This window comes from Lonchura striata, chromosome 2 (genome assembly GCF_050655825.1).
Source record: "Lonchura striata isolate lonStrDom1 chromosome 2, ASM5065582v1, whole genome shotgun sequence".
Classification (NCBI taxonomy): Eukaryota; Metazoa; Chordata; class Aves; order Passeriformes; family Estrildidae; genus Lonchura; species Lonchura striata.
The window spans coordinates 4036752-4294861 of record NC_140704.1 but is presented as its reverse complement, the minus strand read 5'-3'; the positions used below and the strand labels follow the sequence as shown (position 1 = coordinate 4294861).

General features: G+C 43.3%; 1 protein-coding gene and 1 long non-coding RNA gene across 5 annotated transcripts; one reads left to right on the top strand and one right to left on the bottom strand.

Annotated features, from left to right (window-relative positions):
• Positions 1-46620: 46620 nt before the first annotated feature.
• CRHR2 (corticotropin releasing hormone receptor 2) lies at positions 46621-198310 on the bottom strand. Of its 4 annotated transcripts, XM_085563003.1 has the most exons (14): positions 198126-198310; positions 183171-183264; positions 153477-153596; positions 118343-118428; positions 111641-111747; positions 93666-93783; positions 91143-91296; positions 88074-88134; positions 83895-83967; positions 72077-72162; positions 69496-69631; positions 66238-66279; positions 53569-53634; positions 49260-49399 (listed from the first exon to the last, which is right to left on the bottom strand). In XM_085563003.1, the coding sequence occupies exons 1-13, from the start codon at positions 198189-198191 to the stop codon at positions 53596-53598; spliced, it is 1182 nt and encodes a 393-aa protein (XP_085419129.1). In that variant the 5' UTR covers positions 198192-198310; the 3' UTR covers positions 49260-49399; positions 53569-53595. The 4 variants fall into 4 exon arrangements, with proteins under 4 accessions (XP_077645724.1, XP_021403362.1, XP_085419129.1 ...); XM_077789598.2 differs by lacking the exon at positions 53569-53634 and having other exon boundaries at positions 46621-49399; positions 198126-198306; XM_085563010.1 differs by lacking the exons at positions 49260-49399; positions 53569-53634 and adding an exon at positions 53648-54201.
• An 18951-nt stretch (positions 198311-217261) lies between these two features.
• LOC146768095 (uncharacterized) lies at positions 217262-220516 on the top strand. The gene is made up of 2 exons (XR_014950409.1): positions 217262-217655; positions 217727-220516. It is a non-coding gene; the product is annotated as an uncharacterized LOC146768095 (long non-coding RNA).
• Positions 220517-258110: the final 37594 nt, after the last annotated feature.

Sequence of the window (258110 nt, the reverse complement as noted above, 5' to 3'; positions counted from 1 at the left end):
TCCTTCTTGTGGGATTTTGTTGAGATCCAATGTTTTCCTTAGTTTCTCCCTTTCCAAAATCAACCTGAAAAACTATACCTGTCTTTTACAGGAATTTAGTATCCTCAGGGGAAGGAAATGCTATTATATTTGAAATTTTAAATTTGAAATCTTGGGAAACACAGCTCCAGTTTTTCTTTTTTCACTCTGGATCCTGCCCTGTCACAGAGGATGTTTTCACATTCTGTTTTGGTTGGTTCTGTTTTTTTTTTTTTTGTTAAGGATGTGCGGTGACACATAGAAACAGATTGTTGAAGAAGGCAGGAGAAAGGAGACCTCAGGCAGAGGAGAAGGGAGTTCCCCTGACATCTGTGACTTTGTGCTGCTGCACCAGGTACATTTCCTGGGGGTGAAATCACAGAATCGTGAAGTGGTTTATGTTGGAAGAGACCTTAAATCTGGCTGAGGTCACAGATTTTTCTATGGCCTCACTCAGAAGATCTGCAGGGGATGACAAGCCAGAAGTTTTGGAGCTCTGATGAAAATCTCTCCCTTTGGCTTTGTTGCAGCACAAGAAATCCATCCCTCTGAAGGGAGTGGCTTGCTTTGGATCAGGAGATGGAGGCCGTGGCTCCAAGCACACCTTAAGCTCCACCTGGCCCCAAGTGGTGCTACCTGGCTGCTTCCCCTTGGCTCTGGATGGGATGAGAGGCAGCCAAGGTGGCAAATACTCATTGCCCATGGAGGCTGAGAGTCAAATCTGAGCAGGTAAAGCTCGTTTGGAAGTGTGGGATACTCAGTGCCCTGCTGCTCACCCAGCTCTCACCCTGCTCTTTTTCCTCCCCTCACTCCCCATCCCTGGGGACATCAGATTCTCCAGAGCCTGGGATTCTCCAAGCAGTTCTCATGGGAACTATCCTGTTCTCAAAGGACAAGTAAACATCCCAAGGCACTTCTGCTGGAGCAGATGTTTGCTCTGGAGCCAAGGACCCTCTCGTTCCCACCACGGCAGGACGCGCCAAGCACCAATTGTGTGCCACTGAGCACGAGAGGAGATCTCCTGCTCAAACACTGCCCACCACAGCCTGTGCCCAGCTCCATCTCCATCCAGACAGGCCATGCTGAACGCTGGAGGCAGAACTGATGCTGAAGTCATAGCCACAGATTGTCAGTGAGGTGATGCTCGGCCAAATTTCTCCTGAATTCTGTGAAAAATGTGCCTAGCTTTTCTCAAGACAAGCCTTACTACAGTGCAAAACCAGATTTCCTTTTAAAAGTCATCACAGCTTGGATGTCTCTTCATTAACATGACTTTTACTTAGGATAAACTCCATTGTTTCAGTTTTACCTGTTCAATTCACTGTAAAACCAGGCCTTGTGGGCATCCTTTCCTTTGGTGACAGAGACTGCTCAGGTAATTCTTACAAAGGTGGGTTTCTGTCACACCTATGCAGCGCAAAATGGGCAAATGATTTGGATTTTAAGCATTTTGTTATTATCTGGGAGCTGTTTTAATGGATTTAGAAAGAAAAAGATGAAGGCTGTTTTGCTACTGAGAAGATTTTGCTTTGTTCAATCCTGATGCCCCTGCCCATGTCAGGGAGTTGGAACTGGATGATCTTTAAGGTCCTTTCCAACCCAAACCATTCTGTGATTCTGTGATAATCCCCAGCTAAACCCATTTGGCTGCCACTGGTGCACGTCTGGCTCTGGCACTGCTCACCTCTTGCAGTGAGGGGAGAACACAGTGTGGCTCTCTCAGTGATACTTACAATAAAAACACCCCAAAAAACCATAAAAGAGGCTCAGTTTTCCTTTTTTTCTTTAAATACTTATTTATTGAGGTGATATTACAAACTGTCAGCCCTGATTCTCCCCAGAAGGCAGGACTGGCCATGGTCAAGGGTGGAAGATCCAGTGATGTCCAGGAGAGCTTCTGGCATTGACTCACTGCCCTGTCTATGCAGGGACAAAATAAAACAGCTGGAAATCCTCTCATAGCAGTTCCCGTTCCAAAATCTCTACAGCTTGGCCAGTGGAAGATCCTTCACACATAGAGTTTGTCTCCATCCCTCCCCTTTCCCAAAGGATTTTCCCTCAGCAGCAGGCAGGACACCTGCTCAGCTCTCCCCTTCACTCTTCCCAGGGCCCAGGGCTCTCTGCTCATCGTGGTGGGGTCCAGTCCCTGTGTCCTCCCCAAGCTTTGAGCAGGTTCTCCAGGGTTGCCAGGTGGGTGTTGGTCTCAGATTCAGTCAAAGAGAGAAACAGAGAGTTTCTAACCAGGCAGAAGCCTGGGAATGTGTTGGAGAAGGTAAATAATTATTTATCTCTCTTATTGTTCACATTGTTTATAGTTAAGTCCTACCAATGTGCATCATTCACTGCACACCACTTCAGGACCAATAGAATTCTTCTGCATGAAGCTCTCTATAAAGAGAAATGTATTTGAAATAAATCAGAGTTCTATTCTCTCGCCTTCTGACTCAGAGTCTCCTCATTCCCATCCTGCTTCAACAGCATCAGGTGGGTGCAAGAGAGCCACAGTGGGATGGACCATCTGTGGGGATGCAAAACCCACCAGGACACACATCAGAGAGTGCTGGAATGGGATGGATGCTTTGGGAACAGGGTGCTGCTCTACTCTCCATTTCTTTCTCGGGGTTCTGAGGGTCAGGGTGACCCCGAGAGATCGTAAAGAGTCTTTGCTAACCTAACCCGATGCAGCCAAAGAAGGAGCCTGGAATGTGTCTGATTTCATTTTCATGGCTGTTTATTTCTTCTTACCTAAATATTCTTTCTCTGACCTGCCAAGCTCTGGCTAGCAGGAGGCCATGCCCATCTGACCTCTTGGGTGGTGTTGTCCTTTTATATCAAAAGTTACGTACAGTCTGTTTATAACAATGCACCAATATCTAATATCTATGTTGGACAGTGTGTCCCTACCTTAAACCAATAGAAAAGTGTCTCCATCACACCAAGACATGGAGGACAAGAAGGGAAAGAATCCTAGGACATGCCCGAATTCCTCCATCTTGTACCCCCTTGAACCCCATTCTAAAAACCCCAAATTTCTACTTTTCCACCCTGTGTTATGTCAAATATCACACTACTCAAACCCTTGTGGCTTGTAATTCCTCATACAAAATTAACAGCTTTTTCCACAGGCTAAAATTGAAGCCACAGATGTTTTTGACTTCTTGCCAGGGTCTCTGAGCCCCCTGCCAGGGTCTGGAGACAGCCAGGGCAGCCAGAGGGATGTCCTGGACTCTGACAGACAGGCAGGAGGGACCATGGTGTAGGGCCAAGTAGAGCCCAGGTCATGTTCAGGACTCCTTGGGCAGCATTTCCCCTTTCCATCCTTTCTTCTTCCATAACACCTCCCCAGAAATCCTTCCTGGTGCCAGTCAGCAGCTCCATCAGCCAGCCCCACCTGGGTGTGTGGCACCATGGAGGGGCAGAGCTGGGACAGGGCATGGAGAGGGGCTCCCCTGGAGCAGCTGGAGGGGTGGAGACTGTTTGTATGACTTCTCTGCTTCCAGAAGGTTCTGGAGGAAGGGGCCAGGATTGTGCCATCCCAGCTGTGTCAGTCAGTCCATCTGTCCACTGGGGCACAATTTACCTATTCCAAAGGGGGTGTCTCCAGTAGGGCAGAGGACCTGCACCTTTAGAGCTCCTGTTTCTCACCACTGACATCTGCATTTCCCCAGCCCCAGCTCAGCCTCTCCTCCAAACAGACCAGATCTGCCTGATGCCCCCTCAGACTCATGCAAAACCCCAAAATCCAAGGAAAGAGAGATGAAACATTCATTGGTATGATCCCAAAGTTTTGTTTTTGTGGTGAAATACACACAAGTGTTTTATGTTCATGCACAAAGTGTTTCACAGACAAAGCTGTGAGGGCTTGCCAGAGTTAGGCTGTGTCCAAAAATATCTCTTTAAACCCAGTTTGGAAGTGGTGATGCCCCAGCCTGAAGTGTTCCCAGTGTCCCAGGGAAATCCACTTTGGAAATGAAGCTCTGCCATTGGTTGCCTCTGCAATGCACCACTAGATGCCAGTGAAAGCCCTGCCTGCTTCTCCCACTTAGAAAACCTCACACTTGGGACAATTTGCTGTTATACTGTGGGGATTTTGTGATTTTTTTGGTTTGTTTTATTTTGTTTGTTAAGGTAATGCTTTACTTTTGGTCTAATAAAGTCTCTTGTACTTAGGCTGTATGTATAAATAAATGTGTGAATGTGTTTTGCTCACATCCTCTCTGTTTCTCCATTTCTCTCTCTGTTTCCCAAATGTATATTATAAACTTGCCTTTGTTTACTCTTATTTATGTGAGAATTATTTCCCAGTGTCTTCTCAGACCAGGATCTCACCCCCAAGCTCCTTTCCTCATAAAACACCTTATTCCTCCAAGACTTTCACCTGCCAAATCCTCTCTCCACTGCATTATGATTTGATGTCCTGATATGAACAGTCATTCCAGGAAACACAGAGGTGCTGGCATGGCATGGCATGCCCAATTTCCTTTGGGAGATCATTCCTCAGGTCAGCAAAAGGTAAGACATAGGTCCAGTTTACACATCTGTGGGATTAATAACCTGGCAGAACAGATCTGCACAGAGTTGGGAAGGGATCAAGGAGTAGAAGCAAGTGATTGCAGTGAGCCCTGCAGGTGTTTGGTGTTTGGTGGGAAGGTGAAATGAATGAAACTAGGAGAGAAACCCTACATGGAGAAAGGGTAACAAGCAAACCTCACAGCCCTGTGCACCTGCAAGTTCTGTGCTGCACTTCCCTGGTGCAGAGATCAGCACAGGACTGAAATGCTCTCACACTACTGTGCCTGGAGTTCTGCACCTTGCAGAAAATGATTTCTTGTGTTTACCCCCCACAGGTCTAAACCCTTGAGCAGCCACCAAGCTCTGAGTGGCTTGGACTGTCCCAAGGGCACTCAGAGTGAGCCAGGAACAGCAGCTACCCAGGCTGAGGAGGGCTGTGGGAGTGTGTCCTTCCACACCCTGATGGCAGCCCAGGAACTCCTTTGGGCAGGTTGGTGCATCCTTCTCCCCCAGCACCTGTGCACCTCTCGCTCTCTGGAGTGCCTGGAGCTGGTTGCCATTGGAGACAAGATGCTGGAATTGATGGAGAAAAGATCTGATCCAGGCTGGAGATTTCTGTGTCGCTTTTTCAGACAACCCCAACCCCGTGTTTGACCTGACAGCTGTATCTGACAAGGCTACATAGGGGAAGTGAGAACTAAATTTAAGCCCAGGCTGTCATATGGTTAATTATACAGTGGAATAAAAATGAAATTTGGCAAAATGAAGGAGGATGGGTAAATGAAGTCTTTGCTGCTTTAGAAGGAAATATTGCCACAGGTTTTATTAAAGATGCCACAGTTAATCATGTCAGGAGGCTTCAGAGCAAGTGGTTGTGCTGGGTACACACAATGCAGGAGGGATGGACAATTGGGTGTGGGCAGATAAGGCAGCAGGGAGCCCAGTTATTTGTTCAGGTGAGCCTGTGACTGCTCCTGGGATTTGCAAACATGAGAGGTGCCAGCTGAGGCTGAGGGAGCTCCTCGCTGCCTTGTTGCACTAGGGATTGTATTTGTTAATTTAGGAAACAGCTCTCACAGCACGGCAAAAGTGATACAAGAGAAGAAAGTGTTCAAAATCACAACTAATTTTCTATGCTATTCCAACCCCCTGCTTTTCTTTAATTGCTTTGGAGCATCTGATTATCAAGGAAATATTTTCTTTTTTTTTTGACCTGCATCTCTTAGAGCTTCTTTCTGCAGCCCAAGCCCACAGTTTCCCTTCTTGACACAAAGAAAACAACTGCAGCATCCATGTCTGCTTCCATATCCATCACATTCACCTGATAAAGGATTAAAATGAAAAACTGGTGTAAGCACAAATGGCCCCAGTGCTGATTTCAAGCCTGGCCAGATCACAGTGACTTATCTGCTTCCTACAGCCAATGGGCTTCTTGAACCTGAAGATGATTTTGTTTTCTTGGGGAGAGCTCCTGGTCACTCTGTCTTGCTCTGTCAGGAGGCAGAAGGATGGATCATGACTGTGATGCCTGAAATAAACAAAAAGGACTTTGTTAATCAAAACGAGCATTGAAGGAGATAAGAATTTGAACTGAGTAGGGAATTTCAAGATGTGGGAGGAGAAGGAGAAGGGGGAAAAGAAACCAAAAAAAACCCCAGCAAGTGTCCTGCTTAAGAATTGTGCAGATGCAATTAGCATAGAAGACTGTGTAACTAATTATATACAAGTTCACTTTTAGGCCAAGGACAATCTGCAAGGAGGATGAGGAGCCTTCATCCCTATGACCACCAAGAGCAAAGAAAAAGACCCCCAGCAACCAATTGCACCGGTGCAGAGTGCACTGAGAGAAAATACGTCAACTGGGAAACAAAAAAGAAAAAAAGGACTATAAAAACAAAAAGGGCAAAGGGGAAATGTGTGCCGTGGTGGAGAGGAGACTCCCCTTCCACCCAGTGCTGACTTTTGCTTAATACCTCTTGCTTAATAAATTCTTGTTAATTGATTTATCTATAATTAGCATCCGCAATTGAATTTGTCCATAACAATGCCCCCAGATCAGAAACCCCTCCTTGCCCTACTCACCCTGCCTCACGTGCTGGCACCACTTGTGGGACTGACCAAACATCTCCAAGAGTCTGAAGTGGTGAGCAGGGAATTGGGATGCTGCAAGGACCTGGATTCCTATCCCTGCTCCAGTCACCCTTCATGCCCTGGTCCTGCTCTTTTTGCTGTGGTTACAACTTTCTATCCCAAAACATTACCCCATTATAAGACAGCATAAAAACCTGCAACTATCAATGTCTAAATGACATGCACAAGGCTGAACAGACAGCACAGCCCTGCTGTGAACACAGCAGCCTTCCCAGGGCCTTTCCAACACAGCAGCTGCTGTCCAGTGCTCTCCCTTCCTCCACAGCAAACCCCCCAGGTCCTCCCTGCCAAAAACCACCTGCAATGAACTTGTGGCTACTCAAGCAGTGAGTCCTGCCTGTCACCTGCTGCCTTTCAGCCCCCACATCCCACTGAAAGGCAGCCAAACGTGCATCCCTAAGACTGGCAGGTGTTTTCCAAGTCCAGAGAATGAAAGTGGAGTCTGGGCATGAGCCTGTCCCGTGCTGGTGCCTCAGTTTCCCTTGCTTTCAAAAATCCCTGCAGCACAGCTAGGCTCCCTGGTAGTGAGAGCAGCTTCTATTCAGTGGAGGAATTTCAAGGGTGTGAATCTGCTCTAACTGAGGCATCTGCCTTAGGCTGGGCTGGATCAAACCTCTGTCCCCCGAGCTGGTTCTGCAGGCTGGGCTCTGGCTCAGGCAGGGATGTGCAGATATTGCCATGCCAATCCTGGTGTCAGGACCAAACCTTCCTGTGCTGCTCCCCTCTCCTGCCTCTTCCCAGCCCCTCTCCTCTCTGGGATCTGTCAGTGGAGACTAAAGGTGAGAGATGTGTGAATTTGCTCTCCAGGAGGCCAGGGAGGGGTTGTGTCCCCTCTGATGTCACAGGGGATGGGGACACAGCCCTGGGAGCTATGAACAGCTGTGGGAGAGCTGCTGATCAATGTGTGACCAAATGCCCAGGGCTGTCCTGAGTGCCAGCCCTGGAAGAGAGCTGGGTCTCTGTGTACATGCCACCCACCCCCCTCATCTCCCTCTCCACACTCTCTGACAGGAAATGTGGTTTGTCCTAAGATAAGAACACTTTGGCTCTAAACTGAAATACAGCAGGGTTAGATTGGATATTAGGATGAAATTCTTCCCTGTGAAGGTGCTGAGGCCCTGGCACAGGTGCCCAGAGAAGCTGTGGCTGCCCCTGGATCCCTGGAAGTGTCCAAGGCCAGGCTGGATCAGCCTGGGATAGTGGGAGGTGTCCCTGCCCATGGCAGGGGGTGGGATGAGGTGATTTTTAAAGTCCCAACCCCTTCCATGATTCCATGATCACCACGTGGCTGTTGCAGAAGGAGCTGTCTGGATGCTCCTTCAAATGGTGCATTCCAGGGATGAGGGAGCTGAGATGTTTGTGATTGATTTTGTTTAAAAAGGGGATAAAATGCTGCTGGACATTGGGCCAACTGGGCAAACTGGTGTGTCCAGGCTGCTTCTGGGTGGATCCCACCCTGGCATCCCTGCAGGGTATGTCCATCTCCAAGGCAAGGAAAACTCCCTTTTGTATGGGCAATAAAAGGCACTAAAATCTGGACAAAAACAGACATAAAATTCTAAAGCAGCTCCTTAAGTGCCTTGATGCTTTGCAACTGTGAGTTCTGCAAGATCAGAGTGTAAACCTGTGTGTTTCTGGCCAAACCTGCTTATATTATAACTCTTCAGAAACAGATTTTGGACCAAATCTGAGACTAAGCAGCTTAGACTTCTCTGAGAAGTTTAAACACTAAGGGAATGTCACAAAAGCTTGTGACTCAACAGGAGGGACCATAACACAATTTTAATCTGCAATAATCTATTTAAAATAAAATTATCTGTAATCTAAACTATGCAGAGGATGGGGTAATTCTTTAGATACCACACTGGCAATACTTTGGTGCTGCATTAGCAATAAATCCAATCAGAATCATCCAGATATGATAATCTCTGTGTCCCATTCTCATGCCTGACTGAGAGCCTTCACTTGGCTGCTCTGCTGATCTTTCTCCTGCTTTGCTTTCTAGTGTAGAGAATATTTCCTTCCTCCTTATTTTACTTCTTAGGTACTTCCTCCATGTAGTAAAAATACACCCTGGGAGAGAAGCACCACTCAATTCTTTAGACCTGGGAAAAGAGTAATCCTGAATTAAGGTGCTCAGCCTGTGCTAAAAGGACAAGTTTTTTCTGGTGCAGGGAAGTTACTGCTTCTTCTTTCAGTTCCTGTTTGGTTTAATCTCCCTGATCCCCTCTGTCACCCTCCTCAAGACTCATTCACTCTCCTTTAGAAAAGATTGTCAGGATTTCTATGTATAAAGTCTACAAGACTGAATAAGGATAATAAATTCATTTTAGAGAGTAGAAACACTTCCATTTTCAAAGTGGTTTTATCTGTCTGCAGAGGACCAACAAGCTGGTGGAGAAAATAAAACAGGCAAGATTTTTCATCAGCTTCAATGACCTCCTCAAAGGCCTAGAGTGTAGTTCACAGATTTATTTCTTTTGAATTATGGAAAGCCATCTTTGTCCTCCAAAGCCCAGCTGATCTTATGTTTAGGCTGAGTTTTAGCCAACACAGCCAGAAAACCCTTTGGATTCCCACCAAGAAGCCTTAAAACCAAACTTGCAGGTGAAGAAATGGGGTGGAAATCCTTCCAGGAGGACATGGAACCCAAATAGTTTAGGAAAAAAAATGTCTATGAGCCCTTCAGCTCCAGGATATTTAGGGTCAGTAACTCTCATGCTCCTGGGGATTCAAACACCACCCTGAGACACCCAGAGCATGACTGGTCCTTATGCATCTCCAAAGCTTCACCTTGCTCCTGCTTCTGTGAGAAACCCAGCAGGGAAAGCTCTTAATGCTGTTGATAAATATTTAAATATTTAATAAATAAATATCTTGCCTCGGTGAGCAGTCCTGGTGAAGTGCCCACGTTCCCAGAGCTCAGGAGCTGGCAGTGTGAGCTTGCAGCAGCCCCAGGGATTCACTGGGTGCCTGCTCAGGAGAGAAGAGATTTTTGACATGGACACCCTTGATGTCTTGTTATCTTAAACTTCCTTTGGAGGTGGAGAAGATAAGTGATTGTATTTTAAACAATACTTCAAAGGAGAGAGGCTTTAAAGGAGAGAGAAGAGGGCTGGGAATGGAAAAACCCCATCTCCCTGTTTTCCACTCAGCCAGGGTGGGCTGTGACATTCTGTCGGGCAGCTGGAGCTCCTCATGGTGTATAAGAAACACTTTCACTCGTCTCTTGTGCTCTCCCATTTTCTTTGGAGCAAGACAAATAATTTATTTGAAGCAAAACCTCAAGCAAGCTCCAGGCAGTAAAATAAAAAAAAAAACAACAAAAAAAAACTCCCGACACTCAACACCAATCTTTTTCAACAGAAGATGTCCTGGGTTAAGTGTGTGCCATATTGCCATCTTCAGAGCTGGGGCAGTTCTCTGCTGTTCATGGGGCAGTTTTCTTTATCTCTCCCACAGCCAATCCTCCCTCCAGGAGATCTCTGCTGTCCATGGCCACTGAGTGTCCCTGCATGGCTGAGAAAATTCCATCATCCATGGGGAGATGCTGCACCCAGGGGAGGAGCCAAGCATTCCTACCTGGATCCAATCTGACCTGGGAACAGCACAGCAGCCTTTGCCCCCTGCATTCCCAGAGGAGCAGCTTCCTTCCCACTGCATTCCCAGAGGAGCAGCTTCCTTCCCCCTGCATTCCCAGAGGAGCCCAGGCCCATCTCCCCCAGCCCTGGAGCTCCAGAGGAAAACTCCCCCCTTGTGCAGGATCCTGCTCCAGCAGAAGCACAGCTGGCACTGCAGGAGGGCTGAGCCCCCCTGGGATGGGGCTGCTGCCACCTCCCTGACCCACAGGCTGCCAGGGCATGCTCTGACTCTGACAGTGGTGTTTTTTGTGTTTGTACTGTTCCATTTGTATTTTAATTTTTATAGTAAAGAACTGTTTTTCCTGCTCCCATATCTTTGCCTGAGAGCCTTTTAATTTCAAAATCATAACAATTCAGAGGGAGGAGGTTTACATTTTCCATTTCAAGGGAGGCTCCTGCCTTCTTTAGTAGACACCTGTCTGTTCAAACCAAGACAGCAGAGTAGATGTGAGAACAGCCCAAGCAGCTTTGTTGTTTGAAGGGGTGATTTCATTTGATGTGCAATTCAAAACTCTTGGTTTGAAACCATCAGAATGGGGTGAAAGATTTGTTATCAACCAAGAGAAATAAGAGGGGGATTAGCACTAATCTGCAGTGTGAGTCCTCACATTAAACTCACTATGAATCCTGGGGCAGTTTTGAGACCCTCACAACAAGAAACACATTGAGGGGCTAGAGAGTGTCCTCAGAAGGGAATGGAGCTGGGGAAGGCTCTGGAGCACCAGGAGCAGCTGAGGGAGCTGGGAAAGGGGCTCAGCCTGGAGGAAAGGAGGCTCTGGGAGGACAGGAAGGTGAAGCCAGGTGTGGTCTGTCTCTTCTCCCAGGTAACATGAGGTAGGACAAGAGGAAATGTCCCTACATCATTCACAGGGAAATTAGATCAGATCTTTAATACAATTTCTGCACTAAATATGTGGCCAGGCATTGGAACTGACTGCCTAGGGAACTGCTGGAATCACTGTCCCTGGAAGTGTTGAAAAAACATGTGGATGTGGCACCTGGACACAGGGCTAGTGGTGGACTTGGCACTGCTGGGTGACTGGCTGGACTATGATCTCAGAGGTCTTTTCCAACCTCATTGATTCCAAGATTTTATTGTAAGGGCACAGCCAGTATCAGCATCACACTCAGAAAATCAAGATATGACACAAAACTCAGGGCAAGTTCCAGGGGTATTTCTTCCTCCTTATTGAAGAGAAGCCTTATGGTGCACCTGAGGACATCCCTGACACCAAGGTCTGTCTGGCTTCCCTGGGAATCTGGTATTGCTCTGGGTTAGAGCAGAAATTCAGAACAATACTTTTTTTCCTACCTCTTCTCTCCTTTCCTTAGGCCATATACAGATTTATTTTGGGTGTGTGCCCTGGGCTGTCCATGGTGATATCGAATTATTCTCTAGGAAAACTGCATGAGGCACAGCAGATGGATTATTCCTGTATTGAAGGGTGTTTCACAGAGAATCACAGACTGGCTGAGGCTGGAAGGAACCTCTGAAGGTCACTGGCCCAACCTCCTGTCAAGCAGGGCCACCTAGATCTGGTTGCCCAAGATCATGCCCTGCTGACTTTTAAATACCTCCAATTTCTGCAATTTTTAATCAAAAAAAATTGCTTTTATACTCCAAGAGCTGCCCCAGCTTAAAAAAAAAAAAAAATATTGTATTGTGGACTCCAGAAAGAACTGCTGTAACTCCCTGATACAAACACTAATTGTGTGACAATAAGTCATTTAAAGTGACCCCAAGCACTCATCTCCTGCTCTGTGGGCTGACTCAGTGGTTTGTGCTGCAGAACTGGAAACAGGAGGGCTCTCCAGGCAAGCACAACATCTTTGCTGGGAGCCAAATGCTCCATTGTTGTCACTCCAGGGCTGGTCCTGTGCTCTGGGAAGCTGTCAGTCCCCTCTCTGCCTGCGCCTGGTTATATAAACACGGCCAGTCCCTGGGGAGCAAAGTGCTGGGAGCAAATCAGAGGATGGCTCTCCTGTTGAAAGGAGCACATGGTGCTTATTAATGGGAAAAGCACTATAAAAGAAAACTTTGAAGTGCCAGGGCTTTGTTGTTCTGCTGTTGGAGTCAATGGAACTTTAATATGGGCTCCTGCTGGAGTGGAACCAGGCTCTCTCCATTCTGAGAGTCTGCTCTTCCAGTCCCCCAAATTTGCTTAGTTCAGAGCTTGTCTGCTCTGGTATTTTGTGGGGTGTCTGTGCTGGGTTTCAGGTTAGCACCAGTGTCTCCTCTGCTCTGTGCTGGGTCCCAACCCAGGGCATGGAACCCCTGGCAGAAACCTGCTCAGCCTCCAGACCCAGAAAGGCAGGTGCTTCCCTTCCTGCCTGGCCCTGGGAGTGTTCCAGGCCAGGCTGGATGGGACCTGGAGTAACCTGGTCTAGTGGAAGGTGTCCCTGCCCATGGCAGAGGGTTGGAAGGAGATGATTTTTAAAGCCCCTTCCACCCAAACCATTCTGTGATTTTATGATCCTATGACCTGGAGTCAGCACAACATGAGTCAGGCCTGTTTGTGGTTGTGCCATACTTGGCAGCCATGTCTGATCTGCTGGTGATGCCTCAGGTTTGAGCTTTTATATTTTCAGATTCTGTGCTGCTTTAGTGTGTATTTCTGAGCTTCATATCAGGGGATGCTGAGCTCTCTGCACAGAGCAGGGAGACAAAACAATTCCTGCTCCAGCTGGGCACCAAGGACAAATGATCCAAATCTCATCCCAGGAGCACAAACAGCGTGGGCTGGAGAGAGAAAAACAAGCAGGATGGGACTGCCTGGGCTGGAGCTGGAATGGGACAATGAACTCCAAGGTGCCAATGGAGCAGAACTGATCCCAGGGAGAGCCCCGGGAGCGCTCGTGCATTTTGGGACCATTTTGGGTCATTTGGGTGCAGCCCTGGCTGGGCTCTGGTGCTGCCCAAGGTGGATCCATGGAGGCCTTTTAATAAATTTTATTTATTCTTTATTCTTTTATTACACTTTATTCTTTAGCTCCATCTGGTCTCTGTTCTAGGTCAGCCTTCTCAAAGCATCACTGGCACAGGACAGTGAGATCCTGCTCTCACACCAACCAGAGCTGCTGCTCTCAGAGCAGCCCTTGGGCACTCCAGCCCTGCAGATCACTGCAGCTGGGAAAATATCCCAGTGCAGTTTTCCTCTCCTCAGGCACTCCTGGGCAGTGGCAAAGAGGTGGCACTGCAAACCCCTTCAGCCCTCAGGCAGCTTTGGGTGCTCCCTGAAGCCCTTGCAGGGATGCCTCGCTCCTGCTGCTCCCTGCAGGGGATTGGGAAGGGAAGGTCAGTGCCAGGTTCTCCAGTTTCAGTGGGCAAAACAAGGCCCAGAGCAATTTTACCCCATGTTATAATGCACAAACACACTGCTGGGAATACACCCCAAGTTTCCATCCACTTTCCTAGATAGTGAATAAGGGAGGACAGGACATCTAGGCTACAGTGCTTCTCACTCTTGGAATGATTTAAAATGAGTTTTTTATTGTTGCTAGTGACCAGCACTTTCGGAAATGCTAAACAGAAATCAGTGACTCATCCTGGCTGGGAGCATCCCTCTCTTTTGTGTTACTTTGGCACAATCCCACTTAGAAAGCAGTGCCACTGCATTTCTTTTGCCTGCATGAAGAAATCTTTATCCAAATGAGCCAAACTTCAAATCTTTCTTCTATGAAATGAAGTGCTTACATTATCTAGGGATGTCTAACACCTTCTTGGAAACCTCCAGGCATGAAGAAGCTCCAGCCTTCTCAGTCAATAAATCCCAGTGTTCATTCCAGAAGGAAGCAGGATTTATGCCACAGTCCTTCTAATGCTGGGTAATGAGCTGCTGACGTTTCCTTTTGAGAGGGCTGCTGGATTGTGTCTATTTAGTAGAGTGTGTTTCAGCATGCCTTTGCAAAGTGGAAGTGTGGTGTGTCTGAAACAAATGGGGCTGTTTATCCAACAGCAATCCACAGGGGTGGCAAAATCCAAGCCATGTGCTTGGAGATGATTTCCAAGTTTCAGCTCCATATTTCTCCTGCCTGCTACCTTGGCTCCTCCTCCCAGCTCTGCTGCATCTGGCTGTGGAGCAGATCCCAAAATCCTCCCAGCTCTGCTGCATCCTGCTGTGGAGCAGATCCCAAAATCCTCCCAGCTCTGCTGCATCCTGCTGTGGAGCAGATCCCAAAACTCTCCCAGCTCTGCTGCATCCTGCTGAGGAGCAGATCCCAAAATCCTCCCAGCTCTGCTGCATCCTGCTGTGGAGCAGATCCCAAAACCTTCCTAGCTCTGCTGCATCCTGCTGTGGAGCAGATCCCAAAACTCTCCCAGCTCTGCTGCATCCTGCTGTGAAGCAGATCCCAAAATCCCCTAATCTGCTGCACCTTGCTGTGGAACAGATCCCAGAACCCTCCCAGCTCTGCTGCATCCTGCTGTGGAGCAGATCCCAAAACCCCACCCATGCTGAGCAGCACGTTGGGATACATCTCATCTGAGCTAACTTCAGACATTTGAGGAAGTTTTGCTCATTACAGTCCCTCTGCTGTCAATAAATGATGGGATTAAGCCCACCCCAAGAAAAAGGGTTGAAGTTGTCCTCTAGAGAATCCTATTTCTCTGTGACTCTGGACATTAGATTGGACACCCAGACCACCAAAAAGAGGGGAGATAAATCCTCTGCTTGGCCTGCAGAAATTCTACTTGATATCTGTGAGGCTGGTTTAGAAAGACACTGGATTTGGCTCAGTGGATTAAGCACAAATATTTCATGACTTCTGAGATGCTTTGCCCCAGCATTTTCCAGTTTTTGTCCCGGGGAAGCACAAGTCTCCAAAGGCTCTGTCTCATGTCTCTCTTATCTCTGTGAGTATCAAGGCTGTGCAAAGGCAATAAAAACCTTCATTTCAACATCTAATTGGAATATTCCTCCATATTAGAGCAGGTGAACTTGCAATTGGCAAAACCAGGCCAACTCTGTGTGATCCAAATGTCCTCACAGATGGATGTTTTCACTCAGGTGGCCACTCTGCTCAACAAGGGAGGTGCAGAAAAGAGCATTTTCCTCACCCAAGGGAGGACATTTTTGCTGGAAAGTGGTTTCTTCCAATAACTTGCAGGCTTTGACCTCTTTTTTGAGGAAAAAACATCAGTCAGAAATAAAGATACTTGTCAGGATTTAGAATTCTCAGTATATTTTTATCAGTAGATGGAGAATTTTTTTCTCCAAAGCGAAGATAACAGGACCTGTGAAATCAGTCAGATTGGAGCTCATGTCAGCTGTTCCTTAGAGATGCTGGTTGAACATGCCAAAGTTGAAACACTTGAGTTAAAACTCTTTCTAAAGTAATGAAATCTGTTAAAAAGGATTTAAGGATAAGGAGAAAAAAAAGTTTGCTCTAAATTTATCTTTTGAAAAAAAAAAGCTTTTGAAACTTGAGATTGCCCGTAATAATGTGATTTCCAGCAGTGAGTGAAACAGAATAACTGAGGTTTTCAGGAGTATCAGAAGAGCTTAGTCTCTGCACAGAGGAGCTGGGTGTACAGGGAGTGAGAAAAATCAAGGCTCCAGTAAAATAAAGCCAATATATAGGAAACACTGTTCTTCCTCACAAAGCAGGCAGCTGAATTAATCACTGTAGATTACCTTGCTGTAAAAGAGAAAATAATTTCTTTCACATCATGATTTATCTGGGCTGTTTTGGCTTATATCTGAACTGCGTCCTCCCCACACTGATCAGATCTCTGCTGGTTTCAGGAGGTCTGAAGGGGTTAACTCAGATGGAGGCCAGGTATTTACTTTTGACTGAATTTGACAGGTATTTACTGTCCAGATATTTATTTTTGAGTGAATATTCCTCCCTCCAGCTCTCCCAGCATTTCTGCATTGGACATTTTGCACAGAAGCCCCTCGTATCTCTGCTCCTGCATTTTCAGGTCCCAGTTAATCATATTTGCATGTTTCTTGTTTTCCTCCTATTTTTTATTTGACCCACAGTGCCTACAGGAATGTGGAAGGAGAATGTTGTCAACTCTACTTCTGCCTTGTCTTGGAATTCCTTTGTTCACATGCTAACAAAGCAAAAGTCGTGTCTTGTGGTAATGGATGCATTTGTAAACTGACAGGGGGAAAGTGATGGTAACTTGAAAATTTGAAAACGGTAATTTGAAAATGGTAACTTGAAAAAGATGGCTGGAAATGCAGGGAGGAGAGTGCTGTGCTAATCTTTATTAGGTGATGATCAAGAAATTTGAAGCTTTCCCCCATTCTTTCTCTGGGGGATGTGTGATCAACAAGGGGACTTTTGTAGCAAAGGGCAGGGCAAAATTCATATCCCTGACACTAAAAAAATTGAAGAAGCTCCCAGACACGTGACATGTCAGCTCTTCTGGGTTATTTCATTCCATCTGGCCTCCTTCACACACCTAAGGTTCTCCCAGAAAGATCCCTACCCAGTTTCCTCCTTCTCATTTCGAGCAGCATATGCCAGGCAGTTTGTGGGGAAAAAGGCTGCTTGTGAAACTTGGTGGGTTCATGATCCACGCCCCAAAGAGGTGATGATGGCAGCTGACATGCTCAACACAACAGAACCCATGAGGAACAATCCCTCCAGAGGCTCCCCCACAAATCTCCAAGAAAATTTCTCAGTGCTGGTGCCAACACTTCTGCTGAGAGGGGAAGCTTTTTAGGGAAAAAAATCTAATCACAGAATTATTAAAGTTGGAAAAGTCCTGTAAGATTGATCTAGCATTGCCAAGTCTACCACTAAACCAAGTACCCAAGTGCCACATTGGTACACTCTCAGAGTCCAGGATATCCCTCTGGCTGCCCTGGCTGTCTCCAGACCCTGGCAGGGCATACAGAGACCCTGGCATGAAATCAAAAACACCTGTGACTTTGATTTTAGCCCATGGAAAAAGCTGTCCATTTTGTATGAGGAATTACAAGTCACAAGGGTTTGAGTAGTGCGGTAGTTAAATTAACACAGGGTGGAAAAGTAGAATTTGGGGGTATTTAGAATGGGGTTCAAGGGGACATGACAGAGGGATTTGGGCATATCCTGGCCTTCTTCTCCTTCTTCTTGTCCTCCATGTCTTGGTGTGATGGTGACACTTTTCTATTGGTTTAAGGTAGAGACACACTGTCTACCATAAGTTATAGATATTGGCACATTATTGTAAACACAGCACACATAGTTTTTGGTGTAAAATGTAAACACTGCCCTGAGGGGGCAGAAAGAATGCCATGGATGACTTGCTAGATGGAGCTTGGCAGGTCAGAGAAAGAATGTTATAGATAAGGAAAAATAAGCAACCTCGAGAAGCTGATCCTACACTTTCCAACTCCTTTGGCTGCACGGGCTGGGAGGAAAAGACTTTTACATTCTTGGGGTCACATCGACACCCAGACCCCGAGAGATCAGGAGTTCTCAGGGGTATGGATATCCTTTGAAGGGGGAACGATCCCCACACGTGCCCAGCACTTCAATAAACATACTGGCTTTACAACTTCTACAAAGTTGTGATGTTTCTTTTTTCTGCAATTCACTTTGTCTAGTTGAGAGCTGCTGTTCTTCCGTGCCAGAGCCATCCTCTGGAAGGTGTTTGCAGTGTCTGATGGGAGTCTGAGACTTACTGAGAAAATCAGAGAATTGTTCAGGAGAAAATCTGAAGTCTAGCAGCCCAGGAGATGCCAGTGCCATGGTCAGCTCTGTGGTACAGGAGACAGGGAAGAAGACATCACCAAGATATATTTTTTAGCAGTGTGGGCAGACTGGAATGTTGGGTCTTAAAATCCAAAGCAGGTATGCACAGTGTAAACACAGTCAGGATGCTCCAGATCCTTTAGCCTTTTCTCTAAATTCACGGAATGACCAGGCTGGAAGAAACCTTCAGGATCATTGAGTCCAACCCAATTATGCTCTAATTCTCTTCACTTTTCACTTTATGCAGCCATGCAGAGAAGGAAGTAATTTGATCCCTGCAGACAGCTAGGTGTAACCAGAAGGAATCCATTCTTTTCACTGTTGCTCATTGGAAATTAACATTAATTGATGGTCATTAGCTGAGAAGTGCCTCTAATCAGTCAGCTCTTTATCAAACTTTACATTCTGGAAGCCACAACCAACCCCTCTGCCTTGCCATTGCCCCTGTTGTGTAAACTGAGAATGACATCAGATTCAGCCCCTCTCCTGCAAAACTCAAACCCACATCATCAGTTTTTTTTGTTTTTTTTTTTTTGTTTTTTTTTTTTTTATAGCCATCCATGGGATTTTGTGGGTTCTGTCTTAAGATTTCATGCAAGAGCTTGACAAAATCTTACTTCAGCATGGACCCTTTAATATGCCTAAAAGTGACAAAAATTTAAAATCTGTTAAAAAGTTAACAATCTATAATTTTAACAGATGGCTTTGTAATTAATTATCATCAGGAAATCACCATTTACTTGGTTTTTACCACTGCCAAAGTCCAAGAATTTCCACAGGATGAGCTGAGCTCCCCAAACATGAGTTAGTTATCCCACATAATATAGAGAAAGCATGGAAAGCCCATTTTTCTTCTTGCAAAACCCTTGTGGTGCTGTGATAAGACAGAAAACTGTTCATTTTGGCAGGTTTTGCCTGTGAAATCCCCAGACAGAGAACACAACAGGAGCCAATTGACAACTTCAGCAGGTTGTGTCTGTCTTGGCAGTGATGTCTGAAGAGAGGGTCAATCATTCCAGCTCCCAAACACACAGAAGGAGTTGTAAAAGAAAAGAGTTGAAGAAGTGAATGCATTAGAAAGTTGAAAGACTGAATTTTAGGGATGTTTGCAGTTGTACGCAGGTTGTAAGAATCACCAGCCAAAAGTTTATGTGTTCTCCACAGCCAACAGCCCAATTTATAATTAATATTAGAGGCTATTATTTAATATGGTGATTTGTTATGGATGATTGGGATGTATTTCTAGTTTCTCTGATTCAGAAAAAAAAAAAAGACATGGTGAGTATAATTGCCTAAAGTGAAACTTGAGACAAACACTCCCATAGGAACAAAACTTTAACCAGCTGCTTTCAGAGAAAATTCTAATATTTTTCTTCAGAGATCATCCATTAAGAGATGGATGACTGAAGAAATTTTTTTTGGCAGAAGTGAAGAACTGGATTGCGAGAAAAAGGACAGTGCTGCCTGTGGACTCTTTGCCTGTGGTTCCTGGTGAGCAGTGGCTCCCAGACCAGCACACGTCGTTTTGAGGAGCTCTTTTCCTTCTTACCTTTGTCCCTGGGGTTTCCTTGTCCATGGCCTCTATTCCTTTGCTTCCCCGGTGTTATTATTTATGTCTCTGCAACCCTTCCAGTCTGTAGATCCCTCTTTGTGAGAAACCATTGGGTTTTGGAGGAAGGGGAAAATACAAGTTTTGCTTTTTTGGCAGGGTGCCACTTCACAAGCTTTCTTCCTTTTATCACTACTTCTTATTCTTGCCTGAAACGAGTGACAGTAACAGCTCCCTGACAGCAGGAGGGGAAAACTGTTAGGATGAAAACACAGTAAGCTTCTTTAAAAACACTGGTGCCTCTTTTGATATATTTTTTACATACAAATGAGATCCACTGCTATAGGATTTACCCAGATGTGAGATCTGTGGTTGTAGGCAAAAGGGATGTTTTGATGAAAAATGGAGATATTAAGGAGTGAGGGAGATGAGAAGCGGGGGTGGAATTACTTGGGGAAGGTTCCTGTGTTATCCTTTGAGGAGTCTGTGTGGTGAGATGATGTGTTAGACTTCTGTGCCATTGTAGTGTATTTTCATTATTTGTAATTTATGACATTTTTAGGTTCCAGCTGGGAGTGCCATAGGAAGGGAGGCAGATCTGAGTGGGAAACAATTGCTTTCCTTCCAGGAAGGTCAGTTCACATGGGAAGGGAGAGAGGAAAGAGAAAAGGAAAGAAAAGGAAAGAAAGGGAGAGGAGAGGAGAGGAGAGGAGAGGAGAGGAGAGGAGAGGAGAGGAGAGGAGAGGAGAGGAGAGGAGAGGAGAGGAGAGGAGAGGAGAGGAGAGGAGAGGAGAGGAGAGGAGAGGAGAGGAGAGGAGAGGAGAGGAGAGGAGAGGAGAGGAGAGGAGAGGAGAGGAGAGGAGAGGAGAGGAGAGGAGAGGAGAGGAGAGGAGAGGAGAGGAGAGGAGAGGAGAGGAGAGGAGAGGAGAGGAGAGGAGAGGAGAGGAGAGGAGAGGAGAGGAGAGGAGAGGAGAGGAGAGGAGAGGAGAGGAGAGGAGAGATAACTCACCAATATAATGGTGAAGGCCATCAAGGGACAGAATGGGAACTCCAGCCCCTGGCTGAAATGAACCATGGACACGACCGCTGCACTCAGGTGAGAGTGTTGGTCATGAGCCACTCTGTCACTTTGTTCTGCACTGTCACAATCTTCAACTTGAATGTTCCAGAGAAAGCACCATAAATGCTCCAGGTGTGCTGGAGGTCATTGCTGAGCTGATCAAAATATTGGTCATTAAAAGTAATCAATAAACACAGAATTCACCAGGTTTCACACACGTTTCTGTAGTGAGCAAGGGCTGAATGTCTCCCAGCATAATATTTCATCTGAAGAAATAGCACCTGAGTGTTTCTTCTCTTCTGTCTCTCCTCAGCATCCTGCCTTTGGAATCACATTCTGCCTGGTCAGCCCATTCCTCTCCCGGACTTCCAACCAGCTAATCATGTGGAAAGAGTAAAGCTTAATTGCTCTGACCTTGACAAAAGCATAAAAGCACAGGAAGAAAGGGATGGAAAAGGAGCCACGTTCTTCACTTGTTAGTGTCAATTTGTAATAGTTAAAATGAGCTGAATGAAATGATTGTATTTAAAATGAGGGTTTTTTTCATTATAATGTCTCTCAATAGAAGCCTAAATGGAAGATTTATGATTTTTCTTCTTCTTTTCTTTTCCCTTAAGCAGAGAATAATTTTTTTCCTTCCCAAACAAAGAAGTCTTATTGTGCAAAATCCTAACTAGCAGAAAACATCTATTGTGCTACATGATTGCAGGTATTATCCTTTGTGTTTAAAAGATACAGATATGTTGGAAAAAGCAGCAAGCTTCTAATTTAACTCTTTCCTGAGACCAAGATCTTCCATGTCTCTGAAAAAAGGGATGAACATCATCTTGGTGCATCCTGTTCACAGGCGTGGTGTGGATGGATGTGTCCCACCTCCTGCTAACCCCAAATGGTGTCTGGGAATTTTGTGATAAAGGGCAAGCTGACCTGACTCATGGGGAATTGTAATTTGGAGTTTTTGAGGATTTTTCACTCCAGATTTCATGCCTCTGATATGTCCCCAGCTTCTCAGCAAAGACTCACGAGTTGTGTGTGGTTTGGTAGAGCTCATTGTGATTTACCCAAATGTGGTTGGCCAGTTTTGCAGAGGATATTGCCATTGAAATATTTCCACCTGCACTTTCATGCTCTTGGCAATCTACTCCAGTTGGTTAATTTCTTAAAATTGCCTTTTCACATAAATTTAATTGCAACAGCAGGAGAGCAGCCCCAGAGCTGGGACATCCTGTCACCCCTTCCAACCCAGGCAGTTTCATCCTAAATAGTGACATTGTTGGATTCACCCTTGGTTTTGGCTTGGGCAGCCTATGAAGAGCATTTCAGAGAGTAATTTGCGTGCCATTAATATTCTGTAAGATGACTCAGAGATGTAGAGGGCTCAGCAGACATCTGGAAACTACAATTGCCAAGCAAGCAAGCAAGGTGCTTGTCACCTCTGCCAGTGCCAGTGGTGGTGCAGTGGGTCCTGGAATTAGGGTTTATTTGGGCTGTGCTGATATTCAGGTTTTCTGAGTGTATTTAATATAAAAATGCCCCCATAAAATAGATATGTTGTTATATAAAATTTATTTATTGTTATATAAAATATATATATATATTTTTTTTCTGAATGTATGTAATGGACTATATGTGGTAAATAAGAATTAGAGACACAAATTGTCACCAACCCATCCATAAAACAACCAGAAATATGAACACCTCTTTATATGGGATATAACATGGGATGAGACTCTCTGCAGATGCACACAGGACCTGCTCTCTCCTCCTCTGAGTCCCCTGCCCTTTGCAGCCAGAATTTGGCTGTGTGGCTGCCCAGCAGCTCCAGTCCCCTCTTCTCTCTGCTCCCGAGGGGACAATTTGTGCAAGGTGCACCCCTCACCTGCTCTGTTCTGCTTTGGAGCTTGTCCTCCCAATACAGAGACGTGGATACTGGGTAAATGCTTTTCCAGAGGAGCCTAGAAGTGTCCCCAGAAATTCTTCTCCTAACAAGGTGACATTCCCTCCAGATCTCTAAAGCAACTCTGGGAATGTGGAAAGAGAAGTTCTGCTGGGAGTCTACCAGCAATTTTCCTAAAATATACTGATCCCAGCTCCAAAGCCCTGAGGGTGTGATGGTCTGAGAGGCAGTGGTGACATTGCTACTGCAACACTATATTTTTATTCCTGGAGAAGTTTTATATAGTCAAGTACTGTGTGTCTATAATTTTCCCATTTCACCTCATTTACCCACTTGCAATTTATCAGATCCTGTCTTGTAGTCTTCCTGCCTCTGGGCTGTCCTCATTCCTGCGTGATGCTTTCTTAGCACGGCACAAGGAACCTTAGAAGGTGCAAGAGAAATAAATCAGTAAATCCATGGCACCACATGGAGCCCTCTCCAGTCCTGTGGCCCTGTGGCCATGAGTGCTGCTCTCACGTTTTCACACCAGAGATTAGCACAATGTAAAGTGGGATAGAAAAGCTCAGTCACAGCTCTGAAAATCCATCCTGAGAACTAATGAACAGACTGGGTGTTATTTGGTTTACTGGAGTACAGTCACTTGAAGCACTAAGCTTGTGAGGGGAAGCACAACAGCATTTTTACTGCAGGGATCATTAATTACCCCAGAGAAATGAGTGACCTTCATTGGAGATCAGCCCTTATCACTCTCTGTGTTGGATTAAGGTGAAGCCTGGTAGATGGAAGTGGAACTGGGAGGTCTGACTCTGACATCTGATATATCTGCTTTAGCCTAATTGTAGATGAAGTGAATTAATTGAAGAATAGGTGATTGATTGAAGAATAGGGATTAAATTTTACCCAGAGACTTTTTCTTGCCTGCCAAAGAGATGCCTCCAGGACATGTACAAGCAGGTGAATATTAATTTCTTTTTCTCTGGCAAGGGAAATCTGTTGCAGTCTGGAAAGTGGCAGAGCATCTGAAAACTTTGTGTCTCCAGAGGAGAAAGAAAGAGACCATCTAGGTCTGAAGCTCAGGTCCCAGGGGAAATATGGGCTCAGATTTACCCAGCTGACTTATTTTCCTTCATAATTCTGACTTTCTGGGTTTGGAGCTCAGGGACACAGATATTTTAGAGCACAGGACTGTGTCCACTTCCATGGATCTCAATGTAATGGATCAAGGTCTTCTTCGTGTTTCAAAGTATTTAAGGAGTGGCTGCAGAGATGGAGGCTCACTTTTATAGGGAGCCACATGGAAAAGATGAGGGGTGATGGGTACAAGTTCATCCTTCAGGGGAGATTCCAATTGGACACAAGAGGAATTTTTTTTCTCAATGAGAGCTATCAGCCACTGGAATAATATCTCTCAGGGAAGTGGTGGATTCCCAACACTGGACACTTTTGTGATTCTTTTGGACAAGGTGCTGGGTTGTCTTGTCTGGATTGTTCTTTTCCCAAGAAATATTGGACTAGATGATCCTTGAGGTGCCTTCCAACCTGGAGTTTGGTCATTCTGTGATGTGTAGGTTGGGATGAGCTGCCCAGCTGTGGATTTCTTTGTTCTTTCACCCTTGTCCTGAGTATGTCTAAGCTGTTCAGCCTTGTGCAGAGCTGCAGGGACATGGCCTTAGGGAAATGTAGGGAGCTTTGGCTTTTCTCCTTTGGTGCTTTCCAAGCTGATGGAAGAGCTTGTGGGAGATTCTACAGCAAAACAAAGTTCAGTCTAAAAATATCTTCAGCCTAAGGCTGGAGTATTTAATCCAGGTTTCAATGAACTCTCCCTGTGAGTTTCCCAGCCCCAGACTGGTTTGCAAATAGAAGGGAAAGGGATCTGTGTCCTCACACCTCTAAATGCCTCATGAGACCAGTGACCACACCAGCTTCCCTCAGCACCTGCAGACACGAGCAGCTCCAGCCATCAGAAAACCTGGTTATTTTCTGTTTGTTTGCCCGAGTTTCTGTTGCCTTCCTTCTGAGTCAACACTGACCCCAGACAAAAATAAACACGAAACATTTTGCTTTCTCCCCGTCACTCAAACACATCACACTCCCAGACATACATCCTCCCTTCCCTGGCAAGCATCCTGAATTCCAAATGCACTTGGGACAGCAAGGAAGCCTTGTTTTTCTGCCAGATTTAGCAACTGGTTACAATCTGTGTGATTGCTCAAAATCACGTTGAGTTTTGAAGGCTGAGTAGCAGCTTGGAGGCATTTGCTCCTGGAGGAAACATCCTGTGCACCCAACAGTTTGTTTACTTTCTATAGACCCATCAGTTAATTTAATCAAAGTTATTTCTACTTCCAACTCTTTTTTTGGCCTATGAGCCTTATTCACCACAGCCCTTCTGTGTTTCCCACTGCTAATTTTAGTCAGTGTTCTCCTAGGAAGGACTGGCTGTGCTAACAGAGGGTCAGCCTAGGCCAGGGACCCCTCACAGTGTCTGAATGCCAGTTTGGGGTTTGGGAAAGTCTTTACCTGCACTAACAGGGTAAAGCCACAACTCACAGTCTAGGCAATGTGGCACCTTAGCTCAGCTCAGGTTTAAAAGCTGTTTTGGCCAGAGATTTATTCCTCGATATTCTCCCTGGCTAAAGAGCAGCTGTGGCTCCTGGATCTGCCACAAGGATAAAAAACCAGATGTTTGGCTTTACCTCATGGATTTTGCTCAGGCTTTGTGTACTGATCCCATGAACCAGCTGTGAACCTGTGGCTGGAGCAAGTTTGTGTAATTTGGTGGATAGAGGGGAAGGAAAAGCAGGAGGAGGTGAAAGAGGAAGGAGTTGGATGGGGTTTGTTAACTGATGTGGTGAGCAAGATGGAAAGGGCTTCAGGATGGCACTTATTTGTGGTCTGGTAAAGGGAAAATCCCTGGGGGATCTACAGAATCCAGGATTTTCAGCAATTCAGATGGGAAGGTAGGAGGCTGCTCAGAAGGATGGACACTGTGCATGAAGGAGAGGGACAGGGAGGTGGTAGAGCAGATATTTGGCACCAAGCTGTGGAGCTCCAGTGAGGGAAAGCAAAGCTTCTGTCCCAAATGATTGGGGTATGGAGGCATTCTACCATGGCAGGTGCACCAAATTCTACTTTTCCCTAAGGGTTCTGGGGTGGGATTATTTAATGGAAAGCTTTAGGAGTCCCTCTGGCACAGATGGATGACAGGAATTTCCCCCAAGCACCAGTCAGAGCATTCTGGGGATGCCTTTTACCATCTAAAGGTGAGTGGGTTTTTGCTTCTCCCTGGGACACCTGGAATTTGGAAGAGCCTGGGGACCTGAGTGACAGACCAGCCACAGCCTAACACCCTGTCTCAAACATGGGTACATTTTTCCAGAATGAAAATACAGGGGGACACATATTCTGTGTTAGGCTTCCTATTGTCCTGATGCTGTGCTAAAAATCTGAGACATATTTAGAGCACAGAGGGATGGATATAAAGACACTGCTGGGATTTCTGAGAATTCTGTTTGAGAGCATGACCTCCACACTTCAGGGCATGGGGTTTTCAGTGGGTTTACTCCTATCAAAGCAAGCCCAAACCACATCACTCTTTTCACTGCACTTCTTGAGGGCATTTTACTGCTGTGGAGTCAGGATCTCACACCCAGCCAAGGACTGACTGCCAGTGCAAGGATGTGCCCTCTAGGCCTTGCTCAGAAAAGTGACAACAGAGCATCTGGCTGAGGACCAGGTTTTCTAACAAGTCAGAAATGTGCTGACAGCCACGGAGGTGAGACATATGGTCCCCCTTCCCTCCTTGTCTTCTCCAGTGTCACTTGGCTTTTCTGCGTGTTATAAAAGACTCATTGCAATCATAAGGTCAGAGATGGGCTTTTTATCAGATTCTCTTCCCCTCCTGAAGCTCCTTTTTTTTTTTGTTGCTGTTGTTTTTTGTTGTTGGTTTTGTTTTGTTTTGTTTTGTTTTGTTTTGTTTTGTTTTGTTTTTGTTGGTGTTGTTGTTCAGGGCACTCTGTGCTGGAAAGTCCAGGGAAGGACGGGTGGAGATCTCCGTGGCGTTTCTTTTGGCAGGGAGTTTCTCAGCAGTTCTGCTGCTGGATGGGTGAGAAAGCAATATCCCAGCAGGAGCTTATTAGTGGATTTCAGCTGTGTCAGTGTGAGGAATCACTTTGCTATCAACAGCCATTTGGCCCTGAAGGCTGGGATGGCAACTTCAGAAGTGTTCCTTCATTGCTGCTGAGTACCCAGCTGATTGTTCAGTGCCACAGGGTGGGGTGAGCTGCCAATTTGCTGAAACAATAATAAAAAAACCCCAAAAAACCAAAAACCAAAACAAAACAACCCTGCAGAAAAGATTTATGAACAGCACAAGGTTCTGTAAAGCAACGAGGTATTTTTGAGCATCCTTTTCTGAGCTGGTTTGACATTTTTAGTGGGGTAACAGGCTCCTGATTGGACAAGGCGTGGGTGAAAGCTGCTGCAGGGATGAGATAATGCATTGCACAGCTTGTCAAATTCCCCACTGATGCCTGGGTTGAGTCAGGGTGGGGGAGTGTGGGGCTTGTGTTTGGCTGGGCTTGTTTGCAAACACCTACTTGTGCGCTCTGAATTGCAATGAGAAAAACACTGGAGGAATTTTTGGGGGCTGAGAATCCAGGGAGCATCTTGGATTCTCTTAAAGGGGACGGTGGGAAATGGCTCCAAGGGACACGGCGGCGCCTGTGCGCTCATTCTTGGGAAAGCTGCAGAGAACTGATTTATGAGGGTGTTTTGACATTGCAAACTCCTTGGAGAGCTCCTCAGCAGGCCGGAGAGGACGTGGAGAAGGAAATAGCTCTCTAGAAAGGGGAAAAGCTGGAGCCAGCATGACCTGCAGGGGAGCTGGGGTTATGAGAGGGCTTGCAAAGGCAGAGGAGATGTCAGGGCTCAGGGGTGCAGGAGCAGGGCCAGGCAGCAGAGGCATCACAGCCGTGCTGGGTGTACATCACTTTGAGTGGGGGGACAGACAGACTGACCCTCCACAGAACCAGCAGTGGCAGTTCCCAGCCCACACAGGAAATTTCCCAGTGCTGCTTCGTGGGTTACAACAACTCCCAGGAGAGCAGAGGGTGGCTCACGGAGCTCTTTGGTCTGCAGAGTGGAAAACTGTCCCTAGAGCTGGGAAATTTTATTTTGGTGCTTTCCTGGGGTCTCTTCATGAGTTTTTCAAGGTATTTGGAGAAGATGCCAACTAAGATTATCCTTGAAGAGGACTTACAAGTGTCTTTTTTGGAGAGGCTAAAAGGAGAGATGAGGGAACAGGAAGACAAATCCCTGCTTGAATTTGCAAAACTTTGGCTTCTATGTCTGCAAGAAAATGGGGAGAGAACAGAAGGCTCCAATCCCCACCAGTCCAATGCATCAGATGGCCCCTTGAGCCCAGATTCTGCAAATCCAAAAAGGATTTCAGACTCTCCCATTCTCTAGAATGGGAACTAGAGAGCTTCTCAATGGGTATAGAAAGCTTCTTAAAGTTTTCATGGCATAAACCCAACCTGGGTAGGATGTATCTTTTCTTAGATTGCACTTCCTGGGTTCTTTGTACAGCTGCTGTCTCCTGGCAGATATAAGGCAAGGATCAGGAGAAGACAATTCTGCAGCACTCTGAGGTGAAACCAAGCTGAGCAGGGACTCATGACTGTCCTGCTTTTCCCTGGGCTTTTCACAGAGGCAATAAACAGTCCCTGGGTGGTGTCAGGAATGTGACATGTCCAGCTTGAGGAAGGGATGCTTATAGGGAATGGCCTGCTCTCACTGAGGCATTTCTGAAGGGACAGAGGAATGGCTGCTTTCTGTACACATCTGTAATTTGTGTTGAGCATTTTGCATTTTCACTTGGTGCTCAGCAGTTTATTGCATTTATTTGAGTCCTTTTACCTTGATGCTTTTTAGAACCTAATTTATTTTCCATTCTGAAGGTTCAGCACTCGCTCCAGACAGCTAAATGGGTGATGTGTCTGCTGCGTAAACCAGAGGAACCAGTAAACCTTTTCCTCTGAAATTCCTGCTGTCTTTTCATAACTGAGCATCAAGATAAATCCAGACTTTAGCCTCAGTGGGTGACTGCCTCATCCTATGATTTCTAAGTGCTTTCATTTGGATTGGCTCCTGGACATCTCTGAGGAAGATCCTTCCCTTGAGATTTCCAGGAAATCACAACTTCAATCCATTCTTCCTTTGAGATTTCCAGGAAATCACAACCTTGACCTATTCTTCCCTTGAGATTTCCAGGAAATCACAACTTTGACCCATTCTTCCCTTGAGATTTTCAGGAAATCACAACTTTGACCCATTCTTCCTTTGAGATTTCCAGGAAATCACAACTTTGACCTATTCTTCCCTCGAGATTTCCAGGAAATCACAACGTTGCCCCATTCTTCCTTTGAGATTTCTAGGAAATCACAACTTTGACCTATTCTTCCCTTGAGATTTCCAGGAAATCACAATGTTGCCCCATTCTTCCTTGAGATTTCCAGGAGATGTCCACATTCCTGCTGTGGCTTCAGCTGGTGACCCAGCCCAGGCTGTTCAAAAGACTAAAGCACAGCACAACTCCTCCATAACTTCCTTCCATGGTCCCTGTTTCCTACCCTGTTCCCATTCACACGGCAGGATAACACATTCCCTGTCTACTTTTATAGATCAGAACAAGGTGCTTGAACAAGCAAATTTTCCACGCTGTGCTGGAGCTATTGCAAGCTACACAAATATTACTTTACTCCAAAAAAGCACTCACAGCTTGGGCAGGGATGGTCCCTGTGGGTGGGGAGTGAGTTTGCTAATTTTGGAAAGCTCCAGTTAAGAGCCACTTGTTGAATCCCAAATGTTTCTGTTGGAATTGCCAAGGGCTTGCCCTGCAAACTGTGGGTGTGCATGTGAGTGCATGGGCTTACATTGAACCAAAGCTTGCACAAAGCTAATTCTGGGCTCCGGGTTCCTCCTCCACAGGGAAAATGTCATGGAAAATGCAGATATCCATCCCTCTTGGAAGGTGCAGTGGTGCCACTGCTTTCCCTGATCTGGGAGATCTCCCTGAACTGGGCTTTTGGGGGCACTTGGGTTATTTCAGGCACGTTGGCTCTGTCTCCATCAGCTCCTTCACTTCCAGTGAAGAGGATTCACTTGTCAAAGCTGTTTATCTCCTACTTAAAAAAAAAACAAAAACAAGTCAGGGAAAGAGTCTCAGAGGGTGGGGTGGGTTTACTTTTCTGCCTGAAACACAAAGATTAGGCCAGTGCCCATTGCAGAGCACAGGAACACAGATCCAAGATAGACATTCCCCTGTGCCCATGGCTGAGGATGGCTAGCAGACAGAAAGGCTGTTAAATGCTGGAAGTAGAGACATTTCTCTTGCTTTGACTCAGCTAATAATGTCATATTAAGTCCAGAATGGCAATTTTAAGATGGATCAAAGCATTATGACAGCTACCAGCCTCTGATATAATACTTTTGTTGGGAAAAGTGGTGGAAGAAACACATCTGCCAGATCGGTGGAAAATGGATTTAAAATTGCACATATTGTCAGACCTGAAGAGGCTGAGTTTTTTGCTGAGAACTCTTGCCCTCTTTCTTTAGATCACAGTGTGTTGATGATCCAGGGAAAATGTGTTTTCAGGAGCAGTTTCTTGGTTGCATCAAAGCACTCGTGAACTGGAGATATTTAACAGGACCTTTGATGCTTGGAGAGGCTACCTGGAACAGAGGCTAGACAGAGTTAAAGGAATAAAGTAGGGATTTATATAAGGGCCTTCAAAGGATACACCTGGGGCAGTACAAGAGCCTGGCTGTGGCTCCACCCAAGATGGATGCTGGGTCATGAGTTTTTACACTTTTATAAGTTTTGGTCCATTTTCATATTGGGGTTAATTGTCCAATTACAGCTTCAGGTGATGCAGTCCCATCTTCCCAGTTTGCTCTCCTCAATTCACTGTTTGTACTTTTTGGGCTGAAGCTGCAGCAGTGTCCTTGGTTCTCAGGTTGGAAAAGGATTGTTTTGTGTGACTGAGCTGTGAGAAGAGCTTGCTAATGCTTTATATGAAGTTCAGAGCTATAAACCAATGAGAACTTGCTCACACTTTATATGAAGTTCAGAGTTCTATATCAATGCAGTACAGAATCTGGAAAATGCAGAAGCTAAAACTTAAGGCATCACCTCAAACTGGCAAAAAGAAGCCTTCTAGACTATTTTCCCTCCTCTTACTGTAGCCGGCAGTCAGCAAAATATTTTGATATAAGAAAATTGCTATTACTCACATTTTTCTGGCCCATGCTGCTGTGTGTAACAGCTGGGCTGTTTCAGACCAGGCCTTGCTGTGGTGGTGGCTCCTGCTTTTACCACAGAATTATCCTCAATAAATGCCTTGGATCCTCAGCTGGGTTTGGAGCAGGTCGTGCAGGCTGGGGAAAACCAGATCAGGTAAAATCCATCTGACATTCTCTGGAGCCAGGCTGGGAGAGCTGAGTGTGTTAGCCTGGAGAGGAGAAGGCTCCAGAGAAACCTCAGAGCCCCTTCCAGGGCCTAAAGGGGCTCCAGGAGAGATTTAGAGGGACTGGGGACAAGGCATGGAGTGACAGGACAAGGACAATGGCTTCAAACTGAAAGAGGGTAGGTTTGAGTAGATATCAGAAAGAAGAATTTTGCAATAAGGGTGGTGAGGCCTCGGCACAGTTGGCCAGGGAAGCTGTGGCTGCCCCAGCATTCAAGGCCAGGCTAAATGGGGCTGAAGTGACCTGATCGCATTGAAAACATCCCTGCCCATTGAAAGGGGGTTGAACTCTGTGACCCCAAAGGTCCCCTCCATCTCCAATTATTCTGTGATACAATGGGTCTTTGTCTAAACCCGGACCAGTCCCCCTCAGCTCACTTACTACCATCAGAGAGAAACAGACACTTAGAGAGGCCTAAAAATCTCTTTCAGATTCCTCTTTCAGATGAGGTAATTCATGCTCTGGCCTCCTGCTGGTGTTAACTGGTTCTCTATGGACCACAGAAGGAACACAGGGCAATTTAATAGAAGACACTTCTCTACCCAAGGTCAACGCCAGCAACTGGATGCTGTGGATGCTCATGCAGGATTTCACTGCCAAACTGGACACGTAAATTGTGTCCAGAGTAGTAGAAATGACTGACTTTTGACAGAGGCAGCTTTTCCAGTTCAACCATTCAAGCTTGATGTCTCAAGGTGTAGCTGAGTGTGTATTCTAATGCCATCTGTCAGAGCTGGGGCAGTTCTCTTCTGTTCATGGGGCAGTGTTCTTTATCTCTCCCACAGCCAATCCTCCCTCCAGGAGATCTCTGCTGTCCATGGCCACTGAGTGTCCCTGCATGGCTGAGAAAATTCCATCATCCATGGGGAGATGCTGCACCCAGGGGAGGAGCCAAGCATTCCTACCTGGATACAATCTGACCTGGGAACAGCACAGCAGCCTTTGCCCCCTGCATTCCCAGAGGAGCAGCTTTCTTCCCCACTGCATTCCCAGAGGAGCAGCTTTCTTCCCCACTGCATTCCCAGAGGAGCAGCTTTCTTCCCACTGCATTCCCAGAGGAGCAGCTTCCTTCCCCCTGCATTCCCAGAGGAGCCCAGGCCCATCTCCCCCAGCCCTGGAGCTCCAAGGAAAACTCCCCCCTTGTGCAGGATCCTGCTCCAGCAGAAGCACAGCTGGCACTGCAGGAGGGCTGAGCCACCCTGGGATGGGACTGCTGCCACCTCCCTGACCCACAGGCTGCCAGGGCCTGCTCTGACTCTGCCAGTGATTTGTTTTCTTTTTTGTACTATTGCAATTGTATTTTTCTAGTTTTCCTAGCATAGAACTGTTGTTCCTACTCCCATATCTTTGCCTGAGAGTGTCTTATTTTCAAAATTATAATAATTCAGAGGGAGGAGGTTTACATTTTCCATTTCAAGGGAGGCTCCTGCCTTCCTTAGCAGACACCCGGCTTTTCAAACCAAGACAATTGGTAATAAAAAATAAGCCTTGCTGTTTCTGATTCAGGCAGCCCAAGCCTTTCCCTGTCTGTCAGGGCTGCCTGTGGTGCTGCAGCAGCAGGGTTCAGCTGATCGATGGTAATCCTGTGCTCTTTCTCTCAACCCAGTTGACCTGCAAGGCAAAACCTGGGTCTGACCAGGCCAGCGCCCCATGGCTTGTTGTGCCTTGTCTCCAGGACTGGATTATCTCAGTGAGGATTTTTTTTTTTTTTACTATTTTTTGTTTTGTTACTTTTTTTTTTTTCTGGTTTTCCCCCAAGTAACATTGCCATGTTTTCTCCAGATAATGAACACCTTAATGTGACCTCACCTCCCCTACCTCTTTCTCACACAGAAATAATTTCCCTCTGTGAGAGCAGGGACTGGGAAGTGGAGTGGTTGCAGTGCAGCAGACACTCCCAGATTGCCATTTTACATTACATGGGCAAAATTGCTGTGGTGAAAGAGGGGAGAAGTGACTCTGCAGAAGATCAGCCTTGCTCAGACTCTGTATTTCAGAGTTTCCACACCAAATGCCCTCCATTCCCAGGGAATGAGTTCTTTACTATTCAGAGTAAGTGACTGTGACACTCCAAAGCAGTGAGTGCCTCCCCCAGACAGAAACGGGTCCCTGAAATGCAGAGTCCAAAAAGTCCCCACAACTCCTCCTCCTTGCAGAACCATGCTAAAGGTGGTGAGGTGCATGGGGACAATGACAAATCACTTAAGATCACAGATCCTATCAGATTTTGTCTCTCTGGGGATAAGAGGGAAAGAAAAATGCCCCATAGAGGAGACTGAGAACATTTACTGCAGGGACACAGAAGTCCTGATTCAGTTGCCCAGACAGCGTCTCCTGCTTTTGGAGGTGTTTGAGAACATGGTTTAGCAGTGGACCTGGCACTGACAGGTTTTTTGAACCTCAATTATTCTCCAATTTGATGATTCTATGCCCAAGGGAAGCCCACCTGGGTTATTCCAGCTGGCTTTACCTGTCCCATCTCCCAACTCCATGGAGAGGTCTCCAGTTCCCTGGGGTATTTCAGATCCAATGAGTCCCCAGTTCCAGGAGGGAATTCAGCTCAGGATAAGTCACCTACAATACAGAGATCATCTATCTCTCCACAGTCACTGGTTTTCTCCAGCAAGACACCAGAAATCTCAGTATCCTGGGATGAGGCAGGACACACCTCTAAATCTCAGTGTTCTTTTTCTTCTGTGACCTCAGTTCCAGTGAAAGTTGCCCTTGGATTAATCTGTCCAAAACATGATCTCTTGGGGTGTTTTATTTCTTCATTTTTTAATATATATTTTCAAACAGCCTTGAGCACTCTCTATTTATAGACAGAAAAGTGCCTTTAGCACAAGTACAGTCTCTAGTGATGCTATTCACAATAAATAACCTGCATTAATCAGAGATGAAATACAAGGTCACCTCCTTGTTCTGACATTTTCTTCTTTAATTTGGCTTCACTCCACACTCTGTTGCTTCTTTCTTACCAAAGGAAAAAAAAATAGAGGTGCTTGAGTTGCTATGGTGCTTACTTGTGTTATGCTTTGTCTCTTCTGGCCCAGGAGAAGGAATTATGCAGAGAGGAATTCCTGCAGTGGTACCTCCATCTCCATGGCCTCACTAGGAACATTTAAAATCCTAGAATCCCAGAATGGTTTGGGTTGGAAAAGACCTTGAAGAACATCCAGTTCCAGCACCCTGCCATGGACAGGGACATCTTCCACTGTCCCAGGCTGCTCCAAGCCCTGTCCAACCTGGCATTTTCTTATCCCTGTAGGGGAGATTGTGTTTCTTTAGTGCCTCAGGTAGATGGAGATGTAGACATGTAGATAAGGGAGGAGGAAGCTCAAAAGAGAATGAAATTGCTTTATTTTACTGGACCATGGGGTGAAAGTACAAAAAAAAAAGGACAAAGTGAGCATTTCTTCTGCTAGATCTCACCCTGGTCCTCTATGGTCTTTAAATTAGAGCTGATTCCACAACCAAATTCCCCCATGGTTCACAGCAGAGATATTTAGAAATAATGCTGTCAGTGCTCAGGGAATGTTTTGGATGAATGCTGATATAAATCAGAGCAGCAGGACTCACTGGGGCTATAATGGAGTAAAACTGTTGAAGTGAAGAGTAATTATGAGAGTGACATTTGTCCCCTCTGGTGGGGACTTCCAGCTCCTGTTACAGTCTGGAAAGGCCTGTTTCACACTGGGAATGATCCCAGGCACTGTCCAAGGGTCTCATTCCCTTAGCAGCACTCAGGCATCTCCTGTCCTTTAGGATCTCCTGAGGTATTCCTTGGCTGCTTCCTTTGAAAGTGAATGAAAAAGAAATTACAGATAATGAAGATTCTGAGTATTTTCATTTCTATTCTATTTCATTTCATATCATCTATCCTTCCAGAAGAAGGGATTTTTCCTCTCTTTTTAATTAGTGGTTGCTTTACCCCTATTGTTTCCATTAAGGACAGATTTTTAAAATATTTCTTTTTCCCTATATACTTTTTGCCGTGTATAATTTCTTTATAAATACATATTGCAATGTTCAAGTTAGCAAAATGAATGTTGTAGTGACAGTCTGATTCAGGAACTGATTTCCCCTAAAAGGATGATAATGATATCATTAGCAGTTTTCTCCTTCCACTTACACCACTCTGGATCCAAAAGGGGCTCCATGGAAAACAATAGATGTGATTCATCATCACATTAGACCAAAATAAAAATTAAGTTCCAGTGAAACAATCCAGGTGGATTTAACCAGGTTCAGAATGTGGATAATTTCTGTGCTGAGGGAATTCATCACATATATAAAATTCAGCACTGAGGGAATTCAGCATATGTATAAAATAAAAGGGGAAATAAAAGGGGAATAAATCTCACGTGTTCCTGTGAGAGGACAGGTGAGTTGTGTGCCTGTTCCTCTCCCTTTTACTGAGTGAGAGGCTCAAAGGCTCATTCCTACTTCCTGGACATCCCACATGAGCTGGGATGGATCCTTTTATCCACCACCATAATGTGTCCTCATTGTACCTTGAGCAGCTGTTGGAGTTTGTCATCTACAGGGCAAGGCCATGTCCAAAAATAACACAAAATGGGGTTGAAGTGACTGATTTTAGTTTATTCTATCCATAAAGGACAAAAAGAAAGGGGAAATCGAGGCACTTGGGGGGTAGCACTAAGACTTTTTGAATGAAGACAGCAAGATCTGCATTTTAAATGTATTTAGGGTTTTATTTCGACCTTAACCAGATTCTCCTGGCCAAGATTTAAATTAAGACAGAGCTAAATTACAGCATAACCACGAATTAAAAAGGAGACCTTGAATTTTCTGATCAAACTCTAGAAAGTAGTAAACACTTGAAAGAAGAGTTGACTAATGGCACTCATTAGTTTTGTAAACTCTCAAGGGATAAAGTTAATTTGTTATAACATTCCTGACATTGCCCATTTTTTCATGGTTTTTTTTTTCATCTTGAAAATAATTCTTGGTTCCAAAGTCTGGATTGATATTCATAAAAAATTATAAAAGTGATAAAAGTTTAGAAGATAAAATTGATAAAAATTTAGAAGACTAACATCAAAATTAAATTTCTTTTCCCAACGAGTTCATGAACATTTTTCAAAATGTTTTCTTCCACTTTTTCCCTCCCTTTGAGATGATCCTGATGAAGTTCACTTGTGCTATGATGCAATGACAGATTTCCAGTGAACTCTTGACAAACAGAGCTGCTGTAGCCATGGGAAGGGAAAGGATTTTAGGTTTTGCTTTTTCCCTGCTGATGTGGCTGAGAGTGAAATCCACCCTTTATGGCAGCAGGCATAATTCTGCCATCAGCCTGGAATGATTTGGGTTTGGTCTGGTTCAGCCACAAAGTGGTGCCTGAGAATGGAAAGATCTGAATAAAAGCAGCTTGAGAAGATTTACAGCTTTTATCTTAAAGTGTCCACGTTTCTGATCTCTCCCATGTCCTTCAGAACAAGGTCTGGAGGAAAATGTCTGAGATCTCATCCAGGGGTTAACTTTTGGCAAAGAAGAAACTTCCATAGTAAGGGTACAGTTTTCTGGAAGAGCAAACATTGCTGGGAGCTTGTTAAAACCCTGGCATGAACTTCCTGCAAGAGCTTAGGTCTCCACAATTCTCATCCAGGCTGCCCCCAGACTCAGGGATATGGAAAAGCTTTGAGGCTGCTTAAAAATCAACCACTGCTACCTGCACACCCCCTTTGCCATGAACAGCACAAAGAAAACAAGCGTGGAAAATGTGATTTCAATTAATGCCTCTTTCATCACTGACACAGAATCATGGAATGGTTTGGGCTGGGGATTGGGTCCAGTTCTGGTTCCTCAGTTTGGGAAGGATGTTGAGATGCTCGAGTGCGTCCAGAGGAGGCAATGAGGCTGGAGAGGGGCTGGGAACACAAACCCTGTGAGGAACCCCTGAGGGAGCTGGGGGTGCTCAGCCTGGAGAAAAAGAGATTTAGAGGTGATCTTATCACTCCCCACAGCTCCTGAAAGGTGGCTGTGCTCAGCTGGGGCTGGGCTCTTTCTCCAGGAACTGACAGAACCAGAGCACACAGCCCTGAGCTGTGCCAAGGGAAATTCAGGTTGGATATCAGGAAAAAGTTTTTCACAGAAAGGTGATAAAGTTCTGGAATGGCTGCCCAGGGAGGTGGTGGAGTCCCCATCCCTGGGTGTGTTTAACAAAGCCTGGATGTGGCACTGGGTGCCAGGATTGAGTTGAGGTGCTGGGGCTGGACTCAATGATCTTGAAGGTCTCTTCCAACCAAGAGAAGAGACAATTTTTCAGAAGAGACAGAATTCACAGTTCATTCTGTGAATTCTGTGAACTTAGGTCTCCACAATTCTCATCCAGGCTGCTCCCAGCTTCGGGGATATGGAAGAGCTTTGAGGCTGCTTAAATATCAACCACTGCTACCTGCACATCCCCTCTGCCAGGAACAGCACAAAGAAAATGAGTGTGGAAAATGTTATTTCAATTAATGCCTCTTTCATCACTGTCAGGAATCATGGAATGGTTTGGGTTGGAAGGGACCTTAAAGCTCATCCAATTCCACCCCTGCCATGGGCAGGGGCACCTTCCACTTTCCCAGGGTGCTCCAAGCACTGTCCAACCTGGCCTTGAGCTTCTGTGGGTAGATTATTCAAGTCTGAAAAACCTGCTGATGGAATCGATTATATAGAGATATTTAGTCATATATTCCTGATCAGTAGAGAAAGGGAAAGAATCTGGAAAAAGCTGGGATGTGAGGATCCTAGATCTCTTCCATCTCAGACTTGGGCACCTGCTGAAAGCTCCTGACTATTTTTGTGAAATTAGACAAGTGTGAAATGGCCACAAGTCAGTTAAACTGGTTTCTCCAAAACACTACAAATAAAATGTGCATCAGGGAAAAAGGCAGATGAAAGGTTTTTAACTTTCCCATGTCTCACTCTAAAATGCCACTGCCTGTGCATTTACTAATTCATGTCAAACCTTGAATAATTCCCTTTTAATTTTATGCTGAGCACTAATGTGAGTAGCTAATTTATTTTTACTTACAGTGAATTTGTGCTGGAAAAACACAAGCTCATAATGACTCTTGATCCAAGCTGTGTATGAATTAGCTAATAAACCACAACAGAAGATTGGAGATAAATCATGTTTGGCACCATGTGAAACCCTGCTTTGTTTACCTTCTTGTTCATGAAGGAGGCAATTAAATTCACTGAAAACTGCAAGATCTCTTCTGCAACATGTTGAAAGATGGTAAAAATTCTCTGCTGAGCCAGGGGACCTCATATGTAAAAGGCATTATTAAAGGGTATTAAAAAAGAGTATTATAAAACATTTCCAAATTCTCTGTCATGGACAGGGACACTTTCCACCATCCCACGGTGCTCCAAGCCCCATCCAACCTGGCCTTGGACACTTCCAGGGATCCAGGGACAGCCACAGCTTCTCTGGGCATCACCACACTCAGAGGGAAGGATTTCCTCCCAACATCCCATCTAACCCTGCCCTCTGACAGTGTGAAGCCATTCCATCTCCTTCTGTCACTACCTGCCCTTGTAAGAAGACCCTCACTGGGATTCTTGTAGCCCCTTTAGGTGCTGAAAGGCTGCAGTGAGATCTTTCCAGAGACTTCTTTTCTCCAGGCTGACCAACTCTCCCACCCTTTCCTCACAGGAGAGGTTTTCCACGTGTTCAAGCTCTGCTGGTTTCCCTGGCTGGGCAGACAGGAGCCATCCCCTGCCCACACATTGCTCACAGGGCTGAGCTAGCCCAGGACTGCTGGGGATGGGAGCACTGCCTGCTCCCATCTCTATCTCCACAGCAGGGACTTCCTCCCAGCTGCCTACCAGCCTGCTCCAGGGCTTATGGCACATCCCAGTCCCAAAACTGAGTCAGGAAAGCCTCAGAGTGGATTTTGGTGGACTTTTCTTCCTTCAGCTCTCCAGCCAAAACCATCAGTTCTGCTGTGAAAAACTGCTCTGTGACTTGGGAATGTTTTCCTTGGCACTTTGTGTGAGTTACAATTATTTTATAGCTTTTGCTGTCTCTAATTTTTTTTCACCCCTCTCAGCTTAATCCTACCAGTAAACAGAGGGTGTAGAAAACACACACAGGGATACCTCATCCTGCTTGTCCTTCTCAGTGAGATGAGTCCTGATGGAGAGGTGGGAGCTTCACCTGCCCTTGGAGAGGGGCAGGAATTGAGGTGTTGGTCCTTGTCCTGCAGCAGATTTGAGATTTCTCCTTAGCTTGGGACAGAGGTGGGCCAGGAATCCTGTGGAGCTGTCATAAAGCAAAAAGGTATTTGGGAAACCTGCACCTTTTGAAAGACTGTTTTGAATCCCACACACCAAATGTTCCCTGTGTGGCACCAGCTACACATTTGGCATCATCTCTGCAGGGTTTGAGGTAAGTCTTCATTTTGGTTTGAAAAGACAGGTGTCTCCTGAGGAATGTAGGAGCCCCTTGAAATGGAAAATGTAAACCCTTTCTGTCTGAATTATTATAATTTTGAAATAAAGGGGCTCTCAGGCAAAGATATGGGACTAGGAACAACAGTTCTTTAATAGGAAAATTAAAACAATACAAATGCAATAGTAAAAAAAAAAACACAAAACAAACCACTGTCAGAGTCAGAGGAGGCCCTGTCCCTCTGTGGGTCAGGGAGGTGGCAGCAGTCCCATCCCAGGGTGGCTCAGCCCTCCTGCAGTGCCAGCTGTGCTTCTGCTGGAGCAGGATCCTGCACAAGGGGGGAGTTTTCCTCTGGAGCTCCAGGGCTGGGGGAGATGGGCCTGGGCTCCTCTGGGAATGCAGGGGGAAGAAAGCTGCTCCTCTGGGAATGCAGGGGGAAGAAAGCTGCTCCTCTGGGAATGCAGGGGGCAAAGGCTGCTGTGCTGTTCCCAGGTCAGATTGTATCCAGGTAGGAATGCTTGGCTCCTCCCCTGGGCGCAGCATCTCCCCATGGGATGATGGAATTTTCTCAGCCATGCAGGGACACTCAGTGGCCATGGACAGCAGAGATCTCCTGGAGGGAGGATTGGCTCTGGGAGAGGTAAAGAAAACTGCCCCATGGACAGCAGAGAACTGCCCCAGCTGTGACAGATGGGAATAGAACACACACCCTCAGCCACATCTTGCAGCCTAGGACCATCTTCCACATGATTCCAGATGCAGATGTTAATCTGGTCCTGGCAAACAAAATATCCCATTTTCAGCAGTGATACAGATGTGCCTACTCCAGTGGTACACATACTGTTGTGCCAATAAAACTGTCTGTGAGCAGTAAAATAACCGAGCTGAGACAGTTTGATTGTTCAGGTTGTTTATTCATTTCTGAACAAATGATGAATAACACCACCCAAAAAATGCTGATATGTAAGTGACAGGGAAAAGCAATGTGATCCTCACTTGCTGAACTAGGGAGCAGGAGGTCTGATGGATTTGTTTTTTAATTGGCTCTGACTGCCCAGCATTTCAGCTCCGTGCTGCAGATGGGGCTGCTGCAATTATTTCACAAGGAGCCTGTCCCACATGAACCACAAACATCTCATGGCTAGAAACTCCTGTCACTGCAGAACCTGTGGGAATGGCTGATTTATGGGAGGAGGAACACGATGAGCTGTGGGGCTGCACAGGCTCAAGGCTTTCCTCCCAATCCCTGGGAGCACAGTGAGTTGGAGAGGCTTCAGATTGGAGCGGCTTGGTTTTACATCCCTGCCTTTATGAGTTCAGCAGGAGAGGGAACTGCATGGTTCCTGAAGATTTATGATGTTGGCAGCTTCGAGAAAATGTTTTTATGCAACTGTTTCTCTTTTTTTGCTTTGCAAGCAGCTTCCCATTTCTTGTCAGTGCTGAGCAAAGAAAGTATGTGCACACATTGAAAGGCTGTGCACACCAAGAACGGGAAAACCATGAGGATGAGAGAGGCAGCTGCTGTAAACAGGTGAAGCTGAGCCTGGAGCACAGCACAAATGTGGAGGAATATTGCTGGGTGCAGATTTTTCTCAGTGAGTGTGTAGAACATGCAAAATGAGTAATTTTATTAAAGGTAGAAAATACCCATCAGCAAAGCTGAAGCAAAACTTTCAAGCAAACTTAGTGGATGCTCAATTCCTTTGTGCAGACAATGCACCTTCATGCACAGGACGTAGCCCAGGACTAGTGAAAACATCATTCTCCTACTCCAAACCCATGACTGAGTATTTTCCTTCTGGTGGAAGGTGCCCTACCCATGGCAGGGGTTGGAATGAGATGATCTATAAGGTCCCTTTCAACCCACACCATTCTGTGATTTGATGGAGCTGTGCTATTTGCAGAAGATCTGTCAGAAATATGTCAAAAAAGTTCATACACACTGAAAAACACACAAGCACGTGTGAGGGTATTTAAAAAGTCATTTGAATCTGACATATTTTCAGCAGAAATCCACGGGTACAGCAGGTTTCAGATGTGGATTGAGTTGTGCAAACCTGTCAGTTCGTTATGGGTGTTTATGCATTTTGGTGTTGCACTTTGCAGAAAGAACCCACACTGTGTGAGCTGCTCTGTGGACAGGCACTGAGGGACGTGTGCACCCCAAAGGGGTAATTCTATGACTCTGTGATTTGTGTTTGGGTTTTTCTCCAAAGAAAACAAACAAAAACCCAAACAAATATATATATATAAAACAATAGATATATTATATAATATATCTATTATAATAAACAAATAAATATATATATAAATACACATATATATAAATATATAACTATAAAATATATCTAATACAATCCTGTGGAAAATGCAATTGCAGAGAGCTCCCAAGGCTTTGAACATACAAGCTCAGAAATAGAGATGGATACAGTGTTTGACCTAAGACCTTGGATCTTTACAGAGTAGAATAACGAAACAAATATGAAATAAGAATAAAGATTTGTGGTTTAAGTAGAAATATGTTTTAAGCAAGTAGAAATATGCTTCATATAGGAAAATAAATAGGTTAAGCAAGATAGTATTTAATTATACTTCTATAGAACTATAAATTATTAATTATAACTATTAATTATATTTCTATAGAACTATAGAACTATATATAGTTCTATTGTTAGACTTTGTCTAACAACAGAACTTGTAGAGTTGGTAAAAAGTAGAAGATATAGAAATAAGTTTCTGTAGAGTTATGATTGGATAGAAAAAGACACATTGCAGTAAATAATGTAAAATTTAGTAATTAGCAATTGGTTATGAAGATGCTAATGAGCTTTGTGGAAGTAGCTGATTGGATAAGAAATTTATAAAAGAAATTGTAACTAGAATTATAAGGGCTTCTGATGTGATGGCTTTGGATGTAGCAACCTTACAGTCTCACCCTTCCATGAGACTGATTTTGCAATAAACTATCTTTTGAATGCCTCATCAGTCGACCCCATCTTTCTGTATCCCAAACACAATCCTTTTGTTAAAGGGAAGGATTCTTCTATGATCCTTAGACTTGATGGCCTTTCTGAAGTACCGGAGCACAGGCACCTGCTCAGGGCTCTGACCACCTTCACCTGGCTGAAGGTGTTCCTGCTCAGTGCAGGAGGTTGGACCAGATCACCTTTAAAGGTCCCTTGCTGCTGAAGCTCACCCTGGGTCAGGGGTGGCTCCATGTGGTGGAAAAGCCTCTCCTCCAACCCGTGCTTCCAAAGAAAACTCAGCAGTCTCTTGTTGTTCTGTCTCATGGTTGTTTATTGCAAGTTATCTTAAAAGATTTTCTTCTCTGGCTGCTGTGGTTTGCTCACAGCTCAGGCAGAGGCACACACACACCCTGACATCCTCTCTGACCCCGACTGCTTCTTCTCTCCCCGCCCAGGGCTGCTGCTGTCTTTTATATGGTACATTACGTGTGACATGGTTACAGTTTTTCCCAATGCCTATTACCTATATTAAATGGTGCTTTTCTATCTTTTATATGGTACATTACGTGTTACATGGTTACAGTTTTTCCCCAATGCCTATTACCTATATTAAATGGTGCTTTTCTATCTTTTATATGGTACATTACGTGTTACATGGTTACAGTTTTTCCCCAATGCCTATTACCTATATTAAATGGTGCTTTTCTATCTTTTATATGGTACATTACGTGTTACATGGTTACAGTTTTCCCCAATGCCTATTACCTATATTAAATGGTGCTTTTCTGCTCTAAACCAATCTGTGAGTGCCAACATCACCAAGAACATGGAGGTGAGGAAGAAGAAAGAGGGAGGACAGGGCAGGCCCAAATCCCTCCATCTTAAAACCTCTGACCCCCATCTACAAAACTAAAACCCCTGTACAGCACTCAAAAATTCTTCCCTCTACTTTGTGACTACTTCTACTATAATATCTAAACTTTTGTAACTTCTTGTTCTTCCTGCAAGGTTGGTAAATCATTCCATGGCTCAAACCCAAAATCACAGCTGTTTGCAGCTGCCTGCCAGGGTCTCAAATGCTTCTGACCTGGACCCGGAACATTCTAAAATGTCTGAGGGACATTTTGTGTTCTGACACCTTCCAAAACAAATTACCTGTGATTTACAAAACTGAGGCCATTCCCTGCCTGGCTGCTGGACAGGGAGCCTTGCAGGGAGATGTAGAACCATGGCAACCTCAGATGTGCCCCAGGAGCAGCTGAGCTGCCCTCGTGGGCTGCACTGCTTTGCTGCACTCAGAGCCAGCTTCTCTGTCCTGTTAGGAAGCAGCAATCCCTGTTTCCCCCGTGGAGGGGATCCCTGCTGAGCCAGGATCCCTGGGCTGCCACTGCTGGTCCTTTGGCCTCTGGCTGAACTGCTGAGCTCAAAGTCAGCAACCAGCAAAGGTCAAAATGAGTCAACCACCAAACCCTGGGCAAGACACGCAGGATTTCTCCTGTGGAAGTGCACTTTTAGTGGCCAGCCAGGGCTGGGATGAGCCAGGTTAACCACTATTCCCTGCTCAGCCTGCATGGGGCAGCTCATCAGCACCGTGCCAGCGATGAACACAACCCTGCTGGACCCTGAGGACACCCCCCTGCAGGGTGCTGGTGCTGCTCCCTGTGTCCTTGCCAGTGGCTTTGCAATTTGTCATTTTGCCACTTCAGCAGAATGAACTTGCTTGACATGTGCCAATCAGCAGAGAGCAATTAATTGGTTCAGCCTCTGACAGGAGCCCTTGCAGCCCTTGAGTGCAGAGGGGAGGTGAGTCAGGAGGGTCATGTCACAGCCTTTGGACAGTGCTGAGCACACACAGCCCTCCTGGAGGCTGGCTGGCTCATTAGCATCTGGGAAACTCATTAAAGTTGGAGTTCTTCTTCTTTAAAGCTTTGGCCCATCAGTGCACAGGATCTCCATAGCACTGCTCCATGGTAATTACCCCAGTCAGAAGGATTTACTTTCTCCTGCACTAATTAGCAAGTGGAGAAACTTAAGAAACCAATGTAGAATCCAAAAGGAATGTCCAGGTGATCCAGGTTTTGGTTTTAACTAGATATTTTACCACCAGTAAATTTATAGATATTATCTCTTTTCCAAAAGTTTCTCCTGAGACACTTCTTCCAGCTCTGTGGAAGATATACACGAGAAAAGGAATAAAGTTAATTAGTCTATGAAAATTTGAAGAATTTATGTGAAACCTTCACATTCATGAACTTACAATATCCATTCCATGTAGGGATACCCAGTACTCAGGGGAGTGTAATCCCAATTTTTTTTTTTTCTCCCCATGGACTAAGAGAAGAGCCTTGTGGTGGCTGTCTGCAGGAGTAGGTACCAATGAAATGATGAGTCTGACCAGAGACTAGGGTGGGCAGAGAATGGCTCTGTCCCTTCACAGCTCCTCTCTGCCCAGCCTCCTGCCCCACGCTGTCCTGAGTGACTCCATCTCAGCACTCAGAACACATTTTCCACCCCAGAGCCATTTCCTTGAGCACAGGACCTTCTCTCACTGCCGAGCACATCCCCAGGGGTCTGATGCTCTGCTGGAAGCTGGAGCTGTGGTTTCCACACCCCATGTCCAGGTCCCAGCCCCCTGGCTGTCCTGTACAGGTACAGGGATGGAACCCCAACCCATCCCCAACACTGCATCCCAGTAACTGCAGCACAGCTGGCTCCACTGCAAGCTGGAACTGGGCATTTGCTGCAAAGGAGGAGGGGGGAAAAATATTTAAATAGTGTCAGAGGGAAGCAATTAGCCCAGATCCAAAGTCAGCTTACACTCATGCCCCACGCCAGTTGGCACACGTGTGATCTGCAGTGCTCAGCATTGCAAACATTTTCCTGGAAGAGCTTTGGAGAGTCTTGTTTCAAGCACTTGAGTGCTCCTTGTTGTTCATTTCCATAATGACTCACTGAACACGAGCAGCTTTGTTTTCCTCGTGCACCATAAGCCATAAATCCAGAGTAATTTGATCCATTTTCTTCAAATGCACAGGGGGCCATGGACACACGTGTGCATAAACACACACACAGACACACACGTGCACAGATGCTGTCAGTCCAACAAATCCATCACCATTTTCCTGGCACAGCTGAGCTGAGACAGCTCCTGCTGATCCAAAAGCTACCTCTGAATCATCCCAGACTTGTGCCATAAATGATTATTTTGTTGAAAGGGACACACGGCTTTAAAAGGCATCACAAAGCAAATAGGAGAGTTTTCCCTAAAGAGTGTGACTTTATTCATCTTTGCCTTCCTGCCAGGAGACAGCAAAAGAAAAAGCTTCTTTTGAAGAGAGGAGACATGAGCATGTTTCCAAAACCCCTGAGGTGCACATGGAAAAAAGGCAGCAGGCAAACCTTGATCATGTTCCTTCTTCCCTTGTCTTAGAGGCATGACTGACAACATTAGCACTAGGATGATGGCATAACCCAGGTTGGAAGGCACCTCAGGAATCCTCCAGTCCAAACCCCCCTGCTCACAGCAGGCTCAGGATGTTGTCAGGGCTTTATCCATTTGCATCTTGAAAAATCTCTAAAGGGAAACCTCTCCCACTGCTGAACTCTCTTTATGAAGAAAAACTTTCTCCTTTCTCCATCTTATCTGGCCCTTTTTTGTTACAGTTTGCCTGTTCCTCCTGACTCAAACCACTGTGAAGGGCTTGGATCTGTCAGCAACATTGAGGTACTGGCAGACTGTTGTTAGCTCCGTCCAAAATCCTTTCTTAGTTCTGAATCAGGTCCTCTTGCATCTCTGCACATGGAGAGTGCTCCAGACCTGAGCATTTTGGTGTCCCTTTCCCTGTAGTTTATTAATGCCTCCTGTACCAAACTGGGCACAGCATCTGGCTGGGGGCTAAGGAGTGCAAAGTAGAAGGGAATAATAATTTCCTTCAAAACATCCCAGAGCTTTGCTGCCAGGTCACACACCTGGTTTGGGTTGATTTCAGCATCCATGAGCTCCCTGAGTGCTTTTCCACACTGCTGCTCCTCAGCCAAGTCCTCACCCTCAGGAGAGGGCACTCGTGGCCAAGAAACTCCTCTCTGATGCCCAAGACATTTGGGGAACATCTCAGCAGCTCTGCTCACAGGTATCCTGGATAATCACCAAACCATTAATTCACTGTTAAAAGACAAGATCAACATCACTCAGTGCAAGTTCAGAAATATTTATTTGTTTTCTTGACATGAGGGTGTGTGGCTAACCTCCAGCCTTTTTATCAAGAGCTATCCAGGGAAAATGGAAGTTCTTGCTTATCTGTTTTGCTCCCAGGTGTTTTTCTCCTGGGCTGGTTTCCAAAGAGCTAAACTCAGATGAATCCATTTCTAAGCAGCCCCATGTCTTGGGATGGCATCAGCAGCTGCTTTGGCTGGTGTTCCCAGGAAAGGTGAGCATTTTGTCATCCAGCTTGGATGTGCCAAATGCTGTTGGTGACAGATGTTAGCTCTCCACCTCTGGGACCAGACAGTGCAGCAGAGACAGGAGCAGCACAGTTGCTGTTAGGAAAGTGAACAGTGAACTTCTTCCAAAGTCCTGGGGGTGAGATCTTGCAGAGTCTAAAAGATTATTTTTATTTTCTTCATGCTACACAATTTCCTTGGGTAGGTACCAAGTGCAGTGGGAGATCAGCCACCTGACTTACTAAGACACAAACCAAATTTAACTGTCTTCACCTATTTATTGGCTTAAATGTTCAGGGAATATTATTGTAAGTGAAACTAGGGGCATTGCAACAATAGCCCAGGACACTGGCACAAAGTGGGTGCCCTGGCATTGATATATTCCAGTGGTTCACTGAGGTAAACTCAAAGCTCTAAAGGACCCCAGAGTTAACCATTAGTTCACTGCTTCAGCTGCCAAATTTCTTGTCTACTCAGACCTGCTCCGTGTCTGGATGTCTGCTATACTCCTGGCAGCACCAATAACCTGCAATTTCTGACAGAATCTGCTGCATTGCAAATCCCTCTTTCATCCCAGCATGGCCCAGAGCCAGAGCAAGCACAGAGCAAATCCCTGTGCATGTTTCTAACCTGTAGATGTGTCCCTCCCTTCAAACACAAGATGCCAGGGGCTGTGCATTGCTACTGTGATGAATAAAAGCACTGACCTGGTCCTCTCTCATCAGGCACTCAGATCTCCTTCCTCTCGCTGGTTATCTCTTTGAGGCACATGAATCCAAATGAGTTACGAGAGGGAAAAGTTACAAAATGTTGTTTATTTAAATTTGCTGCTCATTGCCAGCAAGCTCAAAGTTGAATATGACTGAGCTGTTAGGACAGACATCCTCCCTCTCCCCCATAAGCAGGGGATTTATAACAGTGTTTTCCAAGACAATTTCCAGTCCCTGAAAACTAGAGCAACATAAATCTGGGGGTTTAAATCAAGCTCATGCTGAAAAGTCCCATAAAACACCTGAAGAAAATTCAGAGTAAGCTTGTTAAAAGTGGAAAGAGCAAATTACTCCAGCTCTTTTGAGATGCAGGTGATGGAGAATGTATAACACAACATTTTTCTTACTGCTGTGGCAAAGCCCAGTGGAGAGAGTGCAGAGGGGAAGGGATCCCCTGTAAGACCATGAGCTGAGAAGGGAGGCAATTCTTGCATTTAAATGCTCCCTTGTAAGTATTTTATCACGAGGTTGTTCTTCTTCTTGGCTCACTATCAAACAGGATTTCCTTCCCTGACCATAGCTGCAAAATCACTGTCAAGACAGGTGTCCTCTTCCTTGGCAGAGTTAAAGAAAACGATGCTTGGTTTTATTGAAACCAACCCAGAGTAGTGTTTATTATTGAAAATATACAGTATTCTTGAACATCACATAAAAAGCCTGGTAGATACAACTGCTCTAGTTCAAAATGCTCAATAGATACCTTTGTGCAGCATGTAGCATTATTCTCGGAACACAAACATCCTCTTCTCATCCTCATTATCTTTACAGTGCTTCCCTTTTGTGGTTTTTAAACCCAGAAGAGCTGTCCTTCCCCACCCTGATGCTCTGAGCTGAAAACAAACCACTTTCCAAAGGCTTTCCACTTACACTGTGCTGGAAGAGTGGGGCTAAGAGGAATGAGAGTATTCTGTAGAGCTACTTAGAGCTTCTCCTGTCCTTTGAAAATCTGTGTAAGAGCAGGGCATGGTGCTCACCAGGCAAAGTGCCCCGTGTGGAACAGTCCAGCGATGCCCTGACAATTCCCAGTCTGTCCAAGAGAGAAATGGGGAAGGCAGATAAATTCAGGCTTTTCACACCACTTTCAGACGCTCTTTTTCTTGCTGCCACAAGTTCTCAAATGACAGTTTTGCAGAGAAGAAACTTTTTACAAAGAAAACAAGAAAGTGATGGGCTATAATACACCAAAATTGTTGAAATAATTGGGAATCAATGTACAGAGTGAGATGGGCAGTGTGTTCAAAATAGTCTTTGTTCACCACAGTAGGAAAGGGGGAATAAAAACAAAAAAACAAAAGAAAGGAAGGAGAAAAATATTGATTATTCCTGCCGGTGTGCTGTTTTAGACTTTGCATTGTGAAGTTCCACGGGATGCAATCAGGGTTGGACCTGTTCCTTCTTTGAATCTGTTTTACCACCACCAACTCCAAGAGGCTTTTCCCTGGTTGCCTCAAAGCAGCATCACAGGTGTGGGAGACGAGAGCCCGCCGAAACAGGATGGGCGCCCCGCTGGAAAGAGATCAGCGAGGCCAGGGGAGGAGAGTTTGCAGGAAGGGGCTGTGGGTGGGAGGACAGGAGAGCTCTGAAGGCCGCGGGCGGCGGTGGCGGTGTCCGTGGGGGCGGTCACACGGCCGCGGTCTGTTTGATGCTGTGGAAGCTGATCCGCGTGGGGGACGTGGGGATGGACATGGCTCGTGCCACCCGCACCCGCAGAGAGTGGTGGTCCTGCCAGCGGTGCCACCTCTTCCTGGCAGCAGAACGCACCTGGGGAGAAACACGGGGGAGAAGGTGAAGGGAGAATCTCAGGTGTCCGCTGTGAAGGGGTGCTGGGCAGTGCTGAGACAATATTTCACAATGTTGTGATGCCTTAAGCCTCTAAAAGGGGGTGAATGATGCCTTATGTTTTAGCTTTTATATTTTCCAGATTCTGTACTGCATTGGTATATAACTCTGAACTTCATATAAAGTGTTAGCAAGTTCTAATTGGTATATAACTCTGAACTTCATATAAAGTGTGAGTAAGTTCTCATTGGCATATAACTCTGAACTTCATATAAAGTGTGAGTAAGTTCTCATTGGCATATAACTGAACTTCATATAAAGTGTGAGTAAGTTCTCATTGGTATATAACTCTGAACTTCATATAAAGCATTAGCAAGCTCTCCTCACAGCTCAGTCACACAAAACAATCCTTTTCCAGCCTGAGAACCGAGGACACTGCTGAAGCTTCAGGCCCAAAGAGTACAAACAGCAGGGAATTGAGGAGAGCAAACTGAGAGGATGGGACTGCATCACCTGAAGCTGTAATTGGACAATTAATCTCAATATGGAAATGGACCAAAATTTATAAAAGTGTGAGAATTCATGACATGGAGTCCATCTTGGGTGGAGCCACGGTCGGGCTCTTGTGCTGCCCAAGGTGTATCCTTTGAAGGCTTTTTAATAAATCCCTACTTTATTCCTTTAACTCTGTCTAGCCTCTGTTCCAAGTCAGCCTCTCAAGGCATCACAGGGACTGATTTAGATGCCTGAACAGGAGCTCCTAATTCACCGATATTCTCTTGAGTACTTGACTCAGGGAAAAAAAAAAAATTTATACACCTCATGTCTCATCTCTGATATCTTAAATACTCCAGAGCATTTCAAACAGGCCTAAACATTCAAAACTGATTTGGGTCCTCAGGATGGGTGGACCAAGGTCTGTTCAACACCTGATGGAATTCTTGGAGAGCCCCATCCCAGGGGCCCCTGCTGCCCTTGTATGTGGAGAAGCACAGGGGATCTAACCAAGCTCTGGCACACCTGAGCCAGCCCCTGTGAGCACCTCCAGCAGGCACAGCAGGCAGTGGAAGTTGCTCTACATCAGCAGAAGGTCATCCTCAAGCAGGTGCTGACCAATAGGCCAGATAAACCTTGAATTTTTGTGTATGTTTTTTTTTTTTTGTTTTTTTTTTTTTTTTTGTTTTTTGTTTTTTTTTTGCCTGAAGCATAGACAGAGCCCAGGAACTCTGGCTCAAATATATACATAGCTAAGCAAGAGAAAAACAGGAGAAAGGAACTCTAAACCTCAAACACAGTGGGAGGGAAAGCTTGAAATACTCCTAAAATAAACCAAATCCCTGGCAGAGAAGACTCAAAGTCAGAACCTAGCATGAAACATTTGGACCAATTTCTAGATATTCTTGTTGAGATCTGCTTACTGTAGAGAGTAAACCAATTCCAACCCCTAATCCAGGGAGATAAATAAGCCTGCAAAATTAGGTGAGAGGAATCTGGGCCCAGCTTCCTGGAGAGTCCAAAGCCTGATGTGCTCATGACACTTGGAAAGGATGCTGATGTTCTGCTGCCAACCTGGAATCTGGTGTACTTTGAAAGAAGTGTTGTTACTTAAAACTTCTATGTCAAGCCAAGCCAAAACCATATTTTTTTTTTTTACAAGGAAGGGTTATAAATAGTGCAATATAGACATTGCAACTACTGACCTATAGATCACCTTCTGACCAAGAGGGAACCAGTCAGAGTGGTCAAAGGGGATGATTCATCTCCTTCTAAAGTAGGTATCCAAAATAGGCCAGATATTTGTGATCAGATGGAAAATACCTATTTCCTTTAATTGGTTATAAAATGAGTCTAGACAGCAAGCTCTATTTAAGATGTCTGCATTATAAATTTAGGTAAGTTCAGGCAATATTGATATTTAACTGTGGATATATTTTTTAGTTTTTTATAATGTACTTATCTTCACTGCATCCCCCAAAAGGATTGTTTTAAGCCCATTTTACCACAGACAAGGGGAACTTTGGGTATTATCAGGAGATGCTGTTGTGGAGCAGATCTCAAAGGCATCAGCTGCCATGGCAACTGCACAAGGCCTGGGAGGAGCTTTCAGATCCTGTGAAGCCCATGCTGGCACAGGTAATCAGCTCTAGCACCTGGGTGAGATCCATCAAAGCCACCCTGGGCGTGTCTGTCACCACCACTGGTGCTGCAGGGAAGGTGGAGTCAAAAATAATAAAAAAAAATTGCCCAAAGATGAAGAATCACTGCTTTTCTTCATTACTTTGAAAGCTTGGGGACTGTCTACAGGGGCTCTGTGAGGTCTGCTCAAAGCACAAGGAGCACACGCAGTCTCCAGCCCCACTTCAGAGCAGATCAAACATCCTGTCTAAGGGTGCTCAGATGAGTGGAAGAGCTCCAGGACTGGAGGTGTTTCCAACCCAAGCCACACCCTGTCAGCTCTGCGTGCCCCAGATGAACAGGACGGATGCCTGATGGTTAAAACATAGAAGAGTTCACAAGGAGGACACAGAAAAGGGGAAACTGCTCTCCTTGTCTTGGCTAGTTTCAATTTTTCCATTTCTGGGTGGGCTTTCAGCGCTGCTACTGAGAAACTCTGGTCTGGCAGCAAACAATCCCCTCTCACCACAGCTTTGTCCATGGGGTACACTCCACTGCAGGTCTATGAGTGCCAGCCTGGAAAACAGCTTTGCAATTTCTTCTTTGGTGACTTTTCAGGGGAATCCTGAACTTGGAAATGTGGCTTTTCTATCAGAGACTTTCTAGAGGCAGAGATTGGGCAAGTCAGAGCAGAGGATTTCTTTCTTTGTCTGTTTTCTCAACTAGCTGTCATCTGTGCAACTGCCATGGTTGACATGGTGGTTTTAGGTCATAGCTCGGACTCAGTGATCTCAGAGGTCTTGTCCAACCTAATTGATGCTGTGATTCTGTGATTTAAGACAAGCTGCTGCAGATTTCTAAGGTAAGGTGAGGAGAAAGTCACACTGGGTTTCTTCTAATTTTAAATCAATGATCTGTTTCAATATAAATAATAACATTTTTTACACTTACTAGGGGTCAGACAGAAGCTAATTAAACAAAGAATATGAGGGAATAGAAGTGGATAAAGAGAAGAGAGAACACCCAATGAAAGGGGAATAAAAGACAGCACTGCCAGGAAGAGCATGAATGATTTGGAGATGAGAATGAAAACAATGTGGTTAAACAACAGTGCAGAGGATTTCTGGAAGAGCCTCTCATTATGGAGCAGTAACTTCAACACCTCTCCACCAGTTTCATGATGGGGTTTGGTCAGGCTATAAAATGAGTTGAATGGCACAGTTATATGAAATAGCAGAGTCAGGATGGACTCAGTCACAAACTGCAGCAGCCTGGACTGCTGACCATCATCCCCTTCTCCCCAAATTGACCTCCCTGACTCACTGAGCCCTCCTGGGAAAACAGGAGAAGCACTGGAAAGCTGTGCCATGGTGTTGCACTTTTCTGGGAATTCACTATTTGTAAACCTATCACGGTTCCATTTGCAGTAGCAGAGGGATTCTGGGTGGGAGGGAGGATACAATGCACACCCAAAGGCAAATCCACATTACAGAGTCCATGCAAGGGTGAAGGCTCCTCCCCTGAACGACTCACACCTAATCTTGGCCAATTCTCGCAGAATCACTGAATAATTTGGGCTGGAACAGACCTTAAGGTTCACCTCATTCCAGCCCCCTGCCATGGACTGGGACACCTTCCACTGGACCAGGCTGCTCCAAGCCCTGTCCAACTCCTGGATCCATTATTTATGCTTCCAATGCAGAGAGTGGAGAAACAGAGACAATTCCCCTGAGGATGGCACTCAGGAATGAAGCACTCCTTGCTCCTCTGGGTACCAACCCACCCTAACTGAATGCTGGGCACCTCAGACAAGAGGTTTGAGTATCACATGAAGTGTCAGACTGCTGTCATGGGAAATTGTCCCCTGAAGACCTGAGATGCAGAGGGATGTTGCTTCTCAAATACTCCTTTCTCCACAGATGTCACCAAATGCTGAGATACTGTTAGAGAAAATTTTCCTCCTTTCTTCTGCAGCACGATTTTGTGGTTTTCTTTTCTTTTTTTTTTCTGAGGAACCAGTGTGAAGAGATACTTACTCAGCCAGAGAAGCCAGATTAGATTTATCATTTGTGCTTCAAGCCAACCAAGTCAAAAAGAGCCACCTGGAGATAAAGACGTGAGTCTAAACAAGCAGTTGGCCTTAGTGATATGGTTTGAGAGAGGATTAAAAAACAAAAACAAAAATGCTGTCTTCTTGTTCAGCTGGAGCCATTCCTAACAGACTGGGCACATGGAAATGGGCTCTGCACTTTCAAGGGTGAGAGCAAAGCACTTTTTAATGACAAAATAATTAGCTGCAATTAGTATGTGACCAGAATGCAAGCAGAAAAGGTTAAGGTCACTTGAACTCAGAAACAAAATGCTAGGTTAACTTTACGTAAGAAAAGAAAAAAAAAAATGTCTGTGGCTTCTGTAATAATGTGTTAAAATACACCAAAAAAGCTGTAGCACAGCAGAAGAGTTAAAGAAAAAGAGAATGCAAAATATCAACTATCAAACATGGTTGTTAATCTCTGCAAGAGCAGCCTCCTCGATTTATTAAGCATTTCTAGAGTCAAGACCATGTCCCAGAATCAGCATTAACACATTTATGACCTGAAATTGCCTGGCCTGTAACAGCCCAAGGATGCTCCAGGCTGTCATCAGTGGTTAGAGCTCCACAAGGACTCCTGGAAACACAAATTATCAGCCTCACCCCTGTGGAACTTTAGTTGCTTGAGAGGAACAAAATTTCCCCTGCTCTGAGCAGAGAGCTGGGTGCCTGTGTTGACCCTTGGTCTGTCTTTTTCTTGCAAATAGGTCTTCTTTCAGAATCACCCTTTTCACTCTTCCTGCTTTGTGTACAGTGAATAATCCCAATTTCTGAGCTGTGGTCAAATCAGGTTGGCCAACATTTATTTGTGCCTACAGAGTGTGGGCACTGCTTTGGAACAGCCAAGAAAAAGGATTTGGATAATGGGATGAAAGGAAATCAGTGGGTGACTTTTTGTCTTCTGACTGGATCACCTAACCAGGGGACTTGTCAAACTTTTAGATCATATTAAATAAAAAACTAAAATGATATGTGCGTAGTTAAAAAAAAAAGTATATAATATCACATATTAAAAAACTTAATATCTAAAAATTTAAAAATATTAATATATATATATAAAAAATTAAAGTTTTAGAACAGAAACTAAACCTTCTTCTTCACCTTCTTCTTCAAGGGTTTAAGTAGTATCATATAAATTAATTAATTAATTAATTAATTAATTAATTTTTATTTAATCAGTTGTATTAATTAAATTAAAAATCCCCATTACAAATCAAGAGTAATTAATTATTAAGTTAAAAATAAAAATAATTTAAACATAATTTCTTAAAAAAAACTCATAAAAAGAGTACAACTCCAGTTTTAATTTATTAAAGTGCTATAGAACTCACAACTTATAAAACTATAATATAAATAAAAACGAATAAACATCTAAAGCCAAACAAAAAAAATACCCCCTCACACATTTAATCCCAACCTTAACAAAAAAAAAATATATAAAACTGACCCAAAAAACTCAACACTCTCTGTAGAATAATCACAGAATATCAAAACGGTTTGAATTGGAAGGGACCTTAAAAATCATCCCATTCCACTCTCCTGGAATGGGCAGGGACACCTCCCACTATCCCAGGTGCTCCAAGCCCCGTCCAACCTGGCCTTGGGCACTTCCAGGGATCCAGGGGCAGCCACAGCTTCTCTGGGAACCTGTGCCAGGGCATCACCACCCTCACAGGGAAGAATTTCTTCCTAATATCCAATCTGTATATTCATGGTGTTCACTAGTCTGTGACTGATTAAGGTCTTTCTCTGCTCAAATGCCACTCTTTATTCCCAGAAATCCTGATAAGAAGGCAAATTTATTAAATGAGTAAGATTTACATGGATCTCGATGGGCTTTAAAAAAGACTGAATTTTTTTTTTCCCCTGAAAACAGGTTGCAGTGCTGAATTCACCAATTTCCACCTACATTTAAGCACCTTTTTTGCTGTGTTTCACGTCCTTGTGCTGCAGGTTGAGGCGACTGGAGAGTAACTTTGGAGTTTAATTCTGCAAATTGTGGAAGGCTGATGAAGACTGAATGGATCTTTTCGCAAGCCACAGATGAACAAGAGGGACTTTCAAGCAATGTCCAGTTCAGCAAAATGGATCTTTAAATTTCGAGGCACTGGTCTCACTGCCCCTGACTGCAGTGAAATTCACTTCCATGAGATTTTTGGAGTCCTGGCCTCTCCCTGTAGAGACTTAGTAAGGTATTGGCAACACCTCATCAAGAAGAAACAACTAAAATAGATCTCATTTGTGTGGATCACTGCCCATAAATGAAGCTGAAGGTGATATGCTCACCTGGTTATGTGCCTGTATTAAGTGTTTAAGATTTGAGGGGGGAGAAATCCCATCCATTACTTAACAGAATTTGAATAAATATAAGATGATGCCTTAAATGGTAGTTTAAAAGTTTTCCAAATGTTCAGGGTGTTCCCCACTGTTGGAACTCAAAATGTCCCTCAGATATTTTTGGAGGTTCCAGGCCCAGGTCAGAAGCATTTGAGACCCTGGCAGGCAGCTGGAAACAGCTGTGATTTTGGGTTTGAACCATGGAATGATTTACCAACCTTGCAGGAAGAACAAGAAGTCACAAAAGTTTAGATATTAGAGTAGAAGTAGTCACAAAAAAGGGAAGAATTTTTGAGTGTTGTACAGGGGGGTTTGGTTTTGTACATGGGGGTCAGAAGTTTTAAGATGGAGGGATTTGGGCCTGCCCTGTCCTCCCTCTTTCTTCTTCCTTCCCTCCATGTTCTTGGTGATGTTGGCACTCACAGATTGGTTTAGAGTAGAAAAGCACCATTTAATATAGGTAATAGGCATTGGGAAAACTGTAACCATGTCACATGTAATGTACCATATAAAAGATAGAAAATCACCATTTAATATAGGTAATAGGCATTGGGGAAAAGCTGTAACCATGTAACACGTAATGTACCATATAAAAGCTAGAAAATCACCATTTAATATAGGTAATAGGCATTGGGGAAAAACTGTAACCATGTCACACGTAATGTACCATATAAAAGACAGCAGCAGCCCTGGGCGGGGAGAGAAGAAGCAGTCGGGGTCAGAGAGGATGTCAGGGTGTGTGTGTGCCTCTGCCTGAGCTGTGAGCAAACCACAGCAGCCCCAGGAGAAAATCTTTTAGATAACTTGCAATAAACTGCTTTGAGACTGGACAACAGAAGACTTCTGAGCTTTTTTTGGAAGCACGGGTTGGAGGAGAGGCTTTTCCACCACACGGAGCCACCCCTGACCCAGGGTGAGCTCTGGCACCTCAGGGAGGAAGGATGGCAAATGTTGTATTTAATAGTAAATGCCTAAGCACAGAGAGCCCTGAGCTGACAGACCTTGGGTGTCCAGGTGAGGAGTTCTGATGCTCCCAGGGAGACAGGAGTGTCTTTATCCATGTTTTCTACACCAGCTGCATCACTGAGCCACTGCACCTGTGTCCTGCCCTGCTGGCTCTGCAAGGCTCCCACAGACCCAGCCCCTCAGGCCAAGGGTGCTCATGTTACCATCACACAAAATACTGAACTGAACATCCCCATGAGGATGCCATTATCAGTATTTAATCCTCCTGAGGTCGGGAAGGGATGTAGTCAAAACAACCTGCACAGCTCAAAGGAAACAAAAACAAAGCTTGGGTAGAACATTGGGTTTTGTTTCAGCAGGTACCCTGCCTCACACCACTATTTATACAACTTTATTATGGGATTCTTTTTTCTGCCTAAAAAATGATCCTGCTCAACTGGTCTGCAATCCCTTTAATCCCTAATTTTTTTTTTTTTTTTTCCCCTCAGGGTCTTCAGCAGCAATTCTTTACAATCTGGGGATATTTTCACAGCACCTGCTAGCCTGGGATGCCAAAGTTTACTTGTAAGGCCACAGCAGTGCAATTGTGTTATCATAAATAACAGTTCAAGAAGCTGCAACAATTCTGACTCGTCATACAGACTTGCTACAATTTTTTTTTTTTTTATTTTTTTTTTTTTTTTTTTGTGGAAACAAATGATGCTACTTTCTTCTGGGCCACAAAGGACCAGCAATACCCACAGCAGAGGGAGGGCAGGGCTGCACCCAGCCCACCCCAAGCCCCTGTGGTTTTGTTGTGGGGTACTCTGGAGTCAAATCAGCAGTGGTTTAATGAGGAGAAAAATAGGATGAGAAAGGACCCTGAGGGCAGATGGAATTAAACTTTAACCCTCTAGACCACCTCCATATTTATATTTATTCAGAGATTTTAAGGAATGCTTAGCACATGTCCTTTGGGCTTGGGATGAATGATGCCTGGGCTGATGGGCAGGGGATGAGAAACTATTTCAGGGGTGACTCAGAGCTGGCAGTTCTAATGAACAGCCTCCCATGATGATCAGATCAAAGGAAGACACTTTGAGCTTAATAGATTTTGAGAGACAGATGATGCTTGGCTAAAGGGCCAACAGAAAGAAAAATTAAGCATATTTATCCTTGCCTCACACCTTGTTGTGAGAATAATTTACAGTGGCATATGATCTATTCCTCTCTGATGATGTTTTCTCTCCAAGCCAGCTAATTGCATTTTAAATGTCAATTCATAGCTGATTATTGATATTGGTCAGATAATACTGGATCTGAATCCTGAGCTAAGATTTCAGGCTATAAAAGGATGTGTTCAGACTCAGGTCTGGCTGGTTATGCATCTATCCAGGATATGGATAGAAATGAAGGACAGGCACCTTATTATGGACACAGAACTCATGAATTATAGAATAAAGGTAGGAAGGGACATCAGAAGGCCTCTGGTCCCATGCCATGATCAGAGCACACCCAGCACAGTGGTTTTATCCAGTTTTGAAATTATGTCAGGGTCTTATCAAGTCATTTTGAGCACAAACAAGGACAGGGATCTCAAAATACCTTTGAGACTCTCTTCCAGTCCTTAAATATCCTCACTCTTATATATTTTCTTCCCTGTTTAATTTTGCCTTGCTCCCTTCATTCAGGCTCAGAGTGGAACTTGCTCTTCCCCGAGCAGCCCCTTACCAAGCACCATCCCTTTGTAGATGTAGGTTGTTCTCAAACACTGTCACCTCCATTTCCAAGCTCCTGCTCTGGAATGGCTGTGTTGGGCTCTCCCATCAAGGCTAGAAAGGTTTGCAAGGATCACTGAACTCTCTGAGGGATCTGGTGGTAGCTAGAAATTGCACAAAGCACCTAATTACAAGGATAAGCGATCTCTGGAGCAGGGATTCTTATTCCTCCATTATCCTCTTGTTTCCATCATCACTGCTGAGGTAGCAGGAGTGCAGCCAGCCCTGTTTGGAATATGAAACACTTTAAATGCACTCTTTGCCTCTGTCTGAAATACTTTAGTTTGTCTCAGGAAAAAAACATCACTGTTAAGGTCTGGCTAAAAGGTAGACACGACACCAGTAAGGGGACTGGATGGAAGATCCATCTTCCTTTAGAGAAGCTGTGTCTGGAATGAGTCAAAGGTAGAAGAGAAATGATGGGAGTGCTGGGCCCATCTTCCCCTGTGGGTCCTGACAGTTTGGTCAGAGAGAGAAACAGATAAACTTTCCCAGGAATTGTTCTGGGGAGTTTTGAGAAGGCTGAGAGAAATAATTAATCTTGCAGCTGGTGTTTTGAGCAGTTGTTTTCTCAGAAGATGTTTACCAAAGGGTATTTCCTTAATTAGCCAATCATGGGAGGGGTGTTGATTAAGAACTAGTCAGGTTCTGGATGAATGGTGTTGGTTATAAATATTGTGAGATTGTAATAAAGGAGCCTTTTGCCTCTGAAAATGTATGGATGGAATCAAGTGTCACCTTTCTTCCCCTGACTCAACGGTGACATTCCCCTGAGCAGAAGCTGCACACTAAAGAACTGAAAGGAAAAGCTGACCTGCAGTGAAAATGGTCCAGCTACCACAGGAGTTGTGTGGGAATTCATTCCTCCAGCACAGTTTCACACCATTCGCAGAATCACTGCATGGCCTGGCTTGGGAGGAACATTAAATCTCATCCAGTCCCAGCCCTGCCATGGCAGGGACACCTTTTCCACTGTCCCAGGTTGCTCCAAGCCCCATCCAACCTGGCCTTGGACATTTCCAGAAATCCAGGGGCAGCCACAGCTTCTCTGGGCATCCTGTGTCAGGACCTCTCCACTTTCACAGGGAAGAATTTCTTCCTAACATCCAGTCTAAACCTGCACTCATTCAGTTTGAAGCCATTCCCCCTTGTCCTGTCATTCCATGATCTTGTAAAGTCTATCTATCCTTGTTCCAAAAATATCCATCCTAAACACTTTTTTTTTTGTGGTTTTTTTTTTTTTTTTTTTTTTAATCCAGCATTATCTGAAATTAAATTCAGTTTTGGGATCTGCAAGTTGACTGAAAAAATTTGGAGGAGCATCTTGTTTATTGCAGTCATTGAAGCAGAAGTTCACAAGCTGCATTCACTCTTCTGAAGTGGCATTCAACATAAATGCATACAGATTTTTCATTATGCCAGTTTTCATAACACCTCCAATTCTCAGAAACCTCTCATTGTCAATTTTCTTGGAAGTCCAGAGATGCTCTTTTCCACTTGGATTAAATGAAATTTGCATATTTTTTGCCCTCTAGTGTTGCTCTACGTCCAAAAAAAGGTATTATTTTTCCCATAAAGTCTCTAAACAAATTAACGAGTCAAGTGCCAACGGCCCCTTGTGCCCACCCATGGCACACATACTTCATTCAAAACAGCTTCAGAACTTTTCAGAAGCAATAAAACATAAAAAGCTGCAACCTCTCAACCTAAACTGCTTCGCCTCCGTGGATTCTCTACAATAATTTGTGTATAAGGCTCGCAAACAGAACTCGGGGAAGGGTCTGGAGCACAAATCTGATGAGGAGCAGCTGAGGGAGCTGGGAAGGGGCTCAGCCTGGAGAAAAGAAGGCTCAGGGGGACCTTGTGGCTCTGCACAGCTCCTGCCAGGAGGGGACAGCCAGGGGGGGATTGGGCTCTGCCCCCAAGTCAGAAGTGATAGGACAAGAGGAAATGGCCACAAATTGCAGCAGGAGAGGTTTAGATTGGATATTTGCAACAATTTTTTCACTGAAAGGGTGGCCAAGCATTGAAACAAGCTGAGAAACAAAGTGGTGGAATCCCCATCCCTGGAAGTGCTCAAAAACTGTAGATGGGGACACGGTTTAGTGGGGGGCTGGGTAGTGTGTGGTGAATAGTTGAACTTGATTATCTTTGATTCGTTCTTTGATTTACTGATTTTTTTGTTGGAATCCTGGATGCTGAGAATTTTAAACTTTCTGTGCTGAAAGGCACAGACCCACAAGAGAACATTGCATTTGACCTGAGGCCGTGGAGAAGGCTTTAAAAATGGATTGATAGCACTGGGATTGTGGGTGTGTAGTTGGTTAGAAGTGTGTGATATCACAGGGTGGGAAACTTAGAGTTTGGGGTTTTAGAATATAGAAATAAATATGAAGCAAAATCGATTTTTTAGGGTGGAGACAGGTTGTTCTTCTTTACCTTCTTCATGGGTTTGGGTGATGTTTAGTGACTGGACAGAAAATTCCTCATTGAGGGCTTTGAGGGATCAGTTATTGGGTTAAAATGGAAATAACTAGGTGTCCTTTCTTAATTGGACAGTTTAGTCTTAAAAGACCTTGTAACAAGAGGTAGTTAGCCATTTTGGGCCTTGCTAATGAAAAGCTGCCAAACTCATGGTTGTGAGGCTGTTTCACTGATGAGAAATAATCAACACCTGAGTCTGAACATAGAATGCTGTCACAAGTGCCTTCAATCCTGACCTCGAAAAATAGATAATTTTTAATCTGAGGGGCCTGACAGTCTCTCTCATTGCAGCCAACAAAGCCAGTCCAGGAGCTGTGTGAAGAAGTGTGTTCTGTGGAAATGAGGGCAGGGGAGGTGACTGCATGCCCAGGTCAAATGTCCACACAAAAACAAAGGAAATAAACTCATCCTCCTTGAAATTCTTTGCATGGACTAAATTTTAAAGCATCTATTTTTCCCTACAGTGATGTTGCATTTGTGAGATCAAATTATTGAAAATCAGGACATTTTATGGTGGTATCAGGGGTTACCAAGGTGTCATTTTTGGTTAGACCTCAAGGTTATGTTTTTTTAAATCAATGGAAGTTATAGAGGAAAAACTCTCAGCTGTTTCAAACTTTTTCAAACTTCACAGACAGAACTCTGACAAAGGGATAAAAACTTTATAGAATAGAATCCCAAAATATCTCAGCTTGGAAGGGATCCATAAGGATCATCAAGTCAAACCTTTGCCAACTCTATAGGCAAGGCAAACTTCAAACTTTGTTTGAAGGCAAACTCTTCTTTGGAACAGCCTCTCACATCCTGAGTGTTTTTAAGGTGCTGATTTTGATTTTTAAACCCAGTTTTAGTTGCACAGAGGTTTTGAAGCTACACAGACTGTGCTGCTCAGATACTGGGCACTGGACTGAGGGGTACAGGATAAAGCTACCAGAGCCAGCAGAATTTTCCTCTTTATTTTTCACTTCATGCAAGTTTGTCAGGACACATGGTTCCATTTTCTGTGACTCTATCAAAATGCAGCCTTAAGTAATATTTCTGCCATTTGCTCAGATTCCTGTAACTGCTAATAATGCTTTCCCTGTACCCAAACCAAATGATTTTCACATCAGATTGAGAAATAGCCTCAACGTTTACAAAATCTCACTGCAAAATCTCTATGTGCACTTCAAGCAGTAAATTCATTGCACAATTTCCTTTCCTCATAAAGGACTGGGGTTAATTGTAGCCTCTCTTTATTCTGCGAACATTAAAATCCAGCACAACTGTGTGCAAAGGCTGCACCCAATTCCAGCTTTGACAGGGAAGGAATTTTGCATGGGTCCCTCAGTGGCTGCTGAAAACAACATCAACTCTGTTCCTTTAGTTCCTATTATTCTCCTTCTTCTTCAAAAATACTTCCTGATGAGAAAACTCAGTAAAATCACACACTGGGCCTTAGGAAAAAACTCAAATTAGGGTTTTTAATGTGGTTTCCTAGGGGGTAGAACATCCCTAAAGCCACTCTTTCACACCTGAGAAACCCACAATGGTGTTTCCTCTGTCTTCCACTAAATGCAGCAGCTTTTAGTCCCATAGCAAAAGGAAACACATAAATTGTGAAGGGACAAGTCTCCCAGACATGAAGCACTCATTTAATATTTTTAAGGGGACTTTTGGGTTTTTTTTTGAGGACAACCCATAATTTTTGAGCTGTACTACAGACAGTTACTGGCAGTTTGAAAGTGCCCAGCAGGATGTGCATCAAATAAGGGATGGGATAGATGTAGCTGAGATCACAGCATTATTAAAGCTTAAATGGATGGATTTTCCAGGCTTTTTGCTTGTGTCATCACTGAGAGCAAGGCTGGCACTGTGGGGGATGAGTAACCTGATAAAGACTGTTACATGCATTTAATAACCCAGCTCTGCTATAACTGGAAGACCTGAAGTGTTTAAAACCTTCTGAGACAGCAAGTTAACCTATCTACCACAGAGGCAGGAGCATCAGGCTCTCTGAAGAGATTCTAACAAAGCTTCAGTGATTTATATGAAGCTCTCAGGCTTCTGAAAGGCTGCTCCTCACAGGCTATTTTTCCCTTTTTTGAGCAAAATCTGGTACCTCATGGGGATTGAGTAGCATTGCCTTCACCACCACTACTAGTAGGGATGCCTGGCTGGGAGCAGCTCAGCTTTTAACATAGTGTACTATAAAATGCAAATTTGTGTTCTGGGCAATGTATTACACAGCCAGAAAGCTTTGAAAATTCACTGAGCTTGCTGCTTCCTTCAGTGCTGTGCAAAATTGAGGCTACGACAGAACAGGAAATTTTATCCTGTAAAAGCTTTATGATAGTCCAAAAAAACACTGTCACAGTACATTAAGATGAGCCTAAAGTTCTTTCACAGTTTTGAAATAGACAATATTAATATTTGGGAGGTTTGGACTTATGGCTTACCTCAAAGAAGCAGTCAGAGAGCTGCCATAGTTTAGTCAGTCAAGTGAAAGTTGCACATTAGGTGTCAAAAAATGCTAGAGGGAAGATTTCCCTCCCAAATTCAGCTTTTTGGGTGCCCACATGGCAGCAGGGTGTCTGGGCATGCAGTGGAGAGCCAGCCCAGACTGAGATGCTCAGGTGAGCAGATGGAGGTACCTGTTGTAGACCAAGCTGATGAAAAGCTTAAAAAGCTCTGCCCTGATTGTATTGGCTGGCTTGAATTACTGACATGGAACCATCTGAGAGGCCCCATTGGATCCCAGCTGCTTTTCCCACTTCCCAGTCAGATGTGAATCCTCTCCAGATCCTGTATCAGCTGGTAAGAGCCACAGGGATGCCTCAGATCCTCTGCAGCCTCCCCAGCAGCACCAGATATCTGAGTTTAGGGAAATGAATCAACATCCCAAGCTGGGTGTCTCCACCTCAGACTGACTTAATTATAAATCCCTGTTCCCAGTGTGATACAGCTGGAAAATCAGCTCTGGAATCAGTCCAGATTTCCCAGCAGATTGTTCTCAAGGCTTAGAAGTGCATGAGGTGAATCCTCCTCCTTTGACAATCTTGATTATGTCTGAACTCATCAAAGCTGCAGGAAATGGGATGTTGGCTCATGGCTTTGGACAAACAGCTTCAGACTGGTGAAGGGAAGGGGAAGTTTGGATATTTGTCCCAGTAAAAAGGGATGAAAGAATGCCAGAACAGCCAGAAGAGTGAAAACCTGAACAGCCAATAGCTCCAAGTCTGGATGCCACAAAATGGAAGTGGGGTGACAGTGGCTGTGAGATCACACAGCCTGGGTTCCTGCCCCTGATGGTCACTGAGACACCAGTGGAAAAATGAAAAAAGACTTTAAGAAAACCTGCTATCTGCAAGAATGTTCTGCTTTAACAGTGCAGACCTGATGAATATGACAAGTAGATCACAGAATATCCTGAGTTGGAAGAGACCCACAAGAATCATCGAGTCCAACTCCTGCAGAATACCCCAACAATCCCAGCCTGTGCTCCAGGAGGCAACGAGGCTGGAGAGGGGCTGGGAACACAAACCCTGTGAGGAACCCCTGAGGGAGCTGGGGGTGCTCAGCCTGGAGAAAAGGAGACTCAGGGCTGACCTCAGCACTCCCCACAGCTCCTGAAAGGTGGCTGTGCTCAGCTGGGGCTGGGCTCTTTCTCCAGGCACTGACAGAACCAGAGCACACAGCCTCGAACTGCACCAAGGGAAATTCAGGTTGGATATCAGGAAAAAGTTTTTCACAGAAAGGTGATAAAGTTCTGGAATGGCTGCCCAGGGAGGTGGTGGAGTCCCCATCCCTGGGTGTGTTTAACAGAGCCTGGATGTGGCACTGGGTGCCAGGGCTGAGTTGAGGTGTTGGGGTGGGTTGGACTCGATGATCTTGAAGGTCTCTTCCAACCTGGTCGTTCTGTGAATTCTGGGAATCCCTGGGAGTGTGATCCAAACACTCCTGGAGTTCTGGCAGCCTTGGGAATGTTCCCATTCCCTGGAGAGTCTGGGCAGTGCCCAGCTCCCTCTAGGCAAAAACCTTTCCCTGATACCCAACCCAAACCTCCCCTGACACAGCCTGAGGTAAATGCAGCTCTACAGGCACCTGTATTTGGAAGAAGATTTAAATTCCCTGTTTTTTAAGAGGCAAATGGAATTTATAGAAGAAAAGTTGGAAAGAGAACTGAGAACTCTGCTGCCAGAATATAAAAATGGGATTTGCTTAACGTGAGAAAACTGAGCTGCTTCTTGTTAACATCATCTCAGAATTAATGAGGAAGAGGGAAAGATACTAAGGTAAAATAAAACAAAATAAATACAGTAAAAATAAAATTTTAAAATATTTAAAATAACATACTTTTGCTTTAAAGCCATGCCCATTCTTTCTCATAGCCCACAATGAAATTAAGAAGCAGCACAAACAACGTTTATATCAATACAGCAGGAATAATGAAATATGGAATTGATTTCTGCGGAGACTAAAATTTTAGCTGGACAAAGATGAGACACTTTAATGCAGGTAAATGAGACATTGACAGTGTAAGCAGGGGAAAGATTTAAATCTCACACTTTGGGGTGGAAATCAAACACTGAGGGATATTAGTGAAGCATTTCTTGCTTTAGTAGCAGTACCTTATATTAATTCTGATTTAATCTGTTTTCAACCCTTTTTTTCTGAATGCAACAGGCACTGATCACTCAGAGATAGTGACCCACATGGACAAACTCACTCAGCTCAGCATGGCATTACAAAAATGGGTCACCTGCAGCATATCCTTAATAAAAGTCCAGCTCAGAAGTAATTAGCTATGCTCAGAAATCATATTTTTAATTAATGAGAAACTTCAAAGAAGTCTTTAAGATAAAGAACAGAAAATTTATAATCTGACAAAATTTCCTTCCCTCTGCCCTGATCTCACAGGTAATAGTCTGAAATTGATAAAGTTTTGAGGAGAAAGGCTGGGAAATTCAGATGCACATTAAGAGCCTTCCACAAGAGACTGATGGGACGGGGACCCCCTGTAAAAAGATCTCAGGTCTCTGTAATCAGGCACCCAAACAAATTCCACCTCCCAGTGATGAATTACTTACCTCACCATTCAAGAAGCAGTAAAATACTGACACAAAGAAACCCTGGAAAGAAGAGAAAGCGGGCAATTATTAGGTAGACATTTGAACACCATTGCTGACAGAGGGGATTGTCCCTACAGAGAGGCTAAAACATCTCTACAGCATCCAATGCCCCTCAGAGGAGCTGTCCCACGGCTGACAGCTCAGGGGGGACATCCCAGGCACTCACAGAGGGTGTTAAATTGCTTTAGATGGTCTCCTGATCTTGGAACTTATAATGTCCCTCAGACATTTTTGGAGATTCCAGGTCCTGGTCAGAACCATTTGAGACCCTGGCAGGCAGCTGCAAACAGCTGTGATTTTGGGTTTGAGCCATGGAATGATTTATCAAACTTACAGGAAGAACAAGAAGTCACAAAAGTTTAGATATTATAGTAGAAGTAGTCACAAGGTAGAGGGAAGAATTTTTGAGTGCTGTACAGGGTTTTTTTTTGTTCTATACATGGGGGTCAGAGGGTTTAATATAGAGAAATGTGGGCTGGTCCTGTTCCTCCTCTTTCTTCTTCCTCACCTCCATGTTCTTGGTGATGTTGGCACTCACAGTTTGGTTTAGAGTAGAAAAGCACCATTTAATATAGGTAATAGGCATTGGGAAAAACTGTAACCATATAACACGTAATGTACCATATAAAAGATAGAAAAGCACCATTTAATATAGGTAATAGGCATTGGGGAAAAACTGTAACCATGTAACATGTAATGTACCATATAAAAGAGAGCAGCAGCCCTGGGCGGGGAGAGAAGAAGCAGTCGGGGTCAGAGAGGATGTCAGGGTGTGTGTGTGCCTCTGCCTGAGCTGTGAGCAAACCACAGCAGCCAGAGAAGAAAATCTTTTAGATAACTTGCAATAAACTGCCTTGAAACCGTACAACAAGAGACTGCTGAGTTTTCTTTGGAAGCTCGGGTTGGAGGAGAGACTTTTCCACCACACGGAGCCACCCCTGAACCAGGCCAGGTTTCTGTCATCGTGAGGCCAAGAGCATCATCAGATGGGTTAAATTCACCTGAGCTCAAAGGCTCTGTGCAATCTGCTGGCAGCAGTGACTAAATCCCTGTGATGACTGCAGAGGTTGGAATTCCTGTGGGTGGAATTCTGCCCATCATTGTAGGGCTGTCATTATCATCACCATGAAGGAGAGACTCCCTGTGCTTCTTTCTTACACACATCTTCATAGAACTAACGAGCAATGCAGCGTTTTTTTGAGACACTGAGCAACAGCAGATAAAAAATACAATTCATTTTAGGGAATGAAAAGCATGGAATTACTTCACAGGTAAAGGATAAGGTTCCTTCCTTCACAGGTTAAAAGGGCCATTTTTTATTTTCAATATTCAGCTGTGATTTCTGGTGGGATGCAATCAGTAAAAACAGTAACCCAACCCTAGATTTGGCTTGCCAGCTGTGTGTTTGTATTGATATTCTGGGTATCAGAGCACTTGTTCCCACTCACAGGAGGTAAAAACATCAATGTCAAACAAATTCCCACCCTAGTTCAGGAGGTAAAGCTGTAGGACACACCTGGGCAGAAAGGAGTGGCTAAAGAGACTTCAGAGTGTTCAGTTGCTTTTGGGTTTGTGTCAGACTCACAGAGTTGGGGCAATTGCTCAAATTCCAGTGCCTTTTCCATCCTGGCAGAACTCCAGTGAATTCAGGGGAGGGAGGAGATGGGGCTGATGCAGGGAGTGCACCAGAGCAGGCTGGGCAACACAGCTCAAGCCTGTCTGAAACACTGGCCCTTTCCTGCCTGTTAAATTCCTACCAAAAGTGTGTTCAGCAAGCCATCCCTTGAAACACAAATGATCTTTGAAGGCAAAATATTAGGAATTTCTCTGAAAGCAGCTGGTTAATGTTTTGTTGTTTTCCTTTCTTTTTAACCAACTAGTTCTGAACTCATACTCACCATGTCTTTTCTGAATTGGAGAAAACAGTTAAAATAAATTCCTAACATCCCTTAAAAAATTACCACATTACGTGACTTTTAATATTAATTAAAAATTGAGCTGTTGGCTGCACAGAACAGCACATCCTTATTGCCCTAACAAGGAGCTTATTTTTACTCCGTTTTCACTTTTTTCTGGGTGCAATGAGGAGCTAAAGGTGAGACTGATGGATTAAATAAACATAAACTTGTCAACACTGAGTCCCAGTCTCAGCCCAGTGAGTGCTCTGGGAGGAGAGGCACCTCAGGAGGGGGATTTATCAAAAATGTGATGAACCCCGGTGTTGTCTTGTTCTTTTGAGATTTTTAAAGTTCTTATGCCTTTTGATATTTACATATTTCAGCTGAGTTTTCTCACTCATGTTCATGTAAATAATGATTGTTTTGCATTTTTCTTTGTGGGTGGAGAGAATTGATGGACTGCTGGTTTGACCAGTGTGGTTGGAGAGGTGGCAATTTCATCCTCCAATCCACTGTCACTTTTGCTATTGTACATATAGTGGAGTCAGAAAATAAAGTTTGCTTTTTTTTGAGTTCTTTTTTTTTCCTTTCCTTTTACATCTAACCTGCTTCTGTGAGTTATTTCAAGTCACAGTGTGACACCCTGGATGTGGGAAGAAATGATGATGTCTGGCTCCAGATCAAAAGGCTGTGGGATAGCTTTATTAAAACTACACTATATTATATTAATATACTATTTAAAGATATACTATGCTATTCTACATACTCACTACTTACTTACCTATCTAACAAACAAACAAACTCGTGACTCTCTGCTGAGAATCCAACACAGCTAGATCCCATTGTTTACTGAACCCAAACAACCTTTACCAGAATCCAACCCAGCCATCACTGCAGGTAAACAACCTCCACACCACATTCCACATGGGGAAAAAATGGAGCAGAGATAAAGATTGCTTTCTCTTCTCTCTGCACTTCTCTTGAGAGACAGAATTATGTCTCTCTGCCCAGAGAATGTGAATGGGACCCCTCACCCTCTCTCAGGCATGTGGAATGAAACATCTTCTCTCTCTCTATTGATTTTATGTGAGGAGCTGAGCACAGTGCTGAGTTAAGGGAGATGGATCCCTCCAGTCCACACCTGAGAGGATTTTCCACTGCACATGACACACTTGTACATCTATTATTCATGTGTGAATGAAGCTATTTGCAACCATAATTTCCATCACAGACTTCATTGCCTCAAGTTTCATGGCTGAAAAGCAGCGAGGATAGAGCTGTGCAGAGGATAGAGCTCCCAGCAAGCCTGCTCTCTTACCTGAAAAGACTGAAGGAAGGAATTGAAATAGATGAAAACAATCTGGGAAATGTCATCCTCGCCAGGGTTGACAAAGAAAAGCATGTAGGTGATGCCAAGCAGAGGCAGGAGAACCAACGTGGCCTTGACTGCCTTCCTGTGGGCAGGGAAGAGAAAACAAGTGAACACAGGGAAGGACAACTGTGTTGGGAATGGAAAGGAGGAGCATGGAAAGAGTGCCAGCCTCCCTGCCTGAGCAGAGCTGTCCACCTGGGAAAAGTGCCCCAGGACAGCCTTGGAATCCTGCTGCTTCCCCACCTCTGAACCTTATTTATATCCCTCTCTCTCCCTCTCTTCTTCCTTTTCTCTCCTACCAGTGAGGCTTGAAGCCTTGGGATTCTCTGCAGGTTTGCTGAGTGATTTCTGACACCTCGGGGAGATGAGATCAGTGCCCAGCTCAGCTGAGACCCGCTCTGTGCCCATCATTTGATGCTGTCTGCAGTGTAAACACTTTCTGCAACACCTACCCACCCAACTCAACTGCTCAGGGCTGTCTTAGGAGCCACAAATCACAAAGCAGGTGGTGAAAGAATGATCATCAATAATCATCAGTGATTAACAGAATTATTGAGGGCTAATCCTTATTTTTGGTGCTGTAACAGTGTCTTGTGGAGTCAGCTGAGAGCAACATGTCATTGTATAAACACAAAAGCTGAAATTTGGCTAAGTCTGTATAAATCCCTGAGTAATGCCATAACATTATTTATTATAGGTACAGACAGGCAGGGGAGCACAAAACCACTGCCAGTGTCAGGACAAAGTGACAGCCTTAAGGAAGCAGCGCCACACAGTTTAATATCTGCTTAGCAAAGGGTTGCTCTGCTCTGCTTTAGAGCATCAAGGAGAGCCCCAGGCTTTGCTGGAATTCTAAAGGTTCCCATTTAGGCTGTGGAAAAGACAATTCCCTCAGAGAGCCTGCAAGGATAAGATCATTGTCATCTGTTCAAGAACAATAGCACTTGCTGTAGATTGATTCACTCTAATGTCTCTAATGCTTCCCTGCAAGTTGCAGAAAGGATAACAGTGTACTGAGGTTTGCATCAGGGCTGTTTCAGGCCAGTTTTAGTTTTGTAGCATGAGGTTTGAACAAGAAAAAAGGGTATTTTCCCCTTCCTTTCTCAGGAAATGTGCAAAAAAAAGTCTGAGCTTCAGACCCCTGCATGAACTTCACTAACAAAACCCTGACAGGAGCAAAAGGAAAGAATCAGGCAAAACAACAAAACCTATTACTGCAGCAAAACTGCCTCCAAAGTGCAGGCTGATTTGAGGACATCAAGATGCAACTCAGCTTGATATGCTGAGACTTTATCCAGAAATGAGTTAGAGTGACTGATCTCACTCCACATAACCTGTGCCATTTCCTACTGCAAGGACCTAAGTCCTACTTAGTCCCTACGTCCTTCAAATACCTTTCAAGATGCTGCAAATGATAAGAGAAGGGCACTCAGCATCTCCTGGTGTCTGAGAATTTGGTTTTGGACTGTTAAGGCTGATCTAAGCCCACATTTGAGTCTGAAGGGGCCAGGCCACCTTCCCTTCTGACTTTTCTGCCATCCCAGTGCTTGTGGGGTTATGCTGGGTATGGGAACTGATTGACCTGAGAAGCCAAACCCAAATAAAGGCACTGATTAGCTGAGGATCAGTTCTGTAATGCAAGCCAGTGAGTGGTTACACTAATTCTGGCCCCAGCTGGAAAGAAAAGGTGCAATCACCTCTCATTTCCCTCCCCTACATCTTAAATGGAGCATTAATTACCTGTATGCACACATTAATCACAGAATCCCAGAATGGTTTGGGTTGGAAGGTTAAAGTCCATCCAGTGCCACCCCTTGCCATGGACAGGGATGCATTCCACCATCCCAGGCTGTTCCAAGCCTCATCCAACCTGGCCTTGGGCACTTCCAGGGATCCAGGGGCAGCCACAGCTTCTCTGGGCACCTGTGCCAGGGCCTCACCACCCTCACAGGGAAGAGTTTTTTCCCAATATCCATCCAGACCTACTCTCTGTCAGTTCGAAGCCATTCCCCTTTGTCCTGTCACTCCAGACCTTTGTCAATGGTCTCTCCCCACCCTCTTGCAGGCTCCCTTCAGGCCAAAATTAAGTAATCCCAAAGCCTTTTCCAGGGTGAACAATCTCAATTCTCCCATCCTCTCCCAACATCAGAGCTGCTCCATCCCTCTGAGCATCCTCTGGCTGGCCCCAGCAGCTCCAGCTCCTTCCTGTGCTGGGGAGGAAGACATAAATTTGTCCCTTATGTGAAGACATAAATTTCTCCTCACGTGAGCTCAAATCCTTCAGGTTTCATGGAAATGAGGGGGTTCTCTGTGTGCTGGGGTACGTGCAGGCCTGAAGTGAAATGGAGTGGACAGAAAAAAAATGCAGGCAGGCTTTTCTGGAGAGCCTGCACAGATCAATAATGTGGGCCTAATTTATGAGCTCCATCAACAGTGGCACCTGGAAACACAAAGATGGGACAAGGAAAGGACAATCAAGGCAGAGCTTTGACAACACCAGAACAGCAGCAGTCACAAGCTGACTTACCTGTACTGGATTGTTTCTGAAGTGGTTGAAGCTCTCAGCTTTGTCATTAAAATCCTAACTATGTTAAATAGAAATACAAAATTTATCTGGAAAAGAAGAAAGAGAGGGGGAAAAAATGCAACCAGTCAGTAAAATAATGGCTTACAGGATGTGATACACCCTAAAAAGCACATTTTACAGTTTCAATCTGACTGAAAACAGCCTTTTGGCTTTGCTATTGATTGCAACAGACTCAGAAGTTTACTAGAAACACCAGATAATACAGCAAACATCCAACACTCTTAATGCTTCCAAAACAGCAGTGAAAAATGAGTACATCCTTATTGCTCTAAACAGAAGATTATTTTTACTCCCTTTTCACCTTTTCTGGGTGCAATGAGGAACTAAAGGTAGGATTGATGGATTTGCCACTCCCCTTTTCAATCTGCTGAGCTGGGTAATTATTATTTGTGCTGCAGCCTCCCCACTGAGAATTGATATTTGCTCTAATTACTGTTGTAGCATCTGCTGGTGACTTCCTTGCATAGTGCAAACAGGAGATTAAAAAATACCCAACAAACTGAAGAGAAGATTGATTTTTAGGCTGTGATCAGTGGAAGGATTTGCCTCTTGGGAGCAGATTGGGAGATGCTTTCAGAGCATAAAGCAGGGCAGCTTACAAGCCATGGGTCTGTCCCAAAGTCATCAGAACTACACAACTGCTGGGGTCCCACAGCTTGGGAGAAAACATTTATCTCACACATAATTCCAAGAGCTCCTGGCATTTTTTATCCCCTGAATGGAGCAATTCTGTGATTGCCATCTGAGTATTTACAAACACCCCAGCAGAGCTGCTAACTGAAAGGTGTTCTGAGAATATGCTCCTTTTTCCCCCTGTGCTGTGGGGTATGTTTCAATGTTTACATATCTTGGCATCCATCAGAGCATTCCCCGTGGCTCCTGTTCCATGGCTCAGAACAAATGGAGCAATAAAACACCTGAGCAGACACTGGGAGACTGGCAGGAGTGGGAATTGTGTAAACACCCTAAGTGAGATACAAAAATGCTGTTCTAGGAGTTAACACAACATTTTTGGAAATTATTTCCTCAGCAGAGCAGGGCCCTGGGGAGTACAAGAAGTAATCAAAGCACTGCAGCCTGTGTGTTTGTTCTTCTCAGATTTGTTTTTTGTCATTTTAAGAGCTTGGTACTGGTTCATGCTTTATTTATCAGAGACAAAAGCAGCTCTATAACTGTGGTTTGAGTTGAATTTTAAACTCCTCACAGTGGTGACTGCCCTGCTCTTCAGTAGCACAAAGAGATGTTCAAGCAGTCTCTGCTCAGCAGGAGGTGAATGGAGGTGACCTTCACCCACAGAAAGAAAACTTCTCTCTGCAATTCTGCTGCTGAATCTTGAGGTTCTCTATCAGCTCAAAGCCATGCTTGGATTATTTCTACCAAGGAGGCAAAAAAGGCACCAACCCAAAATGTGCCAGTTTTTCACTTGCAATGGAAAAGTGCCAGACTGAATTAGACTCCTAGGTAAGAGCAAATCCCAAATATCAGTGGGACTCATCACATGGCATTATCAGGATGAACTGGGCTGAAGAAGGCATTTCAAGTTTCATGAGCCCTACTTCAATGTGACAGCATCCTGCCATCTGAGCTGGAAATTCAGATTGCCACAGCCTGCATCAGAAAATGAGGAATTCTGGCCTTCTGTGGAATTCATTTGCAGAGGGGGATTCATCAGTCTAGAAGAATTGCTAGCTGAAAATTCTGGGAGTCCTTTCACCAGAAACACTCTCATTCTATAAAAGTCTGCTTTTAATTCTCCCAGTTCAGCTGCCCAAGCCCAGAGCAGAGCAGCACCTGAGGCACCCCTGAAATCTGTGAGTGGCACTGGCACAGGTGACACAAAGCTGGTAAGAGACATCACCTCTCTCCAGGAGCACCAGGAAGGCAGATTCCTCACTGCTGACTTTTAAAAAACTGCCCAGGTGTCTGAGAAAACCCTGCCAGGACAGGATTTCTAAGCACATTTCCTAGGAGAAGGTAACAGCAGCATTGGCCACTCAAACTGAATTCTCCTCCTGAGTAATCTCAGTCTGAACCTCAGGGTGACTTTTACTCTGCTTCTTCCATTATTGTTGTAGTCTTCTTTTACCAGTCTGCCTTTTCCTGCAAACCAGATAATTGTTGTTTTTTGTTTTTTTTTTTTTTTTAGGCTGGTGAAAGGGACAGATGGAAGTAGAATATCCTGTGCTGGAGGGAAGGTACTGTAAAAATGGGTCTTGTGATGGCTTGGATGCAGAGGACCATCAAGTCAGGAGAATTCTCTGGCCTTTTCAGTGCATACAAGGAGGTTAGAAAAATAATTCACAGCTCCTTTTGGCTTTAGAATCTCTTTTAGAATGTGTGAAGCTCCTTCAAGGCTTGGTTTGCCACTTTCTCTGAAGTTTCTCTGCCCAACTCTTGCTGCAGCAGGAGAGGACATGAGTGCAGCCCTGTTACACACACAGCTCCTGCTGCTGCCTCATCCCACAGTTTCTCCAAGAAAAAGGAATAACTGGCTCTTCCCCCTTCTAGATTTAGTAGCTAAGAGAGAAAAGCCAAGTGACTTGGCCTTGGCTATAAATCAATTCCATCCCAGAGTGAGGATTAGAAGAGCAAGAGCATAAGGAACTGAGTTGGGTTGGCATCATTCTTTGTCAGATTAAGCAGTTGTTTATCCCAAGATTGATTTATATTCACTGCAAAGAAATGGGAACTTCCACAGTGGTGCGTTTGATATATTTTAAATGAGTGGTTTTGGACTAACAGGGCTTGGACTTGAACCAGTTGCCCACACAAATCTTCCACTGATCTTCAGGTTATCCCACATGAGCTTCAGTGAAGTGAATGGGGCCATGTTGATGAGGTTCTGTGATATTACAGTCTATGGAAGCTTAAAAATGTTTTGAGGCACCAACATTTTGTCTGTGTTAAGGTTTCTCTGAGAAATCTTTAAGACTTGGATAGGGTCACCCCTACAATGCAGATCTCAGAAAGCAAAAAATCCAAGGGAAAAGATGAAAATGTGGTCACATCAAAATACTTATTTTTGGTTTTCCCTTCTAGAAGCACATTTCAGCGTGTTCACTTTTAATTATTTCTTTAAAAAAAAACAAAACACACTCTGATGCCTTTTCAGAAAGGCATTCTGAACTCCATTTCAGAAAGACACTTGGCTCAGTAAGGTCTTTTAGCAGCCCTCAGAGAGGTATGAAAAAACTATTTTAACTATTTTACTATTCCTGAATTGATCTGAAGATCAGTTTTCAGTGCATAATCAGATGGGGTTTTAATTGTGCATTTGTCCTTGCTGTGTTAGTGTTTGGAAACACACATAATCATGGGATATGATTATATGCAGGTGCTTTTATTAAGAGCTCTGGGAGTCGGGGTACAAACCCAAATCTGACTCCGACATGGCTTTTGAGCTGAATGTATTTTATATTCTATCGTTACATAACTCACATATTAATTATTAAACTTATATTGTTCTATTGTATACATTGACACGAGTTTCTCGTGAACTTTCTTAGGTCACTGACTACAGTTTCTCATGATTATTCTTATGATTAAACAGTAATTATATTTAATTACTAAACAATTATCACATCTAACAATTATATCATTTATCATGTACTAGCTACACAGTGCAGTTCTAGCAAGTACTAGTTCTCCATGTGCTTAGGGTGTTTATTTTTCCAGGGCCTACTAAGCTTATTTTTCCTTTTAACCCTTAATCCCCATGATTTAAAAACCCTTTTACTATCAGCTGGGCCTGAGCCCAAGCTCGTGGGGATGATGGGGGCAGTTTGCTCAGGAGAGAGGGAATCAGGCAGGGAACAGCCTGCAAGAGCTGAAGGCTTGGAGATGGAAATGGAGTTGTTTTCTCAGCTGGAGAGAATCCATCCTGCTCTAGAGGCTACCAGGCTGAGCCTGATTTACAGGCAGGGCAGATGGAGCCTCTGCTCTTTGTTCCTCAGCTAGATTGCAGAGTTTCAGAGGGAGAAAGATCTCACTCCACTGCAAAGTGAGTTTTCCTAGAAAAGAGCCTAAGTGCTGTATTGACCAAAGTACACAATTATTTGTCAAGGACTTCTTTGTTATTATCAGAGCTCTGTGTCAACAGATTAATTCCTCAGAGCTGGGCAGCTCTAACAAAACCCACACATCACTTCCATCAATGGAGTCCCAGGAAAGGTCATTTAAGAGAGGTAATGATGAAAGGCAGTGCATCCTTTTTATTTCTCTTTAGGCTCATTTTCTATTTTCATTCATTTCTGTTTATCCATGTTTTCTGCTTCCTAATGGAAAACATAACCAAGGATTTTTACCTTGACATTTACTGGTAGATAAAATAAATCCAAAGGCAAAGTTGTGAAGATAGAATAAAGTGGCTTATTTCTTTCTCTCCTTTATTTATGCCATGCTAAGAATATCATTATTGCTGGAATAAGACCCTCTCCAACTACAGATGGGAAAGAAAGAGTTTTCATTTCTTGCCAGAAGTTTAGTCTTTCCATTTCTAAATTGGGATGAAAATTCAGCCCCCCAAAATGGAGTTACAAGTCAGTGATCCAGAAAGTATTTGAGCCATCTGTTTTGGCACTGTTCTGTTATAACCTGAACACACGAGCCCAGAAACTCTTCTGAACCAAAAGAAACTTTTCAGTAAATGATTTTGGTGGCAACATTTTTCTCTCATAAAAACCAAACTCCACGTGAGAGGAAATTTATCTCCCTTATCAAGATGAAATAGCCAAAGTGCACAAAAGAGGCAATGATGACTCTGAGGGCTTCTTTGCAGTTTTCCCCAAGCCCAGGAGTTTAAAAGGGAGGTCATTAAGCTCTGCTCTTTCTTTTGAGAATTTAATGAGCAACTAGCTTTTATTTTGCTCATTTTCTGCTGGGTTTTCTATTTCATGCTTCACAGAAAGCTTGTGCTCCTGTGCTTCCTAGAATGTTTGTTCCTCTTCACTGCCAGGAACTGTAAAAATTATTCTATTTAGATTTCATTTTTTTAATGCAGTGCTGTAAAATCACCTCAGGGTTAAGTAACCCAAATTGGGATCAGAGCAGTCCTTTGAGTGGGAGCTCTGGATGCTGCCATCCTGGCCTCAGATGAGCACTCTGCCAGTTAATTAACGCTTTGTTTTAATTGTTCTACCATGCTGGCCTGTCCTGATCCTTGGACAGAGCTTTTTATCACAAAAGTTTCCTTTTCAAAGGTCACAGGCACCCCAGTGAGTCCTTTGGGCAAAGGGCTAGAAAACACTTTATGTACAATCAGGAATAAGGATTCCTGAAATCCTTATTTCATTAAGAAATCCTGATGTGATTAAGAAGAATGAACATTTCACAAAAAAAAGCAGAAATTTCAGAAAATTTGTAGAGTGTCTGTGCTGCTGGCCACCTTGCTGGGCACTTATTGACTCCACAACTACAAAATATGAATAGAAAAAGTCAATAACAACAATGGTATCAAAATGGGAGATAAATTCTGCATGGACTGTAATCAAACCAGCACATTATCTTTGTGCTCTGTGCAGCTAAGCACAACCTGCATGCACAACTGCAGAAATTATGATAAAAGTCCTGCAAGAAGAACTCAGGGATGTCAACAAGTCATGATCTGCAAAGCTGCAGCAGTGGAGGAGCTGCTCGTCTGTAGAGGAAAGAAATTTCAAAAAAATCAATAGGAAAATGAATTTGATTAGTGTTTGAGAAAAAACATAAGCCATTCAGATAGGAAGGAGAAGGGGAAATGAAAAAATGATATCAATAATAATAATAATAAAATCTCAGTCTCTGAACAGAACAATGCAAAAGTGGAAACAGAAGTGTGAAGAGAGTCAGTAAAAACTAAGAAAATATTCAGAGAAGCAATTGTATCAGCAAGAAGGATGCTTACAGAGGACTAGGGAATGCTTTTTAGAAAAAAAACAAAAAACAAAAAACAAAACAACCATAAATGAAAAGCATACAGCTACATACAGAGGTGAGATACTTTACATAAAATAGTGAGTGAGAAAACTTTGAATTCTTTAGAAGATCAGAAGAACTTCAGCAATGTGGACTGTGGTGTTTGAAATGGAGCATGACAGATCAAAAGAAGTGAAGACAGACAGGACAAGGGGGAAGGGCTTCAAACTGAAATGGAATTGGTTTAGATTGGATATTAGGAGGAAATTCTTCCCTATGAGGATGATGAGACCCTGGCACAGGTTCCCAGAGCAGCTGTGGCTGCCCCTGGATCCCTGGAAATCTCCAAGGCCAGGCTGGATGGGGCTTGGAGCAACCTGGGACAGTGGAAGGATAACTCTCACTTTAAAAAAAATACTTTTTGTCAATAAATCAGCTGATTTTGTTGATAAGCTTAAGCACCTCCACTCTCTGATGTGACAAACTTCAAAAACACCCTGTGTTTCCACAGCTTTGGTTTTGAAAAACTGAATTAACTCAGGTGTTTACTGAATTTTTTTTCCTGTCAAGGCCTTCCAGAGCATCAGCCAGTGGTTGCTCATTGATATACTGATATTTCCCATAAACTGAAGCTGGTCTGGATAAATTCTTTGTGAAGAAGAGAAACAAGGTGTGAAGGGAAGAATGATGTGGTTTGTAAAGTCCTCTGAAAGAATCAATTAGAGAACAAGGGAGATCCAGTGGACAATCCCGTGAAAGGAATTCAAATTCCAAACTCCAGAGGTTCCCAGAGAAATCTGGCTGATGCAGGCTTGAAGGGAACAGCACTGTGCATAAGAGCACAAGGAAAAAGGGCATATATATATATATATATATGTGTATATATATATGTGTATATATGTATATATATATATATATGTGTATATATGTGTATATATGTATGTATATATATATATGTATATATATATATATATATATATACACACACATATATATAATTCTGATTTCTCCATGGAAAGAGGCTACCAGCAGATCTGTGCTGTTTCATACAAATCTCAGGATCTGTAAAAGGCATTGAAGAACAGGCTGACAGATTTTTAGTGGCATCAAACTGCTCAGAGCAGCAAAAATCAAGACTGAATGCAAAGAGCTGTCCAGGGACTGGGTGATCAGGCAATAACTGGCCCAGTAAATCACCTGATGTGAAGGTAACACCATGGGGGAGACAAAACAATCTCAGCTTTACATGGGGAGTTATGAGCTTTGGGAGTTTTCATTCACAAAAGAAATGCTGGAATTACACTCACTGGCTCCCTGAAATCCTCATCGCAGTTCCCAGCAGAAGAAAGGAAACAATAAAACCTCCTGGAATCACTGAGAAAGAAAATAAACCAGGCAAGAGGACGCAGATGTAAAAATCCATTTGTGTGCTCACACCTTGATTACTGGGGCCAGCGTTGATCTTGCCACCACAGAAATTCTGCATCTTTCATGAGCAGCACATCATAAAGATCTCTTGGCTACCTGTGGTTTTCTCTCCTGAGCAAAATTCCACACTGAAAAAGGACCCTTACCTCCTCTACTTGTCATCCAGGAATCTCAAAGCAAGGGAGGATAATTGTTAAATAGATAATTTTAAAATAGATAATCATTCAAATGGCTTTACAGCTGGTGCAGTTGAGCTTTGAGCAGCAATCCAACTTGTTCAAAATTAAATAAATGATGAAGGCAGAGGCAGAAGTGAACTCCAGGGCCTCCCCCACCTCATACACCCACTCATTCCAGCACCTAACTGGTTGTAGTGAATTATTTTCAGCCAAACACAAAAAACCCAGAGGCTGCAAAACTGTTCAGTTCCCAAGCACAAGAGAGAGAGAAAAAAAAAAAATCTATTAAAGCTGAATGAAAGGTTTGGGGAAAAAAATTGATCTGCCTGTTTGAAAAAATTAAAAATTTATAAAGTCTTAGCTCTGGGAAATATTGCAGGGCTGTTCATAGCTGGGGTCAGCTCACAGCAAAAGTTACTGAGGGAAAAAGCAGCTCTGGTGTCTCTTCTCTGCGCTTTGTCCTCTGGCCCTGCTCTGTTTGTGTGGTTCACCAACACTTTGGCAGTTTTACATCTCAAAGTGAACACAAGAAATGTGTTTTCCTTAATAAAATCAGGAGGATTGACCGATTTTATTAAAGAATTCACTTCCCTGGCATTTTTTTCCAATCTTTGCCTCTTCTTTAGCTTCAGAGAGGGGTGTGTGATTAAAACTCACTTATGTGACTCTGAGAAAATAATTAAAAAACCCCAATGTGCTCATTTGAAGAGAAAATACCTAATAGAGTGTGTTTTTCCAGTGCTATCAGAAGTTAAATTTCAAAGCATCCAATGTGCTCAATTGTTAGTTCTCTTGTGGGATATATACAAGTCAAAATCCATTCAGGAATGAAACCAAAAACAAAAAGATGATTGCCTAAATTATCTCCCTCTGATGTTTTGTCAATAAAAATACAGGTTTCTTGCACAATATACAGAATCAGCACTTATATTCAGTTTCCTTTTTTTTTTTTCCTGCAATTGTCTCTCAAATTGTTTCCCTGTTTTCAGCCCAAGTCAATATCTGAGCTCCTTCTACACAGACAAGTAGGAAATCAATCAATCAATCAATCAATCAATCAATCAATCCAACAACTCCACTGCCTCGTTCAAGGTTTTGTACCCAAGATACAACACAAGAATGTGATCTGGAGATGGATTTGAGGGTTGCTGCCATGATCCAAGGCCTTTTTGTGGCCAATCTTTATTTCCAGTGAGGCTTAGAGCTCCTGCATGACCCATTCCTTGTGTTACACCATCCTGTGCTGCAACACCTCAATGCACAGAGGCAAGAAAATGAGAAATCAAAACCAGTGGAAATAAATTTTGACAGAAAAAAATCCTTTAAAATAATATTTAAAACAGAACTGCTTCTTTAGAAGCAAGTTTTATCCCTCTTAGAATATTCAGCACTCCAATCATCTTGCCACTGGTTGGTGCAATGATGCTTCTGGAATACACCAAGACGTGTCCAAGAGGTAACCAAAGCTCACCTGAGCTGGACACTGAGCTCTTGGCTCTTCACTCAGGTGAGTGAAGCCAATTGTAACTTTCCCAGGTGCACAGGAACTGTAATTTCATGGAGTATTTAGAATTTCAGCTTTCAGTGTTAGTCCTCCTTTGGAAACAACACAAATTTCTTCTTGTAGCACTCGTGTCTATTTTCCCAGCAGAGGCCTGGGATAGCTGGCTCAGAGTTGTCATGGAATGGTTTGGTATGGAAGAGACCTTAAATCTCATCCAGTGCCACCCCCTGCCATGGCAGGGACACTTTTCACCATCCCAAGTTGCTCCAAGACTTGTCCAACCTGGCCTTGGACACTTCCAGGGATCCAGGGGCAGCCACAGCTTCTCTGGGAACCTGTGCCAGACCTCACCACCCTCACAGGGAAGAATTTATTCTAAATATCCCATCTTCATCTGCTCTCCATCATCTTCAAGCATTCCCCCTTGTCCCAGCAGGACTGTGCTCTGTTTGTTCTTTCACAAAACACAGCTGCAGCTCCACTTCAGTTCCTCGGTAGTTCAAATCCAGCTGGTGAGCAGTGACTGACAGATGTCACAGAGTTGTCCTCTTTTTGAAATCCCTGCATTTTCCACTTGTGGTGGCCAGTGTTCAGTGGAGGGAGCAGGAAGGCAGAGCTTTGTGTGTGCTGAGGCAGAGCCCAAATCACATCTGAGGGCTGTGGTGTCTGACTGTGCTGCCCTGGGTGCAGATGTCAAATTCCAGTGCTCCTCATCCAGCACTTTTCACAGCAGCCTTGAAAGGGTCAGTGACTCCAATAACAGCAAGTAGCAAGTGATGCTTCAGTCCTTGTCTCCAGTTTGAATTTATTCACATAAAGATCCAAAAAGCAAGCACGTCAAGTGGCTTTAAGGCACCGTGTGGTTGTGAGTTTTAATTAGAAACACTCCAAAAATGAACTGACAGTTTGAATAAAAATAATAATAATAAAAAAAGCAGGGGACCAGATTTTAGGAATCCTGAGTTGGCTGTAACAGGAGCTTTCAGATCTGCAGGTTAGGTTTTGTTTGCAGAGGGATGCTTTCCTCCCCCAGCAGTGCTCTCTGAGGGGAATAACCCTAAAGTGAGGGGAGCAAGGGCTCACCCTCAGATTTTATCAGCTCCTTTCCACCCCACAGTGCAATTAGTGCTGTTACCTCATTAGTGTTTTAATTAGGGCTCAAGTGCAGGCAGGCCAAGCTAGGAAGGTTCAATCCAGTGTCAGCTCTGGGCTCTTCAGTCACTGGCCTGGTTTAGAGGGGTCTCAAGGCTGTTCCAAATTAGAGGCAGCTATAATGACAGATATAATTCTTTATAGAAAGTGTCAGCTTCCAACTATACCGCCATCTTCTGTGTCTCTTTGGGGATCTTTAAATATTTACAATGCTGTTCCAGAGAGAAAAAAGCCATTTTCATGGCTCTGTGGTATCTGTCAGAGATGCTACCCAATGATTTCACAGATCCTCTGGGCTACAGGGGTTATAGAAAATTCAGAGTCACAGATTTCCAGGCAATGATGTGAAACCCAAGTGCTCCAAGCATCACAAATCTCCCACCTTTTGTTGTCTAAATCAGATTTATTTGTGAGGGAATCTCTGTATCAATGAGGTCAATTTACTGTGAGGCACCTTCTGGTTTTGTGATGGTTTCCTCAGCAACACAATTTGTATTTTGTATAAAACACCCATTGCTATTTGTCTCTTTAGAACATAAAGAAAAGAATTTTTACATAAAAACATACTTTATAATGGATTTTTTTTTCTTTTTCAGGCAATCTTTTTGCTGTATCTTAACAACTAAACGGGAATGATCTCTCCTGCTCTCAGGACACACACTCAGACCAGCTGCTGGGCAGCACAGAAACTTTTTTCACACTGAGTCCCAAGAACAGGGCACTGAGAAGGTGAGAACATGAGGCTTCTTAGCCTTGAGAAAGATGCCAGTGGTGCCTTTTCAGGAGCATTTGCCCTTCCCCATGGGGGCTGCAGTGACATGAGGGACAACCACAGCAAACCTTGGCTCCCTAAGAGGGAGAACCCACTGAGCCCTGGGAATTCAGTGTTGGTTCATCTGCCTGGAAGAGCAGAATAATTTATTTTCAGCTTTGTCCTTACTAGCAGCTAATTAATACTTTCCATCCACACTCAGCTTTGCTTTTTTTCCTGGGAAAGCACCGCTGTGCTTCAGCTGAAGGCTCAAAATGGGCTATGAATGAGTTTCCTTCTCCCTCTGCCTAATCTTGGTTGGCACAAGAGATGGAGTGTTGGGTAAACACATAAACAGCCTGGTAAGTGTGGGCAGCACTGGGAAGGAAACTTCACAACAGGAAATGTAGAAACAAACACACAGCAGTGCTGGTGATGGAGAAAATGGAGCTGACAGTGAAAGATGCAACTCCTGACTGTGATTATTACCTTTTTCTAAATTATCTGTGTGACAGAATTGCTGTAGCTGTCATGAGCCCCAGGTGGATGAGCAGATATTGTTAATGCACCCCCTGGCTTTGAACATTTTTCCTTTCTGTCTCTCAAAACTTTGTACAAAGGCAAATAGCACTGTAGAGGGAGGAGGAAAGAATGGCCCAAACCCAAGGAAACAGCCAAAACCAAATAATTTCAATTCTTGCAGTGCTATCCACTGCGGCCACTTCAGAGAACACCTGAAGATGTTTGGCCTTGTTTGTGTCTTATTTCCATAAAAGCAGATGTGGAACATGACAAATCAAATTTTCTCTGAGTGGGAGACAGCAGTGTCCTCCCACCCACGCAAACACTTACCAGGAGAACAAGAATCACTGGCCCTTGGTAGATGTAGTCAATATATTTCCCTGGCTCTTTTCCAAACCAGCACCTGTGAAAAACAAAGCAAATAAGAAAACAATTTGTTAAGGTACATTGACTTTTTTTAGACTGCAATATGAAGGACACTTACAGAGAGGTGCTCTTTTACTCACTGCACTGTTTATATATAAATAATCAGCAAGTAATGGAATTTTCTGCTGCACATCACCTGTTGTTGGACACAGATCTGAGCTCCACTTTTCCCTTCCATTAGAACATTCATGTTCCCTCTATGGTTTTGGCTATTGCCTACGCAAATATTTACAAGAAATATGAGAACCTGCTCAGGGATGCAGGAGATGTCTGAAAAAGGGATTAAAGAAATATTCTGTGCAAGAGAAAAAACCCTGTTATCCATTGCAGTGCCCAGAGACACACTGTACAAAGTAAGGGCTGCTAATTGAAGCAATGTCTCGAGTTGCATGGAAATGCTGTCTAAATAAAACACTGAATGGATAAGGAATCATCCCATTGGCTTTGAATGAATCTGGGGACCACAGGGGACCCTGGAAGTGCTCAAAAACCATGCAGGTGTGGCACCTGGGGACATGGGTTAGTGGAGGACCTGGCTGTGCAGGTGAGTGGCTGGGCTCCACAATCTCAGAGGCCTTTTCCAACCCTAATGACTCCATGGCCACCAAAGCCAGCAGAGAGAGCAGAGCCATCACGTGAAGCCACCAAATTCCTGCTCCAGCATCCCCTTCCAAACTGCCTGGGGTGACCCAAAACAGGCTGGGAATGGACTCAGGGAAGTGGAATCACAGGTGGCCTCGGAGCAGAGGAGAGCCTGGATGTGTCACCTGTGACCGAGCACTGGCTTGACTTCCTCTAATTCCAAGTGGTTTTCTCCCTGCTGTGTTACACAACAAAAGAACCCTGTGATTTCACAGCAACCCACACTGACACTCACTTCATCCTCTTCACTGAGAATAACAAATCTACTCTGTTTATGTTGGTCAATGAATGAGAGACTGGGCTCAGGTCTGAACTCACGCCATTCCCTTTTCCTTGGGGTAGTTTTGGTCCAGGCCAAAAACTAACCAAGGCCAAAACTATTCCTGGGGAACAAATCTGGAGTTAGCAGGAGCCAGAGGACATTCCCAGTAGTCCACAAACTGCAGCACCCCTGATTTTGGAGGCTAAGGAGGTTTAATGATACGGGTGTGAATTATCCCATACTATTTGGAAGTCGAGCCCCAGGAATTAATCCAGGCCCAGCTGAATCAGTATTACAGATACAGCCACGGAGTCTGCATCCAGAATTCCACCAAGCTAAGACAGCTTTGCATTCATAATTCCTTAAGGTTGAGATCATTGGAGCTGCATATCCCTTAGGAAGTAGATTTTGCAGTTCAAGGGTCTGAAAGTTTTCTTCCCTGTCATGGATACCATCCATAACAAATCTATACTGCAAAAGTTATGCCTTCCCCATGTTTGCTGTGTGAAATAGTAATTTAGTGCCACTGGAGCCATGGAAAAAATGGTATTTCCTGAGCCAGGGAGACCACAGAGCCACATTTGCACTTTTACAAGTAGCAAGATGTAATAGGTTGCCTCAAAGATGTTGGAGCCTGTGAGACACAACCTCACAAGTGCAGGGAAGTGAACTGGGATCAGCAAAGCTCTGGCTCAGATGGGATCCTCGTGGGTCACACCATGCCCTCAAAGCCTCTCTCCAAAATGTGGAGTTTGCTAAAACAGGAGGAGCTGCTTGCCCACTGCAAGATGCTCTGAGTGGACAGGAGTGTGGAGGTACACAGCTGGAATCAGGAACACTTCAGCACCTCACAATTATTTGCCTTTTCTTGGTTCAATTCCCACATCCTTTAAGTTCCAAATGAATGAGGGAGCTTTGAATGCTTTAGAAATGTGAAAGACGTCTGCTATTCCCTGGTGCACTGAGTGTGAATTGATAATTTTGCAACTCATCTTCCAAAATTTGGGCATGAGAGCAAGACTTGGAATAAGGCACTTCCTCCAGCCAAGTTATCATCCAAGAAGAATCCCCAGGGCAGCCTTAAATGAATGAAACTGTGTTTTTGAATTCTATTTTTTTTAATGTAGCTGGAAAGACATGAAAAAAAATTACAAGATACGCCAGGGTAGGAAACAAATTTCTCCAGAACTTCCAAGATCTACATTTGAGAGAAGATTTTGAAGGGTATTTTGGGAGAACTATTTTTTATTGCCTGAAACTCAGAGAACTAAGAGAAGCAAAGAGTTCCTGGGAAGCTGGCTGCTCTAGCAGAGGGACTAATACAAAACAGACTGAGGCATGTGGCAGAACTTAGTGGGCTAGAAAAAGTCAGCAAAGAATTTGGAACTGAGTTGGTAAAGCACAAATGAGGTTCCAGGGCAAAGGCTGCTCTTGTTGCTCTTTGGAATTTAAATGTTGCTTAGCTGGAAGACCAGAATGCTGAAATTTATTATCTGAAGTCCACTGTTAGACCAAGGTTGTGCTGAGTGAAGAATTAATGTGGATTTATTTCCACACTGAGAAAACAAGGTTGTGGCCAAGGACAGACTCTGCAACACAGAACTCTCCAGGGGTGTTGCTGCCCCAAGGCTCCTTTTGTAGGTAGTGGAGAAAAAAAACCCCAGCAGCTTCCTTAGGTCTGTGTTCATCTCATTAGGTTATGAACCAGATCTATTACACTGTAATCTAAATATTTCTAATTAAATGGGGTGAGTATTGCTCAGATGAGACAGTTATTTGCCAGAAACATAATAAATGTCTGCAATTGATTAGCAATATTTCATATTTAGAGTCTTAACTGTTCCAATGAGGACTTTTAGCTAAGATACTGCAAACTGTTCTGCCAATCATCTGAACTCTTACTTTAAATCCAACACAGGCCATTGTGCCTGCAATAAAATAATTTCACAGAAAGCAAAAAGAGAAACTTAAATCAGTGACAATTATTTGGTGCATCTCTGATAATTATTTGGTGCATATGTGTGAAATATAAGCCCTTTAGCCACTTTTTATTATTTTTTTACCTCTGGAAGGATACATAAACATCCCCTGAATATTGAAGAGGACGATTCAGCAAGACAGTTGTGGTAAGACTCAGTTGTGTAAAATACACTTCTGTTGAGTAGCACTACTTAATATTCTTCAGGGATCTCTGATAGTTCTTTATATAACCAAACCCACCACTAGGTTTTATCACTATTGTTAATTAGATCTCACTAATGTTCTTCCCCTTAACAAATGCCCATCAATGAAATTACTGCAATAGCTCTTAATAATTTGTGAGTGATTTTTTAAATTGAGATTTAACAGTATTTTTTTTTTCTGAGTTGCCATATTTTGCTAAAGAACTGATAAACCCCAGGCAGGATATTTACCACACAACCAGTTATAGTTGCCTGACTGTCCAGAAAATGATCTCTATTAAACACAAAGATATTTATTAAATTAATATTAATAGTTATTAAAGATCTCTAATATTAAAGATCTCTATTAAACACAAATATTAAAAAGTCAGGAAGTTGCTTCAAGCATTTTTTTAATGTTCTTTTTATTTTGAGCTTTTAAACTATGACGAGCTACACAACCTGAACCCCAGCTCAACCTCCACACAACTCAAATGAATACTCAGACAGAGAAAGAGGAAATTCCCATTTTCCCTGAATTTTGGGCAGTCCCAAATAGTCTTATAAGCTGCAGGCAGGTCCATCTGGCTGGGTCTGACCTCCTGGGAGCAGCACATGGTTCCCCCAGTGCTCAGGACAAATGGACAAAAGCTCTGACAAGGAGCAAAGTCAGGACCTTGGATTTCTGAAGAGGAACTTCCAGCTGCTTGAAGAATCAGTGGATGAGTTCCCCCTGGGAACCTGTCCTTAGGGACAGAGGAGCTGACCAGACCTGGCAGCTCTTTAGGGACGTTTTTTCTCAGGGAACAAGAGCTCTCCAATGCCACGTGCAAAAATTCAGGCAGCACAGGCAGGGAATGGGAATGGCTGAGCAAGGAGCAGCTCCTCACACCGAGGAAGAAGGAAATGCACAGCCAGGGGAAGCAGGAATATGTGACCTGGGATATGGTTTGGATGTGTATCCATTTCTTAACTTGTTTAGAGAGCCACACAAACGCAAATATTAACATCACTTACTGTTCATTTTCATAATACAGCTTGCCAATGGCCCAGGCAATGATGATTGGGCAGGGAATACCTGCAGGAGCAAAAAAAAAAAAAAAATTAGGAGTTAATCATGGATGGATGGATGTGTCCATGGTACCAAAGCAAATTCAGATTTATGTGAGGAGAGTCTGAGTTAATGAATGGGAGATTCCAAATCATAGTCGTCCTATCTTGGTCTGATTAACACCACCACTGCTAAGATCTTTTAACTTAAAAATGAAAAAAAAAAGATAATCTTAATAAAACTTTAGTATCAGTAAGGAAAGTTAATAAAAATATTAACAAACACACATAAATGCCTATATTTCCATAGAAGTGACCAGAAGAATTTAGCTGACTTAAAGGCAGTTTTGAACCCTTTTCATTTTCCTGCAGTTGGTACAGCAGAATCTTTAAGGACAGTACTTGGAATTTGGTGTTTAGGTTTTTATTTCCCAGGCTCCAAGAAGCTTGTAAACATACTGGGATCTCTAGATGAAGCACAATTTCAAAACTTTCAACAATTTTTTTTGAGTTCAGTGTTCCTTATGAAACAGGGTTGTGAGAAAGAATAGCTTGATATCTTGAAGTATCAGAATTCTTGCTTTTTTTTTTTCTCTCTTTCTAAAGGATCCAGCTACTTTTAACTTTACAGACATCACTGCTCTCCCTAACAGTGGTTGTGTTAGGCCTTCCAAACCAGCTGGTTTGAAGGGGATTTGCTGCAGGAGGGACGTGGAAGGGAGAGGGAGTAAATGGAAGAGACCTCTTGACTCCACTCGGGTAAGGACTAGACCCATGTCAAAATTAAAAGGGGAGGTTTTTCCTCTCCATTCCCCCTTTCACTTTCACCTCAGGAAAACCCAAACAAGTCCAGGCTCGCCATCTCCATCCCCCATTCCAAACTGCAGGTTCACGTCTCTGAAACCACTGAAATCACTGAGGTGAGCGCAGGGACAGAGCCCCAGTGACTCTCACGAGACTCTGCAGTGAGAGCAACAAGACTCAAACCCCCATGGAGGAGCAGAGGTGCATTTATCTCCGACACAAATTTGTCTCTTTTAACCTTCCCACTTTCCCTTCTGTGGGAAATGGAGGCTTTGAGGAGATGGAAGGAGAGCCACGACACAGAGGGGATGGGGCTCTGCGGCAAGCACATTTCTCTCCCTCTCAAGAGTCTTCATAGAGGTGCACAGAGAGAAATGAAAGAGAAAACCATTTCTAGTTCTGCTCCTTGTTTTTCCTATGTGGAATGTGTTTGGAGAATTGTTTACCTGGGGGTGATTGCTTGATTGAATTCTGGTGAGGATTGTTTAAGCCTGATGGACAATCCAACCCACCTGGGGTCTGAACTTGAGAGAGGGTCACGAGTTGTGTTGGAGTCAGAGAAAGTAGGATGTAGTTTTAGTATCCTCCTTTTATAGAATATATTAATGTATTTTAACATAGTTATAATAAAGAAATAATTCAGCCTTCTGAATTGAGTCAGACATCATCATTTCTTCCCATTGGGTTCGCCTGCATTTACAAATAGGGCTGAGTTGCTGAGGGGTCAACTTTAACCTCAGCAAGGAGTAGAGCAGCTCTGATCTCCTGCCCCAGCATCTCTGGTGGCCTTCAAATGATTGTCTTTTGTTTCATCCTGTTCATCACCCTCTCAAAGGGTCTGGAGCACTCATTTCCCCATGTTCTTGGGAGGAATGGACAGAGAAAATGAAGCCATGTGCCCTCTCCTGAAGGAAAACGTTTTACTTTTCCTTGTTAAGTGAAGAATAGGTATTTGAGAATAAGACTGGTAAAAAAAAAATGTGTATGAGGAGGCAGAGCAGAGCCAGAATGCACCCAAAAAGTGGCTGGAAAGGTTTATTCAGCTCACAGCACTCCTACATGAGTGATGAGAGACCCAGAGGATTCTGACAGAGGTAGGGAGTGAAAACACCAGGGATCAAACCAGTCTGGGGGAGAGCTCTGCAAGCAGCTGATCTTCCAGTTTACTGAGAGAATTGTAAACTATTGGGGAAAAAAATTCAATCAACTCCCCAAATAACCATCTTCTTTCTACTACAACTCCTCTTCCTCCCATTTGATTTTTGGACTGAACGACATATTTTGTTTTAAAGGCTGTTTCTGCCTTCAGATCTGCAATCCAATTACTTCTGCAGAGAGGGAGAGGCCCTTCTGAACAAAATATCATTCTGCTTTCACAAAAGAAAATATTGGTGACTTTTTTCCACCTTTCTTCCTTCAACAGAAAAGAACTGCTAGATTCACTAGCTCTGTCTGACCTCAGATTTTCATTCAAGTGAACAAACTGTCTGCATGGGGCTTGTCCTGCCAAACATCTGTCTGAGTTCAAAGCATGGAGATGGTGGTTGGGAAGGATCTCTAAAGCTGTTTGCTCCAATTTCCTCCTCTGAGCAGAACCATCAATACTCACCCACCTCAGCCAGATCTTTGTCTGGCTAAATTTTTAATAACCCCAAGGTCAGAGGTCTCACAGCTTTTAAGTCACATATTTCAGTGTTCCACCATCTCCTGGTACATTTTCTGTTTTCTTAACATCCAACTGGAACCTCCCAGTCTGCAGTTTATGAGTATTATTCCTTTTTATAACATCTGCTATTACCAAGCAGAATTTGGCTCCATCATCTTTGTAAATTATCTTCCAGATCACTCCTGGTACCAAACAGATCCCTCCTCATCTTCCTCTTTGCCAGATTAAAGCAGCTCAGCTCCTTCAGCCTCACATCACAGCTCATGTCCTTTGGATCCCTGATCCCATTTCCATCTTTGCCCCAGCTGAAACTTTGAGTAGCCCAAGGACAGTCCAAAAACTCTTTGTTTTCTGGGAACAAATCCCTCAGCAGCTGCGGGGCTGGACTGGCAGATAATGAGGCTTTTTTTTCAAGTCAGATCCTCACTTGGAAGTGTCTGTTCAGACTGAGTGGTCCAGATTTCACCCCAGGGGGATTTATAATATTTAATCTTGCCTCTCTTTGTCTTTAACACTTGAATGCCAGGTTCCACAGAACATAATTTTAACCACAAAAGGTCACTTACACCATCCAATGAAGAGAAAGACCCATTTCCTCAGTTTATCTGTGGAGTAGGTCATCACTATAGCAGTGTGTAAGTAGCAGCCTTCCACAAACATCCAGAAGAAGTTGGTCACCACAAAGTAATTGTAGACAGTGGTAATACATCGACACCAGGGCTAGAAAGGGAACAGAAAAGAATATTTTAAAATCATGGTGAGAACATTTTAAAGATTCTGTATGTCATTATTCCCTTAAAAAAAAATATAAATGATAAAATTCACTCATGGGATGCAGATTTATGCTGTGGCTTGGAATCACAATATTTTAGGTGCTGACAGGAACTCACTGATCCATCTGTACCTTCTGCTGAGACTGGCTTTGACCATAACATGCAGGATCTGCTGTACCAAACCTGTCTGGAAAATTCAGGTTCCAGAACAAGGCTCCAAGAGGAGCAGGTCATGTCAGCACAGGTGAGCTGTGTCAGTGTCATGGTCTTGCTTAATTTCCATTGAGGCACAACTGATATTTAAAGGAAAAAAAAAATATTTCAAAGGCATGTTTTTATCAGCCAATTCATCCCCTCTGTTCCTGCCACTGGTGCTTCATTCTGTAAGTCACACCTGAATTTTAAGTCACATGGCACCTCCGATTTTTGCTACAGACTCAACAGGAACCTTTTGTAAAATGTGAGAAAATGTGTTTTTTTTCTCCCCAGAATGGCCGTGCAGTGAGAGCACAGCTGTGGGAGGCACAATTAGCTCTAAATGGGAACATCCCAGCAATAAATCACAAGGAACTGAGAGTAATTACCACAGTGCTGCTCACTTAAGTCTGGGAAAACTTCCTTCTTACCCAGCAGACATCGAGTGCACTCCCTGGGGCACAACTCTCGTTACCTGGGTTCTCTGCTATCACTGATTTTGGTCATTTTGGTCTCACCATTCTCCAGCCTTTTAACTAACTCTAGTGAAGTATTTCCAAGTTTTACCCTCAGTTAATTTTGTTGTAGCCTTCATATGCAGGAGATGCTGATGGTCTACAGGCAGCCAACAGAGCATCAGATGCACCACCAAGCCCAGTAAAATTCTGAGGTTTAAGAATTTACTGGGCAAGAAGCACACTTACAAAATGACAGCCCATCCACAAGTTGTGATCACTTCTGTGTATTGAATGGGAATAAAAAGAAGAAATCTTTCGGATGTATTAACGCTATCATTTCTGTATTATTTCATTAACATTTGAAATTTAGTTTGGCTTTACACTTAAAATAGGATTAAAGCCCAAAACAACCCAGAAGAAACTTAAACATTTTGTTTTCAAATGTCTGTTTAAACCAAATTCCCTTCCCTTCCCTTCCCTTCCCTTCCCTTCCCTTCCCTTCCCTTCCCTCCCCGTTTTTGTACAAAAAGTCAATTTTTGTACATCAATTGCACATCCAAGTCATTTTTTCCTGTGTCAGAACGAAGAGGAGCTGGCTGGTGGATTGGGAAGATTTTGGGACAAACAAATACAAATAATGGTGATGAGATCTCTCTCTGCACGACTTCCATAGGAGACCAGAACAAAATGAATTTTGAGCAAGTCCTTGGTGGAGTTATATAAATTGAATAGAATTCAATAAAATTGCAAAGCTCCTTAGTTCACACCTTTCTGTTTATGTGACTGAGGATTCCTGATCCCCACATGTACCCACCATTAGGCTCCAGATAACTGCACCATTTCCTTCTTGATTTTTTTTTTTGCAAGCATTATAAACTTAATGCAAAATATTTCCACATTGATGCTTCTGTATCTGCTATTTAATCAGCACTGATCAGCACAGAAGAGATCACATCAACAGCTAAAATAAATGATGTTAACATTCATTCTGGTGGTGTTATTTTGACTGACTTATCCCACAATCACATAACAAAGTTATCACCAAGCTTGTAAAAAGCACCTTTCCCAAAAAGGTTGCAGAGAAAAGATGAGTTAATGAAAACTGGAGCATGTGATGTTCCATCCTTATATTTGCAGGTTTATATTTTCATTGTCACTTTGTGCTCACATTTTAAGAGGTATTTGAGTCCCGTCTCCAACAGATTTTTCCTAAATAACTTAAAAAATCTCAATAAAGATTTGCAGCATATTCATGAGGGCAAGTCACACAGGATGAAACTGTTGACCATATAGCTCCTAAACTCCATCTTCTGGAGTGTGAGACTGCCAGAAGCACAGACAGAGCAAACACTGAATTAACAGAATTTACATTTTCTCAAAGGAGTGTCTGGGCGAGTAATAATAGAGATTTATGCACAGACATCTTTATGTGGGCACTAAGGATTTCTTTGTTTGTTTTCCCAAAGCATGGGGCTGAAGTTCAGATGTCAAATCTCACATTTGAAGAGCTAATCAAGGATGGTGAGTGCCCAGCTGACACTGAAATGAAGGCAAGCATGGAAGTCTCTCTGAGCACATGGCTAAATGTCCCCTGAAATATCCAGACAAAGAAACTCAGCACCCTGAGCTCCAGGGCAGGGCCCTGCCACCTCCCTGCACCCACCTCATTGCTCTCGTGGATGTTGTGATCTATCATTTGAAGCAGAAACCACATCACATTCCTCAGGATGAACGTGGTGATCAAGTTCCAGTGGATAATATTCCGCAGGCATCTGATACTCCTGAGCAGGGAAACACACTGAAGTGAACATATATGATGAATATATCCACCCACACATCAATAACCATATAAAACAAATGAGTAAATTCTGTTCATTGCACAGTTTATCCCCCTGCAATCCCTCTGTTACTCTATGAAACAGGAGATTTGTGTTTTTTGCAAAGCCACGGACAACAATTTGTCTTGACAACACAGTTGAATCAAGTCAAGCAAGTCAAACTGCTTGAATCTACTAGAAAAAATAAATCAAACATTCAAACTGTTATTTCATCCTTGGTTATTAGTTTTGCTCCCATTCCCTCCATCTCTAGAACAACTGGAATTGATAGAAAAGCCTCAGAACAATCAGGCTGCCCTGGAGGCTGCTGAGCTGCTCACAGAAGGAGATTTAGTGATAAATATTCGTACTGGAGTGGCAAAGCTGGAATTTGGTTAATTCTTGAACAGGCTCACCTGTGTGAGTCTGGATTAATGCAACATGAGAGCACAAACTGCCTGCTTTTCAATCCTGGGCTTGGCTGGCTTAAATTTTACCTTAAATGAGGCAGAGCTGCACATCCTCCTTCATCAGGAAATATTTGTGTCTGGTTTTGGTCCCTCCCCAGCCCCCATTCAGGTACAATGGAAATTATGAGCACAAAGTAAAATGTGAGCTACAGTAAGCTGGGACACAGTGCCATAAAACAAAAGTGGGCACATCTGAAATATACTTGCTGCTGGAAATGGCAGCCAGGGCATGATGCTATTGCCAGAAAATAAAGCATAACTGAGGCAAGGCAGAGTTACTTGTGACAGGTTCAGTCATTTAAGACCAGAACATTTCTCTTCTGATTCTTTGTGAACTGGTAAAGGCTGGCAAGTGCCAAGTTGCAGCGTTGCAATTACAGAATCTTCAATTAAATGATCTTTTCTCAGCAAAAAGCAAACCCCTCCATTTATGAAAATCATTTCCACGGGGGTTCAAAGAGCCAGAGCACTTTGTGGGATTTGGCAGTGGCCATATCAGGCTCCCTGCTTTCCAGGGAAGCTGCCAGAAAATGTGGGACAAACACAGAAAGTGGCTCAAAGCTGCTCAGCTGGAAGGGACTGATCGCACCCCAGGGACAACAGAACGAGAGGCACAATCCAAAAACCAAGTTTTTGTTGCCTCAGGTCTTTTGCAAGGCAAACAAGCCACTCTTCTTAATGATGAACACTATTTTCCTACCATAAAACACTCATTGTGCTGTGCTTAGGATTAAATTTGTCAGTTTTAGGGCCAGAAGGAATTCTGTGATGCCCTTCAGCCTCACAAATCTCTCAGAGATTTCAAGCAATTCAGTAAAAAACCTCAAAAAACAGAAGACCTCCCACATATGAGATACAGAGACACTCAGAGGTATAACCCTGCTAAGCCAATGTTAAAATCATCTCTGAGTTTAACAACTCAGGCTGCCAGAATGAAATTGGTATTTGGTTTGGGAGCCTCAGTGACTCATGATGAGTTAATTTGGAGAACAAATCTCCAGCTGCTCAAGCCCTTTCTCTTTTATTTAAGCTACAAACTCCAAAATGCTGCTCTCAGACATGTCAGACCCATCTCACTTTGAGAATTTCACTTTTAACAAAAGAATGAGGTTCAGGGTTTGGCTTTCAAAGAAATGAGGCAACCAAGCTGCCCATGCTGGGCTCCTGGAGAGCACCTGGCTCTGAGACATCCTGCTCAGGGCTGTCCCTGTGCCTCATCCTGCCCAAAAATGTCCTGCAGCTCCCCTTCACCTACGTGTTTTATTTACTCCCTCCAGGTCATGGATTAGCAAACGAAAGGATGAGTTTGAAACATTGCTTCTAGGGAGAGAAGGAGACAGGGGACTAAAACTAAGGAAATTCAGGTCAATCTGTGAGTTATTGAGATGAAATTAATTGCTTTTGAGAGCTTTAATCACAAAACAGATTTGGTACAATTGCCACCTGGATGTATTTCTTGGCAAAGGTAAGATAAAAGGAATGGGGAAAAAAAACTTCCTTGCTGCAGGCATCCTTTTAGATATAGCTATAGTTAGGTATTTTTTAGTTTAATCATCCCATAATCTGGAATATTACTAAATCTGGCTAGGGGAAATCTTATTGCCACAAGATTTACAGCAGGACATTGGACTGGGCAGACAGGCAAACAAGATCAAATTAAGAGTTGTAGATTTTTGGATCATAAAAAAGAGATTTTCTCCCAGGAAGATCCCAGTCAGCAAAACCACATTTTCTTCTTTGACAAGCTCAGTGGACTTGATGATCTCTTCTTTCCCAACCTTAGCAATTCTATGGTTCTAAGTTTTTATCTAGTGCCTAAATGATCTTTGTGCTCCTTACTGCTTCTTGGTTCCTATTGGTTTTTATTCTTTCCCATCACTCTGCATCCTTCAGATTTTTAGTGGTGGAGGGTCTGGTCTGTGTTGGAAACCTCCAATCTTAACAGATAATTATCAAAACACTCCTTGTTTTCAAAAAGACCCATTTGTAGAGGGAAGGTGTGCTCCTGGTGCAAATTAAGTATATCCTGGTGTAAATTAAATTAAATATAAATGTAGCCAACAGCTGGAATTGACCAAAATGAAGCCTGAAGCTTTGGCTTTGGACGTGCAACAGGGACAGTTGGCTCTCCTGTCCCACTGCCTTTAGCAAAAGCCATATTTTGGGTATGAGAAACCTCACAGCACTGCCTCATTCCTTTTTGGAGACACTGGGTGTGTGACTTGCATGGTAAATAGGTTCTTTCACCTGCTAAAAAGCTTCCTGTCTTTGGGGCTAACAGAGCCATGAAAGATAATCTGAGAGATGTCTGAAAGTGTCACAGACTTTCTCAAATAACTCAGGCAGTGATGTGATCCCAGGCATAGAATGGTTTTAACCTTTTCCCTTTTATCTTTTTTTTTTTTTTTCTGTTTGTTTGTTTTGTTGTGGGTTTTTGTTTTGTTTTGTTTTGTTTTGTTTTTTGTTTGTTTGTGGGTTTTTGGGTTTTTTTTTTTAGTTTTTTTGTTTGCTTGTTTGTTTTGTATTGTTTGGGTTTTTTCCCTCTAATTTTCTTTTAATAAGAATCCCAACTGGACACTGAAAATTTGTTATTGCTCACAATAAGCCCAGAGCCCGTGGTTCTGTCTCCTAAATACCACCAGCACAGAAATCAATGGCAGTAATGCAATTCACAGCCAAGGGCAGGGAAAGCTTGAGAAATAACTGTGTCAGGTTTCTAGTGGGGAGGGAGAATCTGCAGGATGATAAAGTGTGGAGGCTGCAGGGCACAGCAGGGCTGCAGTCCATGGAACAGGGAACAATCTCTTGGCAGCCACCTGAGAAAGCTGCTCTCATTTTCAGGTGGGGGAGTTATTGTAATTTAGCAGGTGTAAAGCATCTGGAGGGATACTGAGGAAAGGGCTCCTCATTCCAGGCTTTATTCAGGTGAGACTGCTCTGCTGGGCTCAGGAGCTCACCCTGTGCACAGAACTCATCTCTGCAGCCAGGCTGGAGTCTGGGGTGGGCACTGAGTGAAGAATACTTCCCAAACTGGGCAGCAAAAGTGCTGAACAACAGGAGACCTGCAGCACAGATAGTGTTTGCTGAAAGGACAAAGCTGACCTTGCCACACTCATTCATCTCAAAGCCTGAAGAAAAAAACTCGGGATATTCATAGGAGTAATTTGTCCCCCACAGGCTTTTTCCTGGTTCTTCGTAGCTTAAATTTATGAGCCTTAATTTAAATGTAAATACCCCCGTTATTCATGGAAATGACCTGTCCCATTTTGAAAACTTAAAACACTCGTATCAGTCTCCTATGACAATGAGCCCCACAGTTCCTTTCTCCTTGAGTAATTATTGGCTTTGCTCTGAGGAGTGCAAAAGTAACCAAGCCTGTGCTCCAGGAGCAGCAATAACACAGAAAAAGAATATTCCAATCACACTGCAACTGGCAGGAGGTGGAATTTAAAACATGTGAAGCTGTGCTAGAATTTAGTGAACTGAGCTTTTCTGGAGGCACGGGGCTGGCATGAATGAATTCCTTCAAAATCCAGAAGCTAAGAAATTCGGGGTTGCTCTTAGGAGGGGGATATCACAACCTGGGGGTGGTGGCAGTGGCAACATGAAGAAATTGAGAGCACAGAGAGCAGAGAGCTGCCTCTGCAGAGGGACAGAATCATGTGGCAGAGGGGAGAAATGGGAGCTGAGGGGACTGGGTGCTGAACTGCTGCTTCACATACAATTACAGCACTGCTGGCAAGAATTGTGACTTACAGAGCCATTCAGAGCTCCCCAGCCCAAAGGAACAGATGATGGAAGGTTTCCCATTCATCTTCATGTCAGGTAACATCACTTGTGCCATTTCCACTTGTTTTACAAGCCTTGATGTGTGCTGAATGCAGCAAGAGCAGCAGCACAAATCACCAGCCCAGAGATCCTGAAGGCTGGCACCTCACAAGACACCACAGACTGAGGCTACGGGCTTCCACTGAGGAGGAATTAATTATTTCCTTCCTACTCTAATCATTTTCAGATAAAAATCACTGGTCAGGGCTTTGGCCTCACTCTTCTGCTAGCTCTTCCCTGGTGATGGATGCAATAAAGAGAGAAGTGACAGCAATTCACTCACCACAGACTCAAAGATTGAGGTCAGAACATAAAGAACGTCCATGTTCACTCAGAGCAGTGTGCCATTTAGGCTGGGACTCAGTCCCTGTGGGGATCAGTAAAAATTCATTTGGGAAAGAGCATTGGAAACAGGGGAGCTGAACTGCAAGTTGGTCCTTGCTCTTGCCTCCTTGCTCCTGGCAGTCAGAAGATATTCCTGAATCAGAGGCTGCATTTAAATGCATTAAATGACCTCACTGGTGGTCCCAGCTCCTCCCAGGAGTCACTGGACTCCTGTGGCAACCACATTTCTCTCCCTCTCAGGATTTTTCATAGAGGGGCATGGAGAGAAATGAAAGAGAAAACAATTTCAATTTTGGCTCCTTGTTTTTCCCATGTGGAATGTGTTTGGAGAATTGTTTCCCTGGGGTGATTGCTTGGTTGGATTCTGGTGAGGATTGTTTGAGCCTGATGGCCAATCCAACCCACCTGGGGCTGGGCTCTCAGAGAGGGTCACGAGTTGTGTGAGAGTTAGAGTAAGTAGTATGTAGTTTTGGTGTCCTCCTTTTATATAGTATATTAATGTATTTTAGCATAGTTATAATAAAGAAATCATTCAGCCTTCTGAATTGAGTCAGAAATCATCATTTCTTCCCATTGGGTTCGCCTGCATTTACAATAGACTCCTTTTGTGGTTTTGGTTCACTGGGGTCAGACCATGGATTACTCCACTAACATGATGGATTGAAGAGCTCATAACCTGTTGTGCACAGTAGAACACATTTGTCTGTGTGGGCTCCTCTTCTCTGCTTGTCTGCCCACCCTCAAGGGCTGGATGAGGAGGCATTTCCTCACAAATACACCCCCTCCTGTCCTGTGGGAGCTGCAAGGTGAAGGAACAGAAAAAGCCTGGATCTGGACAACAAGAAACTGCTCATCCACGGGCTGTGGGAGCAAACTGGGAGGAGTGCTTGGTGCTGCGTCCTGCAGTCCCACAGTTCATGCAGCAATCTCACCTCTGGCTGTGCCTGACAGCAGATTTTGGGCAGGAAATACCCCCCTGAAAGACAGCAAGGCACAAACAAGGGGTGTGTGTCACCCTGAGTGAAGGAGCAGGCAGAAGGAAAAGGATTTCCTTGAGAAGAGAAAAGGACAATTTCTGACATGAAGAGAAAATATATTGCCACTGGAGGCATCTTGGCTTTGTAAATGAAAGGGCTGATTGACTCCTGATGATTTCTTAAGAACCAGTGCTTTCCCTGCTGAATGGTGTCCAGACACTCCTCCTGAAAGGGCAGGAGGTTCTGACCAGGGCCTGATGCTCAGTAGTCCTGCTGTGGGTTTAGCAGAGGTGTCCTCATCTCATGTGTTCATGTCTTCATCTCCTCATGTTTTGATGTCTTCATCTCCTTGTGTTTTCATGTCTTCACATCCTCATGTTTTCATGTCTTCCAGACATGTTCTTCCAGACAAAAGGTTAAGGAACAAGAAGCACAAATATAATTCTCTATCCTTCCATTTGGAGGGAATGATGAAGGAAGGAAGAAGAAGAACCAGCAGATCATTGATACCTGGCTCTGAGCATGGTGCCACCAGAAGAATTTTGTAGTTTTTTCATCATGGGTTGGTCTACACGACACCAAGCCTATTTCAAAGGTTTTGGATAGGGGAGTGTAGCAAGGAACAGCACACTTTCATGGGAGACTGAGTTTTGAAGTGTCTTGTTTTGTATTTGCAGGAATTTGGGGACAGCTGGCTTGTGCAGAGATGGGAAACAAAGCTGGGGAAGAACCTGGAGCACAAATCTGATGAGGAGCAGCTGAGGAGCTGGGGGTCTGCAGAAGAGGAGGCTCAGGGGAGATCTTCTCACTCTCTAGAACTCCCTGACAGGAGGGTGCAGCTGGGTGGGGGTCAGGCTCTTCTCCCAGGGGACAGGGACAGGACCAGAGGAAACAGCCTCGAGTTGCACCAGGGAAGGTTTAGACTGAGTATTAGGAAAAATTTCTTTGCTGAAAGAGTGGTCAGGCATTGGAACAGGCCCAGGGCAGTGGTGGAGTCACCATCCCTGGAAGTTCAGAAAACCATCTAGATGTGTCACTTGGGGACATGGTTTAGGGGTGGACCTGGCAGTGCTGGGGTAATTGTTGGAGTCAATGATCTTAGAGGTCTACTACAAGCTCAATGAATCTCCATGGGTGTGCAGGAAGATGTGGGTATTGCAGTGATTCCAGAGTGCCAGAGCCTGTCCCTGGCTGTGATGGGCACAGCAGATGAGATTATCTGGGATCTGGGATGAGCCTCCCTCTCACCACACACACAGAGCACTCAGATCTGCAGCAGGTTGGACATGAACAAGAAATTAAGGTGAAAGCAAACATGCTTCTCCTTGGCCTTCTTAATTAGTAAATGAAGAGCCAGGTGTGTTGTGAGAACCCCTTTATTTGTTCTGAGAACAGACCACGTTGTTCCCTGACAGTTTCCAGCCACCAGCATCCTGAACTGCCTCATGTGCAGGTGTCAGAGCTGGGCTTCCTCAAAGGAAAACAGCAGCAAAGGGGAAAAAAAAAGCAAATTCTCAGCAGCTGACTGCAGCTGGGTCAGGGGTGGGCAGAAAGAGCTTCTGATCGTTGATAGGAAGAGGATGTCCTGCTTATTTGTTCCACCAAATGACCTTAATTGTGTGATTTGACAGAGAAAGCAGAGAAATAGAAACCCCATTCCTTTTACTTGCAAAATTATCAGATCTGGAAAGGCAGAAAGAAAATCACATCAACTCTTTCTGTAAAGGTGGCCTCACTGATTCACAAATGGACATCTATGAATAGCCCTGGTACAATTCAAAGTAGCTTTCTGTTGATTTATTGGGGTTTTATTCTCACTCTATCCATACAGTGTTTTTTTTCCTCTGGGATGCACAGAGCCACTATTTTCCGATTCAAAGCATGAGACAAACAATTAACATTAACAATCATAATAATGTGCCAGCGTGGTTGAAAGCCCTCTGAATCAGTTGAATCATCTGCATAGAAATAATTGCAAATGAAAACTTTATTAAGGAAGCTTGGAAACCTTCTATTAATTCATGTAGTATTCCATTAATAATGATGTTCAATTAAGGCTGCTGTCCCAAAGTCTCTCTCTGGAAACAGCTGATAGGAGAAATAGGAGTGCACTTTGCTGGAGCCCTTCTCATCCCACCACTGGAACACACCAGAAGGAGAATAATGGATAATACTTAAAAAACTATTTCCCCTCTTTAGTCTTTTCTGGGGCAGGCAAAGCACATGCACAACCTATAAATGGCACGGAGTGGGAAGAATACCTCACAGCAAGTTATTTCCCAGGCTCTGTGTCTGTCAGGGCCTATTTGTTTTCACCCACATGGAAACCTCCCCTGAGGTCCCCATGGTTTTCCCCGTGTGCTCAATCAGATTCTGGAGCTGCTAATGCTTCCAGATGGGAACAGCAGCTGGAGAGGCTGGCAGGGAAAATCAGCTTCTTGGTGGCACTTGCCTGGGGGAATGTAAATATTCCCACAGGAAAAGCAGGGGAAGGATGGAATACTGGAAGTGACAGCTTTATCATGAGGACGGGAGTGAAATGCTCAGGTGAAGAGGAGAAACAGCATTTTCCATGAGTATTTAGGATGTGCAGAGACCCCAAAAATAAACTCACTGTGGAACCATCTGTGTGTTTGTCTTTTCCAAAGCTGCGCTCTCCTGCCTTCAAGCCAGTTTTTAATGGCAGGGCATGGGGCATCCTGCCTGCTTTAGACACAAAGGTTTCTGCACTGATGTTCCAGGGGTGGGAGGGATGCAGCCAACACAAGACAGAGAGGCAGGGCAGCCCCAGAGTGGCTGTGCTCACTGCTGAGATAAGGGACAACAGAAACCCAGCCCCTGCATGCTCCACAAACACAGCTCCAACCTTAACTCTGCCACCAAGTCACCCACGGGAGAAAATTCCCAGTTTTCACAAGAATGATAAAAATACAGATCACTTCATTTAGTGCAGCATATGATTGTGGCTGCAGAAAAAGATTTAGGACTTTGCTCTAATTTGATTTGTTAAAAGGTGGTCAGATGCCAGTAATTTTTGAACAAAGAGAAAACAGAGCTGCAAAGGAATTCTTTGAACACAAAACACCTTACAGCTCAGGTTTTCTGACAGATTGTAGTTATCAGCCCACATTGTGGAAAGCTGAATGTTTTCCATGGAGAGACCACTGCAGTGGGATTGCCCACATCCGAGGCAGAACTTCAGAAGTCAGAGAGGGAGAGTTCAGAGTAGCTGATCTGGCTGACAGCAGCTGTTTGGGAAATACAGTGTACAGCATGTCCTCATTCATAATCCCCTTAAGGGAGAATACCAAAAAAAAAAAAAAAAAAAAAAAAAAAAAAAAAAAAAAAAAAATCTGAAACAAAATTAATTTAAAAGACCAGCTAGAAAATTCAAAGGTTATGGTTTTGTGTTTTTTTTTTTGTTTGGTTTTTTTTTTTTTTGTTTTGTTTTGTTTTGTTTTGTTTTTACTTTTAATACAATTTCACAATTAGCAAAATTTATTACATTATCTACATTTGCAGATACTGTGGTGATAAACCAAGGAGGAAAGTCTGAACTGCTGATGCTGCTGTTCACATTCTCCTTGGCCTCATTTACACCAAGACATGGTGTGAAATATTTAATTATTTTGGAGCATTTGGCCAGGAATTGAGGAAAGATTGGCAACCTCCCAAATAATCATCCTGTGCTTGGTCCTCATTCTCATGGTGCTCACTGGGCATTAGGAAATGTGTCCAGGGGCTCAGCCTGGGCACGTCCCCAGGGAAGTTGCTGTTCCCATAACAGGCAGAGGCAACCCAGAGCTGCCAGGGGTGTCCATGGCCCATTCAGGGGTGACAAAAACCTCCACCTCTCCCCTCTCTCATGTTTTAGCTGACAAAAGCAATGTGCAGCAGCAGAATTCACAGAACCGTGCAATTGTTTAGGGTGCAAAACACCTCCAAGATCATCAAATCCAACCACTGATGCAGCACCCCTAAACTCTGTCCCCAGGTGCCACATCCACAAGTTTTTTGGGAATTTACAGGGCTGGTGACTCCACCACTACTCTGGGCAGCCTGTTCCAATGCCAGACCACTCCTTCAGTGAAGAAATTTCCCCAATATCCAAACTAAAGTGCTCCTGACACAACCTGAGGCCGTTCCCTCTCCTCCTGTCCCTGTTCCCTGGCAGCAGATCTGTCCCCCCCTGGCTGTCCCCTCCTGTCAGGAGCTGTGCACAGCCACAGGGTCCCCCCTGAGCCTCCTTTTCTCCAGGCTGAGCCCCTTTCCAGCTCCTTCAACCCCTCCTGGTGCTCCAGACCCTTCCTCAGCTCTGTTCCCTTCTCTGGACACACTTCCGCATCTAAATTATCTTTTAGATTAGACAGAAGAGGAAGTTCCTGAGTGCTGAACAATTACAGTGGAGTTAGTGAGGGACCTATGTACAATTTAATGGATGAAAACTGAAACTGAACCATTAAGCACTTGAACAGCTGCAGGTGCATCTGCAGTTCATAACTCTAAACATCATCTTGAAAACATATTCTCTGATTTTCCTTCCCAGAGATGACTCAGGATGTGGGTTTTTTTAAAATCAAATTGCACTCCTGAGCATGATTCATATATAAACTGCAAAGACCCAACTTTGCTTTCCTCCCTTCTCTGAAATCTTGGAAAATCTGCAGTGCTGGAAAAGCTCCATTGTTCCCAAAACCATTCCATCATCATCAGAAGTAGAACACAGACAAGTTTTAACTTGTCAGTCAACAAAGGTCTTGTAAGAACAGTTCTATAAATCAGAATTCAAAGAAGTTCATGTCCATCTCCAAAAACTCACAGCCAAAACTTTGGCAGCAACAGAAACATACCAGTAACACATTTCTAGCACAGGACCTGATACTCTTGATTGACTAAAGTTTTTTCTTCTACCACACTGCTCTGCTCTATGGGCTGGAAATCATCCTTTCATATCCACTCACAAACCTGTCTGTAGAGCACCTACATCCATTTTTCCTTGCACTGGCACTGCCCTTTGTCATAAGCAGCTCTTTAGTTTCCAGTGTTTATCCAATGGTGATGTATTTATAGGCAGCAACAACACTCCTCAGTGCCTTTCATTGTGCTAGGTTAAAATACCACAATTTCAGATGCAGCTTGTGAAATCTTTCACATTTTAAGAACAGAGCTCTCTGGGCACACATTTAATTACTGGTATTATTGCAGGAGCTCATGGGGGCCCTGCTGTCTGGGATTTTATTTTGTGTGGGGTAGGGTCTATACAAAAAGAGTAAAGAACAGATCCTAGAGATGTGAGATGAAGAGGGGGTGAGTAAAGGCAGTGGGAAGCAAAGGCAATGGCCTGGGGTTATGTTATGGTTTGACATTGGTGTCATGCTTTTATGAAAATGTATTTGCTTTTAAATGAGTGTGTGAGATGTGACTAGGTATAGAGCAGAGCAGGACTGAGCTTAAAAATAAAGGACAAAACTTTATTATCTTATCATAAAAGGAATACACAGGATTTAGAATGAAAACTTTTTACACCATTCTTTCTCTTTTTACCTAATTTTTACAAAAACACAGTGAGACACAAACTTGGATTTTTGATTAAGTTACTACTCTTTAGATAATTAATTTTCTAGTTTATTAAGGGAGAGAGGAGTCTTTCTTGTACTATAGACTCCTAGGAAACACAATTGTAACCTATGGTATATATATATATACTATATATATACTATATGTATACAGTATACATAGTAACTGCACACAGTAACTATACATAGTAACTAGAGAAAATTTGTTATTGTGAAAATTTGTTATTGTGTTACTACTGTGTATGGACCAAAACTGTTTATAGGGTTTTTTTAAAGGATACTTTGTTAAGGACTAAAAGAACAACTTTTTTTTGGGGGGGATTACAGTCTACACTTTTTGCTAACTGAAACCAAAACCAAAATTCCTCTGGGAGTTCTCTGCTTTTAACCCCTTGTGTTCTCAAACACGTGTCCAAAGCCTTTGGTAGTTAATCTAAATGTCAGTATCTAAACTTAACCACTAATTGGTTTGACTCCAGCTTCCTCAGAAAATTCACTTCCTTGTCAAACCAAAGCAGGTTAATCAATAGGAAAAGTGTTCCTGGCCTTCATCTGAGTTCACTGAATGAGACCCTTCACGGAGATTCAGGCAGTACAGGCACTTTGGGTGTTTTGTATTTAAAGATATCCCCCTCATTGGGTTTGCTCTTATTTACAGTTCCATAATTTTCATTCCTGTCTGTGGGAACTGGAAAAACAAAAACTTCCACAGACACTGAAAGATTTGATCTGCAACCTTAGAAGAAGCTTGGATTGATGTAAAAATACAGTATACAGCCATTAAGCAGAAAAATAATAAACTTATGCTTCCATAGCTGCAAGTAAGAATATACCTTAAATAAGTGAAAAACTGTACTAATAAGATGGTGAAAGGTTTATAATGTAAGAGTGTAGTTGCATAGAATAAGCTAAGAGTTTAGAAGTTATAATAGAAGAATACATGTGCATGTGAGACAGAAGACTATTGAACAAAAGCATCCACAGTGCAGCAGAAGTCAGTAAAAGTGATAGGTTAGAAAAGCAAAATAAACCCTCTAGCAACTGTTTATTAAGTTAGAAAGTTATATATTACCTTGTGACAAAGAAACTTGTGACTACTCTTGAACTATGGCTGACTGCTTGCTCCTGTAAAATCTCACAGTCTCTGAGACTGAGCAATAAATCTTTCTTAACCCAAAAATGGACCCATCCGTTCATTTCTAGTGGTGATATCTGTGTTTCTCTCTGGACTTCACTGACAGCCTGGCACAGAGCTGTGTTCAAACCCACATTGCACCCACCCCACCCCACCCAGGATTCCTGGGTGTGGGAACTCAAAATGTTGCTCAGACATTTTTGGAGGTTCCAGGCCCCGGTCAGAAGCATTTGAGACCCTGGCAGGCAGATGGAAACAGCTGTGATTTTGGGTTTGAGCCATGGAACGATTTACCAACCTTGCAGGAAGAACAAGAAGTCACAAAAGTTTAGATATTATAGAAGTAGTCACAAAGTAGAGGGAAGAATTTTTGAGTGCTGTACAGGGGGGTTTTAATGTTGTACAGGGGTTTTTACTTTGTACATGGAGGTCAGAGGTTTTAAGATGAAGGGATTTTGGCCTGTCCTCCCTCTTTCTTCTTCCTCACCTCCATGTTCTTGGTGATGTTGGCACTCACAGATTGGTTTAGAATAGAAAATCACCATTTAATATAGGCAATAGGCATTGGGGAAAAACTGTAACCATGTAACACGTAATGTACCATATAAAAGATAGAAAATCACCATTTAATATAGGTAATAGGCATTGGGAAAACTGTAACCATGTAACACGTAATGTACCATATAAAAGATAGAAAATCACCATTTAATATAGGTAATAGGCATTGGGAAAAACTGTAACCATGTCACACGTAATGTACCATATAAAAGACAGCAGCAGCCCTGGGTGGGAGAGAAGAAGCAGTCGGGAGTCAGAGAGGATGTCAGGGTGTGTGTGTGTCTCTGCCTGAGCTGTGAGCAAACCACAGCAGCCTGAGAAGAAAATCTTTTAGATAACTTGCAATAAACTGCCTTGAGACAGAAAACCAAGAGACTGCTGAGCCTTTCTTTGGAAGCACGGCTTGGAGGAGAAGTTTTTCCACCACATAGAGCCACCCCGTGACCTAGGGTGGTTTTCAACACTTGGGGAAGTTTCAAATTGCCTGAATCATGAGTGAAGGCTCTGCTATTGAAGTGGCAGATGGAACAGGCTGAGCTGGGCTGGGTGGGAAGGCAGGAGGTGATGTGGGACATGGAGCACTGACATGAACTCTGTGAGGTGATGTCCTGACCTGGGACTTGCTCCTTCCTCTTGCTCCACAAGAAGAAAGGACTGTGCCTTCGATGTGGAGCCTGCTCTGTTCTGATCACATCAAAAACTTCATCCTTTTAAATGCAAACCAGAACTAATGGTGCAGATCTCCTCCCTGCTTGAGATATCCTCATTCTGTAGGTTCTGAGAGGTGTCACATCACTTTGCTCTATGAAAACTGCTCTGTATTGATGCTCTGCCTTTCTCCTGATGGGTTTCTACAAATAATTTCATCAAACTCTTCCATTCTTACCAACAGCGGTCTGCAGCAGCAATCCTGCCAAGCCTGCAGCAGATTGAAGAGCAACAGGGTAGTTCAAAGGAGCTTGAAACAGGAGAGGATAAAGGAAAGTAGATAGGAGATGGTAAGGGGGGAGAAAAAGAATAAAATAAGTGATTGTATTGTATGAGAAAAAAAAAAAGTTCCAGTCTTTTGGGGAGAAATAATACGTGGGATTTAGGAAATCTATGTGTAATCATACAAAAGAATGGGAACACTGCCCTAGGCCTATGAGAAAAAAACTTATCAGATGCTTCACTGGGCAAATAGAAAGAGCTAAATTTAAGGGCTACAGGAAAGCAGAATTTCGACACCTCATAACTTCAATTTGCTTTCACTGTCACCATAGCAGTGACAAAAGATGTTATGACAATGTTTGTAGGTTTGGTTGTTTTTAGTGCTGCCTTTATCCAGCAAGAACATATCATTTTTAATCTGCTGCCTGTCAGCACTGTCCTTTATTGGATTCAAAACTCAGCAGGGATGTGGATGCTTCCCAGAACAAACACCTTTCTTCCCCTACTTCTTCTCTGATAACCATTGCACAAATAAAACTTATTCTGATGGAATCCACTCAGGTTACTGCTGGCCACTGCCAGCACATTGTTTAATAACAAATCAGGAGTTTTACAAAGAAATCTTATTCTACCTCAGAGGATGCTCTAACAGCACAGTGACAAGGGAAAATCCAGAACAAAGCAAGATAAGTTTCTGCATTATCAGCAACAGCAAAGAAAAAATGTGATTCAAAATAAGTATTTTAATCCTTTGGATTGTTTTAAATTATTTTATTTTTCTTCAGCTTGATTGGTATTACTGATAGCAGAATTCCTCCTATGGAAAATTTCTGCTTCAGCAGTTTGAGACTGTGATTCAGTGGGACAATGAGGCTGAGTCAGTGGAGGGAGGGAGGGAGGGAGCAAACCTTGACTATTAATGAGAACAAACAGACTCTGAGAATCCCAGAAGTGCAGATCCATTCAACAATGCCAAGTGAAGTGCCCTGAGCAAATCTCTCCAAGGCCTGTATTGGAGATCAATCCACTTCTACAGCACAGCTTGTGCACAAATTCTTTGTTTTTCCTTCTTGCTGTATTCCTTTCTGTTTGTGAGTTTGTTTGGTTTTGCGTGGTAAAGACAGAACAGCTCTCACAATTTTAAGACCACCAACATTTAGACCTTGAGCAAGTGATGTTGACTTGCAGCCACAGTGACTCACTGGCATTCAGCCACTGTGCCAGCAACAATCAAGGCCCTCTCCTTCACTTTTTATTATTTAGGTGCTAAATGAAATATTTACTGGCTTGGCTGTCATTGCACAGGTTCAGATGCGGCAGAACTGGAGAAAACAAGGCTAAAATGGATCTTCCCAAGAAAAGGGGGCTGAGCTCTCATCCCCTCCCAGCTGTGTGGGGGTCTCATGGACCCCACAAATGGCAGATGATTTCATCACCTGCAGAAGATTTCATCACTGGCTGCTCCATCTGAGATTCCTGACCCTTAAAGAAGTGTGTGACTACTCAGTGTTTAGGGCAGCAGGACTTTTCTGCTAAATGGAGGGTGGGTTGTGAATGAAGGATGAAGTTGCTTAAGGAATCAAGGAAGAATGAAGCTGGGTGCAAGGTGACAGGATAACTTGGAAAAATAGGGTAGAGATCCAGTTCCTTCCACCTTCCCAGTTCAGCACAAGTGAGGACTAAGCCCCACTGGGCTGGGGCAGCACCAGTGATGGTGAAGCTTATTTCCAAAAGCAGAACACCCTCCTGACCAGCTGAATATCACAGTAACACCCTTTTCCATGCCAGCCAAATATTTCCCCTGCTCCTAAACCCTCAGAGGGAGAGGTCCCAAAGCCTTGCCAGCAGATCTGTTCCAGCAGAGCAGGTGTGCTCCAGTCTCCCCCTTGAGACCGGGCTGCCTTTGGGATCCACCTGCACTGGCAGAGCAAAGGAAAATTGAGCAGGTCCCAGGGGAGAAGCACAAAAATTGGGAGCAGATGTAAAACCTGAATCTTTGTGGAGGTCTCTTCTATTTTCACTCTCAGCAGGGACTCGTGGAGTGAGGTAGATGGGGCAGGAATGAGGAACTGGCAGATTTCTACTTTAGGTCAAGATGAGGAGTTATCAGATTGTATTTTTTTGGCCAGGAATTACCTAAATTCTCTCCTTTCACCCAATTCCATCATACCTTCTTCCATCCAAAATAAAACAGCATAAAAAAAACAAACCACCAAATAATAAAAATTGATTATCAAACCAGATTTGTTCTTGGGGCACTTTATAGACATAAATGTGATGAAGATGTCCATAACCCCAAATTGGGTAGGGACAACCTGTAATGAAACATGAATTTGGGTTGCTTTTACTGGAACATCTCTAGATCTTTGGAAAACAGATGTATATTGACAGATCCTGAGGAATCCCATGCTGGTTAACTCTGGCTGCACACTGGACACGTTTTGCATGACACAATGTGAATTTGAAGAGATGGACTATCTTAATTCACAGCATGTACAGGGAAATTCTTAATTGCCACTACTCAGTTGTTGTTTCTGATGTTGAAGCTGACTGCAAAATTTAAACCTTAAAGTTTAAATAACAGAAGAACAATTTAGAAGAATTCAGGTGGGCCACCTTCGTGTTTGAAGCTGGATACATTTATATCATCCTACCTAATTGTTTTTGTGTTATTTACTGAAGCATTTATAAAAGGCTGAGCATAAAAGCAGGGAATATAGTTACTGCAATGAATAATTTGCATTCTTTATTCACTGCAAATTAATTCAGGACTCCAAGCACTGTGGGAATTAGCTTTATATGCACTGTAGAGGACTTGAAATGAAAGTTTAAACTGATGCATCATAAAAACTCCCATTTAATATTTTAAGGTGCTTTTTTTTGTTTCCATTAGCATAGATTATTCTGTCCATAGATGCTGAAGTGCAAGAAGATTCCTATTGTTATTAGAGAAGGCCTTGTTAAGAATGCTCAGAAGACTTAGCTAAGACTTTACTGATGCTCTGCTCCAGGAAAAACAGGAATTCTGGCACTGAGGTCACTGTCAATCATCCTGTTGTACTCCTGGGCAGGGGGAGGATGTCCTCCACCCACAGCTTTTCCTCTGCTATTAGGACAAGTATTTTCTTAAGGGTTATCATTGAACAGTACTCAGTGGAGCTGGTTTTAAGTTCAGGTAGAACTCTCCTGGACAACACAGCACAAATTATGATGCCAGAAATGCCAGGTATGAAATCTAAAAAATAATATGAAATTAACCCCCCAGGCCACTCCTATGAAAATAAATTCCTGTGATTCAGGCTGTGAATACACATAGGATGACTGATCCATATCTACTTGTTTTCCACTAATTTGGCTTTCCTCCTGTTTTTTCTCTTCCCTGTAGCCCTAACTCTGCTTTCACTGACATCTCCATTTGCCAAACTCCCCTCTGCACCCTGAACCAGCTCAGGGAAGGGTTTCTATGCAGCCTCCTTGTTTTGTATTCATCACTTCATGAGCACTGCTGGGGATTAAGCTCCACTAATGATGTTCCTCTTTTTACTTAACAAAACTTCTAAGCCCTTTAATGAAAGAAAAAAACAAAATTAACCCAAAGCAAAATGGAAAGATTTCGTTCTGCCTCCTTTGGTTTAGATCTGGGTTTTAGCTGTCAGGGAATGCAAGACATTATCATGTTCTGCCTTGTGAGAAAACAAAATTTGCCCTCAAAACTTGCAACTTGACACACTCAGATCTTGCTCGCCCTTAATGAAGAACACTGTGCTCACTGATTTTTTTTTTTTTGCTGCATCAATAAATCATGTTCAGTTCTTTCCATGACCCAAACAGGCTTCAGCTCAGGAGGAGCTCATTAGTGAGCAAAGCCATGGGATGTGCTCAGGAACATAAAAGCCATGACCACTTTTTAGGACCATCCACCACCTGGACAGAGTCAGGAGAGGGCTGGAGCAACCCAGAAAGTGTCACCCAACATTAGAAACATGCAAACACATTACTCACCTCAAGCACAAGAAAAGCATAAAGGCAACTATAAGGGCCCCTACTGAAATACAGTGGCCCAGGTAGTTTATGATGAGAGCAATCTTGTAATGGAGCGCATACTTCCTCTGGAGGTAAAGAGATAACAGCATTAAATCAGCAGCAGTCTCCAAGCACGGGCATTCAGGAACAGTTGACACTTCAGAAAACAATCATTATTTTTCTCAGCTTTATATTGACATGATAGTAGCAGGGCTGATGCCTCTGTGTAAGGCAAATATATTGCCCAGGCACACAAGTACAGGCTTGGTGTCATTTCAATTTGGGGTTTGTCACAGTTTCTTACAAATATTTGCAAAAAAAGTTATTTTGTCCCTTCTTCTCCCTGCCCTCCCCCCTTTTTTTTTCCCCATTTCCTCAGATTTCTTTATTTTAAACCTTTGTCATTTTAGGCGACAAACCTACCAAGACACATCTCAGAATTTCAAAAATTATAAAACATTATTTTCTTGGGAAACAGCACAGTCTTAATGAGCCAGGTTATGCCATTTTCCTACTCAAATGGCTTGGTTTTCACATAAAAATGTCAGTAAGGATAAATAACAAGCCCTTCTCATACAGGCAGATTTTCCTCAGAGGGACATTCCCTGCGGGCTACAATCTTTATCCTTCAAACCAAAGCAGACTAAAAGAGCTGGAACCCAGTAGTGTCCCTTCAGTTCTGGGAGAGCCTGACAAACCAGAGATCCTGTTGTTTTTAGCAGCAACCCAAATATGTGGTGAAATTTTCTGTATTAGTGCCTACTTCCTAGCATGTGGGGGAGATTGTTGGCAAGTTCTTGATCCTGTAAACAAAAAAAAATAAGTACAGAAGTGCTCCCAATCTAAATCAGTGAATTTAGGGGTTTTGTGATCCAAATTTGGCCTTGCAGAAATATCTTTATTGGTAGGCTGCTTTTGGCTTTGGAGAAAGAAGCATCTCCTCTCTTTGCATGGCTAGGAAGAGGTAGACACTATTCAGATAAATACTGAAGATGGCTACAAAGAGGTTTACTACTGGAAGACTAAATGCTCCTGAAAAATGTATTTATTATGAGTTTTGACATTTATTTATTTTCAAGTTAAGCAAATCTTTCCCCACATTGGAATGTTGCTTTCCTTCAGAAGAACAAGGCTCGTAGAAACCAACCACCTACATTTCCTCCCTTGTGATAAAAATATGGAAGTAAAATTCTACAAATAGCATCATTTTAAAACATTTTTTGTCAAAATTCTTTTTTTTTTTTTCATTTTTTTCCCTAACAATTTCCATTAACATTTTACTCCAGTGAAAAGAATTTGTCAGTGAATGAATGTTTGGCTGAAACTACAACCAGCAGCTGTGGTTCATCTGTTCCATTGTTCTGTGAAGATAAGCATCTTCCAGCATGTTGCCAGAGAGCCAGGGAGCATTCATGGAAACATTTTTGTGATGAAACCTGCCTACATCTTCAGCTCACAGAGTAATGTGCTGTTTCTGGACACAACTCAACCACGCAGAGTATTTTTAAGTCTATTATAAAATCCCCTAAAATAAATTTCCCCATCCACGGGCCCATTTTCTGAATCGCCTGGAGGTGAAAAGAAAAAAAGAAGCAACAAAACGAAGCTGTGGAATGCAAATTCCACACTGTGTTTTATTTATCCTTCAGCTGAGGGGACACCTGAAGGGAATGAAAATTCACTTGACCTGGTGTGCCTACCTGTGCAATGCTGTTTTATTCAGTAATGCCCTGGCGAGCTGCAGGGCTCATTGACTCTCCTGCTTAATTGACAGAGCCAGAGGATCACAGAACATCTCAAGGGATCCAAAAGGATCATTGAATCCAACTCTGCTTCTCACAGCACTATCAAAACCCAACCCATCTGACTAAAAACTGTTTTCAGACTTGCTCATTTAGGGCTAGAATTCTCCTGGAAGTTGGCAAACCTTGTGTTTTTCTAGCACGAGGCTCCTGCTCTTTAAGTCCAACCCTCCTCTGGCTCCTGACCACTAATTGAACTCCACTCAAGTTTTAAGCAGGTGTGGTTCAAAACATGAGATTAACTGGAAAAATAAAATTATAAAGCTCCTGCTTGATACACCGATGCTGAAGGAAAAAACAGGCACGACTTTCATATTTTCTGCTTCTGATGCTAACAAGGTTTCCTGAAGGCAAATTCAAACATCACAGAAACAAGAACTGCCTGGGTGCTTAGGGAAAACTAAACTGACAGGGTGGCAAGATCACTTTCCACCAGCCTACATGCAGTCTGCATCTCTGCTGGAATGGGAGGCAACATCTTCAGGGCTGAAAAGCACGTGCCCAGAAAATCATGTGTTTGCTCCACAAAGCTCAGCTCATGTAAAAGACTTGCACAGCTCTTTTCTGGCTCACCCTCTTGGACACCAATACATCTAAAATGTCAACAACCTTCTCCTGTTACCCAATATCCTTCTGCTTTCAGGAAGATTCACTTCATTAAAATAAAGATTTAAATGCTGTTCAGGCTTAGGAGGAGGGTTGCTAGATTTGAAATGAGTTGGAGAAGGAGATCACAGAATCCTGGAAAGTTTTGGGGCAGAAGGGACCTTAATGATGATTCCTGCCATGGTAAGGAGTGACAACTACTAGACCAGGTTGTTCAGAGCCCCTGACCTGGAACACTTCCAAGGATGGGGAATGCAGGGATGGGGAATCCAGGGATGTGGAATCCAAGGATGGGGAATCCAGAGATGGTTTTACCCCCTGGCCACAGCAGGTCACACCACTGCAATCCCATTCCATGACATTAGACATGACAATCATGTCACACCAGGTGGGGCAGGAGTGTCTCCAGAGTTTCTACACTGAGGAATGAACCACAATGTCTTTACCTGCTCTGGCTTTGCACATCTAAGGTGAGGTGGGCTCCCCACAGGCAGGCTAATGACAGACTCATTCTGCCCAGGGCACTTTTCCCCTTGCTTCAGCTGGAACGTGACTGCTAAACTTGCCCTAAACCATCCAGCGAGTGGTTTGAATCAATAACCACCTAATAACAGCACTCTCAGAGCATCTGACAAGGATCTTGTTTCCTCTAACAGAACTTACTGACAGGTCCTGCCAGTGTTTACAGCTCATGTCTCCCTGGGAGGCTCCACACGCCATTGCCAGTCAGTCACTTCCAGTTTCCTCCTGGTGCCAGGATGATCTCAGCACCAGCACAGCTCAAGGACACCTCTCCAAAGACTTTCAGAAGCAACTGGGAAGTGTCTTTGTGATGCCAGATGACTCTGAGCTCACTGCTTTCCCGTCCTGAGCCAGCTGGGAGCTGCTGTGGCTGATGTGACCGGGCTCCTATGCAGGATCCATTAGTCTGAGCCCAGCGTGGTGCTAACTCAGCTACTCAGCTTGAAGCCACCTCAAAACATCAGCAGAAGCAAATCCATGTACAGCTGCCAGAGACCACAACAGCAAAGTTCCTGATTTACAGCTCTTTTTGGAGGCTAAGATGTATCTTTTGCTGCCTGAGGTGCTGACTTTTCTTCTAAGAAGAGCAGAGATTTGTGTCGGACGCGGCGAAGGCCCGTTCAACACAGGAGCTTGTAGGCTGAGGAGAACCTTTACATTTGTCCCACATTGTGCCACCAAACAGCCAGCTGGATCAAAATTATGTCTGTGTCTTGCTCCTGTGTCTGAAGGAGGAGCCAACTGGTTGTTCAGAGGCTGAGATTGAGCCTGACATGAGGACACCAACACTCGGGTACCCACCCAAGGCAAGGGTTAGCAGCAGCTGGGCACACACAGGCACCCTGTGTCCCCTGGGGTGCACTGGGGACATTTGTGACTCCCAGCTGCTCCTGGTGGGACCTCCATGGCTGAATCAGAATTTTTAAGGTTGGAAAAGACCTCTAAGATCATTGACTCCAACCATTCCCTCAGCAGCACCCTGTTCACCACTAAATTTTGTCCCCAGGTGCCACATCCACAAGTTTTCTGAACACTTTCAGGGATGGCGACTCCACCACTGTCCTGGGAAATGCCTGAAAATCCTTTCAGAGAAGAAATTTTCACTAATACCCAGCCTAAACCTCCCCTGACACAACCTGAGGCCATTTTCTTTGGTCCTGTCCCTGTCCCCTGGGAGCAGAGCCCGACCCTACAGGTGTCCCCTCCTGTCAGGAGCTGTGCAGAGCCATAAATTCCACCCTGAGCCTCCTTTTCTCCAGGCTGAGCCCCTTCCCAGCTCCCTCAGCCTTTCCTGGTGCTCCAGAGCCTTCTCCAGCTCTGTTCCCTTCTCTGGACAAGAAGGACACAGGTATTCCAAAGGACAGTCTGGAGACACCGAGACATTTTAAACGACACCACACAACTACATTTAAGGAACTAGATCTCAGAGTGGGAATCTAGCAGCAAATCAATCCCAGAGCAGAGTTTTATTAGCCACTGCCACAGGTCTCAACCACAAGCAGAGCAATGATGCATTAATATATCCCAGGGAATGGGTGGAACTGAGCTGATGGCCCCTAAGACTGACCCACAGCTGAAAAAACCCTAAAATTTCTATTGCTACATTACCAAAACTCTGCCACTGATGTTGAAAAGTCCTGTTCCTATCCCCTGTTATCAATGACCAAATTAAAACCATGTGATTCTTTAGCACTCTGCCTGTGAGTGGTCAAGCTTAAAAGCAGTGTTGGTTTGTCTGGATTAAAAATAAACACAAGTCACAGGGCATAACACCCAAGCTGATGTTTAGCATCTGCTAAACTCAGTAAATAACAATAGACCCACTTGTGTGCCTGAATCTCACCTTTAATCAAAATGGAGCAAATCTGTGGGGATTGTTCCTTTTTTCTATTTTTTTTTTTTGAGATCACAAAGTATTCATCTGTAACACTGAGCATTATGAGAGATTTCAAAAATATTCACAAATATTAGTATTTGCAAAGCTTGTCACAAATCTTTAAAGATGCAATAAATGAGTTTTTAAGCCTCTGTAAGCAAGAGTGAGGGAACATCTGCACTTTCATCTGTTTAAGAAACAGCTATTTAAGGAGTTTTAAGCTATCACCATAGCTGCAAAGTTTTTAAAAGCAAAAACAGAATAAAGGGAACAATCCTGTCCTCTGCTCACAACACTTCTCCAGCCTCTTCAAATAAAACCCCTCTGTATTTGCTTGTGCACAGCCAGCCACTGCTGGGAGCTGTGCAAACATGTAAAGGAGTGGCTGCAGCTCACTGCTCCCAGCTGAGGTTTCTGTACCACCCAAACCACACCACAGATATCGAGTCTTGGCCCAGCTCTGCTCCCCATTCTCCACATCAGCCCTGGCTCCACAGCCCCTCTCTTGCTCACTTGTAGGACATGGTCACTCTGTCCCTCCCAGCCCCACAGCACTCCTGCAACGATGCACTGAGATGGTTTAGGGACCTGATTCATCCAAAAAAATGACCCAGCAGCAAGTTAGCTTTTCATTTTAAATGGGAATGAGTGGTAAGGAGGGGCTGCACTGGGGTGCTCCCAGCTTAGGTTGGCCTAGATTGCCTTGGGAGCCCCTCCACCGTGCTAGAACACCTTGAATGTCCCTCTGGGTGGCAGAAAGGTACTGGCACAACTTTTCTCAATTCCTAGAAGACTCTAGGAAAAGGAGGAGGGATTAAACTAGCCAGGGGGTAAGAACAGGTCCTCCTCAGCAGCTGGTGTGTTGTTACTTGTTTTGTGATTCACTGGAGAAAACCCAGACTGACCAAGCACGTGGATCTTGCAGGATGGATGCTGCACCACAGCCAAAGCACATCCTGGCTCTTTGGGACCACCACAGAGAGTCCCTGAGTACCAAATGTGGGATCTCCTCTTCCTCCTCTCTGTCCCTGGCACAGCACAACTACAAGGACAGAATGAGTTGAATGAAGCCCAGAACAAACCAGTCTGAGCTGCTGGGCTCCACCCTGGAGAGAAAAGCCACTCCAGACACAGAGACAGAAGCAACACAACACCTTTGTGGGGTTGTGTCCCACCACAGCACTCAACACAGGAGAAGAGGAAGAGTATGAAGGGCTTGAAGCCTTAAACTGTGTGAGGGTGAATGTCTATGATGTCTCTGAGACATCTGAAAAGAAAAGGGCTTTGCATAATTCCTCACAGCCCTTCTGAAGGAACTTAATCCCATATGCTAATTTAAATCTGATAACTCTTATATCATGTAAGACTGGTTCAATTTCTTTAAGACAGCTGGGTCCTGAGTCTACTTTTAATGTATTTTTTCTGTTGCTGCCCCTTTACATATTTGCCTAAGGAGAAATGACATTGAGATCTACAAAGGTCAGCTGTTGATGAGATCTCAGAATGGGCAGATATAGGGTGGAATCAGCTGGTTGAACTTATTTTTTAGTGCCAAAGAGGCTTTAGGTCTTATTGTTATTATTGCTAACATTTACTGTAGCAGCTGTAGGCTCTGAACAAAGCTAGGAAAAATCTGCATAAACACACATCATCAGGGACAGAGCGAGATAAAGCATCCTTTTTAAAAAAACATGTGAGCAGGGGATATGGAGAGAGGAGAAGTGATTTGCCTCCATTCACAGGGAGGTTTTGTTGCAGAGGCAGAAATGGAATCTCTCCCAGAGGTCCCAAATTAGCACGTTAACCTTAAGTTTAGTTTTGCATTCATTTATGCTGAGAAATGTCATTGAGAAGAATGAAGGGGAAAATACAGACCTTGTCATCCAGAATAGGCTCGCACTGAGAGTAGTTTATCTTGGAAGCCCATGTCCCATTGCCCAGGCATTCTCTGTAGGCATTTCCTGGTACAGACCAAAATAAAAGAGAGATGAACACTCTGTGCTGGACTTGAAACAGCATAGACATTTCACAGGTTCAAGAAAAGACTGACAGGACAGATTATTTACAAGGCAAATCAACTTATCCCACCTCTGTGATGACTGGAGCAACCCACTCAGAAGAGGAGAAATAAATAACAAACACATCTACAGACAATGAGTATTTAAAGGGATTTATTAATAGTTTTTTCTTACAGAATATGAATTCAGAAGACAGCAAAGGTATGAGAACACTGCAACTGAAACCATTCCTGGTGTTTTTCCCAAGGTGCCAGTTCTCACAGATCATAAGTGAAAATCACAAACTACTGAAGCAGAGATATTATGTCCAAATTCAACATCACCCTGCAGGGCTCTGGGAACTAAGAGGGGAGTTCAATTTCTGGCAAGCACTCTCTTCATCCCAAGGAATTCCTAGTGAAAACTGCAGTTTTCCTGTACAAGCCTTCCTCCACTCCTCAAAGGCACATCCAATCCCAAGCAAGAGGTTCTTGGTTTTTTCCATTCTTATTTTGAACTGTTTCTTAGAAACAGGAGAATTAAAATAAAACAGGAAATCCAGAAAGATCCCCAAAGGACCAATACAGGCAACTTCCTGATGGTCTCTTCATGATGTTGTTGCTGCCCTTTACCCAATTTCTTTTTGAGCCTTTGCCATGGTCATTTATTGCAGGAAAATCAAATGGTCCTAAATGTTCTGCTGACACCAGCCTTTGAAAAAGGTCAAGAGTCTTTTGATAATGTGCTTTTGAAAAAGATAAAAAGACTTTTGAAAAGGTTGGCTTCTTACTGAGAAGGGAAGCCAACAAATAACAGTCCCTGCAGATGCTCCAGACAACACCTTATCCACACAGATCACTGAATTTCATATTGCTGGTGTCTAGCTGCACTTTTCCACTGTTTCTTTTTGGAGTGATGAGGCCAAACAAAACAAAACAGTCAGAGTGGGGTTTAGGTGGTAGGATCTGATTTACATCCCTAAAAGCCCTTGCATTTGTCCCCTCCTTTGGCCAGTGCTGGAGCTCCCTGTGCAGAATTATTGCTGATTTTGAGCCTCTGTGGAAAACTCCTGACTCTCCAGATGAGCTGATGCTTAGTCAGATGTTGGGTCCCACTTCTGGGGTACTGCTCATATTAAACGCTTCTTTTATTCATTTAAACCCTTGTTTTACTCATTCTGACTTCATTTTCCCTGTTTGTATCCCTCCAGCTCAGCTGTGGAGAGCACAGACACAATCCACCCTGTGGGATGTACAACCCACACCAGTGCAGCTCTCTGAGCTGTCACAGATCTCCCACATGGTGAGGGTATGAACAGGAGGAGGGAAAATCAAAATCTGAATTTCTTTTTTCCAGCATCTCCTCCAATACCAGACACTTCTCAACACCAGCAGCAAGCAGATCTGATTTCTGGGAAGCTCTCATTCCAAACTCCAGTTGTCATTGCTAATTTATACTCCACAGTAAAGGATTTCCTTTCCTTTCCTCCTTTCCTTTCCTTTCCTTTCCTTTCCTTTCCTTTCCTTTCCTTTCCTTTCCTTTCCTTTCCTTTCCTTTCCTTTCCTTTCCTTTCCTTTCCTTTCCTTTCCTTTCCTTTCCTTTCCTTTCCTTTCCTTTCCTTTCCTTTCCTTTCCTTTCCTTTCCTTTCCTTTCCTTTCCTTTCCTTTCCTTTCCTTTCCTTTCCTTCTCTCTCTTTTTCTCCCTCCCTCTCTTTTTTTTTAATGACAGATGCATCTCCTTTAGCCACTGCTTTAAAGGAGAAAAATCTCATTTATTGGGTGAGGTAAGATCCTCACTGCAGGCATCTGGAGGAAGCAGCTCTTTTTCATGCACTGTGTGCAAAAACACACTGGATTAAGTTCAGTTTTTCTTAATTATTGTCACAAAAAAAAAAAAAAAAAAAGAAAAAAAAAGGAAGAATCATAATGGAGAACTCCACTGTAGAAACAAACAATGAATACCCAAGAAGAAAAGAATGCTTACATGATCTTTTAACAAGAACTAATAATAAAAAAATGTAGCTATTAGCACTATTTTTTTCCTAGTAGAAAACCAATTGTGTAAAATCTCATTTTCCTAGACAAATGACACACTGAAGAACTCAGCATACTTTCTCTTATAATTTTCCCTTCCTTCCTGATTTTATTCTCAAGAAGGAATACAGGAAATAGAGATTTGGTGATTACAATGTGCTCTGTGTGCACTTGCACTTGTTTATTATATAATAATATATTATTATTGCATAACATAACAATATATTGTTATAGTATAACACAATAAAATATTGTTATTGTAAAAGACAACTGGACAAGGAGTTTTAATGTTCATGCAAATGAATAATGAGCAGTAGATGAGTCAGGATGGCACAGGCAGCACTCAGCTTTCATGCACAGAGCTCTTGACACATCATCCAATATTCACTCCTGGGCCTCAGTCTATGGTCTCTTCTCCTACTTAAAAAATGTTGATTTCCTTTTCTTGTAGATTTGTGGCTCTTGGTTTCTTCTGCTTAAGCATCACTCCAGGAGACAGGCAGGGAGGTAAAAGGGAAGTGCCTGAACAGAAAGGAATATCCAGGAGAGCTCAGGGTTTCCAGCTGCCACAGAATGGATTTCAGCCCCTCCAGGCTGCAAATGCATCGTCCTGTTTGCCCCAGGGGCTGACTCAGGGGTGCTGCTCCTTCCACCAGAAAGCCAAGGGCAGCAGGCAGAGCCCAGGCACCAACAGCAGCAGCAGCAACATTCACAGCTCTCCTGGACTCTGAGGTGATGGAAAAGGGTCTCCACGCCTGAAATGCCTCATTCCACATCACAAAAAAAAATCTGAGCATGGCTACAGCAAAGCCTTGGCAGGAATGCAACTGGGATAGCCACTTCTCCCTGACTCCAGCTCTTGGGCAAGTCCAGCTCAGTCTGTTATTTTATAGTCCTTCACAGAATATATCCAGATAAACAATCTAGCACCCACAGGAATGTCTCTTTTTATGCATTTATACCCACACCCCATGCTATAGAGAGCCTGAGCTTTATTCCTAGTGCAGTAGAACCATTTAAGAGCAAGTGAGAAATTCAAGGTGGAGAGCAAAAGCTCTTTGAATGCAGAAGACAATTAGTGTTGCATTGTTGGTTTTTTTTTGTTGTTTCTGTCAAGGTTGGGATTGAAGTGTTTGAGATGATACATTGTGTTTAGATTTAGATGTTTATTATTTCTTGTTTATATTATAGCTTTATAAGTTGCGAGTTTTATAGTATTTTATTGTCTGTTATTTTATAACAGACAAAATACAAATTCCCCCCAATAAATACCACTGACACAGACATAATTAAAAACTTAAACAATAAAAGAGAGTAACGTAAACTCTCCATACTTCAAACAACTACTAAAGAACACTTTCTACAATTATGATCTAATACCTTATGATTACAGATATATCACCACCAGGATTTTGACAGATTCACAATACATACTATAAAAAAATCAAAAAGAGGAAAACTCTTATCACATTAATAAAGTCTTATATTAGAAACCCAAATAGAAACATTGCATTTATCAAAAAAAAGAACAGACTGTGATAATCACAACTCTGTTTACAGGGCAAACAGGACTTCTAAGAAACTCTGGCATGTTTGTTGTCTCAATAAAAAGAAGATGATCAACCCAGATTTGAGCCCTACATCAATAATAATGGAAAGTGACTTTCATCTGACATGGAAGAACATGAGAGAAACTCAGAGACTTTTTTTTATTCATTTGAAGGACTCCTCTCACTCTGGTCTTTGGTAAAGGGGGGAGACATCCAAACTCTGTTTCCAGTTTTCCCATAACTCTCCTCAGCATCCCAGCAACTCAGCTCCACTATTACCAGATTAATTCTGGGAAAGCTTGCATGGGATGAGAGCAGTTTTTCACAAATCAGCTCAAGGACCATTATCCCAAACAGAAATGTGTCTTTTAGACATCTAAACTCACATAAAATGAATTCCACCTCGATTTATTACATTTTATTAACAACACTGCCAGAGACTCTTCTGAAGCGCCCTCAGTGTGTGTCTAAACAGAAAATGGAGCAACAATATACAATATTTGTCATCCCAACTGTCATTTGTCTGCTCCTTAGAATGCACTGACGTATTTTTGCTGTGAGGGTGACAGAACACTGGAACAGGCTGCCCCGGGAGGTTGTGGAGTCTCTCTTTTTGAAGATACTTAAAAACTTTTAAAGACATGCTCCTGGGGAGCTGCAGGTGGATCTCAGCCATCCTGTGGTTCTGTGATTAACTGCATAAATTTATCCTCTGGAACAGCTTTAAAACACACCTCAGGTACAATGATCTACATCAGTTTATGAGGTAAAACTTAGCCCTTAAATTCATTTCTAGCTGCAGATGATGTTGCATGCCTAGCCCTTAATTTCATTTCTAACTGCAGATGATGGTGCATTTCCGAATGGGGTATGGAAAGGGAAGTGTTTGATGAGTGGTACTTTTTGTATTTTTCTTTTTTTATTGACCCTGTTGAAGAGCACAAAGCCTTTCAGGTAGTGGTAACTCAATATATATGGATTGGCCTGGTGTTTAGACAGAAGAAGTCCATTAAAAGCACGACACAAACAGGAGACAGGAGCACTGGGTGAATGCCATTCCCAGTAGGAAGTTCATCACTTCCTCCCAGTCATTAGTGAGTGAAAGACAATTCCAGACACTGCATGCAGGCACTGCCATAATGGATCTTGTCCCTGACAACTGGAACTGAGCTGGTTTTGAAAGAGATTTTATTTGTCTCGCCATGTTTCATGTGGATGACTTTTTGACAAGGTTTACATTTCCAGTTATCATTAAAATGGAAATCTGACTTTTCTGGCTATTTATGCCTTTCATCTCCTGCATTCTACAGAGTGGCCATGGAATCTTGAGCCAAGTTCATCAGCTACTGGAGTGAGAGGGAATAAATAGAAACACAAATAAATAAATAAGACAGCCTGCTAAGCCCTGAGCTGAGGGTATGTGGCTGCCTTGGCAGCTTGCTGATCCATGTTAGCTGTCAGCTGAGCTGAAGTGAAGGGTCCATCCACCAGAAAACCAGAATCCCCACTGAACAGGCTCCCTAGAACACACAGGTTTTTGGGAATTGGGGTTAGGGGTGACTGTGGCACACACAGATGCAATGAGCACTTTTGCAAGAGCACAGTGGGTCATGTCATCCACCTCCCTACCCACAGGACTTGTTCAGTCCAGATTAAAATGTGAAAGCTCCAAGAATTTTCAGTAATTATTCTGTAAAACTGTTACAGACAGTCTGGTAAATCTCTCCACTGTGATTTTTTTTCATTGATATCCTCTACCTACATTTTTTCTTTGCTTTTTAAGACAACTGTTGAACTGGTTTTGCCTCTGACCTAGCTGAGCAATTTGCCAGCCTTTTCAGGGTAGGTTAGTTCTGCATATTTGCCACAGGTGGAGTTCAACCTTGTAATTTCAGAATATCAACTTGCAGCCAGTCTTGTCCACATCTCATCAATCCCTTCCTCCTCTTGCTTCAGGGCACAGCCCAGCAGCCCATGGTGCCCCCAGCATGAAGGTGTTGATGCCAGATTTTCCCATGGAAAGGAAGCCCAAGTAAGTGAGGTTTTATTTTAGATATAAATTATAATACTTTCAGTGATATGCTGGTCTGTAAAATCAGAAGAGGCAGTGGAGAAATCCTGCTTTGTTTCAATGCCATGATTAAAGCTGGATGCCATCTTCTGAGCTGAATAAAAGGATTTTGAAATGCACACTTTTGGGACAGCAAAAATCACTTGACAGGTTTGATAAGTGTAAATTGGACCCAGGTTTTACCCCCTGAAGAAAAATTTCAGACACATTCAAAGAACACAGGAGTAAAACAAACGAAAATATCTCAGTGCTAGATGTTGTAGCCCAGGAGTTGCTCACAGCATGGAGCTCAGCTCTGGTGTCTTCCAATGCTGGATTTCATGAGGAATTCAGACCCAGTTTCAAGAATCCTTTTTTTTCAGGGAGTTCTAATCACTGGACCACTTCAAGATTCTCCCAGTGTCTCCTCCTAACAATTTTTATTCCTTTAATGTTCAAAATAAGACATTTTGCTTGGTATTAAGCAAAACAAAATTCTCTTGGGTACTTATCCACCATGATCCCCAGCAAATCCAACAGGAACTGCATGATACAAATTCCTCAGATTGGCTGCCCAGATTTCATAGGAGCCTGATCAAATGAGACAGAAAAAAAATCTGTGTTGCATAAGGCACATATCACTTCATGTATAGACTATTCTTAGCCCCTTTTCAAAGTCTCATAAAAACAGCAAGCTTCTAAAAATAGGGGCTGAATCATGGGGCTATAAATTATTTATTCATGTGCCACCCTCCCTCTTTGGTGCTTTATTTTTTTCTGATTGTTGCAGTGACAAGCTCGAGCCAGGTAGGATTCACAAAGCATCAGGACAATTGCTTACTATTTCTAGAAATTGTAAGTGACAGTAGCATATAATTGTGACATCCAGGAGACTGAAAAAAAAATAAAAACAATCTCTCTTCACATATTTTATTTGTGAATGAGGGATATTCTGACAAAAATAAGGAGAGGCAAGAACAGTTATCCAACTGAAGCTCATTGCTTTGTACATCAGCCAACATCAACTTGAAAGCCAAGAGGCTTTCTCTGGATGTCACAGCTGGGGTTTTTTTGAATTTGTACAGAAGTATAATGCACTTATAGGAGAGTCTTGGAAGGCAGATAAATCGTAATTTAGGCAAGAAATGTTCCTCTAGAAAAATATTTCTAAACTCAGCTCTGTCTGGCTCAGCTTGATGTGTCCTCAGGCTTTCAAGCACATTAGAAATGTTGATGAGTTTTCTATTGTTTTCCTTTGCCAAGACATCCTAAAAGGGTTTGCAAGAACCTCCAGCAGCCCAATTATGCTCACTTGCTGCATTGATTTCCCATCTGCTGAAGAGCTCAAGTGATTGACCCAGGTCATAGAACAGGTCAAAAGCAAAGGCAGGAACAGAACCTTTCAGAAGTTTAGAAGTGCTCCAGGCTCCTTCAGAGATTAGAAAAACATTTCACTTGGTCCTAGCTCAAGGCACCCTCTGTTGGACACACAAAGATTGAGGGTACCTGAGGTACTTGGTTCTGTTTGTACAGAGGATCACAGAATATTCTGGGTTGGAAAAAACTCTAAAATGATCCAGTTCCACCCCCTGCCATGGGCAGGGACACCTTCCATTACCCCAGGTTGCTCCAAGCCCTGTCCAGCCTGGCCTTGAACTCTCCTTGGCCCAGGCTGGGGCTCCTGGCAGCAAGCAGTGGCATTAGAAAGATCCCATAGATTAAATTGTGCAGAACTGGCAGAAAAGTGTCTCTTTTCAACCTTGTTCAGTGAAATACCTGCTAATGTAAAAATTCTCACAAAAAATCCCCCACCTTCTATTTGACTTGCTGATTTCCACGTGGTTCACCTCAGGAAACACAATTTCTTGCAATATTTTTCACTCCTTGTGCCTCCAGGGTTAGCAAAAAGTGTTCCATAAAATACAACTTTTTTATAGCAAATACTCTGTTTCTTCACAACTTCATTTTGAATTGTTTCAGGGATGAGGTGTGGGCCCTGACAGGCAAATCCCAAACTTTCCCTTTCCCAATACAATCTCTCTTCAGAAGGATGATTTGGGAATCATCCTGGAAGCTGCCTTCCTCATCCCAAATTGCTTGTAGCTCCTGTGATAACCTTCCTATTAATAACTGAATAATAAAAGAATTATTATTCAATTACATAATTATTATCCCCGCATAACATTAACTTCCTTAAGAAATTATTTCATGGCTTGTGATTGAGGAAACTCCTGCTCTGAAATGTCAGGGCTGGGATGTTACAGAAACAGCTGAGGGAAGACAGGAAGGGAAAACCCAGTGAAGAGGCTCAGCAGCACTTGACAAATGCTTGGTTAATCCTGCCTGCAGCCTCCCAAGGCTTTGTGCAGTCTGCAGGAAAAGTTCTGAAACAGCACAACCCCAGGTGTGAGCACACACAGAACCCAAAGGCTTCCAGCTCACACCTCCATGTATCTTTCAGAAGATAAAAGAAGGAGATTACAAAGCACAGGTTATTTCTCAGGTTATAATTTTTTCCCTTTACCAGGTTTTCAGTGCAAGAAAAAAAACTAAACAGAGAGAAAAAGCTCAACAAAATATAAAAGTCAAACCAAATTCCCAATCCAAACCTGTTCACTTCTAGCTGAACAGAAACCAGAAATTGTATGACTCCCCAAAACTTTGTTGCAAAATAAAATTCTGGCATTCATGCTGGGTTTATTTCCACACCCGGTCGCTCAAATTAATCTCTTCTGAAGGGCCAGGTGTCCCACACAAAGAAGATGCACAGACATCACTTGTACTTCAGCAAGTCACTGACACTTGGCTTGCTGGAAACTACAAGAACACCCAGGAGAGTCTTTCTTCTTACTTGTCCTGGTCTTATATTGCTCTATACAAAGAAGTTCAAGATTAAGAATTTTAGACTCTGATGTCCTGATGCAGATGCTGAGGTGTCAGTGAAGGTTCCAATGTCCTTGCTGCCGCAGAGACATCCAGCACTATTTGAGGTCACCTGCCATGCTCATGGTATCTACTCAATCCAGGTCATTAAACTATACTAAATTCCCAAATTTAAGATAATTAATTGATCCCAAGATTGCAGCCAGCAGAGCTGAGACAGATTCAGCTGATCCATGGCCATTTACTTTATGGAGCAGGGTCGTTCTTCCATTGACCCCACATTGACAACAGGAGGGATTTAATCACCTACAGCAAAGAGAAGCATCTTCCCTCCTAAATTTAGGTGCTTGGGGTAAATAAAACACTGGCTTGCCATTTGATGTGGAACCATCACTTTCTGTTTATTTTAAAGATTTCCCTTGTTTGACTCTGGGTAATGCAATTTTTGATTTAAGGAACAGGCTATCATCCAACGTGTGTTTGCACAGATCATACGCAAATTACTATGAAAGATTCCCCAGCCCAGAACACTTCCACCTGTATGGAGAGGGAACTTCCACCTACACAGCTACCTAAAAAACACACCTGGGAGAGAGGTGTGGTCTAAGAAAATGTTCTTCCCACTGGCTAGTCCAAGAGTAATTAATTCCATTAATTCTGCCTTTGCTGTAGTGGCAGTGAATTCCTGCAGAGCACCAGGAGGAGGAAAGGCATCACCCAGGGCTGCAGCACCATTTGTTGCTGAGTTGGACAGACCAGGAGAGCACAGAGCCATGAAACTCCCTCCCTAAGCCCCTTCTGGAAGGCTGGCAGGGCACAGGCTGCTAATGATGTTTCATCTTTATGGTAGCTGTTTCTTAGATGAAATTCAAAATCCAATTAGTCACCTGACATAATTACTGAATGCACAGGGAGATGGCAGTGATAGTGAGAGGAGTAACTGTACTTTATTACCTGTAGTAAAGCTCTGTGGAAGTGAGAAGCATTAAGATCTGATTAACACAGGAGGGACAGGGAGAAGAGGGGGGCTGGAGGCTGAACTTTAGGACAGATGACTTGAGAAGAAAATTTGCACAACATCTTGAAAGAAAAGAGTGTGTGCCTCCCTTTAGTTCTTGACTGAGCAAAGTGGGAATGTGGGAAGCAATATTCTCACAGAGCTTTCACTGCCTGGAATTTATGAGTTGCAGTCACAAAAGTAAAGTACAGCAGCTGTAGGAATGGTTCGTGATGGAGCAGAGAGTCAGTGTTCACTGGGAATAATCCTGACCTGCTCTTAGAACTCTGCAAAAATAATGAGAAAGGTAGCTGAGAAAAGGAGGGATGAGAGCAGGTTCCAAAATGCACCCATTCATGTGGTATTTGCCTGGTAAGATTCAAACACATTTTGACAAGGAATTCACATGAAACCTCTGGTCCAGCAGCAGAGGCTGTGAGAGGAAAGCAGCACACAGGAGAGACAGAAAATAAGAGGTGAGAGAAAATATCACACACAACACAGGGAATGAGTTGGGCTAAAAGGCCAGGAGGATCTGCAAAACCTGGTTATTATCCCTGAGTCAGCACTGGGGGTTTGCCTACACCACAGGAACCAAAACAGTTGCTTGGCCCTACAGGGATTTTCTTTGTTAGCTGGTTTTGAGTTGGTTTTGAGTTGGTTTTGGGTTTTTTTTTTTTTTTTTTTTTTTTTTCCCATTTCAAATCAGATCATACATCCAACATTTCGTAAGAATCCTTGCCTTTTAAAAATCCCAGCCCTAGAGGATGATTCAGACAGGTCCTGTCACACTTGCACATCTTGGGATGTCTGGACAAAAACACAACATGCTCTGCTGTCAGCTCGTGTGTGTGGTTGCCAGGAAGCTCTGTGCCTTCCCCAAGCCTAAATATTCATCAGGAGAAGGAAGGCAAAAAACAGACTTTCTGCAAGACAAAAAAGCCCTGCAAACATCAGACCAGTGACCATTTGCCAGAGCAGCCCCTGCCAGCTTTCATAGCGAAGCCTAATATAGGAACATAAAAATTTCCAGATGCTTCTTGGCAGATCTGAGCCCATTTTGCTGAACCACATTTCCCCTTCTAATAATGTAACTTTAAAAAGGGGATGGGAACGGGCAAGATCTCCCAGTTTCTGTGAAGTGAACCTAAGGTTTCTGAATACAACCCCTTCCTCAACCATATAATTTTACAGGATGAGCAAAATATTCAGCAACATCAAGGGGCTGAATTTTGACTGTGGATATTGCAGATGTGGGGGTTATAAATAGCTTCTTTAGGCCATCACAGATTAGGTTTGTTTGAGATGAGAAAGTAAAGTCCCTGCAGACACAGGGAAATACAATAATTCCAAGTCTCAAAAACCTTTGACAGACACTAATATTGTTACATTTTCTATGGGCTGTCCCTCCACATAAATTCCTTTTCCCACTGGGTGAAGAATAAGCTCTAAAAACAGCTCTTGCCAGGAGAAAAGCAACACCTACCTCGACTCTTCTTATACAGCCACAATGAGGAACAGGAAATTTGCATTAAATAAATTACAATAAGGAACACTGGGCTTATGAGCTCCAGTTTTGCCTCCCTCTCAGTTTTTCTCTTCCCATCCTTGAAAATAGTACAAAAAAAATCTATGGAATTAATCACCCAGCACAGCACTGCTATGGGGAACTCAGTGTCCAGAGATGATTTATCTGGTAAGAAGGGCAGCAGAGATGGTTGAGTTTGTAGATAAGTAATTGCTAGGCTGATGATGATACTTGGATTTAAAAGTTCACCAAATGCTTAACCCCCCCAGGCTCCCCTTTCCATACTTTATATTGCTGCTTCCATTGCTGCCTTTTTACACTTTCCAAAAATACAGCATGGAATATGAATCATGTGCCAGTCCTTCCCTCCAGGAGAGCATTTATTGAAGCTTTAAGTGAGATCAGAAACTTGAGAGAAATAATATTTCATATAATGTTTGCTAGTGCTATACAGACACCAGGAAATTTGGTTTGCAAGTGATATCAAAAAGGATGTGAAGAAGTACAAAATTAATTTTGAGAGGGAACTGTGAAGGACCATCTTGTTCTGTAAGGGTTATTTTCAGGCCCATAGCACCTTATCAACCAGAAAAGGCAGATCAGAGATATGACTTTGGTTCTGTGAGGCTGAAATGGGTCTGTCTGCACTGCTCCTGGGTTCTCTGCTTCAGCTCAGCTTCCTAAGACACAAATGATCCTCCACAAGGAGCTGAGTGATCACTTGCTGGCCAGAAAGACTTTGAATAATCTTCTGCAAAAGAGGTGAAGAGGCTGCTCCCCTGCCACCACCTGATTAACACGATGCATCTCTCATTTGGGAAACCTGCTGTTATGTGGGAAGGTGCTTTCTTATCACCTGGTAATTATTGTCTCTTTGGGGGTTTGAAATGGCATGGGAGGGAGAAAGGAAATTTTAAAACCTCTTCTAATTTTACAGCACATAAAATGCTGTCAGCACATGCTGTGACTGTCTAAGAAAAGCATTTCACCAGCTTCACTTCTTGGCTAAACTCCCTGACGAATCTTAAGATCCTGAGCTTATTTTGAGCAGGAATGATGAGTGGGCCATCTCTGAACCATCCCATGTGGTTTTGGGTTCCCTGCAGCCTGGCAAACCTGGTGTGGCAGCTCCAACATCATCACACACATCTTTTAAAATCACATATCTGTGATCTCAGAGCTGTCAGTACCACTCAAACAGCTCTGGGAACTGCAGGAAATGGGGATTCATTCTCCATGCAGTTCCATGATGATAAGGATGTGAAAGAAAAGAATAAATCATCTCACACTGGCACTGAACACCTTGCACACTTTACATGAAGGGCATTAATCTTAGGTTTGTCATATAAATCTCCTCACAGTACAAGAAGGGACAGAACAGCCTTCTCCCCACCCCAAATATTCTAGACCCCTCTCAGAGCACTAAAATAACACCTGCCAATGCTTCAGCTCAGCTCAGCGTTTTCCTCAACATTCTTTCCCCATACTTCACTTCTTCCCTTTTTTCTAAAGCTGATATGAAGATCTTCTCTTCAAATCCAGAAGTGAAGTTTTCAACCCCCAAATTTGCTGGTTTAACCATGCCACAGATTTATGGACCACCCTCCTGGGACATTGTCCTGACATAAACACTGACTCCAGGGATTTGGAAACACCATAATAAATTTGATCTGGACTGAAATTAAACAATAAAAGAGGGAAGCAGGGCAGTCTTATGCCAACACCATCCCTAAAGAAATGCTGCATCCAGCAAGGACATAAGCCAAGAACTGGAGGTGGAGGAGATGTTCCAGGTGTTCCACAGAGGATAAAAGAGTTGGTGATGCTTCAGCACTTCCAAGATTTAGTTTAATGCAGGTAACTGCATGAAGGGCTAGAAGCGAGGATGCTGCAGAAAGCTCCTGTCATTCAGAGCTGGATTTCCTTGCTCCTTCAATACCTGCTGGTTTCTTGCCATGCAAGATGGGCACTAGGATTGGTTGTTTACAGTGACAATGCAGGAAGAGGTTTAGAAACTAGATGGGAAAAAAGGTCTCTTAAAAAAGATTTACCATCTCCTTCAACAAAGAGAGCAATTAGATCAGGTAAAATATGTCTGGAAGTGCTCGTTCACCTCAGAGAAATGTTTAGTGCTCATCATTCACTTCCACTTAGCTGAGACTCTGCCATTTAGACATTTACTGACTTTGGTAACAGATTTTCTCAGATGTTCTCTTATGACAAGAAAAGCTACTGAAAACTCATCCATTACATCTCTTACACTGAGGCAGATTTATCCTAAGTGCCGTTTCCTTTTCAACTACAAAACGAGCTCCCCAAGAGCAAATTGAGTGAGCAATATTTAACCACTGGGTAGTCAAGTGAGGACGCTTAATTGCTATTCTCCTTGGTACCAAACCATAAAACCTTAAATCCCAAACTTGCCACGAACCACTGTGGTGTAGAATACAAAAAAAACAACAACAACAAAAAAAAACCACAAAACAAACAAAAAAAGCCCCAAACAAACAAAAAAACCCAACAAAACCTCTACAAACAAGAGAAAAATAAAGATGCTTGAATGGGCAGATGAACTGCTTTGGACTTCAAAGAATCCAAAGCGCACAAAAAAGTGTCTGAAATTTTAACACTTTTCACATTAATTCAGCTTTAGACTTCCTCTGCCAAGTAATAATGAGCTACTGACTTGTGTATCAAACATGGGAAAGGTAATATGGTGATACTAGAGCTGTTTTCTTTGATAGACAAATTAAAAGGTAACTTTAGTTTTGTAAAAGGTAGATTGAAATATTGATTTCATCTGAAGAGCAGTGAATTATGTTTTATGGCAATAAAAGCCTCCTGTGCACATCATAAATGGGCTATAGAGAAGCTACATAATTTTTTTTGAGAAAATGCTAGCTCGACAGTTTAGACCTACTTTCAATTTAATGTGAACATGAAAAAATCTGCAGTGCAACATAAAAGCTCTGCACAAATGTGCATCCAAATCCTCAAGCCTCCCCTCTAAGAAAAATAAGCAATTACTTAACAGTTCCACTGGAAATGCTCATTTTGGACCAGTGCCTCAAGGGATGGAGTAAGTGCTGTTCTTTTAAGCTCTGTTTGTTCCCTTTTTTACCCCATGAATTTTATTTTAAAACAGTGAAATAGGGAAACCCAGCCTGTGTTCCATGTTCCACTGCTCTGTCACCTCCCATTCCCAGAGCAAAGCCAAATGGCAAAGACCTTCTGGAACACCTGCAGATCTTCTTTCAGGAATGCATTTGCCACCCCTGAAGGAATGAAATTCCAGAGGTGGGTCAGACCTTATCCCTAGACAAGATAGGAGGAGAGGAATTAAAAAAAAAAGGGGGGGGGGAACGGCTTTTTAAAAAGTAACAAAATGTGATACAAAGGTCTATAGTGCTACATGCTATTTATCTGTTCACAAAATACACCTAAATAATTCTGTAAGCTTCTTCTTTTGCTTGCACTGCAGTGGTGCCTGTCCAAGCCCATCCAAAGAGCCCATCCATCTTCAAGATGAGATAAAAGGCTTTCCTCACCTGCTTTTAGTCACAGAAACAGTTCAGATGTGGAAACCTCTGGGATAATTGCTAAAGATGGACATGTTCAGAGGGTGATTTGGTCCCTTCACCTTTCTCTGCTGGCCAGAAGTGGAGTTGAGAAGGCTTTGAAGAGTCTCATCACTCAGAGATGGTTCAAGTTCAGTGAGATAAAGCCTTCCTCATATGGACAAAACCCCCTTATTTTGTATCTTGAGGTTCTGAGCTACAGTTTTCTAGCACTAGGTTTAGGAGAATTCTACATTAATAAAATCTGAATAAAACCGTGCATTCTCTCAGGATAGGTTCATGTGGCAGGGTCAACTCAGGTGCACACAGGCCATGCAGAGCCACAGCCTGAAGAGATGTTAACAATTCCTGACTCTGGACTTTGACCCCTCCAAGATTTTAGCAGGTGTAGTGATGGATTAATATCCACAAAAGAACATTTTGAGTCTTAGGCGTTAAAGTCTTTCTACTGGAGTGGCATCTGGAGGTTTTGTACAGTGCTGGCTTCACTTCCAGAAGCAGAAGCCTCAGACCCAGACCCTCGTGGTGCTGTGATTGCAAACAGCACCTTTCCAAAATTCCTGTGAGCTAAGGCTAGGAAAGAACAGTGTAAGAACAAGAAACGGGGGGCTGGGTGCAGGATTCAAGCCAGGCAGTGAGGAGACCTCAAAGTACAAAACAAAAAACCCCAGTTACAGATCACAGCCCAAAAGAGTGATGACCACAACAAGCAACGATGGCTTTTACATATCTAAACTATTACAGTTGTAATTAATGAGCATCACCTAAAGCACCACCATCAAACGTACTCCATCAAAAGCTGATCTTAATAGGATGTTGTAAAAACACCAGTTTACCACACATGGAACCAGAAGTAGTCTGAGGTTTGTTCAGAGTTTTTAGGTGCATTGTTGGAGCCCTGGACACTGAGAATTTCAGACTTTCTGTGCTGCCAGGCACTGACCCCCAGGAGAACACTGCATTGACCTGAGGCTGTGGAGAAGCTTCCAAAATGGAATGACAGAACTGGGATTGTGGGTGTGGAGTTTGAATAGAAGTGTGTGATATCACAGGGTGGGAAACTCAGAGTTTAACAGTTTAGAATATAGTAATATATATAAAGCAAGATGGAGGTTTTAGGGCAGAGGCTGGTCCTTCTTCTTCACCTTCTTCTCCATGGGTTTGGGTGGTTTTGTGTAATTGGATAAAAAAGTCCTCATTGCAGGCACGGGTGATTGGTTATTGGTTTAAGAGTAAAATTAATTTAGGTGTCATTTCTTAATTGGACATTTTATCCTTAAATGGCCTTGTAGAGAGATGGGGCTCCATTTTTACCTTGTTAGAGTGAAGGGCTGTAGGACTCAGGGTTTGTGAGACTGTGACATAGATAAGAACTGATAAACATCTGAGTCCCAACAAGAAATTCTGTCTCATGCATTTAGTCCTGATCCTGGCAAGAAGCAGTTAAGATTTGACACCTCCTGACTTATATAAAGGAGGGTGGTGAGGATGGTGAAGGGTCTGGAGGGGAAACCACATGAGGAGAGGCTGAGGGCACTTGGTTTGTTCTAGTGGAGAAGAGGAGACAAGGGGAGACCTCACTTTGGTCTTCAACATCCTCATGAGAGGCAGTGGAGAGGCAGACCTGGATCCCTTCTCTCTGGTGACAAGCCCTGAGGGAATGGCTTGAAGCAGTTTCAGGACAGGTTTAGGCTGCAAATCAGGAAAAGGTTCTTGCTTCCCCAGAGGGTGGCTGGGCATGGCCCCACCTGAGGCTGCCAGAGCTCCAGGAGGGTTTGGACAACACTCCCAGGGATGCACAGGGTGGGATTGTTGGGGTGCCTGTGCAGGTACAGGAGTTGAACTCGATGATCCTTGTGGGTTCCTTCCAGCTCAGGATGTTCTCTGATTCCATGATTCTGTAAATCCTGTCCATGACAAATCCAGAGATGCCCCATCCCTGGGAGAGTTTCAGGCCAGGTTGGATGGGGCTCTCAGCAGCCTGGTCTAGTGGAAGGTGTCCCTGCCCATGGCATGGGAGGTGGCACTGGATGATCTTTAAGGTCTCTTCCAACCGAAACCCTTCTCTGATTCTGTGATTAGGGAGTCCATGGCTGAACCTTCATTTCCCTTGCTGTGCCTTATAAAGAGATTTTTCCCTCATAAAAGTTCCCAAATGAAATGTTAGTGAGTAAAAGATGATTTTACTGTCACGCAGCTACAACATCCTGGAGTAGTTCTCAATAATGGCTTTTAAAATTAAATGATTAACACGATTTTTTTTCCTTCTCAGCTGTCTGATCTTAATTATATCATGTGAAATGCGATCATTTGATGCACCACCCTCAAACTCTTCTCCTCTTAAAATAGAATCTAAATCTTTCTATAGATAGAAGATTCTTTAAGTAATTACACATGAAGTGTTTAGAATAAAATGTCTCTCCCTTTCCTGTGCACAAGAATTTATCTTTGGATAAATCAATAGAAGGAGGTTAGCAGATTATTCTAATGACAGTACAAAGGTAATTAAAATTTACTCTTGTTATTTTTGAAACACAAAGGAGATGCAATATGCCTCATCTAACAGTTTCTTCTGGTCATCATCTGTGAAATGCAGTTAATCACTGTAATTAGTTGTTACATGGCTGCACGTCACAAATATGTCAGGAAGAAACATTTAACTTCAGAGAAGTACTTAGGATTTAGTTCAGTCTGAGAGAACAATACAGCTCATCTCTTTAAACAGATTTACAGTGCAAAATGCATATGCCAATGACTCCAAGGGTCTCTGTTACCTTTGTACTGAAATCATTTATGAAAACCACTCACAGGATGCTTCAGTCTGCAGGAAATGCTGCTTGATTACAAGTGACCACAGCCAGGTTACTAACTCTCCTTTACATCTATTTTCTCCTTTGTTTTTAGCACTTTCTTTCCACTTACACTTTTCCCCACCCTGCAATAATGCTGTTTACAATCTGTCACAGTGACTGGCCTCAGAACTGAAGCACTGACTTACACAGAATGCATTGGTAGGAGAGCAGAGTTTAACAGACAACCTTCCTTGGGGTAACTGAGAGGGAATTTCATTCACAAATGCTGCTGAACTGGCAGAAACTGAATTTCCTGAAGTTGAATGGAGAGCATTTGGTGGAGGAGAGCTTGGAGGTGTCGTGGTACAGCTCCTCAACAATCAGCTGATGGCACCAGACTGGAGCCTGAGATCCTCAGCTCTGGAGCCACGATACAGAAGACAGAAACTCTCATCACTGTGGGATTTTAAGGACCTTGCCAAACAGGGTATGTCGTGCCAAATGACATCAGAAACTTCAGGGAAGTTTAGAAATGTTTCTAGGGAATGACGATACCACAGATCAGCACCCTTGTTTCAATGAAAAACGACTAATTTTGATATTCTTTGAAGTGAGACAACTGAGCTGGAATTTCACTTAAAAATAGCATCACATTAGTCTGGTGTCTCTGTTTTGGGAAAGGATATCTGCTACAGGCAGAGAGAATTTTTTCATGAATTCACTGAGAGATAAAAATGTCTCTGAGTCAGCACTCTGAATCCTGACTGTGTTCTGAGACTGAAAACCAGGGAGTGCATTTAGTTATAAACCACAGGCTGGATTTAAAATATTTCCACCTGGTGTAAAACACAGTCAGAGATGAGATTGAATAAATATTCCAATTTAAAATTCCAATCAAACGCCCCAGTTTGCCTTCTGGAAGCCTCTCCCTAGGACAGCAGCCTTGCTCTGCAGCGTTCAGCCCTCCTAACTGTATTCCCAAGCTTGAAGAATTCTGAAAAAAATATCTCAGGATGAGTTTTCCTTCATTTATTTGATATCTCCCTGGGGTGGGATGACCCTGGATGACTGCTAGGTGCCCACCAGACCTCTCCTCATCAGGATAGGGGGATAAAATTAGATAGAAAACTTGCAGCATGAGAAAAAGACAGTTCAGTGAGTAATTAACATTTTAGCTAATTAATTTGGCTCTGTCAAATGTGGGTACAACCCCTGACTACCTCTTCTCAGAATAACCACTCCTGCATTCCTCTGCTACCAAACCTTTGACATGTTAACCCGGTACAGCTCCTCTCTTTCCTCTCTGGCCTCCCAGTAATTGCTTGGGGAAAATATTTTCTAGAGTTTGTTTAAAGATTATTAAAAAAAAAAAAAAATCTGGTCCTTAAGCCCCACAGCAGTGCCAGCAAAATAAAGTTAATTTTACCACCAACAATCAATAATCTTGTCCACACAGAAAGAAGCAAACAGGAAGTGCTGGTTTAATGGTCAGACATGATGATCTTAGATGTCTTTTTCAACCTTAATTATTCTATTATTTTATGAAGAGTGCAACAAACACCATCACAGTGTTGCAACAAGCAAAAATAATCTTTTGCTTGATCATACAAATAAAAGGTGAAATCAAGTTTTGTGTGAATCATTTATTTGCTTGTATTCGTGAAATCCATCTGAGCATTCAGGACACTGCCACTACTGCAGCTGAAATCTCCTTATTAAAAAATAAATCTCCGTGGACATATTAGCAATTCCAAAAGAACACAGAAATGCCTGGAGACCTTTTTCCCTATCAATGATCTGATGGTCTTATTTAACTCTTTTATGCAAAGTTTCTCCTGCCGAGCTTCCTGCCAGAGCCTGCTGTCAAAGACAGGTTTGTGTGAGCTGTTATTACATAGCACCACTCCTTCATTACAAAATTACATGTATTATGTGCAGCAGAATTGCATAATCTGTGTAATTAGCTCATCTCAGCCAGAGCTGGCAGCGAAAGCAGCTGAGAAGGTTGGGCAGAGGGGAGAGCTAATGACAGCCATTCAGGAATAAGGATTGCACCTGTAAAACTGCCTGCCCCAGAGCACAGCTGAGATCACACAAATGCTGATTTATTGCCAGTGCTGGCTGGGGCTGGTTCAGGTGGGTGTGTGAGAGCTGGGCTGAGCAGGCACAGAAAGCTCAGCTCCAGTCAGGCTGTCAGACTCAGTGCTGCATCAAACCCCACAATGCTCAGGAAAAGCTGATCCCTCTCCTTTCTTGCTTTGTTTTCCTCTTCTTTCCTTCCTTGTCCTGACAGTAGCTTTCTTTCTCCTACTATTACTTTTTTAAGTACAAACCCTGATTCTGCACTTTTTGTGTCGGATTAAGCCTTTTTCCGACCCAGAGCTGGGGCAACTGAGAGGTCTTTTAAAAACTTTCATTCTATTTTCAGTCTCATGAGAAGTCTGAGACAGTACAGATGTTATAATTCACTCTATCACAACCAGAAGACAACTATTTCCTAATTACAATACATTATAAATGTTTCTTGGCCTATCAGTTTTGGCCACACCATGCTGAAAATGCCCTAAAGCAAATAATCTAAAATTACCCCTTGTGGGTCCTACTACAATGCATCTTTCCTAGTTCTATTTCTCCAGAGTTTCTGGTCTTATTTGCAAGGCCATCCTTTGAAGCTTGTGTCTGGCTCCATTTCTCTCTCAGCAATGTCTGTCCTATTCCATGGCATTTCTAAGTCAGCATTTCTTGCCTCAAGGTTTGCACAGGGATGCACACATTGTGTGGGCCTTCTTTCAGGCTTGGAGAATTCTCTACAAATCCATTTCCCACATTTTGGACACAGAATGAAGCTGCTGCTTTCTCTATTGCTCCATTTGTTGCACCTGTGGGCTGCTGGCCCTGTCACACCCTGCACTGCTCATCACACCCAAAGTGTCCCCTGCACCCAAGGGGCTGACACCAAGAAGCCTTCAGGGAATCAGTACATTGTTATTTAGGTTTTTGCATTTTATTTAGGTTTTAGCATGAAAAAGGCAATGCAGAGCCTGATCAAAAGCTGTTTCATCCTCTCTTGTCTCACTTCATTTTGCCTGAGAGTTTGAAATTCCTCTTCATCCATGCTACAGAGTTGCCTGATGTATTTGTAGAGTGATTTCAGAAAAAAAAAAAAGTAATGGAAAAATAAAACTCAGCTTATGGAAAACAAAACCCATCTCTACTGGTAAAGCAGGACAGTTCACTATTTTATCTTCATTGGATCAAAGAATGAAGCCAAATCCAATGGAAGGGGTCTGACAACAGGACATGTATTATACTAGAAAATGTAGCCTAGGAAACAACTCTGCATTGCAGAGAAGAGCAGCAAGTAGCTGCATCAATGTGATTGTGATAACTGAGCACTTCATCTGGCACACAGAAACCTGCAGGTGCTACAGACCAGCAGGTCTGCACCAAGACAGCAAGGCATGAAAACAAATACAGAGCTGTGAAATCGCGTGGATAACTCACAAATACATTGGTGACGGTACCCAGCACTTACACAAATCAAATATCCAAGCTCATGGATGTTCCTGCAGTTCTGAAGGTATCAATGAAAGTATCTCTGGTTTTCCCAGGCCACACAAAGGGATGATTTCCATTCACTTCACATCTCCATATTGAGAAGATTTTTACTATTGAAAAAGAGACCTGGAACACTATTAAGAAGACACTGAAATCCAGCTGCCCGCTTTGCACTTTGTACATCCAAAAGTCTTTGTATGGAAACTCTTGCAAAGCACTGCAAAACACAGATTCTCTCCTCAAAACACTCCTGGCTCAGCCCCACAGAAATTAATGACACTGAGGAATAAAAGTGACATGTTAGCAGGGAACTTCTTGCATTCTAAACCAAAAAAAAGAAGAAGTCTTTCCAGAGTTGGAAAGCTTCAGAGTGCCTGAAATATTGGAGTTAATTTACAAAAGGGCAGGGTTGAAGGGTGGGAGTCTGAGCAGGGACCAGCTGCAGGGTATGAACAGGTCTCATTTGCTGCTGTTGTGACAGAAACAGGCTGGACACTGCCTCCAGCCCTTCCCTTTCACACTGGCACAGCCACCAAGGCTGCTGCAGCAGGGCTCAGGACAGATGGATCCATGCCAGCCAGGGAAGTCCTGGAATTCACCCTGAAGGCAACACAGCCAGAAGCAGAGTGGTTCTAATGGTCCTGTCATGTGCCTGCCCACCAAATCAGGGGACAAGAACATCCTCTGAGAGACAGAAAGGAAAATTATGAAGAAAACCAATTTATGAACATCCCTTTTCTGTTGAGACAAGGTACTCAGCCCAAACACACTAAAAATCAAGCTGCATGTCCCCTTTTCATTTACAAAACAGATATTTCAGGTCTGACATTTTCTTCTGTTGAATTTTAGTTTGCTCAGAGGCTCTGGCAGCCCTGCAGTCAGGAAATGTGTCTGTTATGCCTAGGATGTGGGACAGTATCACCCTTATTCTTTACATCTGGGATTTAACTCTCAATTCCCTTCTCTCACCTGCTGTTCTTTGGGATGGAAACTCAGATTTTTTGCCTGGTGTGCCCCACCTGGCAGCGAGGCACTGCAGTTCTTAACCAGAAATGCTTTCTGCATGCTTCCCATAGGTTTGCCCCATCCCTTTGCCCCTTTTCATGGCAGAGGTGTCAGATCTAGATGATCTTTAAGGCCCCTTTCAGCTCAAACCTTTCTCTGATGCTATGATGTGAAACTTCTAGCACTTAAAGTTCATCCCAAGGAAGCTATTTTTATCCAATCCTTCCACCTCGAGCAGATAACTTCCATGGATGAGCCATCACTGAGTCATTGACATTTCAGGATTAAATCAAAGCAATTAGCCCTGCCTTTTCCAGCTGATTTTCATTGAGGTAACATAGCAACTAGACAAAGGTCAGTGCCCCATGAGTATCACTCAATTCCCCTAAAAGCAAGCAAAGGATGAACAAAACCATTTTAATGGTGCAGAGAAATCACATATTCTGCATCAATAGGTAAATGGACTCAAACCAAGAGCCTGAGACCACTCTCACTCTGATGCACACCTGGTAGCACAAGTTCTTCATAGAAAAACCATCACTAAGTCACAGGTGTCCATGAAAAACAAAGAGTTGGTGATAGAGGCCACTAAAGGGTCTATTTGATATCCATAGGGACATCACAAAACCACAGAAAAGCCTGGTTTGAAGGAGCAGCAGAGTTCATCTGGTCCAACTTGCAATGCCCAATCCACAGCCAGAGCTTCTCCATGCTCAAAATTCACACAGAAGTGCTTCGTTTCATGAAGGAAATTATAAAATCCCAGTGGAGTTTTCAAAGCTACTCAAGAACCTAAAGACTCACACAAATAACTGACCTACCACTGAGAAATCAATTTCTTTCCCTGATTTTTCAGGAGGTGAATTTTAGCTCAGGTGCACCAGAAGCTGAGTGCACAAACAGGTGGTCTTCAGCTGGTCCCAGAGCATCGGCGACTCAGTCACATCCCCCCCATTCATGCCTCTCTCTGTGCTTGCTCAGGGCCTGGGAAAATGAGAATGGGCTTAGACAAAGAGCCTAGGAAGGATAATGTACTGAAGTGAGACAGGAGACAGGCAGGTATCCAACCACTCAAAGAAGTGATGAAAAATAACCCCCCAGATTCTCTCAAAGCCCTGTAATTACAGTGGGTGTGGTCATCTGTAATCTCAGGAAGTCAGCCACAGATTTGCAGCTGAGATCTAACAGAGAATCAGTAAAATAGAAATCCCTAGGAAAGACTTTGCACCTGTCTGCTGAAAAATCCAACCATTGATTAGCATATTTCTAGTTTCAGGAGAGCTTTTTACATATTCCCAGGATAAACTGAATTGCACTGCTCTGATGTCTGTGCTCTTCTGGCACGCTCACCTCACTGGGTCAACTCAGAGATCCTTCTATCCCCCTCAGCATTCACTGAAGCAATAAACTAAAGTGCTCATGGAGAATAAAACTGCTGTTATTACTGTTGTTTTTGTTTTGTTTTTTTTTTTTTTTTTTTTTTCCCTAGGAGAAACATGCTGTGAACACGAGAAAGATGAAGGGATTAAAAACAGATTAAGGCAAAAAAAAAAAAAAAATTCCAGAATCCAAACTGAGAATGGGCTTGTAGGTGGACAAGAATGGCTTAACTGTGTGAAAATATCTTTGTGGGGATCCTTTAGTTGATCCAAAAAGAAGTAAGAAGCAGCAAAACCCAGTATTCCTACTGAATGAAAACCATACTAAGAAAAAAAAAAAAAAAAAATATCCACTAAAAATCCATTCCCCTTCAACTTCCATGGGAAACCTTATTTCTCATCAACTTCTCAAGCTGCTAAGAATGGCTGTTGTAATTTGGGTGTCAAGTCTGGATGTTGGGGTCCAAAACTGAGTAGGAGCTTCCCTTTCCCAGAACAAACCTTAGGCAAAACCTTGAACGACTGTCAGAGCCTGAGAATTTTATTTGGACAAGGATGCAGCTTGAAGGTCCGTTCTTCCAAGCCACAAAAATTGCAAAGACTCACCATTATATGAACAGCAAAGACACTTCTATGTCATGGCAGAGCACAGAGGGAAACCTGAAGAACCTACAGCCACTCCCTGGAACTGGGTGATACAACCACCACAACTGCACTTGGATTTATCCCTGTCCCTTTTGAGACAGGCTTGGAAACAGAAAGCAGACCTAAGTGGGAATCTGTTCCCTCATTTTCACACCCAATGAAAGCCTTCTGATTTTTGGGCTGCTAAGGAGACTTCCTGAGTCACAGGCAGCTCTGTGGAAATGTGCATTTTCAGACATTAATTTGGCAATTAATGACACTGGGGTAAGTGGGTGAGTTTATACAGGATAGTTATGTGGAGTGGGAAATTCAGAAGTTTGGATTAGATGGCCAAAATTAACTGTGAACCCATGGGATGCTGTCTTTCTTTAATACAAAGTTTTCCCCATGAAGGGGCTGTTTCTATATCACCAGCTTTGTCAGCTGGAGATGGGGTCCCTGTCCCCATCCACCCAGACAGCTGCACTATCCCAGACTGAAAAAAGAAAGATGTATTCCATTTGCCATCTGTATGGCAGTTGTCTTCTGTTAAGTGGAAGTTTTCCTTATCTCTTCCACAACCAATCCTTCCTCAGAGGAGACATCTGCTGATAATGGGCTATTGAATGTCACTGCATGACTGATAAGAACTGTAACATCCCCCTGTGAGATGCTCAGCCCAGAGGGAGGAGCCAAGCATTCCTACCTGGATACAATCTTGAGTTTCTGGAACACCAGCATGGCTTTTCCTGCACTGGATTTCCCAGAGAACAGCTTCCTCTTCCACTGCCTCTTCAGAGGAAGCCTGTACCCTTTTCTACAGGATCACTGCTCCCACAGAATCACAGCTGACACTCCAGGAAGATTGCAGCCACAATTCCAATGGAACTGCTGCCAACAGCCTGACCAACAGGGAGTCAGGTTGAACCTGACTCTGTCAGTGTTTTGGTTCACTGCATTGTTTATTTTATCTTTTTATTTTCCCTAGTAAAGAACTGTTATTCCTGCTCCAATATTTTTGCCTGAGAGCCCCCCTTAATTTCAAATTTGTAACAATTCAGAGGGAGGGGTCCTACATTTTTCCATTTCAGGGGAGGCTCCTGCCTTCCTTAGCAGACACCTGTCTTTCCAAACCAAGACATGTTCCCCTGTCCAAATCCCTTCAATCCCACCCAGCACACCACCATCCACACCCTGAAAGGAAAAACAAGTCCTTTCCTTGATGAAAAGGACTTCTCAAAAGGACTTTCCAAGTCAGGGGTCTCTCTCACCCCACCAGAGCTCCTGGAACAGAAAAAATCTCACTAGGAAGGAACCTGTGAGGAAATTTCTCTGTGGAAGGCCAGCACTGGGAAATCTCTCTGAAGGGCCCTGCTTCTCCCTTTCCTCTTCATCCCCAGCCTTTTACTCTGCTATCCTGCAAAGGAATAGGGTGTCCCCTTCCTATCAATCCTAGAAATCCATTTCCAGCACTCAAACTCTTGTTTTCCATACTGGTTCCCGCACAAAGATGGGAGTTTTCAGTTGTTCAAGTGTGTTAAGATCAGCCCAGAAACAACAATCTCTGAAATCCTTCTGCTTCCAAACTCAGCTGCTCCAGCTGCAGAGCAGGAACCAGTGTGGAGCCTGGAGATCCTGCAACAAGTCCTGACTGCTCATGATGTACTTTGAAATACACAACTGCTGATGTTTCAGGGATTACTGGCATAATTCAGCAATTCCTAAGTTGGATACAAATTCTTAGAAATGAGAAAAAGAATCCCTGTGAAGTCACATCTAAGTTTAGTTAAAATGGGGATGATGCACTAGCAAACTAATTTCCTATTTTCTGTGTTTGTCTTATTTCCATGAGACATCTTCTGTTTTCCAAAGCTCTGTTTATTCCCTGGCTGACTGAGGGGGATGCAGCTCCTCTGCATTAATTCTTCTGTCACAGCATAGCCAGGGCATTCCAACCACCAGGGGTTTGGGACAGTACAACCAAACTGGGAAAGGTTCTTCCTCCTTTTGGTTTCCCAAGGAAATCTCTTCTTGAGACTTGAGAATTTTTTTCTTTTATTTTTGGTTGGGTTTTTTTTTTTTTTTAGTACTATTCCTATAATTTGTTTCAAAGTATTGCTTCTCCCAGCACAAGTCTCATCTGCTCCTCTGTTATTCCCATCACTGCAGAGAAAGAAGTCAGCATAAAGCAGTCCTGGTTTTATTGATTTTATGACTCTGTCCCAAGAGCTACCAATTATGAATTCCAAGAATAACATCTGAGGGGAATGAAAACCGCACTGAAAAAATAAAAGAAAATATCCGCTAAAAATCCATTCCCCTTCAATTTCCATGGGAAACCTTATTTCTCATCAACTTCTCAAGCTGCTGAGGATGGCTGTTGTAATTTGGGTGTCAAGTCTGGATGTTGGGGTCCAAAACTGAGTAGGAGCTTCCCTTTCCCAGGACAACAAACCTTAGGCAAAGCCTTGAATGACTGTCAGAGGCTGGGAATTTCATTTGGACAAGGATGCAGCTTGAAGGTCCGTTCTTCCAAGCCACAGAAATTGCAAAGACTCACCATTATGTGAACAGCAAAGGTACTTCTATGTCACGGCAGAGCACAGAGGGAAACCTAAAGAAACTAAATGTGCCTAATTTATTGATTTAATTGTTCTGCAGAACACAAGCAACAGGCAGGGCAGAGCTGAGGTGGTATTGCCCCACTGGTGACACACCTGTGAGTTATTGCTGGTAAGTGGGAGCACCTGGAGCATCTGCCAGGTACAGAGGGAAAATCCAAAAGCTGTTGCCAGCATTGAGACATCAGGTGGATGCAAAGGGCAGCAGTGCAGTGAAGAACACGGCGTGTCCAGCCACAAGCAACCCCTGCATCATCCAAGGGCAGGCTCTTGTGCCTGCTTGGGCTCCTCTGATAGCTTTGTTCCACCCCTGCACGGCTGCACTGTGCTCTGCATGGTTCCTCATCCTCTACCACAACACACACCTGCCTGGGAGCAAAGCTTGGCACTGCCCTTCCCGCAGCTTTTCAGAGGAGCCCTGGTGAGAGGGGCAACACCCCATAGCAGAGGGGACACAGGGTCCCTCCCAGGAACGTGTCCTTGTCCCTGCCCCACCTCACGAGGCTCTTTTGCCATGCAGCAGGATGGGGAGCAGCTCTGTCCCACAGCAGCCCCGCTCCAGGGTCCCCCTGCACCATCCATCCCTCCCATCCAGCCTGCAGGGGACACTGGCTTTACCTGCACTCTAAGTGACACCCTGTGGCTGGCAGGAGGAATGGCGGGTGACCGTGGCCTCGGTGACATTGTCCCCCAGCTTTTGTGACAGCAAACTGAGGCTGCGAGCCTCAGGTGAGGCACAGAGAGCCTCAGGTGTTCAGCACCTGGCGAGAACAGCCCCATTCCACCTCAGCCTCCCACAGCTTGTCCGGGTGAAAAAGGGTCAAAAGGCACAATAAAACAGGAGATCCTAGTCCACGAGGGAGTGTCCACACTGCATGCAGCTGGGTGGGATTTATCCATTCATTTTGATATGGTGAGATGAGGATTTGTAATAGAATTTAATTCTTTCCCTTCCCCGGCTGCTCCCTCTTCCTCCCCATGCTCTAGAAGAACACATTTTTTGCAAGTGTCATCTAATTCCAAACTTGTGGAAAAAAATGGACTTCAGTCCATCTGTTTGCCAGCTGGAAGTCACTGCCAGCTTAGACAATAGCAAGTTCCAGAGAGATGGATGTGGCAGCTGCCTTAGGGAAAGAAAGAATTATGAAGAAACTTCCAAAATAAAGTGGGCAACACTTTGTTTGCTGACCCTCCTGATGGCCTAGGATTAAAAGCCATCACTGAGATGTGCCACTGCTCACATCTGACTGACTTTGGTGCAGAATGGCAGCTACAGTCACAGTTTTGGTGAAGTCTGGGTGAATTTTGCCCCAAAGCCAAGCCTAAACTGAAGAGAACCCAAATCAGGTGCAACAGGACCACAGGAAAGCCACCTTTGCTGTTATTAGTAAAGTTATTAGCAAAGAACAAAAGTAGAAATCCGTGTTTAAGTGGCTGGAGGAAAGGTCCTTGAATGTTGACTGAAGTAACATTAACAATCTCCTTATTTTACTAAATGCAATTAACTTGTGTCCTGGGCTCAATGAAGAAATCACATGTTTTACATGATGATAGTAGTGGGAACAAAAAAAAAAAGGGATTTTTTTCATTCCTTCTTGTAAATATTATTTACAACACTTTTCTTTCTTCCAGACTCCAAAATCAGAGCCATCTCGTACCACAAATTATGCTTCACAAAAGAAAGAAAAAGAAGAAGAAAAACTTGGGAGGGAGCAAGTGAAGCCTCTCCCATCTGTGCATGACTGAAATCCAGAGCCTCCCACTGTATTTGTGGAAGATGTGTGTATTTGTATTTCTCTGCAAAAGCAGCAAGAGAAAATGAACAAAAATGGTTGAAATCTTAATCTGGACACAGAGCTATTGGAGACAAGCTGACCTAATCAGCTGCAGATTTGATTTCCTCAGAGAGAACCTTTACGAGCTTAAAAATGATGTTTTATTTCCTCCCCCAGAATTCCAATTCTGGACTTCTTATTTTCCACTGTCGAGTTTGTTGCATTTCTCATCAGTCTCCTTCCTTCAACTTCCATATACTCTCGACTTCCTAGCTGAAAATACTTGTTTTACCCCCCAGGATGGTTGATACATGGCTGCTGAAAGGCTACAGACTTTTTTTAACAACAAAAAAAAAGTATTTTTCTAGTGACTCCATAACTAAAATTGACTACAAAACATTTATTTTTATCCCAAATCCCCTGTCATTAAAGAGTGGGATAAAAGCTTTCTGGACATCTAACAAGGTTACAGAAGACAGATGAAGTGAGAGTAGTTTTAGTGTTTCATAGTAATTTTTTTGAGTCTGAAAGCACACCTGCATGCCCATGATGGACATTTTATTTCTCTCCAATAACGATGAAAAGCCATCAGAACTTCAGGGCTCTCTGTCATTTACAGCAGGACTTTGCTTTCAAAAATGCAGCCTTTAGAAATCAAGCCAAAAAAACCTCTGGGGAACGAGTACGTCACGTGAATGTGATCAACAGAAGTGGTCAAGACACTAAAATACATGAGATAAAACATAAGTGAAAATGTTAATTGAGTCTCTGGGCCAGCCACTTCTTTATTTCTGTAATTATCAGGACACGGCTTGCCTGCAAAATATGAACAAGACTCTGAGTCTTGACTTCCTAGCAAGGTTCATGTTTTCTATGCAGGCTGGATCACGTCTCTAGAACTCTGAACAATAATTAATCAGAAGGAAAAGCAGCAAAGGTTAGATCTCCATAAAAGAATGGGATTTTAACCTACGAAAATTAGCTCTTTTAAAAATTGAATCATCCCTATAAACCCTTTCAAAAGAGGGGAAATGCAAACCAGAAGAGCTATTAATTCACTTCTTCACCCTTCCCTCAGCACACAAAAGATTCTTGCTCTGTGTTCAAGATGAGACAACCATGAACTGCAGAAATTCTTCTCTCAGTGTGGAGCAAGCCCTGCTGACAGGTACAGGTGTGATCCGTGTGCCAGGGGCTCCTTCCCCCACGCCCATCCACGTGAATATCAGTGTGGGAACTCAAAATGTCCCTCAGACATTTTTGGAGGTTCCAGGCCCTGGTCAGAAGCATTTGAGACCCTGGCACAGCTGCAAACAGCTGTGATTTTGGGTTTGAACCATGGAATGATTTACCAACCTTGCAGGAAGAACAAGAAGTCACAAAAGTTTAGATATTATAGTAGAAGTAGTCACAAAGTAAAGGGAAGAATTTTTGAGTGCTGTACAGGGGGGTTTTGGTTTTGTACATGGGGGTCAGAAGTTTTAAGATGGAGGGATTTGGGCCTGTCCTGTCCTCCCTCCTTCTTCTTCCTTACCTCCATGTTCTTGGTGATGTTGGCACTCATAGATTGCTTTAGAGTAGAAAATCACCATTTAATATAGGTAATAGGCATTGGGGAAAACTGTAACCATGTCACACGTAATGTACCATATAAAAGATAGAAAAGCACCATTTAATATAGGTAATAGGCATTGGGGACAAACTGTAACCATGTCACACGTAATGTACCATATAAAAGACAGCAGCAGCCCTGGGCAGGGAGAGAAGAAGCAGTCGGGAGTCAGAGAGGATGTCAGGGTGTGTGTGTGCCTCTGCCTGAGCTGTGAGCAAACCACAGCAGCCCGAGGAGAAAATCTTTTAGATAACTTGCAATAAACTGCCTTGCGACCAGACAACAGAAGGCTACTGAGCTTTTTTTGAAAGCATGGGTTGGAGGAGAGGCTTTTCCACCACACGGAGCCACCCCTGACCTAGAGGTGAGCTCCAGCACATCAGTTGCTCAATCACCAACCCTCTCCAAAGCTTTCTCAGCAGGTAGCTGGTGGTAGGGCCAAGGAAAAGGTGATGCACACCCCCTCAGAACATGCAGGAGCCCAGTCCCCATCAGGGCAAGGTTAGCAGTGATTATGTGCCTGTTCTCAGCTGCACGGTCCCCGGAGAAGGTGAGGAGGATGCTTGGTATGATATCCAAAACACTCCTGTGAAGTGGCTGTTTCAGTCAAAGAGCTTCCCTACACTGAGAGAGAGAGGTGGGGGGGATTTGCAGTCTGGGAGTTGGAGCTACAGAGACCTTTTGTTGATGGCAAAAGCAGTTTGATCTCAACCCTCAGGTGCGGGATCAGTTCAGCACAACACACGCCCAGGGATGAGCTCAGCTGCCTGAACACGGGCATTGGATCATTTGTCACTGAGCATCTGCAACACCTGGGTGGCCTGGGAGATGAAACACAAAACTACAACAAGGCTGGGCCCCCTAAAACACCAACAAAATACCCCTTGGCATATCAAACAGTACTGCCACTTCTGCAGGGGCTGCTGAGCTGAGCTGCTCATTTAGGCTGAGCTCAGTAACTCCCTAGGCTTCAGTCCTTCTGTCAATTAGAGCTCTGACTTGTATTAGAGCTTAAATACTTAAATTAGTTGTCAATACTACTTGGAAATACCTCACTTTGTGGGTTTTAATCTGAAAGACCTTCTGAATGCCTGCAGCTCCTGTCTGCAGCCCAGAGCAAAGTGAGCAGCCCATGATGGATGGGTGTCACCACAGAACACCCTGCCACGCCAGGGGCTTGGGACAAAATTTGGTTGAGGTTACAAAAGTCAACATTTCTTTTCCAGTAGATGAACATTGAACCCTGGATTTTCACTTTGCACAAGGAAATCTGTAGGGAAAGTGTTAATGTAGGCATACTTTAGCCTGTAACACGCTCTAACTACATGCTTGAACAGCTGCTTTTTAGCAAGCAGCAAAGCCAGACTCATTACAGGCCATTTGCTGAATTAATCAAGCCTCAGGATATCCTAATAAGTGAATTAATCTGTTTCCTAAAACAAAACTAAGAGCTTCACACTGTCAAAGCATAAACACATCTAGAGGGCAGCAATGATATTGTAATTTTTCACTAAATATAGAACCTGAGAGAGACAAGTGCACAGTCACACACTGCAGCAACACAGACTTTTTTTTCCTGTTTCTTTTAATTTTTCCCCTTTGAGAATAATACATAAAAACTACAAAGCTGTAAGTGGATGGCATAATTTTCAGATCCTTGGTCAAAGAGCATTTTGCCCATATTCACACTGCAGGGTAACCAGAGTGAGTGTGATCTGTCAACATGACTTTATTTCCCAAATAAAGAGGGAGGGAAAAAAAACCCAGCATATCCCCAAAATAACAAAATGTCAGGGATAAAAAATCCTCACAGACTGACAGACTTTGTTTTACAAATGCAGCTGAAACTTATCTGAGTTACTCAGCAGCTCCCAGGAGACACAGAGAAACACAGACCCAGGCACAGAATCACCACGGGAATCTCTTGCAGTTAGGATGGAAATATTTTACACCAACAGTTTATTCTAGTATGGCAAACAGGAGGGGGGTTTTTTAAGCACAAGCTCTTTTTTCTAAGGGTTTGTTGGTGGGTTTGGGGTTTTATTTGGTGTTTTTGTGGTGTTTTTTTTTTTTGTTTTTTGTTTGTTTTTTATCCTCAAATGCTTTTTCATTGAATTTGCTGGCATTGATAGCCTTCCCCATCTGGGTCAGAGTGGACATCAAAGCCTGAGAGGTGACAGGATGGACACAAAGCAGGGGAGGTGCATCCAAAGCCTCTGATGAGCTGATGTGTGGAGGAACCTACCTGTCTGTTTTTGTCTTGAATTCCATCTCCTACATGCACAGAGATTACAGTGAGGTGCAGAAACAGCCCCACGAGTACCAAAACTCAGCCATGGGTCAGTGCTTTGTGCTTCTCTGAGTTTTTCAAAAGCTTTTCACACAGTTTGGGCACTTCCCAGTTTGGATTTGCCAGTGTCTACAATGCAAAAGATTTCCTTGACAGGGAATGCTGCTGGGTTCATTCCCGCCAGCTGATGAGCTGCTTTTAGGAAATTGGTGGGAAATTGGAATCTTTGAGAGCCTGATTTTTAAAAGTGAAAAATAAATCACCGAAACGGATCCAATTTTTTTACAGGCTCCCAAATGAGAAATATACTGACAGATATACAAAATATACTCACAGATATATAAAATCAATGCAAAGAAAAGCTGTAGCACCTAAAAGGTGGAAGCTCATGAACGTAGGATACCTGAGAGTATAATAAATGCTGAGTTACACCCTAGAGCTGGAAAAGCTCTTAGTAGAAGAAAGGCAATGGAAGGTGATTTTTCTAAATTGGTCTAATTTTGCTCTCAAAAAAAAAATCAGTGTAATATAACAAACCATCATTTCTCCCTCTGTCTCATCAAAATGCAAAACAAAATAGAACAAAACTACATACCCTAGGAAGAAATCTTATGTTGATTCAAGCCATCTCCTATCAGACCTTCATTTTGAGCTGTATTATTCACCTCTGAGATTTGCAAGATCCATTTCCCATTCTTTAATCAGTTGTCTGTGCTCATTTTATCATCTGCAGGGGGAACACAGCTGAGGTTTTCAGCACAATCAGCCTCATCACAAATGAGGCAGCCCACAAACCAACTTGGTGAAATCATGCAAGTGGTCAGAATGTGTTAATATTTGGTTTTCCCAAATTCTGGACGTGTTTTGCATACAGTAATTATATTTTTCAAATGCCAAAAGAGATTGCACCTGTGTATTCAAACCTTAGCCTGCTGTCCTACTGCTTTCCCTAGCTTTAATCACTTAGCTGCTATTTCCCAAGGAGCTATTGATTCCAAAAGCTGACCAGATTTTGATATAATCCTTCCCGCCAATTTCTGCACTACAACTTGGAGGAACTACACACATGGAAGTGTCTGAGATCATCTGGAGGTAGTTACTCACACTTTATGTTGAAAGGAGAAAAATATCCATTTCCTCAGAAAATAATACTTCAGCATTTCAAGAACATATTTCCATCAGTCTTTAGTTTAATTAACATGCCATTGTTTTAAAAGCAAAGGATTTAAGGAAAGTTATTAGCACTGCAATACAAGCAGCAGCCACCACTGAGAAGGAGAGAACTTTAAATCAGGTCATTGATGAACTACTGAAAGCATCAACAGAGTTTATAAAAACCAAACTGGGGTATTCCATATTTTTTTTCTTTCATTTACAGGAAAAAACATTTAAATTCTTTCCACTGTGTTCGCACTGCCCTTAATTCTCAGAAATTTTCTTCTGGTCTCAGCTGAGATTTGTCCAAGTAGTGAAGTCTCTGCTGTAATCAAAGCCAGCATCACCCAGCCCATTCCAAGTTCCCTCCTATTTTATTGCAAAGACCCAAGTCTGAGATTAGAGGGCTTTAGGATGATTTTGCAGTTCTCTGAGGCAACCTTTTACTCTGCTCAAAGTCTGTCCCTAATAACTAATCTGACAGAGGACTTTGTTTCTCAGGGCCAATGCACCAAACTTTTGGCCAGTTACCTGACCATGATACCTAGAGCTGGGGAAGGAATAAATTCACTTTCTACAAGTTTAAAAATAAGATCTGACATGTCAGGGTCACTCTTTTATGGGACTTAAGGAGAATACTGGCCCCACAAAATTAACACTACCTGCAAGTGAGATCACCAACACCCAAGCAAAAGTTCTGAGTGAAGCATAGAATGAAATTATCCCTACAGTCAAAACCACACTGAAAAAATGAGTGACAAACAAGTGGGTGCACACATTTGGAATTAATATGTTTTAAAACTCTTAATGAAAGGTCCAAAGGGTATTGACAGATAAGCAGAAGGAAATGAGTGCCTGGATCCCACAGCCTGAATAATAAATTTGTAGTGAGTCATCATGATTGTTTACCTCGAAGAATAAAGCATCCAGGAGATTTCTAAGGAGCCCCCATGCTCCCTTGCTTTGAATATTATTTGCCTCCAATTTCCTCTCCTGTCTCCTGTGCAGAGCTGATGCAGCTCCAGCCCCAGCAGCCAGTCCCTGATGAAGTTGCTAAAACAGATTGCAGCCCTCAGCCTCCTTTCTGCCTGTTAATCCAACTCCCAGCAGGGCTTGAACCCCTGCTCACACAGCCAGCCTGGAAAAGGGACTGACTTGCCAAAATGCAGTTGAGGTGGTAGGAATTTAAGTGTTCCGTGAGCCAAAGGTTGTCTAATTATCCAGGTGGGTGAAGCACTGCTACAAACACACTGAGCTGTAGGCAGCTGCACATGCACAAACACACAAAGCACAATAAACTCTCCTCAGACTGCAGAGGAGATTTTCTGCCCGGATCTTCCTAAATGTACTTCAGCAAAGAGGAAACAGCGTCCACAAGCCTGCGCTTTTGAGAAATCTGCATCATTCCAGGCAAAAATTTTGAATATACATGCTGGAATGTGGAGGAAATGTTGGTTCCCAAGCAAACTTTTTTTTTTATTTTATTGTTTTTTTTTTTTTATGTAATGAAAATAGATTTTGGGTGTCCCCAGGTGCCTTCTGAACGCGAGCTCTGCGGGAAAAGAAAGGAGTTTGTACTTACTCGTGGTGTTGTACTTGATCCCATTGAAGAACTCCGGGCAGGGTCTCTCCACGAGTTCCCCCGCAGAGGTTCTGGGCCAGCAGGTCCCGATCTGGTCCGTGGTGGCATTGCAGTACGGACCTGGGGTTAAAAAAACGAGACAGAAAGGGGAAAAGAAGCAGTTGAGAAGGCACAAAAGCCACTCACTTCGCATCACAAAGCAAACCGAATCTCAGCACTCGTGAAGCTTTTCCCGAGCTCTGCGCCAGGTAACAACTCCTACCATCAAAGCCCAGGAAAGGGATAGAGGAACTCTCTAAAAAAGTCTCGTGCAAACGATCCAGGAGGCTGCAGTTCACATCAAATTCTTCTAAGATGAACTGAGAGACGGTCACATCCATTATTCCCTCTGGGACTGCCGGACTGGATCAGGCTCCTTCTGGATCACCCCTTTGTGTGTGGTTTTTTTGTTTGTTTTGCTTTTTCAGTCCTCTCTTCCTTTTCTCCTTTCTGGAGCCAAAGGAGCATCAATGTGTTGGAGAGCCGCTCCCGCTCGCAGCGCGCTGACAACTTGGCTGAGTCTGCGTCTGCCTGCGCAACTCAGCCCTCCCAGCTCAGCCCTCCCAGCTCCTCTTCCCTTTAAATCCGGCGGCTCGGGAGCCAATGGGATGGGGCTGGGCCCGGCTGAGGGGCTCACGTCTCCCCGGTGTCCCCAGCAGGCTCCCAGCTGCCGCCCGGCTCCGCCAGCGCGCTGCGCCGCTGCATCCCCCTCGCCCTCCTCCCTGCCTCTGACACACCGAGGCACGGCTCTGTTGTTAGCTCCAGGGATGAGCGCTTCTGCAGAGAAATGCTGGCTGCAAATTAAAGCCAGGGAGAGCAGGAAAAGCCATCAGAGGAGGAGAACTCCTCGGGTTTTTTTTTGGTTTTTTTTTTGGAGAGAAGCAATTCCTGCCTTTGCTGCATGGAACTGAGGATGAGCAGAGGGATGCTGGAGCAGCGGGGAAGGAGGGACCCGGTCCAGGAGGTGCTGGGCAAGCCTTGAGAAAGAAGAGAAATAACAAAAGCAGGGATGAAAGATAGAAATAATAAAAACAGGGATGATCTGATAGAAGGGAATAAAGGAATCTGGAGTAATCATAGAATCACAGAAGGTCTGGCTTGGAAGAGATGTTAAAGGTTATCTCGTTCCAACACCCTGCCATGGGCAGGGATCCCTTCCAATAGACCAGGTTCCTTCAAGCCCTGTCCAGCCTGGTCTGGAATAAAGAAATCTGGAATAATGACCCACAGAAGAAGCAGAGTGGGAAGAGTAAAGCCTAGGCACTGAGGGAACACATCTTTCAGCCACTCACAGGGATGGGATGGGGCGGACAGTAGAGCAAAGCAAGGCACAGAGAGCTCTGAAGCAAAGGGTGGATCATTCAGGGGAAGAGGAAGAAAAGAAATGCCCCTCTCATTTTCCAGTGGTAGGAGAGAGCAAGGTTTTCAGAAAGGATGAGCACCCAGACTGACCAGGTGCAAGAGCAGGAGCCTCTAAACAAGAAAATCCTGATGTGGGGAGAGAGGGAAGAGCAAAGGGCTTGACAAACTGAGGTCAGCGTGGGACAGGATGAGAAGGGTCTGGTGAAGGGCAAGGAGGAGAAGTTTGGAAGGAGCTGCCCAGAAGGCTGGCAATCTTTGGGAAATCAAAACTCAGCAGAGTGGCACTGGGTGAAGGGCTGTACCCTGGGACGTGCTGGAGAGCAGCTCAGACCTGACCAGCCTTTCTGACTTGCTACACCAAGCTATGAGGAAATCCCTAAAAAAAAAAAATGTTGCTGAGGTTCATTTATGACCACAGATTTTGGGAAGCAAACAACAAAATGACTTGTAAGGGAGTAGACTGAGATCAGTAGATATGAAGTGACAGAGGAATGCAGAAAAATAAGGCAAAGACAGTAAAATGAAATATTTACAGTCTGTTCACAGCTTTAGATCGAACAAGGTGCTTACACTGAACTCAAAGCTGTGATGCAGGACTTCTTATAACATTTATCTCCCACCCTGCAAAGGCCTGGACTTTCCTTTTATTCATATTTAAGACTGAAGGGCTTTATTCTTTACTTCTGAAGTACCAAAAGAATTGTGGCATCCAGAGAGAAGAAAAAGAAAAAATAACTGGGTTAGAACAACAAATAAATTAACAACATACACTGAGGAGAGAACTAGCCAGGATGTTATTTTGCCATCTGGGAATCTGGAGATTTTTTTAACATTTTCAGATTGCAATGGCAGAGAGGGGAGGAGTGCCACTGCGGTTTTGGGATAAGTATTTTTATTTGGAATATATAAAAACCCATGAGAATAACAAGTGTACTAATTCTCTAGACACTGTGATATTCTGAGGCAAATTAATGCATCTCTCTGCTTCTCTTTCTGTAGCCTTAATCTGCTTCTCAAGTCAATGTTCCCAAAACTGCAGCCCTTCTGGAGAAATCTCAATTGCAACAAATTAACCCTTCTCAACACCAACACATCTCTTTGTCCCATGCACCTCCAACCCCAAAAAGCAGGCGAGAAAATTTTTTTAGCATCAGTCACCTAACATGACCTACTGGCTGGCTTTGAACACTGCTTTGAGGAGAAAGGCCTTTTTCTTCAACTTCCAAGAGTGAGGGATAAAGGGTGCTCTAAACCCTCATTTTCTCCTTCCTGAAAGTTCAGTTGAGCTCATAAAATTCCTTTTTGTTCCTCAAGCTGAGCCTCTCAGGGGTGGCTTTGAAGCCTTCTCACGGGACAGCACCTGAATGTGCCCAGTGGCTGCTCCCACACAGGCAGGACTGAACAGCCAGCAGGACACTGGTCCAGGATGTTGTAAGATTATTTTTTTTTTGTCTGCTTCTGCTGACTCTCTGCAGGAGAAAAATCACATAACCTGGCCAAAAGTCTTCATTTCTCACCTACTGTCTGCCCTTTCTATTTTTTCATGCTGTTTGTTCAGCACACTGGACTCGAAATCCTGCTTGGAGGCTTTGGGCACTGGAGTTTCCTGAATTTTTTAAGGAATGCAGCACTTAATAAATTACAAAAAAAAGAATGACAGTTTCAAAAAAAGTAACTACTTTTAAATTTGGTAAATGTTTCTTGTCCCTAATTCTGCCCTGTGTTTTCCAGAATAAACTCTTGAAGATTTTTTGAATGGCTCAAATATTACAGAGTCAAACATTAAGCTGAATTTCATTTCAGTTCTGTTCTTTATAGTGGTTAACACCTGAAACAATAGCCCTGAATTAAACTAAATATTTTTTCAGGATCAGGAGAATGATTTCTTCATTTAAGTGAGAAGAGCTAGAAAATCTTCAATCTAAGCTGATTTCTATCTTTTCAGTTCAAATTTTAGAAAATCAGAAGCAGCATGTATCATACAATCCTGTTGTGTTCCATATATTTAATAATAATATAAAAGACACTGCAAAAATAAATATAGAGGGGATGAATGTTGAGGATTAAATCTGAATGAAGATAATAATTTATTGTTCCTCAGTCCACAAATCAGCACCATTCTTTAATAATCCCAGTTCCGCTGTAACCTCTTGATGAAAAACTACTTTTGCAGCTATCCCTGGGTACAATTAACCACTTCATCAAAGTTTCCCTCTGACTGGATCTAGTGAAATCCTGACTCTGTCAGTTGGACTCATTTGATGTGCAAATGTTGTTCTTTATTCAAGAAACCAATGACATGAAAGATTGACAGAAATCCTGCAGCTGCTGACACTTCTGCTTCTCTGCCGATGCCACGGCGCACGTGACACAAATCAGCCCTTGCCAGGCAGCAGAGATCTGCCTTAGAAATTCCACAGCATCCCAAGAAAGCTGGGATTTGGCTCTTGGCAGGCAGAAAAGCTTTGCCAGCTTCCAAGTGGGCTCGTTCCTGCATGCTGCTGGTTGGTTTGGGTGCACGTGCAAGGCTCTGGAAGAGAACAGGACAGACAAATAAACCTGTGCACGCTCACAGAACTCAGTAAGACCCTTTAAAGCAGACTTATTAAAAGGTCACCTGCAGTTCTTCTGGGAAAGGAACGAGCTCTGCTCATAAATGGCAATGGAAACCTCTGTATGTCAGCCCTCACACCACTGCTGCACAGCTGCTTTCTTCATCTACAACCTGCTCCAAGCCACAGCTGATGGAATTAGTCAGAGCACAGCTTTTAGCTTGCCCCACCAACAGTGAGTAGCAAGGATGAGCTGTGGTTGTCCAGCAACATCAAAGCTCAGCTCTATGCAGACCCAGGCAGTCCCTGTAAGTGTTTGGAGAGGGTGGAAAGAACTCCAGAACCACCTGACTTCTCCTCAGACACTCAATCTACACAAAACCAAGGAATTCCTGTGTATTACAAGATCCAGGATGATTATTGAGGTTGGGGTGGGGGGTGGAGGGGTGGAAGCAAAGAGGAAATAAAAACCAGAACACAAATTCTCTCCTCATTTCCCTTCTTCAGAGAAAGAAAAGTATTCAGCCTCCCACTACAGTGACAGCTTCAGCACTCCTGTTGTCTCTCTGTCCACGTGAAGAGCTCCTGCCCTGCAGGCACAGCAGTCACCCTCTGCTCTGCTCTGTAAGAAGGCTCAGGGCAGGAAATGCACATCTTCTCTCCATCTGGTGACACCAATGTCCTCTGCACCTCGGTGCCATGTGGCTTTCAGGAATTTTACCTCATCAGGGTGCAAGTAACACACAGTGCCAGTGTTGGCTTTTCACCTCTCTTCCCCTAACCCAGGTGTGTGCATCCACATCCAGACTCTCCATTTCATGTACAAACTGCTCTGTTAACTCACTCATGGAGCTGTTTCTTCTAAATATGAGGCTGGAGAGTTTCAAGTGTTACAATCAATTTTTTGTCATCTCCTTTTCCTCCCCTAGTAATTCTGTGCTATTGCAATGACCTCCCAGCATCAAACTGTCAAGTTACTGGGACTCTTAAACTTGGTAAGGAATGCAAGATTTTGAGGAAGGTACAAATTTATCCAAGTGGCTTCTGGGCCACAAACCTCAAGGCCCTCCTTCTCAAGCTGCACTGAAAAACTGCTCTGACTGCACTTCTCAAATGCAGTGTTGACATGACCATGAGCTGGTAGAATATTTATCTTCCCATTCCAGGTGTGTAAATGCAATTTTCAGAGTGGGAGCACGTTCAGACCACAGGGAGCAAGGCAATTCAAGTAGCAAGAGGTTGAGGACAGCTTAAAGATCTCCACAGACAGCTCTAGAACTGCCATGGGTATGTCACATATGGCTGACTCCCCTGCCACACCACACCCTGGCTCCTCACAGTGAATTCCACTCTGCTGCAGGAGTAGACTGCTAAAGAAAACCCCTTCTCAAACTGAGGGCTACACTTTTCATCAAAATCTGGTCATTTCTGCATCTACTTGAGACCTACACTGAAAGTTCAGAGTTGAAAATTGTTGTATGTGGAGAGGAAGATTAGACATAGATACACAGAGATCTTTGTTTCAGCTGATAGACTCATTTGTTAGAAACAGGAGACATCCTTTATTGCTAGAAATGAAGTATGACTCCACCAAGCAAAGATAAAATTAATAAATGCAGGCCTGTGGTGATGAATCTTCGCAGCTTCATTGATGCTAGAAAATATTTACTGGGGGTGTAAAAAGAACCAACAGCATAAATAATAAATGGCTTGTAGCCATTTATTATTTATGCTGTCAAATCACTATATTTCAATACAATATCAATATATTTCTTTAGGCATATTAATACACTTGTCATTCTCTACAGCTATAAAACCTGTGTGAGTGAATCATGTTACATGGGACAAATGATGAGACACTGCAGGGAGATTACAAGAACACTAAGAACACAAAAGAACCAACCTTGTCACACTAATAAACTGCCAGAGTTATTTTTCTTGAAGTGAGCTGTTTTAGATGAATATACAGAACATCATCTACTGCATAAGAGCACAACAGCATTCAGAATAACTCTGATTTTATACAGGGTCAAATTCAGAGTCAGCGCTTCGCAGACACACAAAAACACAAAGGAGTCCATCTGATATATTTATCTATGCCTGGCAATGGCTTGGTGCTGTTTACAGCATAAGCACAAAAAATAGCAAAAAAAAAGGGAGTTAAGTCCCATCTAAACAAATGATGACCATGAGGATGTGTGTTATTATCTCACTCTTTCTGTTGTGTACAATGGGACCACTGCCACAAAGGATGTAAAGATTCAGGGGTCTTGTCCTGTTCTCCTCCTCAGCACACATCAGCCACTAAATTCCTCCTGGCTTAATTCAGCATATGCCAAACTTTTGCTCTCCCTGCCTCCCACTCTGCTTTGCTTTGCTGCCTTTCAGTGCATGCTGGGAAGATCTGAGTAGTCTTCCCATGCATCATAAACTGGGAGGATGTACACAAATAAAAGGCACTAAAATGTTCAGAAGTCAATCCCTCATTTCCTCGGAAAGCTCAGAGGCACTGCACAGTGCCCGATTTTGAAACATCAGGTAGCTCAGAAAGCACAAAGAGAGACAAATAACACATGATCCTGCTGCTCAATACCCCAGCTCTAAAAAATGACCCAAATCAGATGCTACCATGGCTTAGGTTGCAAATGCCAGATGTGGCTGGGGGTGTGTGTTCTGTTGCCATCTGTCAGAGCTGGGGCAGTTCTCTGCTGTCCATGGGGCAGTTTTCTTTATCTCTCCCACAGCCAATCCTCCCTCCAGGAGATCTCTGCTGTCCATGGCCACTGAGTGTCCCTGCACGGCTGAGAAAATTCCATCATCCATGGGGAGATACTGCACCCAGGGGAGGAGCCAAGCATTCCTACCTGGATACAATCTGACCTGGGAACAGCACAGCAGCCTTTGCCCCCTGCATTCCCAGAGGAGCAGCTTCCTTCCCCACTGCATTCCCAGAGGAGCAGCTTCCTTCCCCCTGCATTCCCAGAGGAGCAGCTTTCTTCCCCCTGCATTCCCAGAGGAGCAGCTTTCTCCCCACTGCATTCCCAGAGGAGCAGCTTTCTCCCCACTGCATTCCCAGAGGAGCAGCTTTCTCCCCACTGCATTCCCAGAGGAGCCCAGGCCCATCTCCCCCAGCCCTGGAGCTCCAGAGGAAAACTCCCCCCTTGTGCAGGATCCTGCTCCAGCAGAAGCACAGCTGGCACTGCAGGAGGGCTGAGCCACCCTGGGATGGGGCTGAGCCACCTCCCTGACCCACAGGCTGCCAGGGCATGTTCTGACTCTGACTCTGTGTTTTGTATTACTGCATTTTTAATTTTTCTAATAAAAAACTGTTATTCCTCCTCTTATATCTTTACCTGAGAGCCCCTTAATTTTGAAATTATAATAATTTGGAAGGAGAGGGTTTACACTTTCCATTTCAAGAGAAGCTCCTGCTTTCCTTAGCAGACACCTTTCTTTTCAAACTGAGGCACACCAACAGAACCAGCCTGCTCCAAATTACCATGATCTAATCAATAGGGTTTCCTAAGCATCTTCAACAGAAAAAGGTAAGAGAATTAACCCTTTGGTGTCCGGGCCCTGCCTTCATGGCCTAGCACACATGGCAGCTACAATGTCATGACTCCCAGTTTTAAACCATCCAACTCATATTTTCTTGGTTTTTCTTAGAGGAGCCCCATCAGTCTGGCTTTGGGACCCTGGGCTGGTGGCTTCTGTACTCCTTTGGGCACAAAGCAAGTGGAAAATCGAGGACTTGTAACAGATTGAAACACTACAGAGCTGCCAGCTCTCTATGCTCTTACTCTCTGTTTCCCATGAGTTATCAAAGCTGCCACTTGTAGACAAGAAGGGTCTAGACTTTGATTCCACTGCCCAAAAGCGTGTGAGCTGCAAGATCTGAGGTACTCCAGCATATCTGGAATAGCCACATGAGGCTGGCAGAGAAACTCAGGACCCTGGGAAGATCCACCCCTTCTGAAGCAGCAGCCACAGGGCAAACACTTTGTCCTCGGGCATCTCAAGTGTTCTGGGCCACCTGTGGACATCAGACTGGGCAAAACCTGGACCTGATATAACAGGGAAGAATCCCATCAGCAGCATGTCACAGGAAGGCTTTCACTATTATTACATTGGCTTTATGTAGTAGATTTTTATTCCTTGGGTTAATTTAAATCATTCATAAATGTGGGAAACCTCCTAAAACACAAAGGGTAGCACAAGCCTTGTAGAACAACTAAAGTTTTCCTGATTATTTTCTCCTCTTGGTTGAACTGTCATATTTACAACACATCTCTGAGAGGAAACAAATTTTGGACACTTCTCTTATGGTGTCCCCAGTACAAATGCTTCCAGAGATGACAATTTACTCAGGTGTACAAGCACTAGAAAAAAAAAAAAAAAACTTTTGCAATGAGATTCACCTGATGAGATTGATTTTGCCCTCAGCTCTAACCATTACCCTGAGTAGATCTTTGCTGTCTATAAGAGGAACCAACTTACATTGATATAAATGTCTTCGTTAATCAGATTAATCCTATTCCAGATGCCCTGAACAAAGATCAAATATTTGCTGAGCTTTTCCCCACTGGCCCACCTCATCTCCCTGGAGTGTTTTACAGCTGTAATCCCATAACTTTGAGCCTATCATTTCATAGGAGAGCAAACAAAAATATTTGAAATTAAACACATCAGGTATAAATATGAGAAGAAAAATGTTCTGTTAGGACGGGACTATCACAATGCCAGCAGCATTGTGTTTAGAGATTCCGTGTCTTAGATTTAATGCAATTATTTACCAGAGGAAATCAATACAACACAAGCACTGTGTAATAGATTTGCATCTCTCTGCCAGCCACCACTCAGCAAACACCAGAGAAAATGCCTGGAAATGAAGTGGCAGGAATCATGAGCAGAATACTGACTTTGAGAATTGAGACAGCAGTTCTCAAACACATTTTCACCAGGCTCTGAGGAGGATCCAGTCACACCAGACACCAGCTGCAATGATTAGGCATGAAAATGGATTATCATAATGTTATTATGGCCATGATAACTGAGGAAAAATAATGTAATAATTGCCTGATCTGTGATTTTCAAACTGCTACTGCACATGCTTGCAGCCCAAGTAGAACAGAGAGGATGTCAGAACATTAATTCTGTCAGAGTAACTTGTGCCTCTGTCTAGAATCAGTGACCTCACATAATTTTGGATTCCCCCTGGGATAAAAAAATATAAAATCCTTCTCCAGATTTCCTCCCTAGCTTTGTTCATTACCCTTTGATGTTTTCACCACCAGGGCCAGTATTTCTGATTCTGCAGGTACTTCAGGTCTTGTATAGTTTAGGGTATTTGAGAGGTTCATAGAGGCAGAAGGATTCATTTCACCTAATTCCAGCCACCTAAAATTTGGGTATCTAGACTAAATCAAGTTCTGTAACAGTCTCCAGGGAAATGGACACTTTCAAAGAATGATGATTCATTTAATTTGGAGACAAATACCTTCTTCAAATTTACAACTCATAGATATTCTACTTAGTTGGATGTTATTTACCCCAAGATACTTTTGAACTTTGGAAAGAGCTGTCACCTGCCAGCACATCACATATCTGAAATGGGTATCAGAGTTTTACTTACAGGTCAGACAGAAATTGAGAGCTAGGACTTTATGCTGCTTTGAAATGCACACATATATGTTTAAATGCTATGCTTTTATTTGAATTTTAATGATCTTGTATAAAATTTATAGAAGCCTGTTATTTTAAATCATACATTTTGAGCCACCTGTAAATTGTCTGCATCCATTTTGTGGCTAAGAATTTTCACAATAAGTATAAACCTTGGAAAACAGTTTAAAGCCTCAAACCCCAAGATTTTTCTGTTCTTACCAAGACATTGGATATGCAGATCTCAATCTATAACTGGTTCCATCAGCATTGGTTATAGTGGATTTTTACAAAAGCCATGAAACAATCCACAAGAATTCAAAGCAAAACAGCTGAAAACTGAAATAAGCACCAACATTGAAACAGATTTATTTCAGCACAGATGCAAAACATGGGTAAATGTCATCAAGCAGCTGATAGTGGGATACAGATTTTAATAACAGGTGCAGCAACAAATTAATTCTGGGAAACGTGGCACTCCCAATCTGCTTGACAGCACCTCTGGGTTTCTTTCCCCAGGATGTGTTCATGTGGTTTTTATTTGGAAAACTGCACATCTCACCCCAATGAATATTAAAGAATGAGTTTGGGGAAAACACGTAACGTTCTGATTAAACATTTTGTCACTCACATGCTCTCACACTCAATTGCAAAGGCAAGATAACAACATCTTATTGCTCAGCTGCCAGCAACTGCTGCTTCTCTTCTGAACTCCTCAAATCTCCTTGTTAACCTTCCAAATCTCTTACCACCCCCTACACTGCCCATCCATGATGTTGCTAACTGCCAGTTATCACCAGCAGTTGTCAAAATCTGTGATTGATGCCTTGAAAAAAGCATTTCTTCCCTTTCCCAGATAATAAAATCATAAGAATCATCACTTACAGCAATGTTTTAGGCAACAAGGGCATGCTCATCATGTCTTTACCTTAAGGGACTATGAAATGAAGAAATAATAATTATTCATTTTGTTTTGAAGAGATTTTTTTTGGCAGTTATTGCATTATGAATATGAATAATTACTTTTGTGAGGACCAAGATATTTAAATTTTCAATTCCTGTAAAGTTATTAAGTACAAAAGCTATCAGTTTATCCCTAAAGTTTATCCCCTTCACACAAATAGCCCTTCTTTAGATAGAAATAATGAAGGAATACACACCTATTATTTCACTCACAGAGTTTTTCAGGTGCTGTGAAATTCCTCTGGATCAAAGGACAAATGCAAGTGGGGTATAAACCATCCCTAAGAGGGCTGGAAGTTCCCACCTCTGAAATATGCTGCAGATATTTCTGATTTCTGCCCCTGGTTTCTAGGCTGGTCTGGCTCCCTGCCAGAGCTCATCCTTTTCCCTCGGCCACTGGAGGGCTCTCCTAAATCTTCATTACTACAAATGTCTGATTGAGGACAAAAACACTGCAAAAGAAAACCTGCTTGGAGTTACCTGAATGCAAAATCAAAACCTGTCAAAAAGCCATCAAAACAGGAAGAGTTCACTGGTTCATCAGAGATCCACATGTGGAAAAAGATGCATTTTACTGTCCTGCCTTTGGCAGCAAAAAGTGTTGCTGCAGTTAGAGGTGAATTTCCCCAAAGAGAAAACTTCCTTTTCCACACAAGTTTATGAACTGCACAGGAAATTGTGGGTTTAAGAAGGCCATCAGTGTTTGCCTTCATCACCCATTCCTCCCCACCTCGCATCGCTTCACTCTGAAATCACAACTCAATTCCTTTTCCAACTAAGTGTGATTTCAGCCTTCTGCCAGCTCACTTTGAACTTATTTCCCACCCCAATACCAATTTTCCAGGCTGGTTCAATTTGCTCTTGATGGATCAATCATCAAACATCAGACCATTGTTAAATGAAAATTTCTGATTGTTTCTTTTCCCCCTGCATCTTTTGGATCAAAAGGGCTGAGTTAGTTAAACCTAAATTGTTTTGTGGTAGCAGAACAATTTTTTCTATCTTTTCTTAAGGCCATATTGAGTACCAGAATAAAAGACAAGTAGCTTTGAACACCCCAGAATAATAATTTGGGATTAACTTTGCCCTACATCTCTGTCACTCACGGCTCACCCAAACTCTTGGGTATATCCTGAGTCAAAATCAATTTTGTCCCACCAGCCAGGGAGAGATGTGGATTTTGCCATTATCCTGGTATGACTTCTCTGCGTTAGCTTGAATATTTTTAATTCTGAGACACAAGCCAGCCAGCTCATCAGGCATAGCAGAAAATACTTTATTTTCCATGAATTAGAAGTAGCTTTGAATAGAGAGCCCTGGCTGTGGTCATTTTATCCCAAATCCTTTGAGACAGTCTAACACAGATAGAAAGAAATACCAGAGATAATGGACAAATGGATTTTCTTGGCCTTTGCTTCTGTCTTTGAATATAAAATTAGCTAGAGTTGGGCTGAAATATCCTCGGAGTCATTTAAATTACACCTTAGTTATTTAGTCTGAATTGTACTGGATTTTTAGCTTGCCAGGTGACAGAAAATGTAGACATAAGACAAAGGTGTAATATTTTGAGCAGGAATTCATATCATTTTCCTAGATTTTTTGAAATCTGCAGCATTCCAAATGAAACAAATGGTTGGGATTCTTACATTTTAGATATTGATAAGTGTTCAAGGCTAGGTTGGACCTGTTGGAGACCTGTTCCAATACTTGCAATTTCCTAGAAGTGGAGTCTGAGGTGTCTGACTTAACTGTGGTTGCCCACATTATGTATATTAAACTTTTTAAAGCTGAATTCTTTCCCCACCTCTATTTTTTATTTTAGATATTTTTGATTTATTTGATTTATTTCTATGTATTATTATTATTATTATTATTATTATTATTATTATTGTTGTTATTATGCCATTGGGACTAAATGAATTTTAAAGTCCCTTGCAACCCACTCTATGATTATAAGCAAAAGTTATTTCTCCAACACAGTCCTGTGAGTTTAACATTAAAATTCCACTCTCCACAAAAATCAATAGCTGAGTGTTCCCCCACACCAAGAAAGCCATGGTTTCATTTAAAATAATTGATTGTTTTATGGAGGCAGAAGAACAGCCCAATTTACCCTCTTCAGATTTAAAAAAAAAATCTCCTTATAAGAAACTTCTTATATAAGAATAAGCAATTTACAGTTTTTAGTAGAAATCACCACCTCTCTTCAGCAGAATTATACTGGTTTTTTATGGATAATGTTCCCTAAAGTTTTTGCTGGAGGCAAAACCTGCAGAAAACATAAACTAAGCAGTCCATAAAAAATTGATGGATGGGCACTGCTCACGCCAGCGCTCCTCTGAGCTGCAGCTGATGTGGCTGGGATCATTTATCTCAGTTTATGGCCTGCAGAGGAGCTGTCAGGGCAGAGAAGTCTCCAAGTTCCCTCAAAAGTCAAGAGGGATCCACTCTGTGAACTCAGTGGATTCCCTGGGATGATTTCTATCACCATAAAAGAGACACTTAAATTGGATCAGATGAATTGTCTTCTAAAAGTGTACCTTTCTCACCATTAACAATAAAAACAAAACAACCTGGCTGACCTGCTCCCTGGGACATGTCTGTGCTATAAATGTCCAGACTGAGGGACAGAAATTCCATCTGTAGGGAAAAAAGAACTGAACCTTACCTTGAGCAGAGTTGAACATTTCCAGAGGCTTTGCTTTGTTTTTTGTACAATTTTCCATGATTATTTTATTTTGGTTTTGTAGGAATCCTGTTCCTAACCATTTGTCCTGTATCCAGGACACCTTGGGGTCCCCAGCACAGGAAGGACATGGAGCTGTTGGAGTGAAAGCTGAGGAGGTACCAAGGTGATCAGAGGGATGGAACAGCTCAGCAGTGAGGAAAGGCTGGGAGAATTGGGATTGTTCAGCCTGGAAAAGAGAACTTTGGGGTGACCCAGCTGTGGCCTTGCAGCACCTGAAGGAAGCAACAAGAAAAGATGGAGAGACCCTTTCTACATGGGCTCAAGTGGCAGGACAGGGGGAATGGCTTCCCACTGCCAGAGAGGAGATTTAGATTGGATATTATGAAAAAATTCTTCCCTATAAGGGTGGGAACCTGGCACAGGTGCCCACAGAAGCTGTGGCTGCCCCTGGATCTCTGGAAGTGTCCAAGGCCAGGCTGGACAGAGCTTGGAGCAACTTGGGATAGTGGAAGGTGTCCCTACCCATGGCAAGGGGAGAACTTAACTGTCCTTGAGGTCCTTTCCAACCCAAGCCATTCTATGACTCTACAATTTGTTTTTACAAACCAATAGCACCAACTAAGAGGAAAGTGAAGAAACAATTAGATACAATGAGCTGTATCCTGTAACTGCACCTGCTGACTTGGCAAATCCATGGTGTGTGTTGGAGCATGTGGGAGGCTGTAACAAACAACCAGTTAAGCTACAGCACTAAACCAACCCATTTTGCCCCATTTTCTGGACCCAGTAGGAGTTGAACTGCTCAGGACCAAGAAGTCAACATTGCCAGGTTCCTACAAAACACTCAGAAAATACCCAGCTACTGCAAACTGCTGATTTGAGGGGTTTTCTGCTAAGTATCTTCCATTTGCATAACAAAGAGATTTTAATTTTTCAGCATTTACACTTGTAGCATTAGTACAGCCCATCAGTTTGGGACTGATGTAATTTTAAGAGCAGCAGTTAAGAGAAGAAAAATCTCATTGAAGCACATCCTTTCCAGAATATATACAAAGGGAAGGAAGGAGGCAAACAAGAAACTAAAAACAATTGCTGTTTAAAGGATAAAATTCTCTTCCATTCTGATTATGTTGAGATCTGCAGTGTTTATCCCAAGAGACATGTTGATCTGGTTTAGCCTCTAGATCCTACCCTAATGAGAAAATGAATCCTAACAATGAAAGTATGATTTATAGCCACAAGACAGATTTGGAGTTTCCATCTCTGAGATTAGAACTGCCCCAGAAAATGAGAACTCACTGGTCTCCTAAAAGCTTTCATTAATGGGCTGAAACAGTGAAAACAAAGGAAAAAACTATTAAAATAGAAAGCAGCTGGGAATGTATGAATGTAGAGTTTATATGGATTTGCAAAGAACCAGGTGTAGAAAATGAAGGTTTCCAAGAAGAGCTGCTAACATTCCAGCAAGGAATACAAATGCCTTCATGAATCAATTTATTTTATCCTGTGATTTGCTCCTAGCAGGAGCCATCCCTCTGGAGATGCCTCTTTCTCTATATTGACTGTAAATCAGCAAAAAACCAGTGGCTTGGTTCAGAGCAGACACTTGGGTGACCTGGCCCTCTCCAGGAAGACAAAATATTGATGCTGAAGCATGAACAGGCCAGAAACAGACTCTGCATCTTTTTTTATTCTTGTTCCACTGCCTTTGGATATGATGTGTCCTCCTCTCCCAGCTGCAGCAACACAACCAGCCCTCCTTGGTTTTACCACCTGACTCAAATTTGTCCCTCTCGCCACTGACAAAATGTTTTTTGAAAAGTTTTCAAATAATTCTGCCTGCACTTTTAACAAACACTCCAGTTCTGAGGAGCCAAAAGTCTGAATAGCCTGTCCTTTACATTTCTGAACTACATAATCTAAACCAAAGTGTGCTGATGACACAAAAAATAACACCCAAAAATGGAGCTATGTCAGCATTAAAGTAGATTCCTTCATTATCAATCACCAAAACTGGTCTTCAGTGGCACACAAATTGTGGAAGCAGAAGCCCACAGCAATGGAAAATAAACATTATATGGAAAACAGCAAGTGATAGGACAAGAGGAAATGGCCTCCAGCTACACCAGAGGAGGTTTAAATTGGAGATTAGGAAATAAAATTCCTCATCAAAAGCGCTGCAAGCATTGAGCCAGGCTGCCCAGGGAAGGGTGGAGTCGCTCTGTAGATGTGGCACTTGGGACATTGTTGAGTGCTGGGCTTGGCAGTGCTGGAATTATGGCTGGATTTGATGATTGTAAAGGTCTTTTCCACACAAATGATTCCAATAATGCTAGGATCATTCTTCAGAATGAACTTGCTGCTTTCCCTAATTGAACCCCTGTTGCTCCAAACAGCAATTTCCTTGGATATTTACTATTCAGTTTATTGAGAAAACACACAAAAAATGCAAGCCAGGGCCTGCAAAATGTTGATGATACCTTAATTGCACTAAAATGAATCTAAGCAGATAATAGGATAAAATTGAGGGGCAGAATTATTCTCTCCTTACTTTAGGCATCCACAGTGGAGAGTGAGTTTTATCTTCATTATTTTAAAGTGTGGAAATCTCTTCATTTACTCAGACAAGCCTCTAACTTTCTAATCATTTTCTAATAATTTTCTGATTAGACATAATGGTAAGAAATTGATTTTAAGGACATTTTTTTCCTTTATGGATTTAATATGATTGGGTTTTAAATAAATGGATTTTCCAAGCTTGTAAAAATTTTTCCCTTGTTAAAGGAAAAATATTTGCACTTATGGAAATCAAGATTTTTTTTTAATCTCTAGCAGTAATTGTTGAAAATGAAACACATTCCTAAATCTGCATGATTTGGAGTTTCCTAAAGGTAAAATTCAATTTACTCTCACTTAGGCAATGACTAGCAATTAGGAATATTAAGCTTTTAAGCAGATTTTTAAAAGTTTGTTTTTACCTATGGGAAATTTTGTGTTATCATTGCCATCATGTTGGAAATTCCTAACCAGAAAGGAACAGGAAACTCTGGCTGTAATTGTATTTACTCCTTGGGAATCCCTCAGTACATCAGGGGAGCTAAAGGAAAATTTTTGTTGAAATATCCTGTGGCAGCTGCTTCTTTGTTAAGTCTTACACCACTGAGCTTGTGCAGAAATGATGGCAGGAGAAGAAAACCTAAAAAGTCCCAGATACCCTGATTTTCAGAGCTCTGGATTCTCCTCCACCTCATCTCCACCACCCCCATCTTCCCAACAGCCCAGCAGGGTCTGTAAGATGAATAAGGACTGGTGGGGACACCTAGATATTGGTGCTGGGATGCCCAACGCAGGAAAAGTGATGTGTAGGACACTAATGATCTCAGAAAGTTAATTAATTACTTTGTTATACTATATTATAACTATTATTACACTAAAAAGAACTATCACTAACTAACCAACTAGAAAACCTGTGACTCTCTCCTGAGAGTCCCGACACACACGTGGATCCAATTGGTCAATGAATTTAAAACATTATTACTAGAATTTGATTGAGCAATCACATTGGGTAAACAATCTCTAGAACACATCCTACATGGGTACAAACACAGGAGTAGTGAATGAGATAAGAATTGTTTTGATTTTTTTTTTTCTCTGCTTCTCTCACAGCTTCTCTCAGGAGAAATCCTGAGAAAGCCAAGCCTCTCTCTGTTCAGAGGGTATGTGAATACCACACTTGGAAATCAGCAACAAGATGTGGAGGAGGACCTGAGGGTCCAAAGAGGAAGATGGAGTGAGAGATGGATGTCTTGCATCTCAGAAATTTGTGAAGGAGTGTCCCAGATTGCAAGACAATATGTATTCCATTTACCAGCTCTATGGCAGTTGTCTTCTGTTAAGTGGGTGGTTTTCCCTTGTCTCTTCCACAACCAATCCTCTCTCAGGGAAGACATCTGCTGATAATGGGTTATTGAATGTCACTGCATGACTGATAAGAGCTGTAACATCCCCCTGTGAGATGCTCTGCCCAGAGGGAGGAGCCAAGCATTCCTACCTGGATATAATCTGGGTTTTTTGGGACACCATACTCAGACTTTCCCACTGGATTTCCAGGAGGACTGCAGCCATTCCAATTTGGACAGCTACCAACATCCTGACCAAAAAGGGTGTTAGGTTGTATTCTGACTTTTCTTTTGTATTGCACAGATTTTGTTTCCTTTTCCACTTTTCCTAATAAATTGTATTTCTGACTTAGAGTTTCTCACTGGTTTTGTTTTCAAACCAGAACAAGGAGCAGGAAGGAAGAGGAAAGAGAGTGCAGGAAAAGTCTGGAGAAGAGGGGAAAGACACACACTCAGCTGTGCCCCAGCTGCTCAGGCCCTCCCCACCCTGTGAAATTCCCAAATAAGCACTGAATCTTTACAGGAACAGGGTATGGAAGGTGAAGGAAAACACTGACTCAGACAGCACTGACACGAGGAGAAATAAAAAAAGAGGTTTGGAATTCAGCACTTCTGCTGCTTATTCATGGACAGCCTGAGAGATTCCAGGAAGAGAAGGGCTGGATGGAGCAAAGGCTGTCATGGTAACAAGGTTAGCAGCACTTCTGTCACACGTTCAACCCTGTAACTGTGCGTGCTGAGGTGTTTGGGCAAATTCTCTTTGAGGTAAATCCCACAGCTGACCCCTCCTAGGCTTTGTGCCAGAATATTGTGCAATATTCAGTGAGGCCTGCCAGGACCCAAGTGACTCAAGAGCTGTCTTTAACTCACTTGGACTGTGTTTCAATTTCCGTGTCAGGTTTGATCACGTGCTTGAGACTTCCCAGCTACTGTTCAGATCACACAAAGGCTGGATGTGATGAGGTAAGATTTTTGCCTTGCCCCCATCCTTATCCTCAGTCTTGCCCACCTTGCCAATAAATTAATTAAACAAAAAATATTTATCCTATAAACACCCCCACAGCATCCCCCACTAACATTTCCATATCAATAACCAGCTGTATCCATGATAAAGAGGACAGATGTTTTTCTAATGCTGATCACCTTCCCCATGCTCCATAAAACCTTTTAAATACCATCTTTTGTAGGGCATAAAGGTGTTTCTGCAGCACAAAACACACCAACCACTGTCAGTGTCATAACATTTATACCCTATTTTCTCCACGTCAAGATACGTTAAGTGGCACATTTCATACAGGAAGAGAGTGGTTGTTAGAGCTTGGGGCAGAGAGGAATTTCAAACCCAGCTCCAGCTAAAGCTGGGATGTTGGACAAGTTATCTCCACTGCCCTTACTCGAGCTTTTAGCAGTCACTGCATTATTCATTGTGAGCACCTCAGCACTCCCTTCTCCAGAGTCATTACTTCTGTTCCATGGAACTTCCCAACAGCCACCAAAAATTCAAATGGAATCCATTCTTTTAGCATGGATTGTAACTATGAACTTCACCTCTGAGACAGATCAAATGAAGATATCAACACTTGAGAGACTCAGCTAAAAGCAAGAGCAGTTGCACCAATTAGAAAGCTCTCAGGTTGTGTGTGGGCTTGCCAGGCTACCACAGAATATTTAAAACTTTTGCAATGCAAAAATGTCAGCTGCTTGCTTTTAATTGCTCTGGGTTCAGTCCCAATCAAGTACTGCAGGCAGCCTGCAAAGCAAGAACGCCTCAAGTTCTGATATTCCTCTGGTGACAGCCTTTGAATTCTTGGCAAATAATTTCATTTTTCATTATTTCACCATACATAGAACAGAGGTAAAAATATCCACCCCTCAGCTTCCATGGATTCTGCTTTTGCTGTGAGTTTTTAAAGTTTCAATCTACAGAAAATTAACAAAGTATTTCTGTTTATAGTAACGCTGGAAGCAAGAAGGAACTGCAAAATTGTGGACTTCACATAACACACCACAGTCAGGCCTCCTGGAGTGAGATAAAGAGTGACAAAGTGCTCTGAAATCTGCAATGCAGATCAAAAATCAAGTATTCTTTGCTTGTTCCATCTGTGGACTATGGGACTGTAGAAAAACAAGGTTACAGATACCATGTAATGCTGCATAGATTTTTCCTTTACTGCGTGTTTTCCCCAATCAAACAGACATGTTTATTTCATTGTCTTGTGGATGTTGATAAAATTCTGATGATTTTGATGAAAAATAGAAGACATAACAATTTTTACTGTGCATGTTTCAACTGCTGCCCCTGAGTTCTCTGTCTCCCTGTTGAAAATGGCCATAAAATCTTATCCTCCAGGTAGGGGAAATAATAGCCAAAATTTAATAACATGTATGGCTACATTAATTTTCACTGTCATCATGTAAAAAGTAATTCCATTCTTAAAAATTTACATCTACTGGGTGAATTTCTGTATTACTTATCTCAGAGATTTGTAGCACAACAAGCTATTTTACAGCACCCTAAAAAAACCTGTATTTTTTCTGCTAAGAAGAATTTTACATTTGGATCTGAGAAGGTTTCATACAAAATTAAATAAAAGAAGACCAGTAATCCATCAAAACAATGTGAGAGAACACCAGCCACATCTGAGTGAACTGGGCACTCACCCAAGCAGAAGTGACAAGCACTTTAGGTGGCAACACTGGCATTAAAATAGCATTTCCCTCCTCTGAAAATCAAGACTTTTAAAACCTCTAGGAGTAACAAGAGGAAAAAAAAATTGGTGAGCATCCTGCATAAATAAATACATAAATTGAGTTTATTTATCCATGAAGAAAATGGAGATCTGTGCAAAGTTTTAAATTAACTCAAACAAGAGTAGATACATTTTTCTGGAGAGAAGACAGCAAAAAATACTGATCATACTCCTAAATCCTAGAACTGAGTTTACCCAGTGGTTACTGGACAGACAGTTTCAGCTTAATGATACTTTTGATTTCTAAAATAATCAGATATTGACATATATTTATATGTGTATATTTTATGCATATATAGGTAGAGGTATATTTAACAGCTCACAACAAATTGTTCACATAAAAAGCTGCTCATCTTAGTCAGAAATCTTGTGTTTAGCTGATACAAATTTCAAAGAGCTGATGCCCACTGAGGTATGGCCCCACACTGAGGATTCATCTAAAGATTTCACACCCACCTTCACAGGGATGAACTCAGCACTCTCCTTGAACAGATTAACAGCAAAATTGTAAATACATCTCACTTTTGATATTAACTCTTTCCCCTTTATGTACACAGAAGGCAGTGAGTAATAGTGGAATTACCTCAGGGATGCTTTCAAAGAGAGAGCAGGTTCTTAGGGGAATGATTAATTTCCTGTAACTCTGGATATTGCAAAGTAGGCATCTACAGCTGAGCAGGCCTTAGGCTGCCTTTAAACTCAATAAATAAAAAAAACCCAGGCTTGTTTAAAAATACCAAAGCAGCCCTTTTGGTTCTGCCTGAGGGTCTACCTACTACATCTTCTAGTCTCCAGCAGTGGATATTTAGGGAACAACACAGAGACAGGAGATGATAAATGAACACTCTCCCAGCTCCCATGTTCATCCCCAAGGATTTCCTGATACAGGACCAGGTTTCTCTACCATGGCAATAACTCCCTGTGTATTTCACAGTGACAACAGGCAAGAGATCAGCCTTTAAATGCTTGGCCTGATGTACCAAGGATATTTGCACAAGCTGGAGAGTCCAGAGGGTAAGGAGGGAGCCTTGAAATCAGACTCCTGTTCTACATCAGTGGAGCTGAGACCACCCAGCATTTTATACCTTTAGCAATCTGTTTCTCATTTGTGTCACCTCTTAGCTACTGGTGTGTGCAACTTGAAATATCTGCACCCATAAACAATCATTTTGTCTGACCATTTATGCACAGCAGTAGCACGACAGAGAGAATGAATCTGCTACAAAAAAAGATGTACAGGGGGTGAAGTGTTGAACAGTTCAAGTCCAAGTGGCTTGCATAAACCATGTTAACATTTTCCATTATCTCTTTCCTATACAGCAAGTGTCCACCCTCTGACAGTTTAATGAGTAATATGAATGCCTGGAGGGGAAAAAAATAACTCTTCTAGTTCTTACTTGGTAATGGAATAAGAAAGCTGAGGAAAGTAGAGCTGGAGCTTTACAGGTTGCTTTGCACTTTGACAAGCTTTAGTGCCTGACTATTATTTTTGTGTACATGGGACAATGGGCTGCCCAGAGAAGTGGCTGAGTCACCAGCCTGGAAGCATTTAAAAGTTGTACTTGACAGGGTTTAGTGGTAGACTGGGCAGTGCTGGGTTAAGGGCTGGACTCAGTGATTTTAAATGTCTCAGACAATTCTGTTGTTCTATGGTTCTATGACTATACAATAAGATGTTCTCATCTCGGGGCTGAAGGCCAAGGCAAATTAATTCCCTGCATAACGGAGTTTATTCATCAAAATTCAACCAAGTGATGCAACTCAGAGTTAAACAAGGAGCTGCCAGCTATGACTTTAGAGCAGGTGATTTCTTCAAGCTGAATCTCTTCTCCATTTTCTGGGTTCAAATTCTTGTCCAGGGTAAACCAGAACAGAACTTTCAAGTATGAAGCATCCTTTCACTTCCTCCTCCTCAAGGCAGCCACTGGGATCTCAAAGAGCTTTGGGCACATCTTGAACACACCAAGAACACATGGTGGAAGGTCACCCTCTGTTTTTGCTGTCAGTAGTTGGTAGTGAAGGAAGGCAGCACTGGCAGGCACAAATTTATACACCAAGGCCTAAGACACACAGAGTTTACCCTCACAGGGAAATGGATGGAGCTCAGCCTCATCTTGGCTTTGTGGTGAGTCTGGCTCTGTGTGGTCAGGATACCCCTCCAAAAGAAGCATGGAAACATTGGCTTTGTCCAAAGCAGGGAGACAAAGATGAGACCACAACTGCGTGTCAACAAGAGCACATCTAGAGGCTCATTGCTAACCTGGAGAGTCAACTCAGTCATGGGTTCATGGGAGTCAGACTAAGCTATTTTCTGACCCAGAACATCCCAAAAGCACATCAGAAGCAAACTATTTCCTAATTACAATACACTATAAGCATTTGTTGGCCTATCAGCTTTTGCCACACCATGTTGTAAATGCCTTAAAGCCAATAATCTAAAATTACCCCTTGTGGGTCCTACTACAATGCATTTTCCTAGTTCTGTTTCTCCAGAGTATCTGGTCTCATGTGCAAGGCCATCCTTTGAAACTTGTTTCTAGCTCCATTTCTCTCTCAGCAATGTCTGTCCTATTCCGTGGCATTTCTAAGTCACCATTTCTTATCTCAAGGTTTGCATACAGATGCACACACTGTGTGGGCCTTCTGTCAGGCTTTGAGAAGTCTCTACAAACTCATTTCCCACATTTGGACACTAAACTGAAATCAGAAACAACTACAAAAAAATTTGCCTATTCCACCCAATCTCTCCCATTTCCTAATAATGGTGATCCTGCAACTCTGCAGATGTTGGGCATCCTCTGAAGCACCCATCCTTCAGAACAGTGCTCTCTGTAGTACCAGGCTGCTGGGTTTACTCTCAGACTGGCCACAGTGTTATTTTAACCCTTGAAGAGCTCATCACCCCCCAAACCCTGAGAGAAATGCTGATTTAAAGGACAGGGAGCGTTTTCATTTAGGAGCAGACACGCTGAGGTGATTCTGTGTGAACAGAAAAGCCACTCCATCTGCTCTGTGGGACTCAACAAAATGAGAGGTTCTGCAGTGTGTGTTATTATCTATCAGGTGTTCAAAAAATGCTTTCTAATTTAAAAACCACTTTCAGTGAACAGTGTTTATTGTACCAAATGTATAAATTCAAATATTTGGTATATTTGATGAAGTGGGGCATTGTAACAGTCACTACTGAGGGGCTGCTGGGAATGCACAGAGCCAGGACTTTGGTGTGACACTCTTCTAAAATATGAAAAAAAAATCACAGTGTCTGTTCCCAGGGTCTTTATATTCCTGTGTAATGTAAAATCAGAGGGCAGATTACTTCTTTTGGTGCTTTACTGGGGTTCTGCAAAAACACCTTTCCACGGGGTCAAGACACTGGGGGAACTCCTTACTGAAACATGTTTCATGCTGAGCATTTTACAGCCTCCTTTACACAGATTAGAGATTTGTTGTCGTAGTTTGGAAGAATTCATCAGCCTCTGGACACCTAGGATAAATGTGGGAACGTTGAGATGTGTTTACCTATCTCATCCATAAGTCATTTACCCAAAAAATAAAATCCCAAACCCCTCATAAATATTTTGTTTCTACAGCAAATGTAGAAATTAGATGTGGTGCTTAGGGACATGGTTTGGTGGTGGACTGGGTAGTGTTGTGTTACTGGTTGGAATGGATGATCTTAAGGGCCTTTTCCAACATAAATCACAGAATGTGATTTAGAAGGGGCCCACAAGGGTTATCAAGTCCAACTCTTAAGTGAATGGGCCATACAGGGATCAAACCCACAACCTTGGCATTATTAAACTTTTCTATTGCTCTGATAATCCTCTCTAGTGGACCACAAAACTTGTTGGACTGTCTACAGTTTCCTAATACACGAGGAATTTCCATACCCTCGGTTTGGAACTAGACCAGACTCAAAAAAAAATATGCAACTTTTTAAATTATAAGGGTAGTACTACAAATTGTTCAGCAACACCCAGCACTGTCAACTTTATTTTGGGAAGCAGAAGCAAGCAGAGCTAGACTGCCTGGTATGTCATTTGGGGCAGTGGGAAAGTAAACCAACATCATCACCTCTATTTAAATAGTGCTGTTGCAACATCTGAAAATAGGAAGCGCTGGGAAGGTCGCTGGTGCCCAGCTCGAGTGGTGATGGTGCAAACATCCATGGCTGAGGTTCTTTTTCTGCCTGGGAGCTGTGACTGGATGTGGATGTGCCCCTGTCCCCCAGGCAGCTGCAGGAGCAGCGTGGGGAGCTGCAGCCAGCAGGCTGACGCCAAGGGAGTGAAAGCATCTGTGAAAATAAATCCCCCATCCCAGTCTCATTCTAAATGGGACTGCTCATTGATGTGGCCTGCTGGGAAAATCAGAAGGGAAGCAGAGAGAAATGCTGCCATACCATTACTCTGGAGGGATATTTAGGGATGTAATGATGCCAAATCTTCTGTTTCCAGGAAACAGAATAGTGTGATGTACAGAAATAAATAACCCTTGGAGCAGAGAGGGGCTTACCTTCACAGTTTGGGATGGAAAACAAATTATCAAATATGCTTGTGTGTCATAAAACTTTCATCCACTAAAAGGATCATTGATTCAAGGATTATTGAAATTGATTATTCAAAACTAACAAGCCAGCCAAGAACAACACTATTCATACATTCCCAGTTTTGGAAGGACCCTCTAGAATAAAACACTCTCCTAGCAACTGGGAAGATTATGGCAAACTCCAAGTGATGTCAGGTGAGCTGGAGACTTGATGAGCATCTTTGATGAGTTGTGGACCCATCCCTGGATACATTCATCCCACACCCACCAACACCTTCCTTAAACTACAGCTTCCCAAGAGACTTGAGGAAACAACACAGGAGTGGTGTAAGCCAGGATTTGGACAGGTGGAATCCTGCACCACTCAGCATCAGGATGTTTACAACATTTCTGGGAGACAAGAGGCTTTCACTACAAAGTGACCAGAGTGAGGGCAAGGAACCAACCCCCAGCTCAAGAGAACCCAGTCACCAGGAGGAAGAAATAATTTTTCTTTTTAGTGCATCCCAGGACTTCTTGAAGTGAAATGCATGACATCAGATTTGCTGCCTCTCATTTACTGGGTTGTCTGAATACACTTAAACACCATAAATGCAAACTGCAACCTTCAAACTGACTGAAAGGGAAGAAAGAGAAGAAAAACAGAGAATATAATTTGTATACTGATATGGCACAGTAGCATTGGCCCTCCACATGCTGGTTGATTTATTTTTGGATAAAATTCCTGTTTTCAGATGAATTGTCTCTTAACAAGGTCTTAAAGATTGTGTGGTCAAATGTGTCAATGGAACAAATAGGGGGATCAAAAGATTTCCATGCAGATCAAAATTAAGTAGGATCAGATGCAAGCCAAGACTTACAGACTCCTGTGAAAACACGTTAGATGAGAAAGTCAAAACATTCCACAATGCATGGAATATCAGTGTGAACTGAGGCCTCTGTCCTCCAAGTTCCTATAAAAATTCAAGCTATTATAACTCAGTCTTGTATCATACTGACATATAGAATTATAGCCATCTGCTCATCCTGGCTACCACTGTAGTTCTAGTCAAACCAGACCAGGAAATCACAACATCAGAAGCATCTTAAGCTGAGTCCCCTAAAAAAGAATAAATTCTGCCATTTCAACCAATTTGTCTTACATATGAGAGTGAAGTAATACTTAAATACAGGTTTTTTTCTTCAGGTTCACAAAGGCACTTCCCATCTGGAGTGGTGCATTTTCCCCTTTACCCAGATCTCTTCTGGATTGCTCTATGATCCACGAATTCCTGCTAGGCTGTGGCCTTGGTGAAATAAGTTTGGTGGTGAAGTGTCCCTTGACCCCACACCAAGGACTTTTGTGTGTCCAGGGTGGGACCATGTTGGGTGGGAAATGACAGTGGGAATATTCAGTCATTCTCTGACAGCCTTGGAACATTTCTTACCTTCCATTGTTACAGTAATTTAAAAAAATCCAGTAATTACTTACCCAGATTATTGCCAGGAAATTTAGATACCTACAGAAAGTGCATTATGAATGTTGCCATCTTAGCTCTGTGATTGACTATTGTAGTTGTAATAAATTCTACTGGCAGCCTCTGTAAATGTCAAATTAGTTGGTGATTAGGAATTGCTAAAAATCTTTTGATCCACTGTTGGTTTTTGGTTTCTTTCTGCCTCTGGTAAGGCTGGGATTGAAGATCTCAAGATGATATTTATTTTAGACTTAGGTGTTTATTATTTCTTATCTATATAGAAGTCTTACAAGGCGTGAGTTTTGCAGTGTTTCACTAATAAGGTACAAAATGGCTAATTATTTTTCTTTACAAGGTAAAAAAAAAGCTAAATTAAAAAAAAAAAAGCTAAACTATTAATTAAGAAATGACACAAAGTATTTTCACTTTTAACCTAATAACTAACCCCTCATGTCCCACAGTGCAAACTTTTCTGTCTAATTACAAAATACCACTCAAACTACTCATGGAGAAGAAAGTGAAGAAGGACCAGCTACTGCCTTAAAACTTCTATCTTGCTTCACATATATTACTATATTCTAAACTCTTAAACTCTGAGTTTTCCACCCTGTGATATCACAGACTTCTATTCAAACTCCACACTCACAATCCCAGTTCTGTCATTCCATTTTGGAAGTTTCTCCACAGCCTCAGGTCAGTGCAGTGTTCTCCTGGGGGTCAGTGCCTTTTAGCACAAAAAGTCTGAAATTCTCAGTGTCCAGGGTTCCAGCAATCCACCAAAAAACTGTGAACAAACCTCAGACTATGGCTGGTTCAGAGCCATGTAAAAATTCCATCTGTGGTAAACTGGTGTTTTTACAACATCCTATTAAGATCACCTTTTGCTGGGATATGTTTGATGGTGGTGCTTTAGCTGATGCTCATTAATTACATCTGTAATCCTTTAGATATAAATCATTGACCAGGTCTGGGACTAAGATTGGACTGAGCTGCACCAAAGCTCTGTAAAGACTTCAACAAGCAAAGGAGGTCTACTCTGACCCTCATGATTCATCAGAAGAGTCCCTTTTACCCTTTTGCATTTTTCATCTCTGTGTAAATCATTCTAGCTCAATTCTAACTCGATTTTCCTCTGTGTGATTCATCCATGTAAAAAGTGATAGAATGGACCTTGACACTGAAATTTGCTCACACTTTTACAAATTCATGCTAATCATACTTTTGCTAATGGCTTTAATGGAGATTCTGTAATGACCTAAACCATTCATTGACAACACCATCATGCTCAGGAACTGAATCCAAGCAAACCTGAATGTGCCATCTAGGGATTTTTCAAGGAAAAAATGCCCAAAAGAGAAAATGAGTTGTGCTGCTTTCCAACTCTGAAAAAGTATTTCTTGGTTTAAATTGCTTCCGAGTGAATTTACAATGTCATTCTCTGAGCCATTCTGTGAAATTACCCATGCATCACATTCTCAAAAGCATTTTATGCCATCTGTTTGGGATACTTAGTGTGAACATATTTGGGGGGTGAAATTAGTAATTATAAGAAGAGGAAATTAGCATATTGGACTAATTAACAGCATCTTCTGGAAAAGAAACAGGGAAGATAACTAATTACAAAGCTTAATGTTTACTGTTCTCCCAGCTAAATAAAGATTGTTCAATATGGCTCTCCTTGGGTTTCTTCTCTTGATTTCTTTTTCCCTTCTAAAACATATCTGCAGTGTGTCAAAGAACAGGAGCCAGAGAAAATATTCAGACACTGCAGGCTCTGTGGTCTGGTTCTCTCCATCCACGCTGCTGAATGGAGCTCACCAATGTTCCCATGTGACACATCCTTGTCATTACCAGGGTTCAAAATGTGGCTTGCAACACAGCTCACCTCATTTTGGACATTGAAATATTAGAGCAGACTTAGTTACAGAAGCTCATTATCCTTGGACCCCAATAATGAAAAAGCATTTAGTTTCTGCTCTATTTTAGGTTTTAATTTAGGATTAAATCATGCTTTGGTCTTTAGCTGTACCAGTAGAGCTCTACTGACCATGAAGAGGTGGTGATTATATTGGAGACCTCCATTTTTTTAATGAGACATTTCATAGCTGAATAGCCCAGACTGTTTGGAAATCCAGTTTTCATGGAGCACAAAAAAAATCAATCATGGGAACCACCATGTTCTTGTTGATGACCAACCACCCTGAGAAAAGAACATTGGTCCATGCTAAGCAAAAAACATGAATTTTTGTCCCTAGGGTGCCCCAAAGTTCACTTCATACTTACACCTGAGGCTCACCATGGAGCAGATTTGAGGTTTACTATATTTTACTATATTTAGGGTTTATTACATTTATAAATCCACTCTCAAAGCACAGTACAGGTTCTCAGGATTTTAAAGTATCATAGAAAGTTTGTTCTAAAAAAGCTACAGGTTAGACTGACTATAAATATCAACTTCCATTAATTTCAGAGCATTTCTTTACCTATGATCAGTGATGCCTCACAAAGATAGTGGAATAGAAGAGAGGATTCTGAAGCTTCTCCCTTCCCTTTTCCCATTAAAATTCTGTTCCAGTAGCCACACTCCACTGGAAAATATGCCGTGTGTTCATGCATCACATAAACAGTCCAGAAAATTATATTTTGTCAACAACTGAAAAATAAATTGTTTGCTGACTTCTAAGACAGCCTGGCATGAAATTTGTGGGTTTTTTTCTAAAACAGAAGCTCTGCACAAGGAAAAACACTTCATGAATAAATGGCAAGTTTTACAACAATATTTACAAACACATTCAAAAGGCAAAGAACACCTAAAAGAAGGGTCCAAATATGGAACCTCATTTATCTTTCCTTTGTTTCCAGCTAAGGAATGGAATAGATGGTCATTAAACTGATATAAACAAATCTGCTCCCTGGAACACAGTGGCACCAAGGGGCAGAGCTTGGGGCAGATTCATAATACAGGTCAACACACCCATTTATATGCAAATTGAGAGGCAGTTAAGGCACCACAACTTTCACACTTCAGCCTGATATCCAGATCAACCTATGGTCCTGAAGGAATTAAGTCAGAATAAAACACCACTGATCCAACACATTTTACAGAAAGATTTTTAATTCCCTGAGCCTCATTTCCTTTGCTGTTTCCCAGGGATGGACGCCTGGCTGAATGATAACACTTACATTATATCTTAAGCTCTTTTCCTCCATGAATATTCACCAGGGGGAAAAAGAAAGTGAAGAGGAAGGGAAGAAATTTAGTTTTTTCCCCAGAAGCACCATTCATTGCAGCACACCCCCCCAAGTCATGCTGCAGAGGAGGGTGGCTCTGAGTGTGCTTCTCCCCCTTCTGAAAGAAAGCTGGATCCAGTTTCACATCTCTTACAGCATCATTTTTGTGCTGGCGTATTTTAGCCAAGAGACAAGTGCTTTGCCCTGCTTCTATAAACTGGTCTGGATAAATGGACAAGACACTTCAACTATACTAATTAATTCAACTGTACTAATCTTCAACTACCACATCAGTCAGTAAGTACAGCTAATTCAACTGATTAAGCTCTGAGAAAGGGCTGTCAGCAGTTCCTCTGAAGCTCTCTCCAGGTGTGCAAAATTCCAAGTTCTCCTTCCTCGTCACATCACTGCACATTGTCACCAAGGAAAAGCCAAGCTGGAGACAGTATGTTTATCTCAGCAGGAGAAGATGTTCCTGGAGCAAGGGCACTTTGAAAGTGGATCCTCCAGTAACAAGAAGCCACCAAGAAACAGAGGAGTAAATACCTGTGACATTGGTGCGGGCTGACAAAGCTTCGCAGTACTTTTCCAGCAGAACAGACAAGGGCAGGTTCACAGAGGATTCACAGTGGAGAACTATCTGGATAAACAGAAAGAAACCAAGCAGGTAAAGCAGCAACCTAGAACAGATTTTCTCTTTCATGAGTACAACAAGCCCCAGCAGTCTCAGAGCAGTTCCCATTCATGATTTATTCAGGCACAGACACCCACTGATACAGAAGGTTTGTGGCTGTACTTGCTCAGCTCCAGGGCATCACATGGAATTCACCTGACTAAAGCAGGAAACTGCAAATTAAGCACCTATTCTGGATCTCTCCTTGTGGGAGCTGCTCAGTGCCTTTAACAAAGCTCAGGATCCCCTTTGTCTCATCACCTGAAAGTAGATGCCTGAAACAGCAGAGCTGAATCACATCATCACATCCCATTAAAGATTGTGTGTTGAGTTTTTTCAGTTAAAGATTGTGTGTTGAGTTTTTTCAGTGAACTTTTAATTGATATGTAGGTGCCAAAGATCCTTGCACATTCAAGAGATACAGCAATTGGCAAAGGGCAGTTCAGAGGGCTTGAATAAAGTGTTTCCATGGAATGTATAGGATAATTTGGCATCCCTGTAAGGTGTCTTGTGGCTCTTTTTAGCCAATGGAAGACACACAAGTTTCTGACCCTCAGCATTTAGGGCTGAGCCTTCTACTGAGCGCAAATAACACTGAGAAAGAGCAGAAATGCCAACATGGGCACTTTGAGAAAGCTGCAGGTTCAGTACAAGGTAACAGTACAACTCCAAGTAAAATTTAGGAAATAGAGTTGAAAATCAATGGGAATATTTAATGTTCACACTCAAAGCGTTCAGTGCAGACAGAGGAGAGAAGACTACACCAAACTATAGAGCCAAGTTGGGATCCTGCTTGGAGCAAGGGAAGCTCTTGGAAAGTCCTTTAAGAAAGGTAGGACGAAATGTGACAGGAAAATTCAGGAGTGACAGATCAATGACAGAAAATCCAATTTTCAAACTATGAAACAAAATCTTTCTGACTGTTTCTGAGGTGGATATAAAGCCATGGTAACACACAAAATGCCTTTGCTTTTCTGTTTACACAGAATGACTCCAACAAAATTCAGGCAGCTTTTACTCAGGGAAACAACCATACTCTAAAGGTTGATATTATATTTCAGTGCCCTAAGGTGTGTTAAGTGATTGAGGAACCCATTTTTTAGGTCACTGAATTCTCTCACTTAATAAAAAGGATGGTAAGTGCTCATGACAATAGAATCCATCAGCAATGTCTCTAAAGAACAATTGTTCTTTGTACAGCACCTTTTTCTACCTATTTCTCATTTTGCTGTTATTTTATAAAATAGGAAGCATTGAAGTACAAACAGAAAACCTTTCCCAGATTTCATTCTTTTCATACCAACTCCATGAAGGGGCTGTTTCTCCTCCACGTGTGAGGATGTGTGAAGAATTTTGAATTAGTTAGAGACAGGACTTCTAAGTTGTTTCAGATAATGTGATTTATTTTTCTTATCTTTTACATAGGTAGGAAAGGTGAGTTCAGATCATATCTCCACCACATAACTCAAAAAGTCCCAAGACTTCTAGTTACAAGACCTTTTAAAGATTTATTAACTAACATAACAGTACTAACAAAGATATTTATATTTTTGACCTAATTCTTAAGTATTTTGTTTTATAGACTCATACCAGTGTAAGCTTTTTAAATTAATCATGTTATAACACACAAACTTAGAGTTCCGTACTTTAAAACTTTAAACTTTCTTCTACTTAACATACCTCTGCTTTTAACTACATTCTCACTTGTAGCACCTAAGTTTAAAGTCTCAGATCAAATTTTGTGTTTAATCCTAAACTTTGCCTTACAGGCCCAAAGTTCTGAGAATTCCCTGCATTTCAAATTCCAGCACCCAGGGAGGCTCAGAACTCCTGCCTCCCGTGGCAGGACCTCCATGCACGGTCAGGTCAGGGAGACAAAGCCAGGTGCAGATTCCACCTCCGGAGGCTCGGAGCTCCCAGACCTCAGACTCTGCAGTGGCCACGTCTCCTGCCAGATCCAGGCATGTTGACACAGCAGAGGCATTTCTTCCCTTCCACCCCTCACCCCTCTGCCACCTCCCAGGCCAAAGCACTGCCTCACTTCAAAGAAGAAACTCAAGCCATCCCCGTGCACTGTAAATACGCCGCGTGTTCAGCTGTGCCCTCCCCAGGACGATGGGAAAGCACAGACAGAGGTCAAGCTCAGCACAGCTTGGGCAGGAGTAGGAAAGGTTAAATGTCACATTTGCCTTAGGGTTCAGCTCAGGTTAATTTGGCTGGGGGGAAAAGTGCCTTCCACATATTATGTTACTTTTGGTTTCATTTTCTCTCCACAGTCAACAGCCTTGCTGTGCGTGAAACTTTTTTCTTTTAAAAATTGTATTTAAAGCAGATAAACCCAAATTATGACTCAGGTTTATATTTTTATATTTTTCAGATTCTGTTCGGCTTCAGTGTGCAGTTCTAAGCTTCATGCCAGGGGATGCTGAGCTCTCTGCACGGAGCAGGGAGACAAAACAATTCCTGCTCCAGCTGGGCACCAAGGACAAATGATCCAAACCTCAGCCCAGGAGCACAAACAGCGTGGGCTGGAGAGAGAAAAACAAGCAGGATGGGACTGATGGGCTGGAGCTGGAATGGGACAATGAACTCCAAGGTGCCAATGGAGCAGAACTGATCCCAGGGAGAGCCCCGGGAGCGCTCGTGCATTTTGGGACCATTTTGGGTCATTTGGGTGCAGCCCTGGCTGGGCTCTTGTGCTGCCCAAGGTACATCCATGGAGGAGATCCTTTAATAAATCCCTGCTTTATTCCTTAGCTCTGTCCAACCTCTGTTCTAGGGCAGCCTTGAAAAACTCCTCTTACAATAATAAAAAAATGGAAAAAAAAAGAAAGAACAAGAAAAAATTCAGTAATATAGAATTGTAAAGATAAATAATTGGGCCCATGACTGTGCAGAAATTATATTTTGAAGTACTGAAATAATCGCTTTGGGTCACTAATGCGTGACTTTTCTCAAACTGCATTTCTCTTGAAACAGCTATTCCATCACCTCTGTCCACCAAATCACTTCTTTTCTGTCCTGAAAATTTACCTAAATCATGCACAGAAATGTCCAACTTAATTCCTCAGAGCCGCTGTGGACATTTATGAACAAATAAAACTAATGTGCTGCGCCAAAGACTGAGGTGGAAATTAATCCTTTACTTTCCAAAGCAGGGACACCAACTAAGAGCAGGCCAGCTCTGAGTCTTCAGAAAAAAAAAAAAATACAGAGCCTTTGGTTGACTTCCCATTCACATCTGAGAGTACTTGGGAAAAGGATGAGTTGCTCTGGTATGGCACTGTCTGTCTCTCTCATGGGCATTTTGTTGAATCTTTCCCCTTGGACATGGTCACTGCTCTTCATTAATTCATGAAAGATCTTTATCTCTGTCAGAGGACATCAACTACGAGACACAAGAGTTGCCTATTCTCAGTTTCCACCAGCATTTGTGGTTATTCCATCCAGGTAAGAGAGGATTTTTAACTTCATTTAAAGAAGAATTAACAAAGAGTCCTGGTTCAAAATACAGAGTTCCTCTGTGAAGCAATATAGAAATATAAAACCAAATTAACATCAGTGCTTTAAAATGCATGGAAGAGGTTGTTTTCTCCTCTGAAACATGGAAGAAATGGCTACAGGAATATAAAGGAATGACTTCGGAATAAAAACCAGCCCCCAAATCTATGGATAGGATCCAAAAATGTCAACACAAGCATGGGGCTACCACAGAGACACAATGGAGCATCTGGTAATTTTAAATATCTCGCAGTAGGCAGCAGCAGAGGGAAGTTAGCAGGAATGCAAGCTGAAGGGAAGGACTGAAGAGGAAAAGGATGACCCATGACAGTGGAACACCCTTGCCAAGGCGGAGGTGAGTTTGGAGGCAGTGGATGGACAGATGCACACACTCCCCTTTCCCACCCTCACACAAGAATTCCCAGATGCCAAATGGCTCTAATAAAAGCCAGTTGTTAGGCCTCCCTGTCAAACATCTGCTGGTGGCATGCTGAGAGGTGCTGACATCTGACACAGCCTCAAAGCAATAGAGCAAAAACTGTTTGTTAAAAAAATGTAGTTTCTAGTACTCCCGAGGCCCCAGAGAAATCCATCCCATGGAAGGACAAGAGCATCTCAGCAGAAAGCCACTCCCAGAAAAGCAGTGGGATTTAGACTTCAAAACAGAGAGAGCAGCAGCTGAGCTGGTCACACAGGGATTCTTTTGGAATTCAGGAAGAGAAGCAGGAATTTTCCAGATGCAGTTCATCTGCGGTATTTTAAATCTTTAAATTGGAATGACCTCCACTGACTGCATCAGCTGGGTCTTATGTACTGTAGGACAGAGTCACTTAGATGCATCCTTCCTAAATTTTCTTTAGACTACATGCAAAAGGAGAGATCAAAACATTCCTAGAGATGATGGCTGCAGGAAGACACGAGCACATGACCATTTTATTTAATCATCTGTGCTCTTTCTTTTACTGAGCAAGATGAATTGACCTTCCAACATGGAAAAATGTGGGAGTTATCAACACAAAATGTGCTCAGTCCACAGCTGACAAGAAGAGGGTCCATCTCACATCTTCTTTGCCACACAAAATCTCACCCTGCACTGTTCACTGTGCTCTCTATAAAGACAAAGCATTTTCCACTCCTGAGAAACCACCTGGCGTGGATTATGTCAGGAGGATGCTTCTTCCTACCCTTCATCTCTGGGAACCTCCACTGCTCTCAAGACTCCAGCTTTTCCCATGTATTTCTTTAAAATATCCGAGGCTGCAAATGCTACCTTGTTTCAACATCAAAATTGCAGCAAAACTGTCTTTAGCACACAGAAAAGCTGCTGCTTAGTAGCTTTGCCCCAGAACTCAGCGAAAAAAAAAAGTTTGAGTGCAGGAGAAAAGGGAAAACTGCATTTAATTTTTAGTTCTTCAATTAGACAATGCAAATAAATTCACTCCATCTCCACAATGAGACTGAGTTCTCACCCCAACTTCTGGGATGGAAATGCTCAGAGCAGTGGCCCAATTAAAAGCAAAATTCTAGTTTGTGTGCAGAGAAGCTCATCTTAGGGAAACACAGGCTTCTAACTTCACAATGAAAATGTAGTTAGTGAAAGAGCTCAACTCAGCAAAATCAAAGTGAATCCCACATTTCCTTGACAAAATCCATCCTCTGTTTGAACACAGTTTCCAGGGCAGGTGGGCATCTGGCAAGTTCTGCATCACTGGTGGGGAGAAACAGAGGCTTTGGGAAAAAAAAAAAACACCAGATATTCCTTGGAATGCTCTTAAAAAAAAAAGCCAGTGTTCATCTGAGCATCTCTTTCCTTCTAAGAGAGGGCAACACAAGGGGGAGAATGAGGAGAGCTGGAATATTTGCTGACTACTCATCACCTGAAGGATTATGTACAACCAGAAGAGTGAGAGCTGCTACTTCAGGACAAAAACAGAGATTAGCACAGGAGAGGAGGGGAAAGTCATCCTCACAGTGGCCAGGATGGATTTATATCCACTGCCCTGTGGTTACTTCATCCACAAGATTCATCTGAAAGAGATGCTTATTAAAGAACAGAAGTCAGAGGGCCAGTGTGTTGGAAAGACTTTGTTTTATGGAGAACCAAAAAGGTCAGCCCTCTGCATCATGATGTTTTTGGCCTTTCTCAACACAGTAACTTAAAATTGCTCGTGCAGCAGCACTTGGCAGTGTGCAGTTGTTTGGCTTGGCTTCAGCAGAAAAATAATTTCCATTTGGGATAGAAAGTCCAAATACAAGTTTTCACAGGAGCCTGCAACCTGAAACCTGAGCCAGCTAAGGTTACAGTAAAGGGAAGGACTCTGAGCACAGTTCAAGAAAAATAGGCTCCTTTTCAAATTGTCCTTCAGCTCTTTAAAGTCCCTCTGAGTTAATCCAAGTGGCCACATAAAACATTGCTACTTGCTAGAGAACACCAAACACTCCAGGAGACTGCTCCATGATCTTAAGAGGCCAGATGTATTCTGCAGCTCTTCCAGGAAGTCTGGAAAAAGAGACTAAAAGCCTGCATGGAATGGGAATTAGGACCCCAGTTCAACAAAGCAACTAAACACATGCTCGGTTTTAAGGCATGAAATTAAATCAATCTTGATGCAAAAATAAATTAAAAACAAACCCTTGAGCACCTGCTACACTGAGTCCACTGCTGAACTTCACTGTTGTCTTTCAGACTTGGAGATCTGCCTTCAGTGAGCTCTGCTGAAGCAGCTTTTACAAGGGAGGTTCTTCATCCACTGAAAGCCACGCAGGTGCTGAGGGATTTTCTGAACCATGAGATACAAACCAAACCTGGTAAAGGCCACCCACGGGCTGGATTTGTCCAACCAGGTCTCCAAGCCCTTCCAAAGAAACCTGATATGTTGAAAATTAGTATGACTGCATTTGAATCACAAGGTGCAACTCTCCTGAAATAAGATTGTTTAATGGAAAGACTTTTCAATTTCACATCCTTGAAGAGTTTTGTTGGCCATTCCAATGCCTGTGGGTATCATATTCAGAGCCTGGAAGGGGAGCAAGCCCCTCAGGACACTCCTGCCTTCATGTCTGCTCTCTCCTTAGGTTTGTGAGTAATTTTTTCCCACCCAATTCCCATTCCTGTGAATCCTCTCAGCAGCTGCAATGTGCTTCACCTCACCCCCCTATTCCAGCAGGCTTTACTTCAGGCTCTCTAATGCTCAGAAGTGGAAGAAGGAACCATTGTCAGGGACCAATCCATCACCTGTGCTTTAAACATGGACTCCAGGATGAGATAATCATGCACTGGAGACAAAACACTCAGGGAATCCAGAGCAACTCAAGTTTAAAAGTCATATTTACCCAAGTGAATGCCAATACCTCCCTCATCTAACCTTTACCTACAGGCAGAGCCTCTGCAGGGATCATTGAGCCATGCTCTGTCCCCACTGCCACTACACTTCCAAAGCCACACCTCACAGGCTCTCCCAGCTCCAGCTCAACAAATCTGAGCTCCTCATCTTTGTTTCTCGGGTCTCTGCCACGTGAAAAAGGTAAAACCCCATCTGGATCAAGATTTTATCAGCTGAAGATACCTGCTCAGCTTCCCTTGGAATGACAACGGTGGTACCTCTGTATCCTCCACAAAATGTTCCTCTGACCCAAGATTTCCTGACAGGGATTTAAAAATGAACCAGCGAGGTGGCACTGGGTATCAGCAGTGAACTTTCTGTCTTTCCTTAAACTGCTAATTCTTGGGTTGGAGCCCACTTCTAGATTTGAAAACCAAGTATCACAGTGAAATTTAACTCCAGGTCTGGAATTATCTTTCACTACCTGAAGGGGAATCACAGACTCCTCTCTGAAGAGTCAGATTCCTTTCAGGAACTGACAGCAGAGCATCAAGACAGGCATCATTCACAATCTGAAGTGAGAGAAAATCTCATAGAACATGAAGAAAAAATTATGCACCATGACAACAACTGAGCATTGGAAAAGAGATGTAAAAAGACATTTCAGAGATGTTGTGAGAGCTCCATCTTTGCAGATTTTCACAGCTGAACTGGATGAGAATGATTTGGTTTTGGAATTAACCCTGCCTTGAGGAGGTGACTGGACTTCTGGCAATCCTTTCCAGCAGAAATTATTTTTTTCGTTCCTTGATTCTATATGATTTACAGTCCCTATGGTAAAAAGAATAATAGATAACAATTACTCCCCACTCGTGCAATGGGAAATGCAGTAAACAGCTTACAGACTGTATCTTGAAAAATAATCAGCAATCCAGAGGCTTTCTCACTCATGTTTCTAGGATTTTTTACTCTTTTCACATAATTATAATTGAAATAGTATGCCAAATACTATGAAAAGACATTTTAAAATTATTACTGTATTTAAAGATAAAATTTTCTTTTAATCCCCCTTTTTTTTTTTCTTTCTGAAGGAAAGAAATACTGCAAGTCTGACGAGACTTCAAAATCCTCATGAAGATACTTCTTTGGATAATTTAGGGGATTTTTAAACTTTGGAAGGTGTCTCAGCTGAGGTGAGTTTTGAGGCAGGATGAGGAAAGATCCTCAGTGCATCTGACTGGAAGCACACCTGGTCAAAATACTTTCTGGAGCTCTGAGACACCATTCTCAGCAGCCAGAGGGATGCCCTGGGCTCCTCTCTGCTTTGGAAGAGCCGATGGATAGCAGGAGGAGCAGCCTGGTCCCTGGCAGGTGTTATGAACAAAACTGCCTTGCTGGGACACTGCTGGCTTGAGCTAAGCACTGATATTGAAATGTTAATTAGCTAATTGCTCCTGGGAATCACCTACATCCCCACCCACACTGCCATTCTAGGACTGGGATGCAAAATAGAGAGACTGGTGGAATCATGGGAGGGGGTTTTGGGGATGAAAACACCCCTAAATGGAAGGCTGGGCACAGTGGAGGGGGCTGGATGGGTGAGCTGGTTGGGGAAAAGGGAACCACATCCCTGGTCTGTGTCTGACCTGTCACCATAGCCTGCAGGGGACCAGACTGGACTGGGCTGTGGGAAGCAGGAACAAAGGAACAACTCTTCCTGGTGTTACCAGGAGGGAAGGACAGGGGACAGCTGCTGCTGCACTTTGGCAGCAGGCTCTGCACATCCCTTCACCCTTTGGCTGCCAGTGTGCCAGGAAGAAAGGAGAGAGGACGGTCTGCTGGGTCTTCAGCTACAGACTGCACACCTGTCTTAGGTTATAATATTGGGGTGTATTCCATTACCACCTCGAGCTGCAATCCCTTTCTTTCCTTATCTCATAACTCACAGATAAGTCCCTCCTGGAGGAGCTGTTCTTTCAGCCACATGGCTGAGAAGATCACAGCATTCCACTGTGAGATGCTCCGCCCAGAGGGAGGAGCCAAACGATGCCATCAAGGATATGAGCGGGGTTGTGCAGACAGCAAGGAGATCCCCTCTTCCAAGAGGAACAGCTGAGACCTTCTCTGCACTGGACCTCCAGAGGGAAACTCCATCAGTCTACAGGAGCACAGCTTGGACAGAACCACATCTGCTACCACTGCCCCAGCCAGCAAGTGTCAGGCTGTATCTCTAACTCTGCCAGTGGTTCTTCTTTTGTGCCATTGTATGTATTTGGTTCTTTGTTCCCTTTTTCCTAATAAATTGTACTTCTGACTTAGAGCGTCTCACTGGTTTTGCTTTTCAAACCAGGACAACACCTCTTCACCTCTGGCTACCAGTGTGCCACAGAGACCCCAGGGACAGACCCTGCACAGACCCCAGGGACAGACCCTGCACGGAGACTCCAGGGACAGACCCTGCACAGACCCCAGGGAAAGACCCTGCACAGAGACTCCAGGGACAGACCCTGCACGGAGACTCCAGGGACAGACCCTGCAGCCTTCTCCCTCCTCAGCTACCAGGAAAAAGCCACAGCAGCAGGGGTGAGCTCCGTGTCGAGCCCCCTGCCCAGCTGATCTTTTTAATAAAGAGCTGAACATTAATAAAGGCATAAGCCCTGTTCATTTCAGCAGGGATGTTTGCTCACACAACAAGCAAGCAGCAAGGGAAGAGCTGTGATGGCCACAGTGCCCAGCAGAGCCCTGGTGTGGCTCAGGAGCCTCTGCTGGCGTGAGCCCCCTGAAACCCAAGCCATGGCCAGGCCTGGGATCTGCTCCTGCCACTCAAAGGGAATGGATACCTCAGCGAGCAAAGCCTGGCTGGCAGCCCCACAGGAAACCTGTTCAGGCCCATCAGCACACTTCCTCTCCTTCCCTTTTGCCTCCTTTCCTTCTTCCTTTGCACTAGAAAAGCCACCCCTGGCGGAGCACAGCACTTCCCAAACCATGGCAGTGCAGAGAGGACAGCACTGAGCAGCTCTCCTGCACACCAGGGACCTGGGGGTGCAGCAGGGATTATCCCACAGCCCTGGAAGCTGGCAGCTCCTCTCCAGCCCTCTGGCACTTCAGCTACTATTACCAGGGCAAGGGTTTAGCATTGCAGTGAGGACAGCTAATGTATTTTAATCTCCATCTGCATTACTCACTATTTACTTTCCCGGCATACACAGCCCAGAGTGGACAGTTACTCAGCCAGCATTATGCAAAAGTTTGTAGAGCTTTAATTGGCTTTGTTTAATTAGTCTCATTTTCTTACAGCTCCGTGGAAGAAGTACTTTTCAGCTCTTGAATTATCAAATGGATTTTCTTTCCTATTTAGTGAAAACATGCTGAGTTTCTGTGCAGGCACATGAGGTGTAAGGGATGTTTGGAAAGGCAGATTCCCAGTTTTCCACCCATTGAGCTCCACACCAGAGCAGGGGAAGGAGCAGCACTCTCCCAGCACCTGGCTCTGCACAGCAAGGAGGGACTTGGGAGTCAGAGGTCAGGACAGGACACTGGAATTCATCTCTGTGAAGTGCCCTTCTCTCTCCCTTCCACAGCCAAAGGGACCAGCCTTTGAGAAGTTCCAGCAGAACATCTGCTTGGGAGAGCCAAAGCAGATGAGCCCAGGGCCAGGGAACTGAGCAGTGCTTACCACAGGACGTGCTCCTTGTCAAAGAGCATTGCAGGGAGCATCCCACAATCATCCCCAGGCTGGCACCACGAACTGGAAATGAAAATTTCATGTATTTGGATGTGACTGACGAGATTCAAGCAGACAGTCACCTGAAGGACAGCTCTGTCTTTTGGCTGATCTACTTTCTGTTTGTCTTCTCTTGTAACAAGGACTGCGGGCAAATTTATACAACTCAGAGAAGAAATTTAAACACTTTACCCAACATTTGCCAACTTAAATCAGACACAGCTACCTTCAAAGCTGTTAAGATTAAAAGAATTATTAGCAGTAAAAGAAAGCAATTCTGTATAAAGAAATAGTTTGATAAAGCAAACCATCACAAAGTGTTTAACTGTCATGAATAGAAAGATAAGGAGGCAAAGACAATGTTGATGCAATGCTTTAACACAGGCCATTGAGTACCCACAGGAGGAAGGGAGGTGAGAGTGGCCCGCTGGACAGCTCCAGCTTTACATCCAATAATTAATGTTTGCACTTAACGAAGAGCAGACTACATTTGGGATTAAAAGCAGTGTAAATTAAAAGAAAGGACAAGGACATGATCTGTTGCAATTTATAGACATGGTGTGGAATAGAAAATTCCTGCAAAAAAGTCATCTGCTGGATAAACTTTTAATCTAGAGTAAATCAGCTTTCCCCTAAATCTACCTTCTTGCATTTGCAGTGCTGCAAAACCTGAAAGTGATATAAACTACAAAGGAACAGATTCAGCAGCATGTGCAGCCTGTTGTTGCCGCCCACATTTCCTCACCTCCCCCTCTGCCCAAAAAATAAGATCTGCAGAACTATTAAAAGACTCTAGAAATGTGCAAATGTTTGTTCTAATACAATATTTTTAAAATATTTGGTTTACTAATAGGGAAAAATGAAAATAAAAAGAAAACGGGAAGACACATCCTTAATAAGTCTGTATCATTCACTACCCCGTTTTTCCCGAGGTGAGTCTCTCAGTTCAGCACATCAGCAGCAGGAACTCTCAGTAATCCCTGACACAAAGAGAGCTGATCACCAAATTCACAGCAATGAACAGCTGGCCTTAGAGGAAAACTCCTCCCTGGGGCAAGCCCAGAGCGATGGCAGCACAGCACTCTCCATCCAAGCCAATAAATCAAGCAGTGCAAAGATCTAAGTCCTTAATCACTTCAACTGTTCAAGTTTTAGAATGGCTCCTGGCCACATTTCTGCCCCAAGCAATCTGGTGGTGTCTCACAGAGTTCCTGGGAATGATCTGGGAGCTGGGAAGCACCATGGACCAGCTCCGTGCACAGTCTGTGCAGCACCTCCCTGGATTTGATGCTGAAGGAGCTCAATCACATGAGCACAAGTCACTCTCTAGCATTTTATTCTGAAGGCTGGAGAGCTTTCCTGGAGATATTGATGTAGCAGTGGAGTTAGAACCTGTGAGGCTGAAATTAAAATTCTGCACCTGGTAATGCACAGCCTGCAAAGAGATCCCAGCTCTCTCTTCCTCCATAACCATACTCTGGTTTGGAATATGAAGGTCACAGAGTTTAGAGGACTTGATCATGACTTTTCCTCTGCTCTTGACACGATAATAATATGTAAGCAGATGCCTTATATGCACAAAAGCTAAAGCTGCTTTCTTGCTGGCTAAGGGCAGGGATGAACATCATCACTGAAATGTTTTATGGCAAAACTACAGGCAGCCAACACCAGCATGCAGCCACCTCCCTCCAACATCCAGTAATTGCCATGGGATGGTTGCAAACTAAACCCTGACAAAGTACTGCCCCAGGAAAAGCTTCTCCTGATGAGATGTTTATGCTGCATTAATTCACAACAGGGCTGAATTTTGGCAGCCTCAGACCAGGAATACTATTTAACTTGTCATCACTGGCTGATACACTCACACTGCCCCAGCTCTTTTAACAGCTCCAGGAGAACAAATAAATGATAGCAAGCCATGCTTTTGGTTTTGATTAATAATCCCCCCCCCTCCAAATTATGTGAATTTAGCAAGGACTTTATATAAAAATGTCATAAGACTAATTTGCCTTCATTTTATGGTTTGGTTTTTGTTTCCCACATTCAGTTAAATGTATTTTCAAGTGCATCATACACCCAGAACTCCTTTAAGAGAACATAAATCTCAGTTCAAGTCTTCACCCTTTTACTGACCAGCCCTGTGAAATCTGTCAGGTCATTTGCACCAGCATTTTCATGTGGCAGATCTAATTCTGTACCAGAAAGTTGCCTCATCTCATGGGCGTTGCAAACCTGCAGCTCCCATAAAACACAATTGCTCGGCTCCTGTGAAAACTTCAACTCCCTTAATTGGGTAAGGGCCTGCTCTCATGAGCAGCTATTCTTTTCCTCAAATCCACAAATGTGGATAAAGTCACTGACTTCGAGTCCACTTTCGAGTGTTTTCAAGTTAAACAAGAGCTTAAGAGCTTTGGCTTTGAGCCAAAGTTTTAAAACACTGCTCTAAAGTGTCTTGGTGCAAAGTTCCCTCCAGCTGGAAAGCAGAGATCCAGATTTATTGACAACATTCAGGGATTAAAACACTCCCCACAGGAGCAGCAAAAGCTTTTGCTACACCTGGAGCAACCTGAGCTGTTCTGAAGGTGAAAATTCAAAATGTTATTTCCCACACAGGTATACACGAGCCCCTGCCAGACATCAGCATGTTCCACCCAAATAAGCTCCTCTACAAAAACACATAGAAAACACTCAGAGTTCACATTTTTTGGACTAAACACATTTTATGAGAACTTCACTTTTTGATCCTTAATCTACCTTTTCTTCTCCATTTCTTTTGAGGCAGTTTTTGGTTTTAAAGCAGCGACACAACTACCAAAATTTGCAGAAATAATTCAAATGCAAAGTTGCAGCAGAACTGGAAACCTGGAAAATCCATAGACTATATCCACAGAGGAAACACAAAACATTTCTTGATTAATTGAGAATGGATTAGTCTGGCTAAATACTCAGTACCTGAGTACTTTTGATAACCCCACTGACAAATCCCACATTCTAAAGACAAACTGAGATATATTCTTGGACCAAAATAAATCAATAAGAGAAAACACAGACTGAGAGAGAAAAAAGACTAAGAAACAGATCAGGAAATAGTGGTTTGGGGTTGAAAACAGCAAGTGTGTAGACCCATGCCACTGTGATCCCATGTGCACGGATCTCTTCCTTCTTTTGGGGATAAAAAAAGCCTGACACTGGCGGAGGTGAGAAAGTATTCTCTCACTTCTAAGAAAGCTACTGTGAAAAAAAAAAAAAAAAATTAAATTGTTGCTCGTCTCTGAAGCCTGTTGTTGACCTGGCTTTTCTTTTTCTTTCTAAATTAGAGAGGGGAGGAAAAACAAAACAAACCCCCCAAATAAACAAACAAAACCCAAACCAAAATAGACAGAACTTAAGGAAACAGAACAGATTTTCTTTCTTTATCTGAGGAAATGTTAAAGATAGATCAATTACACTGCGGTTCAGAAGGGTCACTGCCACTTTTTTAAAGCTGTGGGAACAGCCTTTACAAATTCTGCACAGGTTCAGTGCTGCTTAACCTCTCCCGTTTTCTTTTCAAGTCCGGCTTAACCACACTTGAAACCGTCGCTCAAAACAAAACAAGCCACCAAAAAACACTGGGAAAGCTTTTGAAGTCCAGTCCGACAGAAACCAACCTGGTCTCCACCCCACCCCAGCATCTCGCGGGGGGATGCTGGTGATGGAGAAGGAAAAGCTTCCTGCGGGTTTCACTCCGGAGCAAGCGCTGGGCTGGGTGCGTGGGCTGAGCCCTGCCCATCGCCGCCCCGGGCTGCCGAGCGCTGCTGGGGCACACGGTGCCGGCAGAGCCACCGGCACAGGGCCGGGGACACCGGGCACCGCCAGGGAGCGAGGGGATGGAGGGAAAACCCCTTCCCGCTGGGGCAAGGAGCTGCCACCCCAGCGGGGTCCCTGCGCTGGGACCACTTCTGGCAAGCAAAGGTGGCTGTTTCACAGGGCAGGGCGCACTCAGAGGGGCTCCAGAGGCGAGCGAGCAGAGGGTGGCTCTGAGAGCACCTGTGATGGAGCACGAAAAGGCCACGGGATCCCGGCAGCAGCTGGCAGGGAGCGGCGCCCGCCCGGGGTGCCCCAGAGCCGGGCGCACCTGCGGGGCACGGAGCAGCACGGAGCCCCGGGGCTGCCCCGCTCTCCCCGCGGCCGTGGGGCATCCCCCCCGCTCCCTCCCTGTCCCTGTCCCTATCCCAGTCCCTATCCCAGTCCCTGCCCCTGTCCCGCACCCCCGCCCCGTCCCCGTCCCCGGCACTTACGGGCAGGAGCAGGAGCGCGGCGGCCGCTGCCGCGGGGAGGCTGCGCTGGGGCGCTCGCCCCGCCATGAGAGCTCGGGGGGTGCCCGGGGCTCAGCCGGACCCTCGGCGCTGCCCCGGCATCGCCCCCCGCCTGCTGCCCTCCGCCCCTGCCCGCCGTCCCGCAGCCGAGCCCGGCGCTGCCGGCGCGTCCCAGAGCGGAGCCCCGGCAGGGAGGGAGGGAGAAGGGGGAGCCGAGCCCGCCCTCCGCCCAGGATTCCTCGGGGATGGAGGCGGCGGGGGGCCCCCGGGGGAGCGCGACCCTCACGGCTTCCAGCAGCGAGGGGCAGCGTCCTGTGCCCCGGCTCCGAGCGCCGGAGCCGCTCCCGTCGCCAGCTGGAAGCGGGGCCGCGCCGCCCGCGCTCGGCCGGCAGCCGCGGGGAGCCCCTCGCCGAGCCCTGAGTGATGGAGATCCCTCCACCCGAGCGATGGGGACGCCTTCCACACCAGCTTCCAGAAATGACGGGGATCCTCCCCCACCCTCCCCTACGCTGGAAGTTCCACTGCCTCCAAAGTGTCCAGGAGCAAGAGGACTCTCCCTGCCCGAGCTCTGGGTGCAGTGGGGAGCATTTTCCAAAATTAGGTGCAATGGAAACACCTCCTACAGCCCCTCAGGAGCATTAATAATCCCTTCACCACCACCCCATTCTGCCAGGCATTAGGTAAAGTGTTAACTCCACAGCCTGAAAACTTTCAGGAGCAACAGGCTTCCCCCAGTGCCCAGGTACCACCTGCATTGTGTGCACAGCGTGCAGAGGTGTTTTATAAAAAGAGGGAGAGTGACTCTGCTGGAGCATATAGCAATAGCATGCTTTTTAAGATAAAAGTTTAGATCACCTGCTAGAAAGGAATCTTTCCCTGTGAGGGTGGTGAGGCCCTGGCACAGGGTGCCCACAGAAGCTGTGGCTGCCCCACCCCTGGAAGTGCCCAAGGCCAGGTTGGATGGGGCTTGGAATAACCTGGGATAGTGGAAGGTGTCCCTGCCCTTGGCAGGATGGTTGAAATAGGATGATCTTTAAGGTCCTTTCCAACCCAAGTCTTTCTAGGATTCTGTGGCCCCCTACAAACCTGAGAAGATAAGGGAGAATCCTCTCTGACACTGTGCACTCTGAACCACCTGCCTATCCTCCAAGAGTGACAGGACACCCCTCAAGCCCACCATGCAACATTACCAGTTGTGATGAGCATCTCCACCTGGAAGATAATGAATAAGAAGCAAATCTCCCATCTCCCTCTGTACCCCAAGGCAAAAGGATTCTTGCTTATTGGTCACCAGATTCATCAGCACGCCTTTCCCAAAGTCTCCAAGGCTGTGGGGCCCCTCCTCTGCTATTCCCAGTTGCCATGAGAAGCCCTTTATTCCCCAGGACCAAGCCTTTTAGGACTCCCCAATGCATGTGCACACTTTTATCCATGCAACCCCAAACCTGCCTGTTTGGCTGAGCCTTGTGCACTTGGTTTCTGAAACAAAACACATTTGTCCTGCTCTTAACTACAGATACTTGCCAGGTTAGACCCCTGTGCAGAGCAAGGTCACCCCTCATCTTCCTGCTGCTTGCCCAAGGAGCTTCTGGCCCTCTGGTTGCTCTGGGGTGGATGTTGATGATCAGAGAATTGGAATCTTACAGATTTGGATGCCTGATCATGTTGGGGCCCAATTCCTGGGTCTAGCAGAATTATCACTCCCTGCCCTCCATGTGCAGTTGCCTTCTCCATACAATGGATGTGTCTGTGGCATTGTTAAGTGTGGGCATCAGGCCAAGCCCTGGGCTTCCCAGTGCCAGCAATGAGCCTAATGAGATTATTTTCCCCTCTGCTCCACCCTATCTGCCCAGAGGACAGCCAGCTGTGTGTGAATCACAGTCAGAAACTTCCCCCATCTGAGCTGGGACTGTCCCCAAAAGCCCAGCTGTGTCCTGAGGCACACAGCTCTCAGTCACAGTTCCGGGCCAGGAGCAGGCAGGACCAGCTCCCTCCCAGCCCAGCTGGATCTCCTCAGGGAGCAGTGCCATACCCTGCCTCTCCAGTCACCTGTTGCCAGCTGTTTCCTGCAGGGAGATGGAGCCTCTTCTTCCTTTTCCCCCAAGAAAGTGCCTTTCCACAACCTTCCTAGTTGTTTTCTGATTTTTTTTTTTAATCAAAATCAATTGGCATAAAGGTCATAGTGGCACAGAGGAAAGAGTTCCAGCAAATTCTCAGGGTTTGCAAAAGCTTAGCAAGCCTTACTCAGATGCAGAAACACCTGGACATCTTCCTTTAAGGCCTTGCTGAATTATTTTGCTTTTTGTCATTTGTTCAGAAAGGCATAAAACAGCCTTTGACCCTCTCTACAATACCTACAACAACACTTACTTTCCTAATTTTCCCCAGGAATCCCATTTATGACAGCATGAACCTCACAGCAAGGAGATGGGCTAGAAAACTTGGAATCCTCCTAAGAGACTGGCAAAAATTCTTACAAAGCAGCATTATTTTCCCTTTTCCTTTGGTTATTCAACAGTTTGAATACATGTAAATATTTAAGCTTGCCTGGTTTTCCCTTTTCTGCCTGTTGCACACCAGCATTTGTTTCCTTTCATTATTAAAAGAAAACAAAACCATATCCCAAAGTTGCATGCTTCCAATTAAGATGAGTTCGTTCATGAAAATGCAAAAGGGAGGAATAAATCCAGCCCAAATTTTTATTGCATTTAAACATTCGACTCCGGGACTGGAAACTCACACGCGACAGGATTCCATGAACTCGTGGGAATGGGTAAAAGAGGCCTGGAGCTGCCTGGGCACAGACATCAAGTGCCTTGGAACCAGGAAGGTTTTCCATGACTTTCTCTTTTCATTTATCTGTGTTTATTGCGCTGTCCAGAGCCTCGTAATCTTAAAAGTTGTATTGAAACACAGCAAAATGACCCCAAAAGTGACTATCTTAGGACTAAACAAATCATTCCCATAGTATATAAAAATATACTCATGCCCGAGGCTTTTCCCCTTGCAAATGGGTTGCAAAGTCCTACCAAAGATTTTTGTTGTCTGGGTTGCTTATAAGGTCACTCCCCTTTGGATACTCTTTAGGGTAGAGCTCATGTTGCAGCTTTTCCTTCATTCAGGGGACTTTTCTCCCAGTCATGTCCTTTTCTAAAACTTGTAGGATCATGAATCCTACTGGCTGGGCTTGTGGGGGAGGTTGGTCAAGGTTAACATGGAAACAGAGATGCACAGACAGAGATATCCACATGTGTGGATATGGCATGGGGAATGTAAGCCTTGCTCTTCCAGGGAACACACCAAGGCCCCTGAGATCAATACTTGGAGATAGAGTGAGTCTCCACATGGGATCGTGGCAAGGATCCAGTTGCTCAGCTCTTGCCCAGATGACTTTCAGACATGGCTTGCAGTCATGCCCATACAAGGATAACCCCCTTTTGCTTGTTTGGTGGTGATTTTTATTCCTCTTTAATAAAGCTCCTGAAAGAACTTCAAGTCTAAGTATCCCCACTGCTGTCAGCTGTACAGAAAGAATCTTCACTGGAGGAAGGGGCAGTTCTTGGTGTCACATCTAACACAAAGGTCCTTGCTGTGTCCATAACACTGAGGAATTTCTAAAATACAATGAAATAACTTGAAAAGCACTTTTAATAATAAACAGAAGCATCACAAAAGACATCATAACCAAAGGGTGAAATGGGGCTGAATCAGCTGCCAATTTTGTCTTTCTGAAACACTTGAGGACCTCTCAGGGGGATAAGATGTCATCCAGTTAAAAGGAAACATCAGAAAATACCAAATACATCTCTCCAGGTGACTTCCAGAGCCATCTTCTATGTGTCCCCACTTGGGAACAAATTGAGTCCCCATTTGGAACTTGAATAGGTTTTAGGCCTCTTGTGCAGGATCTGAGTAAATCCAATTTTAACTGTGTATCAGATGTTTTATTCATCCCCTAAACTAATAAAGTCAGAGCCCTTTCAGAGATGTGACAGCTCAGAACAGCTACAATTCTCTGAAGCGTTGTGCTGCCCTGCTCCCTCCTGACTGCATCTCTTTTAGTCAGCTCTGTTTCAGAGAGGCAGGAGAATTGGTCTGGGTGTGCCAGACCTGGAAAAGGCCAAGCTGGGAGAAGGAATGGGAGGATCTCCCCCTGATTTTTGCAGAATGAGTGAATGCCACGATGACATTTGAAACCAGAATAATTTCTGCAAGGGAGGAAAGTTAGCTGGAGGGTTCTTATTAATTATTAATGGGATGGTTTTCTGAAATAACGATGGGTCAGAGTTGGTAACAAGCATGGCTCAGGAAAACAGAGATTACTCTGACAAAGCAAAGGCACAGAGCTTCTGCCTCTTCAGCAGGTCAGTACTTGCACTGGAAGGAGGGATGTAAGCAGGATGGAGGAAAAAATGGTGGTATTTAAAGAAAGTTCCATTGTCTGAACTGGTTCCTAATAGTGAAGTCTCTGGGGTGTAGTATAAACCTTGGGAGTGGGGAGAAAGGAGGAAAATTAGCTGAAAGCATCACCCCTTCAACATAAAATAGATTTTCTGGCTTCCTTTACTGTGGAACTCATGTGGCCACTGTATTCTCATGGAATAACACAGGGCTTTTCCTGGTGCTCAGTGTTTGGCACATGCTATTGCCAAGGAGATGCAATTGGCTCTTCACTTCCCAAGGGCACCACAAACCTCAGGGAGCCCCGAGCCCAGATGGGCTGGGAGAATTCTTCTGGTGGCTGCAGGCCCTGCCAGGTGTTCCCCTGTGCCCAGCCAGCTGTGGCACAGCAAAGCTGCCACATCTGGGGATGCTGATCTGGGTACTTGGGGCTTTCAGTGCCTCGCTCCAAGCTGGGAAGGACAACTGGCAACTTGGACACCATTCAAAGCTGCCTGGCAAAGCAGTTTCAGAGGTAAATTGTAAAAAGATGGTGAAAAGTATTATCAAGAGATGTTTCACCTTAAAATGGGGGAGGGGGGAAATGTGTCATGAGAGGAATCACCTAATTTGGGTTCAGAAGTTCAAGCCACACTGAGTAAGTTGAGCCACACATCTAAGTTGATTTTGGTGGATTCTTGGTACAACTTGATTATTTCCAAATAACTTTCAAGTTACTTCTGTGGAAATAAATCTTGGATTTCCAAGTAGCAGAGAGAAATGTGTGATTCAGCCTCTCTCTTCCACTATTTTATCAGAAATGTTGTCTGCATTTTGCATTTAGATTGCAGTGTTCTCCTGTATTTTACTACACTGAAGGAGATCTGGCACTAAACAATCAAATGAAAACTGAGACTGTTCCTGCATCCAGCTTTAATCCACTGTGATGACACTAAAACCTGACTCATGTATTTCCTGCTGAAGTTCTTTCTTCAGGATGTAGTTTTTAGGATTATTTCCTAAATTTTGTATTTGTTTTCCCCCTTGACAGGCAAAGTCTTCATACAACACTCACATTTCAAGGGGTGATATTTTATATCAGCAGTCTTAAATAACACAACTTAGGAGCTAAACTTCCAGTCTTTTTAGCTTGAAATCATTTACAGCTTAGTGTTGAGGCCTCAGTAAAATTAATTTTATGCAATACTTTTGGGAACATAAAACAAAACTGGAAGATTTACTGCTTTGCAAAGAAATTCATAGAACTTATTCCTCACTTCTTCCATTTCCCTTCCTCTTTGGATCTTTCTGGTTCAATATTATGTCTGGATTTTGGGGCTCAAATAAGTTACTAATTTTCAGCTTGCCATGTCCCCTTACATGCTAGAGAAGCTTTCATTCTGTCTTGAGGCTCAGATATCCAATTTAGTCCTGCAATTTAAATGTTACTACAGTCAGGACTCTCTTGTGGACTGAGATAAATACCTGTAGGTGTCTCAATATTTTAATGCTGAGCTCATATTGTAATCAGTGGAGATACAGGAAACCAAATGAAACCAAAAAAGCACATTTCTGCCAAATAAAGATGTCTCATGGGGTTCACTCTAATTTCTGACAAGTTTTATCATTGCCTGAGAAACGTCCCTGCTGAAATGCAGCTTCACCAGACAAAGGAGGATCCTTCTGGGAGGATCCTTCCCTTGACAGGCTGCTCTGAATTCCTTGAGGTCTCAATTATTTTATCAGCTGAGCTATCAGCAATTTCTGTCCCCAGATCTGCCAAGTCACTTCAGGATTGCCTTGTGTGGGGTTATCACTTGGTATGTTGGGAATTTCCTTGGAAAAACCTTTTTTTTGCCAGCACAATATTTTTTTATTTCTTGACATCATCTGACAATGCTGCTCACTTACCTTTTCTAGTGATAAGGTTTAAAAATCATTCCTTTTTCTCTTTTTTTTTTTTCCCCAAGAACTATTTGCAGGCTCTCTAGAAGCTCACAGCACAGCAAACAAAAAGGTTCATGATATTTCATGCCAATCTTGCTTGACACTGTTAGTGTCAGTGGTGAGGACTGGAAATTTGACTCAGCAGTTGGCAGTTGAATGAATCAGAAGCAATTTTACAAATATTCATTTGTCAGTCACAGCAATAATACTCCAGTTTTACACTCTGTAGCCATGTGGGTTTCAGTGAATCCACACTGGAGGTACATACGGGAGAAGAACCAGGCTTAGCTGGTGGAACAATACATGAAATGGGGATTTTCTACATCCACTTCTCTAGAATTCAGCTGTCAACATAATTTATCTCTCTTTATCTCTAGCCTAATGGTTCTGTGTCATCCCTGAAGAAAAGCATCACTCTTCCCAGCAATAGCTGCCTTCTATTTTGGATCGTGCTTCTGCAGGTTTTTTTTGTATTGCAGGTTTTTTTTTCTATTCTGCGTGGCTGAAGTGACTCAAAGCAAATGGAGGCAAATGCATTTGTGTTATTTTAGACTTAAAAATAAATATTACAGAATCCCAGAGTGTTTTGAGTTTGAAAGGACCTTAAAGCTCATCTTATTCCACCCTGTGCCATGGTCAGGGACCAGCTTCCACTGAACCAGTCCATCCAACCTGGCCTTGGACACTTCCAGAGATGGAGCAGCTTCTCTGGGCAACCTGTGGCAGTGCAACATGTTCTAAAAAAATGAGAATTAGGCCTCCCTGTGAGTCAGGACTCTCAGGTAGGACACAGATACAACATTTATCCTGAATATGACTTTTACAATTTTCCATTGGCATACAAACTGCTTGCAAAAATCTTGCTGCCAAAATACTGATAAATAAACAAACAACTTATTTATCTTCTGGTAGAAAGGAGAAACAAGGGAGTTGCACATCATGATTGGTTTTTTTTCTCTTTTACTTCTTGCCCTTCAGCCTTCTCAGTGTTGTGAATCACTGGAGCCAGCAGCACAAAGCTCCATGTGGTAAACTCTGGGTCTAGAAAAGATGAGGATAAATAGAAATAAATGCAAGCACACAGATTGAATGCTAAGCAGAGGCTCCTGCTAGCATTCCAGTCTCTGCGGAAGACATTCACAAGGTATCCAGTGTGGGACCTTAAACTTTTAACGAGGACATAGGAAATGAGATGTCAGTTCCTAAAACATCTTATGGCTTACCAAATTACCATCACAGGCAGGACTGGGCTGAAAAAAGCCATTATTTACAGGGGGTCTTATGGGGTGTTCTCCATTCCCCCTTTGCAGTCAGTGGACACCTGAGCCACACAGTCAGAGCAGGCCAGCTCCCCTCCACAACACCCCAAATTCAGTGTCTGTGGCACATCTGAGCACTCACTTTGGTCTGTTTCTACCCTTGTCTGTGAAAGAAGCTGAAAACAGTGAGTGTAGATGGGATTTGTAGATAACTGAAATTAAGTGAATCCCAAGAATCCTACCCCATCTTTAGCTACAGAAGAAATCACCCTGCAAATGTTACAACTCGCCATCCACTTTGCTGTGCCTCATTGCCACAGGATCAGGACAATTCACAGTGACTGATGCTCTGGCCCCACACTTTTAAATCCTTTTAAATCACCAGCTTTAGGCATGAGAGCATTTGATTTCTGAAGCCCATCTTGTTCACAGCAATTAATTAGTGCCACCTTTGGCAACACTTCCCTGTGATGAACATCTGGCTCCCAAATTGTGAATTAAAGCTGTTGGTGCTGCCTTGTTGTACATGGGAGCTCTTCCAGGCAGGAGAGCTGGAGGATCTGTTGGTCATTCATCTTAACATTCCTCTAAATATCGCAGCAATCAGCCTCAGCAGTTTCAAAGGGTCTGAAATTTTACAGAATAATGCTTCACTCATGCTCTACCTAATTAAAACACACACTGCAGGGCTTGCTGTGGCTCAGCCAGGATTTCTTGTCTTATTTCCTCTGGCCTGGCTGACTATCAGTCAAAATCCCTTTCCAGAGCATCTCTGTGCATCACATTTCTTTAGCTCATATTTCTTTGCTGGAATTATTCTGCTTTCATATTTCTTTTAGGCAGAAATATTGGCCTTCTTCACACTGCCTTAGATTAGGATGGTTCAGCCTTTTCCATGCTGCACATCCTGGGAAAGTATTGGAACCTCTCACCTGAAGAGCCAGATGAAGTTAGCAGGGCATCTCCCACTGCCAATAAAAACAATTTGGATTTTTGGGCCCAAAAAATTCATTTCTAGCTTTAGCCCAGTGTTTCCATGGACACTGCAGAGAAGGTGGCAAAGTGGGTGGACTCAGCCTGTGGATTAACCAGGAAAACATCTCATAAAAACATAAAGACACTCCTCTAAAATTCCACCACTTATTCATCTCAGCAGAGCTGAAGCTACCCAAGCACTCAGAGAAATTTCCTTCCAGCACTTTAAGGAAAATATTTTTATGCTGGTTGCTCACCACTTTGCATTTCTAAACCATCTTCTCATCCATCTTCTCTCCTATTTTTCTGGTCCAGTCTGTACTGAGCTGCTGTGTCAGCACCCTTTGCAAGCAGCATTTGTGTGAGTTATGGTAGCAGCAAGGGGATGAATCATTTCATGTTTATTTATCAGAGATATGGTAATAAAGAATTTCCTTTTGCTCAGAAATTGAGTTTTCTGGGTATTGCTTGTTTGTCAATAAATGCTGCTTTACATCCTGAGGCATGAAAATGAAAGGAAGAGATTATTGTCAGTGCTGAGGCAATTTACCCTCAAATGAAAACAGGTAGAGATACTAAGCTAAAGACACCTACAGTTGAAATGCTTCAGGGGGTGTAATTTTTGTCTTGTGTTCTTTTTTTAGGTGGAAAGCAAGCCAGACACTCTCTTTCCAGATAAGCTGTTAGGAGCACTTGACTGAATCTTGAGTTTCATCCCAGAAAAAAACACCCAAAAAACCAAAACCACAACAAAACAAGTTCTAGCCTGTACCAGACTGAAATTTTATTTATAAAATGGTTCAACTTCCTTTTGGTTCCAAGAGCAGGTACAGAAGGTGTTTGACAGACTTAACAAAGGCTTTATTCAGTGTAATTTGAAATCTTTAAAACTGCTGGGTAAAGCACATCAGGATGGACAGAATAATATTCCCCAAATACCTGCAGTTGTCAGTATTAGTGGCTGAATGGCAGACAGACCCCACAGATCCTTCTTTCCAGCCAGATGGAAAAATTCAGGATGCTGCTGACATGTACAGATGCAACTCATGTCCTGCACACCAGCCTGGGAATCTCTGATAATAATCTTAGAGCATAAAATTCATCTGGGCTGCAAAACCACATCATCCTTGCAGGGCTTGAATTAAAATTTGGATATTTGGCTCTTCTTTGAATTAAAATTTGTGCAGATGCTCCACAAGTCTTTCAGTATTCCATAAAAGGTATAAATCCTGAAATTCCCCTACATGGAGGCAGAAAGAGCCAGCAGTAATGAATGAAACCAACATTGTCCCTTACCATGCTAGCACATCTCTTCTGATCCAAATTGGGAAGAACTCCAATGTATTCTACATTATTTAAGGAAAAGAGATTCAAAGAGTTCCTATCAGTGCCACAGGGAATTAATGTATTTAAAAACTAAGTTTGGGGATTTTCTGTACCTCATAGGAAAAATCCCTGAGCCTGACTGGGAAGTCAGCCCTGCTTTGAGCAGCAGTCAGGGTTGACATTTCCAGAGGTTTCTTCCAACCCAGGTGTATCTATGATTTCGTATTTCATTGCAGTTCATTTTACATTCTTCCTTTGCGAAAAGTCTTTGCAGAAATCCTGATGGGGAAAAAGTGAAGTGTGATTATCATCAATAGATTTTGGTCCTTGTGTGATTTACACCAGCAGCCAGGTGCAGCATAGATGGGTTTGGTATCCTCCTTCCCCAAACACCTGGATTTGCTTTCCACACACCTCCCTCCCAAGGATGGTGTCAATCAAATGGAGCCAAGGAAAGCAGAGTGATTTTTTAAAATTTGACCTGATTAAAATTAGGGAGAAGACAAACAGAGCTCACAGAGCCACAGAGAGAAACACAGACAAAAATATTTGTACTGAAAGAAAGGAAAAGGCATTTATGACACAGGGGCTTTCCCAGAGCTGAGTATCCAGAGAACACTGCCTGCTTTAGAGGATTCATCCCCTTTTCTGGAATAAAACCACACCTGCCTTCTAACTACTGCTACAAACAAAAACCAACAGATCCCTTGACCCCTCTGTCCAGAATCATGTTCTCCTTTTTCAAGCAGCAGTCAGGATTAAAACAGGCAGCATGAACCCAGTGGAAAAACCCTTCACAGCACAGGAAATGTAGGATACACAAGGAAAGCTTAAAGCCAAGAAAAGGCAAATTTAGTTACACCTGACATCAGCAGAGGAGCCCTCCCAGCAGTGCCTCCACCCCTGTGGTGCTGGCTTCAAAAAGGGCTCATTTTTGACAGAATTTCTCCTCACTGATATCCAAAGGGACTCAGAGGAATATTTAGGAATGCCCATTTCTCCTCCCTTTGCTGGTAAATCTATGACTTAGTGCTGGATTAGTGGTTAGACTCACTGTTCTTAGAGGTCTTTTCTAATTTAAATGATTCTGTGATTATAATAATTATAGAATCATTATAATGATTCTATAATAATACCATTCTCTAATAATACTAATTATTATTTATTAATAATTATTGTAATTATTATAGGATTATATATAATTCTATAATAATTATCTCTGATTCTCTAAGAATAATAATTCTATGATTCTAATAATTCTCATGGGTGATTTGCAAAATGCACATGGTAGATTATATCAAATTTTCCAGAGATTAGGATATAATACTCTTCATTTTCACACTGTGTCAGTCTCTCTGTGTAGGAAGCCCATTGATTGCCATCCTCCCCTCACATCTCTCTTCCCATAAAGCAATACTTACACTATGAGACTTTCTAGAACAGACAGTTCCCATAATCATCAGAAACTAACAAGGTAGCAGGTATCTTGATTCTTGGATTTAGAAAAAAAAAACACCCCAAAACATAAAATGAAAGAAAGACCACCTTGGTTCAATGTCAAGGGCAAGAGAGCCAGGAATTCAAATCTCACACATTCCACCGCTGGCATGTTGTGTTTTAAGCTGAGTCTCTCTTCTTTGCTTTCCCACTTTATAAAGTTGGAAAGAGCCAAAATGCTTCTGTTGTTACCAAGAAATTCATCATCAGTTTGCAAAGCATGGAACTTGTGGTGTTTATATCCACAAACAATATTTTTGTGCTTGGATGGAAGGCAAGAAGCTCCCTGCCACTGCATGGTGGGAGCACCAGCTACTGAATTTATTGGAGGTGATCTAAAGGCAGCTCTGCGTGCCTCAGCTACACAATAATTGAATGCTGAAAGCACAGGATGCTGGCTCCTCACCTCATCTGACCTGTGGGCAGCACTGTGACACTAAAAGGGCCATGGGGACCAACTCTTGCTTTTCTTTCAGTGTGGAGAAGAGACAGCTCCAGGGAGATGTGAGAGCACCTTCCAGCACCTAAAAAGGCTGTAAGGGCTGGAGGAGGACTTCTAACAATGGTATGGAGTGACAGGGCAAGGGGTAACAGCTTCAAACTGAAGAAGGGTTGATTTAGATTAGATATAAGAAAAAAAAGCTATTGTGTGAGAGTGGCAAAGCAGTGACATAAATGATCCATCCATGGAATTATACAGTGTCAGGTTGGACTGGGCACTGAGCAGCTTGATGTGGTTGAAGATGCCCCTGCTTATTGCAGGAGGGTTGTACCAGATGACCTTTAAAAAGTCACTTCCAACCCCAACTATTCTGTGATTCTTTTTCTTTCAGTTTCACCTTTGAATTTGCCATTTCCTCTATTCTTATGGCCAATGTGTTACAATAACTACTGTGAGTCAGGACCACTGGCATAAAGCCCCCAGGATTAATGTAACCAAGTAATCCAATCTTAATGAGCTTTAAAAAGGAGCTTGACAGTAGTTCCAAGGCACTTTTTAGATGTATGGCTTGTCTGTGATTACTGAAGCATGCAAAGAATGTTATTAATAGGTCTGCAGTCAGGTGAATAGGTCTGGATTAATTGCATGTAGCAACAAGCAGTGGTGACTTAAGTTAGTGGAAACTTCAATGACAAACATGCTGATAAACTTTCCAGGAGCTTGAGGAAACAGGCATGGAAAATTGATCAGGGTGGATGTGTTTAGTAAAGGTTTGTATCTCAGAGTCATCCTCTGAGCAGATCTGCTCTGCTCATCTCAGCAGCACAGCCCTCCCCTAGAAAACATCCTCCCTGAAATCTGAAATTATGTACCTGGCTGCACAGTTGGGAGAAGGAAATGGTTATGAAGCCAAATTGTCTGCAATGAGCACAAAATGCAGATAATTCCTGGACAGGTCTGTGTGAGCACAGCAGTTTCACAGCTCTAGGCACTGACCTTTGGTAGTTTTATTTTGCAATTCTTAATTCTTCAAGGCAAGAAACAGTAAACAAATGTTCCCTGACCACCTTCTCCAAATCCTTCAGGCTCCAAGTCTTTCAGACACCACAGTGTTTGCAATATAGTCCATTTTAGAGCCACAGAATACAACTGTGAAATGAAAATAGAGTAACCTAGCAAATATCCCTTTGTTTTTGTATTTGCTATGCTCTTTTTTAGTCCACTGGCTAACAGATTATCCTGTCCTTCTCTGATAGTTCAAGGTCTAAGATCAATAATTTTGGTTGTCTCAGAATTGAGAACATAATGACTGCCAGGTTCATGCATCTGAGTTAAAAGTTCAATAGCTAAAGACTTGTTGTGAGCACAAGCAATAGCACAAACAGTCATTTTGTAGAGGACATAAAAGCACACAAGTCAGATTTGTGGTTTTTTTTGTTTTCTTTTTTTTAATAATGACAAAAATACAGGCCTTTGTGTGAACATCATTTAAAGGAGAAGAGAGATAATGTGCTATTGCTGAAGCAAGCCAGCTTTGCTGGAATTATTCTGCTTTCACAGCCAGTGAGAATATGGCTTCAGACTTTTAAACTGCTCGAACTACTGAGCCTGATCTGGCCCTCACTGCATGCAAAAAAGGCAGGAATTCTCAGCAGCCTCAGTGGGAAGCTCTGCTTAAAAGCTGAGTCCCAATCCTGCTCATTTGTTTTCAAGGAATAAATGCCTCTCAGTCAGTGTATTTTACAGTGATGGTAAATTTTGCCTTCTCAATGTCTGAGCTTAAATCTGGAGACTTAAGCAATTAATGAGGGAATATTCCTGAAGAGCCAAGGCATTAAGTGTCACATTAAGGATTTTGTACAGCATCTGTGTTCTCATGATAGACACCAGGTCAGCTGCTCCTTTAAGCCCTGTAATTTGTTTATGGATTCATTAAGGCAGAACACAAAAGGCAGTGATCAGTCTGCTCCCAACTCCCCCCCAGGATTATTATAAGTCTTTTCAGCATCCCACAAGTTGTGCCTTCACTTTTAGAACTGCAGATCATCTGAAAGAACCCATCAGAAACATTCCTATGGAATTTCCCATGAGGAAATGTCAACCTGTCAAAAGAAAATTGTATCATGGAAATATGTCAAGTTGATAAAACACTGTGTTGAAAAATCAGAATAGAACACTTCCATAGAAATATTCTCCTGTCAGTCTTTCAGGGGCAGCAGGGTGTGATTTCCATTTTAAACCCTCTTTTATTTTCACTTTATTTCACATGAAAAATAGAGAGCAGAAATCATAGAATCATAGATCGTGGAATTTTGGGATGGCTTGGGTTGGAAGAGGCCTTAAAGATCATCCCCAGGCAGGACACATTTCACTATCCCCAGTTACTCAGAGCCACATCCAGCCTGGCCTTGAACACTTCCAGGGATGGGGCAATCATAATTAAACATTTTTAATGCCACCACCCCCCCCCCCCAAAAAAAAAAAAAAAAAAGACATCCAATGCAATTGTTGATTTAATTTTATGGGGAAATTTGTTTCTCTAGTACCCATTGAAAAATAGTTTTTTTCCCCCGTGGAAGATTTCAACTGAAAAAGAAAATCTATTTCCCTCTCAGGGTTTAATTAAAACATGAATTTCCCAAATCAGAAGTGTAATGGTTAAAGTGCATGGTGGGAGGTGCTGAGGACTCAGCGTGTAGCTGTGGCAAGATATCCTAATTTAAGAAAAGGGGAAGATGATTCAAATTCTCCTTCACCGTTAAACTGGGGAGAAGAGAAAAAATGTGTATTTTTCACCATAATTAGGCGCTCCCAGAAAGAGAAAGGAAAATGTAGAAAACACAGAAATATTTAGATTTAATAAGGAAAATCGGAAGTATTGCAATAGCAAGGGCAAATTCTTAGAAGAAAAAATGTGTGAAGGGTTTTAAGGTACAAAGACATATAAATACCAGCTGACCTTGGAATTCTGGGTGACTGTACAAAAATCTCCATGGACACGAACACCTTCACTTAATCAGACATGGGCTGCTACCAGGGCTACTCCAGTGGAATAACCAGCATAAAATCAGGTTGATTTTAGCAATGAGGCAAGAACACAAGATTTAATCCTTGTGCAGTTTGGCATATTTTACTTGTGAGACTGGTTTGCTTTCCCCATCCTTGTCTCCTTTCTGTGGGAAGCTGTGGATGACAGTCATGGAAACTCATCGTGTCCCAGCCACGTCCCTCTCGCTGGGAGCAGGGATGGGTCAGCTGGAAAGGCTAATTAATCTGGGTGGAACATCCTACTAACACAACTATATTGTTTCCATGTCCAGAATTAGCTTAGTTGAGACTAGACTGAATATCTCAGCCTTGGCAGAACGTAGATATTTCCCAGGAGACAGATCCATAATCTATCTGCTGTCAGCTATCACAAAAATATGTTATTGCTTTCCATACAGGATCAAGAGCAACAGCAGTATTCCACAGATTCCCTGGCATTTCTCCTGCCCAGATTCAGAGTGTATTTAAGGCTACACTGCTTTTTTGGCTCAGTTATTTTGTTTTGTGGTGGTGAGAGAAAGTGTGGGAGAAATTCAAAATGGAAGAGATCTCCTCCCAGACCGAGGGGCTGGAATCTTTTGTTGTGTTGAATTTGCAACATTCTTTCAGTAAGAAATCCAGGGAATGGGGCTGCTGGAACTTCTTGAGCAGATTGTCCCACCAAAAGAGATGGGTGGCACATGAATTTATCCTGGGATTTGATACAGCTTGGTTTGGGAATTGGATTGACAGAGCCCTGGGGACACAAATAGTTGTGTTCTTTATAGCTGCTGTCCAGGTGATTGTGGGAGAGTCACCATAGCACAGCTTGAAGGAGATAAATGCATGGATTCCTGAGGTTTAGCAGGACAAAAAGATGGCAATCATCGGAAAAGATGCAGTACACAATAAGAAAACCTGAATTTTCCAAGACTTAGGAGTCAAATTATTCATGAAGTCTTCATGTCACCTTCCTAAATAATGGTGTAGGGATACAAATCCTAGTTTTCCTATTTGGTTACTACATTTCAGCAGCATCAGGTTGGATTTCACTGACCTCAACTTGCTGCCTGCCCTGCACACAAGAGCAGACAGATCTTAAAAGATTCTGAGGAGAGATTGACTAATTCAGTTCCTGACTTCTGTGAAAGCAGTGTATATCCCTATTGTAAAGGCAGGTGAACCCAATGGGAAGAAATGATGATGTCTGACTCATTTCAGAAGGCTGAATTATTTCTTTATTATAACTGTGCTAAAATACATTAATATACTATGTAAAAGGAGGATACTAAAACTACATACTACTTTCTCTGACTCTAACACAACTCATGACCCTCTCTCTCAAGTTCAGCCCCCAGGTGGGTTGGATTGGCCATCAGGCTCAAACAATCCTCACCAGAATCCAGCCAAGCAATCACCCCAGGTAAACAATTCTCCAAACACATTCCACATGGGAAAAACGAGGAGCAGAAATATAAATTGTTTTCTCTTTTATTTCTCTCTGTGCACTTCTATGAAAATCCTGAGAGGGAGAGAAATGTGCTTGCCACATATCCCTCCTAAGGAAACAAAATAGTAATGAATAACTGGTACTCCAGTTTTTAAAAGTGCCCTGCTTCTAACTGGGGTGCAAGCTTTCCTTTGAAGCAGAGTTTCATTTCAGGCTGTGAACCAAGGCAGACCCAGGCAAACAAGGGTGTTAGATTTGATGGGAGATGCATCTGATGAGCTGCAGGTGTCTGAGCTTGTCTCCGCTCCCTTCATAGGAAAAGGGGACAGAAACAGAGTCCTAAGGGCACTGAGGGGCTTTACCCACCCCTCCTGTGGACATCACCTGCATTTGTGTCCAGCCCTGGTTCTCCAGCCTCAGCCTGGGTCATGCTGATGAATATCTGCCTTTTGCCAGTGCCAGCTGTGTTTGGACAGGGACACCAGTGATGTGGGCTCAGACACCTCCCAGCTTCACCTGGGACCTGCCTGGTCACCATGGGCCAGCATGGCAGGGACAGGATTACCCAGAACTCATCCAGCCTTGACATCACCTCAGAATAATATGCCTTAACTTGCACTTGCCTCATCACCATCAGCTCACCTGAGGATTTTGGACTGGGGTGGCACTGCCTTTGGGGTGCCGCAGGGCAGGATCAGAGCCAGGGGGGTCCTGGGGATGCTGTCTGGTTTATCACCCTGCATCAGGGGGGAAAATCACAAAAACTGCCAACCCTCCCCCAAAATGGGGAGCAGTTTTTCATTATTTGGGATCTGGCTTAAATAGCATCTTGTAGCTCCAAATCTCTGAGTCAAGTAATCCCACCAGACAAAGCCTCATCTCTGGGGAGAGAGAGACACTTATAGATGAAGGAAATAAAAACTAGCTTGTGCTATTGGCTAGCAGTGATCACAAAGTTGTGGAACATTTTGACAGGAACAATATTCAATGACTGATTAAAACTTCCCCTCTGAAGTACTTTTATAAATCTAACTGATAAACTTTTGATCTTTAAACCAAGCATTACTCCACCAGTGGGTTAAATTAGAAGTTAAACACATAGCTATTATTAACAGGTATTTTCCCCCTTCTCATGCTTTAGCCAGGAGTCATTACCTGAATAAACTCAGGCTGATCACATTTGGATATCCTTATACAGGCAGCAAATGCAAGAAGTCAGGTTGAGAGAGGACCATAATTCCTTTATGCCCATAAACAGCTCTTTAGTTCTGTAACAAGATGAATGAAACTTGAATTTCTTGGCACTTACTGGAAGAAGAGATTATGCTTTCTAATTGTTTTTTTTCCTTTAAAGACTGAGCTGATGATAAGGCCAAAGAGTATTTGCCAAGTCAGCCTGAACCATGGCAGCAAGTAGTATTTTCCAGATTAAATCCCAAAACATTTAAAGTCTGTGGTCAAAAAATCCATTTCCATCAGCCTCCTGAAAGCAGTTCACCTGAGGAGCTTTCAGGTGATTTTGGACATATGAAGTGGCAGAAACAGGCAGAAAAATGTTTACCTGTGTTGGTTGTTTTTTTCCCACCTCATTTGATTTAAGGATCTGGTTTGCTGAGTTTGTTGAGTCGTAACAGCTCCATGAGGGTGGAACTGAACTGAACTGAGGAAAAGTGGGGGAGCACAAAGCATCCCTGCTGCTGCAGAAAATGCCATATGGGTTACTGAGGACCCAGCAGGTAATGAAACAACTCAAAAAAAAAAAAAAAGGGAAAAGGAAAAAGTAGATTGTTTTTTTTCCTTCTTCCATCGTAAATCAGGCTTTGCATTCATTTCCAGAGAGCCTTTAAAAGGCTTTTTAAAAAACTTTAAAAATAACAAACAAATCAAAAAACCAACTCCATTGCCAAGTCTCATTCATTAGGCTAAGCTAATCTTGACTCTAATTATTAAGCTCTAATTAAAAGTTATCCAAGAACTGGTTTTTTTTTTATTATTATTTGGCACAGCGAGCTAAATCAGCCCTGTGCTTTAACACTCTCTGTTTCTTGGGCAGTTTCTGGTAAATACCCAGAAGATCAGAAGTGATTTTTTAAACTGATCTTGCCAGTGCTAAATTTTTAGAAATCATGAAAAGTCTTCCAAAAGGCAGGGACTGAAGATGCTTATTTACAACTTTCTCCTTGTATTTATGAGGAATTTCTGTTTTTCTTGCATCAAGTGTTCAGAACACTTTCCATAACCAATCAGATTAAAAAAAAAAAAACAACAAAACAAACAAAAAAACAAAAAACAAAACAAAACAAAACAAAAAATCCAAGAAAACAACAACAAAATATAACCAAACCAAAAATCAACCAGTAAAATTGGAGGGCACTGAGGGTTTTCTTCACTAATTTTCTTTCCAGTGGTTTTGTTACAGAATCTGGAGAAATAAGTGAAGTGTGAACTAGTTGGGTACTCATAGATTGTGAGTTGACAGCACTGAACTGCGGTGTGGCATGAAATTCATGTCCTCTTCCCCCGGGGTGAGTAGCACAGAGTTATCAGAGAATTTCTGTAATAAATTATGAGTCATTGATGGTTTCCTACAGTGTGCCAGCCAGGGAGAAGCAGAAAGCTTATTTGATCAGGTTTTCAGAGTTTGTAATGGAAATAGAAAAGCCATAAAAATTTAAGGAGATTTAGGGATTGTTTATTTGGGGTTTTTTGTGTTTTTTTTTTTTTTTTCCTGTTTTTTCTGTTTTTTTTTGTTTTGGTTTGTTTTCTTGTTTTTTTTTTGGGGGGGGGTTTTGGGAGTTTGTTTTCTTTATTTTGTTTGTTGTTTTTTTTTTTCTTTCATCCAGGATATCCATGCTTTGACTTGATGCTGCTATTCTATCCCAACAACCCTTTCCGTCCTGGTGTCCTGCACCCACTGTCTCTCCTGTTCAAAATTAATAAATAATGTCATCTTCCTGCTTGCCCAGCTAGCAGAACACACATTCACACTTCCTGTTTGAGACTGCAGCACGAAGTCATCTGTTTCATAAGACAGCTCTCCTTTAAAAATAGCCCTGTGTGTTTGGGAACACTGCCTGCCTGTCCCTGCCATAGGATCCTCCCTCACCATTGCCTTTCCCATTGTGTCAGCACCAGGCTTTTTGACCCTGAAGGTGGAGCCAAACTTTCAAATTCTTCCTTGAAATCCCAGCAGCTGCAGGACCCTCATGGTGAGTGCTTTAGTCGGTTTATTTTTAGAAAGGCAGCTTTAAATGGTCTAAATTTGTCCTCCTTTGCCCAGGAGCAGCTCGAGGTAAATTCTGCGAAGTAAAGGAAGCTGAAGATACTGAACCAGTGTGTGCAGCAGCAGATCCAGGCATCACAGCCCCTTTCCAGCTCAAGCCAGAGTCAGATATTGCTTTTCCTGCTGATTTTATGCAGAGGATGTTTCACCACTGTGGTGACACCAGCACCAAATAAAATGGACAAAATAAAAATGACACCTTTTGCACTGGTTTCACCAGTCAGGATGTTTTGAGCTGAGCATCAGGAGAGAGCCCCCACACAAGGAATGAGCTGTCTGAGGGGCTGAAGCAAAGCAGAGAACAGCCAGGATGGTTCAAGCACAGAGCTGTGCCCCAGATGTTGCTCCAATTACCTTACAAGCCAAGCAGTGTGTGAAGCTTGAAGTGGAAATCTTAATAGACCTTAGAGTCAGGGGAAATTTTTTCCCTCCTGGATATTTAATAAAAATTCTAGAAACAACCAAAGGGGAATATTCCTCTGCCTTCCCTTGCCATGTGAGATTCAGATATCCATCCCCAGGGATCCCCTGGGTTCTGAACCCTATTTTTGTGGCAATTTTAACTACTACCCAGAAGTGCTTAAATTGAGAGGAGAAAGTGTTTCTGCCGTGTTCTTCTCTTCAGCATTTCCTATTGGTCAGAAAATAGTGCCAGGTTTGAATAATCTCAATGTCCCAATACTTATTCCAGCCTTGGATCTGTCCCTTTATCACTAAATTATGCCCTGTACCAGTAGGCTGATCTTTTAAACTAAACAATCTTCCCAATCCTATGGATTAAAAAACATGGGATATCTTTCTAGTTTCTTTCATAGTTTCATAACAGTCCTTCAGCTCTTAATTAGGCAGATTAAATCAGGATATTTGTTTGTACTTGCTAAACCACAAAGCTCACTGTCAGCTCAGAATGCTCAGTTTGGAAGTCTAATCAAGCCTGATGTTTTTACAAGACACTTCACACAAGATTCTTGGAAAGGCGTTCCTCAATCCACTGGATTATTGAATTAATTGTCAGGAGCAATGCCATTGCCCTACACAGATGGGAAAGGGAAAGCAAAACAGCTCAGTGACTTGGAACCCAGACAGACCCCTGAGGATATTAATGTCACCAAGTCCATGAAGGGATTATATGGATCAATAAAAATAGAAACAGTCAATGTCGTGTTGAAAAAGACAAAGAAGGTCAAGCATAACTTGATCAGGGCAATACAGGGAAGGAGAGCATGAAGGGAATTGTAACACATTCATCAACAGTGAACAAATATCCCTAGATGAGTGATTTATTCTCCAGTTTCTCTTTGTAAATTGCCCTGGTCCAACAGTTATTTCTCATTTCTCCCCGAAATTCCTATCAAAACACTTCAGAAATACGGCCCAGCCTTCAACCTGCACCCCAGCAGCTTCTGCCAGAATGTAATGCATGAAATGGAGGAACCAGCCTGCTCTGGAGGCCGTGGCAGATTTCTGTGTCCCCCTTGGAAGAGGATGACCCTTCAGATGAGTTATCCTTGGATTGCAGAGAGCCATGTTTACAAGCTGAAAGGAGCAGTTAGCAGTGAATAGTCTTTTCAGAGTAAGGGGCTTTTATGCTCTTAAGAAACTGGTTTAATTGAGGAACAAGCAGTTGTTTTCTGCTCCAAGCCAGCAGAGCCTGCTGGAGAGGGAGGTGTTCTTGTGTGTGATATTTTCTGTCATTTTTGTGAGAGGTGCTGGGTTGACTTGGCCTTTACTAATCCCAGAATCACAGAATGCTTTGGGTCAGAAGGGATCTAAAAGATCAGGCAGTTCAACCCCTCTGCCATGGGCAGGAACACCAGGATGGTTCTTTTTTTGTCAGGACTGTTTTGCAATATTCATTAAAAATGAGCTGGCCAACACCTTTTTAATTATTGACACAGCTCTGGGCATCAAGTGGGGGAAAACAATAACCCTGCTCAGGCAGCTGTAGATAATCCCCTATTCTATACCTGCAAACAATCCTCTGCAGCACTGGGTTCCATCAGCAGAGAGCTGTGTCTGTGGTGGCCTCCAGACTTTCTGTATGTCTTAGGTTGCCAGATGTGGCAGGGGGTGTTTATTCTATTTCCATCAGTCAGAGCTGGGGCAGTTCTCTTCTGTCCATGGGGCAGTTTTCTTTATCCCTCCCACAGCCAATCCTCCCTCCAGAAGACCTCTTCTGTCCATGGCCACTAAGTGTCCCTGCATGGCTGAGAAAATTCCATCATCCATGGGGAGATGCTGCACCCAGGGGAGGAGCCAAGCATTCCTACCTGGATACAATCTGACCTGGCAACAGCACAGCAGCCTTTGCCCCCTGCATTCCCAGAGGAGCAGCTTTCTTCCCACTGCATTCCCAGAGGAGCAGCTTTCTTCCCCACTGCATTCCCAGAGGAGCAGCTTTCTTCCCCCTGCATTCCCAGAGGAGCAGCTTCCTTCCCCCTGCATTCCCAGAGGAGCAGCTTCCTTCCCCCTGCATTCCCAGAGGAGCAGCTTTCTTCCCACTGCATTCCCAGAGGAGCAGCTTTCTTCCCACTGCATTCCCAGAGGAGCCCAGGCCCATCTCTCCCAGCCCTGGAGCTCCAGAGGAAAACTCCCCCCTTGTGCAGGATCCTGCTCCAGCAGAAGCACAGCTGGCACTGCAGGAGGGCTGAGCCACCCTGGGATGGGACTGCTGCCACCTCCCTGACACACAGGGGGACAGGGCTGCTCTGACTCTGGCAGTGGTTTTTTGTACTATTACATTTGTATTTTAATTTTCCTAATAAAGATCTGTTATTCCTATTCCCATATTTTTACCTGACAGCCCCTCAATTTCAAAATTATAATAATTTGGAGGGAGAGGATTTACATTTTCCATTTCAGGGGATGCTCCTGCCTTCCTTAGCAGACACCTGTCTCTTCAAACCCAGACAGAGGGCCCCATGGTTGCTGACCAGCACTGGGTGAAGAATTTGGACCAGCAGTGACCCCAAGCCAACACCAAACAGGAGATTTTGCTCTGCTGCAGCCACTCCTCGTCCTGCCCCACATGCTTACGGGGAGGGTAAAAGCTCACAGCAGTCCCAGAGGAGGTGCAGCTCCCAGCTCCCTTCCTGCTGTGGTTTCCCTGCTCTCAGAAAGGCAGGAATGCCATCCAGTTTAAAGAGTTGGCAGTTCTTGGCCTCGTTGGACAGGCCAGAGTGGCTGCTAATCAAACCTGAGCCTGGTGCAGGATTATTGCAGCAGATCTTCTGACAAATTTTCCCCCAGGGTGCTGGCAGGGTCCTGCAGTGATAATACCAACAAAATCAGCCAGTCCATGTGTGAGTGCCTACGGCAGCCTCATTCTGCCTCCTCCCAGAGAGCTTTTTCACCTGTTGTGAATGTGTTTATGAAACCAGTATGTTGTTTCCTGGGTATTGAGTCTTTGTATTTCCAAGAGCTGTGACTGACTGGGAGAAGAGCTGTCATTTCTCTATTTCTGCCAGCCTGTTCAGACACACACATCCCCACACAATCCTCTCTCCTGGGCAATGGTACAGCTGTTCTTTTATCTGTGATAATTGTTTTATTATTGTCTTTCAGCTAAAATGAAAACTGTGGCTGACAATAAGCAGAAAGCCAAAGCAGAGACAGTCTGTAGGACAGTGAGTGGATGGCAGAAAAAAGAATCATTTTACTAAAGTGTTCTTAGATGGTGTTTGCTGATTAAAGGATAAATCAGCACCAGCATGCCTTGATGACACCAGACTGTGAATACAAGTCCCTGGCCTAAGTTTGACAGGAGAATGATTTGAATTGCAGTCCCAAAGCTCCTGCCATGAACAGTGAACTATTGCTCCTTCAGTCAGAACCTTACTTGACCAGACATTACAGCCCTGTTGAAATGCTGTGCTCATTTCCATAAAACACTGATAGTTTTGAAGGGAAAAATTAAATTTCCAGGATTATTTTTATCAAACCTGCCTTGGGTCACATTAGTCTCTTTCTGAGCAATCACTTCCATAGCCATTTCTCAATCTAATTTATTTTCTGTTGTTATTTACCAAATAAGAAGGGTCCTGATATGATTTGGTCTCGTATATAAATATTATCGAAGATGCAGCACAACCCAGAATCCTGCAAATAGATATGTAAATGTACCAGAGAGGGCTTCTTTCCTGCAGTGAAGAGGTAATAAGTGACAATTCATCACTCTCTCCTCACTGAACTTTTGACAGGTTAACAAAGCTTCTGGGACACCAGACAGAAAACAGTGAAATAAAACAGCTTTTAAAGTGGTCAAAGGAGCACAAGTCTGATGAGGAGCACCTGAGGGAACTGGGAGGGCTCATCCTGGAGAAAAGGAGGTTCAGGAGAGACCTTGTAGTTCTCTAAAACTCCCTGACAGGTCGACTCTTCTCCCAGATAATCAGTGAAAGCATGAAACAGCCTCAGGCTGTGTCATGAGAGGTTTAGGTTGGATCTAAGGAAAAATTTATTCACAAAAAGGGTTATTAAGAACTGGAAGAGGCTGCCCAGGGAAGTGATGGAGTCACCAGCACTGAAAGTGTTCAAAAGAGGTGTGGATGTGGCACGTGAAGATATGGTTTAGTGGTGAACATGGTTAAAGGTTGGACTCGTTGATCTTAGAGGCCTTTTCCACCCAAATGATTCCACGATTCACAAGGCTGATGGTTTCTGGGATAGCACCATCCTGGTGTGTGTGGGGTGATCACTACCAACAAACCCAAAGGCATTTACTCACCCAAACAAAAATACACCAGAGTCCGTATGAAAAAAATCTAAATACAATATAAATACTAAAAAATACTAAATACTAAAATACTAAAGAATCTAAATACTAAAAAAGTCTAATGAGGGAGAAGTTGGAGTTCCTGTAATGGCCATGTGTGCAGCCATGGCCTGTGGTGTGAGAGGACATCACCTTCTCCTGAAATCTGGGGGACCTTGTGCCACTGAGCTGCAGTGCTCAAAGGGTTGTTTTCCCCCCTGTTCCTCATTTTAAAAAGTGGATGTGGGAGACAGCTGGCTCAGATTCCACACCCACCCACAACAGTAGCATTTTGCTGCCTCAGTGTCAACAGTTGACAAGCCTAAATTGTGAAGTGCTTCAGGAATGGTGAAAAAAGTTGAGATTGTTATGCTGAGAAAAACCTTTATTCCCCTGCAGGAATGATGCATAAGCCAAAGGTTAGAACATTTTATTTCAGGGTGCACACAGAACATGGAAATCAGATTTTTAGCAATACTAAAAATAAGTAGACGTATTAATAAGGAGAATCCTTAAACAGCAGAGCAGATCGAGTACATATGGTTTTTATTTTTGATCCTTTTATCTACGAAAATGCAAGAGATGTTCAGCAAATATTTACTCCTGGTTTTAAATAAACCCTGGTTTATCCTGATATTCCTGCCATGTTTGCTTTGTGCAAACAGTCCAGAGAATGAATATATTTGTCAGATCACATCTGTGAGAGATTCTAAGTCTGCACTGCCTGTACAAGCATTTTTTTCCATAGGTTTGAACACAGGCATCAGAGTTCAGGATGTCTTGGGGAGCTGCTCTGCATTTTGGTTCCTTGCACAGGGAACAGAGCTTTTAGCATGTCTTTTCCTCAGGGAATAATTCTGTTTACAGATATCAAATATGCTTTCTGCAAACACACTTGAGCACTAACCCAAATTGTTTTGTTCCCACAAGCACAGCAGATGATTTTATCTTTCTCTTTGACATTGGACTGTCCAATTAGCCCCTCCTTTTTCACAGCTACTCGATGTAACCTCACCACCTCTTCACAGCAGACAGTTTTAGAAACAAGAAATGGTTCATTACATGGTATCTGACACAGACAGACTATAGAACATGGAAAATATATATAATATAATATATATATTATATAAAAATAATTATATAAAAATAATTATTAATTATATATGTTATATAATACACACAGACACACACACACACATATATATATAATATAATATATAAATAAAACATGGAACACTATTAAAAATATTCCAGGTTAGTAATTCAGGCTATTCATACCAATCAAATTGATCCCACAATTTATCCCACAAGGAAGATTTGCCATCAGCTTCAGTTCAAGCTGGATCTCCTGCTCTTCAGGCACTCTGTGCTTCAAACCAGGCTTCATCACAGCTTCTCTTCCCCTCTGTACACCACTGCCACTATGGAAAATTGGATATTTAAATCAGTTTCACCTGGCAAAACCAGCTAGGACTGGACTCAATTTCAAAAGTTGCTGGCCAGAAGGCATTGGGAGACTTCTCTACTCATTAAGAGAAGGATCAGCAAGATCCTTTGGAAGATTTCAAATTCCCAAGGGGGTATACTAGGTCAAACATAGAGACAAGTTTTGAAGAACTGACCTAAATGTCATCATTTTCAAATGTTTGTGGACATCAGGCAATAGGATAGACAAGGCAAGAGGGTTCCTCAGGGGACAAGAGAGTTTGGGTGCTAAAATTTGATTAACATTTATCACCAAAGAAACAGTTTAAAGGGACACTGAATTGACCACGTTCTTTCCTTGAGAGGAATAGTGGAGGAGAAGGTCCCAAATATATTTTATGTCCATGATGCAAAAGTGTCTCTTGTTACAAAAGAAACCAACACTGCTCGACCAGATATTGGCTGTTCCCATCAGGGAATCAGCCTGCAACTCTGTGCCACTCTGGTAAGGGCTTGGACTGCATTCCTGGCATCCACTCTTGGGAAAAACTGAGGAAATGAGCCAAATGTCCTCTCCATGTCCTCATCTCAGATGTGGAATGTGGTCACAGGCCTGGGCATGGAAAGGAAGATGATTTTTAAAAGCATCAAAAGGAAAAGTCTGGGCACTGCTGTCCTGCCTTCATCTGTCCTCACTGTCACACATCATTTTATCTATACCCAAAACGTGGCAGGAAATCTTCAACAGCACCAGGACCAACACGAATTCCTGAAAAACTTCACAAATATTCTACATAATAGTGATCCTTTACTGACTGACATTTCCAAGTTGTTACATTTAACCTGTTCTTCATTTGTGATGTATGTCCCTTAGGTAATTTTTTCAATCAGAATGTCACTTAGAATCCACTTAGCACCCTGAAATCTGTTGACCATACCACATGGCTGTGTCTATAAACCAAACCTGGATCAGTAACTTGACCAAGAAACCACCAAGATTGTCTACCCAGTCCTTGCTGGTGTATTAACTCTTAGCACAGGCAGTGTGTGACACCTCTTCTTCTCCTCTTTGTGTGCAAGTTTAAATGTCAGACACTCAATTAAGATGATTTAAAAAGTGACAGTGGATGAGATCCATCAGGCCAGATGACCACAGTGCCATTTGAGCTTTTTGCCTGGTTTCTCTGCAGGGACAATGGGAAGGAGGAGCTGCTTGCTGGGGCATTATTCACCTTGCCCTAAATAGACTTTTCAAACCTGACAGGTGACTTGTGCCCTAAGAACTCCCATTTCTCTGCAATGACAGATGAAGCACCAGGTAATGTTCTCAGCTGTGGCTATCCACAGCCTTGCCCATTTTAGCTGTGTGGCTACAGTGTGTGCTTACAGCCCCTGGGCTGGAGGAGCTCATTTATTTTGGTGTGTGGCTGTCAGTGAAGGGAGTCTGGAATAATTTGTATCCCCTGCCATTTGCCCTGGGATAAGAACAAATGCACAGACATCTCAGATGACTCTGATAACCTATTAAGCCTCAGCAATTTGATGGCATTTATAAGTCCTCAGGGCAGTCATAAGAAGGGAATATGAGGAAAGGTCTTGTGTTCTGCATTCTGTTCAACAAGGCTCTCTGAGCTGTGGGGAACCAAAGTACAGTGTCAGCCAGCAAGATAAAAGAACACTTTTGCATCTGTTATTCCTTGTCCCAAATCACACACCAACTGAAAAAACATATTTGGCCTTTCTCCTGAAAATAACAACATCATCTCCTGATAACTGCTGACTAAGGAGATATGTTAATGTGCACTGGAGATAAGAAGTTATAGTAACAGCTCCATGGACTGTAAAGGTGCTGTGCGAGCTGAGAGCTGGGCTCCGTCACAGAAGGTGTTTGTTGGACAGGAGGCAGTGAGGAATCTAGTAATGATTCTGTTCTGACCTCCAGGCTGTCAGGAAAATACATTTGTGAGGTTTCCAGGAATTTCTTATAAGAATCTTTAGGTGCTGAACACCATTTTCCTAGGAATATCTCATCACGTGTGGTTTGCAAACTAAAATTTAAGCAATAAACAAGGGGAGGAAAGATTCCGTGAATTTTGCAATGATTGGAAGATGGATTTACAAAATGTAATTAACTTCTGCTGCTTTAATTCTCTCCTCCCTGCCTGGAAGGAGCCTCTGTATGCCTCCAGCCTGACCTCCTGCTTGAAGCAAACAAAACCACAAACATCAGATTGAATCAGGTGTGGTGAGTCTTGGATGCTGGGGCAAGGATGGAAATGTGACAGCTTCTCTGTGTGTTAAGTTAGAAATAAGGGTCTGTGTTCTATTGCCATCTGTCACAGCTGGGGCAGTTCACTCCTGTTCACTGGGCACTTTTCTTTATCTCTCCCACAGCCAATCCTCCCTCCAGGAGATCTCTTCTGTCCATGGCCACTGAGTGTCCCTACATGGCTGAGAAAATTCCATCATCCCATGGGGAGATGCTGCGCCCAGGGGAGGAGCCAAGCATTCCTACCTGGATCCAATCTGACCTGGGAACAGCACAGCAGCCTTTGCCCCCTGCATTCCCAGAGGAGCAGCTTCCTTCCCCCTGCATTCCCAGAGGAGCCCAGGCCCATCTCCCCCAGCCCTGGAGCTCCAGAGGAAAACTCCCCCCTTGTGCAGATCCTGCTCCAGCAGAAGCACAGCTGGCACTGCAGGAGGGCTGAGCCACCCTGGGATGGGACTGCTGCCACCTCCCTGACCCACAGGGGGACAGGGCTGCTCTGACTCTGGCAGTGATGTTCTGCATTACTGCATTGTTCTAGTTTTGTTTCTTTTTTCTTCTCTAGTAAAGAACGTTATTCCTATTCCCATATTTTTGCCTGACAACCCCTTAATTTCAAATTTATAGCAATTTGGAGGGAGGGGCTTTACATTTTCCATTTCAAGAGAGGCTCCTGCCTTCCTTAGCAGTCACCTGTCTGTTCAAACCAAAACATTCTGAGCAACCAATTCCTCTGCTCCCTCGCCTGCTGATGAAAACCTCGCACTCTGTGTCCAGCCTGAGCTCCCCAAGTTGCAATTTGTGGTTGTTGCCCTTTGTTATCTCCTTTTCCAGTGGTGGGAAGAGTTTGACTCTCATATCTCACTTTCAGTGTCGGAGCTCTCCTCTTAATTTCTTTTTTGCTGCCAGCCACAGCATTTCAAGTTTTTTCCACACTCCTCCACCAGGGATATCTGGAGGATGTGATCCTGCTGTGGGGAGTGATCCTCTGCCACCAGGAAACCTAAAGTGGATTATTAAAATAATAAATACAAAATTTTGAAATTTATATATATTAACAAAAATAATTGTCAGTCAGTTGGACAAAGCCCTGTTGGTCTAAGAAACTGCATTGTGAGGACTTGGACTTGCTGTACAGGAGCTGGAATAACCCTTCATTAAGAGATTAGGTCAAGTTCCCAATTTAAGGTTTTGAGAAGAAAACTATTAATTTAAATAGAAGACCTTTAAAAAAACTATGTCACTGCTATTTTCTCCTTATTCTTGCAATTTTAAGTAACCTTTAGTGAAAACCACCTCAGACTGTGAGAGCTGATATAAGTCAAATCCAGCTCCTACTTTGGTCTTTGCAGGAATATCCCAACTACATCTTAAATTTCCTTGGAGTTGCACCGTGTGTGCTCTACATCCCATCAACAAAAAATTATCTCAGTCTGCAAGTCCTGGGCTCACTCCCACAATATTTTTCAGTCTCCTGATGGAACCTCCCTACGTTTGTGCATCCTCCTCTCCAGATTTACTCTATTAAAGCCTAATGGGTTCAGAGCTAATGGGATTTCATGTGCTGATCACATCCACCTCACTGGAGTCCCTGCTGTTCTACTTTGCAGGATTTATGGCCCTCTCTGCTTCTTATCACTTAATTTCTTTTTAAGACAAGGACACCTGCTAGGAAAAAGGAGGTGAGATGCCATTAGATTTATGAAATGCCCTCTGCTGATATAACAGGTTGCTCAGTAATTACCAACTGAAATTTCCACCAAAAATTAAAAGCCATGTGGACAGTCGATAATGGACTTTTCAGGAGTCAGTTCTTTCTTTGTTGGTTTGTTTTTCTTTTTTTCCCTGTTATACTAATATGATACCATGGAAACTTTCTTGAAAAATCAGTTTTTCAACCCAGCAACTATTATTTTTTCAACAGCACTCTCAGGAGTGGGAAACAGAACCCACTCTCACAAAATTCTTTCCGCTGCAGAATTCCACAAAGATGTTCCCATGCAAAATTTGCTCCACCAAGCCAAGAATGACAGCTTCCCTGCTTAGGAATATTCCATGTATTTTCTAAGACCCATAGGTGGGGAAAGATGACCAGAGGTGGCTGTTGGCTTTGATAGGGTTTCCTTGGAGTTATTCACATTGCACTCACCTGAGCCCTGCAGCCAACACCAGCCTGTGTGGCTCCAGCTTTCCTGTCCACCTCAGGGCCTGGAATGGGTGTGGGTGAACAAGATATTGATGTTTGGTCCTGATTAATCTTCTCCAGGGGCAGGAATGCTGCTTAGGAGCTGGGGTAGAAAATCAAGCATTCACTCTGTGCACGCAAAATTAAGCATCTGTTTATTGTTCCTTAAGGTTGGTGTCCCAAAGGAACTTTTCTCCTCTAGTAGATTGTTCCACCAGTCTTTCCCAGGTCACTCAGCTTTGCTCTCCATGAGCACCAGGCAGTCTCTCAATGAAGAACTTTGCCAAGTTCCATTCCCTGTGGTTCTGATTCCCACACCTTGCTAAAACCAGCTGAGCAGTCACCTGTGATGCACACCAGAGTATTTCAGATCCACTGAATCCCCCAAATCAGGGCAAACTGATAACACAACACCCTGATGTGATGCAGGGCTAGGGAGGAAGCCCCTGCCCTGAGCAGATACTCCAGGAATAACCAAGAGGATCCAAATATTCTCTGGAGCTGAGCAGTGAACATCTGTTCAGGAAAGTCAGCTGCGAGCTCCTGGTGTCTGTGTCACACAAAGCTGCTGGGTGGAAAATTTCCTCTCTAAGAACAGACATGTCTCTGCAAAAGTCTTTTCTGCCACTGCCCACATGAGAACAGGGGGATTCTGAGTGCTAAACACCTCCAGTCTCATGTGCAGTTTGATGATGATGGGCAGAACTCGCTTGAACACCCATTTGAAGCACTCATTGGAAAAACTAGGGAGGCTGAATATTTTTACTCTTGGTTTTACTGCCTAATGAGACCATCTGCAAAATAAACTTAGCACTGAAGTTCAGTGAAGGAAGAATAGCCCTTTAAAATCTCAGATCTTTGCTTGTGACTGAAAAACACACTAATATAAATTAAAAGAATAGTAGTAAAAAAGAAAAAAAAATACAAATCTGCTGTTGCTTTTCTGCATCTGCATCTTCACTGGTCTTCAGAGGTTTCATGAATATTTTCTTCTATCAGGTAAAATAAAGAGACAGGAAACCTGGTCCATTATTAACTCTCAAATAACCATCACCAGCACACACAACATGGAGCCCTACCACTGTCTGAGGCAGAGTCCACCCCAGAGCTCACCACCTACAAGTTTGCTAAAGTATAACCTGGCTCAAGCCCTCAAATACCTCTCTGTAGTCTTTAAACAAAATCCCTTCAAACCTTTAAATCCAAAGCAGATTCTTCCACAGCATTACAAATAAAACCCCAGGATAAAGAGGGGCATTACAGTCAAGAATTTCTTCCTGGAGTCTGGCATTCCTTCCCTCATTGCTATTCCTCCTTCAGGAGGGCTCTAAGGAGGCACTGGAACCTTTCTCAACATCACTGCATGGATTTTGTAGAGGACCAGCATGTGCTGGCAGCTCTGACCCAAGACAGCCAAAACAGGCATGGAAGGGGTAAGGAAATGTTCCTAAGTGAGTGAGAGATTTTATTCTGCTCCTGTACTTGGGACTGTCTGAGTCTCTTGAATTTCTGCAGTTTTCCTGCAGCACCACCACTTCACATGGACCCATGGCTTTCTTCTCATTTTTAGTGTTCTCATGTTTATCTTCAGGAAAAGGCAGAATTTGTAGAAGGAAGAGAAATCAATCATCCCTGCAGGGGGGTGTGCTTGCTCACCCATTTTGATAGAATTTTAACAGCACAGGCTGTGCTTATGGGGATCTCAAGCAGCAGCCACAGGTTACATCTCCCTGAGAGCAGGAACAGCTTCATTTTCTCCTGGTGCCAAGATCACAAAAGTTTGTGGCACAGGAAAAACTTAATCTGCCCTGTGAGTTGTTGGAAGATAGCTGGGCCTGTCACACTCAGAAAGGCATCATCAGTAGAGCAAATATTTTTTAATTAATGAGTGTTCTATGAAAACACACTGTTAGAAAAAACGTGAAACATTCCAAAATGCTAGATTGATTTACCAAAAATCTTGGTTGGATTTTTTTTTTTGTTTTGTTTTGGGGTTTTGGTTTGTTTGTTGTTTTGTTGGGGTTTTTTTGCCTTTTTTTTTTTTTTTTTTTCTCAGAAGAATACAGAAGAGAAAGGGTGATTTAATACTGTGGAAATCTCCTGTTGTAGCATATTTTTTGAATTAAATGTTTTGCTAGTTTTGGTTTGTGATTATTTACATTTCTATATATATATAGAGGACTTTTTTTTGCCAAATTCTAGTTATAGGGATAATTTTAAAGCACCCATCCACATTTCCAATGAGAAACATGGGAAAAACTGTGTGAAGTGACAGGATATTCCTCAGTGACTGACACTTCCTTGTACATTAAATCAATGAATTAAATAGCTTCAGAAAATAGTATTTTATGAAGGAAGACAAGAAAATGAGGAGGAGAAGATAAAATAAATGAAGGGAAACATCCCCCATTTTCAAATGTATTGGGTCAGACTGGGATTGAGGTAGCCATCACACACACATCAATATTATATGTATTCCAGTTTTATGGATTAATAAAGTTATAAAATTTCCCAGATTTCATTATAAGCCTTCATAAAAAGATCAGAAATGTCATAAAATGTAATAAAATAAAGAATATAAATTGACCAGGGACTCATAATGATTTATAATAATTTATATTGGAAATGAACCTCTGATGCCTCCAGTGCACCCTCTCACTGACAGCAGGTTGGGTTCAAAGTTAGGAGAGGCTGCCCAAAACATTTCCCAGCTGAGTTTTGAGTATCTCCAAGGATGGTGATTTTCCCATTTTATTTCCAGCTGGCCCCTTTTTCCTCCCAGGAGGTGCCTGATACTCCTGATTTCCAAAGCAGAAATTTATCAATGCTGTGTTTGACCCAGACACTTTGGGCACTCAGGTGTGGACAAGCCTTGGTCTCAGAACTGGAACCGTTCATGCCTCTGAATGTTTTGACCTTCTCTTACTTTTTCTTCTCTAAAAATCTCCAAACACTCCACTAATATGCAGCCTAGAAACACAGGTTGCTGTCTAACCAGCCATGGCTCTCCTTGGAAGGAATTTCCATTTTCTTCCCTGTTTCCATAGCAGGAATCAGAAGATAAAATTAATCTACCAGAAGTTGCCCATAACCTCAGAAATCCCATTTAGTATTTTTGACTCTCAGGTTGCTGTCCCAATCTCCAGACAGCATTTTCCATATAAAAGACCTGTAACGTTGCTAAATCCAATATATTAAGGCACTTAAACAAGAGCTTAAAGCCTTTGTTTAATCAGAAATGGTAACCTGAAATAATACATAAAATAGTCTGCCCACACTGGTGGAATAAAGAAATGGATCCTGTCTCATTGTGTGGAATTTGGGCTTACCCACCAGTCAGTTAAGCTTATTTTATGATAAGAACATGAAAAATATGACAGAAAAACTCAGTGATGCGGTATGAAATTATAAATGGTTTTGCTTCATAAAAAAATAGTGGAAAAGAAAGCAAACCATAGTGATAATAAATTCTTCATTTAAAAGACTCATTTCCAGCAAAGAGCATTAGTTTTCAGGAATGAAATTAGGCAGAGACAGCCAGATAAATATCTGCCTGTATAATTCCTTCCTGAACCGTGTCTGATTCCAAATCTCAAAATGACTCTTAAAAATTGCAGATGCATTTTTAGGGTTCAGAAAAAGTAATTTTTGTCTCAGGTGCTGGGAGTTGTGTCATATTATTGTTTAGAGCTTCTTCTGGATCAAATAAGCTGTGACAAATAGTTTTTGGAGGATCAGAAAATAATCCAGTGATACCTGGATCACTCGTGTGGCATTTCTGAGTGGACTCTCCCTGCAGGGTGGGGACCAGCAGCTGGAGACAAGGCAGTGTTGTTGTGATGGTTCTAGGGAACTGCAAGGTGATTTTAACCCAAAAATACAACATTGGGTGGTGACAATTGAAGAATGTGACAGTGGAAAAGCAAAACAGGAAAAAAAAAATCTAAAAATCCTTCTAAAAATCTCCTTACCTTTACTATTTCTCACAAAGAGCAATTGCTCTGGTGTGTGACCTAGAATTTCAAGAGCAAGATGATTCCTACAGCAATAAAGAAATTATGGATCCCTCCAGGATGTGACCTTGGACCCTGCCCACCCAGAAGCTGATCTTGGATCCTCTTCTCTCTAGTTGCCTCATTCACAGACACATAAGTGTTGGAACCCTGGCTGCTGAGAATTTCAGACTTTCTGTGCTGCCAGGCACTGACCCCAGGAGAACACTGCATTGACCTGAGGCCGTGGAGAAGCTTCCAAAATGGAATGGCAGAACTGGGATTGTGCGTGTGGAGTTTGAATAGAAGTGTGTGATATCACAGGGTGGGAAAATTAGAGTTTAAGGGTTAAGAATATAGTAATACAGATATAGTATATAGTATAGATACAAAGCAAGATGGAGGTTTTGGGGTGGAGACTAGTCCTTCTTCTTCACCTCCTTCTCCATGGGTTTGGGTGGTTTTGTATAATTTGATAAAATAGTTCCCATTGCGGGAATGGGTGGTTGGTTATTGGGTTAAAAGTGAAAATAATTTAGGTGTCATTTCTTAATTGAACAGTTGATCCTTAAAAGGCCTTGTAGGGATAGATATGAGGCCATTTTGTAGGTTGTTACTGAAATGCTGTAGAACTCATGGCTGGTAGGACTGTGATATACATAAGAACTGATAAACATCCGAGTCTGAACATGAAATACCATCTCAAGAGCTTTCAATCCTGACCCTGACCAAGGCCGAAAAAGAAGATAAAGAATTGACACATAAGGAAGCAAAGATGTCTCTCAGCAGAGCCCCAGACCTCATGGTCTCTCTGGCTTGAAGCCCTTTGTCCCTCCTGCAGCCAACTCAGCTGTCTTGCATCTCTCCCATATCCAGCCCAGACTTTTGTCCATCCCAACGCCTGGCTTCCAAGTCTCTTATCTCACTGACCTGCCCCTTTATCTCACTGTTTTTCCATGCTTGTTCCTCTCCAAACCAGCCAAAATACTCCCTTTCCCCTCTAATTGTTCCCCCTAACATCCTGCAAGGAGCCTCTTGTCTCCATCATCTCTGTCACCCAACCTGTGGAGTTGAGGCTCTTCTGGGAGCCCTGGGACCAGCAGGGTCCTGGCATTGCTCCTCTGTGTAGGTTCTGGGGTCTGTCACCCCCTACAATGTTTCTCTGTGCTCCTCTGTGTGCAAAGTAAAAGCCTTTACCCACAGGACCTAAAAAGTCTCCTTAAAATCAATTGTGTCCCTATGTGCCCTCAGTTACTTCAAATGACACTCCTGGCTCTTCAGATCTGTGGGGTTTTTTCTGACAATGAAATTTCTCTGTGTCTCCCCCTCCCATTTTATTGACTGCCAGAGAAACACACATTAAGCCCAGTTCAGTTTCACACGAGGGCTTGGATCTTTGAGATATCTGTATTGCAGACTTCTCTGGGCAAAATGCCTGAAAGCTGCTTCAGAAACCAAAACCTCCCTCCTAAAAACCCAACTACCCAATACCCCAGACCTCCTGCTCTCAGAAACATTATTATTTTTTATATACTCTCCTTCATTTGCAGGCAAGAACCACACAGATGTTCAATTCCTTCATGTTGCCATCCATGTTTAGAGAAAGCTGCTTTCCCGATGAGGCTATAAATTATTTTATTCTTCAGCAAATGCTTATTTATTGACTTGCCTTTCTCATGCATCAGAAATCCCCCTGGTCTCTCCCTGGAGAAACAGCCATCTCCTGCTTGTCATCATACTGATTCCTTTTTAGGAAACCTTTTTAGATTTCAGCAGCCCCAAATTCTCATCCCCCTTGGCCCTAAGTGCCCACTTGTTCTTGCACAGGCTGCTGCCAGTGGGAAGAAGCTGGGGAATGTATGATTAATCTCACATCCTACATCTCTCACAGAAATCAAGACGGTGTTGTTGCTGCCTACAGTCCTCTCTGGTGGAGTCAGACTGTGGCAACAAGCAAATAAAGTGGGGGACTGAGGCCACGTGCAGAAAAGTGGCTGGGGATGGTCATGACAGGGAGCCTAAGTCACAGCTGAGGTCAAATGTCCAAGGAAATCTTTGCATCTTTCCTCCTGAAATGTAGTAGCTCTTCTAATGAACTAAAAATCTATTCTTTGAAAAAAAAAAAAAAAAAAAAAAAAGCCTTGAAAAAAATCTCCAGCAGGATTGAGTATTAGCTTTGCGTAGTAACATCTAGCCAAGTTTTAAGTACTTTTATCTGTTATAACTTTGGGGTTTTTTAAATATTTTTAAAATTTTGACCTGCAGATTAGAACCTGGTGATGTATTTTTAAAATTTCAACAAGTGTAGCATAACTTGTGGCCCCTCAAGAAGAAAAGCGACACAGGCTAATAATCACCCATTTAGCTAAATCCTCATTAAATGCTTTGCTGCCCCTGGGCCTCAATGAGATTCTAACGTAACCCAAGAAGGAATCAGTGGATCAGGGAACAAAAACCAATTCTATTTTTAAACTGATAATTGAAATAAGGCATCTCAGGTGGTTTGGAGTGTTTTGAGAGGATTTGATATAAAACCTTTCCTCCTGCTGGTTACGCACAGCTCCACAGTCCCACCAGCTACCAAAGAGATGAACTTGGGTGTAAATCTGGGGTTGTTTTTATATTAAGGGGAGTAATAAATAAAAACATACTGACTGGTAGGACTTGTGAATCTGCTTAAGCTTTTCAACCTTTTTTTATCTGATTCCTACTTATTGACCATCAATTGCAACCAAACCCCAAATGTCTCTAATTCCAGAAGATGCAAATGGCCAGGATTCAGATCCCCATTGCCTTTGATTTGCCTCCTCTCTGCACTTCTCTCCTTCATCACTCTGCTGTCGACCCCATGCCAGACCAATGCAAATGTGGTTGGAATTTATTCCTTCAAAAAAGAACCAGACCAGCACCAAAACCCATCTGGGCTCAGCCTGTGGCTCCACTGCTGTCTTTCTGTGAGGGCTTGGCAGATCTCTCAGCTTTCCAATATCAGCTTCCCCTTATCAGGGCTGCTGGCCAGGATTAGGAGCTCTGTGAGATGGGAGACATCTCTCACTGCGTTTCAGCCCCACGTGGGACCGTGACCCTGATTTTGTAGGGCACAAAATATGTTTTCTACACCAGCTGGTTACTGATGGCCTAAGGGTGAAGATATTCTCCTCAGCTTGAATAACTCAAACCATTTTCCTTGGGTCATTTATCTCTTTTTGGGGATGATATAACACAGGTCAGGAAGAAAAAGCAATTTTGGGTTTCCTTGCAACAGAGGAGGTTTTAGATGGGATATTTGTGCTGCTGCTTCTTCAGAGAGAAATGTGATTTTCATCTCAGACCATGGCTGCTCTGAGTTTAGGATTGACGAGAGAGTCTGTGTGAGCTGTGTACTCATTAAATTCCCAGTTTTATTAAATTTGTGGGTTCTAGGGAAGTGTCTCAGCCAGATTTGAAAGACCTTGTCTTGACAGTGAGAGCTGACACCACTCACAGAGGAGCACATCAACCTCCCCCACCACAACACCGCACCCTCTCGTTTTTGTTGGACCACTGAGTTTAATTAAAATCTGTCTTAGAGCTCCATAATTTATGAGGTTTTTCTCCTTCAATCGTTGACACGCGAAACCTGAGGATGAAGCCTGGGAAAAGTCATGAAGCAGGGAAAGGAACAATCTAGGAAATAGCAGGGCTTTTTCTGCTGTAGATGCAACAAAACCATGGATAAATCACAATATATTTGCAGATTTATTGCAGATGTTGGCAAAATGTGCACATTCTTGCAGATTCATTGAGCTGCAGGTGGACATCAGCCCAAGGTGAGTTGCTTTTCTCCATTAAAACACAAAGCCTGTACTTTACACACCTCTGTTTTGCCTTTCTGTCTCTGTTACACAGTCAAATTAGCATCTTCTTTACTATTCTGAGTTACATTCACCACTTAAGTTTAAAATATGTGGGATAACTGTGTGTTAAGTAGATGTCTGTGCATACAGATATATATTATTATGGGAAATTCCTATATTTCTGCTTCACTTGCAAGTACTAAAACCAGCTGTAGATTCCTCATTCCTTAATTTGCATGTTTACTTGCAGTCTTACATCTTTTTTATTGAAATTTACTTCCAGATCACAGAACATTGGCTAATCACCAAGCTGCTTGTACTTAATAAATAAAATAAATCATCTCAACCCCTAACTGGAGATGTGTTTTTTAAAGAAGATTTTAGCCTCAATACTGGTTTGTCTAATTAGTTGCATTCCAGTGTTTTTTAAAAGGAACAGAATAGAAAAGGAAAAGGCCTCAAGTTGTGCCAGAGGAGGTCCAGATTGGATATTAGGAAAAATCTTTACTGAAAGGTTGGTCAGGGATGGGAACAGGGAAGTGATGGAATCAGCAGCTCTGGAAATGTTGAAAAATTATTATTTTAGCACTTGGGGACATGGTTCAGTGGTGGACTTGGCAGTGCTGGGTTAATGATTGGAACTGGTGATCTTAGAGGGCTTCTCCAATCTAAACAATTCTTTGATTCTTTGAATGTGGCATTTTAAGTTTGAATTTAAGAAAATGAGGGTTGAGCTGAGCTGACCATGTTTAATCCAGAGCTGTTTTTTAGGGCTGGCACTGAGATTAACAAACCCTTTCCCCTTCACACAGGTGCACATGAGGCCTGATCCTACACCCAGGTGAGCTGTACAGACCCCAGAGAAAGCATTTTTCCAGAGATCTGTAAATTCCCTTCTGCAGAGAGCTGCTGGGCTTCAAGAGGTTGATTGTAAATCATCCCTTCCTTCTCCTCCAACAGCCAATAATCCTCTTTCAATATGGATGGAAGCTTAACATTAGGGGGCTAAAAAGATTAATTTTAATTTTTGAAACAAATCCGCCTCTGATGTAGAGTGAGGCCAGCATATGCCTCACACTCTTGGTGCAGAAGGTACCACTCAGACCTGAAATTCCCTCATATTTGGACTTTCTCTTGTTCCTGTTTTTTAGGGTTTTTTTGGGTTTTTTGTTGTTTGTTTGTTTGTTTGTTTGTTTTTTTAATTATTATTTTTGGTTTATTTTTTTGTTTGTTTGTTTGTTTTTTGTTTGTTTGATTTTTTTTTTTTTTGAGGGGGGGTTGGTTTGCTTTTTTTTTACATACCTGTTCTCCTGCCTTTTAGTTTCAGGACGCATGTTAATCTAAGAAGCCAACACAAGGAAGAAAGAAGGAATTTATGAAAATACCGAATTCCAAAGCTTGTGTAAAAGAACACCCTGCTGCAGGAGTCATTTTTGCTAAACAGATGCAGTTGGGAAATGAAGCCTTATTATAAGAGAACACAGTTATTCCCTGCACAGTTTAGCAGCCGCATTTGTCTTGACCTGATATTTCACATTTTATCCACATCGTGTTGGGAATTCAGAAAAAGGGTGAGAGGAGGAAAAATCCCTCTCCATGTTCACAGTTCATTATACATTCAAAATTCCTTTGAAAGTCTCTCACACTGAATAATAAGTTGCTGAGCTCTCCCAGTGCTCCCTGTCTCAGAGGCCACAGTACAAATCGTTTCCCAGTAATTATGGAGGGGGAAAAAAAAAAGAAATTAATTATACCAACTTGAAAACTCCAGAATGACCTTGGAAAAACTTCAAAGGTCAGCCAGGATGGTCTCCTTGTTGTCTAGACTGGATCCCATCTTTTTTATTTCTCAGAGGAATAGCCCAGTTCTTCCCCCAGGGTTTCTTATGAAGATGGAGCTGAAGAATTTGGTTATTTGGGTTCAGCATATAACAAACAGAGAAACAGGATGTAATGGGAGAGTGGAGGAGTTTCTGGAGAGTTTCCTTGTCAGAGTCCAGGACATCCCTCCGGCTTCCCTGGCTGTCTCAAGACCCTGGCAGGGGGCATGAAGTCAAAAACACCTGTGGCTTCGATTTTAGCCTGTGGAAAAAGCTGTTAATTTTGTATGAGGAGTAACAAGCCACAAGGGTTTGATTAGTGTGGTAGTTGCATTAACACAAAGTGGAAAAGTAGAATTTTGGGGTTTTTATGTGGTTCAGGGGGTACAAGATGGAAGGATTTAGGTGTGTCCTGGTCTTCTCCTTCTTCTTGTCCTCCATGTTTTGGTGTGATGGTGACACTTTTCTATTGGTTTAAGGTAAAGACACACTGACCAACATAGATGATAGGTATTGGTACATTATCGTTAATATAGTACACGTAATTTTGGGTATAAAATATAAACACTTCCTGAGAGGGCAGAGCAGATTGCCATGGCTGACTTGCTAGATGGAGCTCAGCAGGTCAGAGAAAGAATGTTACAGATAAGGAAAAATAAACAACCTTGAGAAGCTGATCCTATACATTCCAACTCCTTCTTTGGCTGCATGGGCTAGGAAACAAAGACTTTTACAATCTTGGGGTCATCCTGACACCCAGACTCTGAGACTTCCTGAGCAGCATCTCCCACATGGATGAGTCCTTTCTCTGTTCCTGACCTACAAACGTCCACCCACCCATTGCTGCCTTCACAGGAGAGCCCTGTGATCTACTTTGGCAGAAAAAAAAACCCAAGAAACAGAGCTCATTTTCAGGATCAGCATGGTCCCATCCAGGCAGGGCCATAGGATCCTCCTCCAGTTTTGGGACTTACCAGAGGAGAGGGGTTAAATTCACCTGTGACATCCCAAATCTGCTTGAGAGTGTCCAGAGAAGGGAATGGAGCTGGGAAGGTGCTGGAGCACCAGGAGAGGCTGAGGGAGCTGGAAAGGGGCTCAGCCTGGAGAAAAGGAGGCTCAGGGTGGATCTTGTGGCTCTGCACAACTCCTGACAGGAGGGGACAGCCGGGGGGGGGGGGGGGGGGGGTGTCAGGCTCTGCTCCAGGGAACAGGGACAGGAGGAGATTAAGTGGCCTCTTGTTGTGCAAGGGGAGGTTTAGGTTGGACATTAGGGAAAATTTCTTCCCTGAAAGGCTGGTCAGGCACTGAACAGGCTGCCCAGGGCTGTGGTGGAGCCACCATCCCTGGAGGTGTTTGGAAGTTGTGTAGATGTGGCATTTGGGAACAGGATTTATTTAATGATGGGCTTGGCAGTGCTGAGGGAATGTTGCACTCAGTGATCTCAAACAGCTTTTCCAACCTAAATAATTCTGTGAGTCCTAAATAATGCTCTTGTAGTTTTAAGGCAGAACATTTCCTTTTTTCCTGGGTGTTTCTCAAGGCAGGAGAACTCTGCTACAGCCCCAGAAATGGGCATAGTGTGTGTTCACACAAAAAGATCTCTCCCTTTGATAAATCCCTGGTAATGTCAGATCTCCATAGCCAGACATGAACTGTCAAATGAAAAACTCGAATACTGGCCAGCACAAAACTGTCTTGTCTCTTGTTGTGGGTGAGGGAAGAACTGTACACAAGATAACCAAAATAACACATTTGAAGGTGACAGAAAGGGCCAATTTTCCATTGGTGAACATGTAGATGCAGGAAACCAGTTGCAACAGGGGGCACATAGGGCAGGAATAAAGGGAGATTTAGGGAGGCACGTCCTGCAGTATGACAGCTATTGCATCTTTTTTCTTTTTAAGCTGATTAGAGGTTGGGATGATGAGGATGTGGGCATTATCTGACATCTCAGGACAAGACCAGGGCGCTGCTCACAAGATAGCTGGTGATGGTGCTTGGAAGAGGATTCTGAAGCTGGAATCCCAGCTCACAACCCAAACTACTCACTTGCCCCATATTCCCTTACCTGTGACCCCGGGGTACCCAAGGCAGAGCTTGCCCCATCCCTTCCAGGCTCACATTCGTGGTGCCAAGAGCTGGGCAAAAGCAGAAGATCCCCGCACGTGCCTGAAATCCAAGGAATTCTTGGGATGCCACTGCAATTCTGGGGCTCCTCTGCCAGGGCTGCAGTGGTGCCTCACAGAATCTTAGGGAGTCACTGGGATGCTGAGCAGACTCACTGAGGTCACAGGAACCTGAAATGGGTTGTTGAGGGTCAAAATTCAGCTGTCAGTCACAGCAGGCAGCTCAGAGGGAGGAAAATGCCCATTGTCACATGGACATAAAGCTGAAACTCAAGGCAGAGGCTGTGACAAAGCAGAGGCAAAGAGGGACTCAGCACCTCCTGCTCTTGCAGGCAACTCTCATTTCTAATATTCCAGCTTCACTGTTTCTCCCATCATCTCATTTTGAGCTGCTATGTGTGACATCCTTTCTGATGATTTGACATCCTTCCTGGTGACTGATTTGAGCTATTCTTATTTTATCAAATTAAAGGAGACAGAAAATACAACAGGAATTAACCATCGCTCCTTGCAGAAGGCTAAAAGAGGCTTCCTGTATAAACCTATAGAAAATAAGTGTATAAAGTCACTAAAATGGGACATAAGACACATAATGATTGACAAAGGGCTTTTGTTCTCTTTGGTACAACAAAGCCTTTCATTTTTTGAGCATAGAATAGTCAAATATTTCACAAATGTCAGCAGTGTTAAATTAATCTTTTGTTGCTTCCTTTCTTAATGGAGCTGCTGCGTTTCAGCAGCTCTGCTTTTTCCAGACTTTTAGATAAAATAAGAATCAGCTGGATGAAGCCACCAGGTTTTGGAGATGAGGGGAAGGGCAGAGTTCAGTGCAAAGATAAAAACTATGCCATATTATTTGTCTTCAAGGAGAAAGAACAGTCTTGGCTCTGTTTAGCCTGGGCCCCCCAGTTCCAGTCAGGTGGAAATTGGTCCATGGCCAAGCTCACAGCAGCCCCTGGGCCTGGTTTTCTCTCACCACAGCAAGGGAACGCACATTTCTCATTCTGACCATCCATTTTCAAGCCTTCTGCTGACTTTGAAGCACCAAAAGGGGAAAGTTTAAAATTTTTAAACTTTTTTTCATCAAGGTTGAGAGATGGAGAGGGACTGGAGATTGCTGTGTGGCACAAGAACAACCCATGACCTTCCAACTTGTTTGATAGCACCAATTACTTTCTTTTTTTTTCCTGCCTGGAATGATATATTTTACACAGCAAATTGCTTCAGAGTACTTATTTTCCAGAAATCTTGTGAGCAAGTCTTATTTTTTAAAAGTCAGACAGGCATTTATGGACCTGAGTTCCACTGAATATCAAAGAGATATGAGACTCACTTCAGCACACTTTAATGTTTAAGTTTAAAGCTATATTTTATGGTATTAATTCCACCACTGAGATTCTTGGAGTTGTATCTTGCTCTGGGAGCATTCCCAACAAGACCCAGTGGTTACAGAGGCAGTGATGAATTATTTTCTGTGATGTAAATGGCACAGAATTGGGCTGCATGTGTCCAAATTAATGTTTTTTATAAGAATCCGAGTCCATTACTGACATCCAAGTATTACAATAATGATCAAGCATAGCAGGAAACAGAAAAAATCATATATTGAGTACAAAGAATCCATAAACAGCAAACTAATAATATTGTGGCATTATTTAAATAGCATACCAGAGTAAAAAACTACAGTGAATGTGTTTTGACCTTTGTCATGCATCGTTCAGTCCAAAAGGAAACATTTGAAGTGTTTATGTGTTAAATTTCACTTCTCCCTGGTGAGGGAAACAAAAATGCCAGCCAATAAAATACTCAATAAACTGCTTCCAGAAGGCAGTTTTTAATAGGATAAATCATTAATTTTTCAAAGTAAAAGCCTGAAGTATCTTAATCTTAGTATTCATTTGACTGAGTTAGAATAAATCAGGTATCCAGTGAGGACAAGTGACAGGGGAGAGCTGAGCAGCATCAACAATAGTTCTGTAACAATAGTTCTGTACATTTTCTAAGTTTAGGATCCAGGGAGTTGTGTGGGGCTGTGGACAAGCATGAAGCAACCATAAAGGACCATCTCCCACCTCCAGCTGCCATTAATCATCTCCACTTTTTGCATCTCCTCACCCACCCTCTCATTCCAGGACAGGGCCAAGCCATGGGAGATGCCTTCAGGAGATGTCTCTCTCTCTCAAGTTGGCCTCAGAGAGCCTAAAGGGGCAGATCACCCCCAGTCCTGGAATTACAGATCACCCCAATCCTGGAATTAGCCCACAATATCCTACTGTAAATTCATATTTCTTTCTGCTGTTGCAATTTGTCGACTTCTTCCACTGATGCTCTGGGCCAGACCCTGCAGTGCTGCTCATTCCATCCCAGGAAAACCTGGCTGGTTACATCTGGAATTCTCTACTGCAACGCTGGCAGCGTGGATGGTTCAGCTCAGGGGATAAGCACAGAGATGCAGGATTTTCATTTTAATTTTTTTTCCAACCATCTGAAATGAAGAAGTGAAGAGGAAGTCAAAATTAATTTGAGCTCATTTTGAATCATTGTATTTAAACTGAGATTAAATGCTCCATGAATGTAAGGGGATTAAACCAATTGTTTTTTAGGTAATTTTTCAATCTAAAGCACTGCTCTCAAAATGAAATAGCAGAATATTTTCTTTAGCAAATCTGAGAGCAACACTTTGTTCTTCATGCTCTTTTTCAAGATTTTTTCAGTTCAAAGTTATTTACCAAATTTGGCCAGGAGCCAGACATAGCTTTAGTCTCTCTAAACTTTATTTTCCAGTAAATTCACTGCCTAGTTTACTGACATTTTTTGCAAGACCTAAAGCCACTTACTTCTCTCTTTCCTAAGTTTCACAGTAATTATGGCTCGTACAGAGCATTACTAAAGCACTTAGAACTTGTTTATGAAAACATAAATGAGTTGTAAATTCACTGGATGCAGTGGCTTGGGAAAAGTGAAATAACACCCAAACAGCTCAGTGTTAATGCTCAGCATCCTCTGATGAATGTTAACTTACAACCAATCTGCTCCACCTCTGCGTTTCCACAGGCAGAAAGTGTGAGCCAACCTTTTTTGCTCCCACACTTGATGTTCTCAAGGGCTATAAAATTGCAATTTATCTCTGGAATAAACCCAATTGCTGGGAAAAAAATATGATTTCTTAGTCACTTCTTTATCCCAGTTATTAATACTTCTTACTAAGCTGTCAGCTGCAGCCTGCTGAGCAATCAATAATTACGGCTCTCTTTACACATTCAACAAAAAGCCTCCATAATGAATGGCAGTAGCAAAGGTTGCTGTCACTTGAGAACTCCCCACAGAATTAGGTTTAAATATCATAATTCCATCTGCTCCTTCTCCTGCTTATGTAATTCTGTGGCTCAGGGCAATGTGCTGGAATCCAGGCAGTGACTTGTTATTGATGAGAGCAATTACGGAGAGGGAAAATATATTTCAATTCCTTTCTGAAATACTTTAATGAACACCAATGTAGGCAGAAGGGAAAAGATGTCTTAGTGTTTTCATAAAGGTACAAAAGGAAATAGAAATAGTGCCTAAATTAGACAGTTGCCCATGGAGGTTATCCTAATTAACACCAGTGATTTGTCCTGAATCAGTTCACGCAGTAATTGCTGCTGAGTCCGGAAAGCCAAAGGGATTGCTCAGGGCTGAGCAATGCACAGGTGATTTCAATCTCCAGGAGACTGCAGTCATTCCCCCCTGCACTGAATCAAATCTTTTCACAGATAGAGGAGCACCTGTCTCAAGCTCAGGGGCTGGAGAAGGCGCTGGGATGCCTGGATTGCTGACATCCATCCAGTCACAGATAGGGCTGGACTTGCTCTGAAGGCAATACCTGTCGGTGAATGGCATTCTCTACCATTACTGTTCTCCTGACACCAGCAAGTGAAAACTGACAGCTCCAACCACTAACTATAAAATCAGACCACAACTACAGGGGAGTTAAAAGTGCTGCCTGAAGTCACATCGTAATGGCTTTTCCTAACTGAGAAATGTGTTCTGCAAAATCACACTGCTCTCAGTGACATTTGCTCTGATCATTATTCATGAAAAAAAGGAGCATCTCTCTCTATTTTCTGTTTTGTTCAGTACCACTTGTTTCCTACTTTGCTCCAAGAAAGACCTTCAGGCACCTGTCTCACACTGCCTCGTGTGGGGTCTGACCAGCCAAGAGCAGACAGGGCTCTTCCAAAACACATGGGAGAGGTCTGTGCCTTTGCCTTTCAAACACCCTGCCTCCCTATTTTTCATGTCAGATGGAGCTGATTCTAAATTAAACTTCTGAAGATTTCTGTTCTGAGAGAGGAATGAAGCTTGTCTGTGTCATCAGAGAGCAGCACTGACAAATGGAACTGCATGGTTTGGCCTCAGAAATGGTGGGGCTGTGTTGAAATTCCCTGCTCCAATATAAATACTACTATCTTGCTTTGAAAAGTCAGGTGTCTGCTAAGGAGGGCAAGAGTGTTCTTAAAATAGAAAATGCAAACCTCCTCCCTCTGAATTATTATTACTTTGAAATCAAGGGGCTCTCAGGCAAAGATGTGGGAGGAGGAATAACAATTCTTTATTAGGGAAAATAAAAATGCAGTAATACAACACACAGAGTCAGAGTCAGAGCATGCCCTGGCAGCCTGTGGGTCAGGGAGGTGGCACAGCCCCATCCCAGGGTGGCTCAGCCCTCCTGCAGTGCCAGCTGTGCTTCTGCTGGAGCAGGATCCTGCACAAGGGGGGAGTTTTCCTCTGGAGCTCCAGGGCTGGGGGAGATGGGCCTGGGCTCCTCTGGGAATGCAGTGGGAAGAAAGCTGCTCCTCTGGGAATGCAGTGGGAAGGAAGCTGCTCCTCTGGGAATGCAGTGGGAAGAAAGCTGCTCCTCTGGGAATGCAGGGGGAAGAAAGCTGCTCCTCTGGGAATGCAGGGGGCAAAGGCTGCTGTGCTGTTCCCAGGTCAGATTGGATCCAGGTAGGAATGCTTGGCTCCTCCCCTGGGTGCAGCATCTCCCCATGGGATGATGGAATTTTCTCAGCCATGCAGGGACACTCAGTGGCCATGGACAGCAGAGATCTCCTGGAGGGAAGATTGGCTGTGGGAGAGATAAAGAAAACTGCCCCATGGACAGCAGAGACCTGCCCCAGCTCTGACAGATGGAAATAGAACACACACCCCCATTTGCAGCTTAAGACAGCTTCCCAAACTGAACCCATGCCCACCTGTGGTGAGACCCCAATCCTGGGAGAGAGGCAGTGAAGGCAGCGACCTGCTTTGCAGTCCAGCCCTGTGTAAAGCTCTGAAAACTCATTAAAACAATGGAATAGTGGTGGAAATGGGTATGTGCTCTCTGAACAATGCAGCTCCTCCATGGAAATAAGGATAATTACTTCCTTATCCGTTTTAAAGGTGTGTAGAGTGATGCACCCAGAGGGAATGGGTACATTCCCTGTAGTGATCCATCAAGGCAATACACCAGGGCACTGAAATGAAGCCAAAACGCAACGAGGGTGAACATTGAAATGAAATCTCATCCAAAGAGCTCTTCCCCCTGAGTCACTGCCACATCACCTGGCACATCCCATAGCAGCCCCAGTGCCAGGGAGCCATGGAGCCTGTGGAGTGACACCAGCAGAGAAATGAGGTGTGGGGTGGGGCGTGATCACAGAATCACACAATGGTATGGGTTGGAAAGAACCTTTAAGATTTAGTTCCAACCCCCTGCCATAGGCAGGGACACCTTCAACTGGGCCAGAATGACCACTGATTCAGAGTCCTGTGAACTTGTCCTTGAAGGCTTCCAGGGATGGGGAATCCACAGCCTCTCTGTACAACCTGTTCCCAGAACATTTGATGGCACAAGGGTGGCTCCATGGGGTCCTGTAGGTCAGCCAAGCCTCAGTGAAAATGGGTTAGTAAGATCTGAAAGCCTCAGCATTGTCATCTTGTAGCAATTAAATCTGTAGTCAGAAGCACCTGCAATAAAATAGGGCAGGGTAACGAATTTAAAAGCCATATTTTGCTCACACAGCTTAGCTTGAATACATTTACACTTTCAGAATTAAAAGCTTTTCATTTCTCGCCTAAGTTTTAGCATGTTTTCTGTAGTGAATTTATGGCTGTGAGATTTCCTCAGCTAAGAATTGCTGGGAGTGAAAAGCATAGCTTCCTATCCAGCCAGTGCCATGAATAATGTGTGCATGTGCTCTCACATCAACCCATGTGTGCTGTTGTCATTTTTGTACATTCTGAGATTTATGGAATGCAAAATAAAATCCCTGAATTCTGGCAGTCCTCTCCAAGAATAAAATTCAAGAGTGAAAAAATGTATGGGAATGTAAAAGAACAGAAAGATCTTTATCAGGAAACATGTTCAGGAAATTCAGGCTCACCTCTGAGGAGGGTTCATTTTAGGAACCCAGAATCATCAATCATCTGTCATACTTAGAATTTGCCTCTTTTTTCCCTGGTAAAAATGGAGAGCACACAGACACACACACACACACACAAAATCAGAGAACTTCTTTAAGAGAGGATTTCCAAAAAAAACCCATAAAGCAAGCTTTTGCTACCATCTTTGGTACTCTGTTACTTCCTAATCCTTTTGGGGGGCCTGAAGTGCCTAATCCTGCACATTGCAAGTGGGGTCATGTTTGCCACGATGCCTGTTCTTAATATTATATTATATATAATTATTATATATAATATATAATATTATATATATATTATATATGTTGTGTACCTACAAATAACAGATGCATGAGAATGAAAGGTCACTTTTAGTGGAGCTGAGAGGTGGTATTCACTGACAACTGGTTTAAAACCAGGAGAATGAAGCAAAGAAAAAGAAGAAATTCTGAGTTATCCTCTTGTTGTCAGAGTCAGGTCAAAGCAAAACTCTTCCCCATAATCTGCAACCTCAGATAAATAATTAAATTTTTATGTATATTCTATATCTGAATAATTTCTTAACTCGACAGCTCTCTGCCTAGACATTTATGAAACAGTAATTTTCAACCTGTAAAACAGAGAGAGGGATTGTTCCATCTTCCACAATGTCTGGGACACAAAGAAACCACCCCCAAAAAACCATTCAAGATCTCAGTTCCCAGTCAGGACCTCTCTCTAAAGATCTCCAAGGCTGAGCTTTGAGGCTTCAGTCGTCTGAGGCTGAAAAATGGGGTCGTTCCTTCAGCAACAGGATCCAGCTCTTGGGCAAGGACAAGAGGATTTGGACTGGATGATCTTTAAGGTTCTTCACAGCCCAAACCCCTGTATGATTCTGTGACATGGCCAGAATAGGAGCAAACCAAAGGGATTTTCTTCCTTTCTAGATTTTCTTTGTATGTGCCAGTGTGTGAAATCTTTCTGCAAAGGGAACATGGCTCGGTCTGTAGAGGCTGTGGGAAAACTCAAAACTGAAATGGGAAACACCAAGGATGATACCCAGGGAAAAAGCACACTGGGCTGAATCTTAGTTACACATCTTAGCTATTCTTGGTCACATCACAGGGTCTGACAGGAGAGATGCAATGCAGCAATGTTTTGTTGGGTTTTTTTGTTTGTTTTGTTGTTTGTTTTTTTTTTCTCATCAAACCATCAGCTTTCAAATTTCTCTGGAGAAACAACCAGGAGCTGCAAAGGTGATGTATTTTAACAACTTTTAGTGAGGACATCAATTAAGGCAGCACAGTGTTATAATAATATTTAACTATAAAACTTGACAAAACTACAACCCCAGTCAATCACAATTTAATTTCAAATACACATATTTTCTAGTGATTAGATACCTGTTTTCCTCAAATATATATTTCATGTATGTCCCATGCATAGCATGAGGTGTTAGGCTAAACTTAGGGCCAAATTTTTACTGTTTGAGTTCCTAAAGTTAAATGGATGAATTAAAACTAAATATTTGAGTCACCCCTGGAGCTCATGGTTGCTTGAGGCACACAGTCTTTCAGATTTAAAGAGAATTTTTACTAGTGTGAGAAAGTCAAATGCTACAATTGAAAGAAATGTTTAAAGTGATGCTCCTTTTAGCATCTCCAATCTCTCAGCCCTCCATTCTGAGTCCAGTCTCAGATCCTCCAACACTAGCCACTCCTCACCTCCTGTTCCAATCCCTAATCCTATTTTATCATGGATTTTCCATCCAGACAACATCTTTAATCAGCCCTCTGAAATTATCAAAAAAGACCTCTAAAATAGGAAGATGTTAAATGCAGGTATCTAACACAATTGATCCTTCTTTCAATATGTAAAGACTTCCTGAAGCAGCTGCTTCCTCCAAAGAAAATGAGAGAGTCATGGACAGAGTATTACAATTGCCTTGGTTTGAAAAGACAGGTGTCTGCTAAGGAAAGCGGGGGGAAGAAAGCTGCTCCTCTGGGAATGCAGTGGGAAGAAAGCTGCTCCTCTGGGAATGCAGGGGGAAGAAAGCTGCTCCTCTGGGAATGCAGGGGGCAAAGGCTGCTGTGCTGTTCCCAGGTCAGATTGGATCCAGGTAGGAATGCTTGGCTCCTCCCCTGGGTGGAGCATCTCCCCATGGATGATGGAATTTTCTCAGCCATGCAGAGACACTCAGTGGCCATGGACAGCAGAGATCTCCTGGAGGGAGGATTGGCTGTGGGAGAGATAAAGAAAACTGCCCCATGGACAGCAGAGAACTGCCCCAGCTCTGACAGATGGGAATAGAGCACACACTTACCTTAAACCCAGGACAATGCCCAGCTCCAGCTCCTGGCCCCAGCTCTCCAAGTCAATGATGTTTGCTAATCTGGCCACATCAATGTTTCATATTCCTGGGGAAATCTGTCACTGCTTCAGCCTGAAAATAGCTTGACCCAGTTTGGTGGAACAGTTCTGAAAAGGATTTCAACGTTTCTTTAAATTTGCTGGATTTTTTCCCTCTTTAACTGGTTGAGTATTTTATGAGAAAGGGGCAGAATACTTGTTTATTAGCAAGTAGATTGCCATATTTTAAGGGATTTTTAATAAAAGATTTCTTTTTAGAGCTAATAATAGCTTGGGTTTATTTTTACACTCATTCTTGTCACTCTGCTGAACAAAATCTTTAAGAATAATGTAATTTTTTGTGTGTGTGTGATTTCAAAACTATATTAAGGGAAGGTTTACCATGAAGAGCTGCTAATGTGCATTTTAATTGTACTTTTCATAATGTCCTGGAACCTTTACTAGCAGATAATCTTTAACTGCTTCATGCATGGGATATCCTTTATATTTACTAATCTGAAGCACTACTATTTTAGTTTCTCTGAAAGAAGGAAAATAGCAAGAAACACTCCAAACTAAAAATAAAAAGATCATTTTGCTACCAGAACCTGAAGGGCAGTATAAGGAACTTCAGGAAAATCATATAGGTGACTGGAGGATGTCATCATTATTTATTTCTAGTTCATGCTTAGGGGGTGAATGAACATCAGGTCTTGTCCTACACCAAGAATATCCTGAGCAAAGAGGGCAGAGCCCCAGAGGAGCTGCCAACAGGAGCTACAGGACAAGCATGGGGCTTGAAGAAGAAGAATTTTCTAAAAATTGAGATAAGAGAGCACCCAGGGACTGTGTGGGATTTCAGTCCTGGCACACAGCAAAAGCAGAGTGAGCTCAGCTCAGCAGCATCTTCTGCCCAAGTTTTTATCAGTCTTGTCCCAAAGTCACATTGTTTTGCCAGCAAACTTTGTAGCCAGCCCTAGGCAGGTTACAGAGGATGATTCAGAGCCTGGTGAACGCAGCAGAGAGGTGATATTTAATTCTGGGAGTGGTGGTGGTGAAGGAGGGAACATCACAGTGGCTGGGCAGGGGCTTGCAGGGAAAAGCAGCAGCTCCACGCTGCTCTGTGTGAATAAATCTCCATTTCTGATTAATTTAGCACCAGCCCTGACTGCCCACACAGTTCAGATTTTTTTTTTACCTGAGATGGAAATCAGCATTTCCACACTCCCTGTTTATTACTAAAAACCCCTTGTGCTGCCAGTGGACTCAGTCTGTAAGAACATGAGGTCACAAGGAAGGCTGTGGGTGTATTGCTCTCAGCAAGCATCAAACACAGCAACCCCCAGAGCACAGAAATGAGGAGCCTTGACAAAAGAGGTTGAAACAGAAGGTGAAGAATGCAGAGAAATTCCACTTTACAGATGAAAAAAAAAGTTGATATGAAGCAAATAAAATAATAACCAAGTAAAAACCTATGTATTTCTCATCTAACATCTCTAAATTTCTCTTTTTCTTATTTTCTTGATATTCCCATCATACCTGACCTTAATTAACAGAAAATACTGTGCAGGCAGGTGTAAGTGGACAGTGGAAAGGACCTGGGTTCAATTCCCAGGTGTCAATAACAAATTTTTAGTCACAATCCATCTTACCCAGTGAGCACCACGGTTTTGACATCCTGTTTAGCCCAAGACAGCAAACCACAGCCCACAGCAAAATGTCAAGAAAAAGCCCACAGGATTAGCAAGATGTCAAGAAAAATGTGGCCCAATTGGAAGTGTTCCAGAGCTGAGTGATGAGAAGAAGCAGAGAAGCAAAGATATGGGCATAAGGGAAAAACAAAGGAGTTGCAGGTGTTGGGTAAACAGAAAAATAAATTGAAAGGGTTCAACACAACAGATAAAATAGTTACTTTGATAGGTTGCCCACTGCTTGACCTCACTTCTCCAAATTTTGTATTCTGCTTTACTGTATGTCTGTTGTCATTCAGCCTGTCTCCTTCTTTAAGAACTCTTCCCAAAGATTATCAAATATAACCCACTAATTGAGTATATCTGGGTCTTCCCCACAGCTTCCTCCCTCCGACAAGTCAAAAACTTCCTGCTTGGGATTCCTACTCACTTGGAGCTCTCTTTTAAAAATTCTGGTCTCATCCCTCAGGACTATATGGGGTCATTGCTCTGTTTCAGGGGTGCTGCACAGTTTGTGCTCTAAAAGTTCCCCTTCCGGCTGAAGTTTGTGATCTGTATTTTATTTGCATTGGAGAACTGACTTTTCATTAGTGATTTAAATGCTCTTCATAATTTGATGACTTTTGCCAGTTTCTCTCTTATAAAATTCCTTAAAATCTTCAGTGCTTTTTGTTCCTGAGAGCTGCTTCCACATTGCTTAACACAAAGCCATCTTCCAGTCACACCACGTGGGTCTCTTTGCATCTTATCAGAATCAATGTCTTCATCTTTGAACTTGAATCCTTGTCCATTTTCCCCCAGAAAAAGTCCAGTAAAAGAAAGGCTTTTTTTTCTTGCTTACCTCAGAGAACTCTGGCCAAACATTCCCCCAGTATTGTAATGAGGTTTTTGGTCTCCAGCACAAGCCAGGATGGCTGGAGATGGAGATCTTCATTTTCCTGCTCAACCCATGAGTCTCTCCTGCAGACTTTTACAAAATATTCCAGATGCCTTTTGTCTCCTGAGATATTCAGTCATTTTGAGGCATATGAGGCAGTCATTTAGAAATGCACTGATTCCTTTCCAACCCCCAAAATGACCTTTACATTTAATGTTTCACTTTGTTGTGTGCATTAGCAGCAAATTATTTCCTCCCACTGCACAACAGTCCTTGGGCCTCTAAAATATCCCTAATGCCTTCTTTAACCTCACTCTGGCAATGCAGAGGGAAGAGCAGACACCAGACAAGCCGTCAGATTTTTAATTCATGCTGAAAGGTGCTAAGTGTGAGCTGGAGGCATCAATTCCACAGACTGGAAGAATGAAATTGAAACGAACCCATGCTGATAAACCATAAACCAGAAGTGACCTGAAGAGGGATTATTTTCAACTAAATATCAGGTCTGACCTTCAGCTTGGCAAATTTCCTGTGCTTTTGCCCTCCATCATCACTTTGTCCTCCACTCTGCAGCACTTGCTCAGGGATGTGCATTTCAGGTCACTGCCAAACCTCTGCCCACTGCTTTCTCAAGAAACACGAGCAGCCCCAGGGTGTGCAGGAGCTGCTTCTGCCTCCTGAAATCAGCAGGATCCTTTCCAAAAGTTGTTCTGCTTTTCGAGGCAGCTTTGTTCCTCTGGCAGCCTCTTTGATGGGCAGATGTCCTGCGAAGGAAAATCAAGAAGTGGCATCTGAGAAGCCCAAGTTCCTCCAGATTTGCAGGCTGGTTTCTCTTACACCAGCCCACCACAACCCACCAGGAGTCCCAGTCCTCCCCCACAGCCCCCAGGCTGCAGGGATTCCAGAGTGACACGTGCCAGCTGCAAAGCCACAGACACTGAAAATAAAGTGTTCAGGTGAGAGCTTCCTGCATTTTTTTTTCCCCTCAGTGACCATTGAATTGGGTTCCTCACCCAGGTGCTGCTTTTTGTAATACTTGAAAGAAATGCTCTGTTAAATTTCTTTATATTCAAAAGTTGTTGGATGCATGTGAAGTTGTGGACACAGAGCCTCAAGAAGCTGAGTTTACTTAAGGACTCAGCTGAAATAGCATTTTCTCTCTGTTCACCCAAAATCTGTTGAATTTAGATGATGACAAAATCTGAAATTGCAGCCTGCCTAGAACTGAGCAGTCTCAAAACCATTTTGGATTGGGAATTTAGCCTTGACCCCCCATGTGCCATTGTGGAAAACTTGGCTGCAGCAGAAGGGAAGGCAAATCCACTGAACCAAGAAAATGGAAGAAAAATGCCATGTGAACATTTAAATTGGACTCAGAATAAAGCTTTCAAAGGGCAAATGGCACCGAGGAGAACGGGAGGCCTTTCACAGCTGGGAAAACATGTCAGGGATGCTCCTGTGAGTTTGGTCCTGCTCAGTGTGCAGGGCTGGGGTCACAGGGCATAGTGGTCACTGCCACCCACATTTCACCAGCTCCAGGTTTCAGATGCAGCTGCTCAGTTTCCCTTTCCTCCCCTCAGTTTCCCTTTTCCCCCCTCAGTTTCCCTTTCCCCACTCCTGTGTTTGTATCAGCTCTTCCCTGTTAGGCTTTTCTCTGTTGGATCTATGTCATTCTTGGATATCAAAACCATGCCCTGTCCTCATTTTCGTGTTTCTCTGCTGCATATCCTTAATCTGTTAATGCTCTTTTCTGCTGCACCCTGGTGCTGGGAACATCCACTCTTCTTCCCCATAAGAGAGAAATCTCTTTTATTGGGTTTTTATCCACACATGATCAAAAGATTTCTCAGCTGATGGGATTACCTGGGCCTGCCATTCAAACTCTCCTTTTCAGACCTGCTGTACTGGAGGCTTCCCTCCTGCCATATCCTGAATAAATAAAATCTCCTGAGGAGTTAAAAGGTCCAGTTTGACCCTTGGTGCTGGGCTTAGAGGACATACAGCATAAATTGAGCAGATCAGCCTGTATGACCCAGTGCATCTTTATTAGCAATCAAGGAAATCAGGAGCTTTAACACTTTCAAGCAAAAGTTCAAACCTTTTTTGACCTAAGTGCTGTGGAAAGCCAGTTTTAAGCTTATGCCCCAAGCAAGGGGCTGTTTCTGGTGATATAAAATCTCTGGTGTAATGAAAATTAATGTAATCTGAACAAAACCAATCCTAGAAAGTTTTGGGCTTGAAGGGACCCTAAAGATCATCCATTTCCAGCCCCTGTACTGGGCAGAGACACCTTCCACTATCCCAGGTTGCTCCAAGCCTCATCCAACCTGGCCTTGAACACTTCCAGGGAAAGGGAGTCCACAACTTCTCTGGGATCAAAAGGATTGGTGCTTTTTATTCCTACATTGTCTTGGATATTTTTCTTTCCTGTTTTACTTCTGTTAAGCACAGCCAGCTGGAAACAGCTCATATTGCTGCAGAAGTGCCCAACACCTCAGAGTGCCTGAGCTGATGTGGTAATTAATTTTTCTGGCATTGTTTTCATGGCTTTTCTTTCTTATTTTTCTTTTCCCCCCCCTCCCCCCCACCCTGGTGCTTTGATTATATTCTGTGTACAGCTGCAATTACTGTACTGTTGAGCCTCAAATGGTACACTGTTAGATTGAAATCCTACTTACAGACAATTTAAATTACAGGGTTTTAAAGCTGCAATTTGTTCTTGTGGTTAAGCTGTCATCATAACTTGTAAGTCACTTTGGACCTCAGTTTATGCAATTTGGTGTAAGTAGGATGTTCAGTTGAGGGCCTGTATATCAGAAATACTGGCTGTCAGGGAGACCTTAGTTGCATTTAACTCTGGTAGGCTGGAAATACTGTTGGAATAATATGCGGGAGAAAACTGTGAATTGAGTTTTCCTGCACAACAGCCCAGTGGGATTTTTCTGGGGGAGCAGGAAGGGAACTGTGGCTCACCACCACTTGTGCCAGGCAAATACCACAGGAAGAAAGCAGGAAAGAGAAAAGTAAAATGAATGAAAATATCCTGAGCAAACAAAAAAATCCATCCTGCAGAGACCAGACCATACGTGGGTGGCCAAATGCCAAATCCAGTCACCTGGCAGAGGTGAGGCTGACACAGATCCTGCCTGCAGTGGGGCTGGAGGTGTATGGGAGTACACCCAGACACGGGGATGTTCCAGGAATTCTCACACAGGTGTGCACAGGCTGCTCACTGGGGCTGTGCAGGCACAGAGCACAGCCCTGGCTCACTGACAGCAGCTTGGGCTCACCTTGGTGCTCCTCTCACCAAACTCTGCTTCAGGGGAGGGTCAGGCTGGAGATCAGGAAAGGTTTTACCCCCAGAGGGTGCTGGGCACTGCCCAGGCTCCCCAGGGAATGGGCACAGCCCCGAAGCTGCCAGAGCTCCAGGAGGGTTTGGACAGTGCTCCAGGGGTGCCCAGGGTGGGGTTGTTGGGGTGTCTGTGCAGGGCCAGAGGCTGGGCTGGATGATCCTTGTAGGTCCCTTCCCACTCAGGATATTTTGTGATTTTGTGGTTCTGTGATTCTAATCGGAATGGTAGTCTGCTTTTATAATGTGTTTCAACAGAAATATATACATGAAAATAGACAAATATATATATATCTCCATCTCTCTCTCTCTCTATATATATATATATATATTCACGGATCTGTGTTGTTAGTACAACACACACCCAAAACGTGAACTCCTCCAGTGGCTGTGCTCAGACACAAAGTCTATCCAGCAGCTGCTCCCTGGATCCCAGTTTACCTTGTTGCTGTCACCTTGATCTGAGTACAGCTAAAGAATTGTTATTATAGAGTCACACAATGGTTTGGGTTGGAAGGGACCTTAAAGCTCATCCCAAGTGGGGGCAGGGACCCCTCCCACAGGGCTGCTCCAAGCCCTGTTCATGCTGGCCATGAGATCACACTGGTACCAGTTGTTGCCAAAATTGAAAGCTGCTTTTCCTTTAGAACCTCCTGCCCTTTTGATGCACACTGATGGAAATGTGTCCTGAGCAGCAATTTACACAACAGGGAACAGGAACTTCATCCCCAAGCCCATTAAATCTGGAAGCCAGCATGAACAACCTTCTCTTTGTAACCTCAGCTTTTGCTGTGCTCTGATGCAATGGGAGAATTGGAAAGTTTTTTATTTGGTCCTGTCACCAAATTTTGGTAGGGACACAGAGCCTGCTTTGGGCACCTGCTGATGATTGGATGTGGATGTTGCCACACCCTGAGCTGTGTAAAATCTGGTGGGTTTTTGGCTAACCTGTTGGTGCTGAGCTCTCTCGGGTGGTACAGCTGGACCCTAAGCCAGGGAATTTCTTTCTGCTTGAGGTGGCAAGTTCAGCCTGGAAGAGGTGCTTCCACCTGCCCCACATCTGCTGCACAGCTGGGGATGCCTGCAAGGCTTGGCTTTGGCCACAGTGGGGACAGAGCTGCCTCCCTTGTTCTGAAGTACTCTTTCTGCAAACTTGTGTGTGTCCCATCAGTAACTTACGGATTTTTCTGCTGTCTTGCAAATCAGACAGGTATTAATCCTTAGAGATGTGCTGGGGAAGGCTGTAATTGCTCTGGAAAGGTGGAAGGGAATGTTTGGCATTTATCTGGCTGCCACAACGTCACACTGAACTTCCCAGGGGCACTGGGAGAATTTCCTTGACACAAACCTGAAAAACAAAGAAAAATCTGTGCAGACACTTGATCTGTCACCAACCTCCTGCCTGTCCTAAAGACACAACAGGGCCAAACCCCTTCCACTCCTCGTGCTGGCAGGGCTCTGAGCAGCTTGCAGGATGGAGACCTTAAATTTGAGACCTTAAATTTCCTGGTCCTCCAGGGAAAGGCTCTGCCTATGCAACAGGACTGTGCCCTCCCCTTGCTTCCATGGAAAGGGAAGAAGATCACAGGAGGCAGCAGATACTGCTGGGATATATTCTCCAGGCATTTGTTGGTTGTAAGGGTGTCAGGGACACCTCCACTGCTCCATCTGCCAACAAGAATCTGATGTATCCCTTATCCCAGGAGGGATATCAGAGGTAGAAAGGTTTTAAAGCTGGATTTTAAACAAACACAGAACCTGCAGACTGCTCGGTATTTCATGCTTGGCTTTGTGCTTGAAACAGCCCACCCTGGGAGTGAATTTATTCCATATTGCCCATTCCTGGTGTTTGATGTCTAGCAGAGTTCTGCAAACCAGCTCGTGCTGGTTTTCATTAATCCTTCATTGGCCTGCTGTGCCAAATACTGACAGTTCATTAAAAATATCTGCTCCATGGAGAGCTCAGGGCATTCCAAGAAGCCACAAAGGTAACTTTTAAAACAAAGCTTTAGCACAGGAGCAGCAAATGTCTGCTGGCAGAGCCCCCCTGAGCATGCTGCATTGGAGATCCTCAGCATCTCCTGCATATTCTTTCTTGCAACAGAACTCGGGAACGGTGCAAAAAGTGCTTAAATTCTGTGTCAGCAGTCACACAGATGGTCTCTGTCAGACCACAGGCTGCCCACAGGGTGTTTGCCTCTCACCTGCTCCGTGGCAGCGAGACAGAGATGGTGCAGCTACAGGGAGGCTCCTGCTCTTCATTCAGGGTAACATATGAGCTCAGCAAACACAGCACAGATGGAAAAGGGAGAGTTTCCACAGCGCCTCTCCAGCCTGAGGACAGCATCCTAAACACAAATAGTCAGATACACATTCCCTGGGAGAAGGGAACAGGTTTTGTAGAGTCAACAAAAGTATGAGGACACAACAGGAGGAAATGGCCTCAAGCTGCACCAGGGGAAGTTTAGACTGGATCTAAGGAACAGATTCTTCCCTGAATGAGTAGTCAGGCATTGGAACATCTCCTGGAAAACTGGTGGAATTGCCATCTGTAGGAGTGTTCAAAAGCTCTGTGGCACTTGGGGACATGGCTTAGTGGTGGACTTGCAGTGCTGGGTTAACATTTGGATTCAGTGATCTGAGAGGTCTCTTCCAGCCTCAATGATTCCATGATTCTGTGATAAATGGAATGCCAAGAAAAATGGCCCAGCTCACTTAAAGCACCTCCAGCAATGACCCTGGGATCCTCCCATCATGTGTGGATGCAGTTTAGGTGCAAGCAGCAACAGGATGCACAGGTCTAAGGCAGGGACTGATAAATTTTATCTAAATTTACAGCACACAGACCCAGCACAGACCTTCTTGGTGGGGTTCCCAGACAGGAACCATTTATCATGATTGTGTCCATCCAGGTTTACCATGCAGATCTTTATCAGTGTTTCCTCTTGCCACGTGCTTTGTTGGTGCTCTCAGCAAATATTCTGCACTCCTTGCCCATTTTAGGATTTCCAGCAAGTCTGCAGAGACAGTGGACACCAAGAAAAACTGAACCCAAGATGTGCCATGCACAGATCAGGGAACTGGGATAGCACATCTGACTGTAGCTGCTGCTGTTTGATCCTTTTCCCTACAAACATTCTTCTGGATAAGGGAATAAACAGGGCAATTTTGTATTTTTGTTCAATTTTGTTGGTTTTAGAGGACTCAAGTGTGGGTCCCAGGAACTGTGTCAATGATAATCCAGCAGCTCAGGAGCCTCCCTATTCTCCCCCCATAGCAGCTCCTGTGTAGTGGACCATATACACTTTATATA

What these genes read in the sequence shown, in the direction of transcription:
- CRHR2 (XM_077789598.2), bottom strand. Translation starts at nt 198,191, where the DNA reads ATGGCGGGGCGAGCGCCCCAGCGCAGCCTCCCCGCGGCAGCGGCCGCC. An exon ending in ATGCTTTTCTTGTGCTTGAG is followed by an intron (nt 93,784 to 111,640) that starts GTGAGTAATGTG and finishes TTCCCTGCTCAG; the next exon opens with GAGTATCAGATGCCTGCGGA. An exon ending in ACATCCACGAGAGCAATGAG is followed by an intron (nt 91,297 to 93,665) that starts GTGGGTGCAGGG and finishes TTCCCTTTCTAG; the next exon opens with CCCTGGTGTCGATGTATTAC.